The sequence below is a fragment of the Ornithorhynchus anatinus genome, chromosome 3, assembly GCF_004115215.2.
Source record: "Ornithorhynchus anatinus isolate Pmale09 chromosome 3, mOrnAna1.pri.v4, whole genome shotgun sequence".
Lineage (NCBI taxonomy): Eukaryota > Metazoa > Chordata > Mammalia > Monotremata > Ornithorhynchidae > Ornithorhynchus > Ornithorhynchus anatinus.
Window position 1 is genome coordinate 24,211,175 of NC_041730.1, and position 237,254 is coordinate 24,448,428.

A 237,254-nucleotide genomic window follows, 5' to 3' on the forward strand; every position below is an offset into this window, starting at 1 on the left:
GAGGGGATTAGAACCCACGTCCTCTGACTCCCAAACCCGTACTCTTGTCACTAAGCCACGCTGCTTCCCTAGCAGATGCTTGTGCTTCGGGCTGAGGTGAAGGGGGGAGGGGGAGGCCTCCTACACACACACACACACACACACACACACACACACACACACACACACACACACACTCACCCTCCCGTCCCCTCTTTCTCCAGGCGCCCCCCCGTCCCCCTCCGCATCCCCAGTCTTTTCATTCATTCATTCAATCATATTTATTGAGCGCTGTGTGCCGAGTACTGTACTAAGCGCTTGGAAAGTACAATACAGCAATAAAGAGAGACAATCCCTTCCCACAACGGGTATACAGTCTGGGGAGCGCGGCGGGGAGACCGACATCGAAGCAAGTAAATGTGCATTAATATTCCAGACTGTGAGCCCGTTGTTGGGTAGGGATTGTCTCTATCTGTTGCCGAATTGTACTTTCCAAGCGCTTAGTACAGTGCTTTGCACACAATAAGCGCTCAATAAATACGATTGAATGAATGAATGAATGAATGAATGAATGAATGAATAATACAAATAGATTTATAAGTATATACATCTGTACGTACAGAGATACAGTACGGAGAAGCAGGGTGGCCTAATGGCAAGAGCCCGGGCTTGGGAGTCAGAGGACGTGGGTTCTAATCCCGACTCCGCCACTTGTCTGCTCTGTGACTTAACTTCTCTGTGCCTCAGTTAACCTCATCTGTAAAATGGGGATTAAGCCTGTGAGCCTCACATGGGACAACCTGATCACTCTATATCCTTCCCAACGCTTAGAACAGTGCTCGGCACATAGTAAGCGTGCTTGGCACATAGTAAGCGCTTAACAAATGCCATCATTATTATTATTATTACTCCGCCACTTGTGTGCTCTGTGACCTCGGGCAAGTCGCTTAACTTACCTGTGCCTCAGTTAACCTCATCTGTAAAATGGGGATTAGGACTGTGAGCCCCACGTGGGACAACCCGATTACCTTGTATCTACCCCAGTGCTTAGAACAGTGCTAGGCACATAGTAAGCGCTTAATAAATACTATCATCATCGTCGTAAGTGCTGTGGGGCGGGGAGAGGGGTGAAGAGGAAAGGGAGCGAGTCCGAGGGGGAGCTAAGGAAAAGACCCCCCTTGCAAGCCCCCTGGCCCCCTCCCTCTGCCCCTCCGCCCCCCGGCCGGCCTGTCCCACGCCCCCTGGCCTCTGGAGGTCGAGGCTGTGGGCGCCGGCTGCCTCCGGACAGGTGTGTCTCCTCCTGCGGGGAGGCCTCCGCCCGCCCCGTGCCCCCTCCTCTCCCGCTTCCATCCTGCCCTTCGCCCCCTGCCCCGCACCAGTGCCAGCTGCGCACCGGGCCGGGCCCCTTCCCTCTCCCCCTTATAGGAGGAAGCAGAGTAGCCTAGTGGATAGAGACCGGGCCTGGAAGTCAGAAGGTCACCTGTCTGCTGTGTGGCCTTGGGCAGGTCACCTAGGCCTCAGTTACCTCATCTGGAAAATGGGGATTGAGACTGTGAACCCCATGCGGGACAGGGACTGTGTCCGGTTCAACTTGTTCGTATCCACCCCAGGGCTCAGTACAGGGCCTGGCACATAGTAAGTGCTTAACAAATGCTGTTATTATTATTATCATTATTATTATTATTATTATTATCCCCCTCCGCGGAGGAGAGTGCTGTCCACTGGATTCCCGGCGGATAGGGAACCAGGCGGGTCTCCATAGGGGACCTCTACCCGGCACCGGCCTGAGGGCTGGGGGGAGAGGGACCGGGGGACAAAGACCGGCCGACCCTCGCCCCCTGCCCCCGGGCCTGCTGCCCCTGGGAGGGATCTTTGAGGTAGTGGATTCCCTCAACCGTTCAGGCTCGACGCTCTGGATGGATCTTGGAGGGCCGGGGGCTGGAAGGGGCGCAGGGGGGGAGAAGAAATATGACTTAGTGGAAAGAGAACGAGCTTGAGAGTCAGAGGACATGAGTTCTAATCCAGACTTGCCACTTGGCTGTGTGACCTTGGGCAAGACACTTCACTTCTCTGTGCCTCAGTCACCTCATCTGTAAAATAGGGATTAAAACGGTGAGCCCCACGAGGAACAGCCTGGTTACCTGTAGCTACCCCAGTGCTTAGAACAGTGCTTGGCACATAGGGCGTAACATACCATAATGTCTATATGTGTAATGTGGGGAGCCGATACCCTCCTGATGTCTTCCCTCTTGCGCTCGATGGATCGGCCTCTTCCCAGTGGCCCGTGAGCGCAGCGGCCACAAAATAGCGGGGAGAAGCAGCGTGACTTAGTGGAAAGAGCCCGGACTTGGGAGTCAGAGGACGTGGGTTCTAATTCCGCCTCTGCCCCTTGTCTGCTGTGTGACCTTGGGCAAATCAGTTCTCTTCTCTGTGCCTCATTTCCCTCATCCGTAAAATGGGGCTTAAGACTGTGAGCCCCACATGGGGCAACCCGATTACCTTGCATCTACCCCAGCGTTTAGAACAGTGCTTGGCACACAGTAAGGGCTTAATAACAATAATAATAATAATAATTTTGGTGTTTGTTAAGCCTACTATGTGCAGAGCACTGTTCTAAGCGCTGGGGTAGATACAGGGTAATCAGATTGTCCCACGTGAGGCTCACAGTTAATCCCCATTTTACAGATGAGGTCACTGAGGCACAGAGAAGTTAAGTGACTTGCCCACAGTCACACAGCTGACAAGTGGCAGCGCCGGGAGTCGAACCCATCATTGTTATTATTACTTTTAAAAGAGATGAGCCAAGCCCTACTGGGATCCGTCCCCCCTTCCCCGGGCCTGGGACCCCACAACCCGGTCCTGACGGATAGCGGGGCCCTCCCCCTCCTCCATTCTCTCGCCCTCTTCCTCTTTTCCCTCCCCACATTCAGTATCTCGTCCCTGCCAGAGATTGGGACCTTTCCCTACTCTCTCCCTTTCCCACAACCCCTCCCTTTCCCTTTTCCCTCCTACTCCCCCCCACCAAGCCCGCACACATACACACACCTAGGTCAGAGCCCTGGCCCACCCGAAGCTGGGCGGCCCCGCGCAGGAAGCAACCAGCTGGCGTTTAAGCGCTTAATACAGTGCTCTGCACACAGTAAGCGCTCAATAAATACGATTGAATGAATTAATGGAGGATAGAAGGTCGGAGGGAGAGAGGCTGGAAGTGGAAAGGGGCGTGAGGAAGTCAACCCGTGCAGGAAAATCGGATTCCCACTTCCTCTTGGGGAGGGAAGGACGAGGGAGGGGGGCACAATGAGGAAAAACCTTTCCCGGTGAGATTCAGTGGGCAAGTCACTTCACTTCTCTGTACCTCAGTTACCACCTCTGTAAAATAGGGATTGAGACTGTGAGCCCCACGCGGGACAGGGATTGGGTCCAACCCGATTTGCTTGTAACCTCCCCAGCGCTTAGTATAATGCCTGGCACAAAGTAAACGTTTAACAAATACCATTATTATTATTAAAAATGGAATAACGGTAAGGCATCTTTAGGCGGCGGGAGGCTAGAAACCCAGATGAAAAAGGAAAAGAATCCTGTTGTCATCATCATTAGCATGTATTGAGCACTCACTGAATGCAGCGCATTGTAGTAAGCGCTCGGAACACGATCAAGAGTTTACAGTCTAAAAAGGAGAGGCAGACGTTTAAATTATAGAGGTGCCCTCGGACAGAACTCAATAATAATAATAATGACATTTGTTAAACGCTATGTGCCAAGCACTGTTCTAAGCGCTGGGGGGTGATACCAGGTAATCAGGTTGTCCCAACATGGGGCTCACAATCTTAATCCCCATTTTACAGATGAGGTAACTGAGGCCCAGAGAAGTTAAGTGACTTGGCAAAAGTCACACAGCCAAGTGGCGGAGTCGGGATTAGACCCACGACCTCTGACTCCCAAGCCCGGGTCTTTCCAATAAATCACGCTCCTTCTCAAATGCTTCCGATGCCCAAGACTCCCCCTGCCCAGACCGTCTGCAATAGGCGGATTCATTTCCCAAGCATCCACCGTGGGAGCGTTTGCAAGAACTGTCATTACGAGGCCTGCCCTCTGGGATTTGGAAAATGGTGCTGGAAAAAGGGAGAGGGGGAAGATTCGCAGTTTTTTTTTTTCTCTCCTGGAAGAAACTGCTCTCACATAGGTGCCCGGCGCGGGAGGCCAAAGCGGCTTCGTGTCCCATTCGAACAGAGAACACTTTGTGTCTACTTAACCACCCTGCGGGGCTCAAACCGCTGCCAACGGATCGCCCTCAACCGCATCAACATGTAATAATAAAACCGGGAATAATGATAATAATAACGGTACTACGTGTTAAGTGCTTATTATATGCCAAGAACTCTGCTCAGCCCTGGGGTCGATGCATCCTCGGGGTGGTTTGAGGACTTTTTTTTAAGGGAGAAGGGGATGGAAACATGATCTATCTTGATTTTCCTTCAGTTTAACCGGACTGTCTCCTTCTTTCCCGCTAACTCCGGAGAAGGTCTCCCAGATCCCTCGAGGAAAATGAAGGTGGCCAGTTGGGGAGGTAATAATAATAATAATGACGTTGGGATTTGTTAACCGCTTACTATGTGCAGAGCACTGTTCTAAACGCTGGGGTAGACGCAGGGGAATCAGGTTGTCCCACGTGGGTCTCACAGTCAATTCCCATTTTACAGATGAGGTAACTGAGGCACAGAGAAGTTAAGAGACTTGCCCACAGTCACACAGCTGACCCCGCCAAGGGTCTGGACGCGGGACTCAGAGAAGTGGGAAAACTGAACGGGATTGGGAGACTCCGAGACTGAAGCAGTGAAAACTCCCGGGGCGCTGGAAATCTAGATTCCGCTGAATTGCAAGATCCGTGAGGTCAGGGATTATGTCTATGAACTCTATAATACTCTCCCACGCGCTTAGTACAGTGTTCCGCACACTGCGGGTGCTCAATAAGTGCGAGTGATTGGTTGGCCGACTGGCTGATTGATTAACCAGTCTTATTTATATTGGTGCCATTGATGCCTTTTACGTGTTTCAATGTCCGTCTCCCCCCTTCTAGACTGTGAGCCCGTTGTAGGCAAGGATTATCTCTGTTGCTGAATTGTACTTTCCGAGCGCTTAGTACAGTGAGCACACAATATTGAGCACACAGTGAGCGCTCAATAAGTACGATTGAATGAATGAATCCTTGGGATAGGCCAGGAAGAATAAACTTCCTGAGGGGAGAATCATGAGTCAATACAGGAGGCGCTCTGGATTCTGTAACTTTATTTATATTAATGTCTGTCTTTCTCTCAGCTCGTTGTGGACAGGGAAAGTGGCTACCAACTCTGTTGTACTCTCCCAAAAGCTTAGTATAGGGCTCTGAGCACAACCAGTAAGCACTCAATAAATATTATTGATTGGTGGATTGTACAGTGCTCTGCACACACAGTAAATGTGATTGAGTGACTGATTAATCGATTGACTAGTGACAGATTCGGGAGTCCTGTGTTCTCCTAGCCCAGTTCACCCCTCAATTGTCCTTCCTTTCAAACAGGCAGAATAATTAACTCTCACATGCATAAACCACTTTGCCCGGAAGGTGATAGAGCAAAAATAGGTGGATACGATTCTGGTTCTAGAGACCCTCAGTTAATTATCCGCCCTGGGTTGATCACGGCGTCTGTTCACACGGTCAGTTCTCAGTTCCCCCAGACTGCGACTTTTATCCAAGCGCTTTTCACTGTTCTGCACATAGTAAACGCTCAATAAATCCCCCTGATGATCGATGATCATCTTTTCTCATCTTCGTTACTTTTTTCTCCGAATCAGGATTTTAGGCTTCTTGTCGGCAGTGCCGGTTGAGATGGGAAGAGGTTGCACTCCCTATCTAACGGGAGTTTGACTTTCTTGTGGATTTCATTCATTCTTTCATTCAAATGTATTTATTGAGCGCTTGCTGTGTGCAGAGTACCGTACTAAGCGTTTGGAAAGTACAATTCAGCAAAAAATAGACAGCCCCTGCCCAAGGCGGGCTCAATCTAGACGGGGGGAGACAAACAGCAAAACAAGCAAACAGGCATCAGTAGCATCAAATAAATAGAATTATAGCTATATACCCATCATTAACAAAATAAATAGAATTATAAACATGTACATGTATACACACAAATGCTGGGAGGAGGGGGTTAGAGCAGAGGGAGCGAGTGGGGGCGAAGGGGAGGGAAGGGGGAGCAGAAGAAAAGGGGGGCTTAGTCCAGGAAGGCCTCCTGGAGGAGGTTCATAAATTCTCAACCCGGCACTACTTGTCTGCTGTGTGACGTTGCGAAAGTCGCGTCCCTTCTCTGGGCCTCAGTTACCTCATCGTTAAACTGGGGATCGAGACCGTGAACCCCATATGGGACAGGGACCCAGTTTGCTTGTATCCATATCAGCGCTTAGTACAGTGCCTGGCACATAGCAGGCCCAGAGCAGCCAGGTCTCCAAGGGACGCCTCCCCACAACCTTGGTCTCCAGGAGGTCGAGCCGACGAGGCGTGTCAAATCTCTGGACGAACTGGTCTTTGCGGATCGACCCATTCGTTGTGTCATCAATGATAGATAATTTTCGTTCATCTCTTACAGTGTGAGACCCCGAAGGGGGCTGAGCAGAACGCGGGGCGTCGGTGCTGACGCAGACCCTCCGTAAGAGAGGCTCACAATTAAAAGTGTAAACTCGTTCATTCATTCATCGCACTTATTGAAAGCTTACTAAGCGCAAAGCACTGTACTAAGCGCTTCGGAGAGCGCAGTATAACAACAAGCAGTCACATGTGTGGCTCAGTGGAAAAAGCCCGGGCTTGGGAGTCAGAGGTCATGGGTTCGAATCCCGGCTCTGCCACTTCTCAGCTGTGTGACTATGGGCAAGTCACTTAACTTCTCTGTGCCTCAGTTACCTCATCTGTAAAATGGGGATTAACTGTGAGCCTCACGTGGGACAACCTGATTACGTGTATCTACCCCAGCGCTTAGAACAGTGCTCTGCACATAGTAAGGGCTTAAACAAATACCAACATTATTATTACTATTCCTATCCGCAACGAGCCCAGTCTAGAGGGGAAGATGGACATGAATATAAAAAATAAATAAACTCTTTGAAGGCAGGGAACGTGTCTACCAACACTGCTTTATCGTGTTCTCCCCAACGCTTAGTACAGTGTTCTACACTCAGTAAGCGCTCAATAAATACCACTGGTAGATTTTTTAAAGAGGGAAATGGAGGGGTGCGGGGGAGAAGAGAACAGGGAAAGAGCCCCAAGAGAAGACCTGTAGAGGGCCATCAGGGAGCACTCTCTCGGCTTCCGTTAACAGGACGCCCCTCCTCCCAATTCAATCATTCAAATATAAGCATCATCATCATAATAATAATAATGTGGTATTTGTTAAGCGCTTGCTATGTGCAAAGCACTGTTCTAAGCGCTGGGGGGTAAAAGGTGATCAGGTTGTCTCGCATGGGGCTCACAGTTTTTAATCCCCATTTTACAGATGAGGTAACTGAGGCACAGAGAAGTTAAGTGACTTGCCCAAAGTCGCACAGCTGGCAAGCGGCAGAGCGGGGATATTGATGATGATGATGGTATTTGTTAAGCACTTACTATGTGTCAAGCACTGTTCTAAGTGCTGAGATAGATACAAGGTAATCAGGGTGGCCCACGTGGGGTTCACAGTCTTAATCCCTATTTTACAAATGAGGGAACTGAGGCACAGAGAAGTTAAGTGACTTACCCAAGGTCACACAGCTAAGTGGCAGAGCCGAGAATAGAACCCACGACCTCTGACTCCCAAACCCGGGCTCTTTCCATTAAGTCATGCTGCTTCTCGACTGAATTGTTTCGATTGAATTGAACTGAACTACTATTGAATAAGTAATACACTGAGCACTCACTCTGCGAAGAGCATTGTACTAAGCGCTTGGGAGGGTAGAATACAATAGAGTAGGTAAGCACGATCCCCGGCCACAAGGAGATCCCTGTCCACAATCTAGAGGGAAGACAGACATTGAAATAAATTATAGCTAGGGGAGCGTTTTCCTGACCAGCTCCCGGGAGCCCCTCCCCTGTCCGCGGGGTAAGGGGATGTGGGCCGCTCTGGGTTCTCGCAAACTCCAAGTTGTCTTGTCCTGACCGGTTCCTGAGCTCTTCAAACCTTCGCTCCGCTCAACGGAGGCAAATAGGAAGAATTAAACTATCGGATTCTGTTCGGGTTAATGTCCAGCAGCTAAGAATAAGGAGTACAAAAGTAAATCCAGAAGCCAGAACTGGAGCTGCCTTGGGCTTGAGCCCTGTCCCCTGTGGCCTTTGAATGAACTTGGGTCAAATATCTCGGACACTCCGATGTCGAGTCTCAGCTGATCCACGTTGATCCGAGTCCACAGGATCCTTGGGCTCCCTCTACGACCCCTCCGCCCCCAGCTTGTAAACTCTAGGGGGACAGGGACTGTAACTTACTTTTAAGGTCCTTTTCACGCGTCTGCCAGAATGCACTGTATATTGCAGGCACTTAATAAATATGTAAATATGAATGAATGGATGAGTGTGTGGATCAATGGGTGGGTGGATGAATAAATGAATGGATGAATTGCTGAATAAATGAATGAATGAATCGATGGGTGGATGGGTAGATGAATAAATAAAGGGAGGAAGGAATATATGAGTGGAAGAAAGTAATTAGGGAAGGAAGGAAGGAAGGAAGGAAGGAAGGAAGGAAGGAAGGAAGGAAGGAAGGAAGGAAGGAAGGAAGGAAGGAAGGAAGGAAGGAAGGAAGGAAGGAAGGAAGGAAGGAAGGAAGGAAGGAAGGAAGGAAGGAAGGAAGGAAGGAAGGAAGGAAGGAAGGAAGGAAGGATGATGGCTATCCAAAACCTAACGGAACAAATCCTTCCTGGTGCTAGATTGAAGTACTGAGGATATTTTGGAGTTCCCTCCATGGCTAACCAAGCCCTGGAAGACCACAAGGAAATCCAAAGTTCCCCGAGATTTCTCCGAGGGAAGAGGCTAACGGATGATTTGGCTCGCTGGTGTCGCCCTTGGCTAATACCCTCTTGAGTCTCTGTTTCCAGGTCTATACAGCTCCCTCGGAGCCTTGGTCCTTTAGGCGTTTACATCTGTGCCACGTCCCTCCCACCCACTCGCTCACTCACTCCCACAGCGCTCCCTACCTTCTTTCACTCCTTCCCCCATCCCTTCTTCTCCGCACTGCCATGTTCCTGGAATGGGGAGAACTTTCTCCAGGCATCCCAACTCTGTTATAGTGTACTCTCCCAACCGTTTAGTACAATGCTCTTCACACAGTCAGCGTTCAATAAATACGACTGATTGATTGATGGATTGATTAATCCCATCCAAAAAGAGCAGGTTGGTCCTGAAATTCCTTAAAGGTCCCCAGATTCACGCCCTTTCCAAAGACCTGGTTCTCCTAGTAGACACCGCTAGAGTCAGGTCCACACTGACCAGTGGACGGTCCCAGTCTGCGGGCGAGGGCTGCCGGGGCGAGCAGAGAGCCGGTCAACGGGCCAGAAATCGAATCCGCGCAACTTGATCTCCTCCCTGAACAATAGATCCCACTCCAACGCAAAGAGGAAATTTCAGCGCTCAACACAGAGCTCGGCATATAATAAATGCTTAACAAATGCCATTACTATTATTATTATCCCGACGGCTGCAGGATCCTGGAGTGGAGAAGGAAGTAGGTGGGGGGAAGCGAGGAGTTCTGAGCCCCGAATCCGGTGAAGAGAAGCCAAGTGTCCGGACTTCCAACCCAGAGACCCTGCCTCTCCCTCCCGCTCCAGGGAGAGCAGGCCTGCATAAACCCGGATACTCGACGGGGCCCTGCACTGGGCCGTGGCATCTGTATTCTCCGGAGTGATTGTCCCTGGACAGCAGGGAGAGTGGGAGGGGTGAGGAGGTAGAGGAAGGAAGAGAGGGAGAGTGTGAGAGTGGAAGGAAAGAGGGAGAGGGAGAGAGAGGGGAGCGGAAGGAGAGAGGGAGAGGGAGGAGGTGGAAGGAGAGAGGGAGGGAGAGAGGGAGAGGAAAGAAGAGAAGGAAGGAAAGAGAGAGGGAGGAAGAAAAGGAAGGGAGGGAGGGAGGAAGGGAGGGAGGGAGAAAAGGAGAAAGGGAGAGAGGGAGGGAAGGAAAAAGGGACAGAGGGAAGAGGGAGAGGAGTCGGGAATAGAGCTTGTTGCCCTAGAAAGGAAATAAGACCCCCATCTCGGGGCCACTGCGGGCTGGAGAAGCCAAACCATTCAGTCTGCGTGAGGCCGAAACAGCTTCTTTCCTCGCTCAGACTGGTGCTTGGGGAGAGCAGAGGACCCTGAGAATCAGACAACCTGGGTTCTAATCCTGGCTCTGTAACTTCTCTGCTGCGAGACCTTGGTCGAGTTACTTAACTTCTTTGCCAATCAGTTTCGTCATGGGCCAAATGGTGATTAAATGTCCGTTCTTTCTCCTGTGAGCCTCATGTAGGACAGGGACTTTGTCGGACCTAATTATCTCGGATCTCCCCCAGTACTTAGAACAACGCCTGACACATAGTAAGAGCTAAGCAAATACCAGTTGTTATTGTTATTATTATTTTAAAAAAAACTTTCGGCCTGAAATAAAGCAAATCTGCATTCAGCTTTGCGGATTTCCCGTGGGGCATCTATCCGACCGTCCCCAGACCAGGGGGTTCTGGCTGGAGGAGGAAGGAAGCGATGTGGCCGTGGGGAGGTCGGGGGCCTTCCTTCGGGAGGCGCCTAAGCCCCCAGGCCCGGTCGAGGAAAAGGAAGAGCCCTTAAAGGCCTCCACTAAGTCCTCTCCCAGGATCCTGCCTTTGCTCCGACCCTTCGGCCCCGGAGCTGCCCAAATGTGCCCGGGCTTTCGAACCAGCCCGTTTCGCTAGGGGAGCGGGGAGTGTCCCTATTTTTCCCGATCGATGGATAGATGTCTGGGCTGAGGACGGGGGAGCCACCCCGGCTCCCGGCCGCCCCTCCACCTCCAGGCGGCCCCGTTCTTCGCTGCCTCGGCGGTATAACCGAGGCCTGAATCGCTGCCAATGCTGCGTGCAAAACCACCGGCGCAGAGTTCTTTATTTGAAACAGAATGGTAACAACAACGAAATAATAGCAATAGGACTGAAGAGACACCATCAGTTTCAACAGTGATGTAGTAATAATCGTAACAACAATACCAATAATGCAAACAACAGCCACAGCTCTACAGACGTTGCCAGCCGGCGGAGAAAGGGTGGGGGGAGTTTGAGCGGGTTCGACCTTTATTTATTTATTTGTTTGCTTATCTTCTATTTCTTGCCTTCCGCTTTGAAAACCCTTCCGGTAAAGAGATGATCGACGAGTCCCGTTACACCAAGCCACGTACCCACGTTCCACCAGCCCACGAACCTACGGAGACGGATAGGCACACCCGGACGAGCGAACGCACACCCATACACACACGCACACTCAGAGTCATACGCAACTTGATTTACACAGAGACACACATGTTTAAACGCCCACGCACAAAGATCCACACCCACATCCATCCGTTCATTCACGCACAACCACTCGTTATGCACATGTAGATTTACACATACAGACACACATGTTCAAACGCCCACGCACACAGATCCATCCGCTCATCCATGCACACCCACTCATTATGCACATAGATTTACATATACAGACACACACGTTCAAATGCCCACGCACAAAGATCCACACCCACATCCATCCGTTCATCCATGCACACCCACTCGTTATGCACATAGCCTTACACATACAGACTCACGTGTTCAAACTCCCACGCACACGGATCTACACCCACATCCATCCGCTCACTCATGCACACACACACGGACACGGACACAGACACACACGGATGCTCGCACTTTCCTCAGGCTACTGGCCGCCGTTCAGAGCCAGCGCTAACGCTAGTATCCCTTGCTTTGGTTTCTGTGGAGTCACGCAGAGGTGGAGGGGGGGCGTGGAGATGTGGGAGAGAAAGAGGAGGAGAAACGAATAAAAGGAATAATAATGAGAATGAGAGTAGCAATGAAAGAATTAAGCAGGTAATAAAAGAGATTCGGGAGGAGAAGGCGCTGAAAGCTTCCTGGGGCAAGGAGACGAGCAGTTCGGCTCTGCTCCAGCAGCCGGAAAGGCGGTTTGGAAATACAGATGTGACCCCATCTGTATCTGCTCGGCAAAGATGCCTCGTTAGCGGGGCTGTTTTCTGGCCCCGGCCTGCTCTCCGTCTTCCAAGGCCCTGCAATCCGCTCGCCCATTTCCTTTTGCGCCGCCTGCCTCGGAGCCCTATATCCGGACTCTCTGGTGGTGGAGAGAAGAAATAAAGAAGTGGGGGGTGGGGGGGGGAAGGGGGACGGGGGCAAGGGGACACCCGTTTCCCTGTGGAATCAAAAGGGAAACCGAGGCACAGTAATTGCTCCTCCAAATCTGGGGGAAGAGTTCTTACCAGGGCCGAGCATGGCACCCCGATGTCTTGAGACCCAACCCCCGATATATACCCCAAAGCCTCCCTAGAAGGATCCTTCTTATCACTGACTCGGCGCCTAGGGAAACGTTTCCTTGTCCCGGCCGGTTTAACTTAATAGGAAAATTATCGGTCTCCGAATCTGCGGGGGTTGGGGAGAGGGATTGTAGGGCGATTGCTTGGGAAATTAAAGAACGAACATGGTCTCCAAGACCCCGGAAGGTCAGGGAGACCCAGACCCTGATGGCGGGGGACGGGGAAATAAGCCTCCAAGGGCTCTGAGGGAGTTGCAGGAGTTGGAAAGAGTTGGGGCGGGGTGAGGAAATGATCAAATTCGGTCCCTTTTTCCCTGGGCTGATGCTTGAAGTCGATTCGCGTTGGTCTGGATGGTCTCCATGGGGATGGAGCGGTTTTCTCCCGCTTCGTCCAAGGGCTTCATCCCCGTTCTCCCCCACTACCCCGGCCACGCTCTCCCACCTAAGTGAGCGGAACCTGGAGTCTCTGCGCTTTCCCAAGGGCCCCTGGCGCTCCCGGCCCGCGGTAGCGAAAGGGTTATGGCCCTTCGGCCCGAGCGCTCCTGAACGCGGGTTTGCATAATAGCTTTATTAGCGAGCTCTTCAAGGTAAGGGTCCAACGGAAACCAGATGTGTAGACGTAAGAACGGCAGGGGAGGAAAGGCTAAGAATAAATGCGGGGGGCGCGGGAGGGCGAGGGGCACACCGCGGATTAACGGGGAGGGGAGAGAGGGATTTGGGAAGAGCTGATGCTGACGGCTGGGAGTTTTCCCCCAACGTTGTTGAATTTTTACAAAGGAAACGCTTCCTAACACGCTCCTTTGAGCCCCTTCCCCCGACAAGACTTGATCTTGAGTCGGGCGGCGCCAAACATTTGGGTCTGGGTTTTCCCACCCACTCTCCCCGTCGCTCCTTCGGAGAGTGGGATATGCCTGGGATGTGAATTATGGGCCACATTTATCATCATTCCGTCATATTACTTCTCTGTCGAGGCAGACTTCAGAAACACCAATCTATAATAATGTGCACCGCATGAGCTATATATAAAGAACACGAATATATATTAGATCACAATATGGTCAAAGTTATATAAAGTAGTCAAACGATATTGGACGCCTAGCAGCCCAAGAAGGGTCTTTCCTCCTTTCTCCTTCTTCCTTTCCCAAATGAGGTTAAATTCATTCAATAGTATTTATTGAGCGCTTATTATGTGCAGAGCACTGAAGTAAGCGCTTGAGCAGCCTCTCGGGGAAGGAGCGAAGAGGAGAGTGGTCGTTTCCCCCACACGCACACCCCCACACCCCCGCCCCAATTTTCCCGATGACTCCGGGCTCCGGGCAATAGCAGCTGAGGTGTTAAGTGGGTCGTTGTCAGCTCGAGAAACGGGCGCGTGGGGTCTCCGGGAGAAGAGCGGGGAAAGGGTTAATGGCCTCTTAAAGGAATAAAGTCCGAAAGGAAGCGAAACATCTGAGTTTCAAGGAGGAGAGGGGAAGGGGTGAGGAGAGAGAGGGTGAGCGGGGACCGGGGAGTGAGGAAGGGAAGAAAAAGAGGGGAAAAAAAGGATGGTAGGGTCCCAGCAGCTGTGCTGCGAAGTCAAAAGTGAAGAGGCCAAAACGAATCGAGTGTGTTATGAGCATGAAATAATTCTCTCTTCCCTGCTCGCTTCTTCCGCCCCACGCGGCTGCCGCAGCCATCCCCTTCCTTCTCCGTCCGAACGTCATGTGTTTTGCTGCGAATTTCAAGCGCACATGAAAAAGAGTGTTCGGGGAGGTGGGGGGAGGTGTTTGCCCAAGTTCTAATTCCCCACCTCCCTGTCATCGTCTATATTCATTGGGGGAGAGTCTGTCTGGGGAAGGGGAGGGAGGTGAGGATCGCCGGGACCTAGAGAGTGGCATCTCTTTAAGAGAGTGGAAGGGGGAAGGGAAGAAAGAGAAAGGGGAGGAAGAGGAAAGAAGAAGAAGGAGGAGGAGGAGGGAAAAAAAAATCAGGTCCCTTTTGCTCTTCAAAACCTTAAGGGGGCTTTAGAGATCTGGTCAACTTTCCGAAACATCTGAATCTTTTTACAGACCTCCCTTCCCTGCCCAGCTGTGCTGCTGCGAGAGGAGAGACAGAGAGAGCGAGGGAGAAAGAGGAGGGGGAGGGAGGGCGCGGAGTGGGCGCACAGAGTACAGCAGCCTCCTCCTCCTCCTCCTCCTCTCTCTCTCTCTCTCTCTCTCGTTGGAAAGGAGACTGGGGGCTCTTTTTCCCCTCCTCTCTCCCCTCCCGATTCAGGCATGAATGCTGAGACTTGTGTTTCTTATTGTGACTCGACGGCTGCTATGGACGCCTACTACAGCCCGGTCTCCCAGAGCCGAGAGACCTCTTCTCCTTTTAGGGCATTTCCAACGAGCGACAAGTTCAGCCCCGCTTTCCTGGCCAGCAAAGGGCAAAGCTTTGGGGAGACCAAGTGCCGGGGTCGCTACACCCCGCAACAGGACTTGGTGGCGCCGCTGGAGAGCGGTGCGGGGCAGGCGCCGAGCGGCGCGGGGGCGCGGGGTTCTTTTAACAAATACCAGCCGCCGCCACAGCCGCCCCAACCTCCGCAGCCGCAGCCTCCCCAGCCTCCGCAGCCGCCCCAGCCTCCGCAGCCCCAGCCGCCGCCGCCGCCGCATCTCTACATGCAAAGAGGATCTTGCAAAACTCCCCCGGACAGCAACCTCAAGGTGCAGGAGGGCAGCGGCGGCGGCCACAACGGAGCCCTGCAGGTCTCTTGTTACGGTGAGTCCGGCGCAACCTTGTCCTCTAAGGGAGGGAGTAGGGGGGAGAAGGTGGGGGTCTGTGGCCTGGGCTGCCGAGGGCCGGAGCCCCTCGTCCTGGGCCAAAAGGGGATTTAGCAGTTCGGTCGAACGGTTCTCTTGGAAGTGGATGGAGGGGCGGAATCTAGTGGGTCCCGAAGAAAAGGGGAACCAACCCGTCTCTGTGCGTCGAACCCCGCTCCGGCCCTAGGCCGGCCCGGGGATAAGAAAACACAATCGAACCGCTTCTTGCTCGTCTTTCCCCGGGGAGCGATTTTTCCTCGAACGGGATGAGCGCCCAAGAGAGGCGGTCACACTCAGATCCCTGAAAAAGCGATCCCGATCCCGGGAGCAGTTTCCCCCGGCGCGGGCCTGAGCCAGATCCGCGCGCGATCCACGTGTGCGGGAAAGTCCGGTGGGCCTCCTCAGCCCCAGAGACACCCGACAGGGAGACCGGAGACTCCTAGGCCCTGGCTGGCTTCTAGCTGGGAGGATGGGGGAGAGGCCCAAGGAGCGGAAGATAGAGATCGGGGTCTCCCCGAAAGTTCCTCGCCAGCTGTATCTCTCGTCCCATTGTTGCTCGGAACAATAGCTCCAGATTGTGCCAAGAGGGGAGGAAAACGGCGGAGACGATCCACAACGGCAAGGGAAGGGATGGAGAGAGAGAGAGAAGCCTTCCCCCGCCTGTGTGACTGGGGCAGTGGAGGTCAAGAGGATCACTGAGCGCTTTCTTTCTCCGGGAAAGTCTGGTTAGGTTTCTGTCTTGTCTCCGCTGCTTCCCTGCCTCTCTCCATCTCCAGCCCGGCCCGTTCCCACGACCCTGCGCTCGTCCTGGAGTCCCGCGCTCTGGATGTCTCCGGTCCTCCCGGTCAGAGAGTAGGGCCCGGGCATCCCCTCACTTCCCCTGACCTCGTTCTAGCCCGGCCGGGATGAGCCAGGGTTGGGGGAGCCATAGAGGAGCGGGAAGGCCAGAATTTTACCTAGGCGGTAGGTGGGCCTCTGGATCCCGGCCCCGTCCCCCTACCCAGGCGGGAGGCCTGAGTGGAGAAGCTCCGAGGCCCCTGGGTCACTTCGGACCCCGATCCCAGTTCCCAAGAAAGGAGCTCTTAGAGGTCTTTTCCGGCCGCCCCACGGGTCGGCAGAGGAAGGACAGCCAGGCCCAGAGGCGATTTTGTAAAAGTACTATAAACCTATTTCGGTGGGTGCTTACCGCTCCACTTAGGAGTTAGTTGAGGGGTTGCGTTTTTGTGGTCTCGTCGCCCTCAGGAGAGAGAGTACAAGGGGATCACCGCGCTCCGCTTCATGTGCCCATTATGCAGGGGCTCTGCGGCCTGGTGCTCGCCCGACACTTGCCCTTCCCTAAGCGAGCCAGGCGGAGAGCTGCCCGGATAGGTCTTAGCCTAGGGACGGGACCCCAAAGACGGGAGAAGACGGAGCTCGGCTGGGATGGTTGGATTTAGGCCTCCCGGGAGCAAACAGCATATATGCTGCTTCTTGCCTCACAAAATGAGCACACAATACACACTCACACACACACACACATCGAGCCACACTTGGGTATAAAGATATCCACAATTCTAGGACACGCAAATACACGGTGACCCCGATCTCACCCCCTTCCACACCTACACACTACAAACATGCAGTGGTACACAAACACACTCATCTCATCCCCGGGTCCTCTCGGTGCCTTAGCTTGGCCGTTTCTCTGCGGAGCCCCGCCGGGACTGGAGCAGGCCGAAGGGGGTATTTTCAGACCTGGGATCCCGGCCTTCTACTCCTACCGTTCCCTTTGCCTTCTCCTCACCCTTCTTGACACCTTCTCCCTTATTCTCCATCCTTCCCCGGTCGGCCTGGCCGACGCGGGTCTTCCTAGGTGCCCTGGCCTAGAGCTCAGTTCCCAGAAGGGCCCGAAGTTAAGGGCAAGCCGGATCCCGATCCTCGGGATCGGCGGCCCATCGCTCCATCGCTACTCGGAAGGAGCGAGAAGTAACTTCCAGGCAGGGGCCTGGGCTCTTCGGATCCCCGCGGCCTGAGGTCAGCTATCAGTTCCAGGGAACCTTTGTAACTGTAACACCCCCCCCCCTTTTTTTCCCTTTTTCTTCTTTTCAATTCGTCTGCGTCGCCTCATTTGGACCTTAGTTTTATGTTTTCAAACTTGTTCTTTCGATCAAAAATATTTTCCCTCACGGTCCTCTGGGCTCTCCTGTCCTTTACCTTGGACATTGACCTTGACCTTCTTCCTCTAATGACCAGGCGCTATGGCCGGACCTGACTCTGGGCACCTCCACTTATTACATTTACAGGTGGCCTTCAGAGCCTTGGGGGAGGCCGAGGGGGTCGGGTGGGAGTTAGATCTTATTTTTCAACCGTGAAGAATCCCTGTTCCTCGCCTCCAGAGCGGGCCTCCTAACGGGCACCGTTTACCCGGTCACTGGAAGCCGGGGATGGGGGAGCAGGTGGGCGTTCGAAAGGCGAGGTCCAACCACGGGGTTTGAGCTTGGACGAATCCCGGGGAAACCGATTTGATTTGCGGCCATAGCTAGCCGGCTGGTGGAATCCTTAACTTCTAGACAGACACCAGGGGGCCGCCAGGCTCGGAATCCTCGGCTCCGCGGCAGAAAGCCACGAACAGTTCGAAGAATATTCAGTTTTCAGCATCTCTTTTCTCCCGGACCCGTCGACAGCACGTGTCTGAAAAGTCTGTCCCGGGAGACGGCCGTTGCTCCTTCACCTTAGAGATGGGTAAACTGAGGCCGGACAGGAGCAGAGGGGCTCGCACCACGAGGCCGTGCTGGCGCAAGGGTCGGATCCAGACACCGGGGATCCGGCCAGGTTGCGGCCTTTTGAATTTCCCGTCTTCCCTGATGCATTTTCCCACAGTTGCATCGGACCACGCCGCGCTTTGCGGCGTTCCGGAAAAGATAGGAATAGAGAGGCCTTTCTCTGGCTCCCGAGGGGAGCTTCCTGGGAGGCCGCGGGGCCTTGGGCGCCCCACGCTCCCTTCCCCTCTCCATCGTGGGCCTCATCCGCCTGGAGAACTCAGGCCGTTCCCTTAACCAGTTCCCTCCCCTCCCCTTCCTCCTTCCTTCCCTCCATCCCCCTTCACCTCCCTCCTCCCCTCCCGGCTCCTCGCGTAGGGACCGCATTGTGGGGAGCCCGTCTGTGGCCCCAATCCGTCCATCCGATGGGTTGGTACATTGACCTAACCCCTCGGCTTCCCCTGCGGGACCCGGGCCCGTAGAGAGCGTCCTTCTCGCAAACCTGTTGCCACCCGCAGGAGGAGAGAAGCCCAACTGGAACGCAGTTGGGGGTGCTTTCCATTCCCCCGTCCCTCGCCCCGTCCCTCGCCCCTCTCTACCCCGAGGTCACCCCAGTCTGGAGGCGACCTTCACCGGTTCTCGGCTGGAACCCCTTTTTCTTCGGGATGGATCTCCGCCTTGCTCCTTCCCGGTTCTGAAGGATGACCTCCAGACTCGGGGCTTCCCCTCCTCCTGCCGCCTCTCCGGGGCGATTTTGGGTGGGTGTAGAGCAAGGCGCTCAAAAATGGCACCCGGGAGAGAGCAGGGGAACGAAAGGGATGAGCAGGGGTCGGTGAGGGCGCGCACATCATTATCGATTCAAGCGGTCCCGTTCCTCCCCTTCCTTTAATCAAACCTCCATCGACTCCGGCTGCATGAATTCCCGGATCCTTATCTAGCCCTTCATCTGAACCCTAACCTCTCCTCCGCCGCCCTTCCCTCGTTTCTCCCTCCAAACCGGCCGCTCCGGGAAAAGCTCCGAAAGACTTTTGTCAACTGGGCACAAGTGTCCGGGTCGGAGCGACGAAACACACAATCACACACCCTCCAACGAGACGAAACAAGGAGCCCCCGGCGCAGCAGCGGGGCCCGGTGCGCAAAGCTGCGCCTGGCCGCCTGGGGAGGAAGAGGAGGGCGAGGAGAAGGAGAAGGACAGAGAGGAGGAGGAGGAGGAGGAAGAAGAGGAGGAGGAGAGGAGAAGGACGAGGAGGAAAAGGTCGAAGAGGAGGAAAGCCTGCGAGAGCCCCCGGGGCAGATGGGAGGGGAGACACGTCAAAGTCGGAGACACAGTATTTCCAAACGACTTTTAAAATGTCATGTGGATCCCATCAACGTGGCTCCCCGCATGACCAGATTTCCCGAGAGACATTTCTCGAAATGTCTCGAATTAAACCGATAGGCAGCGCCGATCACGTTTCCCCGGGCACTGAGAGCGGGAGCCAAACCTGGGGTCACCAAAGAGGAGTGGGGTTGATCTTGCCTTTGTGCCGAGTCGTTCTCGATTCTCTCTCTGAGCATTGAGGGCAGGAGCCAAGCCTGGGGTCACCAAAGAGGAGTGGGGTTGATCTTGCCTTTGTGCCGAGCCGTTCTCGATTCTCTCTCTGACTTTCGGCTCAGTGGATTTGGGTTTGACACTCCATCCGACGTTCGTCTGTGACACCTGAACGACGAACGCGTTCGAATTCTCTCATCTCCAAAGAGGCAAATTCCACGAATCAAAGGTCTTGACTGGGGGCATTTCGGAAATCCTTTTGGCGGTGGCTGTAAGGTTAGGATTTTTTTTTTTAATCGATCAAATCAGTAGAAAGTTGAGAAGAGTGAAACAGGGATTCCCCCAACTCTACACATACACAGTTACTTAATGATGACAATCAGATCTGGCTATCAGTCCCCACTCCCATCTCAAAGATGAAAAGGTTTGTTGCATAAAGGAAACATTTTTCGTTCGCCCGCAGCACCCATAAGTGTGTACGTGTATGTGTGTGTGCGCGCGTGTGGGTGTCCGTTTGTCCATATGTGCGTGTCCTCGGCCCTCAGCTCTTCTATTTCCTGGGCAGACCTTACCAGCTCATTGTTTTTTCTGTTTAATTTTGTTGGAAGTTACGAATTATTCCCGAAACGGGAACAGACCATTAAGGAAAAAAAGAAGGAAAAAAAGACCAAGATATCTATTTTGGGCTTTTAAATAAATAAACACATTTCTTCTCAACAATTTCCGAATGATTTTTCTCCCGTCTGTAGTTGTGAAAACATGCAGAAGAGATGGTCGAGTCCAAGTATCCCGCTGGTATTGGTGGGAGAGCGAAGTGGGTGTGAGTGTGCGTGTGTTTGTATGTGTGTGTGTGTGCGCGCGTGCGGGTGTGTGTCTCTGTTGTATTTTGTGTGTCCGTGTCCGTGGTGTGGACGCTGTCTGACGGTAAGAATAAACTTAAGTCTGGCCAGTCATGTCTGTAAGAAACCACATAAAAAATTGTGTATAAAAATATATTTGCATATACATAATATATATGTGTGTGTTTGTGTGTGTATATATATACTATTTTACGTATATATATACAAATTTACTTATATATGAATATTAATATATATATACAGGAAATCTGTGATTTACGGGACACGAAGATAATATTATAAAACACGGAGCCACTTCAGGGAAACACGTTAAAGCGCCATGAATAAAAAGGGTGACGCAGTTCCTGAAAATTTCCATTTCAGACGACATCAGTTGTTTGCGTTTAAGAAAAATGTACCACTTTCGCCTTGGGGGTCTTTGTCTCTGGCTCTAGATCATCTAAATCCCGATGGGTCTAGAGCCTAGAGCTTGGGCGTGAGTGTGCGGGTTGCAAAGGATAAATGAGAAGGGCGGTTCCTGGCTCGGGGGTCTGAGGATGGGGATGTGCGGGAGCCGAGGGGTGTTGGCGTGGGCGCAGCGTGTTGCGCCTCAAGTCTGATAGCGCCGCTCCAGAGGTTTTTGCTTCTTGTTCACGGGCGCCCTGAGTCGGAGCCTAAAAGTCTCGCCGAGAATTGGTCGGGGCCGGACTTGGGGCATTTCCCGCTACCGGGGCCTCTCCCGGGGCCGAAGACGGGCCCTACCGGTCCCGACCTCTCCGCATTGTCAGGGGAGAGGCGTTATAGAGAGCTCAAGGCTGGCCAGGTGTTCGGCCGAATCTTCTCCGGCGGCTCCTTCAGCTCTGCCTGACTCCACAGACCGGAGACTGAGCGAGATGTGGGGTCCAAGACGCTCCGAAAGCCAGGGAGGAGGACCAAGCCAAGTCACTTAATTTCTCGATGCCTCAGTTTCCTCCTCTGTAAAATGGGGGCTAGATACCTGCTCTCCCTACCCCCTTGGAGTGTGAGTCCCGTAAGAGTCAGGGACTGTGTTTGAACTGATTTTATTGTATCTTAACCCAATACAATTCGGCCCAGTGTTGGGCACATAATAAGCGCGTTACGAAGAGCGCAATTATTATTGCTAGACTTGGGGAAAGAGGCCCCCAGGCATCCGGAACATCCAGCCCCACACTGTCCGGCCCGCTCTGTCCCTGGAGGGACAAGGAATTATTCTGGAAGGAAAGGGATGACCCGGCTTGGGCTCTGCTCGCCTGACCTCGGAGAGCGCCTGGTTGTGGCTTCGTTTATCGATGGCCTGCGGGCTCTGGGCCGACATCCATCTAAACTCAACAGTCGATCGATCAATCATATTTACTGAGGGCTTACTGTGTGCAGAGCACTGGACCAAGCGCTTGGGAGAGTACAGTGCAACAGAGATGGAAGACACCTTCCCTTCCCACAGAGAACTTCCTCAACCAGACCTCTGACTGCCCTTTCCTTCCTAGCTCCCTCGAGGAGCAGGAGAGGTGGCGAACTGTGCTCTCCCCATTTTACAGCCGGAAGACTGAGGAAGACAGGCTGGGCCTCGAACCCAGAACTCCAGACTCAAACGGTGGCCGTTTCTGGGGAGGACACCTGCCTCCGGCGGAAGGTGACCTTGTAGGCAGGCGAGACATTGGGTCCCCCTTCCTGTCATCTGGACGGTGACCTTTTGACCTGTCCATCCAAGGCAGTCCGTAAGAGGAGAGAAGAGGGACTTGGGGTAGCCCCCTGAGAAGGAGGAGGAGGAGAGGAAAGGCAGGGCGCTCCGTCCAGAGTTATCCAAAGCTGCGCCTCCCTCGCTAGAGGTGCGAACCGAGCAGGATGCAGGCCTTATGGTGACCGGCTCTCCAGCCCTGCTGCAGATGTTCCCTCGGCTCCCATAGCGGTGAGCCTAAGTGCGCGCAAAGCACTGGACAAATCGTTGGGAAAATATGGGCCTTTGAGCGTTAGACAGGGCCCAAGACCCTCAGAGGGCTGCAAAAATGAGCTAAAAGGTGCAGCAGGCTGCTGTGGCGAGGAGAGAGGAGCGTTTCGTCTTCCCGAGCGCTCTGTGCTGCAGCGGGTGAGGGGAGAGGGGTAAGAAGTGGGGATACCGGGGGTGACGCCGCCGCCGCCGCCGCCGCCGCCGCCGCTTCCGCGGCTTGGTTTTTGGGCCATGTCTGCCGCTCAAACCCTCCACCAGCAGCCCCGGCCCCACATTCCCGGCCCCGCAGCTCCGGCCAGCCGGTTCTGCCCCACAGCCCCCGCAGTTAGGCCTCGACCGCACAGTCCCAAACGGACAGCCCTGGCCCGTCAACCCCAGCCGGACAGCCACGACCGGACAGCCCCAGCTGGTCAGCCCCAGCCGGACGGCCTTAGCCGGTCAGCCTCAGCTCGACCAACACGATCGGACAGACCCAGCCCGTCAACGTCAGCCGGTCAGCCCCGTCCAGGCAGCCCTGCGGGGACAATCCGGGGGAGCTCAGCACGACCGGGCAGGGGGCCGCTGGTGAGGAGAGCAGGGGAGCTGGAGCCGAGAGGAACTCCTTCACTGGGGGGCGGGGAAGGGGACAGGGAAGAAGGGACCCTTCGTTGGGGTCGGGGTCGCAGCTGGAGAAGCTGCCGCGGTTCTCTCGAACCAACGTTAAACCGGGTGGTCAACGGGAGCCGGCCTTCTCTCGCCCTCCCACCGGGCTGAGGGTTGGGATTGAGGGTGGGGGATTCCAGAGGATTCCTAAGAGTCGCCGCCGGGGTCGGGGGTGGGAGGTGGGCTAGCTCCCTGCCGGCCCAGGGAGTGTAGGGATGGAGAAGGAAATTGGAGCGATTCTTGAGAATTTTCCTGGTCTTTCCTCCCCGGGCCGCAGGGCCAGCAGGAATCTCTTCTCCATCGGCTAGAGGGAGGCCAACGAGGGTTTGTGACTGTGTGCGTGTGCGGGCACTGGGGTGCCGGTCTGTGAATGAGCGAGAATAGGAGTTCATCCCTGATCGGGTGAATGTGCGTGTGCATATGTGTGTGCAGGAGAGTGGGTGACTGTGTTGGAGACAGGGGAATGGATTGGTGGACTTGAAGATATCCACTCCCCCTACACACACACACACACACACACACATTCACACACACACTGCTTTCTCCTCCTCATCCCCCCACACTCTTTTTTTCTCGAAAGCAGGGTTTGAGGCCCCAAACCCCTCTCCCTCCTTCACGGGTCAATTAATCAATCAGTGATACTGATTGAGCGCCTACCGTACGAACAACATTTTACAAAGCGCTTGGGAGACTACGATAGAATAAGCAGAGTCGACCCCTGCCCCTAAGGATGAAAGATGAGGGCATTTACCAGCCACGAAGAGATCCGTGGGATGGCGAGAGAGAGAGAGAGAGAGGGACAGAGAGAACTGTACATGTCAAGCTGCCTTCTCTTTTGGTCATTTTTCTAAGCCCCTTTTACATAAATATCCGTGTCTTCCCTTGGCTCCCTATCCTTTCCCCTATCGCCTCTACGGCTGGACCCCGTTCACCAGTGTGTGTGCCCGGCCCTTCCCTCCCTGGGGCACCCGCACGACCTCCATCGCTGACCCCGCTAGAACTGGGCTCCTGTCTGGGCTAAAGGAATCCGCTGGAGTCCGGGAAGAGGATCCAGGCGTTTCCTTCTCCTTTGGCCCAGCTGTTCCTAGGTGTCCCTCAAATCCCATTTCGTACCGGGATCAATGCAGACCGCCAGGGCTCCCCTGACAGAAGGGATGGCCCGGCCCCTGCCCCCTGCCCTTTGCCCCCCTGCCCTCTGCCCTCTTCCTCTAACTGGTCCGTGATTTGGAGGAGCAAGAAGGACCCATCATATGTCCAAAGACGGGCCCCTGGGGAAGAGGCCGAAAGCAAGATTGCCTGTGCGGCGGATCTCCGTTCTCTGAGTGTGCCGGGATGGCTGTGTTTCTGTATGTAACCAGTAGATCAGGTTCATGTGTGATATCTCTGGTCATGCCTCTGTGGTCTTGTGTTTGTGGACATGTGTTTACTGTTTTTCTGGGTGAATCTGTGTGTGTGTGTGTGTGTGTATTTCTGTATTTGTGTGCGTGTGTCTGAAGGGATGTGTTTAAGATGGACTGTGTGTACTAGAAGATCCAGGAGGCCTTCCCAGACTGAGCCCCCTTTTCCTCTGCTTCTCCTCCCCTCCCTTTCGCCCTCTGCTCTACCCCCCTACCCGCCCCACAGCACTTGTGCATATTTGTCCATATTTATTATTTTATTAATGGTGAATATATCTATAATTTTATTTATTTATTTTGACGCTATTGATGCCTGTCTACTTGTTTTGTTTTGTTGTCCGTCTCCCCCCTTCTAGACTGTGAGCTCTTTCTTGGGGAGGGAGTTCCTATCTGTTGCCGGATTGTACTTTCCAAGCGCTTAGTACAGTGCTCTGCCCACAGTAAGCGCTCAATAAATACGATTGAGTGAATGCGAAAGGATGTCTGAGGGTGGGTATGCAAGAGCGGCGTCTATGTAATAATAATGGCATTTGTTAAACGCTTACTATGTGCCAAGCACTGTTCTAAGCGCTGGGGGGATACAGGGTAATCAGGTCGTCCCACATGGGGCTCACAGTCCTAATCCCCATTTTACAGATGAGGGAACTGAGGCACCGAGAAGTCAAGTGACTTATCCAAAGTCACACAGCTGACAAGTGGTGGAGCCGGGATAATAATTTGGGTATTTGTTAAGCGCTTACTATGTGCAGAGCACTGTTCTAAGCGCTGGGGTAGATACAGGGTTAGCAGGTTGTCCCCCGTGAGGCTCACAGTCTTAATCCCCATTTTACAGATGAGGTCACTGAGGCACCGAGAAGTGAAGTGACTTGCCCATAGTCACACAGCTGACAAGTGGCAGAACCGGGATTAGAACCCATGACCTCCGACTCCCAAACCTGAGGTCTTGCCCCTGAGCCACGCTGCTTCTCTCAGTGCTGTGTGTGTGCAAGTATGTATAAGGCTGTCTATTCTGCATACGTGTGCCTCAGGGTGTCTGTGTGTGTGCGGGCAGTGTTTCTGAGTTCCCCGGCTAGGGAGCGGACCCACAACCGGATGGTCGGGAGGGTCCAACCCCCGGCCCTGTGTCAGTCCTGCCTTCCCCTGCCGAGGCTCCCGGCCGGAGGGACGCTCACTCAGAAAGAGGTCGCCGCTTTTACCGGGCGCCATCCTGGCCTCCCTGCCCCCAGTCCCTCAGATCCCGGTCCTCTCCCCGTCCCGCCTTCCCAGCTCTTCACAGTGTCCGGGCCCGGCCTCCGCGGAGTGCCCGGCCGCCACTCCCTCCTCCCCCTAACTAGGGAGCCCGGACAACCAGACCCCTCGTCAGCCACCCCGCTGACAGGTAGGTAGGTATTCCCCAGACAGTCACACTCCGGACAACCCACATCTCGGATAATCACAGCCCGGACGATCCACACCTCTGACAGTCACAGCCCGGACAGTCACACCTTGAACGGTCACTGCCCTGACAGCCACATGCCGGGCGGTCACACCTGGACCGCCACTCCCTCAACAGCCACACCCCTGACAACCACTCCCCGGACTGTCACACCCTGGACCGTCACAATCCAGATGGCCACTCCCCGGACAACTACATGTCACCCAGTCACATTCTGGATGGTCACAGCCAGGACAGCCACCCTCCCCCCGGACAGTCACACCCCGGACAACCACAACCTGGACGGTCACACTCCAGATAGCCACACCCAGGAAAGACACCTCCTGGACGGTCACTCCCCGGACAGCCACACTCTGGTCAGTCTCACCCGGGATGGTCGCACTCCAGACAATAACAGTAACTCTCCAGACAATCACACCCCGGACTCGAAGAGTCATACCTCGGAAGGTCACACCTCGGACAGTCACATCCCAGACAGCCACAGCCTGGACGGTCAAACCTCGAATAGCCAAAACCTGGACAACCACACCCTGACAGTTCCACCTGGGCCCTAAACCTGCAATTCCCTGATCAGAATCTTTCTTCTCCCCCCACCCCGCCCCCATTCCTGGCCCTCCCACTTCTCATCACCCTTCATTCTGTCCTGCCCTGCAGGGGCACAGAGACCCAGCCCAGGGGTGCTAACATGATTAACCTCTGTGTTTAGAACAGTGTTTGCAGCAAAATAAGCATTTAGCAAATACCACAATTATTATTGTATTTATCAGAGGTTAGTCAGGGAAGGCTCCTTACAGAAGATATGATTTTAATAGGGCTTTGAATATGGGGAAAGTGGTGATCTGTAGTCTATGAAAGAGAAGGGGGTTCCAGTCAGAAGGGAGTGCGATATTAAGGGGTGGTCGAGGAGAGGTGAAATCAAGGCACAGTCGGTAGGCTGGTGTGCGAAGAGTGAAGGTTTTTGTTTTTCTACGAGACTTCTTATTGCTTCTGATTAATGCACCTTAAACCGTCTCACCCTCTCTCCTTTACCCATCAAGCCAAGCAGTTGAGCAATTCCCAATCCACGTTTTGGGGAGGCTGCCTTCTAGGAGCATCTGGGATTCAAATGGGCTGCTTCCAACCCCACACCCTTCTGAGTTGTGCTGAACCATCAGCCGAACTGGATTTCCCCTCTGGGCCGTTCCCACGGTCTCTCCAAAAACGCTCAGGTTTTTCCCTCCACTGGACCAGATGACAACGGCTGTTATTGGGGAGTAGGGCAGGGGCGGGGGGGAGCCTCAAGTTCTATTACCCCGTGTTATCCCAGGTCTGTTATCCAATAGGGTGGATTGGGTTTGACTCAAGATCAAACTTCAGTCTAAAACACAGCAAATCTGGAGGGAACTGGAAATGGAGAGGGGCAGAGCTTTTGCTTGCATGTCCCCATTGCTTGGAGCTGGACCATTTGGAGGCTCAGAGTGGGAGATGGTGACTTCCGGCATGGCAGGAGCATAGGGCCAGGGAGGCCAGATGGAAGGGGCTGGGAAAGAGGGGGTAAGAGCAGCTTGAGAGGAAGAGGATGAGTGGGGGGGGGGGGAGAAGGGAAGGGGAGGATGATGGGGTGGGTTTAGTGTGAGTACACTACTCTCCTATGATGGACTTGTCTGCTGCCCAGGTCTATCAGTGAGTCGTCATCATTTGGTCTACTGGAGGGGAAATCTTGAGGCGAAATCTTGAGGCGTTTTGGAGGGACTGTGTGAACCAAATCCTCACAGCTTACAGAAGGGACCCAGGGGGAGAGCCCTCAGAGGGATCTTTTGGGAATCTCTGATATAGCAGTGACAAGAGCTTTCTCAACCCAACTTATCCATTCTCTTCTCCCACCATATCCCAAGCCTGGACATTTCACTCGATCAGTCAATCAATCTGTTATATTTATTGAGCACATATTGTATGCAGAGCACTGTACTAAGCACTTGCGAAAGTACAATACAACAGGATTGGTAGTCACATTCCCAGCCTGCAATTTAAAGCCAATCTACTCACTGTGTCTCGTTCTCATCTCTCACCCTCAACCTCTTGCTGACACCCTCCCTCTTGCCTGGAATTCCTTCCCCCGTCACATCAGACAGATCAATTACATCTCCATCTTCAAAGACCTTCAACATTTATATTTCCTGCAAGAGGCCTTCCCTGACTAATCTCAATCAATCAATCATATTTACTGAGGACTTACTGTGTGCAGAGTACTATACTAAGCGTTTGGGAAAGTGTACAATTAAAACAAAGTTGATGGACATGTTCACTGCCCATTAGTAATTTATAGTCAAGAGGAGGAGATTAGAGTTTAGAGCACTCCCTTCTGTATTTATTAGTTATTATGGTATTTGTTAAGTGTTTACTACATGTTAAGCACTATTTCTTCCCTGACTGCCACTTCAAAGTATTTGCATCACCTCTACCCTTTTGAGTCCTCATCCCAGCCCTTCCCCACCCACAGCATTTATGTACATGTCTGCAAACTCTGTGGTTTTTCCCTAATTGTAGTTTATTTTAGTGTCTGTCTCCCCAGCTCAATTATAAACTCCTATAAATGTGCTTGGCTCATTTCTACTTAACTTGGATCTGTGATCTTGAGGCATTTCACCCCAACCCTCAGCACCCCAGCACTTATGTACCTATCTTTCAATTTTATATTTGGAAAGAGCATGGGCTGAGGAGTCAGAGGTCATGGGTTCAAACTTCGGCTCTGCCACTTGTCAGCTGTGTGACTTTGGACAAGTCACTTAACTTCTCTGTGCCTCAGTTCCCTCAACTTTAAAATGGGGATTAAGACTGTGAGCTCCACGTGCGATAACCTGATCACCTTGTATCCTCCCCAGCGCTTAGAACAGTGCTTTGCACATAGTAAGTGCTTAAATGACATCATCATCATCATCATTATTATGAATTATTTATTCATATTAATGTCTGACTCCCCCTCTAGACTGAACCTCATTGTGGACAGGGAAAGTGTCTGCAAACTATGTTGCATTGTACTCTTCCAAGCTCTGAATACAGCGGTCTGCATATAGTAAGCACTCAATACCAGTGATGATGATGGTGATAATACTGACTCTTTTGTACTCTCCCAAGTGCTTAGTATTGTGTTCTGCAAAGAATAAGCACTCCATAAATATGACTGATTGATTGATGAGTCAGCACCAGGGTCCAGACCTAATTTCCCTGGCTAAACTTGACATCTCTCTGGGCCATGTGCCTTTAACTGTGAATGGAGATGTCAGTGGAATGAAGAGAGTCAAGGGAAGAAGTAAAGATCAGGTCGGTGATGCTGTTTTGATCTCCTAGACCAGCTCTGAGGCCTTTGTGGATGTGAATGATGGATTTCAGGATTTCAAGATCGGGTCAGGCTGTCACGTGTTCCAACTTTCCCCTCCAACCCCGGGCAGTCTGGAGATGAAGTCCTTCCTTAGGGACCAGGACAGCAGTCATTCTGGATGTCCAATGTCCGAGTCCTTCTGGACTGTGGGGCAGCCGGGAGGGCCAGAGCTGGGGAGGAGGGGAAGAGCTCCCTGCTCACTTTAAGGGAACTCTCACATGGCAGAAAGTCTGTTGGTCTGGAGGAGGTTTCCCCGATAATGGTCTTCCCGAGGCCAAACCTCCCAGGGAGAGGATAAGGAGGCCCGTCCACCCTAGAGTCTTGGCTTCTACTTCAGCTCTTTCCCAGCACCTTTAAGGAAATGGAAATATGATCCTTGTTCCTTCTTTCCTAAGAGGGCTTGTTCCTTCATAGTGCATTTGAGATCTCGAGGGGAAAGAGGCCTCTTTCCATGCTTCCCTTCTTTGACAAAGTCCCCTGGGTGTTAGAGTGGACAGTGGTACAGAGCTCTTGATATCCAATGAAGCAAACTCGGCTTCCTTCCTGAGCACTCCTCCATCACAGAAGGCTGCTGACAGTGCTCTCAGCTCAGGTAGAGTCAGAACTCTAGACATTGCTGGTGAAACCTTAATTTTTCCCCCTCCCCAAATGGCATTTGTTAAGCACTTATTATGTGTCAGGCACTGTAGTTAGCATGGGTGCAGATACAAGGCAATCGGGATGAACACAGTCCATGCTCCATATAGGGTTCATAGTCTTAATCCCCATTTTACAGATGAGGTAACTGAGGCTCAGAGAAGTTAAGTAACTTGACCAAGATCCCACAGCAGACAGCGGCCCCATTCCCTTGGGTGCAGTCCAGGGCCCTGAGGTTCTGGAATCCAGAGTCCCTTACCTGCTCTTCCTTTGTTTGGATCCAGAAGGGTCAAAATTATGGGCGCTGGGAGGAGGGTGTGAATATCATTCACCTCTCTCCCCAAAAGCAGTTTACACAGAAGTTTGATGCCATGTGTCTGGTGAAAATACTGCTTCGTATCCTTCAGGGCTGAGTTCTCCAAGCCATGGCCCAATAGACACAGCTGCTGGGTCTGCCCATCCTCCAGCCTCCGGCTCTGGGCGACTGCCCTCCCTACTGGACATTTCTAGAGAGAAACAGCAAACATGTCAGCACAACAGAAAATGGTCATTGTATGTGGATGGCTTGGATAGCACCCTCCTCCCCCCATCAGCCTTTCCCATTGCCCCCAGACCCGGGTTGTAATCCTGATTTTGCCACTTCTCGGCTGTGTGATCTTAGGCACATCACTTAACTTCTCTGTGCCTCAGTTTCCTCATCTGGAAAATGGTGATTCAATACCCAGTCTTCCTCCTACTTAGACTGCAAGCCCCATGTGGGCTGGGGACTGTGTCCAATCTGATTGTCTTGTATCCACCTCAGCACCTTGTATAATGCTTGGCACATAGTAAGCGCCTAAAGAATACGACCATTTTATTATTTTTATTGTTATTATTGTTACAGTTATTATGATTATCATTATTACCTTGCACTCGGGGGTGAATTCTCAGTTTGTGGCATCATCTTCAAGAATGAAGGACAACTACAGTCTCGCAAACACTCGCCATCGTTTCTTACATGAGGATTTGGGTGAGTGACAATCAAGGAATGAGAAGGAAGAGAGCTCGAAATAAAACGAAAAGTAACCTAAAAAGGGATAAAGACAACATTTTAACATGCAAATTGCCCGAGAATAAACTGCAGAGTCTCTGGAGGCATGTGCAAATCATCTGCATATCTTGTAGCCCTTCTAACTATTTCAGACCCTCGTCCACGGTCTCTGGGAAAATCCGAGAGGCCAGGCCTCAGTGCCAGTCTCCCCAGAGACAGTGAAATTTTTCCTTTATTTCCCCATCCTGCTAAATCCCAGTCCCTCAGCTGGTGGGTGACGAGCATTTTCATCTTCATGTCGGAGCTGGAGAAGCTGAGGCACGGAGTAGTTCACTGACAGGTTCAAGACGGTCTTGGGTTTTTGAGTTTCTGGACTCCTAGGCCATTGCGCTTTCGGCTCATCCCTGCTGCCCTATGTGACTTTTCCTCAGCATCCTGGTGGCATTTTATAAATTTTGATCAGTGCCACTTCAAGCTACTTTATCATCCACCGAGACAGCACCCTCCCCACACTCCGTCCTATACTTGGGGCTCATGAACAAAAGGGAAAACATCACAACCTCAGAGATTCAGATGCAGGAGTGTGGCATTGTGTATATGCCTGGTTCCAGGCAGATATTGCCGCCACCACCACTATCACCATCCAGGCTATCTCCTTTGCCATCACCACCTCCATCACCACCACCTCCTCCACCATCATCACCATCACCCCCATCATTCCTATCTCCTTCAACATCACCACTTCTATCACCTCCTCCATCACCACCCCCCAACCACCTCCTCTATCATCACCATCTCCATCACCCCCACCATCTCCATCTGCTCCACCATCCCCAACCTCAACCCCACCTCCTCCACCACCACCTCTTCCTCCACCACCACCACCATCACCCCCACCTCCTCTACCATCACTACATCCAAGCCCCAGTGATTCCCAACACTTTTCTTGTGCTCCCAGGTGGTCACATTCAGAGTTATCCTACTGACTCTGAGAGCTGCCCATTCTCCCTCCTTCCAGCTATCACTGCTTAGATGCAGACCCAGAGGTGGGAGGGCCTATTCCTCCAGTCCCTTGCTGAAGGGACCAAACAAGATTGTGGGGAAGGACCAATGTCAGTTAGCCCTTGCAGGGCCCGGATTGGTGTGGGAGACTTGAGAGAGATAACGATGTCCTGATCCTGGAGGCAGCATATGAGGAGCCTGAGCTGCTTTGGGCAAGGGTCACCAAAGTGGGTGACAATGACCAGAGTGGATGATCTTCAATCCAAGTGGGCGACATTGATCAGATTGGGTGATCTTTGACCAGAGTGAGTGGCATTGACCAGAGTGGATGGTCTTTGATCAGAGTGGGTGATCTTGGACTGGAATGGGTGATCTTCTACTGGAGTGAGTGATCTTTGACCAGAGTGGGTCACTGGACCTATTGGAGTCCACTGGACTGTAGTGAATGACCATTACCTATAATGATCACCTATAGTGGGTGATCGAATGGAGTAGGTGATCTTTAACGAGAGTGAGTGTTATTGACCAGAGTGGGTGATCTTTGACCAGAAATACTGAGTTTCTACTGGAGAGGGTGATGTTGACTAGAGTGGAATAGGTGGTTTTTGACTGAAGTGGGTGACATAAACAAAGTGGGTGATCTTCAACCAGAGGGGGTGACTTTCTGGAGGTGCTTGATCTGCTCCTTCCCTAATTAAGTGCTCCCCATTCTTGACCAGACTCCTTTTTGTGAATTCCATCTCCCCTCAGAGCAGCCCCAGATCTTGTCTGGCACCTAACCCCAACCCCAAGAGGTAGATCTCACTAACTCTAGGGGAGACAGACAGGGGAATGGTTTGAATTGTAAACCACTGGCAAAAGAGTAGCCCTGGACAATGCTGGGGACAACACTGAAGGGATACTCTTGGGGCAAGATGGAGGTGCCCATCTGAAAGGCAAAGGTCCAGCTCCCAGGAGAACTGGGTTCCAACTGGACTTTGCTGTAGGACCTGCAGAGGGAGGAAAAGTAAAAGGAGGGGAGGAGGATGGGGGATGAGGAAGAGGAAGATGAGAAGGAGGGGAAGGGGGAGGAGGAGCTTGTCTTCGTGGAAGGTGTACAGGCCTAGGATCCAGAAGAACCTGGGTTCTAATCCCAGTTCTGTTTTTATCTGCTGCGTGACTTTGGACAAGTCACTTAACTTCTCTGTGTCTCTGTTACTTCATCTGCAAAATGGAGATGAAGACTGTGAGCCCCATTGGGGACACGAACAGTAACCATTCTGATGATCTTGTATCTACCCCAGTTCTTAGTACAGTGTCTGGCATATAATAAGCACTTAACAAGTACCACTAAAAAAAAAGGAGGATAGAGGGGATGTTTAGTCTTGTTCCAGACCTTGTCTATTATTTTCCCAAATCATGGGGAACAGTACTGTCTGGTCCCCGAGGGCAGCATCGGATACAAAACTTTGGACAACTTCTGAGTGAACCCTGTGTACTGCGAGTAGGCGCGGAGATATGAGGGGGCAGTTCCAAACATCTAGACATGTCCTCCTCCTTCTCCTCTTCTTCCTCCTCCTTTTCCTCTTCTTTCTGTGCTCTTTCTCCTTCTGCACAGGGAAAGGCTGGCTGCTGGCTGCCCAGTTTCTGGAAGCCAAGGCCAATCCAGGTGGGGGCTTGCTTGAGCAGAGGGTGCTGCTGAGGGGAGAGGTGGAGCAAATACTTATGTGCTTAGTGGGTGAGAATTCAAGTGCATAAGTGACCTGGACTTCGGGAGGAAAGATTTCCATACCAACCACGAGCAGGCACCCAGAGAGAAAAAATAAAAATCTTCATACAGAGAGGGAGGGATCAGGATTCAGGATAAAGACTAAACACTGCAGGGATTAGGCAGATCCTTAAACTGTCATCATTGTCAAAGATATTTATTGAACACTTACTACGTGCAGAGCACTGTACCAAGTATATGGACGACTGCAATATAACAGAGCTGGCAGACGTGCCCAGGTCACAATGACCTTACCATTTAGAGGATGAGCATTTTCTCATGCTGACTCTTCTCTGACGTCTACTTGGTGAGTTGAGCTGGTGGCCAGGTTGTATCTGACCTCTAGGTATCCTTCTCTGGAGATTGGCCATTCCTCCGCCAGACTGATCTGTCACCTGTTTGGGCAAGAGCCAAATTTCAGAGTCACCCACAAGCCCGGGGATTGGAACGCAGATCACACCATCCAGATGGGGGGAGGTTTCTAGAATGACAGGAAAGAGTTCTGCTCTTCTTCTCCTTGCTTGGGGCCTCTGGCTTTAGCTGGGGAGAAATGAGATCCAAACAAGACCAGTGTCAGGTGCTCAATAGTTCTCTCTCCAGGGGCAGGGGCAGGGATGGTGGGGGCCATCCCCGATGATCTCAGATGAGCCATGGCTCTGACCAGTCCACTGAAGAAAGCAGACTAGACACTCCCCAAAAAAAGGCCAGGAGGGGAAAAAGAGCTCTCTTGTCCAAATTCCCAGAACTCCTTCTGGGTCTCAGGCTCTCATCTTTGGCCACTAGGTCATAGACTGCATTAAGCTGCTGTGTGGCTAGTCTTCCTCCACTATTGGGTTTCTTTCCCCTAAATGTTTCCCCTAATCATGGTTACTGGTGCCCAGGTCATTTTCTAGTCCCCTTCCCAGACCCCCACCCCCAGACTGGGGGCTAGTCATGACCTCTCCCCTGCTGGGTCTTTGTTGTGACCACTCCACCGTTGGGCGATGGCTAGCATCCATCTTAAAGGCCCAGTCATCTATCCCCAGAAATACAACACCCATACAGGTCACTTCCCTGGGTTCCAGTGTCCAATTTTTAACCCAGCAGGAGACCAGCTGGCTTTCCTCCTCCCCAGACAAGGATGCATTTTCTATTCCTCCCACCCCGCAGAAACAACACTGTCAATCTGAGAGCTTAAGAGACCTCTCCCCATCCAAGCAGGTGGTGGTGGTGGTGCGGGGGGGAGCGAGGAATGGAGGTAACGGGACATAGCTCCCCCATCTGACTCCGGGAGAGGGCTCGCCTTTCCCAGCTCCCGGAGGGTCAACTCTACAACTGTCAAAATACAGGCAGGCTTATCTTTGCCCTGAGGCCCCTGCATAGGAGGCGGGGAGGCGTTCCACAGATGGAGTGGATTTCCCTCCCAACCCCCCCAGAAAATGCCAGTGGGTGCTCAAGAGCTCAGCCCACCCATGTCCTTGGCCAACACTGGCAGCCCAGCTAGAATAAAGTGATCCATTAGCCCTGGACCAGCTAGCTCACTAGCCTCTGGAGTGCCTTGTATGGATTCTGCCAGGGCAGCCCCATAAGAATAACAATAATGATTGTAATATTTATTAAATGTTTTCTATGTGCTAAACTCTGCACTGGCTTCTACCTTGCCCTGATTCCTCCTCTGTGGGACTTTTGTGCTTGTCTTTTCTCTCCTGGAGCCCCCTCAATCCCGGGCCTCACTAAAGACTGAAGCAATCCCGGCCTCGCTAGGAAGACAGAAGCCCCCCACCAGGGGAAAGACTCAGGCTCCTTGGCCCAGTGGCCGCCTGGTCCGGTGGCTCCCAACCTCTGGGGTCTACTGGTCTCAACCGTCGGAGATTTCCAATCCAGAGCCATGAAGCCCCTGTGGTGGTCCCAGGACAGCGGCCACTGCTTTACCTGGAGGCTGAGGCGAGGAGATGAGGTCGAGGGGAGGGAGGAGCTGGAGGAAGCCCGAGCATTTAATTAGCCTCCCAATTAACTGCAGTTAAAAGGTTCCTCCAACTTAGGGCAGCAGAGGTCAATGGAGTCCCAGGGGCCGGTGTTTATAACTCTCTTCTGGGGTACAGAGGGGAAAATCAGTGCTAAGGGAGTGAGTTAAATAAATATTTATTTAGACCGTGTAAGGGGCACTCGCCGCTTCCAGCGGGGCAGGGAAAAATGATTCCAGCTTCCTTTTTAACTAGCCTTTCAAGATTTCTTTCTCTCCTTCTCTTCTTCTCTCCCTCCCTCCCTCTCTCCCTCCTTCCATTCTCCCCTTCCTCTCCAGTTCCTTCTCCCTTTGCTTTCTCCTTCTCCTTCCTTTGCTGGACTCAGAGAATCTTATAAAAATCTCTGGTGCCTTTGAAACCCTGGTTTTGCAACCAACCACTTTGCATGGGTCTGTTCTAGATCAGGTGATTCATTGTAGATATATTTTTTTAAAGTCTGGTTTACAATCATGAATGGATCCTGCTTTAAATGGGACACCTTGCATTGATTTCCTGGAAGGAAAACATTGCAAAACAGGAATTTGTAAGCGATCAGTGGACGAAATGGTTGTTTTGTGGGTGGAACTTGGGAGGGGGATGGAAAGTGGGCATTTTCTGTTTGAGTTTCTATGTGTCATCTTTGCTCCCTCCCTTCTGCTCCCTACTTTGCCTTGTGGAGCGTAAAGCCTCCTCTGTAAAAAATGAATGCAGCAGGCTGGGAGCTGTGGGGAGTTGGGAAGGTGGAAAGGGGATGGTTAAGAAGGGTGGGGACAGGGACTCCGCCTGACTTGATTATCTTGTATTTTCACTAGTGCTTAGTATACTGCTTATCAAGAATATCAAAAAATAAAAAAGGAGCACTTTAATGCCTCAAATTATTGTGGAGGCCTGTGTTGTTGTTTTTTTAATGGTATTAGCTAAGCACTTACTATGTGCCAGGCACTGTACAGTATTGGGGTTGATACAAGATAATCAGGTTGGACACAGTCTATGTTCCATATGGGGCTCACAGTCTTAATCCCCATTTTGCAGATGAGGAAACTGCGGCACAGAGAAGGACGTACCGGGAGGGAAGTGGCTTTTGCAGTCAGGGAAAATGAGGCACAGAGAGGTTACATATAATGCCTAAAATCAGCCAGGAAGTTGAAGATGGAGTTAGGTATTCACTATGGGAAACAAAGTGCATGTAGGACCGGGACTTCTCCAGGAAAGAGATGCTGCTGACCTTACCAATGAACCACATTAGCACTCCCCTGGCCAGGCCAAGCGAAGCAGCATGACATAGTATGATAGATTTCGAGACAGATTTACAAATGTCTTCCCCTGCGTCTTTACTGTATCACAGTATTTCACGAAGTCAATGAAAAAAGATGTAAACCTTCCCTGCCCCTAATCCTTAGAACTTCTCTTTCCAGGAAAGGGATTGCTATGGACAGGAAAGAGAATGTGATGATTTTGAATTAATATTTCTGCTTCACAGAAATCATTGAAATGATCATGCTAGAGGGGTGGGGTTCAGAGAACGAAGAAGTAGACTGGGGCCATCACCTTTCAGTTCACACTTGAAGACTGAGACTCCTCTCTTTAGGAACTCAAACGATTTCAGCTTTCCTTCCTTCGGTCTTTTCTGATCCCACCCAGCACTGCCAGGAAATAAAGGGTTTAACAGCTTCAAAGTTGGGTGAATTCCCTCCACAGAGACTCTCTGAGAGATTTCCAGATGTTTTAGGGCAAAAGAAATCATCTGGACTTTTGGGTTTCTGAAGTCATTATTCTTCCCTGTATTTTCTGTCACTCATGTATTTCCTGATGCTGCTATTGGTGGTTCCTCCCAAGGTTTCCACAGAGTGAATCTAATTGATCCTTCTCATGTGGCAGATGGGGAAACTGAGGTTCTAACGATATGACCAATGATGTATTTTGCAGCTGGCCTGTCGCCTGTGCCCCTGTCCAGATACAGCACCAGATGCCTTAATGTCTGGTATTTTATTGTAAGCCCCTCGCCTCCCTTCACCATGGTTCTTGCCATTGAGTTTTGTGCCTCAGAAGTGGCACCCACATTCCAGGAATGTCAAGGAGCTGGCATAACTGGGGGCTTTGGGGGTACCCTGGGAGACGCCCTTCAGCTTTGGGTGAATGTAGCTCCCTTCTGCAAGATGGTATGTATGTCATTAGACAGTGCCATGTGCCTGGAGTAATGTGTGTGACCTCATGTCGGTTCCATGTGGTCAGTGGCCACATGGCTTAGTGGGTAGATTATGGGCCTGGGAGGCAGAAGGACCCGGGTTCTAATCCCAGCCCTGCCACATGCGTGCTGTGTGACTCCGAGTGTTCGGCACATAGTAAGAGCTTAATAAGTACCATTATTATTATTATTATCACCCTAGGATCCAAGCACACAAGTGTCTAGCCCAAGGTCACACAACAAATCAACTTCTAGAATACTGCAGGAGCAGAAATTCTTCAGCCAAGTCCAGTGAGGCTGGAACTTCTCATGGGCCTGACACCATCTTCCTTTGCCTGAATGCTCAGTAGGAGGGGAGTCTTCCGGGATTTTTCAACTCAAGCATGAGTGGGGTAGTCTTGTGCCTGCTCAGGAAGTCACCGAGTGGGGTGTGGACAGCTGGGAACCGAAGCCTGAAGACCTTCTGCACTCCTGGGAAGGCACCAGGTTGCCCCTCACTCGGGTTTGTCCGAAAGCCCAACGGGGGCCCAAGAAAGCCTCACCTAGACTGGTGGTAAGATTCCCTTCCCTGGCCTGGGCCCACAGTGTTCATCTTCTGAGGTCTAAGGCCAGGTTTGGCTTGTGGAGGGCACTTTGAGTGGGCAGCTATTGCTTTATCCTGGCACTCCCTGTATCTGCATGCTGCTTTGCTGATTGTCAGTTGGAGAGCCCAGAGCTCTCACCAACCGACTGTAATCCCACCACAGAGGCAGAAGCGTCGGAGTTTCCTTCCTCAATGCACCCACTCACTAGCCCAGCTCATCCAAGCTTCAGGGCTCAGTAGCAGCAGAGCTCCTCCAGGGGGCAATGCAGCTCAGTGAGGCTCAAGACTCAAACCAGTCCAGTCCCTCTGGTCCCTGCTACAACCTCGGACCCTCACCTCGGTGGGGAGGAAGCTTTCCTGGTTTCTGACTGCTCTCCTAGGCTCCCCAGTCCTCTCCTGCCTCTGTCCAGGCAGCGGGAACACTGAGCGGAGGAAGGTGGGGATCGTGTCTTAAGCCCCAGCTATTACCATCAAAATTACCCACAAAAGGACACCTGCTTTCCCCTTTCCCTCCCCTGCAGCTGCCATGGTAGCGGGACAAGCTTTACAGGTGGACGATGTAGTCTGCTGCTGTTCCCTACAGGTCGACGGAGTGCCGACCTTACTGCTGAGGTGGGAGTGGGGAGGAGGAAGGGGTGTCTAGGCCCCAAGAAGACCCATTCTGCAAAAACCAGAACCAAAAAGTCAATTCTGAGGCACTTCCAGGTAGTCCAGGACAAGCAGAGACCCACTGCCTGGGGAAGGAAATTCCAAGAAAGTTTGGAGGTGGAAAACAGCCAATCACAGTGTGAAGCCAGTGAGGAGCCATGGGGGAATGGGGTGAGGAACACTGGGGAAAGAGATATTCCCAACATTCCTAAAGTAAGCGACACCCACTTCCACCACTGTTGATAGGGGCCTAGTTTAGGAAAAAGAAAATGCCAGAACTTCTGCATCTTTCATGGGGAGAGGTGATAAAGAAGTCTGTCTCTCCTCAGGCACAAGAGCCAGGGGGTTCAGCAAAGGAGGATGTCTTCCAGACAGAGTCCCATCAACCTTTCAGGAAAAAGTCCTGGGAAGTTGGCTGCTCTACTGACCTTGTGGCAAGTAATGCAAGTGCCACAGGAGCACAAGCAGGAGAAAGAGGGGGTATCCAGGTGTGGGGGTCCAGTATTCCAGGCCTAGCTGACAAGGCCAGGGGCAGAGCAGCTCAAAGGACATCTGGGCACTTCCCCTCTGACCTGCAGGAGAATGTGTCATTTCCCAGGTGAGAGGGGAGCAGAGGGCCCTCTGCAGAGCTCCACTTCAGCTCTGACCTTTACCAGCACTAGGAGTTTTTTTTTTATGGTATTTGTTATGCACTCACTATGTGCCAGACACTGTACTAAGTGCTTGGAGTTACATATAAAGTAATCAGGTTTGACACAGTACATGTCCCACAGGGGCCTCACAGTCTTAGTCCCCATTTTCTAAATGAAGTAACTGAGGCACAGAGAAGTTAAGTGACTTGCCCAAGGTCACATAGGAGACATATGGTAAAGCTCAAGGATTTAAATTCTAGAGGAAAGAGCACGTGCCTGGGAGTCAGGGAACCTGGGTTCTCATCCTGGCTCCTCCATTTGCCTGCTGTGTGACCTTGGGAAAGTCACCTAACTCCTCTGGGCCTCAATTTCCTCATCTGTAAATGGGAATCAAATACCTGTCTCCCTGGCCTTAAGATTGTGAGTACCCTATGAGTACAGTCCCTGTCTGTATTCTACCAAATTATCATATATCTATCTACATATATCATATATCAGTATTTAGTGCAGTGCTTGGCACATAGTAAACACTTAGCAAATATCATTATTATCATCATCATCATCATCATCATCATTATTACTATTATTCCTTCTAGAGATGGAGTTTAGGGTATTATATTCTCTCCATTTGACTCATGAAGAAACTGAGCACTTATTAACCGATCAGTATAGAGCAATTACCCACAACCTGACCCAATTTTCTTCTATCTGCCTCAACGATTGACACAAAATATATGCTTAACAATTACCACAGTTTTTATCATTAGCAGAACTAGAAATGAAAGAATAGCATCTTGGACCAACCCAAACAGAACTGAGAGGGGAAGTGACTTGCCCAAGGTTATTCAGCAGGTCAGGGTTCACTAGCCAGGGCAGCAGTTTTTAAAGGCAGGAAGCTGCTTTTAGGTTTGGGCCTCACCCTTTTGCTCTTGGTCCTACACCAGATGGCTACCATCTCTGCTCTGACTGCTGCTGGTGATGGGGTAGTCGAGGACAGGTACTGGCAAAACTTCATGCCCACATTCCAGTGCTTAGAACAGTGCCCAGTGCTTAGAACAGTGCTTAGCACATAGTAAGCGCTTAACAGATGCCATCATTATTATTATCTCCTTAGGGCCCCAATTTTCTCTTTCCCCCAGATCCCACCACTGAAAAGGCTGCCCCTTGCTGGGAGGGTCCTGAGGAATCCAAGACATAGAGGTAGGAAACAGGAGGAGGAGAAGGAGGTCCAGGAAATTAGTTTTTATTTGGCCCAGCGATGACTATGGGGTCATCATGAGGCTGGATGAAAGGGTGGTGGACTTGGTAAACCCTGCCAGAGAAAGGGTTCCTCTTCAGAGCTGGTGGGTGGCATGTGAGGGTGACAGTGCCCAGGTTGCTCTCTATGGTACCTTGCTTATTGAAGGGTAATGGAGGGTGGCAATAATGGAGGATAGCGGTAATGGAGGTGGTTAAGTGGAGGTGGTAGTAAATGGAGAGTGGTAGCATTGGAAAGTGGCTGTAATGGAAGGTGGTAGTTTGGGGCTGGTAGTAATGGAGATGGTAGATGGAGGGTGGTAGAAATGGTATTTACTGAGCATCTTTTGGGTACCATTCACTGTACTGGGGTGGCCAAACCTCATGGACCCATGAGCCAAATCCCCCAAAATAATATGGCCTAGAGCTGCAGTTCAAAAAAATTATTTAACTGGAAACCAGAGAGCAGACGTTCTGGTGAAGTGTGTATGGAGGGAGATCCTGGGGGTGAGCAAGAAATGGAAGGGGTAGGGGTAGCACTCCTCCCTGGCCCAGGTCCCAGGTGGCTGGGGCACAGCCGCTGTCCCGCTAGAGGACGGGGCAGCAGTCCACTGTAACCTGCCAACGCAGCAGTAAAGGGAAATCACAACAACATACAACTTACCCAGCTTCTCCCTGTGAGATACACAGCAAGCTAGAGAGTGGCTGTTTGCTCATCCCTGCACCATACTAAGCCCTTGATGAGGTACAAGAAAGCACAGGGACACATCCAGCCCATCAGAGGCTTCCCCTCTTCCAGTGGAGGCACACCTAAACATATTTACCAATAATCAGGATAAAGGACTGTCCACACAGTCGATTATAAACAAGTTCTGAGGAAGGGTACAAATAGATATGAGAATGCTGGAGTGGCTGGGGATTGATAGGCCTTGGGGTGTTGGTTATTTATAGGGAGAGGGGGGAGTTGTGGAAAGGGACACTGGCAGAGCAGTCTTCCCACACAGGCTCCCTTCGGCTCTGACTCTGCCTGACCACTACGGGCAAAGGCACAGCTCAGTCAGGCTGAGGGCAGATGGGCTCAGTTGGGGGCAGGATGGCCTGGAGCCTTGGGCAGAGGCTTTACATGGCAAGGGTCGGGCTGAGAGGTTGGGCTGGAGCACCTCAGCTCTTCTCTCCTCAGTGCCTCGGAGCTAGATACTAGCTGGCTGTGTAATTGCATCAACACTTGTCCCTGACATCCCCTAGGGGCCCCCAATATGGAGTCCCATGTTTCCCCTAACTATCCTGCTCTGCCTGAGGGAATTTGGACTTCACGGGATTGTTGCATCAGACCAGCCACCAGAAGAACTTAGACTCAACAACTCTCTCCAACTGTTCTGATGGACCAAATCCAGACCCCAGTATCATGGCAGGGGCACCCGGCCACCACCGTTCATGGCTGAAGAGTTGCTTGCCGGTCAGGGTTGGTAATGCTGTCCTTGCTCTTTGCATTCTGGGAGTGGAACTCTGGAGTCAAAGTGAGGGTTGAGTCCTTACAACTGCTTGGGAGAAGCAGCATGGCCTAGTGGGTAGTGCATAGGCTTGGAAATCAGATGGGCCTGGGTTCTAAATCTGGCTCTTCCAATTGTCTGCTGTGTGATCTTGAGCAAGTCACTTACCTTCTCTGTCCCTGTCACCTCATCTGTAAAATAGGGATTAAGACTGTTAGCCTTATGTGGGATAGGGACTGTGTCCAACCTGATTAGCTTGTATCTACCCCAGGGCTTAGTACATAGCACATCATAATAATAATGTTGGTATCTGTTAAGTGCTTACTATGTGCAGAGCACTGTTCTAAGCGCTGGGGTAGATACAGGGTAATCAGGTTGTCCCACGTGAGGCTCACAGTCTTCATCCCCATTTTACAGATCAGGTCACTGAGGCACAGAGAAGTTAAGTGGCTTGCCCAAAGTCACACAGTTGACAAGTAGTATGTGCTTAACAAATACCACAAAAAAGGACACCCCGGCAAACCAGTCCCTCTCTGTCCTCCCATCTTTCTGCATTCACAGAAGCTAGGGACCACTTCATGACCAGGAACTATTTCCCTGGCCTTTTCTCTTCCCATCAGGGTGCTTTCTGGATGACAGAGGGGTGTGAGGGGGAACCAAGGCACAGTGTGACTAAGTGAATTGACCCAGGACCCCAGGAGGATATGTTGCAGAACCTGCTTTAAGCTCCCTGCCCCTCACTGCTGCTCAGCCCCTCCGAGCCACAGGGTCCCCCTTATGACTCCTCCACAGAAGCAGAGTCAGATTAGTGCCAGCCTGTCTGTATTTGTGTGTCCAACCCTGCTCCAGGCCCAGGCCACTTCCCATCCTGCCCCTGGGTCTCCAGGGTGAAGCTGGGCCACACTTCTCCTTTGCCTCACGGAATGAATTCATTAATTAAATAGTATTTATTAATAATAATATTAATAATGATGGCATTTGTTAAGCACTTACTATGTGCCAAGCACTGTTCTAAGCACTGGGGGGGGGATACAAGGTAATCAGGTTGTTCCACATGGAGCTCACAGTCTTAATCCCCATTTTACAGATGAGGTAACTGAGGCCCAGAGAAGTTAATACTACTAATAATAATGTTGGTATTTGTTAAGTGCTTACTATGTGCTGAGCACTGTTCTAAGCGCTGGGGTAGATACAGGGTAATCAGGTTGTCCCACTTGGGGCTCACAGTCTTCATCCCCATTTTACAGATGAGGTCAATGAGGCACCGAGAAGTCAAGTGACTTGCCCAAAGTCACACAGCTGGCAGGTGGCAGAGCCGGGATTAGAACCCATGACCTCTGACTCCTAAGCCAGTGTTCTTTCGACTGAGCCACACTGCTTCTCCCTGTTTTACTCAGGTCTCTACTTGGGCAGAGCACAGTACTAAGCACTTGGAAAGTACAATTCGGCAATTGAGACAATCCCTACCCAACAATGGGCTCACAGTCTAGAAGGGGGAGACAGACAACAAAACAAGTAGACAGGCATCAATAGCATCAAAATAGATAAATAGAATTATTGATACATGCACCATTAATTAAATAAATAGAATAATAAATATGTACAAATATACACAAGTGCTGTGGGATGGGGAAAGGGGGTAGAGCAGAGGGAGGGAGGGGGGCGATGAAAAGGGGAGGAGGGGCAGAGGAAAAGGGGGGCTCAGTCTGGGAAGGCCTCCTGGAGGAGGCGAGCTCTCAGTAGGGCTTTGAAGGGGGGAAGAGAACTAGTTTGGCAGATGTGAGGAGGGAGGGCGTTCCAGGCCAGAGGTAGGACGTGGGCCAGGGGTCGACGGCGGGACAGGCGAGAACGAGGCACAGTGAGGAGGTGAGCAGTGGCAGAAGAGCGGAGTGTGCGGGCTGGGCTGGAGAAGGAGAGAAGGGAGGAGAGGTAGGAGGGGGCGAGGTGATGGAGGGCTTTGAAGCCAACAGTGAGGAGTTTTTGCTTGATATGAAGGTTGATAGGCAACCACTGGAGATTTTTGAGGAGGGGGGTGACATGCCCAGAGCATTTCTGTACAAAGATAATCCGGGCAGCAGACTGAAGCATAGACTGAAGTGGGGAGAGACAGGAGGATGGGAGATCAGAAAGGAGGCTGACGCAGTAATCCAGCCGGATTATGATGAGAGATTGTAATAACAAGGGAGCAGTTTGGGTGGAGAGGAAAGGGCGGGTCTTGGCGATGTTGTGAAGGTGAGACCGGCAGGTTCTGGTGACGGATTGGATGTGTGACGTGAATGAGAGAGCAGGATCAGGTATGACACCAAGGTTGCGGGCTTGTGAGATGGGAAAGATGGTAGTGCCGTGGGAAAATCAGGGAGAGGACAGGGTTTGGGAGGGAAGATAAGGAGCTCAGTCTTGGACATGTTGAGTTTTAGGTGGCGGGCGGACATCCAGGTGGAGATGTCTTGAAGGCAGGAGGAGACTGGAGGGAGGGAGAGAGAACAGGGGAGGAGATGTAGATATGGGTGTCATCTGCATAGAGATGATAGTTGAAACCGTTGAGCGTTGATAGTTGAGCGAATGAGTTCACCCAGGGGGAGAGTATAGAAGGAATAGGCGAGGCATTAACCACTCACCTTATTGCAGCATCTGCCAATAGTGGGCATGAAGTGCTTTGCTACGAAGCTTTTCCTGCTGATCTTGGGCAAGGGCACCCGGAGTAGGTCAGGCTTTGGGCACGCCGGCAGCCCCCAACCTCTAACCTCCACAGTGCCTGTGCAGAGGCCCCTTCTGCTCGTTAACACAGAAGTGCGTTTAGCCAGTGCCCTTTAAATAGCATGAAAGAGGAACAAGCAATGCCTATTTCATTTAAACAGATTACGTTGCCGCTCCTCAATCAGCCACAGGGTGTGTGAACTCAGCTAATCAGAGAACAAAGCTGCATATACCCTGTAAAGCAGATGTGTTATGGAAAAAAATAGACATAATAAAAACCATAGAGGATAGCATTCCTCCTGCCCTGAAACATTGTTCCACATGCACTCATCCATGAATATCCAGCACCCCCTTGTGCCCCTCTTCCCAAACACATACACACACACTCACACACACATTTCAACATGAGAAGCAGCATGGTCTAGTGGATACAGCACGGGCCTATTAGTCAGAAGGACCTGGGTTCTAATCCAGGTTCTGCCATCTGTCTGCTGTGTGACCAAAGCCAAGTCTCTTAACATTTCTGTGCCTCAGTTACCTCATCTGTAAAGTGGGGATTAACATTGTGAGCTCCATGTGGGACATGGACTGTGTCCAACCTAATTAGTTTGTATTTACCCCAGCGCTTAATACAGTGCATGGCACATAGGAAGTGCTTAACAGATCCCAAAATACCATGTCCCCACCAGTGTATGTGCAAATATCCTTCCCCACCTCCCCATCCACACTCTTAAGGGCTATTAAGGGTTTCTTGAGTTTCTCTAGAAACTTTAGTCTAGAATATTTAAGGACTCATGGTCTTTAGGGACCCATGGAGGCTCAAGGTCACCCAGGGCAGAATGCAGGAAATGTTGGTTGGCCAGGGAGTAGCTGGGAAGGGTTGGCGACCCTGCTTGGGAATGGCACAAGATTCCAGCCATGTGGCAGATTTCCCAGAGGCTGGACATGCTGGAGTTTCCCATCCGGAGTTGGGTGGGCAGAGCCCCTGCAACCCACTGCCCAGAGATCTCAGGCCTAGAACTGGACCAAAATGAGACTTCGCAGGATGTCTTGTGCCTTAACCCTGTAGCTGCCAGTCTCAGTGCCCCTTATAGTAGGTGAATCAGCTGGAGTCAGATGAGAGTGATAGCCTAAAAGGAACTGGATGCAGGCAGGAGGGGGTGATCCTGGGACAATGAGGGCCTCTTGTGTTCCCTTCGGGGCGGGGGATGACACTTCCAACAGTAAACAGCGATTGGGCTGCTCCTGTCTACCCCTATCAGCCTCCCAGTGGCTGTCTGGCCCTACATGGGCTGTACCATCTGAATGCCTTGGAATACGAGCCCTGGCACAGGAATGGTGTTGTCCTCAGTCTGGGTCTGGTCAACTCCTCCCCAAAGAAGTCCCTGAGCATGATTTTTCTCAGGATGGGTTAAGCATCACAACCTCCTACCCACTTGCCTCAACTTCACTCCCTGGGGTCCTTTCACTCCTCAGGCTCCTCTGATCCCCCCTTCCTCCCCAGCCTTCCCCACCAGCTTCTCTTTGGGGTCGAGGACCAGCACCTGCTGATCCTAGCCATCTCTGCCCCTTGCTGGCCTCCCAACACTACTCAGGATGTCCTTGCCTGAGGCAGGTAGATGGCACTTTTGACATTTCAAATTTGCACCGTTTTTCACCTTTACAACACTAGCCTCATTTACGGTATTATCTCCAGGGGTAGTAGGAAGGGGGCCGATGTGGGTGGGGAAAAGAGGAAGAAAGTTTAAAGACAGTCACAAGAGCAGAGTGAGAAGCTGGAGAAAAGGGAAGGGAAGATGCATCTCCTGTTGGCCAGATGGAGTCACCAGAGAAGACAGGTGCAGACATTATACTTCCGGTGAGATAGAAGTCGGCTATTGTAATGTGGAATCTCTCTGATTCAAAATAAATGCATGAGTGCATTTATGTTACTCAGCTGGGTAATTGCAGCAAAACCAGGGTCTTCAACTTCTGTTCAGAGACCAGCTGCCTGTTTATAGCATTGTTCCTATGAGAAAGGTGACCCTGACTTACGCTTCAATATATGACATACTGCCCAGGGGCCAACTGTGTGGCGAGGTTGAGGTCTGCCTGGACTCACCAGGCTGGGGGCTGTGTCCATCTTCAGCATAGCATAGTCCACTGCAATCCCCCACCAGAACAGGCAATGACAGGTTCTAAAACCAGAGAATGTTGAGACTCACCCATGAGTGTAGACACCACAGTGCCTAAATTCCATGAAAGTAAACTAATAACTGACCATCATTATTCATTAATCTCTCCCTCAAGGAAATTTGCAGGGGTTAAACAATGAATAATAGTAACCATCTGTTTCTGAATCTGGACAACAGTGCTCTTCTCAAAACCACTTGTCCCTAAACTTTGTTCTGCTTGACTGCTGATAGTGGGTTGAAGGCCCATGGAATGCTGGGTACTGAACAAACAGCAACACGACATGTCTCAGTCGGTTGTTACTGTGGTCGCTCTGGAGGCAAGGGAAAGGGATTTGTTTCCCTCCATCAATGGGGGAGGCAGATGATAGATACCACAAAGGGGTTGGTGACTTCCAAAAGTAGAAATAGCAGCAAGAATAACTGTGGCATTTGTTAAGTGCTTACTATGTACCATGAAGTGGACTAGATACAAGATAATCAGATCAGATACAGTCCCCGTCCCACCCCGGAGCTCACAGCCTAAAAGGGGGGGAGAACATGTATTTAATTTTTATTTTTCAGACAAGGAAACTGAGGAACAGAAAAATGAAGTGACTTGCCCAAGGTCACACATCAGGCAAGTGGTGGAGCTGAGATTAGACCCCAAGTTTCCTGATCCCAAGCCCTGTGGTCCTTACCCTAGGCCATGCTGCTTTGGTACATATGGAATGCCTGCTGGGTGCGATGCCCTGTAGCTAGAGCAGGAGAAGGTAAAAGATGGAAGGATGGTGTTTTAGGGGACCTCCCCAACTCTGCTGTCTCCAAATGGCTGCTCAGAGTCACCCAGTTTAGGGCTCTGATTTTTAAGGAATCTTATTCTTTCCTCCCCTTCTCCTTCCACCACAAAGGCTAGCAGTCAGTTTTACAGGCTGCCCTGAGTCTGGATGCTGACATTTTGGGGACCATGTTTGTAGAAAAGAGTTCTGTTCACTGCTTGCTGGAAGCTGATATGCTTCCCACAAGTCCCTCCCACCCCTTGCTCCCAACCTACAGCCCTTCTCAGACGGCTATCAATCATCCTTAAATCTCAGAGCTCCCTTTGCATTTTGTTAAAGATGGATAACTCAAAAAGTTATCCATCTCAAAAAGAGGTGGATAAAGGGTATCTCTTGAGGAAATGAATGTCTCATCCCACTACCTTGACCTGTACTCTCTAAGAGTACATCTATTTTACAGATTAGGAAACTGAGGCACAATAGAGGGAATAATTTGTCTGGTATCACCCAGGGAATCCAAGGAAAAACGCCGGGCCCTCACCGCCGGCCCGAATCTCAGACAAACGGTCTCCATGGAATCACCAGCCTGCAGAAGCTGCCATACCACTGTAGCACTATAGCGTGGTGCTGGGGGCATCTGGTTTTCAAAATATGCTCAGGAAGGACTGGGTACCTCCCCAGGTCGCTGCCCATACATTGTGGTCGACCCCAGGATCACCTGGGCAAAGGTGGTTGGGTGATCTACCCTGAATCCTCCTGCACCTAACTGAGGGTCTGCACTTAGCCCAAGGGGTGCGGGGAGGGGCAGAAGTGCTGGGGAAGGAGTAGGCGAAGGGGCGGGGGCATCCGCTCGGCCCTGCCAGGCAAGGGGACGGGAAGCAGGGTGGGGCTGGGGGAGCCTTGGGGTAAGCCTGTAGCAGAACAGAGTAGAAAGACCACCCGCCTCCCGCCCAACCCTGACACCTATATGCATAGATTAGGAGCCCCCCTCGAGGGACAAGGTCTGTGTCTAATTCCCACCTGTGTACTCTTTCCCAGTCCATAGAGCGGTGCTCTGCGCATAGTAAGAGCTTAATAAATGTCATTGCTATTACTATTACCACCCAGCAAGCAATGTAGCTTGTGTCTTTGAGTCTGAAGGTCTTGGAGCTGGATGAGACCTCAGTGCCCCTCTTGCCCAAGCCCTGCATTCCAGCCAAGTCACATAGCAGGAAAGGTTGAGCTGATATCTCTTTTGGCCCTACCTCTCTCATCCTTTCTTAGAATGTGAGCCCCTCAAGAGGCAGGGACACAATCTAATTCCCATCTATGTATTTCTCTCCCAGTGCTTAGTACTGTGCTCTACACACAGTAAGCACTTGATAAATATGATTACTACTATTATTACTACTACTATTTCCTCTTCCCCTCTGCTTCATCCCCAGAGAGGCTGGAGACTCTCTCAGTTTCTCCGCACAGAAGGTCCAAGACTTTCACTCACCCTTCCCCTCCTAAGTCCCAGTACTAACTCTTTCATCCTCTCCCAAGCACTTAGTACAATGTTTCACATAGTCAGCACTCGATTGATTGATTGATAATGCCAGAACTTCTACCTTAAATCAGCTATGTCAGGCTATGAGCATAACAGTGGATGCCCAGCTAAATGCACCAGGGAGAAGGATGTGGGCCTCCTTGAAGGAAGGGTGACCTGATTGGTCTTGGAAAGGGATGGTGGGGGGTTGTGAAAGAGCCCCCCACCTACCCAGACCCACTCCCAGAGTCAGTCTCCACAAATGAATCAAAGAACCTCTTCTGCAATTCCACTTTGGTGAGATCTTTTGCTAGAGCTATACTTAATCAATCCATGTTATTTATTGAGCTCCTTCTGTGTGCAGAGCACATGGGGGAGTACAGTACAAGAGTGTTGGTTGACACAATCCCCGCACTCAAGGACCTCACAACCTAGTGGGGGAGAGAGATATGAAAATAAACTGCAAATAAAGGAAAAGGTAGAGTATAAAGATATGTAATTGCTGGGGAGTTGTGGGTGAGTGCTTAAGAGGGTAGAGACCCAAGTGCACAGGTATTGCAGAGGGAAAAGCAAAAGGGTGGGGAAAATAAGGGGTAAATCAGAGAAGACCCGAAGGAGCACGGCTTATGAGAAGCAGCATGACCTAGGGGATAGAGCGTGGGCCTGGGAATCAGAAGGACCTGGGTTCTAATCCTAGCTCAGCCACTTGGCTGCAGGGTGGCCTTGGGCAAGTCACTTAACTTCTCTGTGCCTCAGTTACCTCATCTGTAAAATGGGGATTAAGACTATGAGCCCATATGGGACCTGGACTGTGTCCAACCTGATTAGCTTGGATCTACCCCAGTGCTTAGTACAGTGTCTGGAACATAGTAAGTGCTTAACAAATACCATTTAAAAATAAACAAAAAAAGTCTTCTTAGAGGAGATGTGATTTAAGTAGGGCTTTGAAGGTGGGGAGAATGTGATCTGTTAGATATGAAGGGTTAAGAGACAGTAGAGACATCAGAACCATGGGGTGGCTGGGCCTTGAAGATGCCCTTTGCCACGCCTCTTCTTCCTTCCTGATGATGGAAATAGAGGTGGAGCAGGATAATGGGAGGAATGATGATGGTGGTGGTATTTATTAAGCCCTTACTACGTGTCAGGCACTGTTCTAAGCACTGGAGTAGATACAAGCTAATCAGGTTGGCCACAGTCCAGGTCCTACCTGGGGCTCATAGCATTAATCCCCATTTTACAGCTGAGGTAACTGAGGCACAGAGAAGTGAAGAGACTTGTCTAAGATCACATAGATGACAAATGGCAGAGCCGGGATTAGAATTTATGTCCTTCTGACTCCTGGGCTCATACTCTATCCTCTAGGCCATTCTGCTTCAAGGAAGGCTTCAAGGGAGGTTCTAAAGTGTTGTTTTCTTTAGTTGGGGCCAGCTGGACCACTGGGGTTCAACTGAGGGGTGGGACCTTAATGGGAGTCTTCAGGAAAGAGGAAGATGCAGGGCCTGAGGTAAAAAAGGAGGCAGGAGAAAAGGGGAAAAGTAGAGGAAGAGTTTGCAGGGCTAGACTAAGATTGGCTGTTTGCTGGGAATAGTGTCCAAGTGGAAAGAGAACAGGAGTGGGAGTCAGGAGACCTGGATTCAAGTCCCAAATCTGCCACTGACCTGCTGTGTGACCTTGGGAGAGTTGCTGAGGCTCACTATGCCTCAGTTTCTTCATCTATAAAATGGGGATGAGAGAGGCTGTGAGCCACCAATAGGACAGGAACTTTGCCTTATCTCTTAATCTGAAATACTATCGAATGATGTCTATCCTACCATAGTAAGTACCTAATAAATGTTATAATTAGAATAAATGCCATGATCATTAGGGAGAGGAATGGCCTGGGGATATTTGAAGGTAAACAATCTCTGCCTGGGGCTGATGGGAAGGGAAGTAGGGCAGAAATCCCCAAGGGATCCATGAAACTGAAGGGGAGCCCTGAAACTCAGAGGTTCTTCCTGAGGCCCTTAGAGAGAAGGAGAATTCCCAGGGAGTTTGGCTGGGTCAGCATCTGGCACGAGGCGCTGAGTGGAAGATGATTTTATTTTTGTTTGTCTGGAATGACCGGCACTGAGTCATCAGGACGGGGCTCCCAGGGTTACACACTCCCTCTCAGCCCGGGGGACGGAAATGCTCTCAGCTCAGACTATGCTGCCCGCAGGGAGAATTGTGAAACAGTCTTACTCACCTCCTCTTGGAGGATCTCAAAGCACCTTTCCAAATGAGCTCTGAGGTAAGGGAGCCTAGCAGATTGGTGAAAAGCTGTCAAATTCCTAAATTGACCTGTAAGGGCTGGATGCAGGGCCACGGTCAGGGATCAGGAAAACCAGTTGTAGGATAAAAAAAATGCATTCCTGAAGAATAATAACAACAATAATGCCAAGAAACACTGGTATGAGATAATCAGATGGGTCACAGTCTAAGAGGGAGGGAGAGCTGGTAGTCCTTTCTGATTTGCAGATGAGGAAACTGAGGTATGGAGAAGTCAGGTATCTTGTCTAAGGTCACCCAGCAGGCAAGTGTAGGAGCTGGGACTAGAACTCTGATCTCTGACCTCTGATCCCGGGCTGACTCCTCTAGGCCATAAAAGTGCAGTATCACCAGCGAAGGCTTCTAGGATTCCTTTGGGCCTGGGCAGGTTGGAGCCCTTCCCTGTGAATCCAGCCCCGGTTCTCTAGAGGCCTCTGGGCAGATCGCCCTCTCTGTGCCTCAGTCTTCACCTCTGTACACTCGAAAGAACTCAACCGACTAAGCCCCAAGTGCACTGTAAGAAACCTTGTGAACAGAGAGGCCCAAGGAGAAATGAAAGCCCACCCTGGCCTTCCCCCTGGCTGTTGAGAATCCACTGGGTTTTGGGAGCACACAAAACCTCACCACATGGCACTACACGGGAAAATCCTCCTTCCTCCCTGCCCTCCACAGACAAGCTAAATTGTTTCCTCCCAAACTCTGAGCCCCACCCCCGACCTTCATCCCCTCTGCTTCACACAGTGGGCAGCTCCTAAATGGAAATATGTCACTGATTTTGGAGCCTCACAGGACTTGGGGTAGGATGACAGAGAGCACCTCCTGAAGCCAAGAGAAGGGAACTAAAGACAGGAATTAAATGGGACAGAGCCCTGAGGATTCTAGCCCTGGTCCCCCGGTTCAGAGTTCTGCTCATTCCTGAACATCCTGATAGAATGGCTATTGATGGTCCTGAAGACAATTCCCCCATCATCCTCTCACACACCACAAAACCAGACAGGGTCAACCAACTGAAAATTGGATGGTCGGGGGTAAAGCCAGCCATGTGGCCCAGATCCTGGGGAGAAAAAGATGGGCAGTAACTGCTGAGAAGGAGGGTTAGCTGGGAGCTGTTTTGCTGCTTCGTTTCGATTTGACCAGGAAAGTTCCCCCAATACCCATAAGACGGAAAGCCACCCGGGATGAAACTCAGCCATGTTTTTGCATTGCGGACACATTGCCGTTCTCTCAGAGGGCCTCCTTGACCCTGGGGCCTCAGGACCACAGGAACTCTTCTCCTAGTGATGGTTGCCTTGGAGGTAGGCAGGAAGTGAGGGAGTGGGGTGGGGTGGAGGGCAGCTGGCAGGGACCCTGGGCAGAGTTGGAAAGTCAGGCTTGGGCATCTGGGGGTGGGTTGAGCCTGATCTTTTGTGACTTGTTGCCTGCCAATAGTGGAGCTGGTTGGAATTTAATTTATCTTCTCTGTTGAATTTTTGTGAGGAAGATGGATCTCTCTGTTGAAAGTTCTTGGCCGGGGCTACCAGTTGCAATTTGCCTGATGCCGTCAATGGAGTGGGGAAGACTGAACATGTGTATGTTTGTGTATGTGTGCACATTTGAGCATGTGTGAATGCTGGTGTGAGTGGGAACACCCTGCAACCATAGTTTTCCATCCGCAGATGCCCTGTCTCAAGGATCTGGCTGCAAAGCTGTGGCCAAGGGATTGCTTTGGCCTTAGATCTGTTTTCATGCCCCTACCCCCCTCCAGGGGCCTGGACCTATCCACAAAATATTTTGCCAGCTCCTCTTCCCTCCTCCACAACCCCTCCCCCCCCCTTTTCCCCAGGGGAGCGCTCGGACAGGAACAAGGAGCCCAGACATTCTATCTGCATGTCCATAGCCATCGGTCCCAGAGAACAGACAGTGGACAGACAGGCTTCTGGCCCCAGTCCTCCCAACATATCTGGCTTCAGCCAGGAAGAAAACCCAAAGCTGAGCGGGACTAGGGACCTACCCCAAATATCTGAAAGGTTAGTGTCTGAAGTGAAGCAGACTGCTGCTCTCTCTGGTTGGACAGCAGGGTTGGTGGACCATAAATGGGTTGGGCATCAGGTTCAAATCCTGATTGTGTGATCTCTGAACCTGTTTCTCCAACTGTAAAGCAAGATTAGAGTTGAAAGTAAATGGTCTAATCTTCAGTTACCCCAGAAACTGGCTATCCAAACCCAGGTTTGTCTGGATAATCCCCAAAGTTGTCTGGATGGTGGAAGAAATTGGAAGCCTCCTGTCAGCTAACTGGACTTTTGTTTCTCTGAACCAGTCTGAGTGGCCAATTAGTTCAGATAATGGGCTTTCCGCTGCACTCACACTTGTACCATCTCCTTCTCAAAGAAATGGGGAGGATGGTTTAGAGACTCAGGTGTGGAAGTGCCATGAGATCTTTGAGGCAAGTGCATGCTAGAAGACTGAAATATTATCATCCATTACCAGTGAAGATGGAAAGGGAAGAAATGCATTGACATGGAAGTGGGAAGAGAGACATCCCTGTGGGTGGTGAGACCCTGCCATAGGCTAGCAGGACCTGTGTGGAACCTTCTTTAAAGAATAGGACAGGCCCCATGTCCTGCAAGCTGCTCCTGGCAGTGTCTCAGACCTCCAACCAATCCTGTTCTTTCCCAACCTCCTTCTTCTAGCAGAGGAGTGGGAGCAGGTTTGAGTAAGAGGTGTGGCCTGGTCAGCACCATTAGTCAGGGGAGGGGTGGTATCTATTACTTTCCCTCATGCATGGGCAGGACTGGCCAGCACCATTAACTCTTGGATCTTGGGGAGAGGTGGTACCCATCACTTCCCCCTAGGGAATGGGCAGGCCTGGCCTGCACGCTTGATTCTGGGGATGGGTGGTAATTATCATTTTCCCTCTTGCCCGTGCAGGCCAGTTGTATGGGGGTGACCACCTCAGAAAGAGTTGGAGCAGGGCTATGGCAGGGATGGTTCAGAGGCAGAGACAGGGACAGGATAGGACAGGGCAAAGCAAACTTGGGCACCTGTCACACAGTGCTGTCAGCTACATGTGCTCCCCAGATGCTCCCCAGTTCCTGAACTCCTTACCAGAGGGCAGGGAGAGCGGCCCATCCTCCGGTAGCCACACAGCCAGTCGGGACTCCTGGTAGGAATCTGTTTGTTCCCCTCCGCCTGCAGATGCAGTGTTGGGGAGGAATGCAACCCTCCTTCCTGTATATAGGAAAGGCCCATTCCAGGGCACAAAGGGAAGAATGGAGCTGAATAATTAGGTGGTGATGAGACTTTAGGTGCAGTCTTATCTAAAGGCAGGGAAATGCACTGAATGACACCTGGAGACACTTTCTTGGGCAAGTCACTTCACTTCTCTGTACCTCAGTTACCTCATCTGTAAAATGGGGAGTGAGACTGTGAGCCCCACGAGGGACAAGGACTGTGTCTAACTCAATTTGCTTGTGTCCACTCCAGTATTTAGTACAGTGCCTGGCACATAGTAAGCACTTAACAAATGCCATTATTATTATTATTATTTTTAGCCTGTGAGGATCCCTGAGTCACCCCGTACTAAACTTTTCTTCCTAGGCAGCCGACACCAAAGCCTGGTTGCAGTGCCTGGAGCTGGGGCTGGAGACCTGTGGCCAGCACCTCCTGGAGGATGTGGACGGGGTGGGTGAGGGGAGGCCTCCTTACCCAGCCCTCTGGTCTCCTCAGTGGCCAGAGGCCACGATGTCTCTGTAAGAGAAGCCAGATCCTGGTGCTGAATTCTGCCTGGGCTGATTCAGCTGTTCCATTTAGAATGGAAACTTCAGACTTGGGGGAAAGGGAGGTTTCTTGGGTTATGAGGTGCTTGTACTTCTGGGTTGAGAGGAACAGGATCGGGACTCTGCTGGTATCTGAAAATGTGACATAATAATAAAAGTCAACAATAATAATAATGTTGGTATTTGTTAAGTGCTTACTATGGGCAGAGCACTGTTCTAAGCGCTGGGGGAGATACAGGGTCATCAGGTTGTCCCACATGAGGCTCACAGTCTTAATCCCCAAGTTATAGATGAGGTAACTGAGGCACAGAGAAGTGAAGTGACTTGCCTACAGTCACACAGCTGACAAGTGGCAGACCCGGGATTTGAACCCTTAGTATTTACTGAACATCTACAAAGTGGAAAGTACTATACTAAATGCCTGGGAAAGTGCAACAGAAGATGAAAACATGATTATTATTATAGTAACAGTAGTATCTGTCTAGTACTTACTATGTGCCAAGCACTGCACTGAGAACTGGGAAAGATACAGTCAAAACAGACACAGTGCCTGCCCCTCATGAGGCATGTCATCTAAGGGGGAGGGCGAGCAGGGATTTAAAGGAAGTTCCCTGTTCACAAGGATTTTAGATTTTATAACATAATGGCAACATCTGGCATATAATCAGACCTCTCTTTTCTCAACAGTAATTAATTGTACTGTACTGTACTTGCGTCTTGCCTGCGTCGTTATAATTTATCAAGAGCAGGTTTAATTGAAAAAATATAACAATGATAATAATCTTCAGTGCTTGAGTCATCTTAAGCTCCTTTTATGCCCTTCGACAGCCACTCTAGTCTACGCTTACAGCTTCTGTGTTGGATGAAACAGACTGTAATAATAATGGTATTTTTAAGCGCTTACTGTGAGTCAAGAATTGGGGTAGATACAAGATAATCAGATTATACCATAGTCTACTCCCAAAATGGGACTCACAGACTAAGGAGGAGGAAGAACATATATCTAATTTTCATTTCACATATGAGGTAAGTGAAGCACAGTGACTTGGCTAAGATCACAAAACAAGTAGAATTAGAACCTGGGACTCTCAACTCTCAGTCTTGCACTCTTTCCATTACACCACACTTCGTTCTTTTCATCTGGCAGCTGGGGGGACTGAGGCCCGAAAGGCAGCTATGTCTTGCTCAGTGAGGTCACCGAGGGTGTCAGGAGCTGAGGGGGGATTTGTATCAGCCCCTTTTGATTTCCAGACCCCCATTTTTTCTACAGCAAATAGGATTCTGCCTCCAATTCTCCAGGATCAAATTGAAAGGTGGGGCGAAGGGAGCTGCTCGGCAGCAGAGATCCCAGACAGGGGTCACGGACCAGGGGTCTCTGGACTTCCTCTGGAGTGAGTCGGAAGCTGGCAGGCTGCTTTGGGGACTGGGACTGTGTTGTCCCCTTCTCTTCCCTGACCCTACCCCAGGCCCCTTTGCTTGGGAGCACCGAAGGCTGGGCTCTGGCACCTGTGAATAAGCCAATCCACAAGACATGACAGGGTGTGAACCGGACTGGGTGAGATACACTGACACTGCCTACTCTGTGAGCCCTCAATGGGATGGAGATGGAGCCCCGATGGTCTGGGAGCCAAGGTGGTCTGCGGTCAGGGGTGTTGGGGTCAGGCCAGGTCCTGCTTGCCTCAAAGAGACAAAACACTGGAAAGAATTTACATAGTCCTGTTAATGGATGAGTAGGCTGGAAGAAGGCAACGAGACGTGTAGCCTAGTGCATAAAGCATGGGCCTGGAAGTTAGAAGGACGTGGGTTCTAATCCTGGCTTTGCCACTCGTCTGCTGTGCGACCACGGGAAAGTCGCTTCACTTCTCTGGACCTCAGTTACCTCATCTTTAAAATGGAGATTAAGGCTGTGAGCTCCATATGGACCAGGGACTGTGTCCAACCCGCTTATGTTGCATCTAACCCCGCAGTTAGTATAGTGCCTGGCACATAATAAGCACTTAACAAATACTATTTTAAAAAAGACAGACAGAGGGCACTCCCTTGAGCATTAGAACTCCCTCTTCTGCCCAGGAGGCACATACTTTTTGAGAATTCTCTGACCTACTTGCAGGCTGCAGTTGGCTCTGTGAGAAGCCTACCAGGGCACTGCCACGCTGAACAGCCACACACCAGTGAGGCAGTGAGTTGGTCAGTGAAGAATTTGGTGATGGGAGTAAGCAGCAACAGGAAAGAAGAGGAAGGTTGGGGGTGGACCCGAGTGAGGATCCCTCGAGAAGGTCAGGGTGTCACAGGCTGTTATGGGGTCTCACAGGTCTTGGTGGTTCTCTTCCTTTATTGCTCTCCTTGCTCCCTCCACAAGACAGACAATGTGGGGACTGGGCTGTGCAGGCACAGGACTCAGGTCTTTTCTTCCTGTGTTGGTATCTTGGACCCTGATAGGGCACAGCAGAGAGAGAGAAAAAAAGAGAGCGAGCGAGAGAGAGCATGCCAGGAGGAGGGGCATGTTGGACTTCTGTTGATCTAGGGAACCCCAAAGGTTCCTGGCGCAGTCACCTCCCCTCATGGAGACTTGGGTTTCTCAGAACTCGGGATTAGTGCTCAGAACAGGTGCCAGGGTCAGGATAGTGTCACTGGGGCAGTGCCAAGGTGGGGCAATGCTAGGAATGGGGCAGTGCCAGGGTGAGAGCTCTGCAGGTATTGGGGAGGAAAAGGGATTGAATGTATTTCAAAACTAATTTTCAACATTTCCCCCTCTGCATCCTCTTGGCATATTCTCAGGGTGTTCTAGAGGAAAAAGCCCAGGACTGGGAGTCAGGAGATCTGGGTTATTCACTGTATGAACTTGGGCTAGTCAATTTCCCTGTGCCCCAATTTCCTCATCTGTATGATGGAGGTTAAATATCTGGTTTCCTCTTTTAAAACGTGAGCCCAAAGAGGGACAGAGCCTGCTTATCTTGGATTTTGCACAGTGCGTAGCATTTGGCAAGCACTTAACAAATACCACGATTCTATTCCTCTTCCTCCCCTCTCTTCTGCTCTATCTCTCTGTCCACTCTGACTCTTTCTTCTTTTCCCCTTTGCCCTCTTCCCATCTCTTCTCCGCTCATTCTCCCCTCTTCCCACCCCTGCTCTCCCCTTCCACTTCCCACCCCCTTTATTTCTCTCTTCCCCAGTTCCCTTTTCCTTTCTCATGTCTCCCCTGTTCCCTCTTTTTCCTTGCCTCTTCTCCCTGCCAGACCCCCGCTCAGTACCCCTTGATGCTGGGGGGCAGCTCGCTCTTCCCCTCTGTTTCCCAGAAGTTTAGATTCCTGATCCAGCTTGGCCTCACTGACCTCCCCCCTCCACCTTTCCTCTCCCCTCTAGCCAAGGAGAGCTCTTTGGGAGAGCCTGAGCTGCCGCCCGGCTCGGCCCCGGTGGGCATGGACAACAACTACCTCAGTGTGAAGGAAGCTGGGGTGAAGGGTCCCCAGGACCGGGCCGGCCGGACCGACCTGCCCAGCCCCATGGAGAAGGCCGACTCGGAGAGCAACAAGGGCAAGAAGCGACGGAACCGGACCACCTTCACCAGCTACCAGCTGGAGGAACTGGAGAAGGTCTTCCAGAAGACTCACTACCCCGACGTCTATGCCCGTGAGCAGCTGGCCATGAGGACTGACCTCACTGAGGCCCGGGTGCAGGTCAGTTGGGAGCCACTCTGGAGGGTGGAGGGTATGAAAAGGGGGAGGAGGTACCCTGAGAGAGGAGGAAGAGTGGAAGTTGGGACACTTCAGTCACAAGATCAGTAACCTGAGCACACTCAGGCACCCACTGGCATCCGTGATAAAGCAGACACAGTCCTTGCCCTCAAGGAGTCTACAGTCTAACAGGAGTCACAAGGGAACACACACACACACATACACACACAAAATGAGTCTCAGACTGTGATGGACAGTGTGGGAGAATGAATGAGGTTAATCAAGGAAACTTCCTGAAAGAGGTGACTTTGCTCTGCAATTTGGAGTGGATGGGGAGGGCGTACCTGAGGAAGGGTGGGAGCGAAGGCTCAGGGTCAGGAAGGAGAGAGCCCTAGGTGCAAGGCTCCAAGCAGGCAATCCCACTGAAATGGAGATGGAAGGTAGTTTCCAGTCTCATGGGCAGTTTGCTAGTTAGAAGGGGAAGTGGAGAGAATCAAGTCTCCCAGCTCTTACCTGAGGAGCTTTCGCACCCCACTCCTCTTGTGGTCTTTGGGGTCTCATCCAAAAGGATCTTGAGGTCAGGTAGAGGCTCAGGGACCCTCCAAATCAGGGAGACACACGGGGTGTCAGGAAGTGCTAGATAAATGAGGTGGATTCTAATGAAACCAGGGAGATCCAGGGAACAACCTGAACTAACCCTGGTGAGGAACCTGATGAGACTTGCTGCTGAGACCTGGTTGACTCTCTGCTCTGTCTCCTGCAGCGGCTTGGTTGGAGGCAGCTGTGTCTGCAAGGACCAGGAAAGGAGGCAATAAGGGGGATTTGCTGGCAATGAGGATAGGGAGACTATCTCTGGCAGGTGGATTCACCTGATGAGAGCAGGAATCTCTGTGGATTTCTGTAGTTACAGGCAATGTATTTACATGTGTGTATTTTCTGTGGCATAGTGGATGTGCTCGTGTGTACGGATCTGTACAGCTGTGCCTGTGTGCTATGGCTGTGTGTGCATTGTGTGTCTACTTGTGCCTTAAATTGTTATTTCTGTTTCCATTTATCTACATCTCTGTGTAACTGTGTGTGGTTGTGTGTGTGTGTGTGAGTGAAGGTGTATAGGTGTGTATCGAGTTGTATGGGTGTGGGTATGTGGACTTGAGTGTATCAGTGAAAGGTATGGGGATATGTTTGGAGGTGTGTCAGTGAAGGGATATGTATGAGTGTGTGCCGAGGTAAGTGTGTTGGTGAAGGGGAATGTATGGGTGTGTTTGAAGATAATAATTATAATAATGATGACATTTGTTAAACGCTTACTACGTGCCAAGCACTGTTCTAAGCACGGGGCAGGGGTGGTAATCAGGTTGTCCTACCTGGGACTCACAGTCTTAATCCCCATTTTACAGATGAGGTAACTGAGGCTGTAAGTCCGTCAAAGGGCAGGACTGTCTCTGTTACCGATTTGTACATTCCAAGCGCTTAGTACAGTGCTCTGCACATAGTATGTGCTCAATAAATACTATTGAATGAATGAATGAATGAGGCACAGAGAAACGAAGTGATTTGCCCAAAGTCACACAGCTGACAAGTGGAGGAGCCGGGACTAGAACCCAAGCCCGTGCTCTTTCCACTGAGGCACTATGCTTCTCATGAGTGGGTCATGAACGAGTGGGTCAGTGAAGGGGTACGTATAGGTATGTGCTGAGGTGAGTGTGTCAGTGGAGGGGTGTGAATGGATGTGTGCGGAAGTGAGTGTGTCAGTGAAGAAGTATGGGGGTGTTTGTGGAGGTGTCCTTGGGCCTGCACTGGTGACAGTGGCTCCCATTTGAGCCAGGTTGAGCTGCTCTCTGCTGGACGGGGCACCGGGCCGGAAGCCTTGGGTCAGGCTCTGCTCCAGGGGTTAGGGGAGAGGAGCTGCAGGTCAGTTCCACACTTCCTCTCCATCTCTCTGGGGCTCTTCCCCCACGGGAAGTCCGGATGCCTGCAGCAGAGCTGAGGAAGATGGGAGGGGATGCGGTAGATGGGAGGGGAGCAGAAGATGGACGTCTCCTAGGAAAGAGTCTGCATTCTGGCTCGACTCCAGGGGCTGGAGGGGCCTCTTTCTCTGACTGGGATTCCAATCTCTGCAGCTGGTGTCTGAAGACAATAAGTGGGAGGCCCCCCCCAAGTCCCGGCCCACCCCACCCTGGCCCCAGATGGCTGCGGTTAGCAAGGGATCTGCCGAGGCAGTTGGTTCCCCACACAGCTCACTCCCCACGGGAAGCCTGGGCCAAGAAAGGGGCTGGGTGTGGGGGCAGGGGGGCGGAGGGTGGGCTGGGCTGCCGGATCCCGGTGGTCTTGGAAATCCAAGAGGTGTCATGGTTCAGAGATTCCAGATTCTAGGAAGATCTGGACCTCCAGGATCCAGAAACCTGGGGCTTTGGAACTCCAAACTGTGGGTGCTTCTGAATAATAATAATAATACGAATGGTGCTATTTGCAAGTGTTTATTATGTGCCAGGCGCTGTACTAAGCGCTGGGGCAGATTCAATACAATCAGGTCGGATAAAATCCCTGTCCCACAAGAAACTCACTGTGGGCAGGAAATGTGTCTACCAACTCTGATATACTGTAGTCTTCCAAGTGCTTAGGATAGTGCTCTGCACAGAATAAGTGCTCATGAAATACCAGAAGCAGCACAGAAGCAGCACAGAAGAAGCATGGCATAGTGGATAGAGCATGGACCTAGGAGTCAAAAGGTTATGGGTTCTAATTCTGGCTCCTCCACTCTTCTATGTGACCAAGTCACTTCATTTCTCTGTTGCCTCAGTTACCTCATCTGTAAAATGGGGAGTGAAACTGTGAGCCCCACCTGGGACAGGGACTGTGTCCAACCCGATTTGCGTGAATCCACCCCAGCACTTAGTACAGTGCCTGGCACATAGTAAGCACTTAATAAATACCATTTTTATTATTATCATTATTATTGTTACCATTGATTGATTGATTGATGAAGCTCACAGCCTAAAGGAAACACAGGATTTCTAGAAGCCAGGACAGGGTCGAGAGCTGGAGCCGGGAGAAGAAAGAGAGGTCAGAGCTGACGGGGTCCCTGGAGGCCTGGGCCTCGGGTCCCGGGGCTGAGTAGGGAGCTGAGCCACGACTAGATTAAGTTTAGCTGGAAAGACAGACTGGCACTGGATGAGCTCGAGGTTTAGGCTGCTGGGCCCTTCCTGGCATCCCTGAGGTCTGGCCCAGAGGCCACAGCCAACAGAATAGGAACTGTAGATGCACTTCTTTCTCTCCACACCCAAACTGCCATCTGCCCGACACGAGTGCTTCCCACACACACTGCATCTTCTTAATAAGCTTCGACTGAGACATCCCACTAGCTGGCCCACAGCTATCTCCACCTTTCCAAGCTTACTCCTCCTCCTCCCACTTCTCCTCTGACCCCTTTATTCAGCTTCCCTCCCTACACAAGAGCCATCCTCAACCTTTCCCAGGACCACTCTTTCTCATCCCTGCCTCACGTTCATCTTTTCCTCCTCCCCTGGAGTCTCCCTTTAGCCCTGCAGCCCAATTCACCTCTTCTCCCATCTCCCAACTCTTCTTCTGTTGACCTCCAACCTCCTGGGCTCAGGCCGGGGAGAACAATTCTTATGGACTTGGTGAAGACAGAGCCTTTAAAAGATGGAGAGGGGACAAAACAGCCAGGTCTCTCACCCTTTCCTTCCATTCTGTAGAGCCTCAATGTAGGTGGATCTTTCTTTCAATAATAACCGTGGTTTTGTGAAGTGCTTACTGTGTGCCAGGCACTGTACTAAACGCTGGGGTGGATACAAGCAAACCGGGTTGGACACAGACCCTCTCCCTGTGGAACTCTTAATCTCAAACCACATTTTACAGATAAGGTAACTGAGGCATAGAAAAGTGAAGTGTCTTGCCCAAGGCCACACAGCAGACAAGTGGTGGAGCCGAGATTAGAACCCATGACCTCCCAGGCCCCAGCTCTAACCACTACACCAAGCAGCACTTTTGCTACTGCACTAACCCAGCCTCTTACCCTCCACCCTTCTGCTCCTGCCCCCGTACCCCCAAGGCTCAGTTGATTGTTTCTGGACTCCCAGAACCCGCCTCAGTTCCCAAAATCTGGCCAAAGTTTTCTCCACCCTGTGAGCTGCTCTCAGGGCCTCCAGCTGACCCCAGCAGCTGGCTGCCATCTTCCCAAGACGTTTCATGGAGGAGAACTGGGAAGCGGATGGGAAACATGAAAGTGAGAAGAGAAGCCTCAGTGAGAGCATCATGACTTTTTCTTCTCTCTCTCTTGTCTTCCCCACCAAAAGGAGAAAGAAGTAATATATCTGGATCTCTTCTCCCCAGTTCCTCCCACCGCCCACCCCCTTCATTCCCCCCTCCGCCCCCCCCCCCCACCATAAAACCCTGGGAGGCTGGGGAAGGAGCGGAAAGACTGAGCTAAAGCCTGCAGGAAATTAAACATGAAATGAAAACAAGCTCGAGTTATTCATTCTCTCATCCCGCACTCCAATTTCCCATTCCAGGGCCCTGATAAAATGGGATCCAGTTTCAGCATTTAGAGATGAATCCTGGCTCTGTTCTCGGCCCCGGTGGGCGGCTGAACCCGGGATGGGCCCGGGGCGCTCGCCGCAGGGAGGGGGGACCACAACGCGTGGGTTGGGGAGAGGGGGAGTGTCTGGGAGAGAGAAGCGGAGAGAACGGGAGGCAGATGGGGAAGGAAAGCGAAGACTCCTGGGGCTCAGGACCGGAAGGCAATGCTCCGGGGTCAGAGCCCCAGGCATGCCAGCTTGGTGAAGAAGCAGGCTTTAAAAGGTGCAGAGTGGACAAAACGGCCACCACCCTCACCCTTTCCTTCCACCCTGCACCTCAGTGTGCCTGACTCTTAGGTGGGAACATCAGGAGCCCAGGATGGGGGAATGGTGCTGGGACAGACAGCCTCCCAGACCTCCCTCCCGGTCTGGGAGCCCAGGACAATGCCACTCCCCCACCCCCAACCCAGCTGACACGTCATCACAACGACTGGTTCCTGGTGCTCCGCCATGATGGGAACAGCGTGTCCTCAATCAGTGCTATTTATTGAGCACTCACCGTCTGCATCCACTAAGTGCTAGAGTTGTTAAACACGTTCCCCTGCCCATAAGGCGCTGATAGTCTAACGGCTACGTCCTGTGGGTGGCATATGGTTTTGAGGGTGGATGTATCCCTGCTCGTGGACGGGTTGTGTTGTTAGGGGTGCTGGGCAGGTGTGGTCTCTGCCTGTGCCCGTTCCCTCCACAGAAGGGTGCTCTGATGTCAGGGAGTCTTGGGCTCTTTCCCTAGCAGGCTCCTGACAAGTAGGGTGCTCATTCATTCACTCTGTGCCCAGCTACTCCCATGGGTATGGGAGGTGAGGCCCAGGCAGGAGAGTGGCAAAGAGGGCCTGGGATTCCAGAATGCTGTCCGTGGTCACCCTAGCTCCAACCTCACTTCCATTCCCTCTCCGCCACACACCAGCCCTCTCGCCCCCACCAGAGCCTTCTTCAGCTCCATCCTCTCTCCCATGCTCCAGCCCTCTCACCCTTTCCAAAACTTCCCCAGCTCCACACTTTCCCCCACACCCCCAGCCTTCTGACTCTCCCCAGACCTTCCCCAGCGCCACTGTCTCTCACACCCCAGCTCGCTGTGGGCAGGGAATGTGCCTGTTTGTTGTTGTCGTGTACTCTCCCAAGTGCTTAGTACAGTGCTTTGTACACAATAGGTGCTCAATAAATGAATGAATGAATGAATAAGTAAACCTTCTTACCTTCCCCAGCTCCATCCTCTCCCCCACACCTCAATCCTCTCACCTTCCCCGGGACTTCCCCAGCTCCCCAGCCTCGTGAGAGTGAAGCATCCAACAGAATCATTCAAAGACGGAGCAGGGCAGTCACCCAAATAACAAGCCCCTCAGAGTCTCTCTCTCTCTCTCTCTCTCTCTCTCTCTCTCTCTCTCTCTCTCTCTCACACACACACACACACCCCACCCCCCAACAAGCAACAAGGGGCAGAATGTGGTTTATGTAGGAGCAGTATGTGGTTTATGCCCGCTCTCTTTCTGTCCCAGACCTGTGAATCAATCAATCACATTTATTATGCACTTACTGCTTGCAGAACACTGTACTAAGTGCTAGGGAGAGTCCAATATAATGGAGTTGGTATACACATTCCGTGCACACAATGAGCTTACAGCCTAGAGTAGACATTAATATGAATAAATAAACTCTGGATATGTACGTACGTGCTGTATGTAGGGCAGCTCAGTGTGTGACTCCTGCAGTCAGACTGTCCCCACAAGTTCAAGATGCCTTTGAGTGGCGGGGAGTAAGGCAGACTCCTCGCCTCTTCTCACGACTGAGTCGTCGGTGGGCAAGGCAGCAGCCAAGCTCTCGCCAAGCCACCGGAGCCGAGGCCCGTGACCAAGGGGGTAGGTGATGGGTGCTGGGGCCGAGAAGCTGACCCAGACTGTCTCTGCTCCTTCCCTCCTTAGGTCTGGTTCCAGAACCGGCGGGCGAAGTGGAGGAAGAGAGAGCGGTTTGGGCAGATGCAGCAGGTCCGCACGCACTTCTCCACTGCCTACGAGCTGCCCCTCCTGACCCGAGCTGAGAACTACGCCCAGGTGAGTGCCCGGGGCAGGGCCAGGATCTATGAGAAGCAGCGTGGCTCAGTGGAAAGAGCACGGGCTTTGGAGTCAGAGGTCATGGGTTCGAATCCCAGCTCTGTCAGCTGTGTGACTCTGGGCAAGTCACTTAACTTCTCTGTGCCTCGGTTACCTCATCTGTAAAATGGGGATGAAGACTGTGAGCCCCACGTAGGACAACCTGATTCCCCTGTGTCTACCCCAGCGCTTAGAACAGTGCTCTGCACATAGTAAGCGCTTAAAAAAAAATACCAAGGGTGCTCAAGGTCCAAGCCCTGCTCTGCCTCTTGTGCCTCACACCCGCTTCCCAAGGAGAACCGCTCACTGGTCCAGAACCTCCACTTCCCTCAGCACTAATGCTCCATCTTTAGCTCTCTTTCTCTCTCCTATGGGAAAGATTCTTTAAGATCTCAGGAAGACTAGGGCACACCCTGGCATCTAAGCCTGATGGACGCATAGTAATAATAATAACGATAATGGTATTTGTTAAGCGCTTACTATGTTCCAAGCACTGCTCTAAGCATGCAGTGTGGCTCAGTGGAAAGAGCCCGGGCTTGGGAGTCAGAGGTCATGGGTTCTAATTCTAATCCCGACTCCGCCGCTTGCCAGCTGTGTGACTTTGGGCAAGTCACTTCACTTCTCTGGGCCTCAGTTACCTCATCTGTAAAATGGGGATTAAAACTGTGAGCCCCACGTGGGACAACCTGATCGCCTTGTGTCCCTCCCCAGCGCTTAGAACAGTGCTTTGCACATAGTAAGCACTTAACAAATACCACCATTATTATTATTACAAGATAACCAGATTGTCCCACCCGGGGATAACAGTCTTAATCCCCATTTTACAGATGAGGTAACTGAGGTTCAGAGAAGTTAAGTGACTTGCTCGAAGTCACACAGCAGGCAAGTGGTGGAGCTGGGATTAGAACTCATGACCTCTGACTCCCAAGCCCGGGCTATTCCACTGAGCCAGACCCACCAGGCCCAGAGCGAGAGCAGCAGGAAGAGTTGCCACTCTTGTTCTTCTTCGTCTTCTCCTCCCTATGCCCTGCCTACAGTGCAAGGGGAGATTCCAGCTCTGAACAGGACTCGCCCCCTCTGCCCTTCTAATAATAATAAGAAGAAGAAGAATTGCTTTCCTCGATCAAGCAAGCAATGTTATTTATTGAGCACTTGCTGTATGCAGAGTGCTGTACTAAGCACTTGAGAAAGTACAATACGCACCAATAAGCTCCTGACCACAAGGAGCTTAGTCTATAGGAGGAGACAGACATATTCTTATTACTGTGGTGTTAAGTGCTTACTATGTACTTAGCACTGTGCTAAGTAATAATAATGTTGGTATTTGTTAAGCGCTTACTATGTGCAGAGCACTGTTCTAAGCGCTGGGGTAGATGCAGGGTAATAAGGTTGTCCCACGTGAGGCTCGCAGTTAATCCCCATTTTACAGATGAGGTAACTGAGGCACAGAGAAGTGAAGAGACTTGCCCACATTCACACAGCTGACAAGTGGCAGAGCCGGGAGTCGAACCCATGACCTCTGACTCCAAAGCCCGGGCTCTTTCCACTGAGCCATGCTGCTCCCCCTAAGTAGTGGGGTAGATACCAGATCGCCATATCAGACACAGCCCCCTTTGCCTTCGTAATAATAATTATGGCACTTGTTAAGCACTCACTATTGTGCTAAACACTGGGGTAGTTACAATACAGATTGGACACCGTCCCTTCACTGCTCAGTCAATCAACCAGTGGTGATCACTGAGTGCTTCCAATGTGCAGAGGACTGTACTGGCTACCCTTACTGCCCCCTTTCCACCCCTCCTCAGCCCTAGCCCGTCTCTCGCATCCCAAAGCATTCACATCTCTCAGGAACCACAGCCACTCCCAGCCAGACCCAAGGGCAACAGGTTGTTCTAGAGCCGGCCCATTTCTTTCCGCCCCTGACCTTCTATGCCCTGGATTCCATCTCTTCAGCCCTACAGGTTGTCCCCGTCCCCGTGCCCTCCTTGGGCAGCCCAGTTTGCCAGCTATCTCTCCCACAGGCATCCCAGGTCTACTGACTCAGCAGTGATCGTTAACTGGGGAATGTTCAACCAAATTCTTAGCCTATTCTGGCCCCAGCTCACACTGGGCAGTTCTCTCCACTTCCCTCCACCTCTCTCTTCCCTCCTGTTCCTTTGTGCCTCTCCCGGATGCCCTGTCACCCCACCCCCACCTGCCACCTCCCAGTATTAATTTGGTAGAGGTAAGAGGTCAGAGCCGGCACGGGAGCAAGTGGTGCTGAGGGCCTGTGGAATGCAGGGCCCTTCACAGAGACTCCATCTGGTTCCGCTCCCGCTGCATTCTTTCATCTCCTGCATTCTCCCCCCGCACCTCTCCCCACCTGGTCCTCCCTGCCCCATGGAAGAGCCTAGGTTGGTTAAACTCCAACCTCAGTGCCTCTTGCCCACTGTCCCCTTCCACCCGAGGAGCCCAGGCAGCTAGGCATTTGGATGGATTTCAGGATGTCTCTTAGAAAGACGTAGCCTCTTCCTCTCTCATCCCTTGCCACCACAACTGTTCCCACCAAGCCCTCGAGCCCCACAGGAAGAAGCAGGAGGAAAGCAGTACCATCTAAATCCCCAGATTCATGGTTAAAGATTACAAGAGACCGATTCTCCCTTTCCACTCTGCCAGCCAGGGCCTCGATGCTAGTACAAAGCCTCACTGGATACCACGTCCCGTAGTCTTTTTTTATGGTATTTGTTTAGTGCAGGCAAGATATTAAGCACTGAGGTAGATATTAGCTAATCGAGTCGGACAAAGTCCCTACACTACACACAATCTAAATCTCCATTTTACAAACGAGGTAACTGAGGCACACACATAAATTAAAGGATTTGCCTAAGGTCACACAGCAGACGTGGTGGAGTGGGATTCGAGCCTAAGTCCTTCTGATTTCATTCATTCAATAGTATTTATTGAGCGCTTACTATGTGCAGAGCACTGTACTAAGCGCTTGGGATGAACAAGTCGGCAACAGATAGAGACAGTCCCTGCCGTTTGACAGGCTTACGGTCTAATCGGGGGAGACGGACAGACGAGAACGATGGCAATAAACAGCGTCAAGGGGAAGAACATCTCGTAAAAACAATGGCAACTAAATAGAATCGAGGCGATGTACAATTCATTAACAAAATAAATAGGGTAACGAAAATATATACAGTTGAGCGGACGAGTACAGTGCTGTGGGGATGGGAAGGGAGAGGGGGAGGAGCAGAGGGAAAAGGGGAAAATGAGGCTTTAGCTGTGGAGAGGTAAAGGGGGGATGGCAGAGGGAGTAGAGGGGGAAGAGGAGCTCAGTCTGGGAAGGCCTCTTGGAGGAGGTGATTTTTAAGTAGGGTTTTGAAGAGGGAAAGAGAATCAGTTTGGCGGAGGTGAGGAGGGAGGACGTGACCCAGGGGTCGACGGCGGGATAGGCGAGACCGAGGGACGGTGAGGAGGTGGGCGGCAGAGGAGCGGAGCGTGTGGGGTGGGCGGTAGAAAGAGAGAAGGGAGGAGCGGTAGGAAGGGGCAAGGTGATGGAGAGCCTCGAAGCCTAGAGTGAGGAGTTTTTGTTTGGAGCGGAGGTCGATAGGCAACCACTGGAGTTGTTTAAGAAGGGGAGTGACATGCCCAGATCGTTTCTGCAGGAAGATGAGCCGGGCAGCAGAGTGAAGAATAGACCGGAGCGGGGCGAGAGAGGAGGAAGGGAGGTCAGAGAGAAGGCCGACACGGTAGTCTAGCCGGGATATAATGAGAGCCCGTAATAGTAAGATAGCCGTTTGGGTGGAGAGGAAAGGGAGGATCTTGGCGATATTGTAGAGGTGAAACCGGCGAATTTCTAGGCCCATGCTAGCATTGGGGTTCACAGAAAGGCAATCCTACATCTGGAGGCCTTTCATTAATACCGCCCCCAACCCCCCACCTTCCCCACCTCTTCCCATCTCTGGCAGAATCTCTGCCAAGGTCCCTGACTCACTGAGTTGGAAGATAGGGAGAAGGACAGGATCAACTAAGAGGTAGCATTGCATCAAAACTAGTTGTAGGTAAAGTGAAATTTGGAGCTGTCCATATTCCCACACAAGACACAAGCCTCCTAGCCCACCCACTGGGGTCCCAGAATTCTCTGGTGCACCAAGCCGCATATCCTCCTGGTGGTCAAGGGAACCAGTGTCTTGCTCTCCTCTGGGAGATCCAGGGGAGCAGAGTTCTTCCTCCAGATAATAATAATAATGATCATGGCATTTGTTAAGCATTTACTATGTGCCAACCACTGTTCTAAGCACTGGAGTAGATACACAGTCTTAATCCCCATTTTACAGATGAGATAACTGAGGCACAGAGAAGTTAAGTGACTTGCCCAAAGTCACACAGCTGACAAGTGGCGGAGCAGAGATTAGAACCCTGAACTCTGACTCCCAAGTCCTTGCTCTATCCACTAAGCCAAACAGGTCCTCTTTGGCCCTAAGCAGAGACCCTTTGGTGGCTGTGTTTTTGTTGGTTAATTCTAGAATCTTGCCTCCATGTTTAAAACTCAGTTCTACTTGCCCAGCGGAGGCGAGCTTCTCTTACCTTAAGGAAAGAGGAAAGAAGTTTGATGCTCCTCTCTCATGCCAGATGACAAATCTCCCTAAAGCATCCCATTCTATGTCAAACCTCCAATGTCAAATATCAAAGTTCAATCATCAACAAAAAAACAATTCCTGAAAATTGTATTAGCACCAGGCCTAGGATTACGGTTTAGACAAGGATTAGTAGTAAACATGGTATTTATTTACTAAATTCCTACTTAGTACAATGCATTGTACTAAACTCTGAGTTTGGGTTACAGGTAGAATTGGGATTAGAGAAGCAGCGTGGCTCAGTGGAAAGTGCGCGGGACTGGGAGTCAGAGATCACGGGTTCTAATCCCGGCTCCGCTGCTAGTCAGCTGTGTGACCTTGGGCAAGTCACTTAACTCCTCTGTGCCTCAGTTACCTCATCTGTCAAATGGGGATTAAAACTGTGAGCCCCAAGTGGGACAACCTGATCACCTTGTATCCCTCAGCGCTTAGAATAGTGCTTTGCACATAGTAAGCGCATAACAAATAACACAATTTATTTTATTTTATTTTTTATTAGGGCTGGGATTTGGGTGGATTCAGACAGCATGGATGAGTCCAAGATTAGTAATGTGATTGTTGATTTTGTGGACCCTTGATCATTAATTTTGTGGACCCTTGGCACTTTGGTGCTTTGGCATTTGGCTGTTGAATATGTCTATTCTTAAATGATCTTTTAATGGAATTTGTTAAGCGCTTACTATGTGCCAGGCACCGTACTAAGCCCTGGGGTGGATACAAGCAATCAGGTTAGACACGGTGCCTGTCCCACGTGGACTTCAGTCTTAATCCCCATTTTACAGATGAGGTACTGAGGTACAGAGAAGTGAAGTGACTTGCTCAAGGTCATACTGAGGTACAGAGAAGTGAAGTGACTTGCTCAAGGTCACAGAGCAGACAAGTGGCAGAGCCAGGATTAGAACGCAGGTTCTTCTGATTCCCAGGCCCGTGCTCTTTCCACTAGACTATGCTGCTTCTCACGATTGCAAATCATTTGTTAGGTTTGGCTTGTCAGGGAGTATCACTTTTCCTGAAAATATTTCAGTGACACTCTCACCCCAAATAGTTCCTGTGACTCAGCTCCTCAGGCAGTGATGACAGTAGCCGTGAACAGAGCCCAGGGTCTGCCTCCATCCCTTCTTCCCAGCAGTCTGCCCTCTACTCACAGGAGGCTGAGGAGGGGAAGAAGGCAAAAGGAATCAATCAATCATATTTAATCAATTGTATTTATTGAGCGCTTCCTGTGTGCAAAGCTCTGTACTAAGCATTTGGGGGAGTACAATATAAGAGAGTTGGTAGACACTTTCCCTGCCTACAATGATCTTAAAGTCTAGAGGAAAGACACTTGGACCTGCCTGTTTGCTAAGTGCAGGCAATTCTGGAGAAAATCTGGTTGGGAAGGACACACAGATGATCCTTGGATTTAAATGATCTTGGTCCCTCATGACTTCAGGTCAAGGAGAGGTACACAGATCATCAGTATCTTTTCTGCCCCGCTCGCTGCCTCCGAAGCTTAAGGGGAGAAAAATGACTAAAACCTGCATTCTTTGTTATTCACCTGGCTTCCCTGGCGACCTCTGCCAGCAGTAGGGAGAGAACTGCCATCTGACAATAGCGGAAGATTGAGGAAGCAGCAGGAACAGAGGATGAAGAATCTGAGTTTCCATTTCAGGCCCGGATTCCTTATTTGGGACAGGAAGCAGTGTGGGCTAGTGGAGAGAGCATGGGCCTGGGAGAGAGAAGGATCTATCTTCTAATCCTGGCTCTGCCACTTGTCTGCTGTGTGACCCTGGGCAAGTCACTTAAATTCTCTGTGTGTCAGTTACTTCATCTGTGAAATAGGGATTGAGACTGTGAGCCCCATGTGTCCAACCTGACTAGCTTGTATCTATCCCAGTGCTTAATACAGTGTCTGGAACTAATAAGTGATTAACAAATACCATTTTTTAAAAACGGTCTGGGCCTGTCAACTTGTCTTGGAGCAGTTACAGGATGCTGTGCAGAGTATGAGGGGCCCGGAGAAGAACGCCTGGGCAGCCCCAGGGTGCTTAAAGTCCTATAGGCAGGTGGACTGGGGAGAGCATTCTCTGACTGTGAGCCAGAAATAAAATGAGAAGGAATGACTGGGGCAGAGACTTGTGGGCTGAGGAGAAGGAGGAAGAGCAATGGGGGCTGGTGAGGGTTGTTGGGGGACAGTGGGGGCCATTGGGGGTTAGTGAAGGCCAGAGGGGGCCTGTGGGGAGGGAAGGACAGATTGAGAGATGGGGAGGGAAGACATACTAGCAGGGTGAATAAAAGGCCTACCGGCAAGGTGAATAACAAAAAACTGGAGGTCTGAGCCTGGTTGTCGTTCCTCCCTCCTTCCAGATCCAGAACCCATCTTGGATTGGCAACAATGGAGCCGCCTCCCCTGTGCCAGCCTGTGTGGTTCCCTGCGACCCGGTGCCCGCCTGCATGTCCCCCCACGCCCACCCGCCTGGCACCAGCGGCGGCGTCTCCGACTTCCTGAGCGTCTCGGGGCCCGGCGGCCACGTGGGCCAGACGCACATGGGCAGCCTGTTTGGGGCGGCCGGCATCAGTCCCGGCCTCAACGGCTACGAGCTGAATGGGGAGCCCGACCGCAAGACCTCCAGCATCGCTGCCCTCCGCATGAAGGCCAAGGAGCACAGCGCCGCCATCTCCTGGGCCACATGACAGGGCCACTGCCCCCACGCCTCGGGGCGCCCACCGACCGCCGCGCCGCTCCTGCCCGGCAGTGGTCCCTCCTCGTGCCGGGCAGCCCCGGGGGGTGGGGCCGGGGGACTGGCTCGCAGCACTTTCAGCCACCGGAGGTCTGAGGATGAGGACTGGCCCTGACTGAGCCCCTAAGGACTGCCCGGTTTGGGGGGGGAGGGGATTGGGGGGGGGAAAGAGAGGCTTCTGCCCTCCCCTAAGGCCGCTCTTCCCTGCTCTCGGTCAAGGCAGTAGAGAAAGCCATGTTGCCAAGTTCTGCAGCTTCGCCTCTATCGTAAGCAGAGACCCTAACCCCCCGCCTCCCCACCACCGAACTCTTGGGCTTAAGGCCAGATTCCCACCTGGATCCATCCGGAACCCGGCCCAAGGGTTGAGACTGACCCATGCCATGGTGTGTGTCTATGTCTGAAACACAACTTCCATCTATGGTGTTCCCGATTTCCAGACCAACCAGAGACCAGTAGCCTCCCTGGCAGTGAGTGAGAGACCTGGAGGGTACCAGAGAGACTTTCTCCCTTTCCCCCATCGTCCCTTCGGTTAGTTGCCAAACAGGCTCCTGGATTAAACGCTCGGGTCTCGCTTTCCCTCCGTTGCTTTTGCCTTTGCCAAAGACATGGGTAAACCCTAGTCTCCACTGGACTGAACAGCCTTGGATGCTAGTTTGGGGAGGGTGTAGAACCAGATATCTCTCTGCCACTAGCACTGGAGGAGAGGCCGGGCCCAAAGCACATGACCTTCAGCTCTCTGGGCTCCCTCCACCCCAGGTCTGAAGAGAGATGAGTGTCGGGCCAGAATGCTAGGGGGACCCCCAGGGCGTACCCAGGAGGGCCTGGCTCACCCCACCCCTGCTTGTCCTCCTGCCCCAGAGACCCTTGGTGGCCTGGGAGGTCGGCATCCCTAAGAAGTGGCAATAGGGAAGGAACTCCTCTCCTGGGCTTAGTCTGTCTTCCAAGTTGGAGCCACAGCAGCCACTTGGGGCGACAATCTCCAGGGCCAGAGTTTGGGCTGATTCTCATCTGGGAGGGGCAGAGGGATTGCTGGGTGAGGGAATGTCCTGGGGGAGGAGCAGGGGGTACAGAGAACAGTGGGCAAGGGAGTTTAGGATCTCTCCACAGGGAACCTTTCTTCCCTCTGCCTCTCCCCAGCCAGAAACGGTGAACTTGGGAGAACAGGCCTGATGAGAGAGAGAGACAGACAGATCAATCCCCATTCTGTCCTTCATCAAACCATGTGGATAGTATCCCCTACAAACTCTCACCTCATCCTCTCCCCTGCTCCCCTTGCCCCCGGTCCCCAGCCCTCACACCCCACTTCATGGCCACAACCACCAAGTGCCTGTCTGTCACTCCGTAGTACCAGAGGCTGGAACACAGACCCACAGGTTTCCGGGAAGATCCTCCTACAGGCAAAGCAAGTTCAGCCTGGAGTTCAGGGCTTTGGGGGCAGAAGGAGGGGTGAGAAGGGAACACCCTTGTAACCAGTAAACCAGATGTCACCCCCAAAGGTCATTTAACCCATCCTCCAGCCTTCATGCAGGACTGCACATTGACTGTTCCAGACAGATGGTTTTCTAGCTTGTGAAGATCTCCAGTGAAGGGGAGTCCCCGATTTCTTTTGGGGGCTTGTTCTAGTTCTTCCTAGGTAGGAAGTGCTTCCTTTTTTTCAGCCTAAAGCCATCCTGCTGCAATTTAATCCCATCTTCCCTTATTCTGTCTTTAGTGACGGCAAAGAACAGCCGGTCACCATCCATTAACCCATCCTAGATTGGGAAACTGTTATGAAGATATGTTCATCTTTCTCTCTTTGCTAAACTAAACAATCCCTCGTCTTAGCTTTTTCTGTTTGATCCAGAAACATTTCCCAAGCATCTCTCACTGACAGAGTGTCTCCTGGACCACCTATTCCGTTCTCCAAACAGGCAAATTCCAGAAACCTGATATTAGATGCCAGGCTCGCTTGCTCACTGGAAAGGGGGACTGCTTTCGTCTCATCCATGTGTACCCTGTTTCTCTGCAGGATCTGGCAGTGGGAACAAAAGGTCCAATCCAGCACCCTTCATACCTCTCCATTCTCAGTCAAGATGGATCCCCAAATCCCTCTTCAGGGAGAGGTGACCGTAGGAGGCTATGGGGTATCTCACCTACCTGGCAGTCATCTGTTTTCCACAAGGACCTCCCTGTTGGGCTCTGCCGTCCCATCCCCATGGCAGGAACTATTCTGATATAAAGAGGGACAATCCCTCTAGGCCACTTGTCCAGATCATCAACATGGTCCCGAGGAACCCCTGTGAGAGAAGTGCCAGCCCTCTACTCTCAGATGGGCACCAAGGGCTAGGCCTACAGGCACCACCACTAGAAAGCCAGCCAGTTTGGGGGAGCAGATTCCTCCCGCAGCTTCCCATTGGAAGCCCAGGCATCGCCTTATCACTGATGAAGAAACTGAGGCATGGAGAGGTGACATCACTTGCCTAAGGTCCCTCAGTATGTCGTGTGCCCCTTCTTATCTGGTGAACTCTTTGAGACCAGGGCTCTATGGGAAAGGAGGACCCAGCGCAGGTGGGGAGGTCTTGGGGGGACCTCACTTAAAAAATGTAGGCTTCTCTGTGGGCAGCAGGCTCAGAACTGATCTGAGGGGAAAGTTGTCTGACTTTCTTGGAACTGAGCATTATTCGACCTCAGTTTTAGGCCTTTCACACTTGAAAGGAGAGGGCTGACTCCAGGGAAGCCACATCCCATCTAGACATTTGGCCTCTTCTACTGACGAGTGTCTTAAGGCCCCCAGCCACATTTTGGGAGGCATAATTCACATGTGTAGATTTCCTCAGAATCATAGGTGGGCTGGGGGAGGAGGAGGAATGGGTTTTACTGAACAATTCCAAACGACAGAAAAACACTAGAGACCTCAGAGGAATTGGCAACACTCACTAGATAAAAGATTTCTCAGATCGGTGTCGGGGACAGAGGGACAACAAGAGGCCCGGCTTTTCTAGAGGTCATCTCCTCTACCCCTCTGCCACTAGGCTGGGCAGCCCCTAAATCTTTCTGAATAGGTGCCAACCTTTGGTAAACGTTTTCTAAATGAGGGTGTTAGAGAAACCTCCCCATCTGAAAATTCATCCAGTGTCCATCTTCAATCTTCATGGGGATTTGGGAGGTGGGAAGCTCCTCGGTGTCACTCAGACTCAGAGTGACACCTGCCCTTCCCATCAAAGCCCTCAGAGTAGTCTATTCCCTGAGCCTCACTTCCAGGGGGCTTCTTTTCTGTCTGGGTGGGGTGAGGCTCGGATTTCCGGTGTGTAGGGCACCCAGGCCCGGAGGAACTGATAAAGAACATCCCTGAGGAAGGTCACCTAGGCCTTAGTTCTCAAATGACTGTGTTCCTCAGAGCTGTAGGCTGGGGGCTGGGTGTGGCAGGAGAGGAGGTCTGTGGCACGTAGTTCGGGGAGGGTGGCTGAAATCAGTGGACAACACCAAACCTTCTTTCAGTTTCCCCAAGAGAAATGTCGGCAGTGATCCTGACATGAGGGCTACATAAGGAGTTGGGGGGGTCAGGGTGGGGAGGGGACAAGCTTCAGGGAAAGTGAGCTCTTCCTCCTTGTTGTCACAACAGAGTTCTTCCTGGTTCTAATCCAGAGTTTAGGGTGGCTGGACTCAGGTGCTATCAGCATTCCCAGTCTGGAATGGGAGATGGGAGGGAGGTAATGGAGAGGGGAAAACAGGTAGGGTGGGGTCCCAAGACCGCCCTTTCCTTATTTATGACACCTGGGGAAGGGGAGGGCACGGTTCTGTTACCTGTCCCAAATTTTCAACTTGGGGGCCAGGGTTGGAGGGAGCAGAGGTGGTCTTAGAGACCCGACGCAGGTCGGGGATTGGGTGGGGAGTTAGGGAGTGGGAACACAGGCCCATCTGCCCAGCTCTGCAAAGGCAACCTGTCTGAGCTCCGATCTCCCTCTGACCCCTGTCCTTTCCAAGTTCTGCAGGCTGCATCCAGCCCCCCGCCTACCCAACTGCCCTGGGCCTGAGAGCAGGAATAGTAGCAATAATGATATTTATTAAGAGTTCAAAGGAGGGAATTAGAACCGGTCCCTCTCCCTTAGGGCCTCACAATCTAAAAAGCTCCTTGAAGAGGTTGACAAACCACCGAGAACAAGCACTTCATCAGAGGACGGACTGGCCGGACGGCAACTCAGCCCCAAGAACAGCCAGCCAGAAGGAAAACACAATGAAGCCCAGTGCCCCACAAAACTCCCATCAACCACTTCTAACTTGATTCAACGTACTGTAGGGAAGCCAGGTGCTTCCAGGGTACGATATTAACTATGTCTGTGTTGGCCAAATCATCACCCACCCCTGCCCCTTCTCTTCCTCATTCACATACATATATCGAGCTAGAACTTTATACTACTGATTTTGAAGGACAGTTTTCAATGTATAATAATAATATATCTGTTTGGGTGTGCAGTGTGCAGTGTCTGCAAGAAAGCTGGAGAGGTAGAAGGAACACAAACCTCAACCAATACTATCGTTCTCATTGTAAGATATTTTAACCTTGTATAAACGCAACTTTTTCTTTAGCTTAATGGCCTGGGGTGGAATATTAAAAGTATATATTAAAAAGGTCCATAAAAATACATGAAAAAAATCAGAAAAGTATTAAAAAAACGAGGTTTGTGCCATAAAGTTTTACTGCCTATACCGCCGTGTACTACAAGTTCATTACAGCGTAATAATAAAGAAACCTTCTTGCCTTTTGTTTCCGAAAGTAAGTTATTGCACTTACATCTTTTTTGAGTGGGTGGGCAGGGTGAGAAGGGGACATGGGGGTTTAAGTGTGGGTGGCAAAATGAAGAGCAAAACCCCCTGGACTTTGGCAAACACCCAGCTCAGAACAGGACTCAAACCGCTTATTTTGTTGTTGTTGTTGTTTGCAATAAACTCCTCCTCCTTTCCCCTCCCCGCTGGAATTTGTCTATTTTGTTCCTGACTTAGGACAGATGAAATGTGATCAGAGGGGCCTCCGAAATCTCACGTTAATTGAACTCGGCAAAAAATACTAACAGTGCCCTTTTGAGCTGCTGACACAGTGCAGAATGGATTACCCGGGCCGGGCTAGATTAACAACAGGTGGCCGAAGATGGGACTGGCAACCCTGCACAAAAAAGGTGTTTCCCAGCCAGAATGTGATCCTGGAAGGGTCTCTCTGTACGGGAGGGGGAGGGGAAGGGAGCTTTCCTACTCCGAAACACACTGCAACTGGCCAGAGGTCCAGGCCTGGGGGTACGGAGAGGGAAGAAGGGGGCAGCTAGTTTACATCTCACATCACGTAAGGGGTAGAGAGACCAGTCCCCAGACCCACAGGGCTCCAGAACAGAGAAGCAGCATGGCCCAGTGCATAGCGCACAGGCCTGGACGTCCGAAGGAGCTGGGTTCTAATCTCTGCTCCGCTGCTTGTCTGCTGTGTGACCTTGAGCGAGTCCCTTAACTTCTCTGTGCCTCATTTACCTCATCTGTAAAAGGGGAATTATGAGACAGAGACTATGTCCAACCCGATTTGCTTGTGTCTTCCCAAGTGCTGAGTACAGTGCCTGGCACATGTTAAGCAACTTACAAATACCACAATTGTCATTATAATAACAATAATAATAATCGAAACCGGATGGAACAGGATTTCCTTCGATGTCTTCCCTAGCCATCGCTGGCACCCTTCAGAGCCCGAGGAATTGTCTAGGTGTCGGCCGAGCCTTTGACGGACCCACTCAGGAAAGGGGTGTGATCCAGGGTTCGGAATCCTATGGCCAGTTACTCGAGGGCAGCACCACCGTCTTTGGCTCTATGGAATTGACTCTGGGTTACCAGGAATGGACTGAATTTTGCTTTGCCAGAAGGAAGGGAAGTCCTGCCAACCCCTCTCCTGACTACTGGTTTTCCAGCACAGAGGTGCTGCTCCCAGGCCCCTCTCCTTTCTAAAATGAGTAGCCAAAGTCACCAACACGGCAGCTCAAGCTTGTCTGGGTTGCAAGGGTTGGCAGCTCCCGCCTGGTGCCCTCCAGGATCCTCTCAGCCTGGTGTTCCCGGAAGCAGTGGCCTGGTCAGGGCCGGAACCCCAGGAACAGAAGTCCGGACAGCGCGGCCTACCCAGGAGCCCCGCCGGCAGTGGCGACCCGACCCGCTGTCTGAGACCTGTGCTGCTGAAGGCTCGCTTGGAATTAAGTCTCTTCTCCGTCTGTTCCTCTGCGCTCCGCCTGCCTCTCTGCTCTCGAGCTTTGGCTCCCAATTTCCTTCTTTCTCCTATTTCTGTTCCTGGTCTCTCTCTTTCTCCATTCTTCAGCTCTGTCTGACTCTCCAGCTGGGTGGGATTCTCTCTCTTTCTCTTTCTCTTCTCCACTAATAATTGTGGTAGTTATACAGTACTTACTATGTGCCAAGCACTGAGGTGGATACGAGATAGGTCGGACAGTGTCCCTGTCCCTCGCTGAACTGAGAGTAAGCTCATGATGATGATGACGATGATGGTATTTGTTAAGCGCTTACTATGTGCAGAGCACTGTTCTAAGCGCTGGGGGAGATACAGGGTAATCAGGTTGTTCCACGTGAGGCTCACAGTCTTAATCCCCATTTTGGGCAGGGAGCGTGTCCATGAATTCTGTTGTACTTTACTCTCCCAAGAGCTTAGTACAGTGTTCCGCACATAGTAAGTGCTCAATAAATAACACTATTTATAATTATTATCAATAATAATTATTTTTATGCTGTTTGTTAATAATCCATCAATAATATCTATTGAGTGCTTACTATGTGCAGAGAATTGTATTAAGCACCTGGGAGAGTATAATACAACAGAATTAGTAGACATATTCCCTGTCCATAAGGAGCTTAGTCAAGTGGGAGAGACAGACGTTAATATGAATAAGTGACTTCAAATATATAATTTAAAGATATGTACATAAATGTTGTGGTAATGGGCTAGGGCAAATATCAAATGTCCAAAGGTCCAATGTCCAATTCATAGACAACATTTTTAAGGACTTAATTATGTATCAAGGCCTGTTCTAAGCACTGAGGTAGATACAAGATAATCAGGGCAGACATACTCCATGTCCCACATGAGCCTTGCAGTCTAAGTAGAAGGGAGAACAGGTTTTGAGTTCCCATTTTACAGATGTGGAAACTGAGATCCACAGAAGTCTTGCCTAAGGTTAAGTGGCAGAACTGGGATTAGAATCTAGGTCCTCTGGCTCCCAGGTTCGTGTTCTTTCCACCAATCCTGTTTTTTTCTTACTTGCATACCTTGACCACCCCCCACCTCTGCTCACCCATTAAAAGTTGGCAAGTGTGAGCTTTAGGGAGAGACAGCCTCTGGCTTGTAAAGGGGAGAAACATTTTTGAAGGTATAGGGAGGGGTCGCTGGACAACAGGAGGGTTCTAATCCCAGCTCTGCCACTTGTCTGCTGTGTGACCTCAGGCAAGTCACTTCACTTCTCTGTGCCTCAGTGACCTCATCTGTAAAATGGGGATTAAGACCGTGAGCCCCTTTTGAGACATGGACTGTGTCCAACCTGATTACTTTACATCTACCCCAGATCTTAGAACAGTGACTGGCACCTAGTAAGTGCCTAAGAAATAGAATGGTCTAATGGCAAGAGCACAGGCTTTGGAGTCAGAGGTTGTGGTTCTAATCCCTGCTCGGCCACTTGTCTGGTGTGTCATCTTGGGTAAATCACTTAACTTCTCTGTACCTCAGTTACCTTATCTGCAAAATGGAGATTGAGACGGTGAGTCCCATTTGGGATCCTACTGATTACTGTGAATCTACCCCAGTGCTTGACACATAGAGGGTGCTCAACGAATACCATCATCATCATCATTATTATTATTATTGTTATTATTTTTAGAAAGCCAGAGTTGACAGACATGTTCCCCACTCACAGCGAGCTTACAGCTTAGAGGTTGCAGGGCCCAGTGTTGAGGTTGATGTGGGGGGATGACACTCCAGATTAACCCAGGCCTGGCAGAGAGGAGCCTGCCGTGCCCTGGGCAGGGCAGGGGAGGGGAGGGTCATCTAACAGAGTCTGCTCTCTTAACATTGTTCCTGGTGGTACTCTTCACCCAGGCCTGTCTCCACTTGTGGGGGAAGAAAGAGCCCTAACAGGAATGGAGCAAGAGGATCAGGGTGTCTGACCTGGAGAAGGATCCACCAGGGTACGGGGCTATACTGGAACTGAGGGTACCCATTTTGGTGGGGGAGGGTGCAAGGATCTGGCTCAGTTCTGTGTTCTTTCTAGTCTGAGGAATCCAGGGAGATGGAGGCAATGCTGGGTATGACCAACATTGGGTCTAGGGAGTCTGGAGATGGTCAGAACTAGACATTTGGGGTTACCTCCCATAGGACCTCCTGGGGCTGAGCTGGATGGGCTTCTTGGGCCCACAGTGACAAGGCTGGAGACAAAATGGTGCTCACGGATGGAGAACCCAGCCATATGCAACCAGGCTACGTGCCAGATACTAGTTTGGAGGTGGGGAGGGAGGGGGGGAAGGATCCTGCTCTCTACTCAAAAGGCCCTAAGACTCCAAACAACTCTGTCTTCTCCCCACATTGAACAATCAGTTAATCAATCAATGGTATTTATTGAGCATTTCCTATGTGCAGGGCACTGTATTGAAATCCCATAATGCCTTAGGGAACCAGGCAACTCCCTACATCTTGCAGAACTGACTCAGAAGAGGGCCTGAGGACTCCTACTTCATAATGACAGTTCTTGAAGAAAAATTCCAGCCTCCAAGTCAGCCAAACCTAACAACCCATGGCTGAACAATTCTCCAAGTGCTTTGGCCTTCAGGAGCTGGCCACTCCTAGCAGCAGAACTCCAGTCCCGGGAAGACCTAACTCACCCCACCCTCCTCCACTTACAGGGGGCCACCGGGCTTCCGACAGCACAGGCCTGGGCCCTTGGGGCTTTCAGAAACCCTCACTGTTCTTTCTGAACCCTCCACCCTCCAAGCAAGAATCTGCGTGCCTGAACCGGAGACAATGGGGTGTGAGAGTTGATGTTTTCCCAGCAATCCAAATCCAGTGATTCCAAACAGATTTTTTTCAACAACTAGGACCAACTTGGTTTGAGAAAGAGCAAACTTCATTATGGAGACTCAGTTTACAACCATGTGTGTCCCATGTGTTAAGGTGTTACCTTAGCCAGTTGGCGGCAAATCTGTCCTCCACGCGTGCAAGATATCTACTGCATCCCCACCCCGCCAAAGCCACAGAAGCTGGGTTGGGGGTCAAACGCTCAGTTGAGGAGCATGGTTCTATTCCCTAGGCCTGCTGAGGTACCTCTTTACTTCAATCAATCAATCAATCATATCTAATGAGTGCTTACTGCATGCAGAGCCCTGTACTAAGCATTTTTTATGCTATTTGTTAAGTTCTTACTATGTTCCGGGCACAGTACTAAGCACTGCGGTAGTTACAAGCTAATCAGATTGGACACAGTCTGTGTCCCACATGGGGCTCACGGTCTTAATCCCCATTTTACAGATGAGGTAACTGAGGCACTGAGAAGTGAAGTGACTTGCCCAAGGTCACACAGCAGACAAGTGGCAGAGCCGGGATTAGAACCCAGGTCCTTCTAACTCCTAGGCTCAGGCTCTATCCACCAGGCCACGTTGGGAGAGTATGATACAACACTGTTGGTAAACACATTCCCCATCCACAGCAAGATTACAGGCTAGAGGGGGAGACATATATTAATATAAATAAATAAGTTACAGACCTGTACTCAAGTGTGGTGGGACTGAGGGTGGGGTAAATATGAAGTTTCCAAAGTGTACAGATTCAACAATTCAGAAGGGAGAGGGAGTTGGAGGAAAGAAGGCTTCATCAGGGAAGGCCTCTTGGAGGAGTTGTGGACTTAATAATGTTTCGAAGGTGGGGAGAATAGTGATCTGGCAGATATGGAAGGGGCCATCTTCCTACGCTCGCCATAAAAATTTTCTAGGTTTGCAAGTCAGGATGTTGACTGACTGAAGTGACAGCTGAGCTAAAATACATCACACAGCAGGTGAAGGGAAAATGGGGACTAAAACTGTGAGCCCCACTGGGACAACCTGATCACCTTGCATCCCCCTCAGCGCTTAGAATAGTGCTTCGCATATAGTAAGTGCTTCACAAATACCATCATCATCATCATCATCAATAGATTTAGAAGATACAGAGACTACAGACCTGAATGAAACCTCCTGGGGAGAGAAGCAGAACCCAAGAGCTACAAGGGTCAGCCATCTACCTGACGTTGAGGGCGAAGATGGAAATCAACAGTCAGATGAGACAGCAGAGGTGCCCGCGCTGAGGCTTGGACACGTTGGAATTTCAGTGAGCTAAGCCTGTGCAGGCTTCTACTGCAGCCTACGTCTGGAGAAAGGGAGGAATACAGGCTAGGGAAAGGGCTTGGGGCAGAGGGGATCTGCCCTGCTGGAATTGCTCCTGACAGACTAAAAGAGATGTCTCCGACGAACAGGGAGAAAGATGTAGGATGAGAATATGAGGCACATGAAACAGGGCATTTCTTACCGTCAACTGGGCTTTGTTTCCTTCAGAGAAAAGGATGGGCAAGAGAAGTAGCGTGGCTCAGTGGAAAGAGCTTGGGCTTGGGAATCAGAGGTCATGGGTTCGAATTCCGGCTCTGCCACTTGTCAGCTGTGTGACTGTGGGCAAGTCACTTCACTTTGCTGTGCCTCACTTACCTCATCTGTAAAATGGGGATTAACTGTGAGCCTCACGAGGGACAATCTGATTACCCTGTATCTACCCCAGAACTTAGAACAGTGTTCTGCACATAGTAAGTGCTTAACAAATGCCAAAATTATTATTATTACTCTAAGGCCCCGTCTCTCTGCCTGGACTTCTGACCATTCTGACAGAGGGGGAGAAAAGGATCTCGGATGTCTTTTTCTCACCCTCCCTTCTGACTACAATTCCCTTCCCCTTCACATCCGGCAGATCACTGCTCACCCTATCTCCGAGGACTTTCTGAAATCACATCTCCTCCAGGAGATCTTCCCTGATCGATTTATCATCTCTCCACCCTATAAGTCCCCTCAACATCCACTTCAGCATTTCTGTCTCACCCAAGCACTAGAGTGCTCACACCCTCCACTTTGCACTCTACTGTTTTCTGCCAGGGCTTTGCACATAGTAAGGGCTCAGTAAACATTATTGATTGAATGAATGACCAATGTGGGAAGAAGACAATGGGGTCCATCCTGCTCTTTCCACCATGGCAAAGAAAGAATGAAGCAAAAAAGCATAAGGCATTCTGCTCCCAAGGTAATCGAGTGCAAAACCTGCCATCCAGAAGACATCTCAATGCTGCCATTTTCTCCAACAACGGGGGAGGGTGGGACCAATTACTACCACTGCTCCTATTACAACTACAACTACTAACCTAGCCTGGCAGAGGAACCCCCCCAAACCCCAGAAATACCCCTCCGTGGAACCTCAAAACTACCATGCCAAACCCATCAGATCCCGGTCCCGATTTGAGGTGTGAGCTGGTTGTTTTCAGTACAAATTCCTCGAGGGTGAGGTCCGCTTTTTCCAAAATCCATCCACGTATCGTTCTTTCTATTCTCTTCTTCCTACCTATAATTCATTTGTTTTGTGTCTGCTTCCCTGACCACAGTTTAATCTCTGTATCTTCTAAATCTATCGATGATGATGATGATGGTATTTGTGAAGCACTAACTATGTGCAAAGCACTATTCTAAGCGCTGGGGGGGATGCAAGGTGATCAGGTTGTCCCAGTGGGGCTCACGGTTTTAGTCCCCATTTTACATATGAGGTAACTGAGGCACAGAGAAGTTAAGTGACTTGTCCAAAGTCACACAGCTGACAAGTAGCGGAGCCGGGATTAGAACCCATGACCTCTGACTCCCAAGCCCGGGCTCTTTCCACTACATCACACTGCTTCTCTAATTGTACTCTATTGTACTCTCCCAACCACTTAGTATAGCTCCTTGTGGGTAAGTGTCAAGCCTACCAACTGTAAGAGCAAATATCACCTCTACCAACTATATTGTATTCTCCCAAGCACTTAGTACAGGGATCTGCATACACTAAGGGTTCAATAAATAGCATTGATTGACCGATATATATATCTTTATAAATAGACATATATATAGATAGATAGATATATTTGGCATTTGTCAAGTGCTTACTATGTGCCAGGAATTGTATTAAGCGCTGGGTTAGAGACAAGCTAATCAGGTTGGTCACAGTCTCTGTCCCACATGGGGCTCGCAGTCTTAATTCCCATTTTGCAGATGATGTAACTGAGACATAGAGAAGTTAAATGACTTCTCCAAAGTCCCACAGCAGACAAATGGTGGAACTGGGATTAGAATCCAGGTCCTTCTGACTCCCAGGCCCGTGCTCTATCAGCTAGGCCATGCTGCTTCTGATTTGCTTGATTAGTCTGTGATCTAAGGAAATGAGCAATAGGACTGAATATTTATCCTCATAGGAAATCAACTTTTCCAGCTGCGGATCGGTCATGCAATAGGCAGCGTCTTAGGCCCGGACATCCTTCCAGGCATTAAGTCCTGCCTAGGGAGAGGAGATGGGGGAGAAAAGAGAACAATATTCAGCTCTGTCCATCTCTCCTTGGTCTCATCTGAGAAGGGCCAGGGCCAATCCTGGCAAATAAGATGAAGCCCTTGGGAGAAGGAAGAAAAAGAGAGCATCCATGGAGGCAAAGATGACCTCCTTTGCCCACATTGTCCTGGAGAAGAAAGAGTTAAGGAGCCCTTGTTCCTTCGCCAAATCGTCAGGAGAATCAAACCAAACGGGTGACAAAGGCAAGGACCTTGGGAGACAAATTATTGGAACCATATCCAGGAGACAAGGACAGGGCTGGTGGGGGGTGGGGTGGCGAAGCAGGAAGGGGAGGAGATGATGGAGGAAGCGTTGGGGGGAAGGGGGGAGCGAGTACATCGGGACCTATCCCGGGAAGGCTACGGGGAATCCTATCGGAGCTGCTGCCACCAATGAGCAAGTTCAGTTAATTATCTCAATTGTTGCTGTTATCCCCTTAATGAGAAACACAACTTCACTTCTAAGCAGGCGCTGAGCCTGGCAGAAAGCTGAAACCTGAAAATCAGCAGACACGGGGCTGCACACAACCCTCTCTATTGAAATTAAGACACATCCAAGGCGCACCGGGAAGGACTCGAAATCGCTTCAGACTGAAGCCAGCCAAACAGAGCCCGCACCAGGCACCGGATGGACAAGCTCCGGGCTCGTCAAGAGGCCCAAATCCCAAGTGCTCAGTTCAATAATGTAAGAAAATAAACATGGAGCGTATTTATAGCACAGGAAAGGGACTGCTGCAGGAGAAATGCACATTGGGTAATCCACCCTGACACGGCCAGATAGGATCCAGACCCCCGGGCTCTTCAGCAATGGGGCAAGCAGAAATGGGGGCGGAAGGAAGAGGGAGAGGCTGCCATCATCACCTGGGTATGGACAAACCGTGCCGGCCAATCCTCCAGCCCCCCAAGTGAGGGAGGGCGAGGGTGCTGAGCTGTGGGACGTGTCCCGAGCGGGGCAGTGGATGGTCATTCTCCCACCAGGCCTCGATGGAGGCGGTAGGACACTCTGACCTCATCTCCGGCAGCCTCAAGAAGGAGTCAACCTTTTTATTTTTTAACACCTGGTCAATGGCTGACAGGAAAAAACCAGTCCCCTTCTCCACTCCCACGTTCCATTTTTACCACAAATCACCTCCTGTCCAGAGAAAGTCGTATCGGATGGGTAGCGTGGGGCACCGGGTTTAGACTCTTGCACTTACCAACTGAGTGAGTCACGGCCCAGTCTCCCCATCCACCGGCCAGGACCTCCATCCGCTTCTGGGAGGCAGCAAGGCCGGAGGTGAAGAAACGACAGGACCCAGTGGAAGAGCTGCAGGAACACGACGGCTAGCGGTCATTGGAAGTGCTGGCAGTGACCCAGGCGTGTTTGCACCTTGCTCCTCTACACTGAACCTGAGGAGGAAGACGCAGGTGGAGAGCCTTGCCGTCTGGGAGCAGAACCGAGGAAGACGTCCTGCCTCGAAAAAGAGTTGTAAATTTGAAGAACGAAATGCCCGAACTTAGACTTTGATGATTAAACTTGCTCTCTGGAGAGAGCTGGTGCTGGGGACCAAATTCCTCACAGGCGGTCGCCCTTGCCATGCCGGTTGCCCGGAGGACACGCCCGCAGACCGAAGGCACCTTTTGGGTGGGAGCAGGTTTCGAGGGATTCTGGGATGTAGAAGCTTGGGAGGGGCCCTTGGGCACATCTGAGAAAGGTCATGTTCTCCAGTCATTCCTCAGAGAGGTATGGCTTGGGCATCTGCCTGGTCTTAAATCTGTTCAGCCTAATCGAAAGGCCCTCAGCTTTGCTATCTGGCAGGAAAAAGCAGCACATTCTCTGAGCACTGGGCCCAAGCCCATCCCCTGACGCACTGGTCAGATGGACTGCGGTTGAGGGTGGAGAAGTCACCCCCATCTGGCTTTACTCTGAAGGAGAAAGTCGGCCACTATGGGGCATGCCAAGGGGTGGAGCCCGAGGCCTGTGGGTTGGTCACTGGGCTCAGAGCGGCTCCAGACCACTCAGCTCCCAGTGGAAATCAGTGATTGTTTCCCAAGATTCCTAGATGGGAGCGCCTGCTAGACTGGTTAGAACTCTCAGCCAGGACTCATCTGGTGTCCCTTGCTCCTTGGGAAATGTTCAAACAGGCAGGGGAGGGGGTTTAGGGCTCTCAACCTCTGCCCTGACCCCCTGGAAATCGTGCACAGGTGGGTTGGCTTTGGAGCTAGAGAAGCCGACCTGACAGAAGGGAGGGGAGATAAGCAGGTCTAATGACTTCAGAGTGGAAAGCACTCTCGTTTAGCTTGGCTCTCTTTCTTACCAGACACCTCCTGCAATTGGGTTCCCTCTGTGTCCCACCCAGATACTAGGGAGCCAACTGTAAAATCCACATGGGAAGGGAAAGTGCATTTTACTTCTTTCCAAGCATCTGGTGCAGTGTATTGCATAGAGTCAGTGCTCAATAAAGCTATTTGTACTGCCTGCAAATTCACCTGGGTTCTTAGCCATTTTCTGAGCTCCATGGGACCTACTCTTTACTGCAGCATGGTAGACGGGCTTGAGTAGAACAGGATCCATCCTGGGACTACGGTGGTGGAAGAATATACATCTTCCCGCTTGGGTGTTCGTGCGGGAGAGAGAGAGAGAGAGACATGAAGAGACAGAGAGAAGGAGAGGCAGAAATCACATTCTAGATTTGGGCTGATACCCGAGGTGAGATTTTTTTTATCAGTGTGTAAACCGTGAGGCCGATAGACCAGTATAAGCTAACACAACCCCTTCCCCATTGTGCCATGGAATTCAATAGCCATTTGCTTACCACACAGATATTCAATCCTGAGAAAGGATGAGCTTTGGCATTCTATTCGGGAGGAAGAAAGCTGGGAGAGGCTCCGAGGCCCCTTCACGGGGCAAGGACATGTCATCCAAGGCACACATGTAACGGCAAAAGTTAGCAAAGTCAGCAGGCTAGTTCGCTTCCTAGCTGATTTTGAAAAACTTAACAAGAATTGACATCTTTTCCCAACAATTTGAAGTCCAGCTGGAGGCAGAGGAGTGTAAAAGTTGGAAATGACTGGCAGAATGGGATTTGCAGACACTGAGTAACGAGGAGGGAATCCAAGTCCACTGTGCACATTCCTTCAGGTGAGGTCCAGAGCCCAGGACAGACCCTGGCTGGGGTTCTGTTTGCAAATTTGGGAAAAAAAAATAACTGATGGCTTGACAGTGATGAGCCACAGTCTGAACCCCCTGAATAAGTCTGATCCTGAATCCCTTTAGGCTGTAAATTTGCACTGAGTAGGTATACATCTCTCAACTCTGTTGTACTGTACTCCCCCAAGTGCTCAGTACAGTGCTCTGCACACAGTGAACACTCAATAAATACCAATGATTGATCGATTGGGCTTTGCAGAGCTCGGGGTGGAAAAGCCCCAGGATGTCCTCAGAGCAGGGAGTAGCGGGAGGAGGTGGCTGAGGGTTTGGACGAGTGCAGGGTCCAGGCCTGATTGGGCCGGTTTGGGCACCACTTCCGTGCAGGCCGGTGGAACGCATTTTCTTGAAAAAGATTTCTCAATATAAAACCAGCTGCTGGCCGCCGCGGGCCAAAACATGACATTTTAATTAGCATCATTGTTCTGCTTCTGAAACTAGGCTCTCCAGCATCCCAAGGGCTTCCCACCCTAGCTAGAGGGTGGGGGCTTGGAGAGTCGCCCTGGCCTTGTCCAGCTCCAAGTCCTTGGGTTTCCAGAGCCACAGTTGCCTGCCGCCTCCCCAACTGCACATGCTAGAACTGTGCACGCTATCTGCCCTCTTGGCGGCGATCCCTCCCCGACCCCCCAAACCAACCCCAGTTCCAGACCCAAGGTCAAATAAGAATTCTACAGCTGAAATCTCGAGGTCCTAGGTCACATGGTCTCCTGGACCTGCCTGTGAGTCAGTCCCAGGGGTTGGGTGGGCCAACACCCCTAGCCCAGGGTCCTTGGAAAGAGGGAGTTTCAATAGCGGAAGTCCAACATTTACACCATTCATGGAAACATTCATTTCAGGGTTGACACCTCCTTGCCTCAAGAATGTGCGTGGGACAGTCTGTAGGCCGAGACAGCATGCTTGTTGTGGGCAGGGAATGCATCTGTTATATTGCTATGTTGTACTCCTCCCAAGTGCTTAGTAGAGTGCTCTGCACAGAGTAAGCAACTCAGTAAAGACGATTGACCGACTGAATAAGTAGTCATGTGGCCAAAGTCACCGGTGGTCCCTAATCATAATAATGGTACAAGTCACTGGTGCCTCCTACTGCTCCTTTTGCTCCTGCATACTCTGGCCAACAACCTTCCCTCGGCTCTTCCAGCAAGCAGGACTCTGGCAGGCAGCCATATAGCTCGGGGTGAAGGGGGAAGCCAATGACGCAGGCCTGTGGCTGCCCCACCTGCCGAAGCACCTCACTTCCCTTCCATGGGTAAGGAAGAGTCAGGGATGAGTGGCCATCATTCCTGGGGTCTCCAAGGGCACGATCCAGAAGGGGAAGAAATTTAAAGACAGAACTTTCCTGAGAGGTGGCAGGAATCTGGATTCTCATTCCTCAGGAATGGTGTGAAGTTCTAGAGTTGGGGGAGATGGACTCAGGGCAACAGCCCCACTCTAGAGATGGCCTGGCCCAGGAGGCAAGTTCAGGATAAACCCAATTTCCCTTTGGGAAGTCAATGTCTAATGGGACAAAGGAACCACTCGAAGGATGGAAGAAAGGGTAGGAAGAGGAGGTGCAGGCTTCTAGAAAGTTTCTCAGTTGATTGGAAGAAGTTGAGATAAAGATAGGGACTCTATCCTCTTCCCACAGGGCTTCAGGGGGAAGCAGTGACTGCTCCCTTCCCCCCCGCAACAATTCGTGCTCTTGTATGTCAGCTTTAGGAGGAAAGGAGGACAAGGGGTAGGAAAGGAGTGAAATGTCTTCCCAACCCCAACTGGTGAACATCGAATCTCTAGAGAAGCAGCATGGCTCCGTGGAAAGAGCCTGGGCTTCGGAGTCCGAGGTCATGAGTTCGACTCCCGGCTCTGCCACCTGTCAGCTGTGTGACTGTGGGCAAGTCACTTAACTTCTCTGTGCCTCAGTTCCCTCATCTGTAAAATAGGGATTAAAAGTGTGTGAGCCCCACGTGGGACAACCTGATTCCCCTGTATCTCCCCCAGCGCTTAGAACAGTGCTCGGCACCTAGTAAGCGCTTAACAAATACCAACATTATTATTATTATTATTAAATGACTGAACAACCTAATTTGTCAGTGTTTCAAAGCAGCTCAGGGGAGTGCACAGACCAAAGATGTAGATATCTGAAAATCACCCCCCTGCACTGGTCTTTTAAACTCTGTCCCACCCAACCCCATGTACTTGATCTTTCCCTTCAAACCTGGAGAAATGAGCTTCATTCATTAGGCATTCCACATTCAAGAAGATGGAAAACTCATGACATAAAGTCTCATGTCTGCTATTTCAGAGGCCTCCTGGGCAACTTGGAAACTTTGAGACATGAATTTGTATCTACCATGATCAAGCATTTGCTAAAGACCTACAGGGTGCCGACAGCTTCTCTCTACTGGCAGTACAGTGGACAGGTGATTTCAGTACGTGTATTTTAAGGATCCAACTTGGGTGTAGATTTGTGCGAGGGTATGGGTATTTGGGATTTCCAGCTACATCTTGATGCAATGTGCAACTGCACCAATGCTCCCGCAGGGCTGAACCGCTCCAATGGGGCTTGTCAGCATGGACTCCTAATCGTTTCTCCATCCTCGGACATGGGCAGGAGTGGTGCTTTTTCGGGAAGAGAACAGTAACGTAGTCAGAGAATCAGAGATACCACTCTGAGGTTCTTCTACAGAAATATCAGAAAACCAGTAAAAAATAAATTTAATTAGATTAAAAACCAAATCAACAGCAGTAGTCCAAGCAACTCTTGAGACCATAACCCAGCAGCCCCCCTTCCTCCCTCTGCCCCATGAACTCAGTCGTGCTACTACTGGTTTAATCTGATCAAGCCTCTAGCTCCATTCTTGGATTGTTTCTTCTCTAAAGAGAAAATGCTGTTGAGACTACAATCTGGAGAAATTAAAAGTGAGATCGGGAATCACTAAGCATGATTCCCTTAAGTTAAAAATCCATGAACAGCCTACTTCCTGGGCCATCTGCAGGGTGAAGAACTACGGTCGATTCTGGTGACGCTTCCTTCCATATGGGGCTTGGTATTGAACGGGGGCTGGGATGTACCGGCAAGGGACGGTGGGAGAAGCAGGCCAGATGTCTTGCAAATCCAGTGCCGAGGGGGCCTAGGCTTTGCCAGACAAAGCCATATCATACTTTCAAGACGAGCCATTGAAGGACGACAGGTGACGTGGGCCAGCGAGTGTCCCATTGTAGGAAACATGCCTACAGCCTCTCAGGTCCGCCTTTCCATTCCAGGGTAGGTAAAACAAGTTCCATGCTCCACAACCTGATTTTTAAAAGACTCATCCTGACACCCACCTCCCCCACAGGCGGAGAGAGTTTCTGTTGTGCTCTAATCCTCCCCTTGCTCTGCGTTGGGTTTTCTCACAAGCTGCCAATGTTGGGGAAGCTCTTCAGCTTCTCAGGGAAGTCGTCTTTGTACAGGACAGGGTCAGCTCGGTGCTCTACCACTTTGAGAGGCATGGTCCCGAAGACTGAGGCAAACTTGTTGATGCATTCGGACCTAGGGGCGGGGAGGGTGGAGAGGAGAGAGAACCCAGATGGTGGAGAGATTCAACAACGTGCAAAACACTTCCAGCCAGTGACCGCGGGTGGCGGGGGAAGGGAAGAAGGAAACACGGATAGGTCGCAAGCGTCTCCCATATTCTTGAAAGTAGGTCATTTCTGTGGACCTCCTAGAAGGGGAGACGGGGAGCCTCCCTCTTGTCTGAGTTTGGGGAATAGGCTGGTGTTTTCTGATTTATCAACTCAGAGGGAAGAGCGAGAGGATGCTGCCAGGAGACCATGTGCATATGGAGGTCAAAGTTTCCTCTCCCCTCCCCCTCGAATTCCAGTCATTCTTCCAGAGATGTACATGCGCACGCTGGGAACCAAGGTGGATTAGCTGCCAATATGACGCTTAACCCCCTTGGTGCCAGACAGAAAGCAGACAAAGAGAGGAAAGGAAAAGCCCAGCTAATCTAATCACTTCCTGGGTGGAGCCGAAAGCAAGACATTCAAATGGGAGGATTGTACACTGGAGAGCAGGAAGGACGGAAGAGGGTGAAGGAATGGGAAGGGATCGAAAACCCCTCTAGGTGCTGGGGGGTAATCCAGCCATCCCCTCTGCGACACCCCTGGCTGAGTTACTTAAGGCCTTGATTGGATGCACATTAGGAGCAGGAGAATCAGCTTTAGACCTGTCCAGGGCTGGGAGGCCCAAAGAAGACCAGTTTCCCAGAGTGAGTGGCGAGTGGGAGCTTGCAGCCAGCCAGAGTGAGCCAGGGTGAGCTTCCTTTTCTTTGGTCTCCCCCCGTTTCCCCTCTCCCTCCCCCCTCCACCAACTGGTCTAACGAGGACCCATTAGCGATCCCCTTGAAGGTGAGGGGGTCAGGCTCTCTCTCGGGGAGCCTTCCCGAACAGTTTTGACCAGTCAGGCTCACTCAGTGTGACAGCTGGGTGAGGAGGACGGCTTTGGGACCAGTTAAACACACATGCGCGCGCGTGCACACACACACACACACACACCCCATAAAAATCCCCTTTGATGTACAGGGCTGGATTTCAGAAAGGTCAAATCCTCCTCTTTTCAGCCAGACCCATGGCACCTAACTTACCTACTACAAGAGCCTAGTAATCAAAGGCAGAGCCCCTTCAAGACAGAGGGCTGAATTCTGAGCTCGGGACTGACAACTGCAGTCACACGACCCAGTTAGAAAATACCTTAATCAGCTAAGCATTTACTTGAGTGCTGTGAGGAGGCAAGGTCCTTCATCTAGCGGGTTTTCTATATTAATTACTTTCATTCGGCTGTTGTAACATTTAAAGCGGTTTTACGTTGAACATTTAATCTTGTGCTCACTAAGTTTTGACCCTGGGTTGCATCTGACAAAGATCACAGTGAGTCTGCTGCCTTATTTATTTCTGAATATCACTGACTCGTGCTGGGCTCAGGGCAGGGATGGCTATTTGAGGAGGAATAGGAGGGTTATGTAGCAGAAATCAATATCCTCTTCTACCCCCTTCGTTTCCCCTCCTTCTATCTTCCCTCTCCCACCAGGTCCCCACGAGCATTACAGGATCGAGACTCTGCACCCAAGGAAATGGACTGTCAAGCTGTATCTTAAAAAGGTGTTGTTTTTGGCTGGTTTCGTGGCTTGGGAATTTCAAGGACACCGATGCTTTTTGCTTCCAAGCGTCGTTCCTTTGTACCCTCCTTGGCTGGCCAGCAAAGCACAATTAAGCCCGACACAGAATCCAGTGAGTGTGAACTGAAAAATGAGGTCCCCCTCACCCCCCGCGTGTCCCTGCTCCACTCCCAGACTGGACTCTGGCAGAGGACAGAGGCTTGGGAAGGGAATCAACCTTTCTGGGTCCACTGGGCATGTACTTATCTTTATGGTATTTGTTAAGCTCTTACTGTGTTGCCAGGCACTGTTTTAAATGCTGGGGTAGATACAAGATAACCAGGATGGACAAGTGGGGCTCATAATCTTAATCCCCATTTTACAGATGAGGAAAGTGAAGCACGGAGAAGTGAAGCAACTCGCCCAAAGTCACACAGCAGAGAAGTGGCAGAGCTGGGATTAGAATCCAGGTCCTTCAGACTACCAGGCCTGTGCTCTATCCACTAGGCCATGCTGTTTTTCTCTTCAAACCAAATCCAGAAGCATCTGGGCTGCAGAGCCAAGCTATGAGCCTTCTAGAGTTTTGGCCAGCTTGCCTTACTGACAGATCAACCTGATCTCTGATGAGGTAAAGACACTCTTTCCAGCCCCCTTCTACTTCTGAATCACTGATTAAGGAAACTGGAGTTAGAGATTTGGGGTTTGACTTCCTGTAAGCCCCTGCCCAGCACAGGCTCTAAACGCCATGACCCTACACAAACACTGTCAGGAGTCCTGCTCAACTTTCAGCACATTTTCCTCTGCTCTTCAGCTCAAAGGTGCGGTTCTACATGCTGCCATGTCATGTCAACTTTCATTTCAACTGTCTTGAAAGTCAGGGAGTGTACTCAAAGGTTCCAAGACATTGGGCTTGCCAGCTCTCTGGCTTCCTTTTGAGATTACTTCATTTCTCTGGACAATCCCAGGTCAAACGCTGGATCCCAGTCCTGACATCTAGATCCTTACCTTGTAGGATTTATTAGTCAAACTGGGGTATCTGGGGGCTTCATTCCTGCCAACCACAGACTCCAGGGTAGGATGCTAGCCAGTGTGTGATTTGGGATTCTAGTTGCTCATGTTTGCATCCCTGGAAATGCATACTGCCTGGGAAATCAGTCCTATGGGAAGAAGTCCAAGGCCCCTGAGTCTACAGATTCAACTACTCAAATTAGAATTGCACAGGAAGGCTGGTCTTTTTTCAAATCAGTGGCAGCTTATAAAGGAGAGCAAAGTGGTCCCTTAAACCAACTCCGCTGAAATAGGCAGCACTGCAAAATTTAAATGAAGACCCCAGTGTGAGGGGGTTGGGGGGTTGGGATGGGAAGGAGCAATATATAACATATAACAGTAACATTGCTGTTCTAATCCATGATCCTCTTCTGGGTTACTCTATAGAGAAGTTAATCATCTGAAATCCTTTTACCCAGTGATCAGTTTTTATAACCATATTCTCCCATATCCTAACTAGCTTTCTCCCAGCAGGTAAGAGAATAACACTGGTTTTTACCAAAATGGGGCAGCAGCTAGAAAAACTAATAAAATTTTAGGCATAATCAAGAAGGGGACAAAAATTTGCAAAAAAAAGAATCTGCTTGTATGTTCTTATTTCTCCACTTGAGTTTCTAATTTCATTCACTCATTCGTATTTATTGAGCGCTTCCTGAGTGCAGAGCACTGTACTAAGCACTTGGAAAGTACAATTCAGCAACAAATAGAGACAATCCCTGCCCACAACTGACTCACAGTCTAGAAGGGGGGAGACAAGCATCAAAACAAATAAACCGTTGTTATTTTTATCTGTTCTTCTCTTGGCTATTTGTCACCTCTATTCTTTAAGCTCCTTGTAGGTGTGGATCATGTCTTCCAACTCTACTGCACTCTTCCAAGAGCTTCATAAAGTGCTCTGCCCATAGCAAGTGCTTAATAAATACCACTGATTGATTGGTTGATCACGTGTGACCGTGTTCTCCATTAGATTGTAACCACCTAAGGGCAGAGACCACATCTCATATTCCTCCTGAGTTATTATTTCCTGATTCCCCAAGTACAGTCCTTTGTTCACAAAATGTGTTTAACAAATAATACCGATGATGTACAATAACAGAAAAAAAATGGATGCATCTTTACCTTGAACATGGCTGCAATTCTAGTCCTCAATTTGGGGAAATATACAATCCAGCTGGAGAAGGTACAGAGGAGGGCACCCAAAATAAGCCACTATATTTTGTGTGAACAGACTGAAAAGATTAGGCCTCTTCAGTACAGGAAAACTAAGATTGAGTAGGGCTATGACTGAAGTTGAACAAACCAGGGTGAAACTGGAATTGCTGTTTACCAAATTTCATATCACCAGGACTGGCGGGCACCCACCGAAGCTGTAAAGTGGAAGGATCAGAACCAACCAAAAAGAAAAACTATTCACTCGTCAGCCAGTAGGCATTTGGAATTTGTTGACCACAGGAAGTGGTGCAGGCAGAAAACAGCAATAGATTCAGAGGGTGAATTTATGGATAAAGGTCCATAATATGTTATTAGAGATGGCTGAAACCCGAGAAGGGTTAAGTAGGTTCATGATGATAGGTCTAGGATGGGTCATTTTGGTGAAAAGGAGTTAGATGGAATGTCCATAACCGTGAGGAGGGATGTGAGGAAACCTAAACATTGCATTGCTCCTCAATCACTCACTCAATAAATCAATCATATTTATTAAGCACTTCCTGTGTTTGTAGAGCAATGTACTAAGCACTTGGGCGAGTACAATATAACAGTCCCTGCCCACAAGGAGCTTACAGCCTCAAAGCATCTTTGGTTATCACTGGCTGAGACAAAACACTGCCTTGGCTGGACCTCCGATCTGATTCAGCATAATAATGTTGGTATTTGTTAAGCGCTTACTATGTGCAGAGCACTTTTCTAAACACTGGGGGAGATACAGGGTAATCAGGTTGTCCCATGTAAGGCTCACAGTCTTCATCCCCATTTTACAGATGAGGTATCTGAGGCTCAGAGAAGTTAAGTGACATGCCCACAGTCACCCAGCTGACAAGTGGCAGAGCCAGGATTCGAACCCATGACCTCTGACTCCCAAGCCCGTGCTCTTTCCACTGAGCCACGCTGCTCCCCATAGCCACGCTATGGCATCTCATTTCCTTAATTTATTTCAAATTCTACGATTTCCTTTTAAGGCCTCCAGAGGAAGTCAGTATGGCAAGCTAGCTTCTGCCTTTTAGGAAGAAGGTGATCCAATGTGAAGTCAACAGGCCAGGAGCTTGGGATATCTACAGTAATAATTATGGCATTTACTAAACACTTATTAGATGGTAAGCACTGGGGATGATGTCAGGTTATCAGATCAGACAGAGTCCCTGTCTCTCACGAGGTTCACGTTATATCTTATCCTCATTTAACAGATGAGGAAACTGAGATTCAGGGAGGTTAACTGACTTACCTAAGGTCAATAAGCAGGTCATTGGCAGAGTTAGAACTAAAACTTGGGTCTTCTGACTTGCAGTCCCGGTGCTCTTTCCATTATGCCAGACTGTCTTACTGGAGAATTATTATGAAGCCAACTTTGCATACATTTGAATAAATCTGATTCTACTCCTTGGGTTGGGGGAGAATAAGCTAAGTCTTCGTATACTCTCGAGTGGACTAAGTCAAGAGTTGGAAATGATTCCCACTTCGTCTTTCCAAGCACCGTGCAAAAATGTCAGGGGATACCCTGGAGTGGCATGCACTCCTGAAGGGACGCTGAAAGTGGGTGTGCCCAGGGAGCGTGTTACCAACGACTCTAGATTGTAAAGCTCATTGAGGGCAGGGAAGGTCTACCAACATCTACCAACTCTCCCAAGTACTTAGCGCAGTGCTTATTGGAAACAACGTGATCTAGTAGAAACTGCACAGACCTGGTAGTCAGAGGACCTGAGTACTTAACCCTGCTCCACCACTGTGTGACGTTGGGCAAGTCGCTTAACTTCTCTGAGCCTCAGTTCCCTCATCCGCAAAACAGAGACTCAATACCTGTTCTCCCTCCTACTTATTTTCTGACCCCAGTGAGAGACCTGATTATCCTGGATCTACCCAACTGCTTAGTATAATGCTTTGCATGTAGTAAATGCTTAACAAATACCATAATTATTATTATCATTATTATTATTGATTGACTTTGCTGCTCAAGTGGCTACCACTACCTTCCTCTCCCCATCTCATTTCCCTCCCTACTGTGTGATCTATGCATTTGAGTTTGTGCCTGCCAAGCATGAAAGTACTCACCTCTCCACCACCCCGAGGGCACGATGATATATATCCTTACTCTCAACTGCTTCCCCTACCTGCAATTTAATCCAATGTCTGTCTTTCCTACTAGACTGCAAGCTCCTTGAGGGCGAGGATCACATCTTCTTTCTTTATTGTACTCTCCCAACTGCTGTTAGTAAGCTGCTCTGTACATAGTAAGTGCTCAAATTCAACTGAGTGACTGATGCGTGATCTGGGGAAAGTCAACCTCCCTGTGCCTCAGTTTCTTTACCTGTAAAACACCTTGCCTAATTCATAGGGATATTGTGAGCATAAAAAGAGATAACTGTTGTGAAAGCATTTTGGAAAAATAAAATTGCTCTCCAAACTGACCAGACCTCATGAACTTTTGGGAACGCTGGACAGGAGAACTGAGCTCATTATTAGCGGTAGTCCTACCATGATAATACTTTGGATTTCCTGAGGCCCTCTTTCAAGGACCTAGAGGTTTCCCCTCCATACTTGGCTAACGGGTGACAAAACAACTGTCTCTGAGAATATGAGCGTTTTCTATGTCCAATGAGGATCAATCAACAGGAAACAGACTTAAACGAAAGCTGGAGAGATTTCAATTGGACAGAAAGAAGTGATTTGTCTATCACTGTGATAAAACACTGGAATGTGCTACTAAATGAGGTGGTGGAGGTTAAGGAAAGAACAACCTCGCCCAACCTGGATGGTTTTGCTATTTACCTGCTGAGAGGCAGAGGGGTGGACCACGTCGTCGGGGGGGCAAGTGTCCCTCACCTTCCTCCCCACCGGGGAAAGCTGGGGCAGCTCCCATCCACCCACCTCTGCAGGAGCAGAGAGCTGGCGGAAGCCTAAAATCCTGATATCTAGAACGCTTAGGGGTATAGTGTGGCAATCTGGTCCGAGGACGGCCCTGCCTTGAGTGGTGAGGGACCTGAGAACTATTCCCTCTCAGTAACAGCCAACTGGTACTTTTTTGCATCTGTGTGTGACGTTGAACCTAGCTTATTTTTTCTTCCTTGCGTCTGTCTTCCCTCATCTCCATTTCCTTGGGATCGGCCACCTTCTGAACTTCTTACTGCAGGAGCAGCGTGACCTAATGGAAAGTGCACGTTCCTGCTGTGTGACCTTGGGCAAGTCACTTGACTTTACTGGTCCTTGGTTTCCTCACCTGTAAAATAGGGATTCATTACCAGTTCTTCCACCTACTTAGACTGTGAGCCCCGTGTGGGCCAGGGACTGTGCCCAATCTGATCGATTTGAATCGACCCCAGTATTTAGAACAGTGCTTGACACAGAGTGAGCACTTAATAAAATATCATTATTATTATTTGCTAACCAAATACTGCCGGTGCATCCGCTGGCCTGGAACTTCTGTCCTACAACACTCATCTACAAATTGGGCAAGGAACTTTCCAAGTCTGTTCCCTGGATCATCATCAATCACTACTTGTATTTATTGAGTGCTTACTATGTGCAGAACACTGTACTAAGCACTTGGGAGAGTACAATACAACAGAGTTGGCAGACACGATTCCTGCCCATAACGAGTTTACATGACCCGGGCCTGAACCTATCCAATTCCCCCAGTACAAGAGAAAGTGAACCCAGTTTCCAGCTGCTGTCAGTCTTAGGCCTCCAGGACAGACCCATAAAGAAGCTCGAGGGGGTGGGGGAGAAGGGAGCAGAACTGGGCGGCCTTTCCGGCAGAGTTCAGCAGAGGCTTACTCACCTTTCCACCATGTGAGTCTGGTCCAGCGAGAGCCCGTCTATGGCCGTGCACTCAGGACACTTGAATTTCTTGCGTGGGGTTACCTGCCAGGGAGCGTGAGAGACAGATTCTGTCGTCAACCCAGAAGACACTAATCCCACCCTAGCTACACCAGGCAATGTGCTTGCCTTGTAAGCTGAGACACACACACACCACACAGACACACACACACACAAGCACTCACATACGAGCACACCTCGCCATTCCTTCTTTCAGTTCCATCTGGCTCAGCCAATGGCAGAACTCACAAGGGCCCAATAAAAACGGCTTGGAGGGGTTTTGCCTTCTGTAACTGGAAAGAAGTGGCGATGACAAGCTCCTTAATTCCTGTTTAATGACTGTTTTCTCACTGCCAAGGTCCCTGTATAAACACCATTTGTTCTTGCAGCCATAAGGGCGATGAAATACAGCTTCCCATACTTTCACCATAACCTTAATCCAACAGACACTTTTTCTGCTCACTCTAGCTAATAGCTGACTAGCAAACGCTGAAAGAATCTCCTGAGTGAGTTGAAGTGCCAGATGACTCTGTAGTGCTCTTATTTCAGGAAAAAAGCAAACACCCCATACTTTATCTCCTGAAGGCTTTCCTGGGAAAACCCTGGTAAACAGTAATGGGCAGCGGACCCAGATAATAAGTCCCGGGACGGGCGGCATTCAAAGCCCATTCCGTTCTGAAATACTTTGACATGAATGTCACGGCGAATGTCCAAAGCTGAAAAACGTGTTGAAACATGTCATGAAATTAATTTGGGGATAAGGGGTTCATTTAAAACTAATCTTGCAATTAACATTCTTGCAATGAACATTCCCCTAAATCAGCTGTTCTTGGAGTGATGGATAGGAGAGGGGCTGGGTTTGCCTCGGTGATCTCAAGCAATGGCTTTCCCCCACAGCGACTCCTCCTCCTGTGAAATCTGGCTGCCCAGATGAGAGGGGTCAGTGGGGAACACCATTTCAGTCTCTTAGCAGGTTTCACCTGGCAACTGACCTTAGGGACCTGCCCATTTCTACCCAAGCAGCAACAACCTAGAAAAGTCTCTGGAGTCAAAAGATTTTCACTAGACTGAGAAATCCATGTATTTCCATCTACCAATACGAACTTACCATATTTAGATTATGTATGGAGAATGTGCTCTCTATGGGGATGTTGTACAACAGTTAGGTATGAAGAATACCTAAATCTACTTTTAAATTGTGCAATTGTAAGAAAAACCAAAAAGAGCTGAGGTCAAACCTCACCTTAATGACAGCTTTCCCTGTGACGTTGGCCACCAGAAAATTCATGGCAATATCTTCGCAGTTCATATGGGCATCCACCCAGTTCTTGATGTCTCCAGGCATTTTGTAGGTGTACAGGTAGTTAAAATACTGGAGGGATCAGAAAAGAAACTGTGATTGTCATGAAAATTTATGACTTGTCTGTTCAAGCTGTTTTCTGTTGGCAAAACATAAGGGGCAACTTATGAGATGCTGCATGGCCTAATGGAAAAAACATGGGCCTGGGAGTCCCGGGTTCTAATCCCGACTCTGCCACTTATCCACCGTGTGACCTTGGACAAGTAACTTAACTTCTCTCATCTGCAAAATGGGGATTCAGTATCTGTTCTTCCTCTTACTTGGACTGTGAGACGCCTGTGGGACCTCCTTATCTTGTAACTACTCCAGGGCTTGGCACAATGTAAGTGCTTAACAAATATCAAAATTATTATTATCAATAATCATTATTATTATGAATCGGTTACAAGCAAATTGTTCTTCTCAAAGTTGGATCAGCTGACCATTACCATTTGTATGTTATGGGCAAAAAGGTGGCATATACCTTTGACCAATGGCTAGAGAACTTCAAACCTTCACCAACGAGCCAATGTGCACTCAAATGAACCCACTCTAGGGCAAACATCAGAAGATCGTATTTGATAAAGACAGATATCACAATCTTTGTTCTTTCCATAAAATAGTATCCCTTATTCTAATTGGTGGGGTCTAGTTCAACTAAAAGCCACTTCCCAATACCATGACTATTTCCCAAATTCTACTAACCTATATCTAGCAAAATAAAGTGACTCTTCATCCTCTCAAATGGAACTAGTGCTCAGTATTGGTTGGGACTCAAGTCTCTCCTATTTGGCCAGGCGAACAGTCCATTACCTTATGATAAAAAGCTGCCCCAGTGAGCACCATGGAAACTTCATTGGTCCACTCAGACTCATACTTCCACTTGCTCATCTCATGGTCCCAGAGATGCAGGCGGCCTGGGTAACCCACCAGCCTGTCAGGAAACTCTCGCCAAACCTGTGGAAAATAAGAAGCACATACCTTAGGTCAGTTATGACTAACTCATGAGGAGTCCAAGCAGTTTACTTGCCGCTACGATTACTGGCATTCACCCATATCAGCTGAGAAGAGAACGCCTTAGAGACTCCATGCTCCATCTGGGGGATATCACGTTGGAGAAGTTTCTGGAGACCTTGAGGTAGAAAAATACTCCCTCATCACTTAAGATTCCAGAGGGCATTTCGCTATCACTCGCTTTTTGCTCGTTTCCTAGGTCAAAATTTCCATCACCCGCCTAAAAAGATTTGAGAGATGAAGACCACTGTTTAACCCCACTGGGCTAAAACTACATCTAGCTCAGTATTCAATAAGCACTGATTAACGATTAGCAGATTGAACTCTCTAAAGAAGTTACCTTGATTACTTGAACTGGGAGAAACCTACGGGCTCCTGGCTCCAGCCAAGGGCTCTGATCATTCATTCAATCAATGAATCGGTGGTATTTTATCGAGCACTTACTTTGTGCAGAGAGCACTTTCCTCCCCTCTTCTGTGAAACGTGTCTCACTCCATGTTCTACACCCCACCAACACAGTGCAGACACAATGGTTGTTATGGATCTTTTTAAGTATCGGACCTTTTTGTAGATGTAAAAGGCTGCTGCTGCTTTCTCTACTTTTGGAGTGGATTTTTTTCTAAAAATCTCACTTCATATTTTAGTCTCTGGTGCAATAGCAGCCCAGTGAGTTATGTACCCTTACATTCTTCTTTTGGCTGACACTTTAGGCCATGTTACTTGCGCCGCTAGACTCCTTCTGCATCCAAAAACCAAGCACCTGCTGCTCCAATCAACCCTGATGCCACAGTCTTAGCCATCTACCAGGAAAGAATTAGAGAGATTTCTGAAATGGAAAGGATCCCCATGATCAGAAATAAATCTAATTTCCAGTGATGGGAAGGGAAAGGTGGAAAAGGGATCTGGTCATGTGACTGGGAGTCTGAAACAATGGAAGTTGAGTTGTTGCCTTTAAATTCCCTATTTGCTTCTGGTGAACACGTTTATCATCAAAGAATGGGAAGTGAGGATCATTTGCCTGGGGGAACTTTCCCTCTTCATAAGTACTTTACTTGTATGTAAATACTCAGCTTCGTCTTAGGATCAAGTGCTACGAAGATGTCAGCCCATCACTTGTTGGGGCAGGTTACGAGCCAGGCTTATTGCTACAGTGTGGGATTGGTGACACTGGGCTCTGGGGATGTTACATCGAATGGACTGTGAAGCAACCAAGAGATTCTAAATTTTGGATTTCTTGAAAGCCTTTAATGGGCATGTTGGTGGAGCAGTTGCCATCCCCCGGCGTCCTCTACCCGTGCCTTGTTCCAGGCAGCTGGATGCAATCAAGGTATCATTTTTGTCACTTCATCTATTACTCGGCAGCTGACTATGGGATCAAGATGGAGAGGAGAAGAATGGGGATGGGCATCTCTAATAAAGTTCCAGTGTAGGATGGTGCCGACCACAATGATCAGAAAAATCCCTTTCCCAGGTAGAAGAGATTCAGTTTTAGTTGGGAAAAAGTGTTCTGTGGTTGGCTGCATTGCAGAGATCTTTCAATTTTATGATACTGGCATTTTTCAGCATCATTACCTGTTGTTTAGATGTGACAGTGGACAGCTTTATTATTAAATATCAGCAGTCTTAACATTTGTAAAATGCTTCACAAGCATATCTGTTCTTCAAGTGCAGCTGACCTCGCTGCAAAATCTAGCTTTCGTATGCTGCTCCTTGATGGCAGGAGAATGTGTGTAGAAATAACTCCATCCAAACCCCAGACAGGATCATTAGGTAAAAGTAGGAAAATTTAACAGAGGCATTAATAGATTCACCAAATTAAAGAATTCTAAGGAGGTGTGGTGCTTTGCCTAAAGGAAAATGCTTATTGAGCTCCACTCTTGATGTGTTTTATCCGTTTTGTTACTTGTGAGTTTCATGAATGAATGAATGAATGAATAAAGCCAAGACAAACTAACACTGTGTGACGGTCACAGCCAATACCCAGACCCTCTTCGCCTCCAGCCTCAACCGTGGCAAACTACCTGTCACTTTCATGTACTTCTCCCCTTTTGAAGGATTTTCCAATTCCATTGCTAAAGGAAGAGCAATGTATTAGGAATTTTTTGTGGTATTTGTTAAGCATAGATACTATACTAAGCACTGGGGTAGATAGAAGATAAGTTGAACACAGTCCACGTCCTACATGGAGCTCATAGTCAATCCCGATTTTACAGATGAGGTAACTGAGGCACACAGAAGTTAACTGTCTTGCCGATGGTCACGCAGCACAGAAGCAGCAGAGCCGGGGTTAGAACCTAGGTCCTTCTGATTCACACACCCATGCTCTATTCATTAGACCATGCTGCATCTCTACTGTACTCTACTTGGGCGAGTACAATTCAACAGAGGTGGGAGATATGTTCCTTGACCTGAAGACGCTTAAAGTCTAGAGGGGGAGACAGACATTAATATTAATAAATTGTGGTTATGTACCTAAATGCTGTGGGGCTGAGGGTGAAGTGAATATAGTATTGAAAGGGTACAGATCCAAGTGCATAGGTGACACGGAAAGGAGAGGGAGTGGGGGAAAAGAGGGCTTAATCAGGCAAGACCTCTTGGAGATGTGATTCTAATAACGCCTTAATAACAAAGGTGGTGAGTGTGGGCATCTGCTGAAATTGGAGGGGGAGGGAGTTCAAGGTCAGGGGAAAGACTTGGGCAAGGGGTTGATGGTGACATAAACAAGATCGAGATACAGTGTACAGGTTGATAATAGAGGAGTGAGGCGTGAGGGCTGGGAAATTCCAGGAAATCAGGGAAGTAAGGTAGGAAGGGGCAAGGTGATTGAGTACTTTGAAGTCTATGATAATGAGTTTCTGTTTGATGTGGAGGTGGATTGGCAACCACTGGAGGATTTCTGAGAAGTGGAGAGACATGACAACTTTTTTTAGAAAAATGATCCTGGCAGCAGAGTATAGTATGAATGGGAATAAGGAGAGACAGGCGAGACAGGAGGCAGGGAGGTCAGCTAGTAAGCGAATGCCATAGTCAGGGTGGGATAGGATAAGTGCTTGGATCAGTACAGTAGAGTTTGGATAGAGAAGAAAGGGTGGATTTTAGCGGTGTCGTGAAGGTAGCTGACAGAATTTTGTGAGAGATTGAATATAATAATAATGTTGGTATTTGTTAAGCGCTTACTATGTGCAGAGCACTGTTCTAAGCGCTGGGGTAAACACAGGGGAATCAGGCTGTCCCACGTGGGGCTCACAGTCTTAATCCCCATTTTACAGATGAGGGAACTGAGGCACAGAGAAGTTAAGTGACTTGCCCACAGTCACACAGCTGACAAGTGGCAGAGCTGGGATTCGAACTCATGAGCCCTGACTCCAATATGTGGGTTAAATGAGAGAGATGAATTGAGAATAATGCCAAGGTTAAGGGCTTGTGAGATAGGGGAAATAGCTGTGTTGTCTACTGTGACGGGAAAGACAGGAGACAGGATTTTGTTGGGAAGATGAGGAATTCTGTTTTGGCCAGGTTTAGTTTCGAGATGTTCTGAAGGAAGGGGGAAATGTGAGACAGGAGGAATGAGGTTAGGACTGAAGAGGTAAATTTGGAAATCATCTGCCTAAAGATGGTAGTTAAAGCCATGCCAACTCATTCTTAAAGGCCACCACAGAAGTTAACACCCACATTATCATCCAGTTTCTAAGCGGTTTACCAGGCAACCTTGGATTACCTAACCTCTTCAGCTCCTCTGACTCATTCTACTGCTTCTGCTCTCTCAGGAAGCAGACTTCACTCATTGCTCTCTTCATTAGATCATCCCACTTCTGTCTTTCTGCTCTTCCTACCTGGAAGGTCTTCCCTACTCAATTCAATAGGCTCCCCCATCATTTAAGCAACTCCTGAAATCCCACATTCTCCTCACAGCCTTTTCCCTTGGGGAAATGAAATGGCGATGTTGCTTGCTAGCACCTTCCTATCTGAACCTCCATTTCCTATTCATGTCCCCTCCTCACAGGACACCCTTGAACTGCTGACTGGCCACGATGTAAACAGGTTCTACATACTTTTTAAATGGCTAATTTAATTTGTATTTGTTCAGGGCTGTGCAGTTGGATCTACGTTTCTTTTAATAGGCTTGTCTTCAATCATATTTATTGAACACTTACTATGTGCAGGGCATTGTACTAAGCGCTTGGGAGAGCACAATATAGCAGAATTAGTACTGTTCCCTACCCATAATGAGTTTACAGTCTAGAGGGTGAGACAGATATTAATATAAATTAATAATTTATAATATATAATTTAAAGATATGTATATTAGTGCTGTAGAGTTGGGGGTAGGGAGCATATCAAGTGTCCAATGGTCGCAGATTGCCTTGGATTGTAAACTTTTAAGACAGTACATTTTGACTGGAGATATTACTTTGAAAAGAGAACTTTTTGAAGCTGAAAAAATGAGCTTTTTACTTTTTACTCTGTACTACTTGCAGAGAAGGATGAGGATGCTCTGGGCAGCAACTTTCTTGGCCCACCTGTGGCTCCCATCAACATAAACAGAGCAGGCAGTGATTTCTGATAAGTGCAGGAACTTCCCTGGCAGTAGTGTCTCTCTCAGGTCAAGCTGGGTTGGGATCTTGGAGGAAAGAGGGTCGGGGGAGGAAAGGGGAGTTATTCGAGTGTACCATTCTGTTAAGTGTCACCTCGTTCTGATGGTATGTGGACCACTGGTTGAAAAGCAGAATCCTGGTGGGCAGGAAATTTTCAGTTAATTCCATTTTAACAGTGGCATGTGCTTCATAAATACTTTTAGTGATGATCATGAATGACATTCTAAGTCAATTTCAGGGTGGTGTTGCCATAGGATGAAACATTTTGGAAGTCATCTGGAGGAAAGGGAAGAAGAGACATAGCTGGGACACATTTGGGGACAAATGCTACTCTATGTGCCTACTTAATAATTAATAATGATTATGGTATTTGTTAAGCACTTACTATGTGTCAAGCATTGTAAAATTGGATGTCGTCCTTGTACCACGTGGGGCTCAGAGTCTAAGCAGGAGGGAGAACGGGAAGTGAATCACCATTTTTATAGTTGAGGAAACTAAGAATCAGAGCGGTTAAGCAGCATGCCTGAGGTCACACAGCAAGCAGGTGGCAAAGCCGAGAATAGAACACATGTCTTCTGACTCCCAGGTCCTAGCCAACTATGCCACACTGCTTTTCCAGGAGAAAACTGACCTCTGAAGCAGTTATTGTAACCATCAAGTCTTCTACTGCAAAGCTGGGCAGAGGTGTAACCCTTGAATATTTGAGAAAGAGGGAGAAGGAGAGGGACAATTATACAGGCCAACAGGGCAGAACTGGTCAGAGTCCCATTTAATTATTTGCACATGCTAGTCAGGTTCTATCATCTCTCTCACTTCCAAGGCTGCCAACACTGTTATCCCATCAACTTAGAAGCTGAGGATGTGTTTGTGAACTCTCTAAGATAAGTGGGTTCCTAGGAATCTGAAACACAAAATCCTAGGAAAACAGGGAACTCTCTTCCCCCAGGCTTCCCTCTGCGCAGTGTCCAATTTTCGGGCTGCTCAGTCTCCATTTCACAACTGACTTTCACAGAGGCCTCTTGTTATGGGATTCTCTTCGGCCGCACAAAACTCTCTGCACTGAATTGCAGGGCATGGCCCAAAGTCCATCCTTTGCAAAGAGTCTCCCCTGAGGAGGGGGAGGGCGCCGCGAGTCACTGTGGAGCAGTGGATCTGACTTGCTAAATTTCCGGCTTGTAATTTTTATCATACATTAATTTGGCAGGGCATTTGGCATCAGCCCCATTGGAGAAAAAAGCTAAAATAAACCTTCTCCATGCCTGGAACACAACTACAAGTGGACCCTGGATTGTTAGAAAGGGGAATAAGGGAGGTTGTCACCTGGACTTTCATAATGTGGATTGGATATGACAAACACATGTAAATGCTGCACTTTGTGTTAACATTCCCCCATGGTAGATCACTTTTGTTGGCCTATGAGAGTCTTTCCCAACCCAGGACAGGCTGCAAAATAGCTCTGCTGCTTCAAATCAGTCTTTCAAGAATCTCTGCAACAAAGTAATATGGCCTTGGCTCCCACCCCATCCTCCAGAAACAATTACAAGTACAATCCTGAGCAGTCAGTGAGTCAGTCGTAAACCGCTGAGCAACTTGGGGTGTAATGTCCCTATTGTGGGGCTTTCTTTATTGGGATGCGGACACGGGCAGTGCTTTGACAGTCAGGAGACTGTGTTCGGGCCCAATGATCCTCTCCCGCGCCAAGGTGCTCTATAGCTCCACTGCTCAAAGATGAGGAAAATGACTCTGAAATGTGCTGCATTTCAAGGTTTACTTCTCCTAACTGAGATCTTCCTCATCTTGCCTGATGGAATCATCACCTTGAGATGGCAGAAATACTGATGCTTCAGCAGGGGATGAAAATGATATCTGGAGTAAAAAGTGATCGGGAACCTGGTTATCTTAATCAGGGTGGAAAAGGGGGTGTGGGGAAAAGGAGGAAGGAGGGATAAAGGGAAGAAAAAAAGGAAGGGGAAAGGGGAGAGAGAGAGGAATAGCGTAAAATGGGGAGAGAAGGGCAGCTGGGAGAAAAGAGAAGGGAGGGAGGGAGCAAAGAGGAGCAGGAGCATTCATTCATTCAATGGTATTTATTGAGCGCTTACTATGTGCAGAGCACTGTACTAAGCACTTGGAATGAACAAGTCGGCAACAGATACTCTAGGCTTCAAGGCTCTACATCACCTTGCCCCTTCCTACCTCTCCTCCCTTCTCTCTTTCTACCGCCCACCCCGCACACTCTGCTCCTCTGCCGCCCACCTCCTCACCGTCCCTCGGTCTCGCCTATCCCACCATCGACCCCTGGGCCACGTCCTCCCGCGGTCCTGGAATGCCCTCCCTCCTCACCTCCGCCAAACTGATTCTCTTCCCCTCTTCAAAATCCTACTTAAAACTCACCTCCTCCAAGAGGCCTTCCCAGACTGAGCTCCCCTTCTCCCTCTACTCCCTCTACCACCCCCCTTCACCTCTCCGCAGCTTAACCCTCTTTTCCCCCCATTTCCCTCTGCTCCTCCCCCTCTCCCTTCCCATCCCCTTAGCACTGTACTCGTCCGCTCAACTGTATATATTTTCATTACCCTATTTATTTTGTTAATGAAAACAAAATAACAGCAGGGACTGTCTCTATCTGTTGCCGACTTGTTCATTCCAAGCGCTTAGTACAGTGCTCTGCACATAGTAAGCGCTCAATAAATACTATTGAGTTGAATGAATGAATGAAAGATAGAGACAGTCCCTGCCATTTGATGGGCTTACGGTCTAATCAGGGGAGACAGACAGACGAGAACAATGGCAATAAACAGAGTCGAGGGGAAGAACATCTCGTAAAAACAATGGCAACTAAATAGAATCAAGGCGATGTACATTTCATTAACAAAATAAATAGGGTAATGAAAATACATACAGTTGAATAGACGAGTACAGTGCTGAGGGGATGGGAAGGGAGAGGGGGAGGAGCAGAGGGAAATGGGGGGAAAAGAGGGTTAAGCTGCGGAGAGGTGAAGGGGGGGTGGTAAAGGGAGTAGAGGGAGAAGGGGAGCTCAGTCTGGGAAGGCCTCTTGGAGGAGGTGAGTTTTAAGTAGGGTTTTGAAGAGGGGAAGAGAATCAGTTTGGCGGAGGTGAGGAAGGAGGGCGTTCCGAGGCCGCGGGAGGACGTGGCCCGGGGGTCGACGGCGGGATGGGCGAGACTGAGGGACGGTGAGGAGGTGGGCAGCGGAGGAGCGGAGCGTGTGGGGTGGGCGGTAGAAAGAGAGAAGGGAGGAGAGGTAGGAAGGGGCAAGGTGATGTAGAGCCTTGAAGCCTAGGGTGAGGAGTTTTTGTTTGGAGCAGAGGTTGATAGGCAACCACTGGAGGTGTTTAAGAAGGGGAGTGACATGCCCAGATCGTTTCTGCAGGAAGATGAGCCGGGCAGCGGAGTGAAGAATAGACCGGAGCGGGGCGAGAGAGGAGGAAGGGAGATCAGAGAGAAGGCTGACACAGTAGCCTAGCCGGGAAATAACGAGAGCCCGTAGCAGTAAGGTAGCCGTTTGGGTGGAGAGGAAAGGGCGGATCTTGGCGATATTGTAAAGGTGAGACCGGCAGGTCTCGGTAACGGATAGGATGTGTGGGGTGAACGAGAGAGACGAGTCAAGGATGACACCGAGATTGCGGGTCCGAGAGACAGGAAGGATGGTCGTGCCATCCACGGTGATAGGGAAGTCTGGGAGAGGACCGGGTTTGGGAGGGAAGATGAGGAGCTCAGTCTCGCTCATGTTGAGTTTTAGGTGGCGGGCCGACATCCAGGTGGAGACGTCCCGGAGGCGGGAGGAGATGCGAGCCCGAAGGGAGGGGGAGAGGACAGGGGCGGAGATGTAGATCTGCGTGTCATCTGCGTAGAGATGGTAGTCAAAGCCATGAGAGCGAATGAGTTCACCGAGGGAGTGAGTGTAAATGGAGAACGGAAGAGGGCCAAGAACCGACCCTTGAGGAACTCCAACAGTTAAAGGATGGGAGGGGGAGGAGGCGGCGCCAGCGAAGGAGACCGAGAAGGACCGGCCAGAGAGATAAGAGGAGAACCAGGAGAGGACGGAGTCCGTGAAGCCAAGGTGAGATAAGGTATGGAGGAGGAGGGGATGGTCGACAGTGTCAAAGGCAGCAGAGAGGTCAAGGAGGATTAGAATGGAGTAGGAGCCATTGGATTTGGCAAGAAGGAGCAGAGGTGACAGGTAAGGGAGGGGCAGAAGGATGAGGATAAGCACTAACTTACTCCCTCCAACACTGCCTCCTTCCTTCATTCATTCATTTATTCATTCAATAGTATTTATTGAGTGCTTACTATGTGCAGAGCACTGGACTAAGTGCTTGGAATGTACAATTCGGCAAAGATAGAGAAAATCCCTGCCCAATAATGGGCTCACAGTCTAAACGGGGGAGACAGACAGCAAAGCGAAACAGAACAAAACAAAACAAGTAGTCTGGCACAGACATCATCAAGATAAATAGAATCATGGATATATACACATCATTAACAAAATAAATAGAGTAATAAATAATATCTACAAACATGCACAGTGCTGAGGGGAGGGGAAAGGGGAAGAGCAGAGGGCAGGAGAAGGGGGAATGGGGAGGGGAGGAGGAGCAGAGGGAAAGGGGGGGCTCAGTCTGGGAAGCCTCCTGGAGGAGGTGAGCTCTCAGTAGGGCTTTGAAGAAGGGAAGAGAGTTAGTTTGGCAGATGTGAGGAGGGAGGGCATTCCAGGACAGCAGTAGGACGTGGGCCAGGGGTCAACGGCGGGACAGAAGTGAACGGGGGACGGTGAGGAGGTGAGTGGCAGAGGAGCGGAGTGTACGGGGTGGGCAATACAAAGAGAGAAGGGAGGTGAGGTAGGAGGGGGCAAGGTGATGGAGAGTTTTGAAGGCAAGAGTGAGGAGTTCCACTACTTCTGTTCAGTGGCCCTGGTAGAAACACAGTCCAGGACTGGCTGATTCATCCAGGGCTACTGTGGCTGCTTTTGTCCATGATTCTAATGGCAATGGCTATCCAAAATACCTTGGGTCTGTGGGTAGTGACAGCCCCAACTCAAAGCCACAAGCTTGTAGCTTGCAGAATGCCTGGGGCAGCCCTCCCCGTCTTCCTTCTCCCTCCTCCTTCGCCCCTACAAGTGGAGAGATGTGAATGACATGACATACAGCTCATGCTCTGTGCAACATTGTCTGAGATGTACACTCATATGGCCCAACCATTTTTCTTTCTTTAGGCTTTCAGGGTGCAGATAGATCCCAAAAGAACCTAGAGCAAAAACAGGAGACCCCCAAAGTTTAGGGTCATTCTACCTAAATCAGGATACCTGATCAACTTGTTCTCAAGCCCAAAACCCCTATTTTTCTCAAAAAAATTTGAAAGGTATGGCATCATTAAAAAATGTTTACATGATACTCCTTCCAGTGGCATTCATTTCACTTTTGTAACAGATAATAATAATTGTGGGATCTGTTAAGTATTTGCTATGTGCCAAGCACTGTACTAAACATTGCGATAAGTACAAGTTAAATCTCTGTCCCACATGGGGCTCACAGTCTAAGTATGATGGAGAACAGGTATTGTAATGAATCCCCATTTTGCAGTTGAGGAATCTGAGGTACAGGGAAGTTAAGTGACTTCCCCATGGTTACAGAGCAGGCAAGTGGGGGAACTGGAATTAGAACCCAGATTCTTTGACTTCCAGGCCTGTGCTCTTTCCACTAGACCATGCTGCTTCTCTGTAGATGAGCACCAAGTCTTGATGAGGGCATAGCAGCCACGACCCTGAAAAGACTTAAGTGGTTTTAAGAAGAGTACAAAACAACACTCCCATCAGACATGCACTAGAATTGGTATTAACGTCTAATAGACCCTCAAGCTACAGAAACGTGCTCCATGCTCTTCATATATTGAAAGACAAGGTTTCTGTGCAAAACGAGAGGGGCAAATGAGACATTAATTTGCCCTATCCTGACTCTTGTACTAAAAATTTGGCATTTTTATGCTTGGCAAAACCACACCAATCCAACCAGTTGTCACTAAGCTCTATAGCACACAGATGAGGGTCAGTAAAGAATTCTAGGCCCCACTAAGACTTCCAATATGCATGGCTTGAAAGCTCTTCAGAAGAGTGACATACAGAGGAAGGTAGCTGAAGGAAAGATTACACTCTACTGAGGGGGATTGGAGAAAGCAGGATGGGCAGAGGGCAGGAGGAAGGGCAGAGGGCAGGAGGAAGGGCAGAGGGCAGGAGGAAAGGTAGAGGGCAGAACAAAAGGCAGAGAGCAGGACAAAAGGCAGAGGCCAGGGGGAAGGACAGAGAGGAGGAGGAGGGGAAAGATTAGTTCAGTTCTAGGTCATCTGACCTCTAATTTTGTGCCCTTTGAAGATACAAACAACAGAGAATGACTAATTCCCAGTGGCAGGAAAACTAATTTCAATATAGGCCTTACCATTACATTACTCTGGCCTATGAAACCTATCTGGCTTTACTCCTCTATGAGAAGAGAAGTAAATTTTATTTAAATGATCACTTTGTTTCCATCCCCTGAAATATTATTAAATAACAATCTTGGTCATTTGCAATTGCCCATCAGTGTGGGCACTGAGATCTCCTTTCTCCTGCCCTCTGTAGCCAATCTAGGCCACTCGGACTTATTTAATAATAATAATAATGTTGGTATTTGTTAAGCGCTTACTATGTGCCGAGCACTGTTCTAAGCGCTGGGGTAGACACAGGGGAATCAGGTTGTCCCACGTGGGGCTCACAGTCTTAATCCCCATTTTACAGATGAGGGAACTGAGGCACCGAGAAGTTAAGTGACTTGCCCAAAGTCACACAGCTGGCAAGTGGCAGAGCCGGGGTTTGAACCCATGACCTCTGACTCCAAAGCCCGTGCTCTTTCCAGTGAGCCACGCTGCTTCTCAGTGAGCCACGCTGCTTCTCAGTGAGCCACGCTGCTTCTCAGTGAGCCATGCTGTTTCAGGGTTGGTGGATATGAACATGAGAGGCCACAGAAGAAGGTATTCTACAATATGTCCACTTTGCATGAATGTTTCTTATAAACTGGGAAGAGTTGAAAGGGGGCATAGAAACATGGTAACTTTCATGTTTCATGCCTTCTTTTACTGTGTGTGAGGGTGTCTCTAACCCCCAAGATAATTTTAAGTCCTAACAGGGCAAATTGAGTGGCTGTGGTTTGATGCTGACAAACTTGCTGACCTAGCTTCTGCTAGACTCACTGCTTCAGGGAATTCAGGGAATTTTCTAAGCCACTCGTAAAAAAAAATCAAATGGGCTCTCGCTGGCTTTGGCCACTCTGTTTTAAAAATGTTTTGGCTGCAAAAATTATATTAAATGTGCTTGATCATTCCCTCCTGGCCACCTCCTACTCCTGCTCTCCAGATCAGCTGAATGCTCCTGCAGAAGAAGGAAGGATTCTACCACGGAAAGAGGCACTGGAAGATAGGAAACGGATGAGATAAATCGTCATTTTGGAGAATTGAAAATACTGGGGGTCCCCCAGGGATTGGTGTTAGGGCTGGTTGTATAATATCTTTATAAATGATCTTAAACAGAGATTAGGCACTGAGATCTTCAAGTCTGTGGATAATACGAACTTCTGACAGCTAATGAAGTGCTGTGCTGATGTGATTAACAACACAAAAATCTCATAAATCTGAAGGAATGGGCAAAGAATCGGCAAATGCGATTCAGTGGGATGAAAAGCAAATTAATGCATGTAGGGACAAGGAATCTAAAGGACAATTATATGAATACCAACTCTCAGTTATCTGTGATTACCGACTTTCACCTATCTGCCTGTCATGAATCAGGAAAGCGATTTTGAGCGTCTTGCTAACAGTACTTTCCAATCACTGATACAGTGGGTGGGAGAAGCCAAAAGGATCAACAGAACACTAGGCATCATCAGGAAGACTAGAGAAAACACTAAAGCAGGGTTTCTGCTAATGTATACTCAGATCTGGAATTCCTTGTGCAGATCTGGTTGCTACATCTTAGTAAACTCATAAGAAGATAGAAGAGTAAAGAAGTGAGCAACCAGAATAGTCGGGGGACAGAGCATCTTTCTTACAACGTTAGACTTAAAAGATTATGATCTGGAAAGAAATACTCTAAGAGGGAACGTGACTGAAGTTCACAACATAATTAAGGGTGCGGACCCCCTGTGGGACAGGGACTTTGGCCGAGCTGATTGCACCTACCCCAGAGCTTGGTACGGTGCTTGGCACCTAGTGAGCACTTAACAAATGCCACAATTTTTATTCCAATTATTACTATTAAACACAAAAGTGTTGTTCCCTAAATCCACAATACCTGGCCAAGAGGGAACCAACTTTAACTTGAAAATGGAAGGTATGAAATAAATCCGTGTACAAGGAAAAACTTTTTCACAAAGGTGATAAAGAACATGGAATGTGTTACCATAGGAAATTGTTCAAGCAAAAAATATCAATGGGTTCAAGAGGATATGGATGAAATTCATTGATGAAAAGCCATAAGAGATTACCAGGGGTAAAAAAAAAAATTAGAATATTCATATCAAAGTATCCCAATTTGACATCAGGGAGAGAAGACATCACCGTCTTCCTCCAAGCACCCTTCATCACTTGCAGGAAAATAATTCTGGGCTGGGTCTCACCTTTATAATATCGCCAAGATCCGTCCTTTACTCTCCACCCATACGGCTACCTTACTGCTACAGGCTCTCGTAATATCCCGGCTAGATTACTGTGTCAGCCTGCTCTCTGATCTCCCTTCCTCCTCTCTCTCCCCACTCCAGTCTATTCTTCACTCTGCTGCCCGGCTCATCTTCCTGCAGAAACGCTCTGAGTATGTCACTCCCCTTCTTAAAAACCTCCAGTGGTTGCCTATCAACCTCCACACAAAACAAAAACTTCTCACTCTAGGCTTCAAGGCTCTCCGTCACCTTGCCCCTTCCTACCTCTCCTCCCTTCTCTCTTTCTACTGCCCACCCCGCACGCTCCGCTCCTCTGCCACCCACCTCCTCACCATCCCTCGGTCTCGCCCATCCCGCCATTGACCCCTGGGCCACATCCTCTCCCTCCTCACCTCCGCCAAACTAATTCTCTTCCCCTCTTCAAAACCCTACTTAAAGCTCACCTCCTCCAAGAGACCTTCCCAGACTAAGCTCCTTTTTTTCTTCTGCTCCCTCTACCCACCCCCACCTCTCCCCAGCTAAACCCTCTTCTCCCCTATTTCACTCTCCTCCTCCCCCTCTCCCGTCCCATCCCCTCAGCATTGTACTCGTCCGCTCAACTGTATATATCTTCATCACCCTATTTATTTTGTTTAATGAGATGTATATCACCCTGATTCTATTTATTTGCTATTGTTTTAATGAGATATGTATCTATCTTTCCCTTGACTCTATTTACTGCCATTGTTCTTGTCTGTCCGTCTCACCCGGTTAGACTGTAAGCCAGTCAAAGGGCAGGGACTGTCTCTATCTGTTGCCGATCTGTACATTCCAAGCGCTTAGTACAGTGCTCTGCACATAGTAAGCGCTCAATAAATATTATTGAATGAATGAATGAATTAGTCTGTACCCGGATGGCCCACTTCATTTTTTTCTGTTTTAGCTTACAGAATAAAAGCATTTTCCTTGGGCCAATATGCTGAAATCTCTGACAGATACAAATTATTATGAAAAGCAAACAAATAGGGAATAAAAGAATATTAGCAGATATTACATTACTTACTAATCTTTTTCTGATTCCTCTAAGGTTTGGGACATACGAGCCCGTACTGATTTGGGGGCTTGGGACAAATGATCAAATTATACGGCTGAACGGGACCACAAGGCACCATTTACACATCAAGAGAAAGTCACTTGTCATCAGAGACATTCCATCTCTTTCACTAGTCAGCAAGTACTCTGGGACTTCTAGGGAGTATAGGGACATATTTTGGGAGCATACAATAAAAGTGAAAAGAATCTTGGTCCCCGACTAGTGAACTGTCTAATGATGACAGTGGCATTTGTTAAATACTTACTATATGTCAAACACTGAAATAAGTGTTGGGGTAGATTTTCGTGTTAGACAAAGTGCCTGTCTCTCATGGAACTCAAAATTTAAGGGGGAGTGAGACCAGGCAGTGAAGCCTAATGGGGAAAACATAAAGCGACAAATAAACAATGGTTGAAGAATCTGCAAAAGTCATAAACAAACATAAAAGGAGATATACACATGATGCTGACTAGGAGAATGACAAGCAAGGTCGCTTGAGGCTTTTAGGGGAAGATCAGAGAAGGCTCAGGTGTGCAATTTATGGTTGGACTGTCATTTGGGAAAGTGGGCTGTGAATGTCATATTTGGCAAAACAGGCTGTTGGCTCGAGGAAAGCATTCCTGAACCTGATTGGAGATCTGTTCATTTCCATCCCCAATTTCATGTGAATAACTACAAGCTATGTTTTAGTGGAGCAGGAAAAGACTTCAGAGTGTCTAAAGGTTGCTGAGTTGACCAAAATTCCTAAGACCAACATTACTGAGGAATCTACTCTCTGACTTCTTGCCAGTTTTACAGTCAAGATTCATAGTTAGAAGTCCAAAGTTCTGGGTCCTACTAAAAGAGAAAAAGTACATTTCTCAAGTTCTTAAACAATCTAAACCAAGAGAGGTGGTAAACATGATTTAAAAAATGGATTATTCCTCGGGACTAGTTTTCCAGGTAAAGCGATGGACTTTAATTGGTCATTTCTCATCTGATGGCCACTAACTAGTTGATATATTTTTATAATTCATGTTTTTCTTTGTCATAGTCCTGCTGGTGTGAAATCCATTTATTTAATTTGGGACACTCTCAATCTTCCCCATGCCATTGTTTTCAAATATGAAGTTAATAATGTACTAGGCAACAGCAATCATCAAGTATGGCCTCAAACTCAGGATTTTCCATCTGCTTTACAACAAGAAACAAAGGGAGCGGCGTGGAGTTCAGGGAAACACATTATTTTCTTCGGAAAGCAAAAGCCTTCGTCATCCCTAATGGAGAAAAAGGGCAATAATACATCAGGGTTCTGGCCATCATTATCTTTTTCCCCTTCATTTGTGCCTGTGTCCTCCCCCTAGCCCACACCTTTTTTAAGTCTCACAACCAGATATTGCAGCTAGCCCGTCCTGGGAAAATGCCACATTCTCGTGAATTATAAAGTAACCTTTGCAGCCCTGCAATTTCTGAAGTGACCAACGCTACTAATCCCAAGAAGGCAAAATGCAGTCTTTAGAACTATTTTCTTCTAAAATATGTATTTTAGGTTATAAAATGCTTGCTATCATATCCACCTGAAAGCAATCAATCTTATGGACAAACATGTATTTAAAGAAATGTCTAAATTTAAGCAATCATTAGTTCTTAATACTGGTAGAATGTCAGGGCAGATAGGTAAGATATCTTCTCAGAGGAGGTGACAGAGAATCAGGAAATGGGATGGGATCCAAGGGAAAAACCCCTAAACACAACCTCTGAGAGCAGTTGCAAGCTCACTTCAAAGTCCAGCTAAGAGTCCACTATACAATCTGCACTGAGTTTAGATTCAACGGAGAGGTGGTGCGTTAAAGCCAAAATGTGCATGCAGAAAAACAATCCCACTCCTTTAAGTTAGTGAACTTCAGCCCTCACTTTCATGGTATCATCGGTGGTGACTTAAATACTAAACTTATAAAGGTTTTATTTTTTCACATTACTCTGCCACTTGACTTTTAGTCTAAAAGGCTGATTACTATTTTAATAGTCGGCCTCCAAACATCCCTTCCTTCCCTCATTATTTGTTTGACTTACTCTCAAATGGGAATTGGGTGATTAAGAAACAGCTCTGAAAGGTCAGACATCACTGTGGTTTCTCTCAGCACCTCTATGCTCTTCTTCCCCTGCTGCTTTGTATCTTCTTTCAACACTTTCTATAACAGTGGCTCACATGCACTCTGTTGTTTCTGATTCTCAGGAAGCTGCTTTCTGTAAATCAACGAAATTTTTAGCTAGGACAGGCCAAACTGATTACTTAGTATCCCAGTAAGGAGTGAAAATAGGGAACACCATGCAAGATGAAAAACTTCTGGGGGAAGGAAACTTTTATCTATATCTTGAAATTCTTTTCTAAGCAAGAATTACAATACTCTTCTACTGAGCATAAACATACATAAAACTAAATTGTCCTTTATAGTAAAAGAGGGGATTACTCAAGTGAAATTTTATCCACGTATATTGGAATGGCTGAAAAGATCAATGCAGCACTTTTCCACACTGAGCACTTTGAGAGATCATCCTAAATTGTGCATTTGCTACTTCACAATGCTTGGAAATGTCTTCAGTTCTGCTTCCTGGTACCACAGAGTGCCCAAAATATCTGCTCTAAAAAGGTCATCCCATACCTAACTGTTATGCCATGTTGGTATGCAGGCTAATGGAACTGGAGCTCTTCAAATACATATTCTTTATTGAGAGGCTCCCACTTTATCTCAATCCTTGGAACATTTACAGCTGAAGAGCACAGATCTAAACAAGTCTGTAAAAGATTGGTTGGCCCTTTCCCTCACTTCATGGGAATTTCTATTTGCCTTTACCAACCACTTATCTAAGCGATTGAGAACAGAGAGATCAGGATTCATACAATAGTAGGAAAGAGGATTCTTCCCTCACTGCATAATCTTAGTCCTCCCAGGCTCCAAACTACACCACCTCCACGGGTGGCAGACTCCACACACAAGATCGAGGTGACTCAGTAGTCACAGAATCCACGGAAGATACCTCACGAAGAGTAGCACTGTGGGATTCATTCATTCATTCAATCGTATTTATTGAGCGCTTACTGTGTGCAAAGCACTGTACTCAGCACTTGGGAGAGTACAACACAAGACCTTTCTGTTTGTGCCAGTCACTCAGTACCAACATGGTTTAAGAAACTGAGTCTGAGACCTACTTCCTAGGCCTTAGTCCTGCAGCAGTGGATTCACTGCCCGGTACTTGAGACTACTATCCGTATCAGGAAACAAACTTCTTTTTCAGGGACAGTAGATGACGCCTTCCCAAAAGACCACAATAAGGAAAAAAGTGCGGCTTCTCAAAAACAGGTGGGAAATATTGCCAGCACTTGGACTGTCTTGGGATAAGGCATGTCTCTTCTAGCTGCGACAAATCCAATTGCTTAATTTTCCATTGGAAGGAATAAAATAATTCTCAGGGACAACATTTTTAAATTTTCCCTAATAACCAAGATTTTAAGAGGAACTGTCCCGGGTCAGATAACGGGGTCCGCTCAGCCCAGTATTCTATTTCAAACAGTGGCACGACAAGAAGGACTGTTGGTCCTTCTAGACAGCCCTCTTCAAGGCTATGGATCGATTATCTAATGACTTTCCTCTTTAATAAGCTCATCGTGAACTGACTGTCCATGAATAGAGTTAACTATTTTCAGCCTGCTAGCAAATACCTAATGCTTCCCTTCTAATATTTCTAACTTTTACTCTAATAATGGACTTCTCACCCATTAATGTATCCAAACCATTCTTGGGCTTAATTCATATTTTTGGCTTGCAAAATTTCCTGTGGTAACAAATTTCATAGGCTTACTATTTCTCATGTGGAAGAGCTTTTAGCTGCGACAAATCCAATTGCATGAGATTGCAATTGCAAATCCAATTCAAATCATGAGAAGCAGCGTGGCTCAGTGGAAAGAGCACGGGCTTTGGAGTCAGAGGTCATGAGTTCGAATCCCACCTCTGCCACTTGTCAGCTGTGTGACTTTGGGCAAGTCACTTAACTTCTCTGTGCCTCAGTTACCTCATCTGTAAAATGGGGATTAAGACTGTGAGCCCCACGTGGGACAACCTGATTCCCCTATGTCTACCCCAGCGCTTAGAACAGTGCTCGGCACATAGTAAGCGCTTAACAAATACCAACATTATTATTATTATTATTAGCTTTTCATTTTGTTATTTTTGCACCTACATTTTCAAGCTTCAACAGTTGCCCTCTAGTCTTGTGGTCATGGAATTTGCTTACAATTCTGTGTTCGCCCTATCAAGCCTTCTAGGGATTTGGCAAACCAGTCATTTTCCCTCTTGGCCTTCACTGTTCCAGTCTGAATTTTGCTGAGCATTTTGGCTGTCTTGACACCTTTCCTCTCCTTCAGGTTCCTGACTCTGACTGGTGGACTTAAGTGTCAAGGCCACTGTTGGGCAATCAACCAATGGTATCTATTGAATGCTTACTATGTTCAGAGCACTATACTAAGCACTCGGGAGAGTTTGATACAGCAGAATTAACAAAAACGTTCCCTGCCCATAACAAGCTTACAGTCTACAGGGGGAGAGACATTCATATGAAGAAGTAATTTGCAATATATAATTTAAATATAACTATCTAAGTGTGGTTGGGGATGGAGCACATATTAAATGTCTGAAGCTCAGAGATCCAAGTGTATAGATGATGCAGAGGGGACAACAAAGCCGAGGAAAAGAGGGCTTAAACAGGGAAAGCCTCTTGGAGGAGATGTGACCTTAATAATGTTTTGATCATGGAGAGTGTGGTGATCTGTTGTATTATGAAGGGGGAGGAAGCTCCAGGCTAGATGGAGGATGTGGGAAAAGCACCCTCTTCCCCATTTTCTGTCTCTCGCTCAAGGGAAATCTGGAGAGAAAAGAGGAGCAGCAGCAAGAAGGAGGGAATGATGGACGAACAAGCCACCTTGAATAGTGAGGAGAGGTTCAAATATAGCAGGCTGTTCTCATAGGTGGGATTTCAGCAGAGTCGCTTTGCCATCTGAGTAGAAATCCTTGTTTTAGGGGATACAGGCCTCCAAGACCAGGAGGGCTTCAGCAACATCAAGCTCCCCAGGTGACAGCCTGTCTCCCAGGACTGACGGCTCTCCAAAATGATAAGGAGGATCCCCAAAATATCATCTCTCTCACTCTCTCTCTCCCACATACCAGGCATGTATACATCCAGTCTGCCCTTTGCCATGATCAGGACTCCCTCGAGTACCAGCACTCAGATCCTCACCCAATATAGTTGGGCCTGTGCCCACCTCCTGTGGGTTCAGCTCTGGCAAACACAAGCATCCTGGCATCCACTCTCTATACTAAGTGCAGAAAAGCCCAGTTCTTTCTCCAGGGGTCAGGGTGCTTAGGGGAAAGTCTTCCAGTCTTCCTGCAATATATTCCATGGAAAATACCTGATAACAACCAGCTATTCATCAATACTGATCTTTAGGGCTTCCTGGAAAACCCCTTGGACTCTGGGCTTCCTCCAGGGACTAACAGGGGCTTTTCTGGGTTTTAGGTGTTCAGGGTTCTTAGCTTGGCAGGGTGAAACTCACTAAAGTCCATTTTTTCCTCTTCTGTTTTAGACACAAGGCCATGTGCTTCCCCCAAATAAACCCACCCACATGGCCATCTTCAGTCAAAGCAGGCGACGCACACATTAAGTAAGACTTGAATACTAAGGCTAGCATAAAAGGCTTAGCTTCTCCCACAGGAAAAATGTTCAACACTTAACTGTTACGAATATTTTTTATGGTTGAAAATGAAGATGAAAGTTTAAAAAAAAAAGAGAAAGAAAAACACCCTACTTGATACATTGGCCAAGTCTGTGTGGCTTGAGATTTTTGCCACATGTTTTAAGCTGGGGCTCTTGAGGACGGGGGAAGGGAGGGGAGGGGAGGAGAGGCAGAATCGCTCACATGGTATTTCCCAACGTTTCAGGGTTGAAATAAAGGCAGGCAGACTTTAAAAAGAAACACACACACACACACACATATCCTGAACTCTTGGGTAACACTATATGCTGCTACTGTTCCCCCAGGAGTCCTTTGCAAATGAGTATCAAAAACTCAATAGATACTTTCCTGGTAAAGTACATAAACAGATAAATAAATTATCACAGGCTGAGAAGAATTTCAACATCTGGTAGCTAGCTTGAGCCTGTCAAACAAGTCAAGAGACACACAGGGCCAGAGAAGATCAATCTACAGCCCCCGATTTAGGGGCTGGAGAGGGAAAGTTACATCCTTTACATCCTCTGTCCCTCCAAGAGGGGCAAGCCATGAAGCCTCTCTGTTTTCTTCGGCCAGCCAAATAAATAAATAAAGCACTGGGGGTTAACCTTGCACTAATATTGGTTCAAACCGTAGGTATCAGAGAAGAAAAGGCTCTCCTTTGCAAGGCAAGGAGTTTTCTCCAGACATTCCACCTAGATCTGCCCATTTTCCCTTGTTCCCCTTCCTCCACCACTTGGCCTTTTTCTCTGCTTTTTTGCACCTCCTAAAGCATTCTTTCCACCACTTAGGGAAGTCAATAATTAATTGGTTGGCACTCTCTCTCTGTTTTACTGTCATTTAGTCAAAAGCTGTTAGGTGCTTGTTCTTTTAAGGAGTTCTGTTAACCAATTATTCTACTTCTTTAATTAATAGTGCTACAGTGTTCTTCGAATGCCCTCCAGCTAGTTGGGGCTTTCATAGAACCCCACTGGTGCCAGAAGCTAACTAGACACATAAGAAAGGAAAGCTGAAGCTCCCCTACTCTGTTTTGGGACCCAAGGATTCATCATACGCTGCCCTAAAAAGCAAGGCTGCCCAAGCCCTCCTTCATTCATTGCCTACTAACGACTGTGTCTCTTAAGTCTACTGTGCTGTCCCAAGTGCTTAGAACAGTTCTCTAACCACTGTAAGTGCTCAATAAATACCAATGATTCCTCTTTAGGTCTCCCAGAATGATCTTCATTGGAGCATTGACCTATGTTCAAATTTATTGGCTTTCCTTACAAAAATCATACTTTTCCTCATTTGTGATTTTTTCTAATCTATCAGAATTATACGATTGAAAGGGATCCCAAGAGACCATCTAGTCCAAGGGTGGGCAAAATATGGTTCAGGGACCACATCTGGCCTGCCATTTAATTTTATTTGGTTCATCATTCTACAAAGCAACAGTAAAAATATAGAGATCATAACTTTACATGAGAACAACTGGATCAAACTGATCAGCAGACTTAGAAGTATTGCAAATTTGTATGGCATTGATACAGAGTATTGCTTATGTAGGACGGACACTCTTGAGACAGTGGAGGAGAGAGGGGGCTGATTAGCTAAATTGCCCATTTTGGAAGCAGAACGGGACCAGACGTGGAGCCAAAATGGTCCCTCCTCCTCTGGCCCCCCTTCCTGCCAGAAATGGAGGAGGAGGATAACGACGATGATGTTGATGATTATAATAAGGATGGTATTTGTTAGGTGCTTACTTTGTGTCAAGCACTGTTCTAAGCACTGGGGTAGATACAATCTGATCAGGTTGGACACATTCCCTGTCCTACATGGGGCTTACCGTCTTAATCCCCATTTTCCAGATAAGGTAACTGAGGCACAGAGAAGTTAAGTGACTTGCCCAAGGTCACAGAGCAGACAAGTGGCGGAACCAGGATTAGAACTCAGGTCCTTCTGATTCCCAGGCTTGTGCTCTATCCTCTAGTCTTTGCTGGGGGCAGGGCATGAGCGAGTCCTCTCACATCTGGCCTGAAGTCCCATGAGGAGGAGCCATTTTACCAGCTGACTCTCACAGGGCTAGGCTGGAGGATACATCGGGCCCAGGAAGGGTTCAGAGTTTTGGAGCCGCTGTGGCAGCTGGCACCCCACGAGGCCAAACCATCACTACAATGTTTCCTGCCCAGGATCTGCCATCTGCTGCAACCTCAGTCAGACTGTTTCATGGCGGTGGTGGCCGTGGCCGTGGCCGGCAGATCCTGGCTGGAAGGCGGTCCGTCCCTGTGGGGCTCCAGCCCCTGGTCCCCCAGGCTGCCTGGATAGATCAGACAGGCGGATGATGACTTCTCCTCCCAGGCCTCTGGTGGGAGGACCCTCTCGCATCCAAACCTGGAGTCCGTTGAGGACCAGAAAGTGGCAGTTGGACAAGAAAGAGGAGGAGGGACAGTACAAGTGAGTACCCCAATTTGTCTCCTGCCCCTCAAAGTTCTGCCTCAATGTCTCATTCCTACAATCAAAATGGGTCTTCGTAGAAAAATAAATCCCATGACCATTTTGATGGCTATTACGAACGCAAAATAATTTACATGTGCACCCTTCCACGACTTGCTGGAACTTGTTAAGCAGTCCTCCAGCCCTCTTGCCCATCTCCTTTCCTTGAGGCATAGATGGTTCACTATCCCTTTCTTTAAAATTTAAGAGGAAACTCTCATCATTTCTCTGGAAGGTCTTACGAACCTAGAAAGGATGGTTTGTTTTGAGGTTGCTATGGTAGTGCCTGCCTGGAGTACCATATGTTCAAAACTATTTAACTGGGGTTTTTGCTTTTAACTCGGATGACGCGTTTCATTAAAATGGAAAGAGGCCTACCTAGACTACAGGGCATAAACATAAACGTTAAAAGTTTTTGAATTTAGCCTGAAAAGGAGACTGCTGAGGGGGGTGGTCAATTGTCTACCACCTCTATTGAAGACACAACTCATGGAGGTGTACTTATATCCAATAGAGAATGATTTAGAATAGACATAGGATACAACTTGAAGCTTTCAGTACACATCAAGATGAGTGACTGTTGGAGATTGTAGTATTCCTTTCAGTTATGCTCTTTCAAAAGAGGATCTGATCATTTAAGCATCGTCCTATACAAATTGGGGGTTGATTAGATGACCTCTTGGGTCCCTTTGATGGAACCGGGGTAGAATTCAGAGAAAATATTCATCTAAGTAACTCTGTAACCACAATGGAGTCCACTGACTCCATTACTTGGGTAGTCCTGCAGGTCAAGCATCTGGTCCCCCATTGATAAGCACTCTGGCAGAGGTGATAATTGAGTCTAAAATTCAGAACAGAGAATGGAGTCAAGACATCAGGCTCCACTCCCAGGTCTGCTACATCAGCTCTTCAGCAAGTCACTCCATAACGTAGGAAAAAAAGAAGAGGTTTTAAAGGGTAAATGGGTTGCAGGAAACCAATATAGATTCAAAAATGCATTAGGATCTCTCAGAAAAAGGTGCCCTATTAAAGGGTGATTTTTCAAGCACATCTGTTAAATTCCTTCAAGGGGCTATTTGACTGAAGTTACGCCTGCCACATGCAAAAAACCCAAAGAGAAACACATATCATGCTTGCCTTTTAAAATGGTATTTATAAACTGCTGGGGTGACCATGGATCTTGGCTGGGATCCTTAGGAGAATCCCTCCCCATCACCTAAGGACAGTCCTTGAACATAATGTTTAGGTTTCCCATAATTCATTTCAACTTCCTAAGGAACCAGATTCAGAGTTATGGACAGCAGAGGTAGGTGGTTCTCATTTTTATTTCATTTTCACTGGTTGAAGAGATTACTCAGCCTTACCCAAACCCAGTTTCCATTCTAGACTTTGAGCCCGTTGTTGCGTAGGGATTGTCCCTATCTGTTGTCAAACTGTGCTTTTCAAGGGCTTAGTACAGTGCTCTGCACACAGTAAGTGCTCAGTAAATACAATTGAATGAATTCCAGAAATGGCACAAGGTCATCTCCTAAAGAGAGACCTTGCACTGAAGGCAAGCAGCATAAGGAAGAATACCAGCGTCTTCTTCCGAAGATGCAGCATGGCAGAGTGGAATAAGTCTGAAGGTCTTGGGTTTTAATCCCAGTTGTGCCTGCTGCGTGACCTTGGGCATGTCACTGAACTTTTCTTTATCTCGGTTTTCTCATCCCTAACTGTGAGCTCTATGTGGGACAGGGACTGTTTTCCAACCTGATCACCTTGTACCTACCCCAGTGCTTAGTACAGTGCCTGGCACATAGTATTAACAAATACCATGTAAAAAAACCCAAGAAAAATACCATCTCACTTTCTTTTCACAGCTCACATATTAGTTTTGCGGAATGGAAAACTGAACATAGAACTGGGGATAATTGGTCCCTTCTGTAGATTTATTATTATTGAAAAACATCCCCAGGCAAACCATCTCCTTGCTCACAAAAGCAAAATTTCCACCTGCGTATTCTTTCAAGTGTTAGTACAGTGATCTGAACATAGTAAATGCTTAATAAACATTATTATTATTAGTACCAATACTGACCACAGAACTCCCTGGAAACTTCTCACTTTTTAACAACTACTCATCATTAAAGGTTAATGATAAACAGCCTGGTCTAATGAATAGAACAAGAGCCTGGAAGTCAGAAGACCCTGGATTCTAATCCCAGTTCTGTTGGCTGTGTAACCTTGGGGAAGTCATTTCACTGCTCTGTGCCTCAGTTACCTCACCTGTAAAAAAGGGATTAAAACTGAGTCCCACGTAGGATATGGACTGGGTCCAGTCTGATTAACTTGAATCTATCGCAGTGCTTAGTACAGTGCCTGGCACAGAGTAAGTGCTTAAATACCCTAAAAAATGATCAACAATACATGCCTTATATATCCTGGTGTTTCTTGGAGGCCCACACACTTGAGAATGAACTGCTATGGACGACTGACCCTGGACATTCAAATTAAGCTCTATTTTGCTTTGTCCATCATACTGCAAAAGTGGAACTTCTGTAACTTCCCCTGACACGGGATGGTATAAAATGATGGAAAAGACTTTACCCTTGGAGGAATGGGGTCAAGACTGCTGCTTTTTGAAGGACAGCTGGAACATGGGGAATGAAAGATAAATACATTAATGTTCGAACCCCATAAAGTATTCTATATTCGACAATTATTTTACATCACCTTCAGAACCTTAAAGCTCTTTCCCCAAACCACCACCTTTTCCTGTTCTGAATTACACTCCCAAGGAAAGCCTCAAGGGCCTGTTAAGTGTGCTGATGGCATAACACTCGACAAGAAATTGCTCTTGTATTTGGGCTGGAGAAACCAATCTTTCCTTATAGTTTGGGGATGTCCTCCAGTAAAGTGTCACAAAGAAAAGTTTCCTTGAATCTTCTTAACAAGCCTTCGAAGGACTGAATTAAGGTGAAAAACTTTGGGAAATTGTTCAGGTGGCCACTGGCTGTTTAGCTTGGGTAGTAACTACGCTGGCCATTTTCTCCACTGCTGACGCTGCAATATTTGGACTTCTAACAGAGAGGGGCTACAATTTCTAATGCCTTTTGAAATTTTTAAAACAGAACTTCACTCAGGGCGTATCGTAGAATAGCTCAGAGTTGATTGAGCTTTATGGACTGTTATTTAAAAAGAGCAAAACAAATTCTGGGTCATGACAAAGAAGAATGTGGCCTCCGCGTAAAGGAATGGTCACTTCAGGGTATTCATTTCACAACTTTCACCATGTGCCCAGCTGTGGCTAATTGATTTTGACTCTGTGTTTTGCTTAGATTTGATACCATCATCACCACCAGAGCCGCTGGGCTCTGCCTGCCTCAGGCAAGCTTCTCATGTGCCTCCTTCCTGACAGCCATCATCAATCCCCATTGCTTTTCACCCCGTCTGTGCAATGGCACTTTCCCCCAGGGAGACCTTCACTGCTCTCGATACTTAACCCCTGAACCCAGTCTAATCCATCAATTCATACCGAATAGCGATCTAGGCGAGGTTTCTCCCTGATGGGAAGGTTGTTGGTTCTTCCCCTTGGAAAACTGAAGTAAACCCATCAGCAGCGTCTGCTTTCTGTTTGTCAGTGTTGCCTGGTCTGCTCTTTATTGATGGTTTTATTGTTATGGTGCCCAGCTGTTTGAGTTAAGGGAGGTGCCATTCAACAAGACAACGATTAAGTGCTTGTTAAATGCTCTGGGTACCCCTTTGAAAATATCCACTGAACCTTTCTTTGGAGTTCTCTAGGAAGCCAGAGGTCTAGAGGGAGAAAGTTGTAATTGTGGAATTCACACAGCTCAGCCAGAAAGTGAGAATGTGTGTTTTCAATACACACTTTGGCTTGAACCTTGTTAGGGAATTAAGGAACAGTCATCTGACAACGCGAGCCTGTCTGGATATGGGACACCACAGTGGCAGCAGAAATGACACGTATACATGCATGTGAAGCTGGACACTGGGTGTAATAGTGTGAATTTTCCTTAATCTGGTGTTTCGTGAGAATGCACCTCCCACTTTTTAGGAGAACTGGGTGTAGAGTTTTCTCTGAAATTCCAAAGACTGTCGATTATTGCTTCACTGCTCGCTCCTTATATATCTATCACCAGTCCCCTCCCCCTACCTCACATTCTTAGGTCAGTCCCCTGAGGACCAGGGACTATATCTCTTTTCCACCTTTTTCCAGGGCCTAGTGCAGTGCTCTGCAAGGAGTAAGCACTGCATAAAGGCAATTACTACTATTCATACCCACCACCAAAAATCATATAATGAGAACAGTGCTCTGCACATAATGAGGTGATGGAGGCACGGAGAGGTTGAGTGACTTGCCCAGGATTACACAGCGGATAAGTGACAGAGCCGGGTTTAGAATCTAGGTCCTCTGACCCCCAAGAGAAGGATTTCTTCCCCTCTTCAAAACCCTACTTAGAGCTCACCTCCTCCAAGAGGCCTTCCCAGACTGAGCTTCCCCTTTTCCCTCTGCTCCCCCTCTACCCCCCCTTCATCTCCCCTCAGCTAAGCCCCTTTTCCCCCACCTTTCCCTCTGCTCCTCCCCATCTCCCTTCCCCTCCCCTCAGCACTGTGCAGGTTCTCTCAATTGTATATATTTTCATTACCCTATTTATTTTGTTAATGAGATGTACATCACCTTGATTCTATTTATTGCTATTGCTTTAATGAAATGTTCATCCCCTTGATTCTATTTATTGCTACTGTTTTTGTCTGTCTGTCTCCCCCATTTAGACTGTAAGCCCGTCAATGGGCAGGGACTGTCTCTATCTGTTGCCGATTTATACATTCCAAGCGCTTAGTACAGTGCTCTGCGCATAGTAAGCGCTCAATAAATACTATTGAATGAATGAATGAATGAGTATCCAGAGAGAATAAAGAACTATTTATGTACACTCTGAGGTTTTAGAGATGCTGGGATTCACTTGAGGGAATTCAAGAAATATTATTGGAGAAAGGTCTCGATGCTAAACGCTCAAGCCATAGAGAATTCCATGATGTGATGGGGGAAAGTATAGGATGAAAGGAGGAGTGTCCCTAACCAAAGAGGATCCCAAGGCTATATCCCTAATCATTATTACAGGTGAATCCCAGTCCAAAAGTGTTCACCATGTGCCAGGCACTGGACTATGTTCTGGGGTAGATACAAGATAACTGGGCCAGACACAGTCCCTGTCCACATAGGACTAACAGTCTTCATTCCCATTTTACAGATGAGGTAACTGAGGCACAGAGAAATTAAGTGACTTGCCCAAGGTTTGGATAAAAGACACCACAGTGGCAGAAGAAATATCATGTGCACCTGCATGTGAAGCCGAACATTGAGTTAGATCAGCTCCACCGACTCTTCCTTTCTCCTGGGTCAGGAGGGGAAGGATCCAGAGAGAAAGAGCTCCACGTTGGGCAGCAGGCCATCCCCAGCAATAGAAGGGGAGAAATGGTCCTGGTTAAATCCCTCCCCTGATAGACCTGCCAGTGATCTAAATAAAGAAAGCACACGAAGACAGGTATCAAAGCAATATCAATCTGATGGGCTGAGGAATGTAATCAATTTCAACTCAAGGAATTATCATCAGGTGTCAACACATTTATGTTCGGCTGGGATTGTTCAGACCTGCTGGCTGATTTTAGCCATTGAAACTGCCTGCAGGTAGGTGCGGAATAGTTCCCTCCCCTGGAATGCTCTTTGGTACTGCTCTTTGCTCACTATTTAAATAACTCTGGCAAAGAATAATTTTGTTTGGGTGGTGTTTACAAGCAAGTCCAGATAAATCACTACTGGCCACCGATGGGGACACAATACCAGGTTGGTTGGGCCTTTGACAGACTCTGAATAGCATTACTTATGTTTTTCACCCAAACTCTGGGGTCAACTCCTCCAGGAGGGCTTCCCAGATTAGGACCTCTTTTCCCCGACTCCCTCTTGGATCTGCATCTTCTTTGCACTTGGATCTGTACCCTTTGGGTGTGTTATACATCCTACCCTCAGCCACATAGCCCTTATGTACCTATCCATAATTTATTCGTTTTATTAATGTCTATCTCCCCCTCTAGACCGTAAACTCCTTATGGGCAGGGAAGGAGTCTACCAACTCTGCCGTACTGTAGTCTCCTAAGCGCTTACTACAGTGTTCTGGACAGTAAGCACACAATAGATAGCAGTGATTGATTGAGATGCAGTATGAACCTGGTCTTCCAGACTGATTTACAGCACAGTTAGAATTCTCTGAAATAGAGTCAGAATGGCTTGCTGGAAAAATCCCAGGACTAGGAAACAGGAGATCTGGATTTTAGTTCCAGCTCTGCCATTAGTCTGCTATGCAACCTTGGGCAGGTCACTTAACTTCTCTGTGCCTTGGTTTTATCATCTGTACAAGAGGATGGAATACTTATTCTCCCTCCCCTTAAGACAGTGAGTTGTCTGATTATCGTGTATCTACTCCAGCACCTAACGCTCAATCAGTTCCATCATCATCATCATCATCATTATTAGCATTATGAGATCCAAATAATAGTCTATACCAGCCTGCACCATAGCCAAAGTGGTATCCTAGAGGCAAAATAGCATATTATTTCCCTGAATTCTACTCTGAGTGGGAGTACCCAAATTGCAGTTGACTATACTGCCTCACCGGAGGTGTGTGTGAGTGTACAATTCAGTCAAGTCAAGCATTAATAGATCAATGCAATTCCTCACTCCTGGGATCTCTGTTTATTTAATTTTTCAGGCCAGGGATCATATCCAGACTTTTACACTGGTTTACTTAGATGAAGAAATGCCAAGAGATAGGACACTTTTGTCTTGATTATTTTTGCCACTGTTCACTGATTTAAATAGTCTAATGAATAGATGTACTGTGCTCAAGCTCCGAGCTTTTTATTCAAAGGCACAACCTTAAAAAATATCCACGAAATACCTATATGAATGAATCCATACATCCATGTAAGTAGCTGCTTATATCTTATGCAAAACAGCCTACTATGCGCTGAACTTTTAAAAATTATTACAAGTCCTCTTACCTCATAGCCAAACTGCAGCTCATCCGAAGTCAGCATGATGATATCATCGTCAATCGCCAGGACTGCCTCTGTTTCAATCTCATTGTATGGGAAAAAACGGTTACTCAGCTTGTTTTCGGTGGTCCTCACTACTTTCAAGGGAACCCGGATCTTGGGCCAGAGAGAGTCTGTAAGGAGAAAAGCCAAGAAGGAACAGTGGACATTCAATATTCTGCTTGTGAAAGGTGGAGTCCCCAGGGAATGAGGGGTGGAGGGGAGGAGGGGGAAAGGGGAAAAGGTAAGTCTTTAAAAATGAGAGGGCCCCTCTATCCCCCTACATTTCCTCTTCTCCCATTCCCTTCCGTGTCACCCTGACTTGCTTCTTTTGTTCTTCCCCCTCCCAGCCACACGGCATTTATGTACATAACTGTAATTTATTTATATTAATGTCTGTCTCCCCTTCTAGACTGTAAGCTCATTGTGGGCAGGGAATGTGTCTGTTTATTGTTGTTTTTTACTCTCCCAAGTACTTAGTACAGTGCTCTGCACATAGTAAGTGCTCAACAAATACGACTGAATGAATGAATGAATAAATGAGAGAGAAAACCAAACAACTTTTACTGATTGAGACAGTAGGCTCATAAAGCATCCCTCTTTACAACTTGAGTCCATATGGAAGGGACTTAATTGAGTATTTTTTCAACACTAAAAGTTTCTATTATATCTTTGTTCTGCTCTTCTAGAGCTCCCAGCTGCTGTACTGGAATATTTCACAATACTATTTTACCACATCTGATACACAGGGATTACCCCCATTTAACGGACTGAAGACAAAGAAGTGAAATAATTTGTTCAAGGTCACTCCAAAAGCCAGTGGAAGCACAGCCAACAGAAACTGAGTTTTCAGACATCCACCCATCCTCAGCCCATTACTCTTTGTCTCAGATCACTATTATCCCTGCAAAATACTCTCCAGCAACTGCATTTACCCTTTCCTGGCAGACCTTTTGTCTTACAGCTCTTTGGAGAAGTGAGATTCCACATTGCTGGAGATGTGTCCTTTCTACTATGCTGAGTCTAGTCACCTCAGAAGAAATAATCTACCAGTACTACACAATTTTAACTGTTCATAACTTTCTTTTCCCCACTTTAAATTCAGAGTTCAATCTCTAATGTTTCACCTAGAAGTAAATCTCAAGATTTCAGTTTCAATTCAGCAAGTGCTAAACAAGCTTCCTCGAATTAATAATCTTTGCCTCCTCCTCCTGTCCTACTCCACAAATCACTCCCAATTCAGCTCTAAAACAACTAAAGTTGTTCAGCACAGATTTTCTTTGCAAAATACATGCAAGAATAGCACTTTTCACCTCAGAAGAGCACAGATGAAAGCCGTCATTATTCATTCCCACAATACCCTGGACACATCCAGCAGGTACCACTGCAGTGTTTTGCACATGGGTAATCTAAACTTCAGGGTTCAAGTGATATGGCCACAATTCATAAAAATCAGTGGCAGAGCTGAGAAAAATTTCAATCTGAAAAGGAGCATCTTTGGGGAAGGTGTTGAACAAAAGATTGAAAACCCAAGCTGGAAATGGGGCTGGAACCTGAGGGCTATTTTAATTATATTAGTAATAACAATAGTTGAACTTTTGTGCCAGCTTACATCTTCAAAGAGTTCTGCAAGCATGAGATAATTACTATGTTGACAATGACCTGGTACAATGCTGTGAAAATTTAGTAATCTCCCCAGAGCTATCCCTCCTGGCTTCTGCCTCCCATTGCCACTTCCAAATAAAAGCAGAATCCCTGTCCTTACCAACCACCAAACCGTTAACACCACAATAAGTACACATATTAATCAATAAAGCAGGCGGCACCATGACAGTCCCACGGGACCACTGGGACTCCAGGACAACAAAGAGTCTGCTCTTCTGTTTCCAACATAAAATCCAAGTTTGGGTCTGGCTACTTTTGTTAAGTACACATATTTTCCTCTGCCAGCTGTTTTTTTTTTTTTAAAGTTTTGCATATAGTATGCATACTATGGTCAAACCGCAGGCAGGTTTTCCCTTTGGTTATGCCCAGACATCCCAATGTAACATAGAAGACGAGTCCCCTGAAAAAAGAACAAATCTGTCCTAACTACCCTGACTAGTCTTCAATTTATAGCAGTGGATTTGGGTGGGAAGGAGGAGGCTGAAGTAGATGGAGTGTGGGGCCTTAAAAAAAAAGATGGAATATATCGTGGAATTTATTGCAAAAGTAATCGTTGCAATTTCCTGCTTTGAGATTGGTCTAGGGAGTAAGAAAACAGCTTTGGCCAAATGGTTTTCGTCTTGGTGGTCTGGAAGCTTATGATCAACACTACAAGGAGTCAGAGGCCCAAGCTGGATTCGCAGTTTCTCCTTCTCTTCCTTTCAGGTGAAAGACGTTACCACTTAACGAGAATGCAATTTGGAGGATTTCTTCATTCCCCCATGCAACAGCACTTCCTCTACTTGATGAAGTTAAAGTACTCTTAGTCCTTCCAAGACATACGCTTTCACCTCGCTCAACCCAGCCCGAACACTTCGCTCTTCTAACATCAACCTACTTACTGAACCTCAAGCTCAGCTCTCTTGCCGTCAACCCCCTGCTCATATTCATTCATTCATTCATTCATTAGTATTTATTGAGCGCTTACTATGTGCAGAGCACTGTACTAAGCGCTTGGGATGAACAAGTCGGCAACAGATAGAGACATCTTCCCTCCTCCCTGGAGCTTCCACCCCCTTCATATCTAACAGTCCACCACTCACCCCATCTTCAAAGCCGTACTAAAACTATATCTCTTCCAAGAATCCTTTCTGACTAACCTCTCACGTGTCCACCCTCTCGCCATCCTTTCTGCATTGCCTATGCATTTGGGTCTGTACCCCTTAAGCACTTTGATATTCACCCACCCTCAGCACCACACCACTTATGCACATATCCTTATACTCTCCCATTTCCCCGGCTTGTAATTTATTTTAATGTCTGCTTCTTCCACTAGAATGTTAGCTACTGGAGGTCAGGGATTTTATCTGCCAACTCTACTGTACTGTACCCTCCCAAGCACTTAAGTACAGTCCTTGGCCTACAAGTGCTCAATAAGTACTAATGACTGATTGATTGATTGATGGACTGCAAGTTGGCCCAATAATTCATGCCTGTTTGCCCTTCACTTTCAGCCAATACAGTTTTTCTCTAGCATGAGAATCGAGCTCTTGCAAAACCCCGCATGAAGGAAAACTTGCCCAGGAGTCCTCTCAGTATACACCTCCTCACATGCCTACAGTTTCTTCTGATACTATGGGATGCTTTTGTACATGTGCGCAGAGTCAGACACTGCGACAACTACTGGGAGTGATTTCTTCCACGTGGGGTCTTGCATGGCCGCAACCCTTGCCTTACAAGAGAATTGGGTGCATTGGCAGATATGAATTAATGGTGTTGAAATCAAAGTTTCTCAAACCAGCAGATTATGTAATGCTGCTGCTGCTAATGATGTTATCATTCTCAATCATTTATTAGGTGCTTATAATGGGCTAATAATAATAATGGTATTTGTTGAGTGTTTAGCACTTGTCCTAAGCACTCAGTTAGAGACAAGATTATCGGGTGGGACACAGTCCCTGTCCCATGTAGGACTCAGAGTCTATGGAAGAGGGAGAACAGGTATTTCCATTTTATATATGTGGAAAGAGAGGTACAAAAGTGAAATGACTTGCCCAAGGTCTCACAGTGGCCAAGTGGCAGAGCAAGGACTAGAACCTAGGCCCCCAGATTTCCAGCATGTGCTCTATTAGGCCACATATCTTCTCCATTATGTGCTGAGAAGAACAATGGATGTTAAGATACTCCCCCTACACCAAAAGGGACTCACAATCTAAAGGGGGAAGGCCAGACATACAAGAGAAACTAATCAGACCACCCAATTAAGGACCCCTGCACCCTAACGATGAGAGAGCCATAAGGCTGCATTGGGCTTCTGTCTAACCTAGAGACCCACGATTATGTGTCTTTGAGGTTGGGGGCATCGAGTAGCGCACCAAGAGTGAAGGGGAAGCATAAGTCTGGAGCATAATAAAAAGCTAGTGCAGATCTCTCCAGATGGTGTTTTTATAAAATGAATTTGGATTTCAGCCTCTAGCTGAACAGGCGAGGCTAACCCAGGCCTCGTCAGCTGGGCCATGAAGACACTGATGAAGAAACATTTCCCACAATCAAATGAAAAAATATGGGAAGCACTTCCAGGCTTTCAGAGAAATTCTCTGCTGCCCCAGAAGTTGACCATCCTACTTAGAGAAGAGCTATATGGTACCCACATACCAGAAAGTGAATCAGTGTCAAAGTTGGACTTTCAGCAACTGGGTTTGTACTTTTTAATCCTACACTCTGAATTAATTCCCTCTATCTCTTCCTCTTCTCCCCATTTCCCCATTTTCGCCCTTGTATATCTCACATCTTTTTGTGAAGTAGCAGCAAACGAAATAGAAATGTCATCCTCCATCTGCCAAGAGTAATCCAGAAAATATGGTTTCTCAAACACACTGCTGACTTTATGAAAAATAAACAGCGGGGCAGGATGACTCGATAACTTCACACACTCTCAGCTGTTAGCTTCAGTTGAAAGGGAAAAAGAACTGGTTGTGTCCGTCCAAAAAAAAAAAAAAAGACTAAGTACACTGATGAACTGTTTTCTCCATGTCAAATGCCAACAGAGATGTGTGACCTAACGAATTTTTTCTCCAACTTGGCTAAGTTGCTAAAAAGTGTTCAAGTTGACTGATGGTGACCCTAGGTCCATCACCCCAAGCTTCGACACAAGCAAAACCTCAGGCCCAAGACACAATCTTAGCTACTCACCCCATTGCCAATCACAGACCCTTTTAGTAGGGACCAAGCTGCTTAAAGCATGGTTGGAATGCCAAGCCGGAGACAGCAGCATTTAACACCTGAGCTGATGCCAGGATGTGGCTCCTTTCTTCCCCCAAAACCAAAAGTAATTCCACTTTCCCTGGAGTCCCTACTGGTTTCGACTCCTCCCAGCCTCCAGTAGCCATAACCTGGACTGAAAACCTGGAACTTCTGAGGCCTTTCCAACCTCACCCTTTAAAACAACTCTAACACAGGACCTGATTAGAACATATCTGAAATGTGCTTCGTGACAGTTTCCTCCGGTCTAGGGCCGGAGTCCCAAGCAAACACTCACTGTAGTGATCGGGTTTGGGAATGAGAAGTGATAATGGGGAGGAGTAATCTTGCATTTTTTCTGACATAACTCAAAGCCAACGTGATGAAAGTCTGGTGGAAATTTCTACTGCCTATCCTATTTACTTAAACTTCAAACCCAGCAGTTTAGACATAAATGTAAGTGAAAGAAGAAAGTATTTGGTCGAGTAGGGAGAGCAAAAAGAAAAAAAATAGAAAGCAAACATTTCTGCCTACACCAATACTCCCGGCAGCAGACACGTTAACCACAATATTTATTTTAGTAAATGTAGAGAAAGTGAAAAACATCACTTTTGCCTCTAATATTTCAAAGCCTTGGACTCAATTTTTTTTATTACTAATGCTGTACATGAAAAATCAGATGCATTTTCTGGCACAAGGGTGAGGGTTGACAGCCTCATTTACCAACTGAACAAACACCCTACTGAAGATTAAACATGGCTTATGTTCCGGCAAAACAACCACATCTCCAGAGCCCACACCGTGGGTCTAAAAGCTGCTGTTGGGTTAGGGAAAAAAAAAAAAAAGATCCGTTTTTAAATGTGTCAAAATTCAGGCCTCGCTGCATGAAGAACATTTGCCCCCTCAAATATAAAAATTAATAAAATCAAATCCACACATTCTTACAATTAAAAGCTATCTCTGCATTTCATTACAGAAAAATATCTGGGGAAAAAGCCTTGATAAGATATATAACTCTACATCAAGCAGACAATTCTGCTGATTCCTAGAGCTCTGCTACGGACACAAATATGTAAAGAAACAGGGAAAACAAAAGGTTCCACCATCTCCCCTGATGCTTGCCAGAAGTAAAAAGACCAAATTAGTAAATCACAATTAATCTTCAGTTCCATGTGTGGATGCCGAGACTGGGGGAGGGATGCCGAGATTGGGGGAGGACCAAGAGAGAAGTTATTTCCAGTTCTGCATGTATCTGCTACTAACCTGAAGACTCACCACAAGGACAGAAGAACCCAGTCAAAGTGAAAAAATGTTTTAAAATTATTTCTAGGATGGGTGTGTGTGCCTGAGAAGAGTGTGTGGATGTGTTAGGGTTAATCTGGTGGATAACAAGAGTCATAGGATTACCTGGGATTCCAGCATGCTCAGTCACTTACATGCCATGATCCCTTATGCATAGTTCTCATCACTGTATAATGGTTAAAGAAAACCACCAAAGGGGAAATCAGGCAAATTATATATTGATGAATGGAGAAGGAAAAAACTACTTTAAGAATCACTTGCTAAAAAAGTGACCTTGGGCAAGTCAATTAACTTCTCTGTGCCTCAGTTTCTTCAACTGTAAAACAGAGATCCAATATCTGTTCTCCCTCCTACTTACACCGTGAGCCCTATGTGGGACAAAGACTGTATCCAACCTGATGAACTTACATCTCTTCCAGCGCTTAGAATAGTGTTTGACACACATTCAGCACTTAACAAATACCATAATAATAATGATAATACTGATAATAAAAACTGCAGCTGTTCTCCAGTGCTGAGGAATTTCACAGAACAGATCCCTTCAGAAAATGGCAGATGTCCCATTGAATCAATCCGCTCTCCAAGATCCTAAGAGAAATAATAACCTCTCTCGGGGCAGTGAGACCTTATTAAACTGAACTTTTAAAAAGATTTCCATCAGGAAGTAAGGAATCTTCTCAGAGCAGGAAAACTAGATGGATTACCTCATACGCTCAAAACTATGCTTCTCTCCCAGCTCGGACCAGAAATCCGCCATTGGTGGCTTCAAGGGGTTGGCCGAGCCAGCTTTACTATAATCAATTAAAAGAGGAGAGCCATAAAAGTGCAGATACTACCGTAGGGCAATAAACTAGACCTTATCGGTGACAGTGGTGCACATTACAAACATCAAACTCATTCTTTGCTCTAATCCATCAGAAACTTCCTGGCTTTAATAGGCTGTAAATGGCAGAAGCTTTGAAGTCTCCAGGATTAGAATCAGTATTAGACAGACCGAACGAGAAACTAAATGCAGGTGGAACGTACTCTCTGAGTCCGAATTAAAAACAAATCCAATTAATCAAGTGGGCCCTCCCCTGGCAGCTAGGCAGGAGATTAGAGGGGTGCTCAAAGTGTTAAAAATAAACAAACGGGAAGGAGAGAGGCGGCAGGGAACAAAGTCATTAAAGGAAGGCCAGTGGTAGGCTACAGGGAGTACTAATTTCAGAGCCGAGGTACCTGAGGAGCCCAAGGGGTGCATGCCCTCCTGACCTTCTCAGTCGGAGATTCCACTGGCCCTTTCGGAAGGCCCGGACGAAATTGGAGTATAGATAAGGAAACAGAATACCCTAGAAAACGAATGCGCTTTAAACTGGCTTTTTGTGTAAATAATCATCTGGGATACCTACAGTCTGAATTCCTGATAGCTGCTCTGATCTGCCGGGTGTTTCCTAAGCTGCCACTAACCTCCAACTACAGTGTATTCAATGGGCCCTGGTTTAAGTGGACACACGGAAACTACAGGAGTCGGAGATCATGGGCTCGAATCCCAGCTCTGCCACTTGGCAGCTGTGTGACTGTGGGCAAGTCACTTAACTTCTCTGTGCCTCAGTTACCTCACCTGTAAAATGGGGATTAACTGCGAGCCTCACGTGGGACAGCCTGATTACCCTGTAACCACCCCAGCGCTTAGAACAGTGTCCTGCACATAGTAAGCGCTTAACAAATACCAATACCATCATTATTATTATTATTATTACAGTTCTGCAGGGCCAGGCCTGTGTCAGGCCAGCACCAAGAGGAATCCAGGAGGGAGAGGACTGGCTACTTTTCTGACGTCCTTTCAGCCCTGTTACTGTAGGGGTTTTGAGTAAGGGTCCAGGGATGCCGCTGAACCAAAGTGAGCCCAAGATTCACTCCTGACGGACTCTGTCGGATATGAGTGGTGGCCTCTGGACTGCTGACAGCTTGGCTCCCAGAGCCCACTGGAGCCAATATATATGCCCATCAACCAACTGTGGAAGTGACACCTAAGCCACTGCTGGTTCAATCAGCGTGGCTCAGTGGAAAGAGCCTGGGCTTTGGAGTCAGAGGTCATGGGTTCGACTCCCTGCTCTGCCACTTGTCAGCTGTGTGAGTGTGGGCAAGTCAGTTAACTTCTCTGTGCCTCAGTTACCTCATCTGTAAAATGGGGATTAACTGTGAGCCTCATGTGGGACAACCTGATTACCCTGTATGTACCCCAGTGCTTAGAACAGTGCTCTGCACATAGTAAGTGCTTAATAAATACTAACATTATTATTAATGACCCGAAAGCTGCTGCTGGTTCAACCCGGGGTCGCTTACAAATCAGTAGTAATAATATTAGTTGTGGTATATGGTACGTGCTTCAGTGTTTATCATCGTGTAACACTGTACTAAGCATTGTGGTATATACAGTAATAATTGTGGTATCTGTTAAGTGTTTTACCATGTGTCAAGCACTGTTCTAAGCACTGGGCTGGATACAAGAGAATCCGGTTGGACACAGTCCCTATCCCATGTGAGGCTCAGAAGTCTAAGGGGGAGGGAGAGCAGGTTTTTAATCTCCATTTTACAGCTGAAGAAACGAAGGCACAGGAAAGTTAAATGATTAGATTCAGGTCACACAGCAGGCAAGTGGCAGCCAAAATTAGAACCCAGGTCCTCGTAACTCCACTAGGTCATCCTGCTTCTCTTGGGCAGACCTTAGCTGGAGTACAGGGTTCCATCTCCAAGTGGCTAGACTCCAGAGGGCTGGGGATTTCCAGGTGGTTCAAGGTCTTTGCCCAAGGTGGATATTTGTTTCCTCTGGTTCAGTGAACAATGGGACTTTGATGAGGCCTTCATGGGGAACGATATACCACCACCGAGGACACGAATGTAGTCAGCTCACTTGGGTGTACAGTATTAGCATATCTGAACTAAGTTGGAACTTAGGTGGCTATTCATCCCATTTTTCTTGTTATTTTATGGTATTTGTTAAGTGCTTACTATGTGCCAAGGAACTGTACGAAGTGCTGGGGTAGATACAAGATAATCATATTTGACACAGTCCATAACCCACATGGGGCTCGCAGTCTGAATCTCCATTATACAGATGAGGTAACTGAAGCACTGAGCAGTTATGTGACTTGCCCAAGGAGACAAGTGGTGGAGCTGGAAATAGAACTGAAAGAGCACGGCATAGTGGACAGAGCATGGGCCTGGGATTCAGACGGTTATTGGGTTCTAATCCTGTCTCCACCTTGTCTGTCCCTTCACTTCTCTGTGCCTCAGTTACCTCATCTATAAAATGGGGATTGAGACTGTAAGCCCCACATGGGACAGGAATTGTGTCCAACCTGATTTGCTTGTATCCACCCCAGCACTTAGTACAGTGCCTAGCAAATAATAAGCACTTACCAAATACAATTAATTACAAAAACCATAATTACTCATTATAATTAAAGAACGCAGGTCCACGCTCTTTACACTAGGCCAAGCTGCTTCTCCTTTTCATTTTTAAATAAGGACACTCCCTCAGGCTTGGCTCCTGTCGATGGGTCCCATAGTTTAGAATCAGCGCCTGTATATGGAGGGCCATGGAGGGGTACAGAGGCTCTGTAGCAATGAAGAGGGTCACAGGTTCCCCCTCTGCATGCTTGGCATCCACATACATCCTACAAACCTCCACAAAGAACCATTTTGTGTGCAATCTTATGACACCTCTACTTATGTAACTTAAATTGCAATAATGAGCTCGTCTTTTAGACTGTAAGCCCGTTGTTGGGCAGGGATTGTCTCTATCTGTTGCTGAACTGACAGAACTAAGATAGAACTAAGCATTCCAAGTGCTTAGTACAGTGCTCCGCACACAGGAAGCGCTCAATAAATACGATTGAATGAATAAGTTACATTACGGGGACAGTAAAGGGGTACCTACAATTCTTCAGCTAGCCCCCAGTCTGAATCAAGCTTAACTGCAAGCCCAGCCTGTTCATCACAGCCTCAGCTTCCTTTTCTCATTCTTACCTTCTGGAGGGTTTTTGTTCTGGTTGTTCCAAACGACGAGCAGCTTGGAGAGGCTGGGCACCTTTGAAACCTCGGTGATGACCCTAAAAAGGCTCTCCACCCGGTCATAGGTTAGGACGATTGCTGTGAAGCCCTGGGACTGTGGAGGAATTAGTGGGAGGAACAGGGGGTTGCTCACACTGCTCCATTTCTGTAGAAGAACAAATAATAACGAGTCAAGACAATTCTGACAACAACAGGTTTAATTTCCTTCAACCTCTTCCTCCCCATCAAATCTTCGAGAGAGAGGGGCTCCCTGCCCACCCCCAATGCCCATGTCCCCTTTTCTCCCACTCATATCCTAGAGGACAAACCTCTTTGATGAGGCACAGTGTTGAAAGAGGAACATCTGTGGAAAAAACCCTACCACTGCTGATGAGCAAGTTATTGCAATTCAATTGCAACTGACCAACAAGGAGTAGAAGCCCAAAACCTAAGATGCTCAAAAATCTAACACTGAACACAATGTTGATTGCTAGTGGTAAGGGATAGGTCCGGGTTACAAAAAAGATGAAGGGCCAGGGATAAAAAGAGATGGGCTATTTAGCCTATGGCTACTGGGGGCTATGATGTGGACCTGGCTTTTTGGGGGGGAGTCATACTACTCAACAACCTAGGCCTTCAGCTTTTCATATTCTAGAATCAACCCTCCTGATGTTAAAATATCAATCCCCACCCATATAGCTTTCAGTAGAAAGTGACTGGTGATACTAACCCTTTCAATCTAAAAATATGATACATAAATCTCTCCCACAACATCACTACCACTCAGGAATCATCTGAGAATGAATTTTTTTCTTCTGTGAGTTTCTTTCTTAAATTTCTTTAGGGGCTCCTAAAATGTATGAATAAAGTACTGAAATCATTTACCTTCCACTGATTTTTAGCCACCTTGGGGATGTATATGAAAGGCTAATAGTTACATATAACAGATTAGGATAAGGCATGAACTCAAAGCCGTAACTGCTTAAATATGAAAGAGAAGTAGAAATTCAGGAATTAAAATTTCTGAAGGTGCAATGTTTGAGCAAAGATCTATTCTGTGTTGCTGGGGTTTTTTTCTGGTCCACAACTACTAGAAATAATTCAGCTCATTTTTCCTTGACTGCTTAAATTCTTATCTCCCAATTCTCTGTTTCCTTTAAGGGACTACAAAACAAAATAGCGATGACAGCTGATATGATTTCATGAAATTTCTTTCAATTTTTCTAATGAAATCTCCTCTTCCCTCACACACAGGATTGGGTCTGGAGATGAAAATGAGGGTGCTCAAGGAGAATTCTGCTTAAACCACAAATTCCCCCTGAAAGATCCCGATACCTCAGTGCTGGGAAAGATCACTCTAAAGGAAAAAAAAGAGTAAAAATCTCAAGGACTTCTAGAGGGAGGTGGGCAGAAAGAACGGATTATGGGAAGTTTGCACTTCATTTATCCTAACTTCTCTAAAGCTCAGGCCTGTTGAAGGCCCTTTATCCTTTATAGTCAAATCTGGCTCAATGAGCTAGAGCCCAATTGGAAATGCCACAATTTAAGGGGGGAAATGGAATGAAATGCACCAAATACATAATCCTGACACAAAGTGGGCACGCAAACAAAATACTGTAAATACTGTCACTAACAGAAGGAGAAAATATTAAAACTCCAACAAAACTAGGTTTGTTCTTTAAAGAAACAAAAAAAAAAAACAACTCTCCAAATACAGTTACTCCATTAAAGAGAGGGGGAGAAAATTTCCTTGAAAGATGCAAAGATCGATTTCAGAAAATCATTCCACTGGAATTTTAACTGGGGCGCCCCTTGTAAGACTCAAGGGCTCTGATTTCAAGGAGTTGCCAGGCAAAGGAAGCCAGATCGGCTGGCAAGACATATGGCACGCAGCTCGGTTCTCGCTGTGGGTGCCAATCCTGTTCTGGGGTCTGAGATGCTCAGCTTTCTCATGCCAGGCCCCCACGTTCAGAGCAAGGACAGAAAGCCGGGAGGAAGCAGAGAAGGGAGCATGCTGACATGTACGTGGCTTTTGTAGGTGGGGCTGGAAAGGTCAGGGTCTGCTCAGAAGCCTGGCTTGGAGGAAAGAGATTGAAAGCCTTATGAGTGACTGCCAAGGCTTTTAAATGAGCTACAGAAGCACAAAACAACAAACTACAATTGTACCGGTATGAAAGGCCAAATTAAAAGAATAAAGCCTGGCCCTCAAGTCATCACCCTCCTGCTACTGGCCTAGTGGAAACTGCTTGGGCCTGGCCGTCAGAGGACCTGGGTTCTGATCCCAGGTCAGGCACTTGCCTGCTGTATGACCTTTGGTAATTCATTTAACTTCTCTATACCTCAGTTTCCTCATCTGTAAAATGGGGGTTCAATATCTGTTCTCTCTCCTACTTAAACTGTGAACCACATGTGGGACGGGAATTCTATCCAATCTGTACATACTGTATCTACCCCAGCACTTGGTACATATTAAGTTCCTAAATTCTATAATCACTATTATTACTATTATTACTATTATAAGACAAGTTCTAGCTAATGTCTTAGAGGGAGTCTAGCCTAGAGGAGACAACTAATTGTTAATGAGAGGGTCCTGAGTACAAGTTGAATTCAACAATAACCCAGATTAGTCTAAACTCTGATGGTGTGATTCAGGCATTTTTCAGTTTTGAAAAATTCTTTTTGGCTGTCTAGATGATCTCAAGAGCCCAAACCTGAATTATCAGACTAAGGTAGTCCCAACTTTTAGACATTTCCCCTGTACCTCGGTTGTATTTAGGTGTGGTGGACGTAAGTGCTATCATTTCTCAAAGTAACAGAGACTGCTAAGAAGTTAGGAAACAAAATTAATTCACCTTCCACAAACTAACTCAGTTCTCTGATAGTTCTAGAATTCTTTTTGAATAACTGGTCACATGAAGCCTCCCTTTTTGAAAAACACAGGGTCTTTCACATAAGGTTTTCTGCAAAGCATCCTGTCATCCAAGTCCTCAGCACACATACAACGGTCAATGATAGTATCCTTGACAATTAAAGTCTGACCAATTCAGAACAGGGCAAGGGTGAGATAAAGTACCAATTTACTCTTCCATCTCTTACTCCCTCACCCCCACACCAGTAGTCCCCTCTGCCTCACTGGCAATTGTTCAGCTGAATCCCAAAGCTCACTGACAATATTGCAAAGATGTGAGGTAATTCTCTGGTGCTTTCAAAACCCTAAGGATTTTGAGTGGGATAATTCTGAGTTAGGCCATTCCTGATCTAACGGAATCTCAGAAACTAGGGAGGTTTGAGGGATTCTCCCATGACCCAGCTGTTTTCTAAGAAGTGAGTCTCATAGGTGGGATGTTTCACACATCCATTCAGTCATATTTATTAAGCGCTTACTGTGTGTACAGCACTGCACTAAGCACTTGGAAAAGTACAACACAACAATAAACAGTAACATTCCCTGCCCACAACGAGCTCACAATTTAGAGGGATAATGGTATTTAAGTGCTTACTATGTGCCAGGCACTGTACTAAGCCCTTGAGTGGATATAAGCAAACCGGACTGGACACAGTCCTTGCCCAGTATAGGGCTCACAGTCTTAATCCCCATTTTACAGATGAGGTAACTGAAGCCCAGAGAAGTGAAGTGACTTGCCCAAGATCCCTGCATGCTTCATTCCTTGGGGAGGAGGCAAACTTCTGCAGGCATGTAAGGTGCCACATTTATGCAACTGTTCCATGTCCTTTATTATTGCTGGGGCCACGGGTCCTCAAGCAGGATTTCTGAGGAAGCATGCAATGGAAAGGGGATCAAGGGAAAAAGCCATCTTTCTTCTACTTCAGCCAGACTCACTTTTCTGCACCTCGGTCTGGCTTTTAGGCCAGGCCTGAGCTTTCAAAACTCTCTCCCGGAAGCACCCAGCTGGGCCCAGAGACGGTCCTTCCGGCCCTGCCACCTGAGCTGCCAGCGTGGATTAATTCCTCTGTTGGATTCAGGGGTGGAGTTCGGTACTTGATGGCCAAATTTCAGGAGCTGAAAGGTGACCCTTTCAGATGACCCCTGCAAAGAGGTGTTCGACACCCTCAAATCAAGGGGTGAATGCAAGTCTTTCACCATTGATAGACATGGAGGGGGAAAAAAAAATCACCCACTAGATTGTGTCTCCTCGAGTCAAAGCAGAATCGGAACTGCAATGTAATGCTGTCCACGTCTGTTAGAATAAAGGCAGTAATTTCATAAACACTTTAACTCTATGGTGCTTTGCACTCAGAGGGCACCCACACAGTGGTTACTTAATAAACAGGGGCAGTTTTATCTGTAACATGAGCACTCTAAACTCTATTTTCTATGCCAATTTATCACTTTTTGACTCAAATGATAATCCACGGAGGGATGGTTTTTAGGATTTTTTTTTGGCTCTGTAGCTTTAGTTATCTTAGCCCTTTTCCCATGTGATCTTTGCTGCAATGATTCAAAATAGAAAGGTATGTTGTGTACATTCAACAAATACAGTGACCTTTTGTATGGCTAAAGAAAGTCTTAATCTCTAGATTTAGTACGTCTCAACCCAATCATCCACCAAACCACCACGCCCAATGGAGAGGCTTGCAAAAACAACTGAGAGGAAATCTGGGAAGAGTCAGTCCTTCATGTAAATCAGAAAGGAGATCACTGAAAGGATCGCTTCCATGACAATCATTTTGATTAAGCAGGGAACTTGGTTAACATATTAATAACGGGAGACTGACAGTGCCAAGCACAATTTTTTTTGACTGAGCCTTGGTTCATCACAACAAATTATCCTTAGTTCCAAAAAGCACACCTCTTTCCTAGTTAAACACTGGTGACCATTCTTCAGTAATCATCCTTACCAGGGTCATTTGGTTTTCTGGGGCATTTACTTTCTCAATAGCACCATTTTATCATAGGAGTGGAGACACGAATGTAGCTTTTACATTCCCTGCCTCCCCCACCTCCCCCCAAAAGGAAACTCAGAGATAAAAGATCCTGATTAATAAATGGGTCACTGATCCTGACTGGTGCTATCCTCCTACAAATGGCAACTGTGCCATTCTCTTACCAGATTATGGCAGTTGGGAGAAAATCAATGTTTATGGAGTCATATACAGGTCCTAACATGGATGCTGAAGAAAAAAGGGCATCCTGCAGAGGAAGGTGGAGGGGAGACAGAGAGCACACAACCAACCAAAAAACTCTCAATGAGGGGAATATTTCAAAAGAGCATTTAATCACCTCTGAAGTACCATTAAGAGCTGACCCCCTACTGGCTGACTGAAGAGAGTGTCTACAGTCTGAGACCTCTTGACCCCACTTTCTGCAGGAAATCGTGCAAATTTAAGCCTCCATAATTTACTCAAGACTTCGACTTCTGCCTCGGAAAAAGGAAAACAATACCACAATTAACTCAATTCCATCCTGATTAAATCCCCATTATGGCAGGCAGGGCATGAAATCAGGAAGCATCATCCACAAGCTCCCAGTAATGGGAGAGATCCAAACAGGGAGAAAACCAATTCACGTAGTTTGGTCTTGGAGGGCATGATGGGAAAGAGCTGGCTCTACAGAATTCCTAAAAGAGGGAGAAGAGATACGAAGAGCGGGGTCGTTCATCACTTTGACAAAGTGTTGACATTTGGTTATGGAAAAGGCAAGCCCGACGCCCCCTTCCCCTCGCTCCCAACCCCCTTCTCTCAAGTAAGTATTCATTACAGAAGCTACATACAAACCCCAAGATTGATAGATTGCTATCACATAAAAGTGATCCACTATAACCAGTTGTCAGGTCACGGTGCCAGCTTCCGAACAGCTAGCTCATGTTGCTGGCTCTAGGAGGCCCTTGAGTCTGACCTAATTCTCAGCAGACAGTAAGGCAGGATGAGGCCAAGGTGTTCAGAATGAAAGGAAATGGGAGGTTATTACTGAAGTCAGATGTGTAAGAATCCTTTTAAGTGGATTCCAACCCAACCCACTGTCTTGTTTGTGGCAAACCTGAGCTCAGCAAGTTTCCACTGGCAAGGGAATCTGCATATTGCATTACCACAATCCCCTTTATGGTTATTGTTTTCATTCAAACATTGGTGATTCCAAATGATACTAGCCCAGATCCACCAAGTTGAGTACATGGAATTGAAAACACAGCCCAGATGATGATAAACTGGTCTTCCCTGGAGACATTCTGGGCTGTGCATACTGTAACTGAATATTCACCTAGACTGATTTGGAATAGTAAATTAAAGCCCATGATTGGGGGAGTAGATTAAGTCACTAGTTTAAAACTGGCTAAGTAACTGATTAAAACTGATTAAGTAACTAACTCCCCTCTAGCCTGTAAGTTCCTTGTGGGCAGAGGATGTGTCTACCAACTGTTATATTGTACTCGCCCAAAAGCGCTCAGCACAGTGCTCTATACACAGTGTGTAAATATGATTGACTGATGTAAAAGTCTTCAACTCACATACAAGCTAAACCAAGCATTACAGTAAATTCTCAAGGTAATTCTGAAACTAACTCCCCTTACCTGCCCAAATCAGAGTTTTTTTATTCCAATTTTTAATCTCTTTTCACTTTGTTGCAGTCAGTCCATTAGGCATCTGAGTCAAACCACTTTGGGTTTAATACTTGACTGTGATGAAAAAGACAAGAGAAAAGCAGCACAAAGGAGCAGAGAATGTAGCTGAACAGAAAGTCGTCTTTCTAATACCTGGCACTGAAAATCTGTACCTGGTCTTACCACAGTGGAGAGAGATTTTCTTGGGTTTTTTTTTTAAATATCAATCCTAAACCACAATGTGGTTTCAATTATGAATTACCAGACCAAAAAAGAAAAAAAAGAAAAAGCTTTGATTTATTCTATTTTCCTCCAATTATGTATGATGTGTTTCCACTGAATACTTTGAAAAAGTATTTCATCATGCTTCCCATCCTGGAATGGTCAAAGGGCAAAACCAAAAGGAGTTAACCCTCTCATCTCTTCTCTAGAGCTAGCCATACTCAACATCAATTAACATTGACCAACTGCTTTGAAGTCGACTAAGCATTAGCATCATACAGTATTGCTGAAGAGAACAGAAACGGTTTGAAGGGGTGAGTGTCCCCTGTCCAAAATGGCAAGATGATATTTACGACTATTGGTCCCAAGGGATTTGAAATAGGCAATCCGGTAATTTTAATTGTTTAACAATTTAAAATCTCTCTGTCCCAACCCACCATAACACTGCAGGTTTGCCTAACGTGCTGACTTGGGAAACTAATTGTCAGGGAAAAAGAAAAGTGTGTTTCAGAAGAGAGGAATAAGCTACTGATATTTTGTATCTTTAATTCACCTCATTTCTAGGTGTCCAATGAGATAGCTAAACCAAAATAAAAGAGGAAAGAGGAGAGGTGGAAGATATTTTATTCCAATGTAGATCTATTTTCTCAATGTCCAATTAGCAGTGAGAAGAACCTTATAGGCAGGCTAGTACAGACAGCCAAGAAGGTGTAAAGGGCAAAGAAAGAGAGAAATCATTTTGACTCCTCAGAACAAGTAACTGATTCACGTGAGAATACTGAGGATCGGTGACATTAAAACATGGGCTTACTGAATTGTATGCTTAGACAGAGCACCTTGCTCCCATACTCCTTGGGTCCTGTGGCAAAAAATATCATTTACCTATTCAGATATAGAGGTGCTAGATACTACAGTACATGGACTAAGTGAATGGCCCAGAATTCAAAAGAAGTTCATAGTGAAGTCATTAGTGGTCAAGTTGTATCCCTTTGAAAACTAAAGGACTAAAGGTGATTCAACACCCATTTTGACCTGTCAAGTGTTAGGCTTTGGCTAATACAAGCACTGAGCTCCAAAGGGCATCTTCACAGGATTCTACTATTGCAATGGACTCTTCTATTCACATCCACGCTTCTGTGTTATCTCTTGCTCCACTCTTGTGAGATGTCTATGGTATTTGGTTTCCCTGTATTTTTGATGATGATCTTAATAATAATTATGGTACTTTTTAAGCGCTTACTGTGTATTCTAAGCACTGGGGTAAATATAAATCATGTAGGACACAATCCCTGCCCCACATGGGGCTCACGCTCTTAATCCCCATTTTATCGGTGAGATAACTGAGGCACAGAGAAGTTAAGCAGAAACGTGGTGCAGGCAAGATTAAAATGCTGGTCCTTCTGACTCCCAGGCCCGTGCTCTATCCACTGAGCCATGATCCTTCCCTTGGTTACTGGTGATGATCGCTTACCACGGATTTGAGGGTGGCAGAGAAGACGGATGCATGACTGACAGTCCGTTGCTCATCTGCAGTTGCAGCTGCTAGCTGCATCTCACAGGAAAAAGCTAATCAATCAAGATTTGGGGGAGATTTACATATTTTATGACACTGGATTCCTAAATACGGCTGCTCTGACACTCGTGGAGTTGCCAAATGGCCCTGATCCTTCTTCAACGATCAGGAGACCAATGCTCTTGGCTGCCTCCCTGCATAGGACTTTTGGCTATGACTCGTTTACTATCAGAAGACATGAGGTTGAATTACTGTGCCAGCTTCCAACAGCAAGAATTCTGAGATTTCTTGGCTTCCTTATAGTCAAATCCAAGGCCTGATCCTCCTTGACGTCTTCTGCCTCTGACAAAGTGGATCACTCCCTTCTCCTCGAAACACTATCAGGCCTCAGTTTTACTCTCATGGTACTAACCAGGTCCTTCTATCTCTGGGCTACTTTCTCAGTTTTTCTTTTTGGATCCTCTTCTTCTCTCATCTTCTTCCTGTGGGTGTGGGCTGCCTACTCTTCTTGATCTACACTCCTCTCAGGTAGCTCATTCACTCAAATGGTTTCAGTGACTACCTCTATATGGCCAGTGACTAAATCTACCTCGCTAGTCCTGATCTCTCAAATAACTTGCAATTCTGCATCTCCTCTTGCTTCCAAGTCATCTCTACCTAGAAGTCCCACCAGTACCTAAGATTCAACATGTCTCAAAAACAACTACTTATTCTTTCCCGTTAAGCCCTTATTACCCTATTTATTTTGTTAATGAGATGTACAGCACCTTGATTCTATTTATTGCTACTGTTTCTGTCTGTCTCCCACGATTAGACTGTAAGCCCGTCAATGGGCAGGGACTGTCTCTATCTGTTGCCGATTTGTACATTCCAAGCATTTAGTACAGTGCTCTGCACATAGTAAGGGCTCAATAAATACTATTGAATGAACAAATGAATGAATGAATGAATACTCCTAACTTTTCCACCTCAGTCAGTAACAACATCATGTTCCCTGTTCTAGAGGCCCACAACACCTCAGTATCATCCTCGACTCTTTGCTGTTTTTCAACTCTCATATTTAATGATCTGGGCATGTCACTCCCCTTCTTAAACAACTCCAGTGGTTGCCTATCAACCTCCACTCCAAACAAAAACTCCTCACTCTAGGCTTCAAGGCTCTCCATCACCTTGCCCCTTCCTACCTCTCCTCCCTTCTCTCTTTCTATCGCCCACCCCGCACTCTCTGCTCCTCTGCCGCCCACCTCCTCACCGTCCCTCGGTCTCGCCCATCCCGCCGTCGACCCCCGGGCCACATCCTCCCGCGGTCCTGGAACGCCCTCCCTCCTCACCTATGCCAAACTGATTCTCTTCCCCTCTTCAAAACCCTACTTAAACCTCACCTCCTCCAAGAGGCCTTCCCAGACTGAGCTCCTCTTCTCCCTCTACTCCCTCTACCACCCCCCCTTCACCTCTCCGCAGCTAAACCCTCTTTTCCCCCTTTCCCTCTGCTCCTCTCCCTCTCCCTTCCCATCCCCTCAGCCCTGCACTCGTCCGCTCAACTGTATATATTTCCATTACCCTATTTATTTTGTTAATGAATTATACATCGCCTCGATTTTATTTAGTTGCCATTGTTTTTACGAGATGTTCTTCCCCTCGACTCTATTTATTGCCATTGTTCTCGTCTGTCCGTCTCCCCCGATTAGACCGTAAGCCCATCAAACGGCAGGGACTGTCTCTATCTGTTGCCGACTTGTTCATTCCAAGCGCTTAGTACAGTGCTCTGCACATAGTAAGCGCTCAATAAATACTATTGAATGAACCTACTGCCTAAACCTGCCAGTTCTCCCTACCTAATATCTCCCAGATTAGCTCTTTTCTGTCCACCCCAGTAGAAGTTTTTGTTATATCACAGCAAGACTATTGATTCGACCTCCTCACTGGTTTTGTGCCTCCTGCCTCTCTCTGCTGCCAATCTACAAAATACAACATTGCACAGGGTCATCTTCTTGAAGCGATATTAGGTCTACATCTTTCCAACCTTTAAAACCCTAAGCTAGCTTTCCATGTCCCTCAGCATCAAGTATAAACTCCTCACAATTGGCTTCAAGGCTGTCCAGCAACTCACCCCACCGTACATATCACTCTTTTCATTCCTCCCATCCTGACTGTACCTTGCTCTTGACTCTCCCGCCTCCTTCCCTTTGCTCACATTGTTCTTCTGACTTGGAATTTCCTCCCCAAATCTGACAGTCAGTCAACTGTATTTATTGAGTGTTTACTGTATGTAGAGCACTGTACTATGCTTGGGGGAGTACAGCATAACAATATAACAGGCACATTCACTTCCCATAATAAACTTATCATCTAGAGAGACCACGGACATCTTCCCAACTCCGATCCCCAGCCATTTTCAAAGTCATCCTGAAATCAATCCCACATCCTCCAGCTAGAGTTCTCTGATTAATCCCCTGCGTTCCAAGTTGTTTAAACTCAACAACCTTTAGTAGGACTTATCTACACCCATCCTCAAAACTTATGAATATATGTTTATTCAACTGTAAAGTCCATTTTTTCCCTTATTTGTAAATATTTTTATACCTGCCTCCCCGCACTTGGGTGCAAGCTCCTTGTGAGCAGGGAATGTGACTCTTCTTTGTTTTGAATTTACTAAGTGTTTAGTACAGTGCACTGCACCCAGTGAGTGCTCAATAAATGCTAAAACTGTAATACCTTTGGCCACTTTATAGATACCATTTCAATGTACATCACTTTCTTCCAAATAGATTCTTTGGTCATTGTCCTATTGGTGGGTATCATATACTATTGAAAGTGGGGTGGTTATTATATGTGAATAAATTGATCCTTGTCAAATTAGCCGGGACTGGGTGGGGGTAATTCTTTCCTAATTAGCAGGGTTCAGGGCAAACTCTCTCCTTTGCTACTCAGATGGCACACAACTTACTCTGTCCTCTAAAAGCCTGTATGTGGAGGCAGATCACCAAGCCAAACAATGAGATCTTCTATTTGAACTTTCCTAAGAAGCCCCTGTCTCATTTGGGAGAAACACAGCCAACTCAAAGAAGAACACTTCAAACAATGCTTGTACGATACAACAAAATGATTAGTTCTGTTTCTCACATAAAGAATCTGAATCCAAAGTGACCAACCAGGTCATTTAGTACATGACTCTCTGCTTGACTGCTGTTTACCTCACTAAGGTTCACCAACTTCCTGGAAAGCCCACTCATGCTCCTTCAGTAATGTACATTTTGTATCTTTATTCTTTATAAAATACTGAAGCTCAACTTTAGTTAAGTGCCCCCTTTTTCTTTATACAACCAAATTGCTGTCAAAGAGGGCAAAGAGAGTTAAACCTAAGATTCATTTTCAGATGGTATGAGGAAAGTTGACACTTCATCCTTCTGTGCAAGAGGAAGCCAACCTGGTCTCTCAGAGGAGCCAGTCATGGCCCCGTGGAGTCTATGTGAGGGACGGAGAAAAGCCAATTAGGTGGCTCAGTCCATGAAGAAAAATTAAAACGTCTGGATTCAGGAAAGAGGTAGCTCCAGATGACTGAAACTTTTAATACATTTTGAGTTATAATCCAGTTCAAGAAATAAATTACAGTTAGAATATCCTTACAAGCCAGATAGCAGATTAGCTTTTATTGCTTAAACACTGGTGGGGGTATGGATGCAAAAGGAGAGGTGGGACAAGGGAGAAGGGGCAAAAAAAGCACAGGGTTTATTGTTTTGCTAGAGGTGATTCGCAGGCAAAAGATCCAAATCACTCCCTGAAACATCCATTCAGGCATATGACAACACACTACTGTTTGGCTTCAGCCAGTTTAAGCTCAACTAATTCACATACAACAACCACGTTTCAAGTGGAAAAAACTTGGATTCCGATATGGGTGAAGTAGACAAACCTGTTCTCTAACCCAACCATAAAGATTTTCAGGAACATGAATAGTGGCTTAGCTACTGCTTCTCAGAGGAGAGTTAAAGCCAATTTACGAGCACATTTCACTATCCCATGCATGAAATGTTCTGACAGTTTGACAGGGGGATGGCCTCTTCCGCTCCCTGGACGGGGAACGTTTGCTGGCAGACTGTCAACTGGAGAATGGAGAGTTGTATGCTGCATGAGTCTCTGTTTTTCAGTGAATACTGGTTCTCTCGGCAGCACTGATACCATTGAGAGAGTCCAAACTTGAAATACCAAGGCAGTCATGACCAAGAAAGCCAAGCTATTTAAAGGTTTTAAAAAGACTGGGCCCAACTCAAGTCAACCAGAGGAAGAAAGAGGAATAGCTCTCTGGGTCAAACAACTTAGGTTGAGGGAAAAAGAAGGGACCTCAGTTAATTTTCTTCTAAAATATAGCTGTCCTCCATATTGGACGGAGATATGCTATCAATGGGGTGGGCCTCCTCACACATGTGAATATGGATGAAAAGATGGATGTAGGAACTCTACCATATTGTAATCAAAGAAAGAGTGATACTCATTGTACTGGTGGGCTGATCTCACATCAGTCTTGTCTGTTTTCAACTCTGCCTACATTACATCTGGGTTTGCCCAAAGCCTTTGCTCTAAGACAGCAACACCCTCTCCTGATTTCTCTACTTCACACTCGCCCGTGGACTGCGGTGGTTTGAGGCTTACTTCATCATGTATTTAAAATGTTTTTTCTGCCTACCTAGGTTGCGTGTGCCCATTCTCAGTTACAAAAAGGGGCATTATCTGAGGATGGGATAAATGCAATTCTGTATTTTGTAGGGCTTTAATAATCGTTCCCGTACCCATAAAAAAGGTTCTTATGTTTTCAGAAGAAGCTTGGATATAGGAATATTCAAATGCATTTTTATATATCTCTACTTGGATGCCCTGCTGACACCTCAAACTTAACATGTCCAATACAGAACTCCATACCTTCCTACCCAAATCCTGTCCTCCCTATGACTTTCCCAACATTGTAGACAGCATCATCACCCTCTCCCTCTCACAAGTCCATAACCTTGGTGTTAGCCTCGACTCATCTCTCTCACTGAATCCACATATTCGATCTGCCACCAAATCCAGGCGGTTAAACCTTCACAGCATCATTAAAATCTGCCTTTTCCTCTCCATCCAAACTGCTATCATGTTAACCCAGGCATTTATCCTATCCCATCCTGATTATTGTATCAGCCTCCTTTCTGACTTCCCTGCCTCCTGTCTCTCCCCACTCCAATTCACACTTCATTCTGGTGCCCAGATCATTTTTCTACAAAACGATTCAGTCCATGTTTCTCCACTCCTCAAGAACTTCCAGTTGCTGCCCATCCACCTCCGCACCAAACAGAAACTCCTTACTATAGGCTTTAAAGCACTCAATTCCCTTGCCCCCTCCTATCTTACCTCCCTGATTTCTTACTTCAAGCCAGCCCACATGCTTCGCTCCTCTAATGCCAACCTACTCACTGTACCTTGATCTCATCTACCTCGCCACTGACCTCTCGCCCACATCGTGCTTCTAGTGTGGAATGCCCTGCCTCGTCATATCTGACAGATGATCACTCTCCCCATCTTCAAGGCCTTATTAAAAGCACATCTCCTCCAAGACGCCTTCCTCAACTAAGCCTTCATTTCCTCTTTTCGTTGTGGACAGGGAACGTGTCTACCAACTCTGTTATATTGTACTCTCCCAAGCACTTAGTACAGAACTCTGCACAAAGTAAGTGCTCAATAAATATGATCGATAAGATGGCACCTTAAGCACAACATGGCCGGAGCTAAACTACCTTCCCTCCCAAATCCTCTCCCCAACCTAACTTGCCCATCACATTTGACAAAACCACCAGCCTCCCCATCTTCTCATAGTTCACCACTATGGCATCATCCTCGACTCCTTTTCTTTCAACCTCTCCATTAAGTCTGTCACCAAATCCTTTCAGAATCTGGGATTCACACTTTCCTCTCAATTCAAACAGCCACTACACTGATCCACGTGCTTATATGCTGGCTTGACTACTGCATTAGTCCTTCAGTTGATCTCGGTCTTTGGTTTGACAACTCTCCGGTCCATACTTTACTCAGTACATTTTGCCAAAATAGCACTCTTCACATGACTCACCACTACTCAGACCCCTCCAGTGATTACCTATACATCAGCTTCCTGACCACTGACTTTAAGGCACTCATTCAGTGCTCTCCCTCCGGCTTACTCACTCTCCTCTCCCACTACACTCCCAGCTCACACTCTTCTTTCCTCACAACCTAACCTATTCAGGGTGCCTTGTTCTTGTCTCTCCTGCTGCTGACTCCCTCATCATTCAAATCAGTCAGACCACAGCTTTCCCTATATTCAAAGCTCTCCACAAATCCTTCCAGGAGGCCTTCCCTAATTAATTTCTATTCCCCTCAATACTCAAACTTCCACTTCAGAACTTTTGACCACCTTTGAATTGATGAATTCACACCTCCCACAGCATTTAAGAACATATCTGTAGTCAGTTATATTTACTGAGTGCTTACTGTGTGCAGAGAATTATACTTAGCACTTGGGAGAGTATAATGTAACATAACGGACATATTCCCTGCCCACAACAAGCTGCCCTATTCCTTAAGCACTAACTCATATGCAAATCCCCTTTTCCCTCTTTCTCCCACTTTTAATTTATCATCATTATTATTATTGGTATTTACTGAGTGCTTTATCTTATGGTCTGTCTCCCCAACTAGATTGTAGTCTGTGAGGGCAGAGATCATGACTTCTACTACTATTGTACTCTCTCAATCACTTAGTAGACTCTTCTGCACACAGTATGCATACTATAAAAACTGTAAAATGATTATTCAGCCATGTACTTGTATAGCACACTAGCCAAAAAGTAAACGAGGAGATTCAGAGCCAATATCTCTGGCTAGGGATTAAATATCCTGGATTCTCTCAGGAATTTGGGGCATTCTGGGAGGAAGTATTACTCTGGTCAGTGGGAGCACTGGAATCTAGCCAATCAAGGACAGAGATATAAATTATTTAAACAAAAGTAGAATCCAAAGAGAGGTTTCTTTTTTTCTTTATTTCTCTACATGTGGCTGGAAGTACTTGGCATCCCAGTTTTTATGCTTAGGCAAGTAGAGTTTATATTCAATAATTATAACTGGAAAGCTTGTAGTACTACTGAGTGGTTTTTATAAGAGAAGTGTGAGTTTCTGAATCAATGCCTTAAATTCATTAAAAGTCTGTTTTTTGTACATTTAAGAAACAGCCCTTTTGGCTTCAGGTCTGGCTTTTTAGAAACCTCTGTTGTTCTACTTTTTTTAAAAATGGTATTTGTTAAATGCTTAATACATGCCAGGCACTGAAGCATGGGGCAGACACGAGATAATCCGATTGGGTACAGTCCCTGTCCCACAGAGGGCACACAGTCTTAATCCCCATTTTACAGATGAGGTAACTGAGGTACAGAGAAGTTGTGACTTTTCCAAGGTCAAAGAGCAGGCAAGTGGTGGAGCCGGGATTAGAACCCAAGTCGGCTGACTCCCACACCCTTGCTCTTTTTACTAGGTCACACAGCTTCTCTGTTTGTAAGACAGTGCCCTGTAGTTCTCTCTGTGAAATCTTCTTATGCATTGCTTCTGAGTCTGTATTATGTATCACATATGGGTTTCTAATGGCAAGATTCTGCAGCCAGACAAGGGGCAATTTATGGCTCTGTACCATACCGACAGTAAAGAGCAGTTTCGAGCAAAAGTCAGCACTCCAAGTCTCCGCATCAATCCATCAGTTTTGCTTCCAAAGATGAGATCCACATTTTGGGTGGCAAGACTGAGTGAGTGTCAACTTGCATGTCAAGCAACGTCTTATGCCCTAACATCTACAGTTGTGATAACCTCATTTATTATCAAATTGGATTAAAAACTGTTGAAAGTTTGCACTTGGATTGATCTGGACACGGAGAATAGGATTTGGACCTCATCAACCATTAGAATCCAGGTCGTAATGTAGTCACCTGATGACTGGTGATTGATCCAAATGGCTACCTCTATTCTTAACTTCCATCACTAGACACTCTACGTGGCTCAGTGGAAAGAGCACGGGCTTTGGAGTCAGAGATCATGGGTTTGAATCCCGGCTCTGCCACTTGTCAGCTGTGTGACTTTGGGCAAGTCACTTCACTCCTCTGTGCCTCAGTTACCTCATCTGTAAAATGGGGATTAAGGCTGTGAGCCCCACGTGGGACAACCTCATTCCCCTGTGTCTACCCCAGCGCTTAGAACAGTGCTCTGCACATAGTAAGCGCTTAACAAATACCAACCTTATTACATTATTATTACTACCATCCATTCTCCAGCTCCCTAAAGGTTTACTCCCTTTAGGACCATGATGATTCTAGGCTCAGAGGTAATTAAAATCATAGAAAATAATAATAATAATATTTCTTACACTCTTATGATGTACCAAAAACTGTACTAAGTCCCGGGGTATATATAAAATAATCTGGTCAGACACAGTGCCTGTCCCACATGGGGCTCACAGTTTAAAGGGGAGAGAGAATACATATTTTTACAAACAAGGAAACTGAGGCACAATGAACCTAAGAGACTTGCCTAAAAATTCATTCAGCAGCCAGTGACAGAAGTGGGATCAGAACCCAGGTTTGCTGAATCCCATCCTGTGCTCTTGCTGAATCCCATCCTGTGCTCTTTGCACTAGGTCTCACTACTGAGAAGGAGGGAGGAAGATGAAAAACCAGGTTTTGAATCTGTTAAAATGACCCTCATTGGTAAAACTATAGTATTTGGGTGGAGGATTCTAGAATATCTAAAATTCAAGGTAAACCCTCCAAACTCCATGCATGTTGTAGTCAAGCTGTAGCAAACAGAAAATCCTTACCATTGACTTAAATGCCCTCTATCAGCTCTCCCCCCTTACCTTACCTCACTGATCTCCTATTACAAGCCCCTCGGCTCACTTTGCTCCTCTAATACCAACCTACTCACTTCATCACAATCCTGTCTATCCTATCACAGATCCCTGGCCTGCATCTCCCTCTCGCTGGGAATTCCTTCCCCCTTCACATATGACAGACTACTACTCTCCCCACCTTCAAAGCCCTACTATAAAAATACCTCCTCCAAGAGGCCTTCACTAAGTCCTCATTTCCCCTATTTGCCTTCCCTTATGCATGATCTATGCATTTAGTTCTGTTCACCCCACCCTCAGCCCCATAGCATTTATTTGCATATCCTCCTACTCTCCCATTTCCCCTACCTGTAATTTATTTTAGTGTCTGTCTCCTCCTGCGGTCTGCAAAATCTAATTTGTGTGAAGGGATTATGTCTACCAACTCTATTGTATTGTACTCTCCAAGGGATAATTATAGTACTCTGCACGAGCTCACCTCCTCCAGGAGGCCTTCCCAAACTAAGTCCCCCTTTGCCTCTGCTCCCTTTCCCCTCCCCACTGCCCTGACTCACTCCCTTTGCTCCACCCCCCTCCCTGCCTCAAAGCACTTTTTTATATACATACATATTTATAATTATAATACTATTTTTATTAATGACGTGTATATTTCTATTTATTTATCATGATGCTATTGATGCCTGTTTACTTGTTTTGATCTCTGTCTCCCCCCTACTAACCTGTGAGCTCATTGTGGACAGTGACTTTATTTGTTGCTGAACTGTATTTCCCAAGCGCTTAGTACAGTGCTCTGCACATAGTAAGCGCTCAATAAATATGAATGAATAAGTGGTTAAAAAACACCACTGACTAATTGACTGAAAAGAGAGAAAAGAAGCAAAGAAGCAACAGGAGCCTACTAAGGCCAACAGAGGTGTGAAATGTCAAATGTCAAAGCTGTGAAATGAAAGTTGCAGGAGCTAAATTGAATTTTATAGGACAATCACCTGTATATCTCTGTACAACCAAATTGAGGCTTTTTTGTGGGGTTGCAAGGGAATAACAGATTTCAGCACATGACACTGACTGCAACTTAAGAGCGCTATGTCCAATATTTGGAGAGAGAGACTAGGTTAGCCTGAATCCCACATATGGCAGGGAGAGCTGCAGGTCAAGTCCATAGGAGAAAACTTCTAGTTAGGTAAAGGGAGAGCACAGTGCCTGAAAGATACTTGTGGGGAGGAAGGAGAAAAAAACTAGGGCTGAAAAGAATACTTGCTGTTGAGTACAGAGGGAGGGGTGCATTTGGGCTGAAATATAAAAGACACTCTAGTAAATTTAGTCTGATGCCATAGGGATCCCTAATCTAAAAGGAGGTTCCTTCCAAATTGAACATCTGCTACAATTAAAAGGCCAGCCCCTATATTCTGGCCAGATTTCCTCACAATTTATTAGAGAAAATGCTTTGATTAATTTTGACTGAGCTTTGACTGAGTATAATATATGGCAGATTCAAAAGAGTCTGAGAGTTAGAAATACTAGCTTTGTAATGCTAGGTCCTATATTTAGGGAGGGTTTTAAATCTGCAGAGGTCTTTAAAAGATCAAGCGATTCATGCAAGATCCCGCCGAGGGAAATCAGAATTCTCAGAGTTCCTTATTAGGTCTGATGGCCCCGAAACAGAAAGTTTTGGATTAAGAGCATGAAAGCCTGGGTCTTTTTGCTGGGCTCTTACCTTCCGGCAGACTACACGATCTGGGACCAGTCGCTTAACTTCTCTGTTCCTGAGTTTCCCCACCTTGAAGATGAGATCATTAAATTTGCCCTCTCTCTACCTTCAAGGGATGGTGTTAATATTAACTAAATAAAATCCGAAGAGCATTTTGAGCTCCTTGAAGATGAGTGATCCATAAATATGGCACTGCCAATTAATGCTGAGTTTGAGGGCTCTGCTTGATCTCAAATTAAGGAGGCTTGGATGCAAGAATTTATCGCCAGATGGTTTTCTGGAAAGCTCAGGCAAAGGTCACTTGACTCTGAAGAGCTATATGTCAAGCAAATGTATGGATACTCTCTGCTCTGATATTCAAAGAAGATACTGGACTTGATCATCTAGACTACATGTTTTTGTTTGTTTTTTAAAGCAAGGCCAAAAAAGAGGGTGAATGGAAACACTTGTTTTGCACAGAATAAGCCCTCAATAAATACTAGTGACTCCAAGTCAACACCCAGTTGATTTCTCAATCAATCAATCGATAGAACGTACAGAGCACCTACTGTGAGGAGAGTACTATAATAAGAACTTAACAAAGCACAATGATGCTAGCAGATGCAAACCTCACCTTTGAGCTTACAACTGAGCATAAGGATTGCATCTGCTATCAGTGAAGTTTTGGATAACCCACTCAAGAAGTTTACAATCAGGTGGGATATCCAAAACTTCATCCCAATGTGGAATGCTGTCACAAGACCCAGGATTGCACAACTATGTGAGGAGAGTAGGGAGTCACTCAGTGGCCCGTGTGACCCATGAAACGATGGGGATCCTTATTTCAGCAAGGCAAGTGGGCCACAGGTAGCATATACAGTATTCTGACAACACATATGAGGCAAAAACTTGGGTCTTTCTTCCTTAAAAGGGATTTTTTTGTACAAGTTCAGCACATCTGTGAACTCTTGACAACCTATCTATTAAAGCCACAACCAGCACCGATTTGCTGACAGAGACCTATGCTCACTCCCCACCGTCAGGAGTCTGATATTATATATTAGCTGGAATCTGAAGAAGAGACTTTCTCGCAGACTGGGCTCACAGGAATCTCGCCTATCGGAGAGGAAACATTTCGCAAGGGAAAAAAGTTAACTGTAAATGAATCACTGTTACTCAGATCTCCTGGCATTTGCTTTTGTTGAATAAGGGCTGAAATATAGAAGCTGTGGCTTTAAATCAGAGCTCCCTTCACCTGAACTGATAGGAGTGATAAACCACCACTCCATTCCATAGTGTACACAATTAAGTGGGCTTGTTCAGGAACAGAATAAAAAACCACAGAGAACTTTCCAGTCAGTGGGGCTATAAATGTTTCTAGCAACTTTATACTCTATGCAGCTGGACTGGTAAAGATCCAAAATTTGACACCTTTTGACCTGCACTTAATTGGGTCTAATTCAGATCCCTTCTAAACATTTTTCTCCTTCTCTATAAGCACCCAGAACCTACCTCCCCAGATGAGTACTTCTGAATGATATGGAGCACGAAGGCCCGAAGCATTTATGCTCATTAAATACCCCGGGAAGCTGTGTTTCAATGTGGGAGGGAGAAGAGGCACCAACGAGAGCTTTGTTAGTCTCTTCTCCACCCAACTGAGGTCTACTGCTTAGGAGAAAAGCCCATCAGACCCTGCTCCAATGTATCTGTTGCTTGTCCCCCCTAGCCCGGCTTAGCCGTAGATTGTGATCTCCTTAGAGGCCATGGACGATGTCCAGTTCTAAAATTTGTATAATTTTTCCAGCACTGAGCACAGGGAAGTCATTTAAATGACTATTACTTCTACTACGACTATTAGATGTTTTGTTAAAAGTCCCACAGTTTGGTACAGACTATTTCTTGGGTCATTACCATTCCATCTTCACAATGTCCTTGCATCCAAAAAGTTATGGCATTCTCAGTTCCCTGTTCTAAAGTTATACCCTGTTTTTGAGCTGTTGTTAAGCACCTAGTCAGGAGGTGGCTGCAATCACATCCCCAGCTCCTGTCTCTACCTTTCCTCCACCCTAATCACTTCTTTCTATATCGGTGAGCAGCCCAAAATGCTAGTGTTTCGCCAGCTACCCATTCCCCAACTTAGGACCCATGTTGCTGTCCTTTCCCCTTTTGTTTTCCAAATTTCTGCTGCTCTCTTTTCGGTAGCTCTCAAGAAATTCTCCAACTCCCGGGAAAGTAAGGTTACTGGGCTTTAAAATGGGCAGAATGACAGAGAGACCCCAGATGAAAAGGCAGGACATGACGCTACCAGCCACGACCAAAGTCAGAGCAATTAGTTTTCAGGGAATGTTTTTTTTTTCTTCTTTTTTTTTTTTTTAAATGGTATTTGTTAAGCACTTACTATGTGCCAGGCACTGTACTAAAACTGGGGTAGACACTAGCTAATCAGGTTGGACACAGTTCGTGTCCCGCATGGAGCTCAAAGTCTTAATCCTCATTTGACAGATGAAGTAACTGAGGCACAGAGAAGTTAAGTGGCTTGCCCAAGTCACACAGCAGACAAGTGGTGGCACTGAAAATAGAACCCTGGTTCTGCTGACTCCCAGGCCCATGACTGAAGATATTGGCTGGGGGCTGGGGCCTAGAATACTGTTGGAGAAGGAGCTTGGTTTCAGAACACCCAGTCTCTAGGGTTAAAAGCTTTGTGGGATGCCTATGGGAAGGAGCAAGGGGAAGTGGCAGAGGCCCAGTTTGGAAGTGGAGGACTCAGGCTCGCACTTGGGCTCTGCCACCGGCCTGCCGCGAGATTATAGGCAAGTCACTTAACCTCTCTGTACCTAGGTTTCCTCACCTATAAAATGGGGATAACGCTTGCCTTTCTCCTGCCTCAGAGGGTAATTATGAGGGCAAAAATGAGATAAGTAATGTGAGAGCGCTTTGGGAACACAACAGCTATACAAAAAAACCCCAGGTACTGTAGAAGAGGCACTGGGACATTCCTAGTACACATAACTAACTAGAGCACCAGCCATGACTGAGATGCCATCGGAAGTTCTAGGTAGGTGGGGCTAGGGAATAAGGTTTCCTAAAACTCCACATGGCTCTAACTCATGATTCTTACTCACAGATCCATAGTAACAGCTCTGAGCTTCCTGGACAACAACACTAGGGCAGCTCTTTCACCTCAGTTCAGTGTCCAACCACCTGGCACTTTGCATTGGCTGAAGCCCTGGACAGTTATTCTTCTTGTCCCCAACCCCAAAGGGTTACTATTCGAATGCTATTTTTTGATGAACTTATTTTTAAAAAAAAATTAGGTCAGGGGATCTTCCTGACTGAGTGACCCTGCTTAATGGGGGTGTCATCTGTATTTACTTACAACAGCTGGAGGATTGTTCCATTCTTCATAGGAGATGGCAGCATAAGGGTATATTCTGTCATTGATAATCTGGAGGGTGGCCAGGGCAATCGCTTTCATGGACCTGAAGTACGCTTTCCAGAACCATCTTGCCTGCAAGGGAAACATAAACCGCAGGATCAGACAAAGGCAAATAAGAGATCACAGGCTGGAGAGAAACAGCTTCCCTTCGAGAGATGGGTGGGTAGAAAATCTCAGCCGGCCAGCATAGGTGGACAACTCCGTTGTACTGTACTTTCCCAAGCGCTTAATACAGTGCTCCGTACACAGTAAGTGCTCAATAAAATTCCATTGATTGATTGACACAGGGAAATGCAGGCTATGGCAAAAAATGTATCTTGAAGGGAGTCCTTCTGTAGGAAGGGTTCTTGGTCACTGCAGCTGGAGAAAGATGCGGAAAGGCCCTTTCTCACCACAAAAATGTGACTAGTAGGCAAACTCCTCTTTACATTATGAGTCAGTTCAACACGCTCAGCCAGGTAAAGGGAAACAAAACAACAAGAGAATATGGACCAACTGGTCTTATGCCATCAAGTTGTTTCCAACCCAGAGCGATACCACGGACACCTCTCTCCCATAACGCCCCGCTCTCCATCTGCAATCATTTTGGTAGTGTATCCATAAAATTTTCTTGGTGAAAATACAGAAGTGGTTTACCATTGCCATTTTTCGCACAGTAAACTCGAGCCTCCGCCCTCGACTCTCTCCCCATGCTGCTGCTGCCCAGCATGGGTGAGTTTTGTAAAGAAGAGAAATTTGTTCAGTTCTTAAAGGAAGACTTCTTGACTATCATTACTCAGAATGGGTTACTGAAGGAAATTACACACAATCCTTCCTCAGATAAAATACACGGTATTTACCTGTCTGTATTGTAGATGAAGTTCCATCCGAAAGGAGGAAAATGATGGACTAGATGAAATCTAGACCCCCTTTCGGTCTTAAAATTCTAACACATCACAGAGCTGGGAACACTACCCTTGGCATTAGGGGAGGTGGACGCTCAGAGTTTATGGCTCTGGAGCTTGTGATTGTGCACCAGAACCATGGACGCACACCCAGACATTTCATTCTCTCAAAAAGAACCCAAACACTGGAAAGCAATTATTTAAAAAAATATAAATTTCTTAAATAGAGACCCTGCAACACAAAAGAACCAGGACTCTAATTCCTGCTCTGGCACTTTTCTGCTATGTCTTTAGGCAAATCACTTAACTTCTCTGTGCTTTAATCACCTCATCTGTAAAATGGGGACTAAGACTATGATCCCCATATGGGACATGGACTATGTCCAATCTCATTAGCTTGTATCTATTTCAGTGCTCAGTTTAGTGCCTCACACAAAGACACATAACACTTAAAAATACCATCAAGCAACAACAACAAAAAGGCCTTCACTTCCAAAACTAATGCACAATGACTCTGGAAGCCCTTAGGGGTGGTAGGAGGAAACATGAGCTGGTAACAAATCCACCCAGAGGCGTGAATTTAGACTGGTGCTTCATGTTTAAGATGTCTTGAATCATCCAATGCTCTTGACAAAACCTCAGTCATCCCTGAAAGGAAGCACGCTTTGCCAATAATTATAGTTCAAGTGTCTTGGCGTGGGGTAAAGTGAACTTCCCATCTTAATTGATTCTGCAGAAGCTCTCCAACACCCTGAAGTGTCCATAAGGCATTTTAATTTATTACCCTCCAGGATTCTGTTTCAGCTGAATGTCTGAGAAGGAGGGGAGTATATGGAAAGGCATTTTCAACTATGCTGGCAATGTATGAAAGCTCAGCAGTCTTCATCTGGACTAGCAAAGTCAAATACTTTTTTTTGAATTTTCTCTAATGCAACATTGCCACATGTTTTGGATCTGTTTTGGAGCATCTCCTGACCAGACGTTCCAGCCAGCTTGTATCTAGTAAAGCTCCGATGTAGCTTCCAACTGTCCTAACAGTGCAAGGATGCAAATAAGCTTCCCTATCCTGAGTGATGAAAAGTAGCAAGACCACTGGCAGAGAGATAGAAATTCTGGAAGTTGGGAGACCTTGGGCATTCTTGACACCATTGTGATCATGCATTAGAATTGAATTTCTTCATGTCTTAGACTGCAAGCAGAGGGCAGGAACCAATTCTGGTTAACGTGTTTGCACACCTCCCAGAACAATGCCTGACTCAGATGGATTGAGGATGATGAACTCAGTGTACCAGGCAGTAAAAAGAGTACGAAATCTGTCCCATCTTCTCTGATGGAGAGAATCAATTTCTCCATGTCTTTTATGAACTCTCTTCTCCTTACGTCTATATAAAGAAAAAAATTACATTTTTGCTGTCCTTTTATGTTAGGAATATCTCCTGAAAGAAAATGAGCCCGACTTTAATCTCAGTTGGTAACTGACAGAAGGCAAAGTAAGGGTTTCAGGGAAGACTGCAAGGAAGAGAAAATACCGAAACAGAAGAGGGGTTATGATGCATTAAAACATCTAACAAGTCATCCCAAATCTCTTGTGAGTTAAATATTCCGCCTGAGTGGGAGAAGATTCTTGGATGCTCAGCCTAAAGAAGATTTCATCTGAAAATGAAAATGTGCCTCACAAAAAACACAGCCATGTTTCAATGAAAGCAATGAAAGTGGTCGCAACCAGTCACATCTGGAATACAGATATTTAGCGAACGTTACCAAAAGTTATACCCATTTGGAACAACACTATAAGGGGAGAAGGAGGAAAAAGGGGACCATATTCTTTAAATTGTGTAAGATTAGAACACCAGACTCAGTACTCTCACAAACCTTCAACAAATTCTTAATTACTAGGAGCAATCAGGATCACTGTTTGACAGCCCAATCCCTCCTTACATAACCCAGGAGACGTCTGCATTAAGGGAGAATGAGACTCCCTTAAGTACCGGGCTTTCTAGGCTCCTTTTAAAAGTGAACTAACTTTAAACTGCCTTTATAATTAGAATCTCCAGTAAACAACCTCTATTGCAATCTCTCCCTCCACCAGGCTGAAGCCAGAGAACAGGGAGTTACTGAGAAATGTAGACTGGCTACTTCTTGATCACCAGGTGTTTCTACATATTTTCCTTTCCTTCCTATCCTAATCACCTACTTATGTGCTCCTTTCTGTGTCAATCTATCATATATATTATGCGCTTACTGTGTGTAAGACAGTGTGCTAAGCACTTAGCAGCATACAATATGAGAGTTGATAGGCTTGTTCCCTCCCACAGTGATCAGCGTACATTCCGTTTGCCCCATCTTGTGAGGTATTTGCCATGTTACAATTGCAAAATTACAGGCCAGACAATGCAAGAGATTTAGGCATTGGGAACATTGCTCTAATACTGACACTTGTTCATTTTGGGTGACGACCTGGAAAATGTTTCAATACCTTATGCGTTTATTTTTCGAAGTTACGTTTCCTTTAGGATGAACGTGAAACCTTCGAGAGGGAATCCAAGTCTACAAACACATGTTTCAGGGGCTCATTACCTCCTTCCTACCTTGTTTGCTTTGACAAAATAGAACTGATAAGCATTCCTAGCTCACCAGAGCTGTCCAACAAGCTAAATGCTTAAGTGTTCCACCAGTTCTTGTCTCCTAGGTGGTAATAATGACAATACCATGACCTCAGAACCCAGTAATGCCTTGGAGCCGTAAACTCATTGTGGATAGGGGACACGTCTGCCAACTCTGTTGCATGATACTCTCCCAAACACTTAGCACACTGCTCTGCACATAGTAAGTGTTCAATAAATTCCACTGATTATGTAATTTCCCCGAGAGACAGATGGAAGGCAAATAAAGCAGTGCCCATTTGGCAGTCAGGAAAATTGAGGTACCCTAAACTGAGGTGATCTACTACTGATTCGACTGGGAACTAGAAACAGTACTCTGCTCCAAATATCCTGGCCCAGGGTCTGGTTTCTCATGATGTCACATCCCAACATAGGTTTTTCTGCCGCCCAGCCGTTCAGAGAACGGCTCATATAAAGTTTACCTTTGGGCCTTGGAGAGAAAGGATAGCAATACTTGGAATATGTTTTAAATTTTTACTGTTCGAAAGGGCTTTAATTCATTTTATCTTCACAACATCCCCATGTTGAGTGCCAGGACCTAACCAAACTCTTTCCTAAACTTTTATTGGGTTTGGAGACACTAAGCATATATTTCTAGTTTTCCATTCAAGGGGAAACTTCTGTTAAGCCCCTCTTTTGAAAGGTAATAAAATGGCCTGCTGTTTTCCTTGAGTTCTACCCAGTTTTGCAGGTTTTTCAGTGAACAAAATGGATGTAAGGTATTTTTTACAATTCAGAGATCTCTGGGCTGTACTGCTTTTACTGGCACCTGTGCTTCTCCTGTCACCACTATTCTAGACCCTAGTGATGGCAGAAGCAACACGGAGATGGAGTTTGAGATGCCACTGATTTTTCAAAGACCAAACTCAGGAAAAATATATGTATATATATTACTGGTAGCGCTGATATTAGAGATAGATAATACTATATCTAGCTCTCCTATAAATAAGTACTTTTAATTTTACTTTATAATTTTCAACAAGCCCTAGAATTATTTCCATTTTATTGAGGGAGAATCTACCAAGCTACCAAGTGACAGGCACCTTCAGAATGGAGGTCGACGGCAAAACCTGGGGGACATAACTCCCAGAGTTTCTGATTCAGGCCTGTGGTTAATCAATCAATTATGTTAATTGAGCACCTACAGTATCACAGCATTGTACTTAACACTGAGGAGAGTACGATATAATTAGCAGGCATGATCCCTGCCCTAGAGAAGCTTATAATCAACGGGAGCGGATGCTAAGAAGTTGCTCATAATGACAGTTCTACTTCCTGAACAGGCCGAAGGCACACATCACATGCCCTAAACTAGCTATCTACATATTTCCAAAAGGAGCGTGTCTGTTTGCCATGACACATTCTCCAATCCCATAGAGCCAAGAGGCCCAGCTGGGGCCACATCTAACTTGCAGTCTGGACATATAGGTAAAATTCCTCCCTCTCTAGCAACCAGTAATACACTGTGCGAAGGAGGGGAATGACTTTGGAAGAAAACACTCAGTCTTCCATAATGTATCAGTGGGATTTATTGAGTTCATACTATGTGCAGAGCACCGTGCTAAGCACTTGGGAGAGCACATTACAAAAGAGTTGGTAGACACCATCTCTACCCACAAGGAGCTTACTCTCCTGACTGTAGGGGATATGTTTACCATTGCTGTTGTACTGTACTCTCCCAAGTGCTTAGTACAGGATATACTGTATATATTTTCATTACCCTATTTATTTTGTTAATGAGATGTACATCACCTTGATTCTATTTATTTGCTATTGCTTTAATGAGATGTTCATCCCCTGGATTCTATTTATTGTTATTGTTCTTGTCTGTCCATCTCCCCCAATTAGACTGTAAGCCCATCAAAGGGAAGGGACTGTCTCTATCTGCTACCGATTTGTACATTCCAAGCGCTTACTACAGTGCTCTGCACATACTATTGAATACTACTGAATGAATGAATGAATGAATACAGTGCTCTGCACATAGTAAGAGCTCAGTAAATATGACTGCTCTGCACACAGTAAGCGCTCAATAAATGCAATTGATTGAGGGGGAAAACATTAAGATTAATGACAAATACAGTAAATGGGAGAGTACAAGCGTATGTACATAAATGCAGAGGGGCAAATATGTTTTCACTGTACCGTTTAGGAACATGGAAACGTTTTTCTGAAAATGCAGATATTTTTTGATACAACACAACATGGTGCTGGAAGAAATGGTTGTGCACATGGGTGCTGTGACAGACACAGAAGTTAGTTAACAGAAGAAGTAATGAAGATATAGATGCAAGTTTTTCCTAATGCAGGGTTTTGCAAAAACCCGTGTTACAGAAGAAATGAGTGTAATTAAAATACACTAACTTCAAATTACAACCTATCCGTGACAAGGTACATTTTCCCCAAGTAACTTGCTGGGGTTCCTGTGCCAGAGCCATGTCAAACCAGGCTAGATTAAACCTTTGAATAGTTTTAAAGCAACCTTGTAGATAACTACAAAAAGTTCAGCAGAGTTTATTAAAGTTACACTCTCCCTTTAGGGCAGATTACAGTAAGTACATTTTAATACCACATTTTTTACAATTAAGTAAATAAAAGAAGTGACTAGATTCAAAATAGCTCCCAGAGGCAATCCCATGTGGTTTCAGATAGTCATTTCTAAGAAGTGATTTCCCTTTCTCTGATTTCCATGACGTACCATAAACTAAAATTACACGCAAAGCCGAGTCATTGACACTAATATATGCCCAGGTTGGTGAAGGGTTGTGTCACCAAACTGGGCATATACCATGGTGAATGATATTAGGGGACATGTTCTAATATACGTTAATACATTCTAGAAGAAGCAGTTCACTTGGTCTTTGGGGGTGCCTAAAATTTGAGCCCATGTGCTAAAGTTACCATTTAGATAGGGCAGGTAGCAGGGTGTGGTCTCACCCCCAAGCTCCAGGGTGAGTCTGGAGGGTGAACCCCAGGTGCCCAGTCCCTGACTGCTCTGTTATAGCCATGTGGCTCCTGGTAGCCAGGGTGGATCAGAGAGCTCCAACTTTGCCAGGCACAGCTGTTCTCAATGTGGCAGTGGAAGAGCTGGATCTCACTGACCTCTCCCAGCTGGTGGCGACTCCAAAGAGTCACATGGCTGATGGCCATGTGGTTTGAAAAAGAGCCTCTGTTATCTGCGGCTTCACTGGGGGAGGGGACCCCCACTTACACAGTTCCCTACTGCCCAGAAGGCTCTAGTGGTCAGGACAAATGCTTTAAAACATCATGAAGAGAACAATTTGGTGATGGGGGAGGAGTTGGCGTTGATTCAGATGGATGTCCTAAACAGGTGTGAAATTGCACACTGAACTGCTGGCACCAATTGAAAACTTAATCATACAGGATTTTTTTTTTAATATTTTCCTGTTCCATCCATCTGTGAAGAGGCTGTCTCTTCTTCCTCTAGGATTTCTTCCCTAGTTGAATAACCCTGACTGATAGTCTGCTAAGATTCAGCCACATTTTTTTTCTGTGACTTTTCATCCTACTCCTCCAGCTGTGCAAATAAACATAGAATATTTTCGAGGTTCCTTCCCCTCTCCTTCTTTGAATTAGCCTGTCCTCTACCCACAGGTACACACAGGTAGCTAAATGCACTGAACCAACTGTACCTGCCAAAGAATTGTTCTAAATCTACTGATGCTGGCCAATTAGGCAAGTGGGTGTATGCAATTCTGTTTTTTAACCATCTTCTGCCATGCTAAACAGGTAATTCACCAATTCCTTTCCAAATGCCACAGTTGTTGGATTTTTCTCCTTCTTTATAATACCATAGCATTTAATCCTTTAAATATTCTCCAAATGAGATATTTTTGATAACCTTCTCTGAACTTTTTCCAATTTAACTCTCTCTTCCTGGCACAGAAGCACAAGAGCTTAATACAGTGATCTGTATACAGTAAGCTCTCAATAACTACCTTCAATTGATTTTGCTTCAGCCCAATCTTCCTAGTAAAGCCTCACCAGGATACCCCTTTTCACACCCGCCTCCTTTCATCATCTCCAACTCTTGTGAACTGCTTCTACCTTCTTATGACCACCCCAAGGGCTCAGTCTTACGAAACAGGATGCTTGGAAGGCCTTCTTTTTTGAAGTTTCACAATTTCTCCTTGGGTTCAGACTTCAGCCCTTTGTACATATCTTTTTGTCCCACTGCTTCTCTTACATGGAATGTATCTCCATGTCCAACTCCCCTGTGATATTGCAGGCTCCCTGAAAGCAGGCATTGTGCTTAATTATCTTCTCTATTGCATTCTCCCAAGCACCTAAATAAGATGCTTTGCACAAAGTACTCAGTACTATTGATGGTTTGAATGTGTCCCCAACCAAGTCCTAGGGGTGATCCCTCTCCATCAAAAAATTATTACTGTTAATAATAATAATTGTATTCTTTATTAAGTGCTTGTGTGTCAAGCACTATATTAACGGCTGGGGTAGATACAAGATAATAGGCTACCACATGGGGCTCACAATCTAAGTAGGAGGACAGGTACTGAATCCCCATTCTGCAGATGAGGGAACTGAGGTAGGCTAAGTGACTTGCCCAAGGTCACACGGCAGAAAAATGGTGAAGCCAGGACTAGAACCCTGGTCCTCTGACTCCCAGGCCCATCTTCTTTCCAATAGGCTATGCTGTTTCAAAAAAACAAAAAAAGACACAGAGGGCAAAAAGGGAGAAAGATAAAAGGATATGTTCAGGGTGCCATATTATGTAGTTACCACCTCAGACAATGGATTTTAAGCTTCCAGGCACATCCAACCCCAAATGAGGTTCTCATGACCTTTGGGAAGAGGAACACACAACAATTTTTCCTTTGTGTGGCCAGATCTCCAGCAGTTCTAGACCTGTTTCTTACATTGATTGCCAGAGTCATTCTGGGGTTAGATAAATAAGCAAGCACACGAACTGACTCTGAAATGCTGTTCCCAAACACGGTCGACCGGATAATTCCCAGAGGTCTGTATGCAAGCAGACGCTGAGCCTTCAGTTCCAAAGATTCCCTTCCGCTTGACTCTGGCCCCAGGATTCATTCAGAGGTTGGCCAAAAAAATGAACATGGGGTTCCACTGGCAGCAACCAAGAAACTGTGCACAGTCTATGCTCCTTGATAAACACAAAAACACAGGAAATGGGCCCGATGAACAAGTTCCAGGGGAGAGAAGGGCAAAAGCACTATAATAAAGACAGCACTCTCATTGAAAGTTCACGTTTAATTAGACAAGGTGTTATTTTCCTTAGAAATAAAAACACCGGGGGCCAATGCCTCTTTACAAGCTCTTTACAAGCTCACACAGCGTCAGGTTACAAGGCCCATTCATATAAAGCCTTCAAGATCTAGTGCTCGCGGCACGAATGATGCTCCGGCAGAAGCACAGGCTAGATGGATTTAAATCTCCCGGTGGGTGACGAAAAAGAAAGCAGAAGACTGTTAGGCAAGGAGAGTGCAACTGCAGGGGGGTTAACATCTCTCGGCTTCTCTACGTCACTGAGACAGAGGTCAGGTTTAGGGAGTGAAGGGAAATCAAGGAAAAATGATGACAGAATGGGCGACAGGAGATATCTACCTCAACTCAGTCAAGCAATCGTACTCACTGAGAGCTTACTGTGTGCAGAGCACCGTACCAATCGCTTGGTAGAGTACAATATAACAGAATTGGTAGATATTCCCTACCCACAGTGAGCTTACGGTGTAGACGGGGAGAGTGAGGGCCCTCCAAGAAAGCGTGAAGGGAAGGAAATTTTTCTTTTTGTTCCCCACCCTCTCCCTATCTCCCGGGGTGAACGCTTCCCATCAGCGGTATCTTCCTTGAGTACAAGACCACTGAGCATTTGTGACGGTGACGGAGGCTTCAGGACAGACACTTCGATCTCAGAGGCCACCAGCTACAGTTTAGGTAACCACCTCAACAGCTGGAGTTTGGCTTCCGCTTTGGCCCGATGGGGCTGTTTCACAGCTTCTGCTACTGTTGAGGATTTCCAGGACCCTGCTGCCTCCCCGCACGGGGCATCCTGTCACTGGAAACGCTCAGGAGCGTGGGCAGCAGACATCCCCGTCAAGGCAAAGGACTTGTCAATCATATCAATCTTAAAGGACCTGGGTTCTAATCTCAGATCTGCCATTCGTCTGCTGTGTGACCTTGAGCAAATCGCTCAACTCCTCTGTGCCTCAATTACCTCGTCGGTAAAACGGGGATTAAGACTGTGACCCCATGTGGGACAAGGAATATGTCCAACCTGATTAGGTTGTATCTACACCAAAGCTTTAGAACAGTGTCTGTCACAGAGTAAATGCTTAACAAATGCCATAAAAAAATGATCAATCGATTATTGAGTACTAACTCTGCACAGAACACTGTACAAAGTGCTCGGAGAGGACAATACCATGAGAGTTGGTAAACATGTTCCCTACCCACAGTGAGTTGATAGGCTAGAGGGAGCTTATAGTCTCTCCTGCTGCTATCCAAGGGAAAAATCATGTGACTTGGGGCTGGAGCCAGCCAGCCAGACATGCCAGCCAGGCCTGCTACTGAACACCTCCATCACAGCCTAAATTTTTAATGCTTTTTTAAAGGCTTTAAAACTTGGCCCTTCCTCAGGCAGCAAAATTGGCCAGGATACCCTGATGATAGTCGAGGGTTAATTCAATAATACTTGCAATACACTGAACTCTCTGGAAAGCTAGATAATAAATTTTTTAAAAACCATTTAAAACAGCATTAATAGATCATCCATCACCTTCAGAACTGGTCACAAGGATTATTGCTGTGAGTTACTATTCATCCCCTGGGGCAGGCCTTCCCTGCTTTAACAAATGAAGAAAAAGGTACACTGATACCCAATAACTTGCCAAGAGTCCCCGAGTCAGTAGCCAAAACAGGACCAGGACACGTTAATGTGTTCCACTGCCTGAAATGATTGTTATTAGAACTAATCTCATACTTAGATGCCAGTTCTTTTAAAAGTCCCTTCCTTTTGGCATTCTTCATCATCCCAGGAGCAACGTCTTAGTTTGTTTGACTTGCAGGATAATAGCAATTCCAGAATGAAAGTTAAGAGCCATTTCATAAGATTTAGAAATCTACTTTTAATGTACCACTTCAGTGATGACAATAAATTTTTATATAAAAAAACAAAGCAGGGTAAAAGGCTATAAAGCCAAAGCCTTTTCCCCCCACACAGTTCAATAGCAAGGAAGCGGGGGAGGGGGGAAAAAAAGGGAAATATTCTTCATTGTTTACTGTTAAAGTAGTGTGGTAAGAGTGAATGCTGGCTAAATGGTCCAACAAAGAGAAAACAACTTTCTGAGAGAGTATTTTTATGTTTTACAGAATATCAACTTAAAAGCCTCTGTCTTCCAAGAATTTCTAACTAGGCTGTGGTGTGGCTGTATGCCAAGAAGAATCTGCTGCTCAGGAAAGCTCGTTATGAAGCAGGTACAGCACTAATGGCATAGGGGGCTGAGTAGTACAGATTTTGGGTTTTACAAAGAAGCCTCCGTCATGATGCATTAAATACCAAATTGATCGACACATCCAAATCTCATTCTTCCCTTACCATCCCCCCAGTAAAGAACCACCTGAAAAATGAATCTTTTGCAATGCATAGTTGCAAGGCCTAGTAGAAAGAGCATGGACCTGGGAAGTAAGACCACCCGCATTTTAATTTTGGCTCTTATACTTCCCTGCTGTGTGATCCTGGGCAAGTCACTTAACTGCTCAATACCTCAGTTTTCTCATCTGTAAAATGGGGGCTCCATACTGCTTAGATTGGAGCCCCATGTGTGGACAGGGACTGTGCCCAACACCATTATCTTCAATATACTCCAGTGCTTAGTATAGTGTTTGGTGCAAAGGAAACGCTTAAATACCCCCATTATTATTATTATCATTAGTGCCGACGATTTAGAGGGTACGGGAGGGGTTTGTGGTAGGGATAGTGGTACAGTGAGGGGAAGAAAAAGTCACCGAGAAGGGAAGGTATTCTCTCAGGCACCAGCCAACTGTTCTCTAAATAAATATCATGGCCACATAGGCAGAGCCAGGTGTTTTGTTTTTTTAATGAATTTCTTAGTGGAAATGTTCGGTTCCATATCTGCACAAGGCAAATCAAACTAAAGAATGTAACCAAGCACTCAGCACAGTACCCTACACCTAGTAAGTGCTCAACAAATACCACTGACTGATTGATTAGTGGGATTTGCTCCAAGCAGCAAGACTGTTTCTTAGGGCCCATATCAACAGTTTTGCCTCCAAGTCTGCTCCCACAAACACTCATGTCAGCCCCCTCACCTGACAAAACAAATGACATTTAACCTTTTCTAGTCCAAGGTCACACAGAAGGGCTGGGGCAGAGGTGAGACTAGAACTCAGGTGTCCTGACTTCTGGCCTCATGACCTTTTCACTAGACCACCCTGCCTCCCTTAATCTGTACATATCAATTTACATAGCCTATTAGCTAAATATTTACTCATCTACAGGTCATCTCAAAATTACTTTGTGTCTGTCCCCTCTACTATACTATAAGCTTCTTGAGAGCAGAGCCCGATTCTTCTAACTCTATTGTAGTCTTCGATTCTTGTAGCTGAAGTATGACAATGTTCTAATAACAAATCTCCATACCGTTGGCCAACAAAATCTAGGGCAGCTTAATGTCTGCTTTGATATTTTCATTACATAGCTTTACCCCACCCCTTTGCAAACTCACCCAAAAATATCTTTAGGTGCCAGAGTAGTCTTTCAGTGACTACTAGATGCCCACTCCCATTTTATTTTTAAGAATTTACTTTTCGCAGTTGTTTGCCACCTAAAATTTAGTCTAAAGGGAATCACATTTGTTAAATAGGTTCCTGACCGGCTCTGCCACTTGGCAGCTGTGTGACTGTGGGCAAGTCACTTCACTTCTCTGTGCCTCAGTTACCTCATCTGTAAAATGGGGATTAAGACTGTGAGCCTCATATGGGACAACCTGATTACCCTGTATCTACCCCAGCGCTTAGAACAGTGCTCTGCACATAGTAAGCGCTTAACAAATACCAACATTATTATTATCTACTTTTTACCTCCAAGCATTTTAGAAAACCACAAAATCTTTCATCTGACTTATCAGCCTAAACCTCAATTCTCCTTGACTCACTCAATAATAACTCCCTGAGTAGGACAGCAGGCATTGTGAAGGACCATCAGACAAGGCTCACAAGGAGCCTCATCTCTTCCACAATCGTTGTACAATTGAGTACAGAGTTGAACTCATGTAGGGTCTGATTTACAAAGCTTAAAATGGTTTGAGTTGTGTGAACAAAAGGCATGCAAGATATGTACAAAGTTACCCTTCTTCTTTTCCCTTTGACCAAAAAATGTAAGTCCAGGGAGGTAAACCAATTTACTCATGGCCATTCAGTAGATCAGTGGCAGAACCAGGAATATGGTTTAGAACGGTAGCCTGTATTTCTAAAAATGAAGCTGGTATTCCATCGGTCAATAAATAATATTTTTTATGGTATTTGTTAAATGCTTACTATTACCAGGCATTGTACTAAGTGCCAGGGTAGATACAGGCTAATCAGGGTGGAGATAGTCCATGTCCCATGAAGGGCTCACAGTCTTAATCCCCATTTTACAGATGACGTAACTGAGGCCCAGAGAAGTTAAGTGACTTGCCAAGGTCACACGGCGGACAAGTGGCGGACCTGGGATTAGAATCCAGGTCCTTCGACTCCCAGGCCCGTGCTCTATCCACTAGGCCATGCTGCTTCTCAAGTGCTCTTTCTTGAGCTCTTAGTCTGTGCAGAGCACTGTACTACATTCAATCGTATTTACTGAGCATTTACTATGTGCAGAGCACTGTATTAAGCACTTAGCACTGTACTGGCAGAGTAGAATAGTGTTGGCAGACATGATCCTTGTCCTCAGTTTACAATTACAATATGCCTAGACCTCTAGTGTAGTAACAGTAGTACCATTTACTGAGTGCCCATTTGGCATCATGCTCTGTCTTGTCTTCTGCTGTCGAGTTGTTTCTGACCCATAGCGGCTCCATCTCTCCTAGAATGCCCCACCTCCACCTGCAATCATTCTGGTAATGTATCCATAGTTTTCTTGGTAAAAATACAGAAGTGGTTTACCAGTGCTTCTTCCGCACAGTAAACTTGAGATTCTGCCCTCGACTCTCTTCCATGCCGCTGCTGCCCAGCACAAGTGAGTTTTTGTAGTAAGTTGCCACTGTTCAAACTAGGAATGGAATGGTTATACCTCTGCTTGACTCTCCCTCCCATAGTCGAGGCCGGTACAGTAAGGTAAACTCTCCAGGTGCGATTCTGAGGGGCAGTGCTCTGTACTATAGACTACTCAGAAGTATAACAGTGACCATTCCTTGCCCACGAGGAGCTTATCCTCTACTGAGAGACAAACGCAACTGTATTTTTACAACTAGAGTGGTCAAAGAAAATGCATTCAGCAAAACAAGGTCCTGATAGCGTGGGGAATGGTCTACGGATTCAAAGGCACCTGAGAGACTGAGGATGAACAGGATAGAGGAGAACCCTCCTCGGACTAGGCTAAATGGAGGCCACTGGAATCTGAGAGAGAGAGCAGCCTCGGTGGAGTGAAGGGTAAAAGGGCCACGCTGCAGAGGGTAGAGAAGAGAGTTGGTCAAGAGGAAATTAAGGCACTGACCTCTCCAGGCCTCAGTGACCTCAGCTGCAAAATGAAGATTGAAACTTTGAGCCCCACAAGGGGCAGGGACTGTGTCCAACCTGATTATCTTGTATCCACTCCAGTGCTAGCACACTTAGCAAATACCCACAGTTATTATTATTCTAGGAAGTCAGAAGGGAGTGAGAGCAGGAAGATGAGGCTATAGTTAGAGAGGACCACTGACTGTTACAAACATTTTCACATTTTAGCAGGAATAACAATGAGAGTATAATATCTAGAAAATAAGGTCATCTATCAACTCCTGTGACTGGAATTCAACTACTCATTCCGAGAGGTGGCTGTTGAAAATATCTCTTCTCCCTGATGGTTCATCTAGTCCCTCCACTTAAGATCTGAAAAAAAGTCACAGTTGCTTATGCAATCTCTTCATCCCTCCGGCCTCTCTAATCCCCAGAGTTTCAATCCACAGGGTTAAGGCCTATTTGTGAGGACCTATCTGACAAGCACTGAAAGAAACAACAGCACACTCACAAAACAAGACTCCGTGGCAAACTGAAATATCTTCATGCCTTTTTCTCAGATGTGCTCCCTCGCCTTCAAAACACACATCTTTCTTCCTCCGCTTATCAGGAAGGAACCAAGATGGCCACTGGAGAGCAAAAGGACAAGAAGCTACTCCACCTTCTGCCTCTCCAGTCACAGTGTCTGATAAGTCTGGATTGCAGGCTCTTTATTACTGGTGAGATGAGGCAGAGAAAAATGCAGCTGTGTTGCCAGATCCCAGATGGGGTTCAGGGGAGGAAGCTAGAAAAATCATCTTTTGACTTGTAAATGGAGCTTGTTTGATCTGGAAGCATCAAGAAAGAATAAATATATAAGCCCGTGCCGTTTTTACAGTTGATTTTTCTGCCTGGCTGCATGTTTTCAAATGTGGCTTGTGATATGCAAGCCTTTTCTCCCGTTAAAAAACCTCCAAAATAAATGTCAGGCAATCTGGATTTCTACTCAGAGGGGAAGTCAGGAGAAAAAAAAACGGGGGGTAGGGGGAGGAGGGGTGAGGGAGAGACCATCTATATACTCTTAGGGAATGTTCAAATGTTATATGACCTCCTGTCCAAAGGGAGGGCGGTGGGGGAGAGGGAGGGAAAGGAGTAGGAGCTGGAGGGAAGAGAGGAAGGTTCAGCCACGTTTCTTGACAAATGACAGACAGCTCCTGAAACCGAAAGCCCCAGGTTTCAAGTCTCAGGGGTATCACCTTCAAATATGTCAGTGTTCTAAGGGTGGATCATTTTTCCCTGCTGCAGACACCCCGCTGAGAGGTGAGGTCCCCAGCAAAACATAAGGCTCCGACTGTGAGCCTTTGAGGTGGCAGGAGCTGAGAGGAGTTCAAAGGCAAGGCTGGCTGGTGGCTTGCACCTCCAAGTGCTGCGGAGGTGAGGGGTTACTAAAGCAGGAGCCACTGACCAATAAAACTATGTTTGGGGAGTCGTCTCTGCAGATAAATTGGGGATCCATTTACACCTTTCCCAGCTTTCTGAGTTACCCACCCCACTGCTTCCCACTGTGCCCAAGTCCAGGATGGTTTGAGCATCTCTCGTGGTTAGCAGCTGCCCGCTCTCTCTGCCGGCGAACTCTGCAGAGTGGCCGAAGGAGGCTTGGAAACTTTTAATCAGTATCCAGCATCAAAAATAAATAAATAAGAGCACAACTTGTGTCAACTGCTGCAACAGGATCTGCCTCGGTTGAGATTTCCCATGACTGTCGTACTAACGCCAGGAGAAGGAAAGCTTAAGTTCTTTTGATTAGAGAAGGCACATGCAAAACAAGGCCCGTGCCAATCACCACCCCCCAACACACACACATACACACGCACACACACTCTTGAGAGGGCTACCCTTTGCATTTTTAAAAATATATAAATCACACCAGGAAGAAGGAACTGCAGAGCACGGACTTGGAAAAGCTGCCATCTTGAGAAAGAAATCACCACAGAACCTGCTCTGTTCTTGGGCCCGTCATGACAGGAAACTGATCCGCTCCCCATTCTGGCCCATCTCAACCCCCGAAACTTGTGTTCCAACAGCCCCATTGGATGCCAACACGGAGATCCTTTTTCAGCTTGAAATTCTAATTACAGCCAAATTAGATCCAGCCCTTCTCATCATCACTACACGCTCAGAAAGGCAACGAAAACTAAACGGTTTGACGCTATCCAACTCTATTTCACAACCAAAGGGATACTGAGCTTTTCCCTGACAATCGGAGGATGGACCCTCCGTAGGCTGCCAACTATTGAAATGTGGACTTTTTGGCGAGTGGTTAGAGAACAGGGTTATTGCAGCAACCCAAGAAGGGCACGCTCAAGGCGAGTTCTAATGAGGGCTCTGTCAACGTTGGGAACGTCTTGGTAATTGATGTGCTAGTCTTTCTATATCGTTACACTCTACTATTTCCCCTCTGTGCAATTTATTTTATTGTCTGTCTTCCCCTGTAGACAGGGAGCTCCTTAATAATAATAATGCTGGTATTTGTTAAGCGTTTACTGTGTGCCAAGCGCTGTTCTACCAACTCTACTGTAGGTCAACCACACCAAGCAGCATCCAGGATGCAGATTTCACTAAAGAGTTTTCCAAAGGTTTCACTTGCTGAAATGCCAAATGCTAAATTAAATGCAGCCAGTCAGGCCAATTGATTCGGGGAGATTTGTTTTAAGTTCATTCCAACTATGTTGCAGGGCCAAAGGCCTCTTCAGAGCCTCAGTTGATTAATCAGTTAGCCAGGTACCATGTTTACCAATTACCCAATGAATGTAGAGCACAGTGGAGTATCAAGGGCAAAGCCCCAGAATAGGAGTCAGGAAATATCAAGTATTGGTTCGATCACCGATAGCGTGAGCTTAAGCACTTCCCTTCCTCTTTCTATGGTCTGGTTTTTCCATCCACACAATAGTCTGATCCCACCTAGTCCCCCATATGCATTCAACAAAAAAAGTATAATATCCGAACATGGGTCAAGATCTCAAGCAAAGAGGATATCTAGGAGGTCATCTGACTCACTGGAATTTTTGGGTGGCAGTGAATTTGGGGAAATTTTCCCTATAAGTAAAGGATTTTTTTTAAAGGGATATTTTTCAACAGCTTCCCCTAACAAACTCACGCCTCACCCACCTTTCCTTCCTCCCCTAAGTCCACACTTCCTAAGCTTCCAACCCAAATCATCTTACCTGCCTAAAGCTGTTTCCATCCCCTCCCTGGCTTCTCCCCCTTCCCAGTTGCTGGGTGGTACCAGTGAAGCAGCTGCCCAGGATGCAAAGTTCAGGGGGCAGGAGGGAGGGATAGATACACTTGCAATTCCAGACTGGGGGATGAAAAGGAGGAGGAGGAGAGTGTGTGGACAGGGAAGAGGTTTAAGAAGCAGAACTACGTGTCATTACTGTGGTGACACTTTTTAAACAGTCCCCTCCTCAGCATCTGGAGTGATGCTGCACCCCAGAGCCAAAACCTTCTGGGTGACATCCGGGTAGGGAAAGGGTCAAATGGCAGAGCTGGTGGAGCATCAGGCTGTTCCACAGTTTGATGCCACTCTCCACGCTGCTGTGATGTGTCAAACAGGGTCGCCAAACTACTTGAGCCAGCCCCTAAAACCAGCTCTGCTAGAGAATGCAAGCTCTCTTAGTACAAGGTGCTGAGTTCAGTGTTCTGCACACAAAAGGTGCTCAATAAATTCCACAGATTGTTTGATTTCTTTCATGTCCAGTGCTCTAGAATGCTCTCCCTGCCAGATAAGAGAAGCAGTGTGGCTCCGTGGAAAGAGGTTGGACTCGGGAGTCAGAGGTCAGCAGTCCTAATCCTGGCTCTACCATTTGTCAGCTGTGTGACTTTGGGCAAGTCGCTTCACTTCTCTGTGCCACAGTGACTTCATCTGTAAAATGGGGATTAAGACTGTGAGCCCCACGTGGGACAACCTGATCACTTTGTATCCTCTCCAGCGCTTAGAACAGTGCTTTGTACAACGTAAGCACTTAACAAATGCCATTATTATTATTCCCAGGGAAGTACTAGTCAAGGATCCACATTATCATACTAATAGTATTCATAGTAGAATTGCTTATTCTCCACGTGACTATTATCTAGAGATGAAGACTCCAGCATTTTTCCTAGCTTCATGTCTCCTCTGGTGATCCAAATGAGTCACCGTCCACCTCTCAGCGGACCATCTGCAATGACAATGCCATACCTGTCTACCCGGAGAGTCAAGAGAATTAGGAAATGTCCATTGTTCCAATTGACATCCTCTTGTCACGTCTACGTTGTCATCACAATGATTGCAAAAGTGAAGCTGGCCAGTATGAAGCTGAGAAGCTGACCCTGATTTGAATGCTCCTATTTTTCAGGGCTCAGAACGTGTTTTCAGACCAAAAAAAAAAAAAAGAAAATAAATCTTCAAACCCATCCAAACTGCTTTGGGGCTGAAAACTTCCAATTTGAGTCTCAGCCCAAATGTAGTTTTTTCCTTCTTCTTGGAAAATTTCAGCCATTTCTGAAATATGGGTGGGTGACAGAAACTCTTTTTCTCCTGGAAAAAAAGAGGGGGGTGGGGAGACAGGGGAGTGGAAAAAGCCAGCCCTTTCTGTTCACATAACATAAAAACAGCTGAAGCTTGAAGCCTCAAACTTGGCCCAATTGTCATCCTCATCAAAGGAGGAAAGAATAAATCAAGCCACATTTGAAGAAAGACCATTTTGTGTATTTAGTTACAGAGGCTTAAATGACATATCTCTGTTAGGACAGAATTCCGTTTTAAAGAGTGCTTTGGGGGCCTGCCTCTATTCACAGACTTTGGATTTTATTCCCCTAATTTTTTTCATCAACATGAAGGATAAGCTGCAACCAATAACAAGTTACCTACAGTAATGTAAGGTGAGAGGCATTGTTGGATATGATTTCAATCAGTTGTATTTATTGAGCACTTACTCTGCGCAGAGCACTTTACTAAGCGCTTGGGAGAGTACAATATTACAGACACATTCCCTGCCCAAGACGAGCTTACAGTCTAGAGGATTTCTTCCTGTTTGAGTATGTGCTCAACATGCATCACGGTTGATATCATTTTAAAAGGGACCAGGATGGGAAATGTGCCTTGGCTGTTTTACTAATCTAATCCTTAATGAAGCCTTACAGATGAGTATTATAAGAAACTGTCGTACTTTAAAACCAGCATGCCACTCACTGCCGGACGACCTCAGTGTGTGAACCGCTCGTAGTCTCCCAGCCCAGGTAGAAAAGCTATTTTCTGAGGGTTCATATCAGTAGCTTACTAAAACACGCTTTCCCTTCTTAAACTAGGGCAGCTGCCCATGAGTAACTCATGACCAACTCTCTCCTGTCAGAGGTTGGAGAACTGGCTTCTGAATTCAAAGCACTCTGACCCATTACAAAAATGAATAGGGTACTTATTGCTTGCTCCACAGGATCTCTTCCAAGAATCTCTAGCTAGAATAGAGATCACACAGTGGCACCGCATGCTCAGAGGGTAGATTTCTCTCTCTCTCTCTCTGTGTCTCTCTCTTTGGACGCCAAGATCCAAAAAGGGGAATGGGGCAGTTATGGTAAGGATTCTCTTTATAAAACGCCTGGAAAAGATTCTGGCCAGGAGATGCCAAAGATTCTCCAATTCCCCTCATGCTCTTGGCTCTGAGCCAGGTAATGGTTTTTCCTTTCCTTCTGCTCTCTGCTGTGAGAGTACTGCCCGGGGAAAAGAGAAATGGGGGGGCGGGGGGTGCTGGGGGGAAAGGGGAAAAGGAGAAGAGCAAAGTTTGCAGTACACTTCTCTGTAACTGATAGGGGAAGAAACGGTGAACCAACCCCTCCTGACATTTATGGAAGTTCCAGGGTTTTAGAGGAGCACTCTGGGAGGATTAATGTGGGGTTAGCCGCTCCAGTCGCACTCTCTAAAATGCGGCAGCAAAGCAGACTGATGAAAGTGCCTTTAAATTTGGTAATGATGATACCCAAGAGGCCCAAGACTCCAACCTTCAGTCAGTAAAGATGGGCAGTCAGTGGTCTGAAGCATCCAGTGGCCTTCAGAACCCAGGCACTCATCCTCCAGGGTGTCCTGGCTTACTCACCCGAAGGCTGATTAAGTACATTGCTCAGGGAATGGTATTTTTAATTATGGTATAAAAATAAAACCCCTTTGAAATTCCCTTCCTCGCCCTGCCTCCTTTCTCAAATATAGAAAGCAGTCCGGCCCAAAATACACACCGCTGTGGCCTTTTGACTGGCAAGGGTTAATTACCCTGCCCAAAAATGACCACCGCACTTGTCCGACCCTTCAGCTCTGCCCGGCATTTTTTCAATTTAAAATGAGAAGTTTCACACGCCTGCCCGAGCTCCTTGGAGCCAGCAGAAAGGCCCATATAGCTGTCAGCAAACTGATAAGAGCTTTTAAATGACTCCACAGAGTCCTCTTTAAAAAGGAGAGCCAAAGGAGCCCATAAAGGGAAGGGGCAGGGGCCACGGAAACCAGCCCCTCACACTGTTTTAACGTGGCATTAAAACGAGTCACAGATTTATGGAAGCGTTTTAGCCTTCGGCCCAATTCATCTGGAAGATTAAACTCACCTCCCTCCTTCAGACGGGATTCCTTCAAGTGAAGGATGAAATGGCTGGGGAGAAGGGCTGAGGAGAAAGGACGGGAGAGGGGAAAAAAAAAAAGAAACCAAAAAAAACACACACTGAGGAAGGGCGCACTGCTTCACGAGGCGATCTCTCAACTTGGGAGGATGCAAAATGTTTCCACTGATTCGAAATATCTCATAAGACCCCTGCCTTCTGCAGCACAATCAAATTCACTTAAAAGCGCCTCCATTCTGAGCAGGTTTCTCGTTACACTAATCACTTTGTCTTTAATTCTGACCTTGACTCAAAAAAAAGAAATCACTCAAGAATATTCTAGATGGATTTTGGGGGGAAGGTGGCGATGGAGAAGGGAAAAAGAAATGAGCAAGAATAAAAGGCACTTTTCATCCGGAGGTGCGAAATAGCTAACATTACCAGAATATAACATCAAACCAAGTTAAGATCTAACAACACAAGGCAAGATTTTGATCTCCCCATAGACATTTTGATCTCTTTAATAAAAACAGGGAGATGACAGAGCCCAGAGTAACTCTGTACAGGATAATTTAACTCTAAGGCACGCAACTCTTTTGCTCCCTGATTACAAAGAGTCACCAACATGATGACTTCTGTTACTGGTTTCCAGGGAGACAAGCGTGGCCAAAGACGTACTATGGGCATAACAGGGTCAGGAGGAGAATTCCAGGCTGTTATTTGATATCAGACTCACTATCTGGGCCCTAACAGACGGGAATCCTAATCCAGCCAAATGGGAGCCTTGGAAAAAGAATTCCTTGGTTCATTTCTTGCCCAACTCTTTTCATATTGCTATTACTACTGTTATTATTACTACTATTATTATTATTGTATTTGTTAAGCATTTACTCTATATCAAGCACTGGCGTAGATATAAGCTAATCAGATTAATCACAGTCCTTGTCCCACCTAGGGTTCACAGATTCTAGTGATTGCCTATCAACCTTCGCATGAAGCAAAAACTCCTCACTGTTGGCTTCAAAGCTCTCCATCGCCTTGCCCCCTCCTACCTCACCTCCCTTCTCTCCACCTAAAGCCCACCCTGCGCACTCTGCTTCTCTGCCGCTAACCTCCTCACTGTGCCTCCTTCTCTCCTGTCCCACCTTTGACCCCTGGCCCACATCCTACCTCTGACCTGGAATGCCCTCCCTCCTCACATCCGCCAAACTCTCTTCCCCTCTTCAAAGGCCTACTAAGGGCTCACCTCCTCCAGGAGGCCTTCCCAGATTGAGCCCTCCCTTTCCCTCTGCTCCTCTTCCCCTTCCCATTGCCCCTACTCCCTCCCTCTGCTCTACCCCCTTCCCCTCCCCATAGCACTTGTGTATATGTGTATATATTTATTACTCTATTTTATTAATGATGTGTACATATCTGTGATTCCATTTATCTATTTTGATGGTATTGATGCCTGTCTACTTTTTTTATTTTGTTGTCTGTCTCCCCCTTCTAGACTGTAAGCCTGTTGTTGGGTAGGGATTTTCTCTACCTGTTGCCGAACTGTACTTTCCAAGTGCTTAGTTCAGTGCTCTGCACACAGTAAGCGCTCAATAAATACGATTGAATGAATGAATAAGAGGTAGGGAGAACAGGTATTTAATCCCCTTTTTTCAGATGAGAAAAATGACGCTTAGAGAAGTTAAAAGACTTGCCCAAGATCACACAGAGCCAACTGCCAGAGCCGGGATTAGAACCCAGGTCCCCCAACTCCCAGGACCACGTTCTTTCCAGCAGGACACACTACTTGGGTCTCCTCCACTCCTCTCCCTACAAAGAGAATGTGTTTTGCTGCTCTCAATATGAGCCTATGTGAGAGAGTGTCCTCTGTGCTGCTGCTTTCTGGAATTTCTAGACCCTGCTGCCTTATGTTCTTAGGTTCTGGAACTCATTTGGATGCTTGCTGGAAGAGATGCCTCACCACATAAAACTGGTATTGTGCAAGGCCAGCCTACGCATCACTCTGGCTGCATTTGTCCGCAGACACGGAACGCCGCGACTGCCGGGGAAAGTGACCGTATGTTCTCTCCATCTGCACCGTGAGGACTTAAATCTCTGAGCCCGTACAAAATGCTTTCAAATCAGCTCAAAGCTAAAAGACAAGAAAATTTATTTACAGGCCCTGGTGCGCTGTAAATTTGAGACAGTTCTATTAAAATGCTTTTCTTGGCTTCCCATCAGATACTTGGCAAAAAGTCCTTTCCAGCATGGTTCTTAATACCAAACTTTAAAAAAAAGTTTAAATGTACAAAAATACTCTCCTGTAAGAGCCTTATTTTAAAGGAGACCATTTTAGACTTCCTTGATGTAAACAACACACGCTGCATCCAATCTGCTTTATAATCTGGATTTCTGAACTGAGGAGAGCAAGCGCGCGTGTGTGTGTGTGTGTGTGTGTATACAGACACGCACACATATGCGCACACATGATACAACTGAGTTGCTGAGAAATGTTAAAAACATAAATTATAAATATTTCAAATTCCCTGCTCCCTCATTGGCTGCAAAGTGCAAATTCTGCCAAGAATGTCTGTTGTTTCATGGGCAGCACAAACTCTAAGTGTATAGACTCTGGTTTGTGTTTGTCTTCTATATTGTTGACACAATTCTAGAAAAATAAAAGGGAAGGAAGAAAAGCCCTTAAATTCACACTAGAACAACGGATGCGCACACAATCTCTGATATACTTTTCTTGGTTGTTAATTGTAGGGGTAAAAGGAGAGGAAGGATGAGAGTCGGTACCATTTACCACTTGAATCAAAGTTGGATATGGCATGGTGGGCAAGGAGATATATTTGTTACTATTTTTTGCTTTTAAATCATGAGCCCATGCCCTGGATAAGCCAATTTCATAAAGGAGGCTGAACCGAAAGAGGGAGGTATAGAAACAAGAGACATAATTTGCATCTGCTAACTTTAGAAATTTGAAGTGAATCACTTTTCCAAAATTCTCCACCCACATTCTTTAAAGCCTATTTTCTGTGCTTTGTCCAGTTTTAAATGCCTCAAGCAACCACTTTTCCTAGAAAATTATTCCAGAGCTTACAAATCTATCAGGAGGTTGACAGATACTGAGCCTAAGCCACATACCTAAGTGGTTAGAGCACAGACGTTAGACACCTAGAACAAGGCAGCTCCCTCTCTGTCCCAAATACTGTGGCCTTACCTGAGTCCTAATTTTCCTCACCTCTCTGAGGAGCGGAAAAACATTTGCCTTTGGAAAGGCTTTGGGGAATCGTGGAGAAAAATATTTCTGCCTTTTTCATTTGTCTGTTCTTTCTACTGGGAACACAGTTACAGTAACCAACCTCATCCTGATCTTATAGGATTTGGTGAACAGATATTTTATGTCATCTTGCCCACACTGTTCATAACATAAAAATTCCCAATCATTTCCTGTTTTTGGCTTTCAATTTTCCATGCTAAAGACTCAATTTTTGCAGACTGCTCTCCTCCAGAAGAAATCTGCTCTATTTCTCTGAACATTTCGGTTGCTCTTTCATTTAACGTTTCCAGTCCTGTTTTCCTCAATCTATGGTATTTACTGAGCACTTACTGTGTTCAGAGCACTGTATTAAGCACTTGGGAGAGTACAATGCAACAGAGTTTGTAGACACATTCCCTTTGTCCTTTCCAAAAAGAAACAACTAGAGTGGTGTGTGGCATCCCAAGTACAGACATCATTTTATGGGCTGCTGAATAAGGCTCTATGTTTTATTTCTACCACCTTTCCTGAAGATGTCTGGTGTTTTGGGGTGTTTTGGGCTACTACTGCACATCTAATGATATGAGGAAAGAGATGACAGTAGCTCCAAGATTTCTTTCCTGAGTTACCAGCATTCAGGGATCATTGTTGTATACTTGTAGTTTGGATGATAATTCCTCAGAAGTATTATCTTGCATTTGGCTCATTTATCTCGTTGCTGCCTACTCACCCAACTACGTGACTTCGGCCTGCACTCTTGTCCCCGTGAGACTATTTCTTTACGAATGCCTCCTGAATGCCTCAGAAGTCTACACAATTGATAAATGACGCCTCATGGTGGCCCCTCGCTCTCTTATGTCACCTCTGTGACTAGCCAGCTTGGATTCAGGACTGTTCTGAGGTCAAGGACGCCAGAACCGGAAGGGGAAGAAAAACCTGAGATGCTTTCTAAAAATCAGAGAGATGGAGTCTCAGAGAAACATGAGGGTTCAGGAGTGAGATGTGTGGTATGTTCTCCCCTGAGTGCTTATCTGTGGCTTTTCCCCTGGCTTTCCCAAGGAAGTGGAAGAGACTCTGGCAGCCCTTACCAGAGCTACTCAGAGCATCGTATTCTACAAAGATGTGCCAAAACAGTGAGGGCACAGTGATGTCTGCTGCTGTTCAAGGTTCAGAGACTGAAAGTCTCAGATCTGTGGCCATACAATGCAGCCGATCTCCCTACCAGCCATCTTCCAACGTGAGCCACCATGTACACGAAGCAGGTAACGGTATACTGAATGCTGTCGGAGTTAGAAAAACAATTATCTACCTTTCCACATTATCCAGTGCTAAGTACAGTTCCTGGCACATAGTAAGTGCTTAACAAATACCATAATTACCATACCTAAGAAACCAATCAATCGTAATTGTACATCCCTTCTGTTTCAATCAGTTCTACTTATTGTGCACCTACTATACCAAGCACTTGGGAGAGTACACTAGCAATTAAACCTATGATCCCTGCTCTCAGTGAGCTTTACAGTCTACAGTGGGAGAAACCGACACAGAATAAATTCCTGTTGGGAAGAAAAAGAGAATGGAAAGATGCATTGGTAAATAAATAAGAGCTTAAATAGTAGAATACTTAAATATGTACCTAGGTACTATGGGTGACTGTGAGTACATAAGTCTCGAGAAGGCAATTAGGACACCTTTCTATTTACCTTTATCGGTTTTTGCAGCTTATCTCAACTCCTTCCAATTCATGGAAGGCATTCAAACAGAGAAGGGTATGAACTTGACACTGAGCCCTCCCAAGGACCCTTTTTTCCCGCTTCCTGAATCCCATATTCAAGGCCTGGTAAGGACAGCAAGGCTTGGTGGATAGAGCACGGGCCTGGGGGGTCAGAAGAATCTGGGTTCCAATCCCGGTTCCGCTACATGTCTGCTGTGTGACCTTGGGCAAGGTACTTCATTCTCTGGGCCAGAATTACCTTATCTGGAAAATGCGAATTAAGACTGTGAGCCCCATGTGGGGCAAGGACTGTGTCCAGCCTCCTTAACTTGTATCTACCCCAGTGGTTAGAACAGGGCTTGGCACATCGTAAGGGCTTAACAAGTACTACTCTAATTATTATTCTTTCTTTCAGCCCCACAATCAGAGCAATGAACCAGAAGCTGTCAAGCCAAACCAGTCCCTGCCAGTTCAAGTCACAGGAGCCACAGAAATTTCACTTGCCATGTTAATAAGGAAAAGACTTTCTCTGTCATGGCTCTGGAAACAAAGGAAAGTCAGTCAGTTTTCCTGGGGACAGGAACAGACAAGACCAGAAGTCATCCTGGTCTGGATGTAGGGATGGTGTAGAACTTGGGAGGCTCTAAAATTTTCCAGTCTCCGTTTGAATCCGTAATCTGCTGAGATGGACCCTGCCATAATCCATCAACCCCATATTTCCCCTGTGGGACAAGCAGAGACGTAATCAAATGCACTCCTCCAAATCACATCGATTGTCTATTCCCTCAAGCCTCCCTAAAGCCACAGCATGGTACAGAAAGCCAGGCAACAGCTAGCCAGAGCTGAGGGAGATGTCATAAGACACCGGACCACATACTAAGAAATGTTTGTGTGTGTAGCAGAGGAAGGTGTAAATGGATCCCCAATTTATCTGCAGAATGGGGTTTCTAAACATACTTTTATTGGTCAGTGGCTCCTGTAGCAGTGACCTCTCACCTCAGCCACCCTAGGAGGTGGAAGCCAGAGGCTGGCCTTGCCTTTGAACTCCTCTTTGTGCTCGGTTGACTGTGAGCCTTTGAGGTGGCAGAAACATTCAGGATCTTCCTTTCTCCCAGTCCCTTAAGTCATAATGCAAGTTTCCCAATCAAGTATGGGAAAATAAAGACGACGAGGTGACAGAAACATTCAGGATCTTCCTTTCCCCCAGTCCCTTAAGTTGCAAGTTTCCCAATCAAGTATGGGAAAATAAAGACAAAGACGAGAGGGCAGAGACAAGACCACGGGTGAGGTGACGGCATTACTACAGAGACACCCGTGTCATCTTTTACCCAATTCTAGAGTCGGACTCAAACATAACTGATAGGTGTACAGAATTGCTCACCAATCCTTCCCACACTTTTGTAAGATGCATCTGCTGACACTGAGCATCAGAGATCTGGTGGAGGAGATGATCGATGCTCAATATTATTCTTTCCATTTTCATTTATATTCTTATTTGCTCAGAGCATGATTGCTGGCAAACCCTATATTATATCAAATTCCATGGCTGATTTTCCTCACCATTCTGCAGATAGAACCATTCCCTTTCTTTACAGAGTCTCCCTACCTTGATGGCTCCCATTACCAAGGAACAATAAAAACCAAGAACTGTTTCCCCAAAGAAGGAAGTTCAAGTTCATTCATTCATTGAGTCACAATCAGCCTTAACTCCGTCACAAGTATTCCCTGGGTTTATCACAGCAAAAAGCACTGAGGATGTGCATGAAAGAATTGTTAGGTTTCTTGTCATTGAGCAGCTTGTAAGTGTTTGATCGAGACCTTTCCTATCATCCACTAATTTCCTCCAAGATCCTAGGGTTCCTTGGGGAACCTAATTCCAGTGCCGTAGTACTGTTTAGAGGGAAAATCAAATCCCTCAATAAGTCCTTTGAGCTTGCCTTACTTTCAGCCAGCTGTTATAAGGAGCTCTGATAAGTTACCTCAGTGAAACCAAGTGGATCTCTGGGGAGTTGATATGCAGCTGAAGGCAGAAAGAGGCAATCAGAATAGCACATGAATCTTCTGGCTAGGTTTAACCACACCCCAAGGCTCAGGTTGGCATTCACAGAAAACCCCACTGGGTCGGCCGATGAACCCGGCAGCCTCTCCTGGCTCCTCGAGGAGCCACATCTGGCTCCAAGTGGCTTCCCTACTTGTGCGGAGCAAGCTGGGAGCCATTCAGGGCCATTTAGGCAATTGGTGGGTAGAAGCAGATTAGAGGAGCTTCCCTCCTCAAGCCTCTCTCCCCGACCCAACTCCTCCACAAAGCTTTTAAGCATCATTCCAGGATTTCTTGGTATTGATGTGGAAGCCCGTCCATTCCCGCCTACCTCACAGTGGGAGATTTGAGAAGGATTCCGGAAAAAGCAGTCAGTCCCTCAAGGAAATGGAGACCTCTGGTGGATATTTCTATCTATACAAGGGACTTCTACCTTCCAAGTAGCCACTAGGTCCTCTATTTACTCTACTTTTTTTGCTTTAAACCCAAGTTGGCATATCCAGGATGGAACAGTTGATCCCAGGGATCAAGAGCAAAGTTGCTCTAGACTGTACGCTCGTTGTGGGCAGGGAATGTGTCTGGTTTACTGTTGTATCGTACTCTCCCGAGAGCTTAGTACAGTGTTCTGCACACAGTAAGCGCTCAGTAAATATGACTGAATGAAAAGTTGCATTGTACTGGCCTTCCCGTAAAATCAATGCGGGGGTTCCACCGTGACCGTTAGCAGGGAGAAAGGTGAGGGAGCCTCACGCTCAGCTGAACCCTGCTCAGTCTTGGTTACCAGGTTCTGTGATGTTAGAGCAGGTGTTGGTTGTGGGATGTTAGAATAACAGGGGAAATCTGAGCAAAGATCCCACAACACAAAGCTTTTCCCAACACTAGAGAGGGTGAGGCTGCCCAGCTGTGATTAGAGAAACAGCATGACCTAGTGACCTGACGGTCGGAAGATCTGGATTTTAATTCCGCCCCGCCACTGGTCTGCTGGCAAGTCACTTAACTTCTCTGGGTCTAAGTCACCTCATCTGTAAAATGTGAATTAAGACTGTGAGTCCCATGTGGGGCAAGGACTGTGTACAGCCTCCTTAACTTGTATCTACCCCAGTGGTTAGAATAGTGCTTGGCACATAGTAAGCGCTTAACAAGTACTACTATTATTCTTTCTTTTAGCCCCACAGTCAGAGCAACAATCCAGAAACTGGGATATGGGACTGTGTCCAACCCAGTTAACTTTGCATTAACCCCAGGGTTTAGAATAGTGCTTGGCACATTAATAAGCGCTTAACAAATAACACAATTATTATTATTACTCTTAGAGAGACAGACACTGGGCACACAAGATTCCAGCAGTAACACAGCCCTGGTTCACGATTACGGAAGAATTGAGAATAATTCTCTCTCAGTGCTGGATTGAGTCTGCTCTGCTCCCTCTCCATGTAGGACAAAGTAAAATCACTGTATATTCTGTGATCCAGCCATAATGGGAATCTATTGCTTTTTCCCTCCAACTTAGAAAGTGAGCCCCATGATGGACAGGAACTGTGCCCTACCTGATAAACTTGTATCTACCCCAGTGTTTAGGACAGTGCTTGATGCATAGTAAGTGCTTAACAAATACCATTTAAAAAAATTTTTTCCACTTAGAATTAGGAAGAAGAAACAGTGGTTGAAAAGAACAGGTTAAGTAGATGATTCCAGCAAGAGTGACCATTGTCCCTCTAGCTCAGATCACTGTGTCTCATTCTCAATGACAAATAGCAGTCAGACCAAAAAGACTGTGAGCCCGTTGTTTGGCAAGGACTGTCTCTATCTGTTGCCGAATTGTACATTCCAAGAGCTTAGTACAGTGCTCTGCACATAGTAAGCGTTCAATAAATATGACAATGAATGAATGCATAAACCAACAATCGGTTCTCCAAGTCAGTGCTGATCTCCTGAATGACTGGTAGATAAACGATAAAACATGCACCTTAAAGAATCCTTTAAACAATTAAAATTAACCTTGCAGAACATGAGTGAAATCCACCAATCTACAAATTGTATTTAGTGGCAAGAAACTTTACTAAATGCAATATAGTTGTTATGTCAAAATTTTAACTTGACCTCAGCAGGTCTCCTGTCTGCACAGATTGATTTATTTCATGCTCTGGGACTGTTAATTTGCTCGGTTGAACTCCAGTTATGTAATAACTTGGTTCACCCTTAACACTTGAGTATTTATATCCATCCTCGGCATTTACAAATATCTGTATCCGTCAATCAGTCACATTTATTGAACGCTCACTCTGTGCAGAGCACTATCCGAAGCACTTGAGAGAGTACACTACATTAGAGTTGGTAGATTCAGTCCCTCACCAAAAGGAGCTTACAATCTTGCAAGGAACTTGTATATTTATTACTACTTCCGATACTTCAATCAGGCACCCTCAACCTACCACCTCTTTTATCTTTGTTCTTCCTTCTGCTCCACTATTGGTAAATAATTTTGTATCTCTGCCCCTCCCCATTATATTGTAAGCTGCTTGTGAGCAGGGAACATGTGTTTTGCTTCTTGAGACTTTTCCAATGTACTTCGTAATAATGTAATAATAATGTTGGTATTTGTTAAGCGCTTACTATGTGCCGAGCACTGTTCTAAGCGCTGGGGTAGCTACAGGGTAATCAGGTTGTCCCACGTGAGGCTCACAGTTAATCCCCATTTTACAGATGAGGTAACTGAGGCACAGAGAAGTGAAGTCACAGTCACACAGCTGACAAGTGGCAGAGCCGGGAGTCATTCATTCAATAGTATTTATTGAGCGCTTACTATGTGCAGAGCACTGTACTAAGCGCTTGGGATGAACAAGTCGGCAACAGATAGAGACAGTCCCTGCCGTTTGACGGGCTTACAGTCTAATCGGGGGAGACGGACAGACGAGAACAATGGCACTAAACAGCGTCAAGGGGAAGAACATCTCATAAAAACAATGGCAACTAAATAGAATCAAGGCGATGTACAATTCATTAACAAAATAAATAGGGTAACGAAAATATATACAGTTGAGCGGACGAGTACAGTGCTGTGGGGATGGGAAGGGAGAGGTGGAGGAGCAGAGGGAAAAGGGGAAAATGAGGCTTTAGCTGCGGAGAGGTAAAGGGGGGATGGCAGAGGGAGTAGAGGGGGAAGAGGAGCTCAGTCTGGGAAGGCCTCTTGGAGGAGGTGGTTTTTAAGTAGGGTTTTGAAGAGGGGAAGAGAATCGGTTTGGCGGAGGTGAGGAGGGAGGGCGTTCCAGGACCGCGGGAGGACGTGGCCCGGGGGTCGACGGCGGGATAGGCGAGACCGAGGGACGGTGAGGAGGTGGGCGGCAGAGGAGCAGAGAGTGCGGGGTGGGCGATAGAAAGAGAGAAGGGAGGAGAGGTAGGAAGGGGCAAGGTGATGGAGAGTCGAACCTATGACCTCTGACTCCCAAGCCCGGGCTCTTTCCACTGAGCCACGCTGCTTCCCTACACAAGAGGTGCTCAATAAATACCACTGAGAGACAGTAAACAACCAAACCAATCCCCTGATGTTTACCACGGTCTTAGTTTTCTAGACTGGCCACCTTCTATGACTCTAGCTGCTTGAAAGGATGTTTTCATCCATTCAGAGTGATCTGTTTGCTGGGATCCCTGCTAACCCAGTTTGATTGGGACTGGAGCAATGTTTCCTCTGATGACTTTTCTATCCCTCCGCTGAAGACTGACTCTCACCCTCGGATGCAGGAGGTGATGTGGAGGGCGGAGAAGGTCGGGGTTTCCAAAGCTGGAGTTTCTGGACTTCGAGACTAAAAACTCGTTGCCGGCAAGGAATGTGTCTACCAACTCTGTTATATTGCACTCGCCCAAGCCCTTAGTGGAGTGAGAGGCAGCATGGCCTCATGGAAAGCCCACGGGCCTGGGACTCAGAGGATCTGGGTTCTAATCCTGGTTCCACCTCACACATACCTGCTGTGTGATCTTGGATAAGTCACTTGACTTCTCTGTGCCTCGGTTCCCTCCTCTGCAAAATGGGGATTCAATACCTGTTCTCCCTCTTACTTGGACTGTGAGCCCCATTTGGAACCTGATTATCTTGTCTCTACCCCAGGGCTGACTACACTGCTTGGCACATAGTAAGCGCTTAACAAGTACCACAATTACTATTATTGTGCTCTGCACTCAGTAAGCGCTCAGCAAATGCCACTGGTTGGTTCTAGGAGTGGGTGTTACCGGTACTGCAGCAGTTCCGGGGAATGTGACCTTGTGGTATTTGGGCAGGACCCAGGCCTGGAAGTGCAAGACTATCCCACAAGCACTAAGGTCAATCCAGCGTCAATGTTCTCTGACAACTGAGAGGCTGCAACGTACCTGCAAGCTCCCGGTATGGCCATGCGCCTGCACGGCTTAGGGGGAACACTGAGCATTTTAGAAGAAGCAGTAGCATTTATTGAGTGCCCCCTGGATGCAATGCACTGTACTAACCTCCCAGCAAACGTACGACACAAAGAAATCGTGCACTCCCTGCCCACAAAGAACTTAAACTCTACTGGTGAGTGGGAAACTCTGAGGGAAATACATGAAACAGGCCCAGATCACGGTTTATCTACAGTGTACATTTATTTGAACATTTTTGTAAACCACTTCTTGGATAGAGAGGGAGGATAAATTGCAATCAGAGTAAATAATTCCCCACTCTTTACCACTTGGAGGTAGAAGCATAACTATGCCTCAGCACTGGAATAATGAGAAAGGTCCAGCAAAGGCTGTTACATTTGGTCTCTTACCTGTCTCTGCATTTCCTCAATTTGTCTCTGGGGAATGCTCTGCAAGATGCTGTACATCTCTGGCATTTTTTCTTCTGGAATAACCACAGATGCTCTGGAGGTAAGAGGGGAAAGGAGGGAAAAGGGCACGGGGGCGGGGGGAGAGGTGAGGTCAGAACTAAATAACTGCAAGACCGAAACAGGCCTCTCAAATTAAGTTTCAACAGCTAAAACCTTCAAAACGCACTTAATGCCCAGAAGGGAGATAGAGACGAGTGAGGGTGTTTTCTTCATAAACCTATTTTTAGGAGCCGACGTTAATGTTCTGAAGTATCAGGGCTGTTGGCCTATGTTTGAAAATGGATGGCTCGTTTTCACAATTCTGGATGTAAATACATGGTTAGTTCTACTGTGAGTAGGTCCCATTGGTCATGTCTTTGGTAGCTCTCAGACTTTCACCATGGCTTATCTTAAAAGGCCCATAGTAAATACTGAGAGAGGGCTGGCGTGGGATTACAGAATAAAAAAACAGAGAAGCATTCTTCAGAGAAAAAAGGCCCTGAGCCGGGCTGTAATCAATCAGTGGCATTTATTGAGTGCTTACTATGTACAGAGCACTGTATTAAGGGCTTAAGAGAGTACAATACAACAAAATTAGAAGACACATTCCCTGCCCATAATGAGCCCAGTCTAGAGGAATCAACCTGGACCAGTCCATCATGACTTCGTCAAGGGTGAGGGGTGGTAGGAGGTTATTTCCTCCTGTACTTCACAGATTTGGGAGCAAAAATCAAGACCTCTAATGAAAGAGGACTGAAGAGGTCAAGGTGCTCACCCTTCTGCAGGGCTTTCTCTTGAACCTACATCTGTGATCCGGGACACAGTCGGAATAGGGAAAATGTGCTGTTAGGGCGGAACTGGGAAACAGGAGGTGTGATTGAGCATTTAAAAAACAGAAGCAGTGATGGGGATATATTGATAAAGGGAACTACCCAGATATAGTAATTCCCCTTGCCAAATCACTTACAGTCCCTGTAAGGAAAATATGAGTCACTGTTAGAAGTTATTGGCATCAGCCAACCTAACTCAATCTCTTCTAGATAGGGGTGGCCTTCCCCTGCCCCTCTTCATTCTTCTCAATACTAACTCTGTTCGACTCCTTGTCCCATCTGGAGCTTTGACATTCACCCTCTATACAACCACCGAACATTATGATCTCCTGGCCCAGTCTCTCAGGCATCTTTGAGAACCGGCGTGGTTCTTTGAGAAGTAGGGTGGCCTAGTGGATAGAGCACAGGCCTGGGAGTCAAAAGGTCCTGGGTTCTAATCCCAACTCCTCCACTTGTCTGCTGGGTGACCTTGGCAAGTCGCTTCACTTCTCTGGGCCTCAGTTCCTTCATCTGTAAAATGGGGAATGAGACAGTGAGCCCCATGGGGGACACGGACTGTGTCCAGCCTGATTAGCTTGCATCCATCCCTTTGCTTGGTAAAGTGCCTGGCATATTGTAACTACTTAACAAATACCTTAACTACTTAACAAATACTTAACTATTTAATTTTTTTAATAAAAAATTTTTAAATGGGTAGCTTAAAAAGTAAGCTAATTAGGAAAAATAATTTGAAGTTGAAACTGTCTAGTCAAGAACTTAATAAAACATGAATCTTCAATGAAAACATTGACTATTTATTAGTAGGCTGGAACATGTCTACAAACTCTGTTATACTGTACTCTCCCAAGTGATTAGTTCAGTGTTCTGCACACTGTAAGCTTTCAGTAAATACCACCTACTGATTCAATTCTTCATTTATAGAGATGGACGTGGAGCAGATGGGGCAGGCAGACACTCACCTCTTCCAGTCCAAAACTTCAGAGAAGGGCAGGATGTAGGAGTCCGCCAGGATGACCGGGACGCAGCCCGCCTGCAGCACGTCGCTCAGCACCGACTGGCCCAACCGAGCCCCTCGCAGCACCACGCAGAATGTGGCTTCCTGTTGCCAAGAGAGTTCCAGAGGGCAGGTTAGGACCAAGTCGACCATGAGGGTCCAGCTAGTTTAGATCTTCCAGGCAAAGAGCTCTCCGAGGAGGGAAGCAAAGTCACGTCACATAACCACGAGAGGCCGCGTGGCTGAATGGACAGAGCACGGGTTGGGGAATAGGAAGGATCTGGGTTCTAATCCCAGTTCCATCACTTGTCTGCTGTGTGACCCGGGACCAGTCGCTGCACTTCTCTGGGCCTCAGTTACCTCATCTGCAAAATGGAGATGAAGAGTGTGAACCCCATGTGGGACATGGACTGTGTCTATCAATCAATCAACAGCAATTATTGAGCGCTTACTGTGTGCAGAGCACTGTGCTAAGCGCTTGAAGGAGTATGATATAACAGAGTTGGTAGACACGTTCCCTGCCCATGAAGACTTTAGAGTCTAGAAAGGTATACCTTGGTTTTCTATAATGCTTTTACTCCCAAAGCCTTCTCACATTAATTAGTTCATTTCAGCCCCCACAACACCCCAGTGAATTAGGAAGAAAAAGCAGGTATTATTATTCCTATTTTACAGATGAGGAAACTGAAGTACAGAGAAGTTAAGTGAATCGCCCACAATCACACGGCAAATTAGTGACAACTTGGGCTCGAACCCGGGTCCTCCGGCTCCTAGACCGTTGCTGTGCCACTTCGCCATGCCGCCTCCCAGATTAATCAGGTGTCCAACCTGATTAGTTTGTATCTACCCTAGTGCTTTGGACAGTGCCTGGCACCTAGCAAGCACAACAAATGCCATAAAAAAAAAAAAACCCAAAAAACAAAACCAAGGCTCACCTAGATTTAAAATGTTTCCCAACTCATGAAAATTTAACCAGTCCACAGACTTTTTTCCAGCCCTTCTATGCACTTCAGTGCTTAGTTTGCTCAATTGTTCCATTGATTGATAGTAGAGTTAATATATTTATTACCCCTCAGAGGTAAGCCCTTGAGATCAGCAGGAACCATATCTCATACATCTGTTGTACTTTCACAAGTGTTTAACCACAGTGTATTACACAGTGTGGGCGCTCAATAAACACTATTACTACCACGATTCTCACTTGAATGGATATCAGTATTCTGAAAGAGTAGAGTATTAGTGTTGTAAGCCTTGGTTCAATATTTATTAAAATTACGTTCCAGTGGCAATAATTCTTTTAGGCCTTTGGCTTGAATTCATCTACATAGTCATTCAATGGTATTTGAACTTTTCCTGGCAACCAGTGGCATTTATTGAGCACTTGCTCTGTGCAGTGCATTATAAAAAGTGCTTGGAAGAGAAGAACAGAATAAGTAGATATGATCCCTGCCCTCCAGGAATCTACAATCTAGCGGGGGAGACAAACATTAAATTTAATTTACAGATAAGAGAAGGAACCCCAGGTCTCACACTTGTCTGCTGTGTGACCTTGGGCAAGTTACTTCACTTCTGTGCCTCAGTTTCCTCATCCGTAAAGTGGGAATTTTTTCTTTTGAAGGTATTTAAGTGCTCACTATGTGCCAGGCCCAGAAATAAGCACTGTGATAGATACGAGTTAATCAGGTTAGACATAGTCCCTGTCCTACATGGGGCTCAAACTCTTCATCACCATTTTACAGATGAGGTAACTGAGACCCAGAGAAATTAGATGACTTGTCCAAGGTCACACAGCAGACATATGGTGGAGCCATTAATGCAGATTCTTTCTGGCCATTTACGGAAGAAATCAACCTTCCAGAAAATTCAGCAGAAGCATGACAGCTTGTACATCGTGGGGTCTTCTTCTGACCAAAAGAAGAACTGCTCTGACAGTTCAAAAATTAAACCCAGGAAAGCTGTCCAGAGATGGATAAAGGCAATGATAACAATGCTACTTCACCTTCACCTAGTTCCTTTCATCAAAGAGATCAAAGTGCTTCAACAACTCCTTTACTCAACATCTCAGCCCCTCGGGGAGCTCTATGGCAGAAAGTATCCCCGATTCATCAAGAGAAACAGAGGCACAGAGAAGTTAAGTGATTTGTCCAAATTCACAGCATGTCAGTGGGCTGTACCTCCATCTCGCCGCCGACCTCTCGCCCACGTCCTGCTTTTGGCCTGGAACAACCTCCCCTTCCATATCCAGATGATCACTCTCCCCAACTTCAAAGCCTTATTAAAAGCATCTCCTCCAATAGGCCTTCTCTGCTTAAGGTCTCATTTCCTCTTCTCCCTTCTGCGTCACCTTTGCATTTAGATTTGCATCCTTTATTCACCCCTCCCTCAGCTCTTAGTCTATAATTTATTCATTTATATTAATGTCTGCCTCTCCCTCTAGACTGTAAGCTTATTGCCGGCAGAGAATGTGTTTTACTAACTCTGTTTTACTGTACTCTCCCAAGTACTTAGTACAGTGCTCAAGAAATACAGTTGATTGATTGATGGATTGACAGAGAGCAGATGCCTGGCCCAGCACTAAAGCCACAGATCCTATCTGCTACTGAAGGGGAGGATTGGCTTTTGCTGGGAGATTAGAGGAGCAGACATGCAAATAAAAAGTGTTTGTCCACAGACTATTTCTCTAATTCACTCCCCTCAACTGAAAGGCTGGGATTGACTGGGAAACTGAATCAAGGACAAAAGTGACTTCAATTGCTCTCCTTGAGGGCAGAGATCAATTTTACTAACTCTGTTGTGCTCTCCCAAGTGCATGCTACAGTGCTCTGCACAGAGAAAGCACTCAATAAATACCACTTTCAAATACTTAGAAAGGATCACAAATGCCAGCTGCTTGATGTCACACCCCTCCAATGAGCATTATCCCCTCCCTATGTCTGAATGAAGATCTCCGATCTCTGGGAGAGTCTAGCAAGGTTTCATGCCAAGAGAAAAGAGGGAATCTGTTTGGATCTCAGCTGGGATCCTGTGACCTCACCATTCATGCCAAGAGAACAAGAAGATGCCCATATTTTCCTGCTTCAGGAAAAAAAATGGAAGGAAACACTGCTTAGAAGCCCTTAAGTTAAATAGGAGGGGCACGGAGAAGTGGGTGCAAGAAAAGCCCAATGTTTTAGACTTCTCGGGAGGCAAATAAGAAAGGAAGCGGCAACAAGCTTTGGAGAACAGATCCATTCAATGCATCTTACAGTGGCAGGTGGAAAGCACTCATAAAACCTGAAGAGAAAGCTGCCCAGATGTGGACACACATGCTCATCTACCCTGATAACCATTTTTCCTGTCTAGACAAAGGTTACTATAAATACATCTGCTCGCATCATCGCTGTTATCAGCCAGACATTCCAGGAGGAGCTACGGCGCTTTGCAAGGGAAAGTATTTTAATAATCTCAGCATGTGCCAGCTCTTTTCAGAGTTCAAAAAAGCCCAACTCCTCCTTGCTGGCTCTCCTTGAGCAAGTCTGTCTGCATTTCAAGTAGCTAAGCGAACAGAACCCAACTGTTCTTCTTGGCTGAATCTTTAGGAATTTTCTTTTTCCCTGGCCCGACCCTGGTGGAATGCTAAATATGTTGCCTTCAAAACATCCCCAAACTGACAGATAATGCTATTTGCTTGCGGCCGTTAGGAGTGCTGTCATTCATCTAACTTTGATGACGGACACAGAACCGGTCAAAAGAGACTGCGTAAAGAACAAGGAAAGGCAGAACTGCACCTTGGCCCCTTTCAAAGCAGACCAGCTGGCAATCCCTCTCCAAACACGGGGTCAATCAATCAATCAATGGTATTTACTGAGCACTTACTATGTGCAGACCACTGTACTAAGCACTTGGGAGAGTACGACTAGGCAGCTGCATATTTCAATGCCAAAGTTCAGATCCTTTAAACAAGTCTGCTTGCCCAGATTGTCATGGCTAAATGGCCCAGGCTGAGTTAAGGACCTTACCATCAAGCTGCTTTGCACAAATTAAACACTGTCAATCGATCGTTCAATCAATCGTATTTGAGCAGTAACTGTATGCGGTGCATTTTACTTAGTGGTTGGGAGAGTACCATCTAATAGTGTTGGCAGACATGATTCCTGCCCTCAAGGAGCTTATGACATAGTGGAGGAAACAGACATTAAAATAAATTACAGACAGGGATAGTAGCAGGGAATATGGAGGATATGCACCTATATGTTGTGGGACTGGGGGTGGGATGAGCATGAAAATGCTTAAAGGGGTTCAGTCCCAAGCGCTAAGGCAATGCAAAAAGGAGGAAGAATACGGTGGGAAGAAGAGAAGTTAGTCCAGAAAGCCTTCTTGGGAAGAGTGGTGGTCTGTCAGATACGAAGGGGGAGGGGTTTCCAGACCACAGGAAGGATGTGAGCAAGGGGCTGGTGGCGAGAGAGATGAGATCGAGACTTCCTTTGGAGTCCAAACATCCAATGCTGCCGTAGAATCCAAAACCCACCATAAGGGAGTGAGTCGCAAAACTCCCTTCACCGGCATCATTCACTCTTCCAGCTTGACATGAGCGGAAAACTGCCCCCTAAAAAAGCCCCCTCTGCCCCAATCTACTCTGCAGGTGGTTAAAGCCAACCACTTACCTGCAGGACCTGGGGGTAATCAAAGACCTGGTTCTTGTGGCAGCGCTTACGGAAGGACACGACTCCATCTGACAGGTTGGTGCATTTGTCCAGGATCAGCACCATCTCCCCATACTTAGCTTGGAGAGCCTCTAAGTCGGAGCGGTACTCAGGGTGGAGACCCATCTGGGATAACAGGATAAAATATCTCCGGGGGCTGAAAAGAGAAAATCACAGTAACTCCAGGATTCCAGGGGAAAGCTGGGATCTGCTGAGATAGTCTCAAAGTGTTCTGTGTACAGCACTGGGTATTATCCGTGCCTCACACACTGAAAAATCAAACAGCTAACGAACAAGTATACTTCAGTGTCGGGACTTAAATCATGACAAAATCAAATACGAGAAAAATAGAAGAAGCCAAGGGTTTCTCAAAAAGCTAGGGCTCAGATGATTGGTTGGCTCAACTCTACACATGTCGAAGAGTTAGCATGAGATGACTGGATGACTCAATCCATCACTGACATTTATTGAGCGCTTAATGTGTGTTGAGAACTCTATTAAACACTTGGGAGAGACTGTAGACTGTAAATGTGTTGTGGGCAGGGAATGTGTCTATTACACTGTTATACTGTACTCTCCCAAGCTCTTAGTACAGAACTCTGCACACAGTAAGCGCTCAATAAATACAACTGACAGAGTACAATACAACAGAGTTGGAGAAACGTTTCCTGCCCACAGTGAGCTTACAGATTTGATGCTTAACCATTAGTTGCTTAATTGTCCATCGTTTGTTATAGGGCCATTCTCTGTTTTGGTACAGGTCATCTCTGTAACAATGACAAAAGCCAATTACAAGGCTGATGTAATATTCTCTTTAGTCCTTAAACATCCCTTACTGACCTGGGTAATCAATCTGGCTCTACTCTTGGTTGACTGCTTTTCCAAAGGACAAGTCATTCTCAGTTTTCCCATCACTCTCTCTTGAAAGGAATGGTGTGGAAATAAATGGAAGCTTCTTGGAACATCGGTGCCATGGAAATTCAAGATGATATTGTTCTACGGTTGTTTTATAAATATGTTTAATGGACATGCTGAGGGAAAATAAGTTGGTCGAAGCCCAAATCAAGTCACGGAGGAAACTAGCAGACTCTTGAGTTCAAGGCCAGGGAATTCTCACTGAGCCTCAGGCACTGTTCTTAGAATAAAAAGACGGAGTTGAGTTTTTATTAGATCATCTCTGCATTTCAAAGAAGGCTACATGGTAGGGCTTCCTCCAGCCTTAGAAACTGAATCTTTACGACTTCAGGCCCAACTGGAACAGGGAGAAAAACTGGCGTAGCGCGAAGGAGCAATCTATACAGACAGGGGGACTTCGTCTTAGAAAGGACTCTTCCCCCACCCCCCCCCAGTCAGTGAACAAATATCTCCTTGTTCTTTGGGTCAATATGGCTTTGGCCTCCAAAATAGGTTTATGCTAACTCCCTGTGCCAAGCTCCTCCTCTTTGTCCACGTGAGAGATAAGTGAACAAAACCAAATAGTTGTTCAGGTAGGCTGGCCCAGATTTCAATCAATCATATTTATTTAGCACTTAGTGTGTGCTGAGAACTTTACTGAGCTCTCGGGAGAGTACACTATAACAAAGTTGGAAGAAACATTCCCTGCCCACAAGGAGCTTATAGTCTAGAGTGGGAGAGAAACATTAGAATAAATTACAAATATGTACGTAAATTCTGTGGGGCTGAGGGTGGGGTGGATAAAGGGTACAAATCCAAGTCTCATTCCCCTTCATTCTGCATCACGTTATATGAGAATATAAGTCGCACTTATGTCCAAAGATTACATATTAGTATATGGATGGCATCATGACAGGAGATTAGAACGCAAGATCTTGCCATTTGGAAGTCCAGTGGACAATTAACTAACTAGTCAGGAGGACTTGGGGCCATCTCAGTGTGGGCTGTGTCCTGGGATCACTAAGAACTACCCTTCTCGAAAGAGATTCAGGGTCATAATGTCAAACTACCCTTCTCGAAAGAGATTCAGGGTCATAATGTCACTCCTCCTCACTCCAGGACAATAATGCTTAGAGTGTGGTATGGTCCAGGTGGGTTTAATTGATAGGAAACATAAAGCATAGAGTTTTTCTGATAGTGAAGGCACTTTTTATCCCTCCCTTTCAAAATATAAATTTGGGAACACGGAGAGTACAGAAAATTGTTTTGGTGGATGACTGCCCTCCTGCCAACTTGTACTGCCCTGATTGACAGATTGGGGCATTAAGTTAACAAAACCTAGTAGGGAGGAGAGAATATTTGGGGGAATCTGAAACCATTGGCGGCAACTTTCTCGTTTACCCACAGGAGTGATTATTTTGAAAAACAACAAAAAAAACCACACAGGAATGTTTTCAAAAAAATTATATTATGAAAGTTGTAAACTCCCAATTTAGCTCCTACGAGAGGGAAAATGCCAAGAATCCCAACTGAAGCCAACACAGCTGTGAGGAGGAACTATCAATAGCAGCCAGCGGCTTCCCACTTGAAAAAGAAAATTGAGGGGGGATTTAAAATAAAAACAAAAAGAGGGCCTACCAGTGCCGGGGTGACCTACAAAGAGATGTGAGAAGTTACCAAAGAAGAAACTCTCCCAAAGAACAGCAGACCAAAAATGTGACCGTTGACACAGGGGAGAATAGCAAGCCCCTGACTTTGTTTCCTGTCTTCCCTACACAATTCCTGGTTTAGTGCACAACTGCCAACTTAGAGACTAGGGCCAGGGTAGGCCACAAGGCAAATACCTGGGTCCATTTGTCAACTGACCAGCAAGGTGCTTTTTCTAAAGACTAGTTCCTCTCCCATTAATCCTTCAGACAGATGGTTCCACACATTCACTGAAGTAGGCAGCAAAAAAACAACCATCCTAACACTAGCTCCCTTCTAGATATATTTATTATTATTAACAATAATAATAATAATAATAATAATGTCACTTGTTAAGCACTTACTAAGCACTGGGGGAGATGCAAGATCATCACGTTGGACACGGTCCCTGTCCCACATGGGGCTCACAGTCAAAGTCGGAGGGAGTAGGATTTAATACCCATGGTAGAAATGAGGAAACTGATCCACAGAAGTTAAGTGACTTGCCCAAGGTCACACAGCAGACAAGGGGCAGAGTCAGGGTTAGAACCCAGGTCCTCAGACTCCCAGGCCAAGGCTCTTTCCACTAGACCTTGCTGTTTCTCTAATTACTGAGGCTTTTAACAAATAGAGCTGAGTCAATGCTACTGGAACCACTGCTGAGGAGGGTGAAGGAATCTTTTTTGGAGATGATTAAACTGCAAGTCTGGAATGATTTTGGTGCAATCTCTCTGGGAGATAAAGGGATGGACTAAATGGACCACTAAGGTCCCTTCTAAAAGTAAAATTCTATGATCAACAATGAGCAAACTTCTTTTAATAAAAGCTCCTAATTATACACAGGAAGTCTGTGCCACTACATAGGTAGGCTAAGAGAAAAGATCCAGAAATATTTTCTCTAGGATAGGTATTCCTTTCTAAGACTTTTTTTTAATGGTATTTGTTAAAAGGGCTAATGGGCCAGGCACTGTTCTAAATGCTGGGGTGGATATAAGATAATCAGTTCGGACACAGTCCAGGTCCCTCACGGGGCTCATTGGTCTTATTCCCCATTTTACAGATGAGTTAAGGAGACAGCATCAAGATTTCTTACCTGGGTCCTCTCTCTGGTAAATCGACCTCAGCTGAAATTGCACTATATACAGGAATGCTGACATCGTAGCCTTGCCTATATGTCCACGTGGAGAAGCCACCACCAGCCAGCAGAGCCCTGGAACAAAACAATTTCATACACGGCAGAAGTGAAAAAGGATTACGATTTGCTGACTCTGGACCCAGTGGAGGAGGCTCATTTGGCCCCCTAATTTTCTACTTTCTGATTTTCTACCCATCCCCAAGGCCCAGTGTCTTCTAAGACCCCAGAGCCATCTACTTTAACTAAGGCTACCTAGCCTTTATACAAGATCTCTGCCCAGAAGAAAATTTCTACAGAGATTCCCTTATTTGCCGCGCTCAGAATCTAGAAAGAGCCAAGATATTTCATTTCCCTTCATCCTCTGCAGTGTCAGGTAGGGCTCAGTTATCAGGAGTTTAGCAGCTCAGTCACCAGACTATAGCAGAGGCTTCTCCACCATGGAGACCTTTAATAAGCCTGCTGGAGAGGATCCCAAGGCTCGTGAGAAGTGAAGAAAAGCTTTAAGAAATGGAAATGATTAATCTGAACTGAAAGAATAAACTTTGATCAATCGCTTATTATGGGCAGAGCACTCAACTAAGAACTTCGGAAAGTACAAAAGAATTAGCAGACATGTTCCCTGCCCACTATGGGCTTAAAGTTTAATGTTTCCCCCTACTTTGAGGGGCACTAGAAGGAAAAAAAAATGCTCCCTCAAACAGATTTTATTTCTGCTACTCACGAGACACTCAAACCTTAATTCTCTTTAAGCTTATTAAATTTAAGGCAATTTTTTATGGTACTTAAGTGCTTATTATGCATTGAGCACTGTTCTAAGTGCTGGAGTAGATACAGGTTAATTGGTTTGGACACAGTCTCTGACCCACATGGGGAAGACGCAGGCTTTGAATCCTCATTTTAGAATTGAGGAGACTGAGGCTCAGAGAAGTTAAGGGACTTGCCCAGGGTCACACACAGCAAGCAACTGGAAGAGCCGGGATTAGAACCCGGATCCTCTGACTCCCAGTCTCAGGCTCTTTCCAGTAGAAGGAACTGCTTCCCTATCAATCACAGTATTTATTGAGCACTTTGTGTGCAGAGCACTGCTTTTAAAAATGAGGAAAAAACCGCAAGGCTGGGACACGGGTGAGGCAGTCCTGGATAAGATTCATTCATTCGATCGTATTTATTGAGCGCTTACTGTGTGCAGAGCACTGTACCAAGCACTTGGAAAGTACAATTCAGCCATAAAGAGAGACAATCCCTGACCACACCAGGCTTACAGTCCAGAAAGTACCCTGGCCCAGATTCTAGTACACAATGCTTAAGGCTGAGACATTCAAACTAAGGTCTGGATTCTTAGTGGTCCTGGAACACCCCAAGACATTTTTGCTAATAGTTGGGGGTGGGAGCTGAGGGATAAACTCCAACTGATCGCTTTCTGTCTCCTTACCGTTCTCTGACTGTTTTGAATATATACAGTGCTTGGAGCTCTTAGAAGCAGAGATCCAAATTCTGCTATGCTTGGAGGGGGTTGAAAGTGTGAATAAATGCCAAAATCTGACTGCTCTGAGACTTCTCCGAGAGCAGTCCCCCAGGACAGACTAACCAGGTGAGGAAGAAATCTCCAGGATACCTCCTCCAGTGATCATCTCCAAATCATCATGACTTCCTCTGTTCGGCCAAGACTATACGTGCATCAGGTCTCCTTTGATGATTACGATGAATTTGTTATAACAATAATGTTGGTATTTGTTAAGCGCTTACTATGTGCAGAGCACTGCTCTAAGGGCTGGGGGAGATACAGGGTAATCAGGTTGTCCCACGTGAGGCTCACAGTTAATCCCCATTTTACAGATGAGGTAACTGAGGCACAGAGAAGTGAAGTGACTTGCCCACAGTCACACAGCTGACAAGTGGCAGAGCTGGGATTCGAACCCATGACCTCTGACTCCCAAGCCCAGGCTCTTTCCACTGAGCCACGCTGCTTCTCTAATTCTAAGTGCTGGGGTAGATTCAAGGTTATCAGGTGTCCCACGTGGGGCTCACCGTCTTAATCCTCATTTTACAGATGAGGGAACTGAGGCCCAGAGAAGTTAAATGACTTGCCCAAGGTCACACAGTTGAGAAGTGGCAGAGCTGGGATTAGAACCCATGACCTCTGACTCTCAAGCCCAGGGAATGCATAGACGTTATGCATTTACTCTGTGCCAAGAACTGTATTAAGCACCGAGGAAGATACAAACTAATCAGGTTCGACAGAGTCCATGTCCCACATGGAGTTTATGGTCTTAATCCCCATTTTAAAGGTGAGGTAACTGAGGTACAGAGAAGTTAAGTGACTTGCCCAAGGTCACAGCGGACAAGCAGCAGAGCCGGCCATCCACCACCGCCCCCAGCCACCAACTCTACCATGCCAGTTCCTCGGGCTCATTAATCTGATGGCAAAGCAGGAAAGCCCAAAGGTCAGGTTTTTCTGGATCATTACTGCTGTCCTTGCAGTCTTCGCGCACCCCAGCTTTCGTTTTCCCTAATTAGAAATCAGCAGCCAGGTTGTTCCCATTGGATCCGGGGAGCCGTTCGATGGCACCTCATCAACCGGAAGAGAGCAGGTGTGCGTCATGCCAGTTTTTACAGGAACTCCCTCCCCAGAGTACCGACACCCCACCAGATAGGCTGCTGAGGCAGAGGCCTGAACAGTTCCAGGGGCTGCAAGACGTTAAAGCTGAGAAACCACACATTCGGCAACCCTGATTGCTACCAATCCACCCTCCATCCCGATGACAACCTACATTCCCATCTAACATGACTAGTTTAAGTTCAAACGCTTTCAAACCGCCCCCTGGAAATTCCAATCTGTTTGCTTAAGCTTTGTGAAACCAGGAACAGGTGAGTGACGTGCACAGTCTGAAAGGTTCTCCAGCTGTTGGGACAGTCTGTAAAACTTAATGACGGTCCTTAGTACCTACATACGGTCTCGTTTTTCCTGATTAGCGTTCAGTACGGAATACATCCAACCAGGATTTGGGCAGAGTCCAGAAACATGACAGCAGGCAGGCTTTCTCTGGGCCCCTGTGACGTACATGGGGAGGAGCGGCCGTGGATCTAAAGTGTGGATGGGGGAATAATAGCCCTTGGAAGCTCATGAAGAGATCGGTCTTTTACCCTCACCACACGCACGAGCGTTCGTGCATCAAGTTCCTCTATTCAATTTTAAGTGCATCCGGCTACATAAATCTTAATGCCTGAAGACAACATGGCCTAGGGAAAAGCACCCGGCTGCAAGTTAAGAAACCTGAGTTCTATTTCCAGCTCTGTTACCGATTCACTGTGAGGCCTTGGGAAAATTTCTGTGCTTTTCTCTGCCTCAATTTCCCCAGTGGAGAAAGGGTTGGAATAGTATTAGCCACCTTCTTTTTCCACACGGGTGCTGTTAGAATGTATGAAATATTTGAGAAGAGCTTTGGAACTACCTCTGGGGAAAGAAGCATAGTATAAATCTAATGGTTTTTGATAGGCTTAAGTTAAACTCGGCGACCGTGAACTTGAGATCCGTAGGCTTGTCTAGGCTCAGGAAAACCCACTCGTTTTCCAAGCTTTCCCCTCCCATTCCTGCTCCTCGACCCTGACCTGCCATTTTTCTCGGCCCTGGAGATTTCTGGGTAGTCAGTGCCGTCAATACCTGAACGCACCTTGTTAACAATACAGATGAGGAGCTCCCAATCGAAACCACATTTCACTCCTAACCTGTGCCATTTTTGAACCCCAGGGCAAGAAGATTACCACACTAACCCACTGACCCATCCCGGAAGGACATCTGGGCTCCAAACAAACTTCACATCCAGGGAGATGAAAGACAGACATGGTGATTCATTACCCACAATTTTCAGGGCCGCCTTTGATCCCTTAAAAAAAAAACCAAGAAAAGGAATAGAGATGGCTTGGGTTTCCCAGGGTCTAAGGCAGAATTCAATTTTTCCTTGGCTATCTGACTTTTCCCCACTGCCTATCGGTGTTTATTTGGTTTGGTTTTTTTTTCCATGGTATTTGTTAAGCATTTACTGTGTGCCAGGCACTGTACTAAGCGCTGGAGTAGATCAAGCTGGACACAGTCCACGTCCTACATGGGGCTCACGGTTTAAATCCCTATTTCACAGAGGTAACTGAGGCAGAGAAGTTATGTGACCTGCCTAAGGATGGAATGGAATCAATTTAACATATTCAACTGACCAAAATGAAATTCACCTTTCAGGGAAATACATACAGTGCAAAATCAGTGTTAAGTGAGTGCCCGAATAGAAGCCAGAACTCATAAAAACAAACATCGGCGCTTAGGGGTAAAGCAAATGCATTTTTAATACCCTTTTCTCTCTCACCTTCGATCACTAATGCATTTCACATCTTCAAATAACTAAATCCAAAAAACAGTAGCCCATTCAGGGCCAAATGCCCCTTTAGAGGGGGCAGAGGAAGGAAAAAATAATCTTCCGGGTGATGGATGCATTTAGCCGATCTCCACCACGTTAAAAGAATTTATGTGGTTTGCCTGCCCTCTAGAGGCTGACATATTCCCCATACTTTCTGTTCAAGTAGTAATAGTATTTTTTAAGTGCTTCTACTGTGTGCAGAGCACTGTACTAAGCCCTGGGAAAGGATACGCATTTGGGAATTAGCCACGGTCCCGCTCCCTTCTTGAGTGGCCACGGCTACCCTGCTCCTGGTCCCCTGGAAAACCCCTCTTCTGGGATTTGGGAGACCTGGGTTCTAGTCCTGTTCTTCTAAAATATATATATATATTTGTTAAGTGCTTACTGTGTGCTAAGCACTGTTCTAAACTCTGGGCTAAATACAAGTTAGGCAAAGCCTCTGACCCACATGGGGCTCCCAATCTTAATCCCCATTTTACAGATGCAGTAACTGAGGTCCAAAGAAGGGAAGCAACTTGCCCAAGGTCACCCAGGAGACAAGTGGGGGAGCCGGGATTAGAAGCCGGGTCCTTCTGACTCCCCGGCCCGACCTCTGTCCACTAGTCCCGGTTGACCCCTAGCTAATGTAGGCACAGATTGTGCATGCGCTTGGCAATGGGCTGCACCCCTACCTGCCTACTTGTTCACTGCACACATAAATGGCAGGGAAGACAGAGTGTGAGTGGCACTGTAGGAGCACGAGCACGATAATCAATTCCCCTGAGCAGACTTCCAGTCCTAGAGGAGCACGATAATCAATCCCCCTGAGCAGACTCTCAGTCCTAGAGTTTCAGGACCGAAGGCTCTCCACTGTCCCGTCACTGCACATGGTAGAACTCTATTTCTCTATTTAAAAGAAAGTTTTCCAGAGTTATTGCGACCTCCCAGGAATCGCTGGCCTCGGTTTACACTCCGAAACACAGTGCTTCCGACCACCATAATGACAGTCCGGGTTATGACTTTACAGCACAGCACTGACACCCTGCTGTCACCCTGTCTGTAAATGGATGTTGCACATCAATCTCTCTGAGTTTGCTGCGCCCCTGCCCACCTCCTCACTGGTTTTGCTCCAAGCCCCTCCAAGAACACGCCCGGCAGGAACAAGAGAGTCTCAAGTCCGGGCTCATCCGTCGTCCTCGGTGGGAGATTCGGTCACCATCGATCACAAACTGAGCTTGAGATCACAAGTGGGCTCCCGTTCTCTCTCCACCACCATCCTCAGCAAAATTCAAAAGTTAGATGCTGCCTGCATTTTGTCACGTGAAATTGATATAAAGTAGGGATCAAAACGGTCCACCCAAAAATCCAGTTCCTGTTCGGGATCCCAGGGTCCACCGCAAGCAAATGAAACATGCTTCCCCCAGGATACCTAGAGGCTGTAAGCTCCCTGTGAGCAGTGTCTACCAAACTCTCTTGTATTGCACTCTCCCTACCCCTTAATACAGTGCTCTGCCCATAGTAAGTGCTCGATAAAGACCAAAGATTTATGCATGGTGCCAAGTCCTTTGTGGGGAGGAGGGCATCACCCACCATTCATTCACTCACTCAATCGTATTTACAGAGCACTTTACTGTGTGCGGAGCACTGTGCTAACACCGTTGGATCTGCACCGAGGTAAAGACAATTAGCCTCATCCCTAGAGCTTTTGGGCAGGCTGGGGGCCACACCTAGCCTGCCCCGACCCCCTGAAAGCTCACCTCTTCCAAGAGGCCTTCCCAGACTGAGCTACCCCTTTTCCCTCTGCTCCCTCTGCTCTCCCTCCACCCCTTCCCCCTTCACCTCCCCTCAGCTAAGCCCCCTTTCCCTCTGCTCCTCCCCTTCTCTCTTCCCCTCCCCTCAGCACTGTGCTCATTTGTATATATTTTTATTACCCTATTTATTTTGTTAATGAGGTGTACATCCCCTTGATCCTATTTATCGTGATTATGTTGTCTTGTTTTTGTCTGTCTCCCCCGATTAGATTGTGAGCCCGTCATTGGGCAGGGATTGTCTCTGTTGCCGAATTGTACATTCCAAGCGCTTAGTACAGTGCTCTGCACAGAGTAAGTGCTCAATAAATACTATTGAATGAATGAATGGAGCCAGAGCTCCTCCTCCTGCCCCTGATAGCAGAAAGAGGAGGAGGGTGAGGAGTAGGAAGATGAGGAAGAGAAGGAAGGTGGAGGAGGAGTGGGCTGTTATGCTCAAAATGGAAAATAGGCATTCCTCTTAGGCTTTTTTTAATGGTATTTGTTAAGCGCTTACTATGTACCAGGCACTGAACTAAACGCTGGGATAAATCCAAGCTTATCAGGTTGGACACATTCTTATTCCCCATTTTACAGATGAGGTAACTGAGGCGCAAGGTCACACAGCAGGTAAGTGGCAGATCCAGGTTCATATTTTGGTCAGAAATAGTCATTCTACAAATATTCTAAGGCCATTTTTCCAGGTCACCTATTAAAAGAAAAACAGCTAAACCAGATCTCAACCCTGGTAACTAAGGCTGGACGTCAGATGTCTCGGCTGTCTCTTCTGAGATGCCCTTGGCAGGAAGAGGCAAGAAGAGGGTCATCAATCAGATAAGCCAACACAGAATGCCAACACTTGGGTATTAATTATAAATGGACATCAGCACCACCCAGGGCATTCAAATCAAGAGGCACTCCTGACTGCTGAGAAATGGAGGAAATGAAGGAAAAAGTCCTCTGGATTCTTCCAGCACAAAAATGATTGAGTGATATTGCAGTGGGATATGTGGCATAAATCATTTTCATCATTGCCTCTAAGACTATGTCTTGCTTTTTGAAAATGACAGAGCAACAATGTTATATTCTGAACTGGATCTGCACCATTAGTAGGCCTTGGGTTTGAGCATCAAAGACGGCTTGATTTAACATGATCCCCGTTCTCGTCATGACCCTGCATCTCTCCAGAGAAATGGAATATTTTTAGTGGCCTGTTGTTGGCCACAGAAGGTGACACTTCAGAACAGTCTTGATTCGTTCCATTAGGATGTCAGAAAGTCAAGTGAGCCCATCAGAATTCCAATGGCCTCTCTCATTTTTAGAACCTTTGGAAAACTATCAATCAATGGTATTATTGAGGGTGACTGTGCTAAGTGCTTGGGAGAGTACAACAGTTGGTGGACTTGATTCCTTGCCTTCTAGGAGTTTACAATCAACACACACACACACACACACACACATTCTCTCCCTATATATATATCTCTCTCTCCTTATATTCAAGGTACATAGGGCCCTTACCTGTCTCTGGGGACATCCAGGGCTGTATTGTAGTCTGGGGGTCCACCAGGCAGCATGTTGAACAGTAGCTGGTTAGTGCCCCGATCCCACCTGAAAGGAGAATCAACAAATTGGTAGAAATCTAAACACCAAGCCTGCAGTGGTAGAAGTCAAATGGCATTTCCTTCCAAACTCTGGAAAGGGACCCTTCTCCCCACACCTCCACCATCCAATAGTCCTTCTCCAATTCCTGCCCAGGTGTTGCTCTATCCTTTCCCTGTCCCTCCCCGCAATAGCTTCCAACCAGAAACTTCCAAAGCGACCAACCCTGGATCCCCAACACGTCCAGATAAGGGGCAAGTACCTGGGAAGCTGGGCTAGTGCCTGGGCGGTCTCTTTAATGCGCAGAGTGTTCTGGTTAAGCATATCGATGGACGGCACGAAGAGGCAGGCCCGGTTTATGTCGTCGGTGTAGAATTCGCTGTCCGAGATGGCCGTCAGCAGTTCGTTGTACTCCCGGGAGATGGTATCGCTGACTGGGATGCCAAATTCATCCACGTACTTCTTCAGGGAGTAGATGTATACCTTGATCTTGTTCTTGGGGTTGAACCCACAACGGTAGACATCAAAACAGGTGTGCATCCTGCAGCTGAGGTCCCCCCGCTCCGGGATGGGACTGTCTGCCGGCAGCCTGACCAACGGCACGTCATGGACGCTGCGTTTCTCCACGGTCCACTCGCTGGAGGACTCGATGGAGTGGGGCCAGAACTGAAACGTGCCGGTGGCGATGAGCCCCAGCAGGACGATGGAGAAGAGCGCGATGTAGTAGATGCGATGCTTGGTCTTCATCCTTGGGATGAGGGCAGGACCCCGGATGTTGTACTTGACCGACGCACACATACTTACCCGGGCACGGCCTGCTCCTCACTCTCCTGGGGGCAGGGAGAAGAACATCAGAAAAAGCAAGCATTGGAGAACGCAGCAAAATCTAAAGCAGGGTTGCCCCGTGTTCCAAATACCAAGGGCTCACACCTAGTTTTTCTGAATAAGTGAAAATAATATTTGAAAATGATCAGCCGTACACATAGGTTCCAAACCTTTACCAGCCTGCATTAACTTTTGCCGGTTCCCCATTCTCTATGGAGAATCAGTTTAAGTGAATAAAATTATACTCTCTTCAACTTGACTAGCAAACATGCTATCTGCCCTGGAAGACTAGGCTTCTTCTAAGGATGCTCTAATAATTCACAAAAAATACTGATAATTGGTATTTCAATAAAGCAGGATCACATCTTTAAGATCAACTCAGATGAGAGAAGCAGCGTGGCGCAGTGGAAACAGCACGGGCTTTGGAGTCAGGGCTCATGAGTCCGAATCCCAGCTCTGCCACTTGTCAGCTGTGTGACTGTGGGCAAGTCACTTAACTTCTCTGTGCCTCAGTTCCCTCATCTGTAAAATGGGGATTAAGACTGTGAGCCCCACGTGGGACAACCTGATTCCCCTGTTTACCCCAGTGCTTAGAACAGTGCTCTGCACATAGTAAGCGCTTAACAAATACCAACATTATTATATTTTCCAGGAATGTGAAAAAATCTCAAAGAGAGAGCAGCATGGCCTAGTGGACACAGCACGGGCCTGGGAGTCAGAAGAACCTGGATTCTAATCCTGGCTCCACCATTTGTCTGCTGTGTGACCTTGGGCAAGTCACTTCACTTCTCTGTGCCTCTCACCTCATCTGTAAAATGGGGATTAGGACTGTGAGCCCTTTGTGGGACAGGGACTGTGTCTAACTTGATTATCTTGTGCCTACCCCGTGCTTAGAACACTGCCTGACACACAGTAAAGTGCTTAAATACCATGAGAAGCAGCGTGGCTCAATGGAAAGAGCCCAGGCTTGGGAGTCCGAGGTCATGGGTTCGAATTCCGGCTCTGCCACTTGCCAGCTGTGTACTGTGGGCAAGTCACTTCACTTCTCTGTGCCTCAGTTACCTCATCTGTAAACTGGGGATTAATTGTGAGCCTCATGTGGGACAACCTGATTACCCTGTATCTACCCCAGTGCTTAGAACAGTGCTCTGCACATAGTAAGCGCTTAACAAATACCAACATTATTATAAAAAAAAACAGCGTTGAAAACTGAAATCATTAATGTAAAGCTGATTTGCTCTCTAAAGAGACAGAGCACTATGGTAAATCTACAGTCTTAATATCATTTATATCTGGGAAATAAACTTCTCCCTGCCCTCCCCAGATCTTGCTACACTTTACTACGTCTTTATGACTTTATGCTGAAATATAGCATTACCTCTGTTACTGTGGGCTTTCCTTGGGTTTCTAGCTTGTGCAAAATACAGGATAGCCTGCCAACCTATGACCAAGCTGGTAGTGGATCCGAGGTCAGGTTCAGATAAAATTAAATCAACCAAAATAACCAAAGGCGATCTACGAGTTACAGAAAGCTCTCAAATTATAAAAGTCTCTGATACCATCCTGGGTGTGAGGAGACCAAATTCGAAAGAATGGAAGGCAAAAGCATTCTCCATGAAACATTTCAGAATTCCTAATTGACAAAAGCATTGGTCTCGGAGTTAGAGGACCTGGATTCTAATTTCAGCTCTGCCACGAGTCTGCTGTGTGACTTTGGGAAAGTCTCTTAACTTCTCCGGGCCTCAGTTACCTCATCTGTAAAATGGGGATTAAGACCGTGAGCCCTATATGGGACATGGGCTGCGTCCAATCAGATTAGCTTGATCTGTCCCCGTGCTTAGTACAGGACCTGGCATACGTAAGAGCTTAACGAATACCATTTAAAAAAAAATCAGATAAATCAGAGTCTGAACATCAGAATGCAATACCAGGTCCTGCCCCTCAGTCCAACGGCTCCAGAGAGATGGGAAAATTAACTTTATTATATACCTGAAATGCCACACTGACATTTAGAGTTTGGGAACTATGACAAGGAATGCACCTTGCGGATATATCCAATAAATCATCTGGATAATACACGTGTAAAAAAGGATCCCAGAATCTACGCTACATCTACCCTTTGGTAAGAATATATTCAATCAAGGACCATGTTAGAAAGACCAACACGCTTGCAAGAAGACAATCTGCCTGAGAGAGGGCATTGGCTAGGAGTCAGGAAATCTAGCGTACAGGTAACAGCCGGCAGGGCTGGGTTCAAGTTCTCCCCTCACCTTGCTGCACCAGGATTCAGAGTCACGAGGACTTGGGTTATTTTCAGTCCCTGGTATTCAAGGTTGCCCCTCAGTAGAGAAAGCCTCTACTTTCTGTGCCAACGCAGGAGAGTTTATCCTCCTGCTGCTGATGTCAAACAATGGTTTTCTGATAAAATAGAAGTGATAAACTATTTCTAGTCTTCCAGCTGTTTTAGGAGAATGTTAAAAGGGTCAGAGGTCAAAACTCCAGGATTCTGAACTTTGAGTAAATCTTACTCTATTAACGTTTTTTTCCCCAATGGTATTTGTTAAGTGCTTATTATGTTCCAGACATTGTACTAAGTGCTGGGGTAGATACACGCCAATCAGGTTGGACACAGTCCCTATCCCACATGAGGCTCACAGTCTTAATCCCCATTTTAAAGATGAGGTGACTGAGGCACAGAGAAGTGAAGTGACTTGCCCAAGGTGACATAGCGGACAAGTGGTAGAAGCAGGATTAGAACCCAGGTCCTTCTGACTCCCAGGCCCATACTCTGTCCACTAGGCCATTCTGCTTGTTAAGTCTTTGTGGGACTATGTTTTAAAGCTAATGTAGTGAGATTTCTCATGGCTTGCCTATACTGGAAACACAAGCTCTAAAGAACGTTTGCAGAGGACATGCAGTTCTCATAGAGGCGTGTGGGAAAAAGGCATAAAATCAGAGAAGCAACATGGCTTAGTTGAAAGAGCATGGACCTGGGAATCAGAGGACCTGATTCTAATTCTGGCTTTGCCAATTATTTGCTGTGTAACCTTGGGCAAGTCACTTAATTTCTCTGTGCCCCAGTTACCTCATCTATAAAATGTGGATTGAATCCTTTTCCCTCCAATACGGACTGTGAATCCCATGTGGAACAGGGAATAGACAAATAGTACACCCTTGACCAACACCACTTTTTTAAAAAGTTATAATGATAGTTTACAATTTTCTGAGGGTCTGAAATGGCTTTCCCACCCAATCTCACATGGGCAGTGAGTCCCAACTCCAGGGTTCAATGTGAATAGATGATACAACACACATTTGTAAAAATTCCAGAAATGCTATAATTCCACTGGCCATGGCAGATATGCTCTCCCTTCCTGAATCACCCCATCTGGGAGCAAATTTCTTTGGAGAAATTAAAAAAAAAAGTCAAAGAGCCAATTGCCATCCAGCAAAATAGGAATTCTACGAAGACAGTCAAAAAGAGTGCACTGACTCAAATCCCAATAGGAGTTGAATGAAGGACAGAATGAAGGACAGAAGAAAAGAATGAAGGACAGATATCCAAAAAAAAAAAGAATTGTGCAAGAAAGGGACTCTCTGGGAGAAAAGGGAGAAGGAGCACAGAGCATGGAATCAGGCACTGAGCTCTCCCCCTGGCTTTGCTACTAATTTCTTTCAGGCCCAAGACAAGTCTCAACCTCTCAGGCTCTTATGTGCCCAAGGCAAGTCTCAACTTCTCTGGTCTTTGATTACTTTTTCCTGTTAACTGGAAGACTATAGTCTCCTCTTCACAGGCAGTTGTGAATACAGAAAGCTACATGTGATGTGTTATTAATGCTTCTTCTACTAGTTCTCAATCAACTGGTTGATTGACGAGTAGTGATCGTGTTGGAGTAGTTTTGGTCCTCAGGAGCCAACATCCCTCACCTGGTTCGTTCCGGGGAGGGGACAGCTTAAGGAATGTAACTCCTGAAATATCACCTAGTTCTGCTCATTCAACAACCCCCCCCTTTCCATCTGCCACAAAGTGCCAATGGCTTAACACCTAGTACAATCAAGGCTGGAAATCCCGTCAGCGTCCCGGCCTTTAAGGACCATTGGACACGGGGAGGGGCAGAGCCTGGACATGGTGGCCCCTCCAAATTGGTGGTCCCAGGCAACCTCCTGCTTCACCTGTCCCCACTTCCAGCTCTGGAAGCTCGCTCCAGTTTTCTTTTTGTCCCAGGCACTAACGTGCTTAGTTACGATGCTCGGTAAGGGGGTGGAGGGATAGGAGTTGTGGGGGAAAAGACCAGTTGAGTAGGAAATTTTAGGCTTCTGAGGCCATGCCGCAGAGGAATGAAACAGACAGACATTCTCCTTAGGTTGTAAGCTCTTTGTAGACATAGAGCGTGACTTTTGCTTCTGCTTAATTTTTCCAGGAGCATAACAATAATAATAATTGTTACACATTTACTATATATCATGCACTACTCTAAACACTGGGATAGACACACGATAATAGGATGGAAAACATTCCCTGTCCCTAATGGGGCTCACAGTCCAAGCAGGGGGAAGAACAGTTATGTGATCCCTGTTTCACAGAAGAGAAAACAGGTCTAGGAGAAGATAAGTGACTCGCTCAAAGTCATTCATTCATTCATTCAATAGTATGTATTGAGCGCTTACTATGTGCAGAGCACTGTACTAAGCGCTTGGAATGAACAAGTCGGCAACAGATACAGTCCCTGCCATTTGACGGGCTTACAGTCTAATCGGGGGGAGACAGGCAGTCAAGAACAATGGCAATAAATAGAGTCAAGGGGAAGAACATCTCGTAAAAACAAAAGAGAGAAGGGAGGAGAGGTAGGAAGGGGCAAGGTGATGGAGAGCCTTGAAGCCTAGAGTGAGGAGTTTTTGTTTGGAGCGGAGGTTGATAGGTAACCACTGGAGGTGTTTAAGGGGAGTGACAGGCCCAGATCGTTTCTGCAGGAAGATGAGCCTGGCAGCGGAGTGAAGAATACACTGGAGCGGAGCGAGAGAGGAGGAAGGGAGATCAGAGAAAAGGCTGACACAGTAGTCTAGCCGGGATATAACGAGAGCCCGTAGCAGTAAGGTAGCCGTTTGGGTGGAGAGGATAGGGCGGATCTTGGCGATATCGTAAAGGTGAGACCGCCAGGTCTCGGTAACGGATCGGATGTGTGGGGTGAACGAGAGAGACGAGTCAAAGATGACACCGAGATTGCGGGCCTGAGAGACGGGAAGGATGGTCGTGCCATCCACGGTGATAGGGACACAACGGGCAAGTGGCAGAGGTGCAACTTTGCCTCCCAGACCCATGTTCTTTCCACTCACCCATGCTGCCTCTCTTACAGTTCCACGTCCCCAGGAGTTGCTCAAATAAATCTCACACTAGATCCCAGACTGAGTTCCCCTTTTCCCTCTGCTCCCTCTACCCCTCCCCCTTCGCCTCTCCGCAGCTAAACCCTCTTCTCCCCGCTTTCCCTCTGCTCCTCCCCGTCTCCCGTCCCACCCCCTCAGCACTGTACTCATCCGCTCAACTGTATATATCTTCATCACCCTATTTATTTTGTTTAATGAGATGTACATCACCCTGATTCTATTTATTTGCTATTGTTTTAATGAGATGTTCTTCCCCTCGACTCTATTTATTGCCATTGTTCTCGTCTGTCCGTCTCCCCCCGATTAGACTGTCAGCTCGTCAAAGGGCAGGGACTGTATCTGTTGCCGACTTGTACATTCCAAGCGCTTAGTACAGTGCTCCGCACATAGTAAGCGCTCAATAAATACTATCGAATGAATGAATCCATCAACTCACATTAAGTGCTTGAAATATTCCCCAGTAAATAGGCAGTCAACCAGGATAATATCACCATTGCTTTATCTGGGCTTGAGAACCCTGCACAAAGAAAACACCGCCAGCTTCTTCCTGGGGTTAGCAGGGAACGAGTTACATATTACACAAGCAGGTACTACTCAGGCCAGGCTAAGATGAGTAATCTGTTTCCTCTGCCCATCCCTCTACCTCCTCCAAAGCTAACAATAAGAATGGGACAGGAATGTCCTCCATCAGATATGAAAGAGAAAACATAACAGCAAAGAGCCAAAAGAGAGTCACACTCCTTTCCTGGAATGGGGCTTCTATCTTCTCCTCCCCAACACTCAGCTGGTGGATAAGAGGAATGCGATGACACATCAACCTTCCGTCCTCCCTCCTTCTGCCTATGAGGAAAGGTTAACTGAGGATCACCAGTACCTCTACTTGGCCCACGGTAGACATTCAATTCCATCTCTCTCAAGCCAACCTGACCTATATAGACTTGTTCGGACAGTCACCTTCTCAGTTACATCTAGCCTGGGCTTAATCTCCACCCCAATGCCCTCAGGGGTCCAAATCTCCAGGAATCCCCACCCAACCTGGCCTCTCCACCCTCACGGCAACTGCCCCTGCCGCTTCTCATTCTTAATTCAAAAACTGCTTCTTTCCTTATAGGAAAGAATAGAGGCAGCATCCTTCTCCCCCAAACATCAATGACGAGCCCAAAGAAACGGCAACTATCTTACACCCCAAGAGGACATTTGGAGTTGTCTCCCTCTTGGCCAGCCTCCCTGAGCCAGGAGAGCTTGGATGAATTTGGAAGAAATCTGCCACTGTTTTCTTGGTTGCTTTAATAATGGATCGGGCCCCCATCCTCTCAACCACCTACATGCACAGGAATAAAACGCTTACTCTCCCAAGTGCTTAGTACAGTGCTCTGCACACAATAAGCTCTCGATTCATACGATTGACTGATTACCATCAATAGCAACGTTTTCAAACCCGAAAGACACTCTCTATAGAGCTGCGGTACATTCGATTCTCCTATAATGGAGGTTACATTCTTGATGAAACCCACATTACAGAAAGCTCATTTTATAGTATTTGCCTCTTGACAGATTCTACGCACAAGTACACAGCCCACTTTTTCTATCACACTCTAACCATATAAACGTATGCCGACGGTAGAACGTTTTCTAATCCTTGACAGCATCCTATCCAAATCGTATAGTGAAAAAACACTAAATGGAAGACCTGAGTGTATATCCTTAGAGACACGGTCAAGAAGGGATTGATTTTCATGAGAACCATCGGTCAGTCAATGGTCTTTTCTGAGCATTTACTGTGTGCAAGGGTCGGTACTAAGGGAGAACAATAATTACGGTATTTGTTATTAGTGCCGGGTCTTGTACTTAACGTTGGGGTGGATACGAGCAAACTGGGTTGGACACAGTCTCTGCCCCACGTGGGGCTCTCAGTCTCGATCCCCATTTAACAGATGAACTAACTGAGGCACTGAGAAGTGAAATGACCTGCCCAAGGTCACACAGAAGACGAGTGGCAGAGTCAGGATTAGAACCAATGACCTTCTGACTCCCAGACCTGTGCTCTATCCACTACATCACGCTGCTCACTTGGTAAACATGACTCCCACGTAAACATGACTCCCACCCACAAGGAGCCTACAGTCTAGCGGGGAAGAAGACAGACATCACACAGTAAAGTCTGGAAAACTCCATTCTGCTTTTAGCCAAATTGAACTTGCCCCAGCAAAGCACTGGAATCATTTGACTAGTTGTTCGGTATTGAGTCACTGGAAAAGTCTGTTTTTCTCTGCTCCAATCAAGTTAAAATGCCACTTTCTGTTCCTGGAATTATTTAGTTCAAGAGTTTGTTGAAATAATATTTCCCAATTTTTACAATACAGATTTCCGAGGTGGCTCAGATGGCATAAAATTTTCTTGGTCTATCGCTTCAGAAAGCTATAATGTCATCAACTTCCTAATTCTCAATAATAACATCAGTAGGTGCCTCTGACAAAGTGGGCCACGGGGACTGCGTACGACTTCATGGTCTTTAAAAATAATCTTGCCAAATACAGAAAACCACTGGGAGTCTCATCTCTTATCTGAATTGAGACTTCTGTGGAGACATTCTCGATCAGGAAGGAAACTGGTTCTCCATTTCCAAAAGTTTTAGGGAAGTCCCAGGAGCATGAATAAGGGGACACACACACAACAACAGGAGACAGCGTGGCTCAGTGGAAAGAGCCCGGGTTTGGGAGTCCGCGGTCATGGGTTCGAATCCCGGCTCCGCCACTTGGCAGCTGTGTGACTGTGGGCAAGTCACTTCACTTCTCTGTGCCTCAGTGACCTCATCTGTAAAATGGGGATGAAGACTGCGAGCCTCACGTGGGACAACCTGATTACCCTGTATCTCCCCCAGCGCTTAGAACGGTGCTCTGCACATAGTAAGCGCTTAACAAATACCAACATTATTATTATTATTAACCACGTCTCTTGGAGAAGCAATGTGGCCTAGTGGAAACGCAAGGGACTGGGAGTCAGGAGGTCTGAGTTCTACTCCTGACTCCACCACTTGCCAGGTGTGTGACCTTGGGCAAGTGATTTGACTTTGCTGTGACTCAGTTTCTTCATCTGTAAAATTGGGATCAAATACCTGTTCTCCCTCCCCCTTAGACTGTGAGCCCCAAGGGGGGTTCATTCATTCATTCAATAGTATTTATTGAGCGCTTACTATGTGCAGAGCACTGTACTAAGCGCTTGGAATGAACAAGTCGGCAAGAGATAGAGACGGTCCCTGCCGTTTGACGGGCTTACGGTCTAATCGGGGGAGAACAGTCTAATCGGGGAATAAGACCTGTGTCCGATCTGATGATCTTATATCTACCCCAGCGCTTAGTACAGAGATTGGCACATAATAAGGGCTTAACAAATATCACCATTATTATTACATTTGACTTCTGATAAGGTAGGGAGCCAGACAACCATTGCCAACCAGCGTGGCTCAGTGGAAAGAGCCCGGGCTTGGGAATCAGACGTCATGGGTTCGTATCCCGGCTCTGCCACTTGTCAGCTGTGTGACTGTGGCAAGTCACTTAACTTCTCTGTGTCTCAGTTACCTCATCTGTCAAATGGGGATTAACTGTGAGCCTCACACGGGACGACCTGATTAACATGTATCTCCCCCAGCGCTTAGAACAGTGCTCTGCACATAGTAAGCGCTTAACAAATACAAATACCAACACAGTATTTATTGAGAAATGCCTTGGCTCTCCCTGATATTGCACTAAGCAAAATGCAAATTCTGCCTTCAATCATGCCTCAACTAAATCAATTTACCAAACATACTAATCGCATAAACAATAAAGCTGCACAGATCTTATCAACTGCATCAAGGCCTGCTTTTAAGGAGCGAAAAAAGTAGTTTCAGCATGGAAGTGGTCAGAGGATTCAGGGAAAGAGCTAAGAAATACCTGAAACAGAAATGCTGGGGAGGTTTTAAAGTAGCAGAAAGCAATCCTTCATGAAACGAAGCACTGACCCTCCCATTCTTTTAACCAATGCCATTCCTCTCAAGCACACCCAACCTCTCTGAGAGCGTCATGAAACTGAGAAATGTGGGAAGTTCAGTTTACCTACCACCAAAATTTCTTATGACTAGAGGGAAGGAAGAACTGAGTCTATTTGTTCTGGACACACTAGGCCATCGACGCAGTCACATATGCAAGGCTAGAGCAATCACACCTGTTAAACGCCATTAATTCTCAGCTTCAGACCATTTGAGTTCTGAGATGCAGAAACCAACTTCGGGAAGAGCGAAACTTTCAGGTAAGAAGTCTGACCGAAGACTTTCCCGTGTCTTTCAGTTAAAGGACAGCAGTATGTTTGAACAGGCATACCCAGCACTGTCAATCAACTGTATTTATTGAGCGCTTATTAATAATGATGGCATTTGTTAAGCGCTTACTATGTGCAAAGCACTGTTCTAAGCGCTGGAGAGGATATAAAGTGATCAGGTTGTCCCACGTGGGGCTCACGGTCTTAATTCCCATTTTACAGATGAGGTCACCGAGGCACAGAGAAGTGAGGCGACGTGCCCAAAGTCACACAGCTGACAAGTGGCGGAGCTTAAGCGCGTCCTGTGTATATATAACAGAGTTGGTTGACGTTTTCCCTGCCCGCAAAGAAGGACTGGGCTAACAAATCCCTTTTTTGTACCTCGAGATCTTTTCTACCCCAGGAAACCTGCCAAGGGTTATACAAAATGCTGATCAATGTCTGTAATTCAAAAATCGTAAACTCTAATCCTTCTCCTATGGGTCCTTTTTCCCCCACTTTATTTACCTGACTTTCAACCCAGACTAACGCTCTTGCCACCTTCCCCACCGTGTCCACCCCACTCCGCGTGCCAGTCTACGCTGGGGCCAGCCCACTGGGTCGGGACCGCATTATCAGCCCCAGAGCAGGAAAGGCGGGGGAGGAGGAAGAAGACGGGCCGAGGTGTGCAGCTCGGGAAGCCTGGTGGGAAGGAAGGGAGAAGCGCGGGAAGAAGAAGAAGAGCCAAGTCAAAGTACGGCAGACAACGAGAGAACTCGGTCGGTGCCGCAGCTGTCAGCTGTGTGACTGTGGGCAAGTCACTTAACTTCTCTGCGCCTCAGTTACCTCCTGTAAAATGGGGATTAACTGAGAGCCTCACGTGGGACAACCTGATTGCCCTGTACCTACCCCAGCGCTTAGAACAGTGCTCTGCACATAGTAGGCGCTTAACAAATACCAATATTATTATTACGAGCCCGGGAAAAGAGCCACAAAAAGGCAGGTGGGAAATGAATGGGGTGAACAGCCTGGCAGTCCTGATTAAGTCCTGATTTCCATGATTAAGTCCTCATTTCCCCTCCCCCTCCCTTCTGCGTTACCTCTTCGATTGGGCCTGGGAGTCAGAAGGCCCCGGGTTCTGATCCCGGCTCTGCCGCTTGTCTGCTGTGTGACCTTGGTCACTTCGCTGCTCTGTGCCTGAGTTCCTTCATCTGTAAAATGAGGATTAAGTGTGTGAGCCCCACGTGAGACAGGGACTGGGTCCAACCTGCTGACATCTACCCCGGCATTTAGAACATCGCTTGGCACACCGTAAGCGTTTAACAAGTACATAATTGTTATTATTACCCTTTATTCACCCCACTCTCAGCCCCGCAGCACTTACGTAGCATCCGTGATTTATTTTACTGGCTGTCTTCCCCGCTGGACTGCAAGCCCTTTGAAGGCAGGGAGCATGTTATACCGTGCCTGCCCAAGCACTTAGTAAGGCGCTTAGTACAGTACTTTATACAATCCTCTAGACTGTAAGCTCACTGTGGGCAAGAAATGTGTCTGTTTATTGTTGCACTGTACTCTCCCGAGCGCTTAGTACAGTGCTCTGCACACAGTAAGCACTCAATAAATACGACTAATTGCACACAGCAAGTGCTGAAGAAGAAGCAGCATGATGTAGCGGATAGAGCCTGGGTCTGGAAGTCAGAAGGTCATGGGTTCTAATCCTGACTCCACCACTTGTCCGCTGGATGACCTTGCTGTGAGCCTGTGGTTGGTCAGGGATTGTCTCTGCTGCTGAATTGTACTTTCCAAACGTTTAGTGCAGTGCTCTGCACAGAGTAAACGCTCAATAAATGCGACTGAATGAGCCTCACTTCTCTGCGCCTCAGTTCCCTCAACCTTAAACTGGGGATTGACACAGTGGGCCCCTCCACGGGGCAGGAATTGTGTCCAACTCGATTCGCTCGTATCCACCCCGGCACTTAGTACAGCGCCTGGCACGCAGTAAGCACTTGAGAAACACCATGAAAAAAAGGACCGTTCTGCAGCGAGCGCTCAATAAATCCGACTGATCGCTCCGCACATAAGAAGCACTCAACGCGTACGACTGATTGATGAGAAGTCAGAGGTCGTTGTGTGCGGACGGGCGAGACCCAAAAACAAATCTACACGCGGGAGGAGGGACTGGGGGTCCACCCGGGGCCCGAGGGACCTCAGGAACCCGAGAGATGTGTCCGCAGGGCGGCGGGAAGGCCGGGAAGCCAAGGCTCGGCCTCTCGCCCTATCAGCCCCTCCCTCGCTTTGGTTTCAACCTTTCCGAAGCGCTTACTACGTACCGGGCGCTGTGCTGAGCGGTGGAGTAGAGAGAAGATAATGGGGTTGGACAGAGTTCTCCCAGAGGAGGAGGAGGTGCAGCTGGGGACACAGACCCGGGATTCATTCAAGAACAGGGCTGGGCACCTAGTAAGCGCTTAACAAATACCCTCATCGTTATCGGTAGTATTTGATTGTATTTATTGAGCACTTACTGTGTGCGGAGCACTGTACTAAGTGCTCGGAAAGTACAATTCGGGCGGACACAGGCTGGGGATCGGGGGCCGGGGGAGGATTCCTTCAAGGATGGTGCTAGGCACGTAGTAAGTGCTTAGCAAATGCCATCATCATTATCAGTGTTATTCGATAGTATTTACGGAGCGCTCACTGTGTGCCGAGCACCGTACTAAGCTCTTGGAAAGTACAATTCAGGCGAATAAAGGCCGGGGATGGGGAGTTCCTTCAAGGACGATGCTTGGCACACAATAAGCGCTCAACAAATAACATCGTCATTACCAGTGGTATTCGATCGCATTTACTGAGCGCTTACTGTGTGGCGAGCCCTGTACTAAGCGCTTGGGAGAGTATAATTCAGGCGGACACAGGCCGGGGACGGGGGGATTCCTTCGAGGACGGTGCTTGGCACCCGGTAGGCGCTCAACAAATAACGTCGTCACGACTAGTGGCATTCGATCGTCTATACTGAGCGCCCAGCACTGTCCTAAGCGCTTGGGGGAGGACAATTCAGGCGGTCACAGGCTGCCCCTTCCTGAGCCCGGGGGGGGGGCCGGGGGGGTGGGGAGAGACCTCGGGGCGGGGGGTGGGGGAGGCGGCTCTTCGGATCCCTCCGGATCCCTCCGGGTGCCTCCCGATGCCGACAGATCCCTCTCCAGATCCCCCTCCCGACCTCTCTCCGGATCCCTCCCCATCCCACCGGGTCCCTCCCCGATCCCTCCCCGGGTCCCTCTCCGGCTCCCTCGCCCGGATCCCCCCCCCGGTCCCTCCCCCGCCGTGCGGGCTCTCACCTCTGCCGCCGCCGCCGTCCAGGCCCCCAGCGCGGCCCCACCGCCTCCGGACGGGAGAACGGACGGACGGACGGACGGAGGAAGGAAGGAAGGGAGGAAGAGGGAGGGAAGAGGGAGGGAGGGAGAGGCGCCGGGCGGAGGGTGGGCGGCTGTGGGAGCGGCCGGTCCTGAGCGCCGGGCGGGCGGGGGGAGGGGGGCAGCCGGGCCCCGCCCCCCTCCCTCCCTGACAGCCGCCCTACTGCGCATGCGGGCCGGGCCGCTGCCCCCTGCCGGCCGGGAGGCCTCCGCGCACCTCCCGTCCCCCCCGCCGCCCCGGCAGCGCCCCCTGCTGGCCGCACCCCCTCCCCGACCCACTGGCACTCGGCGCTCCGTCCTCTTGCTCGGGCGCCCGCTCTGCGCGCACCGCCGGACTACTGCTAACGATAGTGTTGCTATTCGTTAAGCGCTCACTATGCGCCGAGCGCTGTTCTGAGCGCTGGGGGGAGAGACGGGGGAATGGGGTCGTCCCACGTGGGGGGGGGGGGGGGTCACAGTCCTCATCCCCATTTTCCAGATGAGGCCACTGAGGCCCGGAGAAGCGAAGTGACTCGCCCACAGTCGCCCAGCCGACAAGTGGTTGGAGTCGGGAGTCGAACCCATGACCTCTGACTCCCAAGCCCGGGCTCTTTCCACGGAGCCGCGCTGCTTCCCCAAGTCACTTCGCTTCTCTGGGCCTCAGTGGCCTCATCTGGAAAATGGGGATGAAGACTGTGAGCCCCACGTGGGACCACCTGATGACCCTGTCTCTCCCCCAGCGCTTAAAACAGTGCTCTGCACAGAGTAAGCGCTTAACAAATACCAACATCGTTATTATTATCATACAGGGTAATCGAGTTGTCCCACGTTCTAATGTCCCATGAGTTCTGATCCTGCTCCTCCACCTGTCAGCTGTGTGACTTTGGGCAAGTCACCTCACTTCTCTGGGCCTCAGTTACCTCATCTGGTAAACGGGGATTAAGACTGTGAGCCCCACCTGGGACAACCTGATCACCTTGTATCCTCCCCAGTGCTTAGAACGGTGCTTGCCCCATTGGAGGTGCTTAACAGAAGCCATTATTAGTATTATGATTATTACTACGAGGAAGCGGTGTGGTTTAGTGGAAAGAGCATGAGCTTGGGAGTCAGAGATCGTGGATTCTAATCCTGGCTCTGCCGCTTGTCAGCTGTATGACTTAAGGCAAATCACTTAACTTCTCTGTGCCTCGGTTACCTCATCTGTCAAATGGGGGTTGAGTCTGTGAGCCCCACGTGGGACAACCTGATAACCTGTATCCACCCCAGTGCTTAGGACAGTGCTTGGCATACAGTAAGAGCTTCATACATATCATCCTTATTATTGTTACAATACAGCAATAAAGGGAGACAATCCCTGCCCACAAACAGATCGCAGTCGGGGTGAGGGGGACAGACATGAGAGCTCACCTCCTCCAAGAGGCCTTCCCAGACTGAGCTTCCCCTTTTCCCTCTGCTCCCTCTCTGCCCCCCACTTCACCTCCCCTCAGCTGAGCCCCGTTTTGCCCCCTTTCCCTCTGCTCCTCCCCCTCTACCTTCCCCTCACCTCAGCACTGTGCTGGTCTGCTCATTTGTATATATTTTATTACCCTTTTCATTTTGTTAATGAGATGTACATCCCCTTGATTCTATTTACTGCTATTGTTTTTGTCCGTCTGTCTCCCAAGATTAGACTGTAAGGCCATCAATTGTACATCCCAAGCGCTTAGTACAGTGCTCTGCACATAGTAAGTGCTCAATAAATACTATTGAATGAATGAAATTCAATATAAATAAATAATATTCTCTTCACTTCTCTGGTCCTCAGTTCCCTCATCTGTAAAATGGGGATTTGAGACTGTGAGTCCCACATAGGACAAAGGACTGTGTCCAACCCGATTTGCTTGTATCCACCCCTGCGCTTAGTACAGTGTGTTGCACACAGTAAGCGCTTAACAAATACTATTACTATTATTCCCCTGCCACTCGAATCCCAACCTGCCTGCCAGGACTCACTGCACCGTTTCAGTCAAAGGCAACGGCCCCGGCCCTTGAAGATCTTACAGTCGAATGGGTGAAGCTTAGGGTACAGATGTTGGAATAGGCGGGCAAAAATTTAGGGGGTGACATTTGAGTTTTATTATTTTTATTAGGAAGAAAACTAGCTTTCATTCTTCAAATCTACTCTCCCTTTGCTTTTCATTTTTAACATGGAGCAACATTAGAATCTAAGAAATGTCATTTAACGTGAAAAACCGAAGGCCTGATAACCCACTGTTGTAAAAATAATCATTAAAACTCTGCAGTTTGTCAAACTCTAGTATGTGGTGAGCACTTACTATGTGCTAGGCACTGTACTAAAAGCTGAGGAAGATATAAGCGGATCTGCCCCATCTGAAAGATCACAGTCCAAGGGGCGGGGAGATCGGGTATGGTCGGGGAACAGGTCCACTGATTCTGTTGTATTGTACTCTCCCAAGTGTTTACAGTCTATAAACACCATTGGTTGATTGATTGATTGATCTCTTAACCCCCATTTTTACAGAGGAGGAAATTGAGGCACAGCTAAATTAAGTGTCGCGCCCAAAGTCGCACAGCAGGTTGGTGGAGGGCCTGGGATTAGAACTCAGGTCTCCTGATTCCCAACGCTCTGCTATTTCCATTAGGCCTCGCTGCTTCTCCAGTCCTGGACTGTGATAAAAGTTGCTTGGGGGAGCCATGTGATGCCTTTCCTTCTTCAATCACAGACTTATGGACGTAGGAAGCACGTAGCCAGTGTTTCTTTGGAAATATTACTCTTTTCCGGCATTGGCAAATGACACGAATAAATCAGTGCTCAGCATTCCGCTGCCTTTTGGCATCGACGTGGTCAGCCACTGTCAAGCCAGAAATAACAGAAGTACCTAACATTACGTGCCTAGGTTACGCAGCGTAACGTAATGGGCATCACAGGGATGCTTTGTAGAAGTCTACAAACCAGAAGAGTGCTCCCTGACCTAACTCCATAGACACTGCGTTCCCCCTCCAGGTCCCCGAGAACGAAGGAACATAACACGGAAGCCACACTTTCAGTGTTAATGGCATCCTATGGACGTTCTGTAGAAATCTACAACCCTAAAACGTGACCCCTTACTCCCGTGACATCGCATTGCCCTCCGGGTCTCCGTGACCCGGAGCATTGCACCGAAACTGCAGGTTTCCGTGTCAGGAGCTGAAGCGGCGGAAGGCTGGGGGTTTAGATTGAAAACAAAGGACAAAAAGGCATCTGAGACCATACCCATACCAGGTAGGGGACGGATCAGCTGGAATCTGGGCTGTCTAGTATAAAACCAGAAGAGTGACCCTCTAGTTGGCCTACGTGGAAATGTTAAGACAATTTTATTAAACTTAGCGTATCGGAAGCCATTGTCAATCTAAGACTAAACCATATCCAAATCTTGGTTTTGAAGCAAAATCTCTATAAAATACTAGAGCAAAACAATGATGCCGTTCATACAAAAGGTCAGAAGAAACAAACCACAAATGCCATTTATCTAAGAAAGCTCCAGACTTCATAGACTTAGGAAATGGGAAATTCTCATATTCAGCAGGTAGGTGTGGGTTAGTTTGGATAACAGTTGAGAATTATTGCTAGGAAAATTGGTTGGGATTTTGAAAGAGCTGTGGGATGGAATGCATTTTGTTTGGGTTTTTTTTCAAAACAAGAACCTTTATTGAAGAAGACTCTGAGGAAGTAGTATAACCATTCGAAATAGTAAGCTGTAAAGTTTCCTGCAAGGACAGTCAGCACGTTACTCAATTTCCCTCTGATAAAAATATTTGTGATGCATTTAAAAGGACAGGGATAGGAATTATGTCTTTTAGTCCTGTCGTGTTTCCAAGAATCTAATACTGTATTCTGTATAGAGCATCGCTCTGTCAGTATTTTTGGTGTTCTAAAAAGACTAAACATTCCAGATGTGACATTCCAAAGTGCATATCAATTTAACTGATGACAGTGAAGGTAATGACTTTTCATTACAGCAATCAGTGGTATTTACTGAGCACTTACTGTGTTCAGACCACTAAACTAAGCACTTGGGAAAGTATGATACAACAGAATTGGTAAGCATGTCCCCTGATCTCAAGGAGCTTACAGTCTAGAATATAAATATACTGAAGGATCAAAGTCAACAGTGGCAGACAGGATGAATTGGTAAAATAATTGGAATCCATTTTGGTAGGGAAAGTGTTAACAAAATCATTTTTAATCAAATGGATTTAACGCTAACTTTTAAAAGATGAATCCAACGGGTAGAAATCCATTCCCCGCTGAAGTCACAGCAGAGACACGTGAGAAGCCATGCGTGGAGAATCGGGAATGGGGCAAAGGAGTCCTGGATTTAAACTTGAAAGAAGCAAATGCATTCTTCCACTGAGGGCACCTTTTCATTTTGGCGTGGCAAAACTCTTAGTAAAGACAGACACACTCAGCAACACATCTAGAGAAAGGCTAAAGAGTCCCCAGAGACAGTCAGGACCCCTTCCATTCCAGGCCCACCCCATTGACGCACTCAGAGAGCTGCAGGGTCCCCAGACTAGCCCAAGCCTGGCAGAGAGAATGACCTAGAGAGAAGACACGGATAGGCCCAGAGACAGAGAGAGAGAGAGGGAGATAATAATAATAATAATGATGATGATGGTATTTGTTAAAAGTGCTTGCTATATGCCAAGCACTGTTCTAAGCACTGGGAGAGATACCAGATCATCAGGTTGTCCCACGTAGGGCTCATAGGCTTCATCCCCATTTTACAGATGAAGTGACTTGCCCAAAGTCACACAGCTGATAAGTGGCGGAGGCGGGATTAGAACCCACGGCCTCTGACTCCCAAGCTCGGGCTCTTGCCACTGAGCCACGCTCCTTCTCTTTGAGAGAGATGGAACAGAGATGTGGTAAATGAGTGGAGTCAGAGAGATAAGGAGAGACAGAAACAGATACAGGCAGCTGTCTCCACCTCTTGGTATGTGGGTGAGTTGGCTTCTGGAAGAGAATGGGGATGGAGGGCTCCATTACCTGGGCAAGATGGTGGGACTGGGGGCTAAGCCCACCACAGGGGAAAAAATGGATGCCCCTGTTATTTTTAAGTTATTTGTTAAGCGTTTACTATGCGCCAGGCATGGTACTAAGCACCGGGGCAGATACAAGGTTGGACACAGTCCCTGTCCCACATGGGGCTCACAGTCTTAATCCTCATTTTACAGATGAGGAAACAAGGCACCGGGAAGTTAAGTGACTTGCCTAAGGTCATACAGCAGACAAATGGCGGGGCTGGAAAAAGAAATCAGGTCGTTATGACTCCCAGGCCTGTGCTCTATCCACAAGGCCACGCTGCTCTCAACCTGTTCTTCTTTGCTCCCCCAGCCCTGCACCTTATCTTACCCATTTTAAAAAATACTCAATTGTTTGGGATAGGTTATGTGCTTCAAAGGCTGGATACCTCAACGATGAGCGTGTCCTGCTCGATCAAAGTGCCACATGTCCCAGCATATAAGATGCTGGAAGGTAAGGAAAGCCTCTTCATGCCCAAGATGTTCCTCTCTTTATGCATAAAAAATTGTTGGACTCATTTACCACCATTCCCCCAGCAAGGTCTGCTTCCAAAAGAGGCTCTGTAGACCCTAAATGAACTCGTATCTTGGGGGGGGGCCAAACTTTTATCTGAAGCTAATCTGTTACATGTATGATTAATGGGAAACAAACAGGTTATACAGCAGGAGATGGCCAACATTTGATCTAGGCAGGTCAAATAAGAAAGCATGATCAATCAATTCATTATTTAATCATATTTAATGAGTGCCCCCCTTACATAGTATTGTATACTATGCCCTCAAGAAGTTCATAGGGGATGATACTGTGAGAAGACTATGTTGATAATATTGTCGGGGAGAAGCCTGATAATACTGTGGTAATATTGTGGGATAAAAATGTGCATTATGAATCAATAACAAAGGTGTGTTGGATTTGGAAAAATCTGTTCCTTCTGTAATGGACATAGTCATTTTTGCTTTGTTTTGTAATAGCAAAAGGAATACAGGAACCAAAAAAGGGCAGCATGTACGACAGTTAAAAACAACACCTTAACTGCTTACTGTCAACCCAAAAGAAGATGCTAAATTATCTGAAAAAATCAGGATTGAAAAAAACTCGTATTTGAAGAATTCAAAGGAACTGGACTTGGATATAAAAGTCATGTGCAAAACTGTGTTCAGTTTGAGGCTTTTTTATAATCTGAACTAGTCCCTGATGTAACATGTTGCTGAATAACTGATTTGGGGACAATCAGCTTTCCATTCTAGGTAAAAATAGCATCTCTTGAGGTGTCAGTTCACCTTTCACATCATCCTTGCAAGGGTCTTGTGGCTAGGATCAGCTATTTCGGGTAAGTTTTTGTGGCATTTTTTTCCAAAGTTCAAGATGACCTCCCGCCTGCATTTTCTGCACTCAAAAAAAAAAACAAAACCCTAAAGAAAATGGTTCCAAGTTCCTTAGAAATCCGCATCTATCCTCAGCCCTCACTGACAACAAATATAAGGCCTTAATGATTGTAACTGATTGGTGTTTGAAACTAATCCTCTTTCTAATCAGGTAAAATAACATATCATACTATTTGGCAATTCAAGAAAATCAGATCTTTTTTTTTTTGCTAGGTGTAGACATTCAAGCTTTAAAGAGGCAAAATTTATGTTAAGATTCCGAACGATATCTGTTCCCTTGTTCTCTCAGGATCTCAGGAATGTGGGCACTTGGTTGATTTTGAAGAAAATGAGAAAAGCTAATCTACAGAGCAAACCTTCCAAACTAACATTAGCATCTCCTCTCATCAAAGAAACAGGAGTTTGAAGCCCACTTATAAAAAAAAAAAACAGCACTGTATCCCAGACCTAGACGATAAAACACCAACAGTCAATGCCATTCTTTTCTTTGAAAAAAGCAAGTAGAATTAAATTGCTAGATAGCAACCTCTGTTGGCTGAGCTGCAAAATGACCAACATCCTAAGCCCAAAATGGGAAAAGTGAGCACACAACTCTCGCCAAACGAGACGCCATCGTCGTCGAACCTATATGAAGCATTGATTGCGTGCATGGGTCTCGATCAAGTGCTGAGTGGTGGCTTGAGGCTCTTGGGTTGTCGGCCACCGAGGAGTTTATAATCTAAGGATGAGAGCTAGGACACTCAAATGTTTGTAGATCAAATCAAGTGTATTTACTGAGCGTTTACTGTGGGCAGAGCACAGTACTAAGCGCTTAAGAGAGCACAATATAACAGAGTTGGTAGACCCGTTCCCTGTCCACAAAGAGCTAGAAGTCTAGAGGGGTGAGCTCACAGTGACCTTCAGCCTTACAGGAGTGCTAGAAACAAAACTGGAGTTATGGTCGGAATCGGTGCTTAGAACAGTGCTTGACACACAGTATGCGCTTAATACCATCATAATAATAATGAAAAAAACCCACTGTGTCTACTAAGGAAAAGAGAGACAAAGTCCAGACACGATTTTGCTCATGGAAAGGATCCCGTGATTCGGGAAAATCCAACCTCAGTCAGGCAGCTGGGCTTCTGCTCAGAGACCAGTGTGATTTTACTGAGGTTCCCACAGATCAAGAAGGAAGTGAGTGTGTTTGTGATCCTGAGGGGTTCTGGTCTGCTCCTCATACGCTGATCGATTTGTTATCCAAATCAAGCAGCCTCCCATGTTAGGCAAAATACAGTGGGAGAAGACATATGGTCAGAGAGCCCAAAATGGGTGCCCCAGTAAGAGAGCCTTAAACTGGAGGATGGTCCATCAGTTGGCTGGACCAAAGAGGCAAAGCCTTAGAAATGAAAGTGGGGTTCATTCCTGGGCAGGCCATTCCCCTGTGGTCTTCTGCAGCCAGTTGGACAAGCTCAGAAACTT

General features: G+C 47.3%; 2 protein-coding genes and 1 long non-coding RNA gene across 4 annotated transcripts; 2 read left to right on the forward strand and 1 right to left on the reverse strand.

The window, feature by feature from the left end:
- The first annotated feature begins 14,705 nt into the window (after positions 1–14,705).
- ALX4 (ALX homeobox 4) lies at positions 14,706–73,291 on the forward strand. The gene is made up of 4 exons (XM_029061174.2): positions 14,706–15,246; positions 58,905–59,218; positions 65,730–65,858; positions 72,866–73,291. Exons 1-4 carry the CDS (start codon positions 14,763–14,765, stop codon positions 73,190–73,192), a joined length of 1,254 nt encoding a protein of 417 aa, XP_028917007.1. The 5' UTR covers positions 14,706–14,762; the 3' UTR covers positions 73,193–73,291.
- An 18,438-nt stretch (positions 73,292–91,729) lies between these two features.
- EXT2 (exostosin glycosyltransferase 2) lies at positions 91,730–229,407 on the reverse strand. Of its 2 annotated transcripts, none has more exons than XM_029060301.2 (14): positions 229,293–229,407; positions 215,741–216,308; positions 215,398–215,487; positions 207,666–207,782; positions 203,954–204,149; positions 199,276–199,415; positions 197,448–197,541; positions 164,760–164,891; positions 142,485–142,674; positions 132,255–132,421; positions 102,401–102,544; positions 101,492–101,620; positions 100,211–100,293; positions 91,730–92,570 (listed from the first exon to the last, which is right to left on the reverse strand). In XM_029060301.2, exons 2-14 carry the CDS (start codon positions 216,274–216,276, stop codon positions 92,432–92,434), a joined length of 2,157 nt encoding a protein of 718 aa, XP_028916134.1. In that variant the 5' UTR covers positions 216,277–216,308; positions 229,293–229,407; the 3' UTR covers positions 91,730–92,431. The 2 variants fall into 2 exon arrangements, with proteins under 2 accessions (XP_028916134.1, XP_028916133.1); XM_029060300.1 differs by lacking the exon at positions 229,293–229,407 and adding an exon at positions 227,061–227,101.
- On the forward strand, positions 93,068–94,170 carry LOC114810145. The gene is made up of 2 exons (XR_003757874.2): positions 93,068–93,332; positions 94,107–94,170. It is a non-coding gene; the product is annotated as an uncharacterized LOC114810145 (long non-coding RNA).
- Positions 229,408–237,254: the final 7,847 nt, after the last annotated feature.

Excerpts from the sequence above, each read along its gene's own strand:
- ALX4 (XM_029061174.2), top strand. The coding sequence starts at position 14,763 with ATGAATGCTGAGACTTGTGTTTCTTATTGTGACTCGACGGCTGCTATG. Across the intron at positions 15,247-58,904 it reads CCTGCAGGTCTCTTGTTACG|CCAAGGAGAGCTCTTTGGGA; the intron begins GTGAGTCCGGCG and ends TCTCCCCTCTAG. Across the intron at positions 59,219-65,729 it reads TCACTGAGGCCCGGGTGCAG|GTCTGGTTCCAGAACCGGCG; the intron begins GTCAGTTGGGAG and ends TTCCCTCCTTAG.
- EXT2 (XM_029060301.2), bottom strand. The coding sequence starts at position 216,276 with ATGTGTGCGTCGGTCAAGTACAACATCCGGGGTCCTGCCCTCATCCCA. Across the intron at positions 142,675-164,759 it reads GGAACAATCCTCCAGCTGTT|AAATGGAGCAGTGTGAGCAA; the intron begins GTAAGTAAATAC and ends GTTCTTCTACAG. Across the intron at positions 132,422-142,484 it reads GAACAAAAACCCTCCAGAAG|ACTCTCTCTGGCCCAAGATC; the intron begins GTAAGAATGAGA and ends TTCTCCTTACAG.